We start from the raw sequence: 242,196 nt of genomic DNA, 5'->3' as shown, positions 1-242,196 counted from the left end.
GCCACCTGGTGGACCCCTGACTTTGACAGTTTTGAGGAATGCTGGTCAGGTATTTTGTGGAATGCCCCTCCATGGGGATTTGTATGATGTTATTCTCTTGGTTAGGCTGGGGGTCTGGGTTTTTGGGAGGAAGACCACAGAGGCGAAGCGCCCTTCTCATCACAAAGTATCAAGAACTCATATTATCGACAGGACTTACCATTATTGATGTTAACCTTGCTCATCTGGCTGAGGTGGTGTTTGTCAGATTTTCCCACTGTAAAGTTACTTCCCCACATCCCCCTTCCATACTCTCCTCTTTGGAAGCACAGCCCACATTCAAAGGTTGTGGAATTAAGCTCCACTCTCAGGAGGTGGAGTGGGTCTATGTAAATTAATAGAAATTCTGTGTGAGAAATGTCTTTTCTTCCCATTTATTTATTCAGTCATTTTTTTATATCAGTATGTGCTCATGGATATTTACGTTACACTTTGTTACTACAACCTAATACTATGTTATTTATTTTGTTGCTCAGATTGTTCCAGCTTTGACCATTGGGAGTTCTTTCGGGTCGACTCCTGTGTACCTGTAACTTTTGGGGTTTTTTTGAGCACTTCTTTACTTCTGGCACTGCTCCTGATTTATCTTCTATATTTCCTGTCCCAGCCCTAGAACCAGCCATTTCTCCATGGAGCCCTGTTCCTTTTAGTAGAGAACAGTGTTTGGAAACCAAGACTTGGGTGCTGGGTATGCTTGTTGTCCATTTCATTCTCTTGTGCCTCCATCTTCAGCTGCTCCCTCTCTACGGCTTGTTTCTCCTTAGCTGCTGGCATACCAACATATTCAAGTGCTTCCCCCATTAATCCTTCATGCACGTCCCACACAGGCAAGCTTCCTAGCTCTTTTTTCATTTCCATTCAAGCTCTTAGCATGGTCACGTTTTATATGAATTTCAAAGTGCTACATAAGAGATTAATAAAGTCTTAACTCATGCAAAATATGAAATAAATGCAAATATTAAAAATTGTCAGGTAAAGCACAATTTCAAAGCTGCTGGGCTGAGGGAATTGTGCCATTACCACACGGTGGCACCATTACAGCTGGTGACTCAAATAGAAATGGCTAACATTGAGCATTTAAAATGGGCTACCCTTCTAAGCACACCTCCTAACAGTCTATGCTGTGGGCATTCAGTGTTATCCCTATTTTACAAGGAAGAAACAGAGACCCTTAAAGTTCAGTAATTTAAGTTTCCACAGCTAGGCAGATGGACCAGGGATGTAAAGCTAAGCAGTCTTAACCCATCTTCTTCACCACCATCCCTCATCACCACGTAGCCATTGCCCTTTGTCACTATTGTAAGAACTATGCTGTTGCTAACTTGTCTTAGAACTTTGGAGGGTAATTTTAGTGACTGGATTAGTTTCCTATTGCTGCTGTAACAAATTATCACAAATTTAGAGGCTTAAAACAGCAAATTTATTTCCTTCAGGGTGGAGGTCAGAAGTTTAAAAGTCATTTTTACTGAGCTCAAGTCAAGTCGTCAGCCGGGCTGGTTCCTTCTAGAGGCTCCGAGGGGAGAACCTATCTCCTTTCCTTTTTCCCCCTCTAGTGGCTACCTGTATTCTTTGAATTCCTCCATCTTCAAAGTATCACTCCAATCTTTGCTCTGTCATCACATCGCCTTCTTCTCTGACTTCGGCTGCATCTCTCTTCAAGGGCGCTGTGATTATGTTGGACCCACATGGATAATCCGGGATAATCTCCCCATTTCAAGATCCTTAACTTCATCGCATATGGCAACTTCCCCTTTGCGGTATAGGTACCATGTACAGGTTCTGGGGGTTAGCACATGGATATATTGGGGAACTGGGGAGGCATTATTCAGCTTACCCCAGTGACTGCTGTTTTTCTTTAATTCACTGATACTATGGTGTAATTCTCCTTCTCTATCCTAAAAAATGTCATCTATTAAACAGTTGTTCAATGATGTTACTAGTATGCGAACTGGAGGGAAAAAAACCACATCCAAATCAATGATGCTGGAATGCAAGTTAGATATAATAACGTATGAAGAAGGTTAATTTAAGGAAGATAAATCTTTCAAGAAAAAAAAATCATTGTATAATGTAAAAAAAAAAAAGGGAACCATTTTGGTGTGTTAGGGAAAGGATCATTCATCTTCTGTGACTTTTTTTGGGTCAATTTACGATAGGTTCCTAGAAATTACTACTTATTTTTATTAATATCAGTACAAGTATGGTGTGCTCTTAAATTTTGGATTATTCATCGTCCTTGTATAAAATGGAACCACCCTGTTTTTTAAAACGTATCCTTCGTTCTCTATACTCTGCTCACTCCTCAACCCACTGCAATCTGCCCCCACCACTTTATTAAAGTTGCTCTTGCTGAGATCATCAGTGGCCTCCTAACTGACAAGTCCAATGAACATTCTTCTGTCTCTTTTGATCTGTGGCATTTAACAGTACTGACCACTGCTCATTCTTGAAATTTTTTCCTCCCTTAGTTTTTGTGTCACCTTTCTGCTTTTCTTCCTACATTTGTGGCTCAGTTTCTTTCATGGCTTTTTTTCTCCACCCATCCTTTAAATGTTGATGTTCCCAAAAGATATTATAGGTGCTCTTCTCCTCACTCTACATTCTCCTTCATTGATCTTATCATATCCAGGCATTCAGATACCACTCACTGATGACTTCCCTCTATCAGCAGTCAAGATTGCTCTCCTGATCCAGACAGCTAATGGCCATCTGGACAACTTCACTCTGATAGCCCATGTGCAGGCATGGGACATTTTGAACCACTGTGGCTGTTTCACCCAATGTTTTTGAATACAGATATTTTAACTGGGCTAATATTGATGAATTCTCATCAAGAAACTCTATTAAGGAACTCTGTTAAGCCAATTTAATTCTTGGATCAATTTCTTCTGCAATGCTTTCCTATTTTATTGTAATTTTCATTGGGATCCAGTCTTTTCTGTATTCACTTTATAAGGAAGATTAGTCAACTTTTAGTTCATTTCAAATTTTACCAATGGTATCTTCTGTTGAGCTCTCTTGTGGCCACTATACCTACTAAGTTCAAATCTCTGAAGTCGAAATTTTGACTTAAATTTTGTCAAGATTTTATTCGCTCATCAATTTTTAATGGTGTACAAGGTGTGTAGTTTTAGCTGTTTTGAATTTTGCTTGAAGTAAATATTTCTACCAGTAATATTCATTATAAACTGAATAAATGCTGGCAGTTTGTATTTAATTTTTGGTTACTCTATGAGACAACTGTGATCAATCCCCCTCAGAAACTCTAAGTTTTTCTAAAGAGTGAAAAAGAAAGTATTCCTTGGAGTCAAAAGATCCTGCTCAAAAAACAGGATGAGGGGGCTGGCCCCGTGGCCAAGTGGTTAAGTTCGCGCACTCCGCTGCAGGCGGCCCAGTGTTTCGTTGGTTCGAATCCTGGGCGCGGACATGGCACTGCTCATGGAACCATGCTGAGGCAGCGTCCCACATGCCACAACTAGAAGGACCCACAACGAAGAATATACAACTATGTACCAGGGGGCTTTGGGGAGAAAAAGGAAAAAAATAAAATCTTTAAAAAAAAACAAAAACAAAAACACCAGGATGAGGCTTGGGAGATCTGGTGAGCTAATTTCACCATGTCTGACTTTAGGAATTCCATCCCTAGTGAAGGTCTTGGTCCCAAAACCTCAGTGCTGGAGGACTGAGCTGCCTTCTAAAGGGAATATTTGGATTCCTTTTGGGTCTCTGGGATAAGCTTACATAAAAACAGGCTGAAGAATTACCTGGTCTCCTTCCATGTAAGCTGACATGCTAACTTAAGCCATCCAGATCTTACCACTCCAGTATAAGGTAAGATAAACTCAAGGAAAAATACATAAGACGGAAGGGGAAAGATCTTTGTCTCCAAATCCAGAGAAAAAGTTCTAAAACATTTGCTCATGGCTTTTCCCTGGGTCTCACTCGTCCCTCCCACTTGGTTCTCTATTAGGGGGCAATATAAGGACACGTCTTCCCTGACTGGTCTCTTACCAACCGGTGTCAGGGCTGGCAAAAGTGAGCCACAAAAGGGTGAATGCAAACAGAGCCCACCCCGTGGGAGATGGAGCTTCTAACTCTGGCTCTCCCTACAAGGAAGGCAGGGCTAAGTCCCTGCAGGTGAGCTCTATCCACATTTGCAGAAGGCTCTGACCCCTGCATCTCAGTGGGAGCGATACATCTGAACGGGCTTGGCCCAGAGCTGCCCAAGTTGCAGATAAGGAAGACTGTACTTTTTTTTGGGGGGGGTGAGAAAGCTTGTCCCTGAGCTAACATCTGTTGCCAATCTTCCTCTTTTTGCTGGAGGAAGATTGTCGCAGAGCTAACATCGGTGGCCATCTTCCTCTATTTTGTATGTGGGATGCCACCACAGCATGGCTTAATGAGCGGTGTGTAGGTTCACGCCCGGGATCTGAAGCTACAAACTCTGGGCCACCCAAGTGGAGCACATGAACTTAACCACTATGCCGCCAGGCCAGCTCCGGAAGACTGTACTTTTGGTTAATGGTAACTTGAAATAGAAAAAGCATAAGAACTTCACATTGTAGAACTAGGTAGGGCATATATTTAAAGATAGACAGATGAATCAGATCGTAAATAAATCCTCAGAAAAAGCAGGCAACTTTGGTTTTACTTGTGCCTATTATACCAGAACTCTTTGGATCTCTGGATCTTCTTTGAACACTCTCCCTGAACCACGACGTCAAGCTCAATGAAGCACAAATGTTACTGTTATTTTCTCAAATTTAGAGAGGAACTAGGCAGGCAGGTTCTCCTCTCCTGAATGGATTTAAAAATTCTTAGGTGTAATCCATTTCCCCCCAAGACTTCTCTCTTTAGTTTCTTATGTTAACGCTGGTCTCTCTGCGGGGATTTTTTTTTAAAGACTGCATATTTATGCAAGTTACATTCAGATACATATTTTAGAAGCTCACAGTAAAGTTTATATAGCAGGGAGCTCTGTAGTTTTCCCAGCTCAGTTCTTATGGCCCCATTATCTTGTATTATTTATGTCCCCACCATAATACCATCTAGAATGGAAAGCAGGTCTCAGGAAATAACAATGTCAGCATTGGAAACCATTCAACCAAGCAACTAACCAACTAACCAAAAGTTGTTCCTTGAAACTTAAAAACATAAAACTAGGCTTAGTACCAAGTGAAAGGTGCTTATGGAGCCCTTCAATCCTAGGGAGATCTGACTTAAGAAATAATACAAAGTGTGAGTCACATACTTTAATTAGGTCCATTTTAATAAAGTGTATCGGAGTTTACAACTCAATTATTCATAAAAACTATCAGATACATAAGACAGATCACACGAAGAGTGCAATAACGTAAATCCAATAGTCTGCAAATAAGAGGTATTGCAAAAACTGTTAAGATTGACTTTATAAATGTCTTTTTCCCTTCCTTTCCCGTGTTCACAGCCCTTGAGATTGCATGCACATATTGTTTTCTGAGGTCTAATGACCTCAGTATTCCTTACAGCTGGGTCGATCTCCTCATTCAGTCAACTCAAAATACAGTCAGCTGAGGGAGTTCACCTCTTCATGGAATGAGTATGGTCCTTGGCCTTTATTTGGTTTCTATTTCCTAACAAATGACATTAAACGTTCCCTCTTTCAAAGTAACATCTTGCAGGCCTTGTGGTTTTCTGGTCACTATTGCCCTACCAACACCACACAGGAGCCAAGGGTTCAGGTCAAACCCTACTGAGTTTCATCCTTGTCGATGAGACCAGCATGCTGGCCATGGAAATGAGGCTAAGGCAGTGGCTGATTTTTCCCACCCTTAACTAGAATAACTCCAGTTCTAACTCAGAGAGTTGTTGGGAAATGAACTCAGTTTACTCATGCCAAATACCTACTGTCACCTCCTGGTATTCTTTGGATTGCCTTCATTAGGAGGTCTTAACAGCACGGCAGGAAGCACGAGGATACATACATACACACACATGCACACAGACACTCCATTCACGCTCCTCCAACAGTCGTCTTTGGTAGACTCAGAGAATACAACTGACTTCCATTTCAAAGTGAAAAGGCTACCATTGTCTTCTCTCACTCCCAAAGACTCACTTTAACTGACATTGGTAACAATTATATCTGCAATTCTTTGCCAAAAAGAACAAAACAGATTCCTTGAACATGTATATATGGTTCTATCACAATGCAATGCAGATAACATTGACTTGATTTCAAGAACATTGTTACCATAAACTCAAAACACTGTCACATATATTGAGATTTCTGATTTCTGGGAAGTAGCTCAGATGAAATTTCCTATGGAATTAAAAGTTATGGGAATACTGGATGAAGCCACCAGTGTGCTGGTTACATTTAGCCATTTTTACAAGCTATTCTAGAATCCCTTCACACATAAACTTGCCCCTGCATTCTGGGCCTGTATTAGATCACGGTGGAGAGACGCCTTTCAGTTGAGTCTCCTCAGAGTAAGGCTGGGCTTCTGCCAGCCTTCCTTCATCGTTTCTTCTAATCCATAATAAATGGAGAAAATGAGCCATTTCATTCATACTTGGAATTATTCCAGTGTGGTGAGATTATCACAGGCTAGGCTGAAACCTAAGAAACTGTTTACAGTAACATGGGAGGCAAATAAAAATTAACATGATCATTCAATCATACCTCTCATCATCCACTTATTGGTACAGTCATAATAGGGGAATGTCAAGTGAGGAAATGAAGCAGGAACAGGAACAAGGGAGGTGAGCCAGGAAGACTTGTAGTGGTAGAGAAAAAGCAGGAAAGAGCTGTGTCTGGCAGTGTTTTAATGATGGGATCTTGGGTACCACACATGGGAGGCCTGTTTCCTAACAAAGGTCAAGGTGCAAATGAGGCAGATAGGACCAGGAAGTCAGACAGCAAGCTGGCATCCTGGGAATCAAGACGCTGCCAGAGCGGATTCCCACGTCTAAGCTGAGGCAGGTGGTTGTTTTCTGCAACCTAGCAAACTTATTTTGTAGCAAAAGAACACAAAAATAATTCCCAACCAGATATTACTGTTTATTTTCAAACATTTTGAAATCTTTCCTTAAGTGAACTTCACAAGTTTGCAAGTGTTCTGGTGGTTTAAAAAAAAAAAAAAAAAAAAAAACCCCACATAGGCAGTAGTTGACAAAGGTATAGGAAAAACTATAAATTTAAATTACATGATTCCATTTAAAATCTTCATGTTTACTCCATCAGGCAGGTTAGAGGAGGATTAGAACTCAGGGGTGGCTGTGGGCACTTACAGGGCCCTCCTGCTTCCTTAGAAACTGTGGTCTTTTCAGCAGCTCTCCTATGTACCTTTCATCAAAATAATCTGGATTCCAAATTTATCAGATAAAACAGCATCTGTGTGACCAGAAGCCATACAGAACTGATTGGCATGTGTTTTCCAATTTCAATTCCAAAGACATAGCACAGAATAACATCTTTCTTTATTAAAGGGACCCAAGTGGCTCCATTTTAAGTAGCATCCTTCCTGCTGGAGAGCTGGATCTCACTCTCCTCTAGTTTCCTATAAAATTTCCTATTTGATATAAAGCATACCTATTACATGATCTATATATTGATGATCTTTCTTTATGGAAGCAAATACAGCATGACTGAATTTCTACTGTCAGCTCACTCTGGTGATTACATTTATTTTAAACAAACCTGATAATCTGATACTTTATGTCACTGAAATGTCCACCAAATAGTTGAAAACACTGATGTTCATGTATTCTAAAACTTACTAAATAATGAGTCAATAAATATCGGTATTTTTCTTGAAAGTTTAGAAAGAAATCTTATTGCCAGATTAAACTCAGACCCAACATGGGCATATGAACACATACACACCAGTCAACATATATGAAATTTTCAACTCAACAATGAGTGAGCCCAAAATGAAACAGTTGATGACCTAGATTCCCTTAGGTCCTGCCCAGCAACTGACTCAGTATCACATTTTGTTTATCCCATTTTCCAATCTACAAAGGATTTGGCGCTAAAGGGCTTGTATATGAGCCCAAGAAACATTGATGTTAAGTATTTATCACCACACATAACTAACTTCATTAATTCAATAGTGCCTGTCAGTCAATTAATGTGGATTCTTTAAGAGTTCATCAGTGCATGTTGTGGTTCAATGCTTTATATCTAAATATATTCTGGCTCATCGTGTTCCACTGAAATGAAAGGTCACGAGTTTCTGCATTCCCTATCACTCCCTGCTTTGTGTAAAGCAAATAACACATAAACTAAAACAAGAAGTGCAGCATTTTGTTGACTACGTATTTTTTCTCTTTAGTGTTAACTTGTTGCGGTATAGTTACTGGAAACATGCATTTGCTACTAACTCAGAGCACCCTGAGCACTCTTGATTCCCTTAAAACTAAATTTTCCAGATTTCCAGATTCAGGATGGCTTCTGGCAAGAACATTTTATCTTTAAATGATGCATTTACCCTATATGATCCAAAGAAGATCAGTGCAGAATTCACCAGTTATTAGCTAATAATTAATGTAATCCAAGTCAAAAAATTTCCATGCATCACTCAGTACATACGAATAATACAAAAGTACTTTGCATGTGTTTATATTTATTTCCTATTCAAAGAAGGTATTTAGAGTCTCCACCCATCAAAGTCTCCAGTGGGAATAAAAAAAGGTTTACAAGCCCATGCTTGACAAATGATTCAACTATGTAATAAAATCACCACGATTTTATTGATTTTACCTTAAGAACTAAAATGGCTACTTGATTAGGAGGGAGTGATCGAGTAATCAGACATTTGCAGGGCTGTTACATAGGTAATCCTGAATATCTGGAAGAGTGAATTAGAATGACTTTTCACTTTTTAAGAGTTTTTGACTTGGGGTGAGAACTCTCCCTGAACATTCCTATCCTCTTAGTTCCTGTGTTTGAGGGCTTTAACTGATAATGGCCAAGGGAAGAGTCTGGGGTGCAAAGTTCCCTATGTATCAGCCAAAACTATTCTTTCAACTGGAAAGATGATTTTACATCCATTGCTACACAGAACAATCAGAAATGATCCCTGGGAGAGAAGCAAACTCTTAGAATGAACATTTAGCAGCCGCCAAAGTGAAAGACTGTCACGCTGAAACCTCAGTTGGACAACCATTGCTGGTAGCCCTAATCCAGTGCCAATTATTTAAGTTTATTTTTTAACCTGGACACTTTAAATAGGTGAAGAGTAAACTAGAAAAAGTCTTGAAAAGTAGCTGTTCATATTTTACTGCCGAGATCTCTGAAGTTCAAATTTAAAGAGTATGACACCTACTCAACTGCGGTAGAGTCTGGCATTCAGGCTTGATTCTTGGATGAATTCCCAATAATTCTTAAAGCATTAATCTGGTTTGGTAGGCAATCTCCCGACTTCTCCACCTAATGGAGAAATCACTAACGTTTACTACAAGTCACAGGAAGCTTTCAAGCTGAAACATGGTGCAGCAACTCCTTCCATTAAGTTGAACGTCCTCAGCAGAAATTGTCCCATTGAGACATGTTTCATTTTAAAGCAGTGATGATAAAGGGAGGAAAACAGTCAGGAATGAGTCAGATCCTTCCAGAGATAGAAGACATTTCAAAAACACAAGTCAGTCACCTGTCTGGCCTACTTCAACATCTAAAGAGGATAGAGAATTGAAAGGTTTTCATGTCTAGCTGATTCACCTCTTTTCCTTTCTCCCAAACTTATTTACATGTCTCAGATTTATATTTCCTCAAGAGGCAGCAGAGAAAGATGGCAAGGATTTGGAAAAAACAAACCAGCAAATCTAGTAGCCTAGTCTCATGATTGATTAATTCCATGACAGTACGGAGTGCTCAGAACTAAGGTTTTTAAATACTTTAAAAAATTACTAAGACCACATACCCAGTGGTTGGAACTGCAACAAGGTGCTCTTTTCTATTGTACTCAGGGAAAATGTATAAGGATAATTAATTTTTCAAGACCACGTAAATGGAATTTGTTAATAGCAAATAGTAAATTCTGGAGGAAAAAAAAAAATCTAATCTGAAACCTCAGTTCCAGCAGAATTTTCCTACACCTTCCAATGAATTCAATTTTGCCATGAGAAAAGAACTAAATAAAAATAGGGTTCAAGTCAGTTAGGTCAAGAGACAAATGCCAGTAAATGAGTGATTGTGGAGGTAGGCATGATGGGACAGGATTTACCTAAAGAAAAATGCTTCCTGTGCATGCGCACACACACACACACACCTGTGCACTCATACTAATTTAAAAAGCATCGATGTGGGGAAGGCTCAACACTTAGACATGAGCACAGCTATGTCATCTGTTTGCATTTTTACATAGGAGAGGATGTGACACACATTACACACCCAAGGACACTCTCATGGACAAGGGCCAGCCTGGCTTGCACAGACTCAGAAACAGATCTGGAGAATCCTTCTAGAGCTGCTGGTTTTACAGGAATGGTTCGTATCTGCAGGATTACACTTCCTCTTGATGTGCAGGGTTTTTATCTTGCATTTCTTTCCAGAAATATCCCCTTTTCTAGTCCTGGAGGGACTAATCTTAATTCCTTAATGGACATGACTCAGAACAGGAACTGCAGGAATAAATTAGCAGTAAGATGCCCCTTTGGGGTTGGGGTGAAGTATTTCTGGATTTAAACAGTTTCTGGGCAAACAAAAAAAAAAAGCAGAGTTCTGGGTGGAGATGCAGATGGAAGTGCCTGAAAGTCCAGAAATCAATATAAACAAAAGAAATGAGCATAACTTAAAGGGGTTTCAACTAAGTATCACTGCAACTGGGTTTGTTGACTGAAGTTCCGCTCTGACCCATGGAACCGAAAGATAATAACTGATATATTTCTTCTTAGGAAGGCTCAGCTGGGAGTGATGTGGTGGGTACTGACAGTGGGGTTGAGACAGAGAGGCCTAAGGCTCAGGTATTGCTCCTAAGGTTTCTGCTTGGCTGATTTTGAAGGAAAGGGTGCTAAAGAAAAAGGATCAGCAGCTGGCAGCTCCATAGTCCTGGAGGAAAGGGATGTGATGGAAACAGAGCCAGCTATCGACTGCTTGTTGGTTTGTGAAACAATTTTGTAGGCAGCAATGGGCTGGGCTTCTGGACTTGGCTCATCTTCTGGGCTATAGTGACGGGAATATTTGGATAAAGACTGGGGGCGGAATGGTTTGCCAGCCACAGGGCCTGAAACAGCTTCTTTCTGGGGCTGAAGTCCTTTGTTTCTGTCATTAGGATGGGCCCCAGATTCCAGGGAGGATCCCCTGGGAGAGATGCTGTCAAGATGGTCTGCTGCTTGTACAGAATGGAAGGGGAGGTTAGATTGTTGGACAAAACCAGTCATGGAATACTGAGCTCGGACAGAGGCATACGCTGCTCGATCAAGGCCTGAGAGCAGAGGGACATCGTCTGTCTGACTGAGGAGACTGGCCTGCGCAGGCAGCTCCTGGGAGGTGCTCTGGGCAACTGTTAACTCCTCCATGCTTTTCTTCTTGGTAAAAGGAGCTCTCAAGAACACGTCTGCTTCCTCTGGCTGGGAAGGAGCTACATTGCCCTTGGAGACAAATGGGGCTTTGGAGAAAATGTCCATGTCATCAGTTGGAACCCTTGAGCTCCTGAAGGGAGCTGTGGCAAAAACATCTGGCTCACCGAGACCATCCGTGGTTAGTTGTGTGACGGCCTGGAACTGGTTCTTTCTTCCACCTTGCACTGCCTTTGCTGTCTCAGTAGAGACTTCTGGCTGAGCGAACGGAATGGCTCCTCCCACCTTCCCCTGCGGAGGCTTGCAGCTCTCATCCTCCTCTTCAGACTCCATGAGGAGCGGTCGAGACCCGCTGCAGTCTAGCATGTCCCCCTCGAGGTCAGTCCCTTCCTCTTCACTGCTGTGGAATGAGCTGTTGCTTGAAGGGCCATCTCGGGCCAAGTAGTCAGATTCTAAATTGTTCTGAGTTTTTGTGCCAGGTGCTCTGGAGGGGTCTGGATACAGGGGAAGGCCTTTAACACCCGCTGATTCTTTAAAGTGCTCTACAGTAATTACAGGACAGGGATTGGGCTCTCTCTGGAGACCTAGAAAAGTGCAAAATGCAGAATTAATGCATAGGTCAGTTCAACTTTCCTGGGAACATTGAACGGTCAGCTCGCAGCGGAAACATTGTGGGACCAAATAATAGATGTTGAAAATGGAAAAGGAAAAACAAAAAAATAAAAGTCAGGCAAGGAAACTGCACACAAACTGGAACACAACCAATCACTGTCTCACATTTTGGAACATGATAGGCACAATGTGCAGGAAAGGAGGTGGAGATGTTAGGCACACAGACATTCAGCGTAACTACGCAATGCTCCTACTCGTGGGGCCAGGCACAGGCACCTGCTCTACCTGGCACTAGGCTCATGATGGAATGAAAACAAACCCAGTCACTCATCTCCACATATACCATGACAGTTCTGGATTATGTAGAAATACTGTCTGGGGACAAAGTCAATTCGGTATCTGACATGGGGTCATCTGCTCCATAATGCCTATATCTGAGGACAGAACCACCCCCCCACCCCAAAAAGCAGCAGAACATGGCTGCTTGACAAATGCAAGTTTATTTGATGATTTACATCACAAGCACTACTCAAAGAGCACAAGAGTACCCAAAATGTGAATACTAAAGGCACTTTCTAAGGGGAGGAGACATAAAATCATATTAAATAAATCACCTTCAGCTGAAGTTGCCCTGGAATTTTTGTTGTCAGTCTTCTAAGTTAGCAAAGATCTCCTCTGCTTAAATGAATCCATCATAAAGTTCTTTAAGCAGAAGAAATAAAATGCATGGGTAGTTACTGCAATATTTGCAAGCTCTAATATACTAGTCTATTTCTATCTAGGTAGAGGTGCCTCAGGGTGCTCTGGCTTTTAAAATCAAATAGACAATTATCAGAATGCAAGAGAGCTTACCTTCCAAGAAATATTAGCAGGTTAGAAGTATGTCATTGGGCACATGTTAGCAAGAGGGCAGGAAAAAGGCATAAGTAACTAAGCAAGAAGAATCCAGAGAAGGGGCGGTTGGGGACAAAGGTATCATCTCATCATGGGTTTCCCAACCCACCAGGATAAGAACATTAGGTTCAATGGTTTGGATTTGATAGATGACTCAGAACCTCAGTACAGAGGTCATTCAATCATCCCCTCCCCACATTACCCTCTCCCCTTCTATGCAAACCATTAGCTGGTAGAAACTTCTGCTAACAATTAACCCCTGCTAAAGCTGCTGCTTGAAGTAAGCACACACAACACAGCAGAAGCAGCATCAAAATCAGTTTATTGGGAAACCAGTTACTTAGAGACATTACATTATAAAGAAATGTAGAGAGAGATCTGAACATTTTAGAAGATACTGTACAAAAATATTATGTTTCTCTGAATCCTATAACTTTTTAGCAGTGCTTATTTTTAAACAGTTCTGGCCTTATATACTGTTTTCAGAAACAAAAAAGGTGGGTCCCCCCATTTTTATTTCCCTTTCTAATAGTTTGAATGCATTTGGTGAATTCCAGTTAGAGTCTTTAAGTTAAATTCTTTACTGGTGCCAAATGGCTTTCTGAATAGTATTTGAAGAATATGATTTTGAAGATGATAAATATTTCCTTGCATTATAACTTTAATATGTGCACCTACATGGTGATACAAAAGCATCAGTCAGCTGATAGGAAATAAAGGAAGACCTTCTCCTTTGCAATATATGTGGAAAGACATAATCCTAACCTCTCAGGTAAGTGTATTGATATTAGATCTGTCACAGTGATTCCCACATGATGACTGCTGGGAGAAAATTCAATGAAAGGGGGCAAAGAAGTTTTCCAAAATGAGATTCACCAAGCAAAGTGGTATGAGAGGCCCCCAAAACTCTTCAAACCACTTTCTAACGTAGCATCAGCTGGACAAAGTTCTCAGTTGTCAAAACAAAGGTACAATTTCTCATTTCCAAAACTACTCTGAAAGTTGATGTTATTAAGCTGGTTCTATGGGAGAGCAAGATATCTCTTAGGAAAAAAATGGTAAATTTAGTCAAGTTAATGACCAACTCTGACATCATACAGATCAATAAGGAAAGTGGAGTTTTCTGGAGTTTGACTGGAGTTAGTGTTTTTGGGAAATTTAAATTGAATTCACTCAAATCAGCTGCCCAAAAGCAGCTGCCTATAGAACCAGGGGCACTTTGGATGCCTGCAGTGTTAGACAGGGTTTGTTTCCCAGTCAGGGGACCACACCACCCATCTGTCGGTTGTCATACTGTAGTGGCTGTGTGCTGCTGTGAGGCTGAAAGCTATGCCACAGGTATCTGAAATACCAGCAGAGTCACCCATGGTGGACAGCTTTCAGCAGAGCTTAAAGACTAAGACTGACTAGGAAGAAGGATCTGGGCACCCACTTCTGAAAATATTGGCCATGAAAACCCTATGAACAGCAGTGGAGCATTCTGATATAGCACCGGAAGGTGAGAGGATGGCGCAAAAAGACTGGGCAGGGTTCCATTCTGCTGTACACAGGGTTGCCAGGAGTCAGAATCGACCTGACAGCACTAACAAAATGTGTTACATTACATTTTGAGAACCGTAAAGAACCAAGAAGGGTGTCCACATCCAGAGTTAGGAGAGAAGAACATGCCTAACCCATCAAAATTACCCATGTTAAAAACTGGGTTCTCAGTCAAGTCAACTGGAAACTTGTCAACTCAGGACATAGTCTGTGACCTTCATGGTGAGTAATGGGAAAACCATACTTAAAATTCCAACAACTTTTTAAAATTGACAAACAGTTACAAAAATACTCTAACATCAAGTTGGAAGGGAAAACTAGTCTCCTGTCCTTCAAAACAAGGCCAGGCCTATCTCATATCTCTCTTTCAGCATGAATCTGCTTTACAGGATTGGGAAAGTACATTCAAAGGATTCTCCTGAGAAAGCCAAGTCTCCCAACCTTCCATTCTTTTTAGAGGAGGTGCAGTGTGACCAAGGCAGAGAGCAACCATCCTCTGCAACTCTCCAAGCCTGGTGCTCTGGAGACCAAAAAAATGCTGGCGGATATGGAGAAACGCAGACATCCACACTGCCTCAGGGAATTTTGGTGGTGGCAGCACAAGGAATATAGTAGTCAAGAGGAGAGAGTCTAAGTAACTGCAAACAGAAGATAGACATTAAACCTTTTGGCAGTTAGAGGTCTTTTTTGGATATGAGTGTGTTCTTGTGGGGAATGTATGTGTTTTCAAGGTGAACAGTCCTTATATATGAAGATAGCCTTGTATTGTGAGGAAAATGTGTTTGAAGTAGTCTGCCTACTAGCAATGAAGGATTTACACTAATTTAACCTCATGCCTTGGCCCATTTCCTTTGGTAACCAACAGCATGCACAGCAGATGCCCTGAGACCACAGAGCTCTAAAGCTAGCCAGTTGTTCCTGGGGGCATGAGGGAGCTTAAACGCAGGACCTGACCTCACATTCTGTACAAGGGTCTTTCTTATCATGAAGGCTAAGATAGGGTATTTTGTTCTGATTCCCTCAAATTGGGTCATGTCTTTTATTTTGATTTAGCACATTAAATTAAGCAAGAAGTCAAAACACATTTCTTTTTCTTGTTCTGATATAGGACTGTGTGCCAGCTTAAGGTTAAGTACACTTTTCTACACTTCCAATAGGGCTAACTCCATTTCTCTTGAGGCTCCAAATTATGCCGTTTTCAGTAAGAGCTCATACGCTTCAAAGAGTAGGATGAGGGTCCCAAAAAGTATTTGATGACTTGGCAAGTATCCTTACTAACTCCCTATTAACTTCTAAAGCAACCAAAAATGTTGAATGATTTGGGATAGGTTCACCCTGGAAATTTTATCTGATGGACACAGTGAGGCTCATCAGAGTGCCTTCCAAAAAATCAAAATCTGAAGACAAATTTCAGGCTGAATATTCCTTAGTGAAATATATCATGTAGAACCAGAATTTTACTTTCCCATAAATTAAAATAACAGTTACAGGGAGTATCAAAGACATAATTCTTGCCAAAAGCTGAAAATGAAGACTTGGAGTATTGAGAAACCTCATATAGTTAGCAAATAGAAAGCAAAAATCCCTTTGGAAGAACTTCAGAAATGCAGCGCCAAAGTTGAAATTCAGACTCTTGGAGCCTAATCAGGGAATCCAGAAATATACATCAAACTAATAATTTCCATGACCTTTTGGCTTAGATAATAAAATGAAGCATGTGGTTCTACCATATGTTGGGTAGTTACATTAAAACCCAGGACTGGGGAATAAGGGATTCGATAGGAACCAACACTGGCTAGTGATGCTCTGTCTCTCAAGCCAACGGAGTCATTAAATGAGAGAGATTTCTCTCTGGGCATAAAACTGCTGCTGCCAACATAAAATCTTTAATTAAATTGGCCTGTGTATATTCAAGATTAAATCAGAGGAGGGTAGCTGCAAATCCGTGCTCCGTTTTCAAACCTGTGTCTGGTCACAGCAGATGCAGGCTCACAGGGGTTTTATTCTCCCTGACCACAAGGTGAAGAGAGGGGAGCCACGACTCACTGAAATGTCCTTAGCATGTGTCTCACACATATTCGCACTTTCCTTGTGCACAGGTACTTATTGTCATTCAACAATGTCTTTAAATCTTTTTTGCAAAAGTGGGTTTTCAGGAAGTCAGGAAAACAGCAGCTATTTTAAGTTATTTACATCTCTGAACATGCTCCCATTTGAACAGATAAAAGTCTTTATTCCCGTGTATGTTTACATAACAAATTTGTTTACAGACGTTTTTTATACAATACTTGCGTAGCAATGTTCAAATTTCACATTTTTACTGCATAAGATAGCTTCGTGTACCTCTGTTTACTTTGTCTTCTTGGGGAGGACAAGATAAAGACCTGTGGTAAATACACATCCACGTGACAAGGAGGTGTGCAACAGGGCAGAGTAGAATACTCACAGGAAAAGAGTGAATTCAGGACACTGCAACAAAGTGGGAACCAAGGACGTGTGTTCCATCCTAGCAATACCATTTAGTACCTTTGCATAGGTTAGCATTACCCAAAGAACCTCCCTCCCCCACCTTAGAGAAAGAAAACCCTAGGGAAACAAAATAGTATCTTGTTACGGATTATTTGAAATGGAGGCCATCTGGGATTCATTCTGACTCAAAAAACTTCAGCACACCCAAGTTTAGGAACATTACTAAAGTGGAAAAGGAAAAGACTAACTGTGTTAGTAAAATTATAGCCTCTAGAGAGGAATAAAAGATAGCTTTGTAATATCTGGAGTGTTTCAGTAAAGATTCCATTTTAAACATCCATGTGATAGTTTCTCTGTTCTGCCTGGCAGCCTGTAATTTGTTTAACTCAGTACTTTGGGCAATCCTGTCATTTTTATCCCCAAACTCTAAGTTAGTGGCTACAGGATCCTGATAATCTTACAGACTGAGAAAGTTAAAGACTCTGGACATACAGAGAGACGTCATGGCGGGAGACTTTATTTTGGCCCAAGGTATCTACAGCATGCCTTTGTTCAGCTGAGCTCAGATCTCTCCATACCTCTGGGCTGAGGTCAACCCCAAAGGTCCCCTCCTTCCCACAGCACTGCTGAAGGCAGAACTGTCCCAACCTGGCGGAAGGTTGTGTTGGTTTGAATCAAAATGATCAACTATCTGTCAGGAGAGTAGGAAAAAAGTATTATAAACAAAATACTTCGTCTTGAGAAAAACAGTTTCCTTCTTGGGTTTGTTCCCCTATAATTATTAGCAATCCAAGTTCTATGACTCTAACTCAGGAAGAGCCAAGTCCAATATCAAATGACACTGAACAAAGTGACAACTTCTTTCAGAGGTATTTTAAAACTCCTATCTTTCAATTTTCTAAACCATACTAAAGACAGGCAAAATTACAGAAATTCCCTTATTCAGAATATTAAGGAAATTAAAATTGTTATGACTTCCCATTATAAGGTCCTCTCTAGGAATTTTCTGTGGATTATTCTTTTTACCATCTTCAATAGTAACCACTGTCCGTCTTAGGGGGGTAATTTTACTTTCTGGAAACAGCTGAATGTTACTTAGAACCAAGAGGGGTAGAAAAAGATCAAGAAAGAGAACATACTTTCAGATGCTGAAAGTGATACTAATTAGATGATAATACAACTGGTTTTCTTATACCCTGTTACCTTTCTTGATGGTATTTCTAAGGAGAGGAGGTTCAAAAGTAACTTAAATGACGGCAGCATCATTAGAATAAGGATTAGCTTCCCAATTAAAACCAGATGCTTTTGAAGAAAACAACACTCAATTAGCTGTCAAAATTCTGATATGTCTGCTAAAGAAATCATTAATTAGAATCATATTTAGGAGTATCCATTTAAACCTTATCTGCTCTGAGGCCTGCATTTTAAAAAATACTGGGACTTGAATTTGATGATCTAGTTGTTTGAATGCTATAAAAGGAAGAAAAACAATGTGTGATGTCTTCTGGTGTAGTTACTACTATTGCACAGCTGGAATAAAAGCAAATCAGAAACATATGCTCACAGTATTTGCCCATTTTTAAATGGCAGATCATTGATTATACATTTTAAAAGAATTGAAATTTCAGATATTGTTTTGTTGGAATAGGTAGGAGTGTGTGTGTAATATTAAAAAAGGAAAAATTGATATCCAAAACTCGGTGATGATTTAGGCTTCTATTCAGATAAACAAAAAAGAGCAACCCGGTTTAGTTAAAAGCCCTATAATTCTCTAAAATGTAAATACTGTTACAGTAATAGTAAGAACTATAGAAGATAACGGAAGAACATCAGGATTATATAAATCCTTCATAGTCCTTCCAAAGCATAATAATATACGTATTTAGAACCCTAGAATTCTATAATCTTAAAGACCATGTAGTCCAAACCCATCATCATATAAATAAGGAACAGCAGCTCTGAGAAGTGAAGCACCTGCTGAAGGCCACTCGGCCACTGACTGGCAAAGGTGAGGATGAGACCCCAGGTGGCCTGTCCTGCCCAGGCCTCTTCTCCCACCAGCTTGCATCAGGTTCCCACACCTGTGAAATGAAATGGATGGACTAGAGGATGGTCTCTAAGGTCCCTCTTGTAGCTCAGTATATAGTTTCATAAGTCTATCAATTATCAGCACACTACACTCATCTCAAATAAACCCTTTTAGTTCAGGGATGATGCTATAAACTAAGGGAGGCCCGGTTTACTGAGTCACTCACATGTATTCCTTAACAGAAAAACAGTTCTCCCCTTTGAGGCCCTACTCCTAAAGAATAAGCCCAAGATAATTTCATGTAATTATCTCCCTCAGGCTTCCTCCAACCACTCTCTGGCTTCTAGTCTGTTCATTGTCATTAACAGCCTCCATTAAGCTTTATTGAGCCAGATGACTAGATAATATATCTCAATGCGATTATGGGTAATACATGAAAGGAACAATTTAGAGACACTTACCTAATTTCTAAACTGTACTCTTCATGGTTTCAATTAAAGTGAGAAACTAGATATTTCATTATATTTCTAATATGTATGTATGAAAAAAATCAAATTGGAAAACATAGGCATAAAACATTATTCTTATTTAAAAATAAACATTTCCTTCATTAGTTTATACATTCTTTCTATGTCCAGGGAAAAGAAGAGAATTTTGATCTTCAATAATATTCCTGTCCGTGAAGGGGCAACCAAGTCTCATTTGCACTGCTATCCAATGATGGAGCTCTTCAAAGATATCTTTTTTAATCCTCAGTAGGAAGGTTGTGCCTCCCTCAATTTTGGAAATTATCCATTATCCTAATAGAGGCCTTTCCTTAGCTCCTTAGTTTCAGCTGGCATGGGAAATATGTCAAGTCAGAAAGGAAGACTGAAAGATTCAGACTTTTCCTCTGATGCCTTTCAAAGGCTGCTCTCACATCACTGGGGTCAAAGCTTGACCTCCAAAGTGCAGTGTTTTGCAGGCTGTTGTTGCTGTTCAACTTTCTTTTTTTCCCCTTAAAGTGCAAATGTGAGGAAGAAGAAACAAAAGTACTAGATAGAGAAACAAGCAAATGGCCTTGGAATTTTATTTGTACAAATCTGATCAACTAAGAGTTCCCCCTTCTGATCATGGAAAATGGCATTCAAGGAAGAGAACCACAATGGGGTTTCTCTGTGCCCACCTCTTTTCAAAAAGGTGACTTTAGAAGACTGCTTTCCAGGTAAGGAAAAAAAATACACTTCAGTGAGTAAGGACATATACAGAGGGTGACCATGAGGCATGTTGTCATGTCAGTGCAGGGTCCTTTATTTATCTTATGAACAATAGTCTAAGGTCAGTGAGGAACTATGCTTTGTTTCGTTTTTTAATCTAGGAAGCCAAGGAAAACCAGCTGAACATATTTCATTGGCTGCATCCTTCAATTCAAACATCAGAGAGAAAGAAAGGTAAGTAGCCAGGGGCAAATTGTGCCTAGCTAGTCAGCACACTTATTTCTGATTATTTGAAAATAAACAACATGCTTATTCTACAAAGACAGAGGACCTGCTGAAAGCTTATAGCAACACACAAGTCTACTCAAAATGATTCCATATGTTACACTGTAAGATTGTTGTGTAGTTATACAAGGGAAAGAGATCAAAACCCTGTACAGACACCTGATATCGGACTGGAAACGCCAAGTGGAAACAGAACTATTCAGCGTCTTCATTTATACACAATTTACAATATTTGATTCAAAATAAAAATCACAAGAAAAATACATCTGTTTCTGCTACAATTCCTTCCCCTCCCCCATCCACCCCCCAGTGAAAAGTCTTCTAATAAAAGGTATCATATTACCACCATTGTCTTGTTTTGGTCTAATTCTGAGATCCCGGCTTGGGAGAGTTAACATGAAAAGGAATGGCAATATTTGGGATTTATATAATGTACATATTTTATCCAAGGATCTCAAGTACTTGCAGTCACGTCTCCAGATCTGAGAAATCACGGTTCAATGGAAGCCAGAATGCTGGACGAATGCTGGGCAGGTTGCATGGGGTGTAAATCCCTTGGCTAAGTCTATGATCAAACAAGGTCAAAGTTGGTTGGCTAGAGCTGGGTTCACATTCTCTTTTCAAATATATACCATCAGTCAGTCAGTTTTACTCTCTCTTAAACCACACACTCATCTCCAGGCTACCGCCTTCTCCAGGCTACTGCCTAGAGTTAAGACCAACTGAAGAAGCCATATCCTCATGATAACGCAGCAGGATAAAAAGCAAAAACAGAGAAACAAATTCAGCAGCATCTGGCCAAAGGAGACAGGGGTTGGGAGGATTGATTTGGGAGGCCATTCCTAGCAAGAATAAGACAAAGGTGTCAATTCACTAGTTTCAGTTACAGTTAAGCTTTTGGTGGAGTTGATTCCAGCAGAGGTGAAGCTCATGGCATCTAGCGCTTGATTTAAGTTAATGCTATTGAAGAAGGGTAATGAGAAAACACAGCAAACTAACAGGGAGGAACTGGCCAAGGACTATCTGGAGGGCCAAAGTGATTTTCTTTCCTTATCATTTCTACAGGAGAAGGCAAGGGGTAGGAGATAAGGGCTAGAGGGTCCCTTATTTGCAGATTTTTAAAAAAATCATTTTCTTATAACTCCGTAATGAAAATGTATATTATGGTATGAAGGTTACAGAACTGCATCTGCTACTGGGTCACGGCTACAGGTCTATGAGCTGATCCACCAGCAGTAAAGACCTGGCTAGGTTGGGAAGACTGGACTCAGAGCTCCCACTGCTGTTTCTAGAGTGCCCACCTGGAAGTGGAGAGATAGGAATTCAGTACAAAACACAGAGGGTTACGGTTTAGATGTGCAAAGCAAGCAAAGGAGAAAAAAACCAAAACAAAACCCTAGAGAAGCAACAATTTACATTTGCAAATTCTTACATCTTGATTTTTAAACATATAAATTAGGTATTCACCACCTCCCACCAAAAGTTCAGGCACTGTGTGCATACCATACTAAGGCAGGACACCTTACAAAAGAGGATGCTATTTTCAAATGAATATATATTTTGCCTGAGAACTTCCTAATAACATTGAGTCATCTCCCTGATAAAGTAAAAATCAATCATTTTTGTTTTGCAGAGAAATCAGTTATTAAGACCACTGCAATAAAAACATGCTTTAAAAAACATATATAGATGGTCCTATGGCAATTCGGTGTTTTCTGGCATGTTCAAATGATTTTAATCCATCAGAGGAAAAAGGATGCTCCACAAATGTCCCAATAGATGCAAATGATACCAAAGCATGATTGCTAATGTCTTTGGGAAGAATATTTATTACAGATTGTTCTAATCATGATAAAAAATGTTCAGTGCTTTTTTTTTGATATATGCCTTCAGGTTTCCACTGACTGAAGATCACTTTATTTTTGGCTTGATAATTTGTAAAAATCAGCTTTTAGTCAAACCATTCAATACTTTTCTTCTCTCTAAATAAACGCCATGGTCACGCTTCAAGGTATATATATATATATATATCAATATCTCTGTGTCTAGCTATACTGGTCCAGCTCACAATGACTGTCATTACCCGAATTTCCTTCATTAAAGCTTGATGCTTTTTCTCCCCCTTGTAGATTAGGTACATTACTTATTTTGTAGAGAGCCGATGTCAAGCTCTTTTTTTTCCCCATCCTCTCTTTCTTACCTTGTGGGTTTTTGGTTATCAATACAGGAATAGGGTCAAACTCATCTTCTGCCACCTTGTCCGAGCCCTCAGGGACATCAAAACCTGAGATGAGATTACTATCTTCTGCAGCTTAATACAGAATGCAAGTACACAAGCAGAAACAACAGAGGTAAAGATTAGCAAAGGAGAGAACGTGTAAAGGGCACAAAGTTCCCAACCATACAATCACTGTTGTTTTTAAAGGTGAAAATGCTTATTTTTCTGAGTTGAAATAAAAGTAGCAAAATTAGAAACCTTAGGGAAATAGGAAAAGATGCTTTAGAGCTGGCCATGTTAAGACTTTTATAAATGATTAGGGAGAAGGGGTATAGGATGGATTGTCTCTACCATTATAAGACCATTTAATTGTAGTTATTGTGAGGCATCTCTTCAACATCAGTAATTCACAAAGGAAGAGGGACTAGTCATTTATCTTCTTTATTGAGCAAACAGAGACCTGACCAATAATATTTGAGGGGGGCGGGGGAAGGTAATTAGTCACTCTTTAATAAGCAAGTGCTATACACAAGGCAAACAAAATACTTCTGAGAGGACGGACTGCCCTGTGATTGGAAAAATAAAAATTTTCAAACAACTCTGAGGCCTCAGGAAATGTTGACTACAAGATCACACACACCGAGACTTCAAGCAGAAGTTTGTGAGAATATTCTTCTCCATTCTAATTAAGGCTATCCCACCAGCAAGTGCTCGCTGAGCACCTATTCTGCAAGCGATGCTTCTCTGTAATTACACATTACTGCTGACACACTCCTGCCAGACATACCTGGTTAAATAGGTAACTTCTCTCTACAGGCTCTATAAAAACATAATCATTTTAATGCTGCCAAAGGTAAAAACAAAAACCCAGCTATTACCAGGGCAAACCACAGGCTAATCATTTTTTAGTCATCTCAGGGACGCTTCCTCCTTAGATTTCCTTCAGAAAGGACTTAAGCTGTTCCTCTTCTATGTACTGCTCCTTCCAGAAAGCTGCTGTCACTACTTGAGCACAGAAAGAAGTTTAGTGAAGGCCTGCGTACAGTAAGCCTGGCACTGTGCCCAGCGCTTTCACAAACCACTCACTGAACAGAACTCAATCCAAGTTCCCTCTGTCCAGCAGAATTTCAAACCAGTACTAACTCAAGACTAAGAAATGAAAATGGTAGATTAGAAAGAGAAATCCAGTAACCAGTCATGACTCAAAGGTTAACTAAAATTCAAACTTTTACAAGTTCAATCTTTGAAGACTGCCTTTTGAGGAATGATGCCTGTTTCTTTATTGTAGTAATCACTACAATAAATCACGCAAAAACTTTAAATCAGATTTGATGAAACAATTTTAAGTTCTAAGGCCTAAAAGTATCATATTAATAATTAGAGTCAATTCGTGGACAGTCAACTCAACGATCTACGGGGGCTGACTGCAAAGGTATGGAGCTCCACCTTTAACAGACAACATGAACTATCTGCTCTCTGGGTGACGGCCAGAAGGCAATACCTCACTAACCGGTTGCCTAAGCTTTCTTAAATGTTATTACTGAGAGAGATTATAACACAGTGGCTAAGAGTACAAACTCAAGTTTTCCACATAAAAGACGTGGTTAAAAAGTTTCACTAGCAAAGACCTTTGGTGAGGAAAATTCTCAGGAGTTGTTCAGTTCTCCTCTAAGGATGCATGTGGGCCCGAGACGAGGAAAGCATTTACCTTTATGGGCCGGAGCAGAGATCGCTATGGGGGCAAACTCTTCCAGAAGGTCAGCAGTAGGGTTAGAAAGCAGAGAGTAATCAATCAAGGAATCTTCCCCAGTGAGAGAATCTGAGTCCAGATTAACAGCATCCCAGGTCAGTGATGGCATTAAATGGCACACACAACAATATCACAAAATTAGATCTTAGCCTTTAAGTTATTGCATTTACATGTTATACATACAAGCCAAGGTGGAAGAAAGAAAATCAAAAGGAACATATTAAGCCTTCTAGATTTGTATCCATAGAAACGTGTATTTCTAGATTCCTCTTAACATTAATATATAAATATGGAAGAATTTTTTGCTCAGACAGTTGCTGTTAAGCAAGAATGTGATCTGGATGACAATAAAACTTTAGCACCTTAGTTCTCCACAAACGCCCTTTGGGAAAAAGACTTTGAAACTAAAGAGATTCATTGAGACTTTCCCTAAACGCTCACAGAAAAAGTTACTATAGGATGAGGTATCAAAGCTGACTAGGAGGGCGTTGTCTCTGTTTACTAATGCAGAATATGATATGATTAAACAGTACTTCTAGAACTCAACCAGATTCCCATTCAAAATAGAATGATCTTGCCTCTTACTAGTTTTCTTTAAATTTGAATTGCTCCTTTGAACATACGGTTTTGCTTTTAGTTAAAGAACAGAAGGAAGACAAAATTCAGAATTCAAGCATTTTAACACACAAATTGTTTTCTGGGAAAGTTTTCTAAGAGAAAACAGTCAAGCACAAGGAAAAGGAACAATATTGCCTTCTGTGTTAATTTTTTTTCCACCTAAATGACTTTATTGTCATACTTCCTAGACTTCTAATTGTTTCTGTTCCAAGTTAGGAAATTGGACACTTATCAAGGTAATTCTGGTCTCAATAAAAATGAAGGCTATCGAATCTATATTTATGGGCAGTTAAGAAACTCCACAAAGAGTGAACTTTGAAATTAGGATGAAAGCAATGGCAGGATCCAGGAAAGACTTCAACTTTGCCTACAATTTAACAGCAAATCACCTACATATGAGTAAAGCACTATGCTGGAAACAGAATGTCAACATATAGAACACGAACTCCATGGATATCACTGACATTGTCAGATAGGAAAGGCTGCTCAGAAATCTCGGAGGAGGTAAACATTTCCTTAGAGCTCAGCAGAGTTCTTTAATTAAGGAGGTGGAGGGAACCTGCCACCAGTAAAAAGAATCTTGAATAAATACTGTAACCAGAGAAAGCCAGGGACTACTCTAAAAGACCATGGCTCCAAAAAGTACTCTGCTCTTTAGCAACATCTAGAAGCTAGGTCTGTAACAATATGGAGCATCCATTCTAGGAGGAACTGACCAAGCTGCAAAACAAGCCCAGGATCATCTGCCACGGGTGGGAAGACTGGCTCTGAGGGCTCACCACAGTGACCAGTCCCTGCAGCTGGAGAGACACCTGACTGACCTGTGCGGTTCGAGGTCACAGATTCCGTCTGAGATGGGAGGCGCTGGGGGACCGGGGGCTCCAGTCCTGGTATGAGACTCTCAACAGCAACATCAGCTTTTTCTTTTGTAATAGAGCATTAAGAAAGGAGAATAAAGGGTAAGGTAAAGAAGAGTCAGAAGCTTCTTTAGACAATTCTGTTAAGACTTTCTTCTACAGGTCTCTAAAATGCCAGTCTCAGGTGAGATGGACAGCACAATGAGTTACTTTATTTCTGCTGCTCTGAGTTTCTGGGCTTCACTGACTGAACACGCATGTGCATGGTTAACTGCTATGGCTAGTCCCAGTGATTCTGTTTTTACAGATAAATGAAAAACATGAGCCACCCAGCAGATTTCTTCTATGCCAGAAGACATAGGCTGAAAGGCACCTTAATATCTTCTGGTAATTTTGCTTTTCTTAAGGGATAAACTTGGGGGCAAACATCCTCTGTGCCTTGCAAAGGCCATTAGTCCATCTCAAATCTTACCCCATGACGTAGCTGGGAGGTATTCTGCACTGTGTGACATCCCCCAGTTGGAGGCCCATCTCTCTGTAGGGTCATGGCCTTTCTGAGTTCTAGGACTCTGTGTCGATGGAGTACAGGGGCCCTGGACATTTTGTAGGTCTTGCCTGCCTTGCAGTTGGAGCACAGGAAAATGTCAGAGCAAGCAGACCAAGCCCCTGCCCAGGATTCTACTCATGGGCTTCACCACTGGGCAAGTGTTTTCTGTTACTGATTCTTGGAACATACAGAGGCCTTTTGAAGAAGAATGTACTAAAGGTTAAAGTCTAGCTCAAAACAACTGTTTCCATGAAGGTTTTGTAACTAATTTGTGAATTTTCCCACCTTCCTCCTCATTCATAAGAAATTCACTCCAGAAATCTCAGGATATCAAGAAAGGCAAAAATAACAGCACTGTGTCCCTGGAAGGCAGAGAAAACACTTCATTTGGGGTGGTGACAAGTGAGATTAAACAGCCTTGGCTTCTGGGTTGGCACAAGGCACTGTTCCAAAACCAGCAGTCTTTGTGGCATTTCCACTCCTCACCAGGGCTATTCACTAGGTATCTGTTAACTAGTTAGTTACTGTTCTCGAAAAAGACACACATATCATGCATGACTAAAGAATGAGATGATGACTTTACCAATCACAGCATCGGAAGTACTACCAAAAGGATCTGTCATAGGCAAGAGGTCAGGGAGCAGAAGAGAAGTGTCAGGAGATTTGAGTCCCTCAATTAGTTTTTCTAGGTTGGGCAGAGAGGTAGAGAGAAAGCAAAAATGCAATGAGATGTTAAAACAAGCTGATCATTTACCATTCTCTATGTAAACACATTTTAGAGGTCAAAATTTTGTATGGATTCATCATAAAAATGAATACTGTCAGCATCTTATTAAAAACAGACTTTCAAAGTATAAAAATGATCATTTCCTCAACCGAAGCAGTCACTTTGTAAGGCATTCAAGATGCTGCTCTAGGTTTATTTGTTTATTTTTAAATTTTTGGTATAATTTACACTAAATAAAAGTCACCAATTTTAAGCATACAATTTGATGAGTTCTGACAAACGTACATATTCAAATAAGCATCACTGTAATAATGGTGTCGAACATTCCCATCACCCCAAAAAGTACCATTGTGCCCCTTTCTGGTCAATGTCTTCCTCTCACTCCCAGACCCTAGCAACAACTGATCTCCTTTCTGTCCATATAGCTTTGTTTTTCTAGAATTTCCTATAAACAAAACCAGTATGTAGCCTTTTCTGTCTGATGGTCTTCATTTAGCATAATGCTTTTGAGATGCCTCCATGGTGTAGCATGTACCAGTAATTTGTTGTTTTATCGCTGAGTAGTGTTCCACTGCATGAATATACCACATTTTGTTGTTTCATTCACCAACTGAGGGACATTTGGTTGTTTCCAGTTTTTAGCTATTAAGAATAAAGCTGCCAGAAACACATGCATGTAAGACTTTGTGTATTCATATCCCTTCCTGGGCTTAGTTTTAAAACTCTTTTCTGGACTTGCATTTAGAAATGGTTTATAACTCACCAAGAGAATCAATTAAACCACACCTGGGTCAACTTCCACAATCATTTATTGTCTGCCAACTAAGAGCCTGTGACTGCCGGGACCCTTATTATTCTATGGCCAAATCTCAAAAAATTCACTTAAGCTTGCAGATGGATTACTTTTGATGTCTTTTGGCTAAGAAACAAAAGGACATTGGAAGCCACTAGATTTGTTGTGTCTGATAACTTAATGTGTGATAACATGTACAAATTAAGATTCCTTCTGAGGGCCAGCCCCATGGCCGAGTGGTTAAAGATCTGTGTGCTCCATTTCGGTGGCCCAGGGTTCACAGATTCAGATCCCAAGTGTGGACCTACTCCACTCATTAACCATGTTGTGGAGGCATCCCACATACAAAGTAGAGGAAGACTGGCACAGATGTTAGCTCAGGACTAATCTTCCTCAAGGAATAAAAGAGGAGGATTGGCAACAGATGTTAGCTCAGGGCAAATTTTCTTCACACGCACACAAAAAAGATTCCTTTCAAAACAACTCCTTTAGCCCTGATCCATCAACAACTCTCTATTTACCTTTAATGTATTAAAGGTTAGTGCATTAACTTGAAATACAATAATGAATCATAGAGTGTTACAGAAAGAAGGGAATTAAGAGCTCATTCTTTTATTTACAAGGAGACTAAGGCCACATAAATTCTATAACTTGCCCAGTTAAAGGCCTGTCAACAATGTTTTCTATCTCACAGAAATAAAATTTCATTAAGATAAAACTAAAATTAAAATGTTTGAGAAAAAGAAGTGACTTAGAAAGTTCAAGTATGTGTATATCACATTTTAATGAATCTGTATTTTTCTAGGTCATCAGGAATTGAGATAAGCAAAGACAAAATTGACATTCACTGAGGGGTAGGAACCAAATTTTAGGTTATCTATAATTTAGGTTATCTATAACGACACGGGTGAAACAAAATGATGGATTTTAGTGTCTTGGCAAAATAAATTGTTTTGGTACAATTAACACACTGCAGAAAAAGACATTTTTACATCCAAAACCAATTTACCATCTTCAGAGTATATGGCATGTAGATATCTTTGAATTAAATGACAATATGCTACATTTCTCATTTACTCCTGATTTACACTGAAGAAAGGAAGAAAAAAAAGAAGTTTCTCAACAGCAGGGAAAAAAATCCAGGGTACTAGCCAAATATACAAGTGTAATCACATCAGCATTAACCTTGCACTCTATAAGACATTTTATTATAAGAAGTTAAAAATACCTTTGACAGTTTTCTGCATATTGGCAAAAATAAGATGGTTTTCCCAACAAGCTTAATTTTTCATTATTCTGAACACTAGTTTTTCTTTTATTACCCCCAAAAAGCTGCTTCTACTTAGAAAAAAGTAATTATTTGCTTCTTTCACTTTTAGCACTCATATATTTGCAATCTTGTGAAGCAATGGATAAAAAATAAAGACTCAAAATTACTTGTCTTTCATACAGCAGTTTACCTTGGTGTAAAACCTTAAGCTAGCATTCTTTTGGAGTCTGAATTCCAGAGTCCATCTCCAGTGACTGGCTGTGACCCTGGGGTAGTTCCTTACACTTCTGACATTACCTGTTCAGCTGTAAAATGGAGACGTACCTCCCCCAATTTTTGTTTATTGGTCACTCAAGTATTTGCTCCTCTAAGCCTTTCTCCACCCTCCCCGCCTCTTCAGGGACCTTTGGAGCACCCTGTGCTCACTTCTCTTGCAGCTCTTACAACATGACTGAAAGCAGGGAAGGTGTCTCATTAATCTCTGTACCCTAGTTCTTGGTTCCCTCTCATACTCTATATCATATCTCTGCCTTTTGGCTTCATTGGAGAGGTAGGGAGAACAGGGGATCAACTGGAAAGAGTTAGGAACTTCAACAAGAATCTATTTTATTAGCCATTAGCAAAAAGCATGTGAGAGGGTAAAAAACTACGTGTGGGCATGAGCGCGTACATGTGTTGTGTGGTGAGACGGAATGGGGTGGGGATGGGGTAAGTTGCTAAATTTAGGGATGCTTATTTTCTGATCAAACCTCAAAGTAACGGGCTATTCACATAGATACTTTGTATGGTCACTGCAGCTTGGGAAGACTCAGAAACTGGAACGTGAGAGGGAGGATCAGGGGACACAGTAACACCAGGCAGAAACCTAAGAGTGAGAGTACAGGGCCACAGCATAAGTAAGGTAGCTGGCATGTGCAAAAACAGCTTCTTTCACTCCCAGGACTCTCAAAGTGAGAGAAGTCTCCCAGTTAGTGCTCGTGCCCAGCTGCCATACAACAACAGTCATCACATTTGTAGAGTTTAATGTCAAACATTTTCATTCATTATTCAAAAAAACCCTGGGTTTGGGAATACTGTTAAAGTTGAGAAGAATGGACATCAGAGACTGTGAGAATGTTACTTGCAAAGTCATAGATGGAACATGAGAAAGCCCGGACTTGACTTCAAGTTCCCTCCATACGCTGCCTACTGGACCTGCCCATCTCCATCAACACAGGAGATAGGTCTTCACATAGACACAGTCCCATGCACAATGGTCAAGTTATCAAAGACACGTTGGCACAGGAAGGAAACTCAGATCTTATTCAATTAGGCTTCTCATTCACAGATCCAGATCAGCTTCAGAGAGGGGAAGCAAGTTGCCTAAGAGCTTACAGCAAGTAAGCCACAGAGCTAGCTAGGACTAGGACCTAGATCTTCTATGCACTAGAGATTCACTCCTCTGGTTTAACTCCGGCTTCGATTACTTTAAAATGGAAAGACTATTAGAAGAAGCCACATCTAAAGCTATTATAGGTCACTTTTGGTCACTGTAAATGAAGAACTTTGAGATCAGGATGTAATGGGAGGCACAAGAAAGGCTACAGGAGGTTGAAAGTCTATAAATCACAGTCTGGAGGCCTCCCATGTGCATCAAGGGCTGGCCTTGATATTCTCCATTTTATGAATTCTGTCCTCGCTCCTACAGTTTTATAAAAACACTATGAGGCCATGTATCATGATGGGGGGGGTGGGGTGGGGGTGAATTTAGGAAATCGTGCAGGAAGAGTTAAGATCCAAAATCTTGATCCAGCTCCACATTGGCATATCACAACTTGACGACATCTAAGGAAAGAAGGCTTTTTAAAATTTTACATGAATCATGGGAAATGGCTTCGCTGAATGCAAAAGCAAAACCCATATTCTGGGACAGTTCATACCTAAAATGTTCAAAGATTCACGCTCTATTTTTCAATTATGCAAGGTTACAGTCCAGTAAAACCCAGAAATAATTCATAAATTTCACTTCGCAATGATTTAATCTTCCTAAGAAACATTTTTCAAGAGTTTTCCATCTCCTTCGTGTTAGAATCACAGGTCCGTGACCCCATCTTATTCTAGTACATGGGAAAGGCAGTGGGCAATTTTGGATAGAAGAAAATGGTCCAGTTCCCAGGCTGCCTCTGATATCTTCAGAATCTAAGTATCTGTTGTGTTTGTGTTGGGGAGAATACCCAGACTTGGGGAGGGTATTATTTAATCTTTTATTGAGATGCTGTACATTTGGGGGACTTTAGCTGGGGTCTTCAAAATCCCAAAAAATAAATAAGCAACATGAAAGAGTAAAAGAGCCTGAATTTAAGTTAAAGTTATCTAACTTTTCTAAGCATCAGTTTTCTCACCTGTAAATAGAGGATAAAAACTAAAGAGCTGCCAGGACTTAATGGACATATTTATCAGAATTAATGTGTGTGTGTATAAATTAAAGTGCTTGGTACATAAAAAGAGATTAACTTCTCTTTTAAGTAAGAGGACTAGATGAAGGGTCACCAAGACACAGATGCCTGAGATTACAGTAGTGAAAATGGGTAGAGTTCCAGATTTTACTCAAATGCTTTGGTGCGAGATCAGAATAAGGAGAATTACTTGAACAAAGTGAAATGTGAGGAAGGGGCAGCATGGTCCGATTGGGAAGAAGAAAAGTCACTAAGAGACAAGAGACCGGGTTCTGTACTAACTTTATGTGGCACTTTGGGCAAACCACTGTCTCTCTCTGGATCTAAGTTTTCTTCTTGATAAGAAAGTTTGAAGATAAAGGTCCTATCCCCCTCTAAAAGTCAATTATCCAACGTAAAGGGAAAAATAGGAAGTAGGAACTAGTTGCTTAGAAAATGGACTGCTTAGAAATGAAACTGGAGATCCGAACTGGGAGTAACCGCAGGGAAGGACACTTGGGGACACCTCGGGGACATGGGCAGGCAGTAAGATGACTGACCCCAAGGTAGCAGGTTTTGGAAAATGCAGGGCTGACTCAATGTACTGTTCAACATGCAAACTCAGCCCAGACACACACAGCCAGGAGAAGAGGGGGAGAAGGTGGGGGAATATTTAAGCTAGCCCCTTGCTCAACAAAAGAACAAACTTCTATTGTTTGATCCCTTATTACAAAAGTAACACAGGTTTATTGTGAAAAAATTAGGAAATACAGAGAAGCCAAAGGATAAAAGTAAAAACTACCTATAATCTCACTTCTAGAGATATCCACTATTAAGAGTTTTTGGGGTTTTTTTTGAGGAAGATTAGCCCTGAGCTAACTACCACCACTCCTCCTCTTTTTGCTGAGGAAGGCTGGCCCTGAACTAACATCCATGCCCATCTTCCTCCACTTTATATGTGGGACGCCTACCACAGCATGGCTTGCCAAGCGGTGCCATGTCCGCACCCAGGATCCGAACCAGCAACCCCGGGCCGCCGAAGCAGAATGTGCGCACTTAACTGCTGTGCCACCGGGCCGGTCCCTATTAAGAGTTTTTAATGAATACTCTTCCAATCTTTTCCTAAATATTCTCATCATTCAGTAAATATTTAAGCATATCCATGTTTTCTTAGAACAATTTTTCTGAAAAGAACTGCTAAGTCAAAGAGAAAGTAAAATCTAAAAGGCCTTTGGAAGGTAGCTATGCTCGCCACTATACCACCACCGCCAGCAAAGGCCTTTCTAAAAAATGCCACACTGTCCTCCCCAAAAGTTGTTCTGACTGACAGTCCCACTAGCTGGATCTGAGCATATCTGTTTTCTTATACCTTCACCAAGCCTGAGGTGGTGGGGGTTTTTAATCTTTTCCAATCTGATAGCAGAAGTTGTAGCATCTCATTGATTTATAATTGGCTCTTCTTGGATTCATCACAATGATGAACTTATAAAAAAACATATTTACTGGTAATTTATATTTCTTCTTTGTGAATTGTCTGCTCATAGTCGTCAGTTCATGGTATTCAGTTCTTTCTCAAGTCTTTAGGGTTCCCAAATAAAAACGAGTCAGGTGAAGAGCTTGGAGAAGTGCTGAAATCATAGTTAAAGGACTGAGAAGGTGAACCCCTGAAGAAAAGTGGATGCGGAATTAGTTAGCTTGGACAACGAAAACTGAGAGTGCTTTTAAAGAAGAGGATTGTTAGTATTTTGAAATTAAGGGGGGAGGTGAGAGAAAGGCTCTTCTCTTCTGAGCACCTCCCCCTTTCCTCTTAAACATAACTCAAGTGGCACTGGGAACTGGGAGAAGATGAAAGGAGGTAGCTGCTGGAGTTGGAGATGGGAATTAATCCACTTCAGATTCATTCTCTTATACCTCTCCTCTCAAGACTTAGTCATTGAAAATATCAACCACAGGGCAAGAAGGTAATAAATCCTTCACAGATCAGTCTAAGATTAGATAATCAAAACCACTTCCTGACATACTGCAAGTTGTGAGCTTTTTCTCTTTTAAAATATTGATAGAGAGGAAAGATATCTATTTATACAAGCTAATAAGACTAAGGCCCATTCTGACCTTAACTCAGAATATGACCATAAGGAGTAGAGCAGGCTGAACTAACAAACATGAGTCCCATCAAAACAGATGATTTGGCTGCTATATGATTTGTGGCTTTGGAAATTTAAATTTAGTCTGACTTGGGGTAGAAGCCCTGAAGTCTTGTGATGAGAAATGCTGTTTTTTAAAATGTAGTCTCTCTAAATATTTCCTGTCACTGAGAAACCAGACACTAACTCATCTGTGACATCTGCAAGTTAGAAGCAAAAGTCAACCACTATGCCTAGCCCAAGTTCATTGTAGAGAACTGAAGCTGCAGGAAGATCAACTTTCCAGAGTCAAGACACAGACTATAATCAACCTTGGACTTTTTAATGTCACAAGACAGCAGTTGGAAGTTAGGAAGATGCTAGGCAAACAGCTCTGAGAGGAACGCCTATCTTGACAACAAACCACTAAGAAAACACAGCTTCTCTTGTCTACTTTTCAAGAGATGATGGAGTGCCATAAACCAAGAGGCAGTTTTTTGGAAAAAGCTGTTAATTCTAGGAAGCAGTACTTATGGGACAACTAATGCATTCTTGCTTAGTCTTGTGGAACACTGATGTTGAGAGGTCAGTATTAAGGAGTTGCTACAAAAATCTCTTCCTCAAACTCTTGTGCACTGCTAGTGGGAATGTAAAAAAGTGTAGTTGCTATGGAAAACAGTATGGTGGTTCCTCAAAAGATTGAAAATATAATTACCATACGATCTAGCAATTCCAATTTGGGGAATATACTCAAGAATCTTGGGTCTTGAAGAGATGTTTGGACACCAGTGTTCATGGAAGCATTATTCACAATAGCCCAAAGACGGAAGCAACCCAAGTATTCACTGACAGATGAGTGGATAAACAAAATGTGGTATATACATACAGCGGAATATTACTCAGCCTTAAAAAGAAAGGAAATTCTGACACATGCTACAACATGGGTGAACTCTGAGGATATTATGTTAAGTGAAATGAACCAGTCACAAAAGGACAAATATTGTATGATTCCACTTAAATGAGGTACCTAGAGTAGTCAAATTCATAGAGACAGAAAGTAGAATGGTGGTTGCCAGGGGCTGTGGGGAGGGAGAGAATGGAGAATTATTGTTTAATAGGTAGAGAATTTCAGTTTTGCAAGATGAAAAAAAGTTCTGTGGATAGATGGTGGTGATGACTGCAAAACAATGTGAATGTGCTTAATGCCACTAGACTGTCCACTTTAAAATGGTAAGTTTTGTGTTATGCATATTTTAACACAATTTAAAAAATTATTGTCTTTCTGACAATTTTCAGAGAAAATTCCTCAATATTTTCTACCGTATTTTAAAACTCTGGTATCACCTATAGCTTATCTGTTCCCTACTGCAAACAGAAGGCAAATAAATGAGCACACAGCATATGAGCATCAGTGAAATACTCTGAGACTCACTAGGGCTGGCCTTCACTTGGCAGCTTTGTGAGCACACAAATGCTCATGGCTGTGATTTTTTTTTTTAACGCCAGATTTTCTAGGAAAATTTGTTTTATGATGCTTTGGAAAATAAAAACGCTCCTTAAAAAAACTTAATTATTCAGTGCCCCTTCACCCATAGTTTAACAATCATTACATCAAGCAGTCTAGTTTAACGGCTCTCAGTTATGCAAGGTCAAAGGTTTAATGTAGAGCAAGTTTCCTTTCTATAGGAGAAAAATATCACTGTTTAAGGCTTTATGTAACTAGGACTGCCCCACTGGGAATAAGGACCCAGAATCAAAGTTGTTATAACATTTCCTATCTTTATGCTAATTTAAAGTTTACAAAGAAATTTCAAATACATTATTTCATCTGAACCTCATGAGCCACTCCATAAGGTAGGTTTTAATATTGCCAATTTTGAGAAGGAGGACACAGAGTTTAAGTGTATTGACCAAAATCACATAACTACTAAGTCACTAGAACCCAGGTCTTATAAGTTCAAATCCATTTTCGTATTTCCCTAGACCTTAAATTGAGCTCTCTAGTCAAAGGCTTTATTGATCTGAGAACTGTCCCAAAGACGAAGAAACATCCACTGCTTGGGGCATGTGGGCCATGAAAAGGAGTATGTGGAACAGCACAGTCACAACAGCACTAAGGCCTCGCTTCCTCACCCAGAAAATGAGATATTACTTGACATACCCACTGGTCAGTATTATTTGTAGGATCAAAAGAAATTACAAGTGAAAACATCTTAAAAGTATAAAATAAAATTAAGTCATTAAAAGGCATACAGTTGTCAGGAGACTAAGATTTCATAATTCTCATCATCAGGAAGGCTGAGTGAGGAAGGTAGCATGTATGCAAAACCAACCAATGAACCAACCAAAAAATTTCACTGGTGCCCATAGTGGGCTGGAGGTAGTGACAAACTGGATGCTTTTGCCGGGGACAGGAGAGGGGTAGACAAACTTGCAGTTTGCTGAGGTGGCAGTGACCCTAAACTCTCAGCCCTTTCCTCACTCAGGCATTTCAAGATGCTAAGGAAGGACGTAGGGACCTTGGACAAAGAAGCTATATAACTGAATGGCGCTACAGGCTGAACATCGAAATAAATAAACTAATCAAAGACACAGTGGAAATGCCATACTTAGCCCAAATTCTAGAGGGCACCATGAAAGGCTGGAGCTGAAAGATCTGCTGAACCTAGCGGCTATTTTCACCCCAGGGTTTGGCAGCTTCCTGACACCATGGGCTGTGCCTTCGTTTATACGCCCTCAAAGAGCGGGTGGGAGGCCTGGCTGGGGGTGGCAGAGGCACAGACGGAAGGATACTGAGCCAGTGGTCTAGTGTTTAGGAGTTGGGGACTGAAACAGAGGTAATGAGGCTGCCGAAAGCCTTTCAGCCTCAGGTTTTACTTCATTCATTCACCCAATCTGCAAATACTCATGGAGTGCTGACTCTGCCTGGCAACGTTCCAGAACCCATGATAGAGTGGTGAATAAGACAGCAAGGCCTCAGGACACGAACATTCTGGTGGGGAAAGACAGACAATGAACAAATGCAAAGGGACAATGTCATGATAAGCGCTATGAAGAAAAAGGCCAGGGCGTGTGATTGAGAGTGCCTGTGGGACCGGACCATGCTGGACCTCTCGGAGACAAGACAGCATTTAAGGTGAGACACAAATGTTGAATGACAAGAAGGAAGAGAGCTGGAGGAAAAGTATTCCAGGTAGAGTATCATCAAGTGCAAAGGCCCTGAGGTGGAAACAAACTTAGTCTGTTGGAGGAAAGACTGAGGGGAAGAATGCTATGAGCTCAGGTTAGAGGAGCAGCCAAGGGCCAGATCATTTAGGGCCTTGTAGGTCATGGTAAGAAGTCTGCACTTTACACTCAGTGATATGGGAATTCACTGGAGCGCAAAGGAGTGATATGTCTGATTTACGTTTTCAACAGATGAGTCTGGTCTGATACATCAGAAAGCAAGTAAGACACTCCTGGAAATCTCTATTAAAATTTTAATAGATTTTCCATTAAAACCCGAGGGGTCATGGCTTAATTGGTATTAAAGTGTATACCAGTAACATTTTAGCAAGAATCTGACAGAACGAGAGAAATATGGAGGATCAGAAGACAGGAAAGATGACAATAAGGCAGGCAGGCTGGCAGCGAGCTGGCTCTGGTGCCTCCCAAGCTCATCTTCACAACACTTCACAACTCATCTCTACAACCAGGAGTTCATGTCCTGAGCTACCTGGTGCGCATGCCTGGCTCCTGACCCCTGATCCAGAGGGCTCCTGTGACAGCTGCAGACAACAACTACTTGCCTGTGGGTCCGCATCCTCTGGCCTGTGCCAAGAGGCCACCCTTCCAGCTTTTGCAGCCCATGGGCTATCTGGGTAAGAGCAAGGCAAGAATCTGAAGGGGTGTCAAAGGAAAAACACCTCAATGATCTTTTTTTCTTCTCTGATCCTACGACTGCCACAATAGGGAGGAAAAAGAGGCCACTGGGCCCCAGCTTGAGTTTGAGCCCCTACTGTTCCAGCCTTCTGCTTGAAACTGGCTTGTCTAGGTACTGCGAGGCATACCTGAAGGATGCAACAGAAAAAAGGGCCTCTATCTGATTGATTCCTTTCTTCCCATGTCTTTAACTATCCTACACTGAATCCTTCCTTGGTGATTTTAGATAGTTTTGACCTATATTCAGGTCTAGCAAGTTATAATGTTACACAATACTACCTGATCTAGGCAAGTTTTTCCTTCCTCTTAGAAGGGTCAACAAATTGCCTAAAGAAATAAAAACCGTCTTGGTACCCTAGCTGCAGTCTGTCTCAGTAAGTAGAGGGTATGAACATCACAAACACTTCCAGTTTTGAGGCAATCAATCAAATACACTGAACATTTTGGGAAAGAAGAAAAAACAAGTAGATCCTATCACAGTTTAAGATCAAGAATCGGCAGGAGTAAGAATGGGAAAAAAGGAAAAAATATCAGAAGTAAAATGACTGCCAGTTGCCTCTAAGGAGTTGGATCTATTTGCTCTTTCAAAGAGACTGATAAAGAAGAGAAAGGGTAGCTTTTGTTCCTTACATCATGCTCCTCCCGCAAAAGGATGCGGAGGGGAGCAAGAAAAGAAATCTTTGGCATTCATGAACTGCAAATGGAAGGCATCCGATTATTGTTTCAAAAGCTGCTTCAATCAGAACACACTAACCATTGCTTACTTTTTTAAACTGCTTATTGAAAATCAGGAAATGGTAGACCTAAAGAGACATTTGAACTCACGCAGTTCAACTTACTTCACTGATGAAGAGCCAAGCCCAGAAGGTTTTCAAGTAGTGGAAGAGCCAAGAAGGGAAACTAGGTCTCCCAATTCACTTTCTCTATCAACTTTTATTGTGTGCTTTTATATTATAAAATAAAAGCACATTATAGGAAAATAGGAACTAGACAGGAAGTCGCTCATAATCCAATCATCATACTATAACCACTAACAGCATTTTGTTCCTTCTATCACATCTTATACGTTTCTCCTCCCACACTGTTATGATCAATCTTATTAAACTAACTTTCTTCCCAACACACAGGCCCTTCACATTACCAATAACACAGTCAAGGATAAAAAACTGAACACTGATATAATGTGGAATGCAATTCAGTATAACTTGAACTGATTATATTATCTTTACTAAGGACTGTTGCCCTCCAGAAAATTTTGCCCCTCTTTATTGAGACACAGTAAAAATATACAACAGTACCTATTAGTAGGGCTTGGAATCCAGATCCTTTTCACGGAGTGTTTAAAACAACTCTCAAGAGGCCTTGGGACACAAGTATCAAGCTACTTAACCTCAGATCAGTTCTATTTACCTACCTGGTGCATCAGGTACTTGAAGAGGAATGAAAGGATCAGATACACTTAGAAGTGGGAGGCTAGGATCCACAGTCTGCCCACCCTTCCTTTTTTCAGCTGGAGTTGGTAGGAGGGGAAAGAAAGGGTCAAGGAGAGAAAAAAAGAGAAAAGCAGAAAATAGCAAGTAAGTCTAGATGAATTTACCACCTAACAACCCAACAGCTCAAATTATAGAGTAAGTCTAAACTCTGAGGCAGAATAAAAAGGGATGAGAGGATATAATCCAATGTAATGGCAAAGTATCTATAATCTGGTCCTTGCAACATACTCTAAGATGCAATTAATGACAAAACTAGGATACTCATACATCTGAAATTCTAGTTTTTCCTTGTGTGGAAGCCTACAGTGATCTCTTTCAGAATTCCAATAACAATTAGTGTCCATATCACACATTTTGGCATGTAAACAAACACTGTCTATTTTGTAATCTAGCACATGTGTATAGGTACTTGTTAGCACCCATTACTCTTGAGGTCGTTTTATCACCAAATGTCTAATGTAGTGTTAGGTAGATAGACAGCAAGAGACAGAAACAGACTTCTTGCCTATTGCACGGTTACATAAACCCTGACGACTACATCTAACACACTATTGGCATTCGTTCTATATTTGGCAAACTTATACACCCTATGGAACATCAGAGCCTGAAGGAATCATAGGATTTTCTAGAATAATTTTCCAGAAAAGACAATGAAGCCTAGAAGTTAAGAGACTAGCAAGAGCTCCACCAGCAGACTCAGGATCAGAACTCAGGTCTCCTGGTTTCTACTTTACCATTCTTTACACTGCATTTTTAATATTGTTTATTCATTAATTACAAGTTTCATTTTTCCCTCTATAGAGTGGATTTTGAAAAAACTTTTTATTTTCAAATAATTACAGAATCATAGGAAGCTGTTGTAAATAAAGTCGAACGAATCCTTCATCCAGCTTCCCTCCATGGTGAGATCTTCTACAACTGTCGTAGTAAATCAATGACACTGGCATAGTACTGTTAACTACACTTTATTCAGTTTTCACATGCACCCATTTGTGAGAGTGTGTGTGTGTGTGTGTGTGTGTAGTTCCTTGCAATCAGAGCCTATGTATAGACTAGAGTAAGCTTCACCACAAGCAGCATACAGAACTGTTCCATCAAACAAAACACCTCCCTCGTTGTACTCCTTTACAGTCACACCCACTCCTTACTCCTGTCCCCATCTCTTGGAATTCACTAATGTGTTCTCAATCTCTGTAATTTTGTCATTTCAAAGATGGTATTAAAGTGGGTTTTTAAGCTTCTTTAAAGGTAGATGGAGGAAGAGAAGGGTAAAATCACTGTTTTTAAGTCTCTGAAATATTTTTAAATAAGACATGATAAAATATATTAAAAGAAAAAGAACAAATTATAAAACTGAATATATAATTCATTTTTGAAAAAAGTATACATGCAGAAATGAAATTATGGATATAAATAGTATAAAATGTCAGCAATGCTTTCTTCTTAGAGTGAGGTCATGAATTCTTTTATCTTGCTTCTAGTTATTTTCCCAAAATTTTACAAATGAATATGTATAACTTATCAACGGAAAAATATTTTAAATACAGTGGCACAATGTCAAGTTTTAGACGTCTGCCTCCAATACATGGACACAGTTCAACAACACTTCTGCAGCTTTTAAAATAGTCCTTGTGCCATCCTTCCCGATCCAGTACCAGATTTCCAGCTTATTTCCTCCCTCGGGTGGTAAGCTTTAAAATCAGTGAACAGCCTGAGCTTGATTAGAAAACTTGCAGAAAATGAGGACACATTAATTTCTGGGATTTAGATATAATTTTCTTTCATTTGGAAAGAATGCATGTGTCGCAGAAAAAAAAACCTTCACATTTCTAACAAGAAAGAAGGCAAAATACCAAGTGTTCATTAAAAAAGGCTGGATAAAATGAGGAGGATGTGAAGACATTTTATAATGTTTAATGACACTGATTTACAAGATTCTGGAGATATGGTAATGACTACAGTTTCTGAGCTGGGCTTTCCACATATAAATCCCCATTCTGTTATTTTCCAGCTGTGACCTTGGGCAGGTCACGTGACCTCTCATAGCGATGGTGAGGATCACCTGAGATAATGCGCAAAAAAGCACTTACCCACTGGGCTTAGCCTGGCGCATGTCTCAATATATGTTCACTGCTATTACTGTCATAACTTTACTCAAATATATGTTTTTTATGGCTGGGGTCTTTAAGTCCCTTAAAAAAAATACTGCCATTTATGGTCTTCAAAGTAAGCATAAAGGGGGAGAAGAGGCAAAAACAAAAAACAACTCTTTAAAAAACAGCACATACAGACAAATAAACAACAAAACATGACCATGTGTGACAAGTAAGAATTAGGCATTAAACCTGGGAGTGGATGAAAAATGATTAGGGACTCTGTTATCAACACTGGTGAATCCAAGCTCCCAGCCTTTGGCAAAAAGCAACCCTTCTCATTCATTTAACAGACGTGTACTGAGCCAAACACTGTACTAAAAGCTGGGATGCAGTAGCAAAGAAGGCTCTCCTAGAGCTTATTTCATTCCCCACCCACCTTCCAAGGAAACTACATCCTACCCAGTACCACAGCTGGTCATTATCGTGATGCTCTACCTCAAGGACGATGGTCAATGCTTCATACATTTGGCACATTGTCAACTACGTGGCCTATCAAACTTTAAGCACTTTAAACTAGACCAGAACATCAATAAATTTAAATATTATCTAGACCAGAAAACAAAGCTAAAAATGAAAAATAACACAGAAAATTTTTTTAACTATTTAATATTAAAAAGCATACCTCCCAAATAACTTCAATACCTACTCCAAAATAATAACAATGAGAACATCATATGCAGACTTATGGGATATGGTTAAAACTTCAGTTTTTTTCTAATGAGGGAAACGCACACCTAACAGAAAGCACTCTCAATAAACAGTGTAATCCTCAAAGGTTGGGGTGGGGTGGCAATTGGAGGGAGAAGCAGGGAATATTGGAATATCTGTGAAAAAGCCCTCCCGGAGATTATAATTAGCCACCCTCCCCACTCTCAGGATGGTTGAAAACTACTGTTTTACTGGGAGAAAAGCTCTAAATACTTTTATTATGTTTTTTAAAAGAATTTTTAAAAATTTGACTGTATATTCCTCTTGATATTGACAAAGCAAACCTAAGAAAAACAGGGAACTATAATCAAAAAGATAACATTGAAAGTCAAAGAATTACAAGACAGAAAATACAGGATATTTTACAAATCTAAGAGTTGTCTTTGAAAGGTAATAAACAGAAGATCTCGAGCTCTTACCAAGAAAAAGAGGAACACAAACACATACAATTAAAATTGATGTAGACAAAGAAAATACTCTAAGATTTAAATGTATTGTTCTCTTTCATTTTAAAAACGTTAAAACTGCAGATGATTTTCTAGGAAAATATTACTAAATTTGCCTCACTATGTGGTAGAAAACATAAGGGAAGAAGTTCTAGAGCCAGACGGTTGGTGTCCCAGCTCTGTCACTTACTACCCATGTGACCCTAGAAAAGAGACTAATCTGTGCTCAGTTACCTCAACGGTAACTGACGTGGGGATGATGCACGAACCTCAAAGGGTTGTTGAGAGGGTCAGATGAGATAACACTCGTGTAGGAGAAATGACAAACTGGGGAAAATGTTTACAATATATGACATATGAAAAGCTCTTACAAATTAATAAGAACAAATGAACACAGAACATCAAAAAGAAAAAAACACCCCCAAAACAAACAAAGGGCAAAAGATATGAACAATACAAATTCCAAAAGAAATAAAAATGGGCAGCAAACAATGTCCTGTCTACAGTCTCTGAGCTGGGATGAATGGGGAAATGGGAGCAAAAATTACTCTCATTCACGGCTGATGGAAAAAAATTTATATAGCATGCTTGGAGGGCAATTTGGAAATATGTACCAAAAGCCCTAAAAATACACATATCTTTTGATTTAGCAAATAATCCCCTAGAAGTTATCCTAAAGAAACTGTAAAGGATATAAACAAAAATTTAGCTTCAAGAATGTTTATATGGTGAAAAATGAGCAACAACTTATTCACCAAAGGGGATGTTAATGCACTGTTACTATTCTTCCATTAAAAATCATGTTGTAGATTAATATTTGTTGACATGGAAAATTACTAATTCCCATATAATGTTCATAAAATGAATAATAAACTGGGCTACAGAAAGCTCCTCCATAATACCCCAAAGCAAAAACTGCATAGGTACTCTTACCACAATGCAATGAAAGTATATCCTAAGCAACTCTTGGGCAAAACAAGAAATCAAAATTGCAATTTAAAAACATCCAGAAAACAATGAGAATAAGAGAGCATGATATATCAAATATTATGGAGTAACAGCCAAAGTTCTAATCAGAAATAAATTTATGAGGTTAGAAAATCTATTTATGCACCTGAAGAAAGCAGAAAGAACATATAAGGTTAAAAGCAAAAATTAATCAATATAGTTAAAAAGATCAATTTTAGAAGTATATCAAATTCCATATCTTACAAAGAATATATTCAAAACCTCATATCCATTGCTGAGGAATTTATAATAGTAAAACACTGACATCAAATTAATGATTAAAAAGAGGTACTTGGTTAAATACATTAGGAAATATCCATATAAAAGAATTTAACGCAGATATTTTTAAAGTATATTTTAGTAGCTTCTTTAATGATGTGGGGGAAAGGTGCAAGATTTATCAAGTGAAAAAATTAAGTTTTAAAATATGACTATAAAGACGCATGTTATAGTCTCAAGTTGAGGCCAAAAATTGTGTACAAAATTGTGGTCACGTATTTTTGTGAGAGAGAAGATCTATAACTTTCATTAGATTCGCAAAGATATCTGTGACCCTAAAAACGTTAAATGCCACTAACAGACATCAAAATGGGCTCCCTGTGCTAATTTCTCAGTGGTGAGATCATAGAGATTTTAACTTTCTTCTCTATGCTTTTCTATAAATTACTTTTATATAATAAACATGTATACTTTTTATTAATAAAAGGGAAAATTAGTTTTTTATTATTGTTCTATAATTTTAATGTCTCATTTAAAAAGACACCTCTCTCCCTCTCCGTAAGCACACATGCACGCACAAAAACACAGCTTAGCGGAGTCTCAGATGTAGGATAGAACTTCTAATTCTTAGAATTCTTCAAGTCATTCCAAAGAACCTAGGCAATTACGAGAGATCAACTGAGTGATGTTCATCAAATTTAGAAAGATTTGCTTAAAACACATCAGTGTGACTAGAGACAACAAATCCTGTATATTGCTGCCAGATCATCCTGTCACTTTAATTCAAGGTGATTCTAGATCATTCTCTATCCTTTTTTTATTAGAACTCTTTTGAGGGGAAAACATAAGTTACCACCAGGATTTGGGGCTCACTGACATGCTGTGGGGTGGAAAACAGTGTGAAGGTGACAACAGTGAGTCTTGTGTTGCAGGTGTCTGCCATACTAACCGGCTCCAGCAGGAAACGAGGCAGTGGCAAAAGCATCACCTTGGGTGGGCTGAAAGCCTGGGATCAAACTCTCAGCTGAGCCTCCAAGCTTCTCAGGATGTTTGCCTGAAAGGACAAAACACCACTCAGCTCATTCCAGTAGAGTCCCATGATGCATCCCAAGGGCACCCTCCAGACCGACTTCTAGACTTGACTCCTTTTACTGCACTATAGCAACAGCTCAGCTACTCAAAGGTCCTTGTCTAGGAGTCAGTGCAATAACTAAGAGAATAGCCAAGAAAATGAAGGAAGTTTTAAGGATCAGAAGAGACGGCACATCAGTTTTGCAAGATGAAAAGGGTTCTAGAGACTGGCTGCACAACAGTGTGAATGTAATTAACACTACTGAACTGCACCCTCAAAAATGTTTATGACTGTAATTTTTAGGCTATGTATATTTTACCATAATCAAAAATAAATAAAAAACAACAAAAATGTCAGCTAGTGCTAAGCCCTAAAGCTCAAGCACATTATTCAAGGCAGAATGCCTCCAGCCTTCACTCTGAGTCTACTTATTTTTATATAATTCTAAGGAGTTTGATGATCTGTTTTCCATGTTGGCAGCAGCTGAGAAGAGCTAATGAGAAGAGGGAGTGGTGGAGATGGCAGCCGTGAGAGGTTCTGAGGGACAGGCACAACGACAGCAGCTTCAAGTGAGAGCTAACAGCTGAACAAGAAGACAGGAAACTACTAAAAACAGACACAAGAATTTAAAAACTTGGCAGGGGGGGTCACTTAATTGAGTGCAAAAATACCACCTTTTTCAATAGCCCCTGAAGGTATTTCTGTTTATAGTCTAGAACAATAACTGGCACAAATAACAATGAAATAAGTCAACAAGTTTTCAAAGAAAGTTAAATCCTGTGCCCTATCTTCTGTTTAAAAAGGCAAGAAAGTAATACAGATTTTTAAAAGATATCTATAAAATAATAGTTAAAGCTAAATGTTCGGTCAAGTTCATATCATTCACTTGGTTGTAATCGTTTCTTTACCCAGTGCACTTGTCTACACTGAGGTACTCTTTTCAAACTGTACCACATTGTGGAATTTTCCCAGGGTGTGAGCTGATGCTTTCCAAAGTGTGTAGTGTGTGCCTGTGTCTGTGTGTCCTGCCTCTCAAATCAGACTGTGGGTTTGAGGGCAGAAATGGCACCTTCTATTTATTTGATCTCCTCTCCATGGTCAGTCAAGAGCAATATAGAACTCTGATCACAGTCAAGGATTCTCATGGGTAAGCAGTTACAACTTTCTGGGACAATAAATCTACTTAGGACAAGGGAACCATCACACTCCTCCAAAAAGTGACTGTGTTTGACATTATCATTCTGATCTATGCTACTGAATTTTTCCTAAAACTTTCTCATTCTCCTTGTTGCCACCCACAGGCCAGGATTTCCTGAGGATGAAAAGACTTCAGTGCTCTGGTAAACATACAAAGCAATTTGCACTCATACTTCAAAATCAAGCCTTTGAGGGAAAGAAGACTGCAGCCTACGTTTTCACATGCATACTCCTCTCTAGAGTTAAGGTTCAAGAGTCACAAAAAGATACCAATTACTCACCTTCCCCCAGCTTGGCAAAGTCCTTGTTTAGCAGTTCTTCAGCTGTCAGTTTGGAAAAATTGTCATCATCGAAAGGATTCCATGTAGAACTTTCTGAAGGATTATAAACATTTTGCTGGGAGGTTCGAGGAGAGCCTGATGGAGTGGTGGTTGCAGACCTAGAAAGATTCCCACCCCCGAGAAATAAAAAGACATATAAAAGTTGAAAACGGTCAATCTATTTTGTTTCAAGATCAAATTCTTTCTGCGTCAGACCATTATTTTCCACAGTGGTTTTCTAAAAGGGCTTTCCATGGCAACTGAACAGTTTCCAGAGACACTCTTTCCACTGCGTGAAATAAATATCTCCCTTTCTTTCACAATTCACTATCTCCCACTATCTCTTTAATCTTTTGCTTAGACTTTTGGTCTTGTCTGTAAGTCCTTTCAATTCAGGATCCTAAAGCAACTTGTTCTTAGGATTGTGCATTCTGTAGTGCCCACTGTGACATCAGAATAACTGACCCGAGAGGGGCTGGGACTGATGCCTACTCAGTCTGCCTCCCACCTATTAGGATGTAGCATGCATAGAATTAAAGACCACCATCAGTTGCCATCATCACAGTTAAACAGAAATAAAGACAGATACCACTATCTTGTGCTTCTAGGTATCATTAGCTAATTTTCTTCTACAGTCTCTCTTGATACCCTTTGCATTTAGCTAATGACATCAAGATTTTTAACTTTAGAGTGCATGGTTCCAAGAAAGCTGAAGGTCTGAAACTGCATTTACTCAACAAACACTCATTGCGGTCTACTTTCTATCAGGCACAGAGCCAGTCACTGGATTTACAAAGGTTGATTAAGACATGGTCCTTGTCTTGGAGGAACTCACAGGCTAGGTCAGCCACACTTGCCAATAAATAACGATAGTACAGTGTGATACATGCTCAAAAAAAGGTTCAGACAAAATTACGTATGACACCAGAGGAAGGGTCAAAGAATAGGTAACCTCTGACACAGATCTTGATGAATAAATAAGCATATCCTCAGAGGACAAGGAGGACAGTGGCAGTTAAGCGACAGAGCATAGGATGAATAAAGCACTGGTGAAGATGGAGAATTGCAAGTCCACCAATGGGATACCACAGGCCTTGGTCTGTTAACTGGTGAGTTCAGATACTACCCCTCAGGCAATGGGAAGCCAATGAAAGATTTTCAGCATGGAAAGACATGGTCAGATCAAGAGTTTAGAAAATATTCTGTGGAGCATGGAATGGATGAGAGAATGGAAACAGAGAGGCAAGTAGAAAATTATTTCTTAAGACCAGTATGGTTTATGCACCACAGGCAAATTCAGCTTCTTATTAAAACACAGACACACACCACTACATATGCATCTATACCACTTCACATATATCTACATACATATGCAAAGAATCACACAGTAACAGCCCATGGCAGACTTCACCCATAAAAGAAAGAAGGATAAAGGGGAAGCACCACATACTTGGACTTATTGAGACTGGCCTCAGCTGCAGCTGCCTGGAGCAGCTGGGTTGATTTGCTGGCAGGGACTCCAAAGACTGCACTGTGGGTTACATCACTGAGAATCCGCCTGTGCCCAGCACGCTGGGTCTTGGGGGATGATGGAGGAGTGAGAGATCCGAGTTTCTGCCCCTGGATGGCAGGAGGTGGGGTTGTCTGAACCTTTGGCTGTTGTCTTACTGGGGCCTGAATCTGCTAGGAAGAGAGATGAAAAATGTTTCAAAAAAAAAAGGGGAAAGGAAAAACAAACAGGCAAGCATAACAAAAAATGCCACATGAGAGCTAACATGGGATTCAAATGGCTGAGTTTACCAATAATGCCCAGAAAGAAAAAAAATAAGTTTTGACAATCTGAGCTGCAACTTTGGGACTGATACCAACATGGCATTTATCTGGTGCTTATACATAAATTTTAATCTTCATCAGCAACAATATACAGGGTAACCATATACAATTCAACCCAGAGCATAAGACTACAGAAGTTATTCCCAGCTCTAAAGATGATCTAGACTATATCCTAAAGGACCACTTTCTGCTTCCGAGGTCACACAGGAACTGGTTCAGAACGTCTCCACGGCATTCTACTACCACAGTCAGAAGCCAATGAAGGCACATCTCCAGCTAAAACACATTTCAGCTGAATGATTTCTGCTACGAGATCCCCAACTCTCTGACATAGCTTAGACTACTACTTAGGAATAAGTTAGATAACATTACACTGTGATTAATAAATGGTAGTGCTTTTTTTTTTGTTTTGTTACTACAGCTCTTTATTTCATTGATAGGATGGGTCTACAAGATTTATTTCTGTGGTAACCCCTGAGAAAATGTATAGCACTGGGGCAGTGGGATTAACTTCTTCCAATCTTCAGCATGGAAATGGCACTGAAGAACCAGGTAGAGAATATAACAAGAAAGAAGAAAAAATTTTAAAAACTCTTGATGATGACTGATCTAAGAACACAAGGACTCTTGAGACGTGGGTCATTTTCAGAAGATAGGACAAAATGTTACTATAGAAAAACAAACAGGTGGGAACATCCTTGTGGCCACATGGTTAGTCTTTAAGCATAAGTCATGATCTACAAAGTGCTATATGAAGAAAATGAACAAATAACGTTTAGAAGGCCACCAAACCTTTTTCCTTAACTCTATCAATCCAAAGATAAAATGACTTAGAATGTTAAACATTTCGGGTATTTAACTATCCCTTCCCTCCAGTGGTTCATCTCAGATTAGGGCTGCCCCTCCATGGTGCAGCTCAGTTCCCACATTCTGTCTTCGCAGGTAGGTTCTGAGTGAGATGAGGGAAACCAGAGAGTCCAGCTACTTGGGCCAGGATGCTGACAGCCTGGGATTTTCTGTCCTTACATTGACTCAGACTTTGAATTTTATTGAGACAGGCTACGTGCATGTGTGAGGACACAATCACTTCACCAATAGGCTGAAGGACACAATATAAGCTTCTAGTATCAATCAGACTGAGGTTAGATGGGTAAAGCAGCTGACCGCATCTCTGAGGGAGAAGCAGAGTACTCTGTGAGGACTACAGCTTCAGCTCCACAACTTCCATCAGGGGTCCAGTGCTGCACCTACAAGAGCCAACCTAAAGCCAGTACCCTCAGGAACCAGAGGGGCTTTAAGGACAGAACTAGATTTGCTTATTTCTTGGAGTTTAAGACACTCATTACTCTGCAAAGGGTACTTAACTGTTGAGTTCCTTTATTTTGAAGGGTCCAGACTTAGAAAATATTTTCCCCTGCTCTTACCTATTCTCTGTATGTGGCACATTGAAGAATAGATGCTTCCATCAGGAGCACAATTTCCCTATCACAGCAATCTACTAATACAAAGTGGTTCCAAACCCTTCATACTCCTCACAACAACCCTGTCACGCAGACACCTTCACTTCCATTTAGAATCTAAAAATACGAACATTGAAAGAAACCTTAGAAAACATGAATTCCAACTGTCTGGCTTTAGAGGAGATGAAACCAAGGCCCCCTGAGGCTAAGTGCTTGCCCAAGGTCACAGGGTCAACTGGGGACAGAATCCACATCTCCTGACTGCAGCTCAGGACTCTCTTTTCTGCACCATGATGCCTCCTCATCCAAAGATGGGATTAGGGACGGGGAGCAGGGAGACACTGACCACAGAAGGAGAAGCAAAGGGAGATTCAGATGTCCACCTTGCTGAAGATTTTTTTTAAAAACAAAATACATAATTAAAGGTATACAATCACATCAAGGAATGTAAGACTATAGAGCAGAGGGGGGGTAACCACCCAGACTTCATTCTATCACTCTAATACAGCTGTTTTTATCTTTTCGGTATTTTCTATTTAAGTTTCTTTTAAGTAGCTACTTCTCCTTCACATCTCTTTTAACATTACTTTATGAGTATTTTCTACTCTGTACAAACTTTCTAATTATGATTTTTAATGGCTGCACAGTTTGGTTCTTGAACGATTTACGTTGCTTCCATTCTTTTGGCTATTATTAATAAGACGGCAATAAACATCTATGGCCTGTGGCCGTTTTCCCTTTGCAGATTATTGCTTTAGGATGGCTGCAGGGTATACTTCACATTCACTCACTTTCTTCTCTAGGTAAGTCCTGCCTTGGGTCATTAGAGAAAGGGATGGTCAAAGCTGGGAAGCTCTCTGACTCCTGGCTGAAGCACATTCTGCTCTCATTCCCTCTCCATCCCCTCAACCAACTATCCCTGAGCAAAGTGCTCAAGGTACTTTTTCAAGGTACCCAAGGAACACGGAGAAGTTCTACAATTCATTCACAGGAGAATGGATACTTTTGTCCAGGGAAAGCAGAGGGAACCTGATAAGCAGTGCAGTGGCAGTTGGTCACTCCATCACCCTGGATGGGCATTTGTCATTATCACCCTTGAACACAGAGCAGGAGTCTTTGGTTCCTGCCCCAGCTCTGCTGCTATCTGTCTGTGTAGCTGGGGTAATCACTGTCTAGTCTGGGCCTCAGTTTCCAATTCCATTAAATGAGGCAACTAGACTAGCTAATTAAGATCTTAACTCACTACACCATACAATAATTTCTTTAAAACTCTTTTTCCGTTAACAAGAGAAACTTTATCTCTTGTTAAAAAGACAGAGTAGATGTCTACCACATGCCTGCAGGAAGGCTGAGTTGTTTCTTTTTTTTTTTTTTGAGGAAGATTAGCCCTTAGCTAACATCCGCTGCCAATCCTCCTCTTTTTGATGAGGAAGACTGGCCCTGAGCTAACATCTGTGCCCATCTTCCTCTACTTTATATGTGGGACACCTGCCACAGCATGGTTTGACAAGTGACATGTAGGTCCACACCCAGGATCTGAACTGGTGAACCCAGGGCCGCCGAAGTAGAACATGCGAACTTAACTGCTGCACTACCGGGCCAGCCCATGAGTTGTTTCTTAAACAAAGGTATAAAGACACTGAACACACTCTTAGCTGAGACTTAAAGAAGACAATCTATCTACGGCACTGCTTCCTTTTGAAGGGATGTAGGTTTTCCGGTTTAAGAAAGGCAACAAAACTCTATCAGAAATCAATCCTCAGAAAGACAGTTTCTTACTTTTCCTTCGTTCATCTAGAAGTTGGACTCCCCTGGGAATAAGAGAGTGGCTGTGATACTCGATCTGTTCGGTATGTAAAATGCCTTTTTCTATCACTATAAGATTTCTATCACTATCACTCAGAAATATATGAGAACAGAATTAAGGGCACTCATTAAAGGCCATAGCGCAATGTGCCTGAGGATGCTGAAACGGTAAAGGTCAATCAGGAGAGGATGCAGGGGTTCTGATGTGACACTCAGCCACTATCCAGAAGTGGACACGTCCAATTTCTAAATTGACAAGATGGCTGAAACATTACTCCAGATGCTCTGGTGCTCACAGGGATTAGGCCATGGTAAATAGCCCCAGCAAGCAGACCCTTGAAGGGTGCTGTATGTTAGACTTAAATGAGGTGGTGTAATGTTGTTCGAGACAAAGAATAAACATAACACTGTCAGGACTCAGGGTAAAGGTGGGGGCCCACAAGAACCTCCAGAGACCGGAAGGGCCACAGTAGTCAAATAGCCCCTTGAAGAAGGGAAAGGGATTAGCTCTAATCCTGCCTAGGTCCTTGACTGCTCAACACTCGCCCTGACAGAGACAATGAACAGCTCTTTCTGCCAGCCTAATTTTAGAGTGATAAATAATGTTCATCTTCATTAGCAGCCTAGAGTCATTTTTTTAAAACTTCTACCTTCTAGAGAATATCTCATCTTTTTCTTGGATATATCAAGAAAAGATCAAATGTTTTAACCACGAGGGTGAGGAAACAGCCTAGCCCTAATCCAGAGGCCTCTCACCAGCTACTGCTCTTTCTCACCCTTTCCCTAGCCCTCACTGCACGCTCCTCTCCTGCTTTTGCACTCTGAGCCCTGCGCGATTCTTACTGCTGGCTCCTGGGCCGGGGGTGGCTGCGGGGCTGTGGTCTGCTGTGCCTGGGGCTGCTGTACTGCCGCCACAGCAGTTTTCTGCTGCAAGGCAGCCTGCTGAGTCAGCAGCTGTTGTTGATGTAGGGTTGTGGCCAGCTGCTGCTGTTGCTGCTGCTGCTGCTGCTGCTGCTGCTGCTGCTGGTAGAAGTTCTGCATCAGCTGCTGTTGAGAGCTTCCTTGGGATACCACAGGGAACTGGGCAATCGCTGGTTGCTGGGTTGCTGGGTGTACTGCCTGAAACTGAGCAGGAGAAAGCGGCAAGAAATGAGGAGGTGAATAAAAGCCTGTCTCAGAAGGAAATTCCACAAACAACAAATGTCTCAGTAACAACTAAGACCAGCGCTGTAGCCAAAGGCAAGGGTAGGTAGAAGTCTTTTAGTATGGCCTGAAAACTCATGAGGGGAACCTTAAGGCATCAAAATAAACACAGCAGCACCTTACACTGCCAGGCTGCATCTACTGCACTATCCTGCCTCTTGCACTGCAGGCTGGCTTCCAGCTGGGTTTCTATGCCTGGCCTAAAGGCATCCATCTGACTACACATCTTGTGACTCCACATACTGGAGTGTAACAGAAACTAATAAATGAGCTCCCAATCACAGAAGTAATGCCTTTTATAAAGAGATTTGGAAGTAGCCAAGATTAAAATGCTTCCCTACATGAACAGGAAGAAGCAATGATGACATTGATAGAATAACCTAAATGTTAACCCAGCTATTAAGAGTCATCTCAAGTCTTTCTGAAAATTATTTCCCAATAGCTCTCTCTTATATTAACTCTCCCATCTTTAGACATTCAAAATATTCAGTATACTCGACTACACTTAATGACATTTATCTTATATTGATAACTAATTGTTTCAAGTTATATTCTCTTCTAAACTTCCTAAGGATAGGGATACTTCTATATGTCTCTACACTCCACAGCTAAGGACTATGTGCTGGGCACACAGAGGTCAAACAGAGGCCTACTGATGAACAAAAATCAAGATCTTATCTTTGAACATCCCAAATACTAGTACTTAGTTATAGAGTTAACTGAGAGGATACTGTTTGCCTACTGGGACAAAGTTAAAGGGTTAACGAAGCAGATGTCGATAAATAGCTGCCTATTTACAACCACAAAATGCTGGACAACCAAGTGTTTGTCAACAGTGGATGGACTGAATAAATGAGCTATATTTCCTTAAAAGGGAACACTCTCAAGTTGTAAATAGGAAGGAGGGCTACCTCTATATATGGGATGGAGGGGATAGAATTTTGCAGACTTAATTTTGAAACCACGTAAGTGTTTTACATTTTCACAAAACAAAATTAAACCAAAACTGAAAAAGCAGTAACTAAAAATCAAAAGCAAAATAAAGAAAATAAACCTGTGTATCAAACTGATAGCCAAACTCCCCAGGAAATAGTGAGCTAAACACTCTAAGGGTAAAAAAGGCAAAGAAATCTTAAACTGTTTTCAGTAATCATATTGGTATTGTTATCTTGAAACTATAAATCAATTAAGTAATTACGTTAATGTTCTTAGGAATCAAGATTTCCAGATTAAAAAAACAGAAATATAAAATTCAGGAAGTCAGACAAAAAATCCTGTAATTACAAATGTGAATTAAGGACATAAATTTGAATTCATGATGTATATTCTATTAACGAACCAAAAAACAAACAACATATATTTCCTAACAGTCCACTGAAAAGGCCTAAAACCAATAACCAACCCATTAGCAAATGAGTATCCCCAGCACTAAGACTGTGGTCTCTAAATACCGTTTCCATTAAAAGGAAATGGAGTTCCTTAGAGAAATGGCTGATTCCACGTCAAGGGCAGAATGAGCCTGGAACAGCTTGTCACACTAAATGGCAAGGAAACCACGAAAGACTGCTGGAGTCACCACCAAAGGACTCATGAGCCAATTTTAAGAGACATCCATTGGCCAAAGTTGGGACAATTTGAGCATCAAAATAAATAAAAATTTTAAAACATCAATATCTGGAAACGTATCAAATATGTTAAAATCCATGAGTTCATAATGATACCAAAAGAAACAAAACAAAAACATTGTTTACCCTTTGATAACACTAGGAACAAACACATTATTCTGAAAAGTGGTAAACACAGGGAAAGAATCAATCAGTTTTTCCTGCCTTTCCTTACAAACAATACCTTAGGGTAATAAATAGTTGATGAAAAAAGTTCTTCATAGAAAAATTCCAGCCCTAAGTGAAGAGGGAATGCCAGAATATCACCATTTTGCCATCCCTAATGAATTACTGGACTTAGGAAATGATCAGCAATGGCTGCTAAGCTGATGGGACACACTAAATGAATAGATCAGACAGACAACACCAAACTCACCGATTGATCTTAATGTTAATAAAAGAGAGGACAACCAGGGGCTGGCCCCGTGGCCGAGTGGTTAAGTTCGCGCACTCCACAGCAGGCGGCCCAGTGTTTTGTTAGTTCGAATCCTGGGCGCGGACATGGCACTGCTCATCAGACCACGCTGAGGCAGCGTCCCACATGCCACAACTAGAAGAACCCACAATGAAGAATACACAACTATGTACCGGGGGGCTTTGGGGAGAAAAAGGAAAAAATAAAAATCTTTAAAAAAATAATAACAAAAAAAAAAAAAAAAGAGAGGACAACCAGACATGATATGCCTCCTGATATGATGCAACTGGAAGAACAAAGAACTACTAAACTGAATTGATTATTGAGCATGCCTCAAGAAATTACCAGTTTACACCGAGGATGGAGGAACATATTACACGACACCACAGGGAGGAAAGCAGCCAAATCCAGAATGTGGAAAATTCTACAGGACAAATGACGCAGTTTCTTCAAAAAATTAAATGGCAAAGGAGAAAAAAAAAGACGGTGAAGGTACCTATGGCTAAAGGGAGGACTTAAAAGATATATCTATAATTATAAAATGAGTATGTTCATAGTAAAAACTGAAAATATACATTAAAATAGGAGAAAAAAGATGTATCACAACTAAATAATGTGGACCTTATTTGGATCCTGATTCAAACAAGCCAACTCAAATTATGAGACATCAGAAAGTTACTGGATATTTGATGATAATAAGAAATTATTATTATTTATTTCAGTATGATAATGGTGTTGAGTTATGTTAGAAAAAAAGAGTCCTTAAAAAATAGCTTCCTTGCTGAGGTTCCTCAATCATGTAGAGAATTCCCTGTGGCCTGAGAAGAAAGGAGAAAGGAGTGCGAGCGATCCGGTGATTTCTCCACTACGCAATGCTTTAGTATTTACATCTGTGAGAAGCAATGACGCAACAGTAAACAGCTGACTTCCCAAGGAAGATGCCTGTACCTAGTGGGCGTTCTCACAGTGACGACTCAGATAGCCAAAGCAAGGGTCAGACTTTGACCACCTTACCTGCTGAGCCTGGGCCTGCTGCTGCTGCTGGTAGAACGTGCCGGCTGGCTGCTGTGATGGTGGCGGTGGCTGTTGTTGTTGCTGCTGCTGCTGCTGCTGCTGCTGCTGCTTGAGGAAGAGTTGCTGCTGGTGCTGGGGTGTGGCCTGGGCCTGAGTAGGCAGACCCTGGGCCGGAGTGGAAGGCGGCTGCTGTGGGGCGGGTGGAGCCTGTGGCTGCTTGGGTTGAGACTGTGGTAGAGGTTGGCTGGGTGGGGGCTGGGTTTTCGGTTGGGGAACACTGGCTAAAAGGCCAGGTTGATTGCTGGATCCTGCAATGAGAATAAACTCCATTTAAGGGCTCAAAACTTTTTAAGACAAAAATGGCTTTCTTTCTTGCCAAAGCAAGAAAGAGCGGGTGATAAGTGGACAGATAATCCCAAGATCCATGTGCGGCTCATCGTCCTTGCACCTGGAAGGTCCTTCCTTCTTGCCAAACTACAGGCTTCCTACTTTTCAAAACAAGGTTCAATAACAGGGTTCAAATCTTGCCTCCTTCAGAAAGTCTTCGCTTATTCACCACTCCATTTAGTCAATTACTCCTTTAGTCAGCACCCTGAGTATCTACATATTCAACTGGCCTTTGATGCTACTGTATATAAACACAATCTTGGCACTTGTTGGCATGGTTGCAGGATAAAAGCATTCTTTGATGTTTCACATGTAGGTTACACAATCTCAGTCTGGATGCCTTGCTGTAAGTAGATGGCCACTAAATTCACAAAAAGCAGCTTCCAGGTTGGGGAAGTGATGGCTGAGTTCAGTTACTTGATAATTTGGATCGATCCTCTTTATGAAACTAAACTCAGCCATCTCATTAGAAACAGAATACCAGAACATGAAGCAGTGACAGATACTTCAAGAGACAGAACATTAAAGAAACAGTGTCTCCATGTCAAAAAGAGGTGAGTCTTCTTTCTTTAAAGGCAAAGAGAAGTATACAAGATAAAGAGGTAGGTATGGGATGAATGGACCAAACCACAAAATCAGGGCCAAGACTAGAAAAAAACAGAGACAACAGGCTTCAGTGGTCTTGGAGATTCTCCACAGAATTCAATGAGCGGTCTCCCCTTTTGCCAGCCTCTTGCTATACAATTTCAATGGCAGCTCACCTCCTGTTGCTTAAGGAAAACCATTATTCTTTATGCGCCTCTGCATTCTATTCCCAAAGTAAAACCAGGCTTTCCAAGACTTCTCTATTACCCATAGTAACAAAGAGGTGTACCAAATTTCAAATCAACCTAGTTACTGACCTGCAGCCTGAGGTGGGGGCTGAACTGTGGCCCTCTTTCGAGGTGTCAGGGCTGGCTGGATGGGAAGGATTCCTGGGTTCGGCTGAGTCTGCCCAGCCTTAGGCCTCTGGCGGGGTGCAATTGAAGTCTCTGTTGTGGGAATGGGATCTGTCAGTCTAGAACAGGAAAAGAAAAAAAAAGATTCATGTGAAAGAGTGGGAAAACAGGAGAGTAGACAGAGTACATGATGGATTAGCTTTCCCCTCCATACTCATCCAAACCTTCCAGATCCACTTAACTGACATTTCCCAAACAGTGTTCCACAGTTATAGGTACTTAGATGTTATGAATAAAGCCTTCATGGGTAAATAAGTTTTGAAACACTCAATAAAATATATCGAGCAGATTTTTTTCCAGAACTTTTCACGTGTGCACATGCATGGAGAAGCTCAAAGAGAATACTATATAGAATGCGATGTTTCTCAAACTTATTTGACCTTGAAACCCTTTTACCTAATTTCTAGGATTTCCCAGAATACACTTTGCGTGATGATGCAAAGAAGGGTTTAAAGCAGTTGGTTTTCAGATGAAGAGGGAACACAAATTTGGTTAGAGCTAGCTGTCAAAATGGTCTCTCTACAATAAAAAGCACGTAAAATGAGTGAATCCAATAAGGGATCTAGTAGAAGGAATAAGTAAATAATTCAAGGTAAAGGATTTGGGAAGTATTGACAGGAGCTCCATTTCCTCCAAACATATACTCCCTTTTTTCCCATGGTAATAAAATTTTTAGTTGTTGTATACCTTAAATTTACTCAATGTTATCTATTAAATATATTTCAATAAAAAAATTTGAGCTGAGCATAGGGTCACCTAGAGTAAAAAACACATTGCCCTGTCTCTCTTGCAATCACGTGTGGCCATATGCCTAAGTTCCGGCCTTACATGGGATATAAGCAGGTTGTTATGTGGTAGTTTCTAGAAACCTTAAGAAATAACTGGTGTATGCCCTTTGTTGCTCTTCTTCTTTGGCTATTCTTTGATCCTGCTGCTTGGAACAGGGATGCTGCCATACTGGTCCATGAGGTCATGGCCACAACCATAGTGACGGTAGAGTTGTGAGCTTGAAGAGCCTGGGCTCCTGAGAGCTTCATGGAGTGGAAATGCCATACTAGCCCTGGACTACTTACCTCCAGACTTGGTTTACTTGAGAGAAAAAAATAAACACCTGTCTTATATAAGCCACTGTCATTTTGGACTTTCTGTAACTCACAGCCAAATCTAATCCAAAGTAATACAGGGAGGACTGCTGTGTGGTCTGCTTGCATCTCGTGATGGTGCTAAAGCCTAGTGGTGACTTCCCCTAATTTATAGAGTCCAGGCAGCTGGCTACTACCTAACTCAGATCAGAGTGGTTGTCTTTTGAAAATGCACTTTAGAGAGCATAGCTGAGGATAAGGCCAAAATAAACAAGTTTCATGGATATTTCCAAAATATGTCTGGCACAGCCTCCATGAAATGCAAAACAGGAAGCAAAGCACCTGGCCCATGTCCTTCCTCATGACACACCTCCCAGGTATGTCCATTCTGGACCCTGAAGCTTTTCACTGTCATCCTGCTAGAGAGATGCTCTTGAGCTGGGTGAAAAACTGAGAATATAAAAGCTATCGCATTTGGGGAGGCTGTAATCTAGGGAAGAGAGGTGGGAAGGAAAATAGGACAAATGTTGGGAAAGATAAAGCTAAGGCTGAGGGAGGCGAACAGACTTCTGTAAAACCAAATGCTAAGAACTTCCACATTGGACTTCTCCCAAGATAACATGTTAGAGACAATGGGATTTGAAGTCAAAGAAACCTCTGTTTGAGCTTCACTCCCCACTAACCAACTGTGTGGTAATAGATACGTCATTTAACCTCATTTAGCCTTGGGTCCGTCATGTGTAGAATGGAGAAAACAATATCCACATCATGAGGCAGGTGTGAACATCAAACGCATCAATGACTGTGAAACCATTTCATAAAGTGGAGAATGCTCAAAATGTTAGTTTGTATGGACCTCGATAATGCTGTGAGAAATGCAGACCTTGAAGCCAGGAGATCTGGCTCTAAGTTGTCAAACCTGTGTGATCTTGGGCAAATCACTTAACCGACAGAGTAAAAAAGAGTGTGGATGCTGAAGTTCTGGTTCTTATTCTGTTTTGTTTTAAAGATTTTATTTTTCCTTTTTCTCCCAAAGCCCTCCCAGTACATAGTTGCATATTTTTAGCTGTGGGTCCTTCTAGCCATGGCATGTGGGATGCCGCCTCAGCATGGCTTGACGAGCGGTGCCATGTCCGCGCCCAGGATTCGAACCAGCGAAACCCTGGGCTACGGAAGCAGAGCGTGGGAACTTAACCACTCTGCCATGGGGCTGGCCCCAGTTCTGGTTCTTTTAATCTCATATTGACTAACGACCTTGGGCAATGTACTCATAATTCTGAGTCTGTTTCCTCGTCCGTAAAATGAGAATGACAATAATGACCTCAAAGGTCATTTAAGGGAAAAAACCATCATCTTATTTATGTAAAGTTCCTAGTATGGTATCTGGTATACACGATGCCTCAATGAATCATGGCTACTTGGAAAATAGGGTTAGAAAGAAAAACTACCTCTCAGAACTGGGGAGCAAATATGATAATGTGAATGAAATCATCAGAAATCATAGATAAGACAACTTAGACCCAAATCTCTTGGCTATAAGGTCTGTGTATTGTCGCATTATTGAGGTCCATATAAACTAATAGTTTGGACACTCTACAGTTTATAAAACAATTTCATAGTCATTGATGCATTCGATGTTCACGTCTGCCTTATGATGCAGGTATTACTTTCTCGATTTTACACAACAGAGTACCATGCAAATGTTAGTGGCTACTATTGTTTTTATAAATGTGTGTGCTTTGTGGGAACGGATCCTTGCCTAGCCTCAGTACCTACCATTTTTGGGCCTAATACAAGAAGGCCATAAATCCAAAATACTAAGTTAATTAAATCAGCCCCCAAAGCAATTCCCAGAGGTGAGCATGGCAGATTTATGTAAGAAATAAACAGACCACAAAGTCACAACATGGATATAGTTTGCTAAGTTTATTAAAAACCAAAGTCTCATTACTTTAGAGCCACATCAGCAGGCATTCTATAAATATTAAAGAATTTTTTAAAATACAGAAGTTATTTTACTGTTCTTTTAAAATTCACATATTCCCATCTAGGGTACTTTGTTGACAGTTTGCTGCTAACATTTCCTTGTCCTGAAGTGTGGTAGAAAAAAGAAGAGTATAAACATCTCCTTGACCACCCTGGGAATTTGCCATTTAGAAGGCACGGCAGCCATGAGGATGTGTCCTGCAGACCTTCAGCTACAAAGGGGACAAGAGACCAAGTGCCCCAGCTGCTGCGCTCCTGAAATCTACCACATTTGCCCTGGGGCCACGCTTCCCACAGCCTGCCCCTGGGGCTGGGATATTAAGCCAGGCCCGTTCCTGGGAGACAGGGTGGCCTACCCGGCTTGAGGACTCCCCAACACCTTGGGTGAACCTTCCTTATATTGTGTGGCAGTTTCTAGGTCACTTCCATCCAACTTCTCCTTCCTCTCTCTGAGTCACACTTACATCGCCTTCTGCTGGCTCTCCCAGCCTTCCCTGGCCGCCCGGCTCCCTCCCCATTTTCTCTCACAGGGGCATTTCCCCAAATAAATCCTAGCTTCTTTAATCCTCTCTTGGTACCTGCTTCTTGAAGACCCTAGGTTACACAGAATGTGACTAGCTGAGACCCACAGGCTCTTTTACTGTTTATGGGTTCAGTGCTTTGATCTGTACTTTCCTAACGTGGCCAGAGCCACAGAAAGTAAGAAAGAAAGGGAGATGGAGGATTAGGGTAGTGAATGAGGCTAAACAAAGGCCAGGTCACATATTTAGGACACTTACACTAGCAATATTTAAACTCTGCTGTTGCCTCATCTCTGAATGCCCCTGAGCCTATTCCCAAGCAAAGGAACCAGCTGTGGAGTTCTTGATTCTCTTTCAAATGTAGATCACTGTATTTCATTATATTCTTCTTTGCACTCCCAAAGAACAGTTTCTGCCTAGGGGAGACAGAGCTTGCTTGCCTGTTCTGCCAGCCTCTGGCCATGGCAGTATAAGAATGTAGAAACACAGGCATCCTCCCCTGCTACTGCAGCACCCAGAGCAGGACATGTGCTCACTAAGGCCTTTCTTACCTGGCCTTTGGCTGGGTCTTTTTTGCAGCTGCCTCACTGGCTTTCACTGGTTCAGGAAGCTTTGCAGGAATGGGAGAGTTCTGTAGAATTGAAAAGAAATTAAAAAAAAGGACATCACAGACTTCTTTGTAAAATAATAACCAACATAACTGGGCTGATGGAAATACATATTGGAGTCTTCTGGAGCAGCTTCTAGGCCCTGGGTCTCCGGCAGAGGGAAGGGAGGTTAACTAAAAGCATATCCCACTGGACTCAGCCCTAGTAAGGGAGGCAAAGTATCTTGAGAAGAGGACAGAGCAGCCCGCATGCAGCATACTCCTCCCCCATCATTCTCAACCTTCTGGACCAGGCTAAGCACACTGGGGCTTGAACTCAGTACCCTTCTCTTCCTACAACACAGCTTAGAAGTGATGTCATGGAAGGAATGGGAAAGAGATGTCTTTACTATTACTGTTTAAGTTCTCAGCTAGATCTTAGAGAAGTTAAAGCTAACCAGTGTGCCAAAAACAGGGTGCGTTCAGTTAGAATGCTGGGAGAAAACCACAGCCACAGTGCGTTCGGTTGCTGAGCCAGCACCTCTTGCCAGTATGTGAGGCACTACGCAATCCAAAGCCCAGCAGAGCTCCTCCAGCTTGGATTCCGCACCATCTAATGCTGCCTGGTGAGGGAGCACTAGCTGTGCCTAACCAAAGACAACTGCTTACCCTGGCTGAGAAAGTGCCACATGACCTGAGACTTGTGAAGCTGACTTCTTAAAAACTAGTTACCCATATGAATGCTTCCAATTATATTTCACCTTATTTTACTTTATGAATGAGAAAGTGGGACAGCAAAAGAAAACACGGTCATGTTAGGTTACTGAAGAGTATCCCTCGTTTTAATCTGGGAAACCTGACAGACGGAATACTAATAATCAATCTGGCTTTTAGGAGGGATGTCTCATTTCCTTCATGTTTCCAGTGGAAAGAATTTCTGCTAGAAAATTTCTCCTAGCTTTGCTTTTACCCTCCAAGCGTTTGTCTCCTGAGGGAGAAGGGTAACTTATTAGACTGATAAGACTGGGGAAAAAAAGAGAAGCTCCTCTGGTTCACCCTTGCCCTACTTCCTTTAGGGAAGAGCCTGTCCCTCAGGAATCAGGCGCTCACTGTTCAGTCACGTGGAGCTAATGTTAGGGAGCCTGACTGGTCAAGCTACGTTCTTTGACGTAATCTTATCAGTAACAAAGGCAATATTCTAAGCTCCATCTGATGATTCCTACAACTGATTCCAAACATGGGAGTGAAAGAGGACTGTTATGTATCAGCACCCACGAGCCCCAATAGTGACATCAAAAGTTCATTACTGGAGAAATTAGGAAGACAATTTCAGATTAGAACTTATTTCTTATGGCATCTATTAGCAAAATATTTAAGAGCTGGATCATATTGTGACATGAAAAATATGCCAAGCCTGTAAAAAGGGTGTTTGGAAGCACTGTACCCTGAAAACTGTGAATGCAGAGTTTAGGATTACTAAGTGTAGAAAACATTCCTACCTGCTGTGTAGAGGAAGACAGAGGAAAATGAGTGGGAGTTACAGATGGCCAACAGCAGAAACAAAATCAAGAAAGCTCTGGTGCAATGAAGGAGCAGAGTGACAAGGGGCTTACGTTCCAACAGGCATGGGGGCAAGTCCAGAGCCTTGCTCAGGCAAGCAGCCTGCCTAATCACCTCTGGGCAACTACAACAGGCACCTGGCTCTCAGCGAACTGTGAAGTTGACAAGACAATATGTCAGTCAATCTTCACCCAAAGTGTTGAACTCAAACCCTAGGGCATTTTTTTTTCAGTGTAATTGACTCAGTTTTATAGTTAAATTCTATGGGAAAATTGGATTCCCTTTATGGCAAGTGCTTCCTGGTTAGTTTTGCTTGGATGCCCTCTACTAGACAAAGAAAGGGACATCCATATTCATTTACACAGCTGATTAACACCCCAGGAATTCTAAAAGACCATTAGATAATGTTTACTTTCCCTAAAAAGCACCTTTCCCGTACCTGTACATTTGGAATTGGGCATTCCTTCTTGAGTAGTTTAAATGAGAAGTAGGAGACCTGGTAAATATCCGGCCTTTTGTCAGGGTCTGGTTCCAACATATACCCTAAGACAAACATATGTAAACTGATTAATACAATCCTAACAATTATTACACTAGATAGGAAGCATAATTTCTCTATTACCAAATTTTTATTTCTCATAAAAGTCAGACAGCACAATTAGCCCTTTTCCTCCCCTCTCAGAAAGGGAAGCTCTAACTTTCCTAAAATTCTTAATATCCACAAGAAAATTAAGTTTTTGAATTGTAACAAAGATACTTGAAGTTCATATTCTGTGCCTTGTACAACAGAGACTCAAGCTCTCAATATGAAAATTAACACCTTCATATTCTGGTACCTAGGAAGTAACAAGGTCTTGCTTCTGGCCTCCTTAGTTCATAATACCTTGCTAAACAAATGATTATTCTTGATAATTATAACCAAAACTCAAACGTCAAGAATTTACTTATGATTCTTTTGTTGGAGATATTAGCTGGTTTCCAGTCTAAAAGAAATTACAAAATAACAAATACATCTCTACTTTTACCGTGATCTATAAATCACTTGTCTGTTTCCAGGTCCTTTAAGCTTCTGCCCTTTCTGAAGCTGGAAAAATCCTCAAGAAAAGAAATCTTTGAGAAGACACACAAACATATACATGTATATATACAAATAACAATCAAGGCAATTTACTGCAAAGGAATCAAATGAAGGGTTTGGACATGAAGTTCGGAAAATAGTGATGAGGCTGCAGTCTCACGTAGGACTTGCAAAAGAGGTAGGACTTGAGCTGGTCCTTGACGGCAGGAAACATTTTAGTCAGTCAGGGAAAAGCAGAGGAAAAGACATTCCAGGTGAGAGAACAGTCTAAGCAAAGATGGACTTGGAGAAAGGCAAGAGAATGCTTTGTTACAAGGAAATTGAGGAGGCAGAAGTACAGGGCAGAGACTTCCTTGTTAGAAATTTCCTAAGGCTAGGCGGGTGGATTGGAACCAGAATATGAAGGCTCTTAGGGGCCATGCCAAGAATCTTGGGCCTGACTGTGGGACCACTAATAAGCCCTGAAGTTTACTAACAGGGATACGGCAGGGTGGCACTTTACAAGATTAATCTCGTGGTGAGGGTGTGCTGGATAGAGCAAAGAGGGAGGGGAGAGGCTGGTGGCCAATCCACCAGTACAGGCATGAGCTCACAGAGTCTACAGAGACAATGGTGACAGCGATTGGAATAGAGAGAATGAAGTGAAAATAGGAGAAACTCCAAACAAAGAATTATTGCCACTTAGGAAATGACTGACTCTTTCCTCTCTCTTGCTAGCCAGATCTAAAGAAAATCTTAAATCTCAGTCACTCAAGTTTGAATGGTGACACTACTGACACAAACTGAAAAGAGGAGAGGGGAACCTTGCACTGGGAGTAAAAGAAGGTTGTGGGGAGGGCAATGACAATAAATTTAATTTTAGGCCTGTGAGTTTAGAGTGACAACAGAATCTTCAAATAGTTTGTAAACTGAAATAGATCAGAGTTTAGGAAAGATGTCAGGTTACAAACGTTCATAAGAGGTGTCTGTCCTAATATGAATTCACCGCACAAATGTTAAAAAGAAAAAAATTTATTAGCAAAAACTCTATCATTCTGGCATCTAATTTGGCCATTTCCCCATATTTCCTTCCAATCTCATTTACATAGCTGCAATTCTAGAACAGATACAGTGCTTTAACTCTGAAAACAATCCAACGATCATTAAATATGCCATACTACATTCCTTCAAATACTCTCCCCCTCCTTTTTTGTAAATAAACAGAAGAGGTTGATTGATAAAACTGGCCCAATAGAAGGGACAGTCACTCAAAAGCTATAACTGTTAACTCAGGTAAGTTATCTTTATTTTCTCACCCTCAGTTTCCTCATTTGTATAATGGGGATAATTATACTTACTATATAAGGTCTCAAGAATTAAATGAGGTACAATCAGGCCCTCAACAAATGTCAGATGCTCCGCCCCACACTTGCTTCTATTTTCTCCAGTATGTTCCTACTCAGGACCCCAGCTGGGTTGCTCAGGATTTATAATCAATCCATAATGGTTAAAATTTAGATGCAAAACGTCTTGACCAATGTCAAAAGATAATAAAAATCTCTGTTTCTTTAGTATTTTAGTACAGTGGTTTGTGCAAAGATGACTTATTCTACCATCTGGTTAATGAATATTGGTACATATGCTTGCTATGACAATGCAAAAGAGTGGGGAATCTTAAAAAACATCTTAAACAAAGCACTGAGTTTAAATGCTTATCAAAATCCAGTGATTAACCTAAATGAAAGGAAAAACCTAGTTCCATAGAGTTATACAGTCTTAATTATGTATTCAATCCAGCCAACGCATTGCAATCATTTTAATTTGAGTTGCTTCCAGTTCTGCAAAGATGAATTTCTTATCATTTGATATGAGTCAGCTGGACTCCTTTGGTACCAGAGCTTTCATACGGACTGCAAGAAAACAGAGCAGTAGTATACTGATCAAAGCACAGTTAGGATTTCTGCTCAGGTGGCTGGCTCAGGTGTGAAATCGGGTTTAGCTTTCTAGCAAAAAGACCTACTACTGTAACTAGACATTGTTACATATCTTTGAGTGACCAACCATTATCAACTGATTTCTTTTTCTTTGCATTCAACCCATCACTCCTGGGATCGAATCCCTTTATCCTCCAATTCATTCCTAAAGATTAGAAATAAAAATATGAAACTAGAAACTTGGAATACTTACTAATTAGGCAGTGCATATCTTGGGAATATCGAGAGTTATCAGGAATTGTGAAGTTTCCATCACAAATTGCCACTTGACTCTCCCCAAATGGTAAAGTGAAATAGCATAATTTATACAACAAACATCCAAGAGCCTAAAAAGATAAAGAAAGCAGACTGCTACCAGTGGTTTATTTACTATAACTGCACTGGGTCTACTGAGGGATACTGGCACCATCCACATTAACTAGCAGATATAAAAACTATGTACTATTAACCTATTAGGAACTGAATTTAGAATCTAACACCACCATTTAGCTGCTGATTTACATTATTTCTAACATCATCAGCAAATTGTGCTCCAATAAAGAACAAGTATTTCAGCTGTTTTGTTCTCAAGAACTGGTAACACATATGTGAAAACCACCTAAATAACGGGCAGGTCACCTGAATAATTTTCACAGAGCTCTAAAGTAATTTCCTTGGACACGCTTCAAGAAGCAGTGGCGGGTCACCTCGAGTCAAGAATAACCCCGAGGGATAAGTGGACAATGATATGGTACAGTGGCCACTTGTGCTATGGCACTGTCTGGATTAAAGCTGAAAGTTTACAGTCAAGACTGCTGATATCTGAGATGTGGATAGGTTAGTTGACACCTACCCAAATGTCTGCCTTCGTAGTGATGATTTTGCCACTGTACAGGTTGACCATTTCTGGTGCTCGATAAGACAGCGTTGTGTATCTACAATCAAGAGATTCATTTTTTGTTAAATATCTGTCATTGCTATAATTAAAAACCAGGAGCAGCAGAAATACTTTTAATATATATATATATTAATAGAGTCTAGTTCCCTGGGAGCAATCTGCAGAAGAGAGTATGACATATTAGTGCAGATAAAATGAAAAGCTGTCCTTGGCACACACCCGTGGCCCTCTACAGCAGACCTTCTAATCTAGGAGCATGTGGGAACCCAGATACTCAGGCACTAAATAAACTCCAAAAGCAACTTTTCTTGGGTCCTCAAATGACAAAACCTTCTCCTGTAAATCCTTGCTGTCTGATACTATATTTTGCTGATTTGTTTTTAAAAACATTAATTCTTTTAAATGTGGCTTGACACAGAGATGTAATACTGGCTGGGACACTGTAAAACAGCAGAAAGTGGGGCCTGGCTGAGGGCCGGGGGAAGGTGTGGATGGGATCTGCACTCCCGGAATAGGGCTGAAACAACAGTGCTCCTCTTATCTCTGGCTCAACAAAAGAGTAGCATATGCTCATCTTCAAAGTGAGTGCCTTGGTGTCACTGAGCATATGATTTGTGCTGCTTGAGTCTCTAGAGCCCAGAGGGCACTATGATTTAGGTGTCCATCAGGGCCTTGGACCAGAAGTCTTCCTGCCCCAGGCTTGGTTGCCAGGGGTGATGCAGCAAAGGAGAGTGACGATTAGGATGTAAGTGTGAACGCTAGACTACTGATTTATCAGCACTATGGTGTTGCCTGTGAAAAATCCAACACTCTGGACAACAGGGGAAAACGGGTCAGATTCTTACTGGAGTCACAAATCTAAAGAAGCTTTTTCTGGTGGAAGTCAGTGATTCAATATCTGTAGAAACTTCAATAGCCCCACTCACCATTAATTCCACTAGATTGCAGGTGAGCTCCTTATGAGCAGGAAGCAATAAACAGTAATTCATGGTTCAGCAAAAAGCATACACAAGTGACTGATAACGTCATGGTGGTTGTGATTCCACTTAAAAACATCACAGTACGTCTATGGTGTGTACATCACACAGCTTTTTAAGGGCTATGTGATGTAAATCAAAATGTCTATGTACAATAACCATAGGACCACTGATAAAATGTTATAAGATTCCTTCATTTTACTCTACTAACCAATGATTGTGAACTCTCTGCACATCCTCTCCTTAAAATCCAACAACCTAACTGCCAACATGATGCTCTGAGACGGGGCAACTGAGTAGCACCATGTCTTCCCACTCTGATCTTCTCAATCATAACCTGAAAGTAAAGTTGCTGATATGATAATGGACAAAACTCCAAGAAAGGAGGAAAAGCTTACTTCTTAATCTCATCTTCTACTGCGTTGACTCCCTCAGTTTGTGGATTCTGGAATTTGTTGGTGGCGCTTCCAAAGTCACACAGGACGTAGTGGCCTCGGTCATGCAAAAGGATATTTTCAACCTGAAAAACATTCCCCAAGCACTGATTCCAAAATATCATTTAGTAATGCAAGTGAAAATTTCATTCTCAGTCATATAAACAAAATATTTTATTTATGGTAATCCCATTAATGTGCACAGGAAAGTTATTCCTCTCCAAGTATCTCAACAGGGGTCATCTAAGTGGAACAAAAAGAGGTGAAGAGTAACAGGGTAAAATGAGAGTGGAGGGGACAAAAAGAGGAAATTTCACAGTGGGGAAGCAAAAGCCTCATTTTCCCAGATTTCCAGCCACATTTCTCACCTCTGCAGAAACTTTCTACTTTCAAGCCTCTGCATCTTTTCTCTTTCAGTCTAGAATGCTCTCTGTGATCCCCACCTCCTTACCCAACTATCAAAATCCCATTCATCTTCCAAACTCCAGTTCAAATGCCATCTCTCCATTGACGTCTTCCTCAGGCCCCCACCCAGACAAATGCGTTCCTTTAGTGCTTTCTTCTTCCTGATGTCAATTATTTCACCTAGGCCTTATAAACACATGTATCAATTTCTTTACTATAATAGGTTAGGATTTTCAGAATTAATAACTGTTTGCTATGTTTTAGTTACTTCTCAAAGTGATTAAAGGCCTGTGGGCAAATGGGCTGTTTTCCTATTAAAGTATTACCCTAACCTTTTTATAGATGAATTCTTTGGGCAGTAAGTTAGGAGTTCTGGGTAGAAGAAAACTTACAAAGACCAGAACCTAGAGAAATCCCTGGTATCAAAGGACTCTGCCAAGGAACTATCCCAAAATAGCAGGCACTACTGTACTCAAAATATGTTGATTAGTTTCTGGTACAGGCGAATCATGCTGACTGATATGCTGGAGGACAGACCTGGCTATGTGTGAGCAGTAAAATGGCAGCCAAAAAATCTTGTTAGGCCAATAAGTCTGTAGTCTCTATTGTCTTTTGTCTTCAGTCTTCCAAAGACTGATCACCTTTGGAAAACAAAGGCAAGAGTAGACTATAAGCTCCTTAAGGACAAGCACAGATATCTGTAGTCTTCCCTACCAGTGCATAACACAGTGCTTGGTACAGAAAATGCTGGCTGAATGGAATAAACAAAAAAACAGAAATGCATACAACACTGTGTATGTCTGCGCATGCGTGCACATGTACCAGTCTGTCAGAAGCAAGACAAGGGCTACCAAATACCTAGGTCCGGCTGCTACTACTAGTTCTTTTAAAAGTATCTGGTCAATTAAGATAGTGTCTTGTTTCTAGACTTTCTTTTAATTATTCTAAAAATTACATTATTTATTATACAGATGTTTATTTTATAGTTTGTATCTGCTAAATCCAATACCTAAAGTCTTTGCTGCAAACTGATCCTGTAATTTATTGGTTTTTTATTTCTAGTGAGTTTCACTTATGGTGTCGTGAGGGGTTTTGTCATTGTTGATGTTATATAAACAAAGTGAAACAGTCAAGCTATCCTGAGCATATACCCACTTTACGAATCTAAAATAATTCCAAGAAAGCAACACTAATGTTTTCAGTCTAATTTAGAGGTTATAAAAAGAACAGCCACAATTTACTGAGCTTTTACTATTATGAGTGCTACTGAACCCAGAACTTTACATGGATTATGTCACTAACTCCTCAAAATAACAATATAGTATCATCTCCATTGTACAGATGGGGAAAGTGAGGCTTACAGCATTTAACCCAGGAAGTGAGCCCAGGAAATCTAATCTAGAGAAGGACTGGCACTTGCCTTTCTGCCAGGGCAGGAAGCAGGTTAGAAGCAGAGCAATTTCTCAAGCACCCTATCCTCACCCTCTAACGCTGGTAGGCCTGATGTCTATACTTGCCCAATGTACTGGGTACAAGCTTAAGGACAGAGCTACCTTAGTTCTTTATGTCCAGAAATGCCCCTATAGCAGGAATCTAGTCAATGAGGAACCAAGTGTCTAAATACTAGCCAGGCTGGTTTGTTCAATGTCTCCTAAGCATTCCCTGTATCACCTAGTTTGTCCTTTTAATCAATTGTTCACTCTCCACTAGTCAAGTTCCAGACATTCTTCAAGGCCTTGCTCAAGTTGTAACTCCTAAGTAAAACCTTCCATGACTACCCTACAAAACCAAGAGAACTTACCTTCGATAGGAGGGGTTGGCAAAGTAAGACCTTTAGGCCAAACAAAGCCTTGCCCAGTGGTTACTTATCCTCTAGTCTATGGCTGCTTTTGAGCTCTAACGACAGAGTTGAGCAGTTGAGACAGACTGTATGGTCAACATGCCTAAAATATTCACCATCTAACCCTTTGCAGAACAGTTTGACAACCTCTTATCTATAATTACATTATGCCTATGTGTCCCCTACAATACTCAGTCTAGTACTTTACACACACCAGGGATCCCTAAGTCCCTTATTCAGCATCATTCAGCAACAATCTTCCTTCTTGGCCTCATGTACCTCACTCATATAATTGCTCATGTGAAATCATACTTCTCCGATTATATGAGTGCAGTCCCTTCCCAGATCGGTCTCTACACTTCTAATGCTAGAATGTATAATCTAGAAAGCTGAAAAGTTAATTCACATCAAAACACAAACAAGGCAGTTCTAGGGAGCAAAATCACTACTGGGGGAGGGAGGAGAACTAAGTAGACAAAGAACAAAATAAAGATAAGGAACATTAGGGTTCCCCCCCCCACCTTAAAAACTGCATTTCTGGTTAGGTTCCATAGTGTCAGAACTCAGGAGCTATACTATATCCAACCTGGTCCCCACCTCAGCTTGCCTCCCTTCCTCCCACAAGATAACACTGTACAAAACTATATTTACAGGAAAACCAGTTAAAAATTAAGGGTGTGTACAAAAGTAGACAAGAGAGCCAAAAATATCAATGCAGGGAAAACTTTATCAAAGAAACATCAATGCAGAAAAGAACAGTAATCCCTGCTTGGCTACTCTGCAAGTTTGTCGGGAGGATCAAATGAGATTACGAAGTGAGATCACTTGGCAGCAGCTGCCTTAACAATTGCTCTACTCTCCGCCCCCTCTCAGTCTGTCCCTGTGACTTATAAAACCTGTGAAAATCTCCGAGACCAAGCTGGCCACTGCTGCTGCCCTCGGTCATCACCACCACCATTATTAACTAAACACTTAACACAGAGCATGGTGTGTGGCAACCACATTGGATTTGGAGGTCAGAAGACCTCAGTGACTATTTTAGATGTTTGACCTGGGACAAATCTTTAAACCTCTTTGGGCTTGTTTCTCATCCGCAAAGTAAAGCTGATATTTCTATCAATGTCGTTACGAAGCAGGTAAGAGAATGCACATGAAAACAAACTGTAAATCTCCCTATACAAATGCAAGATGTTATTACTATTCATCTATTAAAGAAACATCTCTGAACTCTTACTACATGCCAAGTACTTTTCTGGGTCTGGGGATAAGGCTGTGAACAAACCAAAATCCATCCTCTCATGGAGCTGAGAGTCCAGTTGAGGATAATAAGAAAATAAGTATAATGCCTAACAGTGATAAAAGTTATGAAAAAAATCCAGCAGGTTAAATATATGTAAGACCTCGAGGGATGCAACTGTAAATAGCACAGTCAGGGAAGGTCTCTCTGATGAGGGGAGCAGAGACCTGAATGAAGAAGGGAGCAGTCATGGACTACCGTGGGGAGGAGCACAGAGGCAGGTCAGTGTGGCTGAACAGCACTGTGCTGGGCACTGGTACTGCTAGGAAACTGAAAACACAGGACTGGACATATTATGGCCTAGCGCTCTTATGAATGCAGACATGAGATAATGCTGGGCTTGGAGGAAGTGAAGGACTTATATAAGTAAAACTAATAACAGGAACAAAGGCACAGAGGCAGGAATGAAAATAACAATAGTACCAGCAACTAATAGCACTTACTATGCACCACACACTGCCCCATGCACTTCTACCTACAGTATTTCATGTAAGTCTTACAAAGCCTTATTGTCCTCACTTAACAGATGAAAAACCAGAGGTCAGTTGCCTAACATGCTTGAGGTCACAGGCTGTAGGGCAGGATTTGGGCTCAGGCTGCCTGACTGCTAGGACTACACACTCACTCACTGCACTGATGTGCATTATGCAATTAAGGAACAGGGACAGCTCAGACTGGTGAGAGAAAAGAGCAGAAGGAGAGAGGACCAGAGAAGCAGACAGAGGGCAGGCTGAGGAAGGCCACTAGGGAGCCATCCAGCACTTTTAACAGGTCAGCAGCAGATGAACAGAGGTCTGTTAGGAAGGTGAGCATGGTGACAAAGGAGGGAGAATAAGAGAAGGGAGAAAATGAGAGTAGGCACAATCATCCAGGTGTGAGGAGACTAGGGCCAGGTCTAGAGTGGGCCAAGACGGATTAAATGAGATTACGAAGGTAAAGAACCAACTGGCTATTCATACACCATCTTCTGAAAGCTTTCGAGAATTTGCACAGTGACTGTTTTTGGCAAAGTTCCTTAGGATGTAAGCCTAGCATTGGTAACCACTGCTTACAACGCTCAAATCTTTCAGCTCTTTGAGAGTTTAATGCTGCTGACCTTATTTCCCAACCTATCAGTTTAAGAGAGTCATTAAAGTTGTCACTCCCAAATTCTGCTGCTTTAGCTAAAAGGTCTGGAAAGCCATCTCCTACTGACCTCTTCATCTTGCCATTACTCCAAACAGATATGGCATTCAGGCATTTCAGTCACAGAATTTATCACAACTGGAAATTATGGAGGATTAGATGAATGTGGCTTTTCAAACCTGTGATTCTAAAAATAGGACAAGAATCTTCATCCTATTGTACTTCACAAGATCAAAATCTTTTTTCTGACAAAAGGAGACATTCATGACTTTTTCAATCTGAACGTGCTCATTAAATCTTAACCCTTTCTTCTTCTTTCTTCTTTTTTTTGTGAGGAAGATTGGTCCCACGCTAACAGCTGTAGCCAATCTTCCTGTTTTTGCTTGAGGAAGAGTGGCCCTGAGCTAACATCTGTGCCAGTCTTCCTCTATTTTGAATGTGGGATGCTGCCACAGCATGTTTTCATGAGTGGTGTGTAGGTCCATACCTGGGATCTGAACCTGCAAGCCCTGGGCTGCCAAAGCAGAGCACATGAACTTAACCACTAGGCCACCAGGCCGGCCCCGCTTCCTCTTTCTTAAGTGCTTGGACAAACAGCATCGTAAAACATAGCAAAGTCAAACAAACAAAAACCAAAATGGGAGTAAAAGACCTTGGCCTTTGCTCTGGTTTGACCACTGAATTAGCTGCGCAGGTCAAAGCCTTTCTGGGTAGAGGTTTCCTCATTGGTAAAAGGAGAGGGCAGGCTTAGGTGACCCTCCCAGGTCTATGACTCCACAATCTACAATAATGATCTCTATCTTTCCTCAGAGAGATGAAAAGTAAAAAGCGGGGTAAATAATTAAAATGTTAAAATAATGTATTTGAGGAGAAACCTTCCATAAAGAACAGAACTTCTGCCACGGTTATTTTTAGAACATAAGGACAGGGACTGCCTTCAGCTTATTTCTTACACGTAATTTGAAACAAAGGCCACACATGTGGTGGGCAGGGCAGGAGGGTATTTCTCAGGTCTGAATGTGAACAAGCAGACCCCTTCACAGGGTGGCACTGGCTCAACAAGGGGGTCCAGAGCTGGCCTGGCCTGTGTTCTTTCCTGTGTCCCCTTGACTTTTATTCAGAGTGGTGCCTCCTCACAAATGGAAATCCTGCTCACAGGGAAGCAACCGAGAGACCAGCAACCAGCACTTTCTCTGGCCAACAGGAGAATAAAGAACTTTGTGGCTCTGGCTATTGCTAGGACTGTGGTGGCTGGTTCCAGCAGCAACGTGGAGCTCAGAGTGGCTGAGGCTACGTGACACAATGACAGGGCCGGGGCAAAAAGGAGGTACATGGGGACTTTCACTCAGGCCTTAGGAAGCTGGCGGTACAGAAGGCAAATGTGACTGCCCATCAAGCACACACTAACAGAAATCAACAAAATCTAAGATGCTAAAGAAAGCATCTAGATGGCACCGAGTGTAAGATTTGGGGAGTGTAGGAAAGCTTCAATCAAAACAACCAGGAGTCAATGACTAAAATCAACAGCAACAGGACTCCTCTACAATAATCCCAACTGAGACCTCCTCCCAGGGGCCCCTATTTACATGCCCTGTGTCCAAGGTAGAGAAGAGAGGGAAACAAAGTCTCCTGAACCACTAGTGGCAACCCAGCAGCATGCCTCATGGTCTTCAATATGGACTGAAACACCACTACAGAGCCCAGCACTGTGCTCTCAGGACTGCACTGCCTGTTAGGAGCACTGAGGAGGGGCAAGGGGTACAGTGCTGAGGGCAGGCTGGGGAACGGAGCATGGCAGCCTCTCCTCACTCATACCGCGGCCTCACCCTCCAGTTCCAGTTTGCTCCACGTTCTTCTGCTGAAACATCTCATAGGCTGTTCAGTGCAGTGAGGGAAAAGTCAGGGGCTCCTCCTGCCTGAGCCCAAGCACTGACCTACTCCATGTCCCCAGGCTGGACACTGAGCTCTGTACCTCAGCCTCCCGTCACTGGGCAATGCTTACCAATCACCCTGCAGCAGCAGTGTGCACACCACAGGGCATTAACAAGCTGGGAATATGTAAACTGGATAGGTATTATTTATGGGTATGAAATGATAATCACTTAGGCCTCATTTAATCCAATAAATGTTAAAAAACGTTAAAGGAAGATTTTGTTTAAGAACATGGGACTAGCATCTCTAAAAGGATGCTCAAGGGCCCTTTCTGCCTCCTCCCTTGGCTCTCACCTCTGTGCCCTCTCTCAGGACTTACTGTGCCAGGGCTGTGCCTGGATGCTGACATGCACGCTCTCATTTAACATTACCACGACCCTAACCAAAGCTGGGCTGCTGTCCTCACTTCACAAATGAGAAAACCGAGGCTCAGAGAGGCTAAGTGACTATAGGAGTGACCAAGGAGCTGGAGGAGGAGCCAGGAGAACACGCTGTCACAGAGGTCAAGGGAGGAGATGGTTACGAAGGAGTCAAAGGCCACAGGGAGGACAGTAAGACAGGGACTATAGTGTCCTTTGCATCTGGCAATATGAAGGATGCTGCTGTGCTCATCTCTCATAGCACTTACAGTTCCGTTAAGACAAGTCACAGCGTGAGGGCTACAGAATCAGAGTTCCAATGTGAAATCAAACCCCATCTGACATGGGGAGAGAATGGGGCTCCAGAGAAGCTGGAGCTCATATGGGTCACAGAAGCAGAGCCCACACTTCAAGACTAGGGTTGGTGCTACCCAGCCACACTTCCCCTATTTCTTAGCCCATCATAAACTTTCCTCCAAGGCAGGCAGCAGGGAGAGAGGTCAGGTCCTAAAATGTTGGTAAAAACTGCTTGTTTCTAAATATATGCTAACAGGCCCAAGAATTTCACTCATGAGTAAGGGCAGCTAGGAATACAGTGTCAGCATGTACTCAGAGCAGGGGCCTGCAGTCTCCCTAGCCTGGTCCACAAAGGGCCATGCCCTAGGCTTGGACCTCCATCCTCACCCTCAAACAGCCTGCTGTTCCCTTCGCTAGGCAGCCGTCAGGCTCCGCTCTCTGCCTGAAATACCCTCTACTCTCACGCATCTCCCACCAGTCCTTTGAAATCCCACCTTTCCAGAAGATTCCAACCACCATTGCCTGATCTCAATATCTGACCATGCATTAAGCCAACAGATTCTCTTCTATTGATCACTTTGTTCTATAAAGTTCTATATTTTACCTATTTGTTTCAAGTCTAAATATTTCATTTATATCCTCTCCCCAATACTTTGAACATCTCGAGAGTAGGACCATATTATATCTATACCACCTCCACAGAATTATGTACTTGTTCTACGCTAGCCTCATAATATTTACTGAGATGTATTCTCCTTTTTCTACTCAGGAAAAGGGCTGACTGTGGGCAGAGGGACACTGAAGAAGGCTACCTAAGGCTTTTGGAAGATGTATCTATCTTCTTCTAAGCCAACTGCTTCAGTACAGAAATGCCAGTATGTATGCACCACTTCACATTTACTAGGATGGCTAAAATAAAAAAGGGCAGTAACAAGTGTTGGTGAGGATGTGGAGAAATTAGAACCCTGATTTATTGCTGGTGGGATATAAAACAGTGCAGCTCCTTTGGAAAACAGTTTGGCAGTTCCTCAAAAAGTCAAACATAGTTACCATACGACCCAGCAATTCCATGCTTAGGTATATAGGTATATACGCAGAAGAACTTTATATGCCCACATAAAAACTCGTACATGAATGTTCATAGTAGCCTTATTCATCATAGGCAAAGCAGAAACGACTCAAATGTTCATCAACTGATGAATGGATAAACAAAATGTGATATATTCATACAATGGAATATTATGCCACAAAAAGGACTGAAGTACCAATACATGCTACAACACAAATGAATCTTGAAAACATTATGCTAGGGGAAAGAAGTCAGATACAAGAGGTCACAAATTGTATGAGCCCATATATATGAAATGTCCAGAATAGGCAAGAGAATGTAAATTAGTGGCTACCCGGGGATGGAGAAAGGGGGAACGAACAGTGATTGCCAATGGATACAGAGTTTCTTTTTTGGGATGATGAAAACTTCTGGAATTAGATAGTGGTGATGGTTGCACACCCTTGTAAATATAATAAAAGCTACCAAATTATACGCTTTAAAAGGGTGAGTTTTATGGTATGTGAATTATATCTCAATTTTTTTCAAAAGCCCAAAAAACCCCCAAAACAGAAATGCCAGTATGCTGTGATCCTCAAACTTTAGAATATACAAAAAACCACTTGGGGTGCTTAACTTATTAAGATATGAATTCCTGGGCCTCCTTGACATCACCACCAAAATTATAGCTCAACAGAGTGAGTATGGTACCCAGCAGCCTTCATTTAACAAGTACACTAGGGGATGCTGATGCAAGTTATTAGCCATGAAGCATATTTCTCGAAACACAGGTATAATGAAAGGAAATTATAATGTAGAATCAGAAGAGCTGGATTCAGATTCTGGTGCTGCCCCTTCTCAGTTATATGACCTTAGGGAAACCACGTAACCTCTTCGCTCCTTAGTTTCCTAAACTATAAAATGTAAAGAAAAAAGCCCCCCTTCAAACAGACAGTGTACATAAAGTGCCTAGTAAAGTACATGGCACACAGTTGGTGTTCCATAAATGCTAGCGAATCCTAACTGGGTGCCAATTCCATTCAACTAACATTGTCAAGTGACCACCATAGGACAGGCTTGGTACAAGGGGATGGTAATTAGTAGGACAAATTTTTTAAATAGTCAATTAATGGATTTTGCAAAATATGAAACAGACTTTAAAGACCAAGCATCATTGTTCACGAGCTATTTAAATTAGCATATTACTTTTCATGACCCTGGAAAAGTAAATTTGGGAATTTATCATGAAAAACAAAAAAATATGTGTTCAGGCATGTGATGATTATAAAGAATTTCTGAAGACTACTTAAGTAATAAAACTGATATCTGCACTATACTGTTACTTTTTTCTTTCCTTTCTATTTTCTCTCCCCAAGCAGAATGTAAGATTAGAACTTGGACCATGTCTTAAACTTCACTCACATGCCCACAGTATGTACACCATCCCCAGGGCAGACAGAAAATACTCCGTGAAGACCACACTTAATGAAACAGTGTGGTCTGTTACCTTCAGGTCACGGTGGATAATAGGAGTTTTGCACTGATGCAGGCGGGCAACAGCTTCACAGGTGTCACAAAATATCTGGAGCACTTCATTCTCTGTAAAACCTGTTTGTAGGCGTTGGTTCATCAGGTTGACCACCTGGCCTCCTGAGAAGGGTGCCGAGCAAAAAAGAGGTTATAAACATTCAGACTCATCACTTACCCGAGAGAATAAATATCTGTCTACAGAGCAGCAACTTGGACTAAGGTAACAGAGCTGATCACTGGCTGAGCCAGGAGTAGAACTCTGGTGTCTCGATTCCCAGTCAGGGATTTGTTTTCCTACAATTCAGTGCTTCCTCTAATGTGTCAAAACAGTTTCTTTCGTAAAGCACCCCAGATGTGAGCTGCCCTCATTATGTCTTCAAGATTAGTAGTAGAACTGACAATATGGTCCTGCTCTAGTTGCCTGGTTATATTGTCCCCACTGTGTATAAGATGAGGCCACAGGTTCAACTTGCCATATCTTTTAGTAAGAATCAGATTGCACAATAGACCCTGGGAGAAGGAAGAAGACAGGTTTATAGTCTGTACTTTAGGGACAGCTTGGTCTCTCTGGCTTCAATACTTGCTGCCTGGTCTGTAGAAATGCTACACTGACATTTAATCTCTAGGACCGAAAGACCGATGATCTCATTTACAAGATCATCCAGATCCCTGGATGCTCCTACTGCCTCATCTCTAAACATTTATTGTCCAAAAAGGAAGGAGCAGGAGGAAACCAACTGTCGAGTTCAAATTTGGGAGTATTTTACAAAACCAGGTTAACAGTTATCACAGTCAAAGCTGTAATCACTGGTTAACATCACATTTTTGGGATTAGAAACATATTTAACTCATGGACAGTATATTTAAAGGCAAGGAAAATGATAGCAGAAGTAAGGGTGACTACAAAACAGGGCACCAAACAGTGAGACACTGACCCAAGCTTCTAAGTGGCAGCTGCTTAGGCCAAAAAAGTCAAACCTCCAAATAATGGTTGTATGAAATGCAGTCAACTCTGAATAAATTCATGCTACAGTCTGGATTTCCCAAGATAAATACTGCTTAAAACTCCAAGCTTTCAACTACTTAAGTTCACTGTTAACAGCAGCATCATTTGAATGCAGCCTTACTGGAAATTATAGCTCTCAAGCAAGGAGGAAGGTCATTTCCATTAGACGAAAAGGATTCTTTTACCCCAGAACACAAGGATGGTGGCGTGGGTGGAGAAGAGAACACATGAGTGAGGGAGTGTGGAAGCTGAATTGTTTCTTTAGTCCATCTGGAGCTGGGTCTCTATTATGTGCCTTCATCGTTTGTTTTAAAGCATCACAAAGAACACATTCATTCTCATTCTCATACACTCTCATTCATATATATGCACCAAACCTTCCTAAACCTAACAAAAATAGAGTTTTGTATAATCTACCACTCTGAATTGTTTGTGCCACTGATCCTTGCCATTATAGGAATAACCAAGAGGTGACTGCAAGCTCTACATCTTTTAGCCCCTTACTTTTCCAATCTTTAAAACCAGAACAACATACATTAAGGTACAATGCACATTAACTGAAATGACTACCATGTCCTTGACAATCAAAGTTCTAGAGAAATAAGAGCTTAAGGTATAGTTCATATACTCACCTCTGCAGAAGTCCATCAGAATGAGAACTTCCCATACATCACCGCTACTCACATTGTTGATACTGGAGTCAATGTAACCCACAATGTTCTTGTGTCCTGACAGGTCCCTCTGTAAAGAAGAGTTGAGAAATATATTACCAGTTACAGATACAAACAGAGACAGAATGAGCCAGTCAGTTCCATTAGCACAGATAATTTAAATACACGGAGATGACACTAACAGTGATGAGAGGTAAGACGAAGGAGCAGGGTCAAGGGCAGTTTTCCAGCGGTCTGTGAGATTCACAGCCAGGTCTTCAAGAGCAATTTTTCAACCCTCTTGAACCACAGCACTCTCCTGAACTAAATTCTAGAACCAAATGCACACAGGGTGCCTACTTGCTCACTGCATTAGTGCTCCATGTAAACCAAAAGCAAAGACTCCCATCTCCAGAAACACCACAGAGGGACTAAGAGGAGAGAGACAGTATGAACTATTTAAATATGTGAATTTTTAATTCAGAAAAGTGAAACTGATGTTTTTTCCTGGTTGTAGGAACACAAGTGAATTCAACTTGACTTTTCAACTGTTCATACTGTTTCACTCCCTTCAGGAAATATGTGCAAAGAATAACCACTTTACAAAGTTTTGAAAAGACTACAATGGCATCTAGACCTAAGCATTTTGCTCACAATTAAACCTTTCAAGCCAACTAACTGGGATATAAGATGGGTCATGCTTCCAGCTCTCTAGTTGGAACTGCATATGATTTCTCAGGGCTGCCTATGGAATTAATTTTCCAACAAATATTTACTGAGCACCTCCTATGTGTCAAGACCCATTTAGGCACTGCAAGTTGCCTCACACCTTGGTATGGTTATTTTAACATCCATAGAGACAAATCTTCATAATGCTGATGTTCAAAATCCAAGGTCATTAGGGAGCAAAAAGGAGCAAGCTGGGTATCAGGATTTTTGCACAAACACAAACTAAGATTTTTTTAACTAGCTGTAATAAATTGTTTTACTTTTATTAATTGTTTTACTTTTAATAAAAAGTGGGAGGGAGGGATGGAAAATACGTGGTTCTAGAAGAGTCACCATACAAACTTGGCAGTTTGGACCATGAGAATAGTAACTTCCACCACACTAAGTGGAGATTCAGTTGTTTAAAGTGATAAATACAGTCTCTTTTAACCTGAAATTATATACCAAAAGAAGAGGAAGCCTCACAGGATGAAATGAACACACCTGACCCCTGAACAAAGTTAAAACTCATCAGAACTTTCCTCTGAGTGAAGGATTAAGAATGACTATTGCCTCAGACAGGCAGACCAAAGGTAGAAATGTGACCACTAAAATTGACAATTGGAAAGTCGCTGGCAATCTACGTAAGAACAGTTTCAGAGAAGGGAAGGAATGGAGGTGAGAATGGAATTGGACTTGCCAAGAATGAGAGTTGAATATGTAGAGCCACTGACTAGAGATCACTCTTTCAGAACATTCTGTGTTTAAGAGAGGAGCAGCATTGAGGGAAAGAATTCTTAGAATGGGAGAGAACTAAGCACTGGAGAGTGGAAGGAGCCAGGAGAAGACAGCCTGAAGATACAGGAGAGGATGAGGATCACTGATGGAACAAAGTCCTGTAGGCAGAAGGGGTGAGGAATAAGAGCAATGTTAAAGGGACTGGTCTTAGACATTTCTTTCCTGGCAAAAAGAAAGAAAACAAGGAGGGATATGCTTATTGGTTTAAGGATGAGAAAACAGGAATCTGAGTGAGTTCAGATCTATTGTTCTGTTTTTGGTAGAGAGCAAGATCATCTTCAAAGTGTAAGGGAATAAGGAAGAAGCTTGATGAGAGAAACAGAAGGCTTAGAGCAACTGCTTTGGGCAACAGACAAGGGAGATGATAAGGCAGAAGAGCAGTCACTAGAGTTCCAGTTTCTCCGAACAGAAAGCGATTTCAGCGCTCAAGTTTCAGAGGACTATCCCTCCCTCTGCTTTTCAGTCTTACCAACTCTTCTAGAACTTGTTTCCATTTACACAGTCCTGGAAGTAGGAAGAACTGGAGAGAAGTTCTCTGAAACTAAAATGGAGCAGTAGATCACGTCCTCCAAATGTCCACAAGGAGGAATGAAAGACTAATGTTTCTGCGTTTAACTGTTTGAAAAAGAAATCAGCAATGTTGCCTCTGAGTTTGTCTCATCCCAAGAGGAATAATAAAGAATCTGGAAGGAAAATAAAAAGCATTTGGTAGAGCCAAGAGGAAGTCAAGAGCTATTAGAGGACCCAAATTGGATAATTAACATCTGCAGATGGCATCCTACAACAGTTTGCCAAGATGTTTGCTGGTCAGTGCAAGCCCAAATTCCTGTTCATTTTGTCTCCTGCAGAGATCCTGAGATATGCCCAAGCAGAAAAGGCCGCCTCTTTGGAGGAACACTATGGCATTTACCTTTAATGAGTTGATAATGCAGCACTGTTTTATAACTAATAGAGAAGATCTGTTTGAACGGCTGTGAAATAGGAAAGGTCAAGAGAAAATCTTTCTGCAAATTGAGACTGACTCACATTTAGGGTACACCGGCAGCAGGTCTCAGCAGCAACAGGCCAGAGGATGTCCATGCTTTCCCTGGCTTTAGTTAAAAGACCAGTCCCAGGCTTACAGAACAGAATGGATGCAGAGGTATGGGATGGAACCCACATCGGGGGTGCACCTCAGTTGCCACCTGTTAACTCAGGAAAAGGCAGGATGTGGGGAAAAATGCACTGATGTCTTGGCTACAACTACTATTTGGAGTATTAAAGATAAAAGTCTATATGATGAGTGGAAGTAAAAACCTGGTTTTCATGGGAGTGGGGAATGTGCAGTTAAACTATAGATCAGATCAATTTATATTACACGATTTAGGCAGCGTTAGGTCTAAAGAGATCATATTGTCATTTTAAACATTATTTTAAATTAACATTAAACAAGATTAATAAACTGCTGACAAATATGTTATTAGAAGACCTGCTTTACTAAATTCGGATATTTAAAGTGTTTTGTAGTTAGCTTATTAACTCTCACATTTAACTGCTTAAAGTACTCAAAAACTTTTTTCAAAAAAGATACTTTTTGAAAACCAGGCCTTCAACCCAGATCCTATAGATGATCACAAGTTTCAAGTTTATCTGGAGTCCCATTTAACCAGGCTTGCAGCACAGCACAGTATTCTATGCCTAGCTTCAAAATTCCTACAGCAGACTTCCTACTTAAGAATCTTGAGGTCTTAGAAGAAAATGGAGGACTCAATTCCTAAGTGCATCTATAAAAACCTTTATATTTATGTTCAAGAAAGTAAAGAAGATAGCATTCTAAATAGCATATCAAAACATCACTCACCTCAAAATAGTAAAACTGAGTATTGTATATAACTAATTTCCCTATACATCATTTGCTCAGGCCACCTTTCCTTGGGATGCCCACATGATGCCTGCAAATTCCTGATGCTGACAGTGCCTACATTTGCATAGAGCAAGTTTCCAAAGAGGTATATTTACCTGTTTTGACCCTCCATTCAAATATTCAACGTTTTCTGAGTTTATGACTCAGCACTATTGCTGCCCACTTCTAGAATCACACTATGGTTCCGCAGACACTTTTAACCAAATTTCAGTTCTTCGTAACTTAAAGATAAAGGAAAGCAGTTCTAAGGCCCAGAATTAGTTTCTCTCTCCCAAAGCTGCTTTGTAAAAGTGTCCCGCCTTACTAGTCCATCCCCTTTTTCTCTAAAACTCCGAATTTCCTTTATAACTCTCTTCAAGGAATTATTCACAGGCAAAGACTATGAAGTCGAGCACAGTAGTGAAAAGAAACACTTTGAGATCTGGGTTGGCCCTCGGTTGCACTGAAGGCCAATGTATTTAGGGCCCTATGGATTTCTGCCACGCAAGAAGTCTCCTGCCTACCCTCATATGTACAGCAGTCCTCGCTTGTCCACGGTTTTGCTTTCCTCAGTTTCAGTTACCCATGCTCAACTGCGGTCTGAAAATATTAAATGGAAAATTCCAGAAATGCAAAAGTTTTAAATTGTATGCTATTCTGAGTAGCGTGATGAACTCTCACACCATCCTGCTCCATCCAGCCCAGGATGCAAATCATCCCTTTGTCTAGCATATCCATGCTGCATATGTTGCTCATCCCTTAGTCACCTAGCTTTCTCAGTTATTAGATTGACTGTCGCAGTATCACAGTGTTCAAGTCACCCTTATTTGACTTAATAACAGCCCCAAAGCACAAAAGTCATGATGCTGGCAGTCTGGATACGCCAAAGAGAAGCCATAAAGTGCTTCCTTTAAGTGAAAAGGTGAAAGTTCTTGACTTAATCAGGAAAGAAAAAAATCATACGCTGATGCTACTAAGATCTATGATAACTTTTATTGCAGTATACTGTTGTTAATTGTTCTATTTTACTATGTTATTGTTGCTAATCTCTTCTATGCTTAATTTACAAATTAAACTTTACCATAAGTATATATGTACAGGAAAAATCACAGCATACATAGGGTTCAGTACTATGTGCAGTTTCAGGATCCACCGGGGGTCTTGGAATGTATCCATTGTGGGTAAGATGGGAGTACTGTACCCTCCCTTTCCCAAGTCTTATTCATTAATTAATCTTGTACTTACTGAATAGATCTTTAAAGTCACTTAGAGTCTGATTTTAGAGCAGTGCTGTTCAAACTTTAATATGAATATGAATCACCTGGGGATTTTGTTTAAAAATAGATTCTAACCTAGTAGCTCTGGGATAGGGCCTGGGATGCTCCTGGTCAGTGGTACTCAAAGTAGCAAAGACCCAGAGCAGTGCTTCTCAAAATGTGATCCATAAACATTTGCTAGCTAGTCAATTGTTACCAGTCCATAAGGAGATAAGGGGCTTGCTCTTGGACATAAATCAATCAAGTCACTAAGCCGACTTCTTTTCCTAGTGAGACTTCATGTATGAGAGAAGCAGTTCATTGCTTGGCATTCTGGCACAAGATCCTTTGAGTAGCACCCATACATTTATGGCCAACTGATTTTCGATAAGGGGGCCAAGACAACTCAATGCGGGAAAGAATAGTCCTTTCAAAAACTGGTGCTGGATAACTGGATGTCTACATGCAAAAGAATCAAGTTGATTTCCTATCTCACACTATATACAAAAAGTAACTCAAAATGGACCAAAGATCTAAAAACTCCTCAAAGGAAACATACACGGAAATCTTCATGATATTGGGTTAGGCAATGGTTTTAGATATGACACCTAAAGTACAAGCAATCAAAAAAAAACAATAGATAAACTGCATTTCATCAAAATTAAAAACTTTTGTGCTTCAAAGGACACTATCAAGAAAGCAAAAAGACGATGTAAAGAACGGAAAAAAATTGTGCACATCATACACGTGATAAGAATCGTGTCCAGGCTATATAAAGAACTCTTAAAACTCAACAATAAAAAGACAATCCAACATAAAAATTGGCAAATGATCTGAACAGACATTTCTCCAAAGAGCATATACAAATGGCTGATTAGCACATAAAAATATGCTCAATACCATTAATCATTAGGAAAACGCAAATCAAAACCATAATGAGATATCACTTCAAAACCACTGGAATGGCTATAATCAAAAACAGAAACAATAAAAAAATGCTGGCAAGGATATGGAGATTGGAACTTTCATACATTGCTGGTAGGAATATAAAATAGTGTGCAGCTTCTATAGAAAACAGTTTGGTATTTTCTCAAAAGTAGAGTTACCACACAACCCAGCAATGTCACCTCTACGTATACACACAAGAGAAATGAAACATTATGTCCACAAAAGCTTGTACACAAATGTCCATAGCAGCATTACTGATAATAGCCCAAAAGAAGAAACAATCCAAATGTCCATCAGGGTGAATAAAACGTGGCATCACCATGCAATGAATATTATGCAGCCATGAAAAGGAATTAAGTAATGATACATGCTACAACATGGACAAACTTTGAAGACACTATGCTAAGTGAAAGAAATCAGACACAAAAGGCCACATATTGTATGAGCCCATTTATAAGAACTGTCCAGAATCGGCAACAGAAAATAGATTAATGGTTGCCAGGGACTGGGGCAAGCAGGAATAGAGAATGACTGCTAACGGGTATGCAGTTTCCTTTCAGGGTGATGACAAAAATGGTCCGGAATTAGATAAATGGTGATGGGGGAATGACCCTGTGCATATATTAAAAAATCACTGAATTCTATTTAAAAGGATGAATTTTATCTCACATTACAAAGTAAACTAAGAAAAGCAATATGATGCTGGGGGGAAAATAAACAAGCACACAAGGGTGAGGAAAAGAAAGGAAAACAAGATCCTTTCAGTAGCACTGATCTAGAGCAACCAGGCAGCCCATATCTAACACCCTGCTATAGCCTTCTGAAGAGCAGTTTTCTCAGAATAATATCATTTCCTTGGGCCCTCAGGCCACCTGCAGGCAGCCTCACTGTTGATCAGCTCTTCTTTACATTAAGCTGGAAACTTCCACCTCCTGATTCTAGATTGTCCTCTTCAGAACAAAAAGAACAAGTCTAGTCTATTTTTTCACTTTCTAAACAACTGAAATGTTATTATTTAGACTCTAAGTTTTTTCTTCTCTAGGTTAAACATATTCACTTTCATTGACACAGCTTTTAGTCACATCACCATTTTGGCTGCTCCCACACTTAAACGGTTTGCTTTGTCTATATTCTTTTTATAAGAATGGTTCCAGGAAACAAACGAAATACTCCAGGCCTAGTCTGACTCACGCAAAATAGACCAGCACCATCACCTTCTATTAACTCTACTAATGTAGATAAAAAAATTACATTCTTTTCTCTTTTGGCAGCCACATCATAGCATACTTTTATATCAAATTAACTGACCACTAAAATACTTAAGTCTTTTTCTACTCATGCTGCTTTTAATCTCTGCCTTCCCAGAACTGTGCTTAGAAAGTTGATTAAAATAAAATAAAAATCCAAGTATATGACCTTACCTTGTTATTTCTTCTCATTAGAATCAGCTCATTGTTCCAATTTGTAAAGATCATTTTGGATCCTGATTCTATCACTCAATGTACTTGTTATATCTTCCAACTTTACATTAGGTACATAATTTATAAGTCTGTCTTCTATTTCTTTAACCAAGTTATTCATTAAATATAAAATAACATAAAGCTGATGGTAAGCTGCAGTGTTTTTCTTAGAAAGTTTCCTCCAGATTAATATCAAACCATTGATCAGAAACCAATATAAACAGCAGAAATTGCACCTAGCATCCAGCCTAGACGCTCCATCTTGTTCACAGATCTCTGGCAAGTGTCCTTACCCAATGACACGATCCACAGACACTGGATCTACTGCACTTCCCTGAGCTCCCTATCCAGACACCTTCCCAAAGGAGGACATGATGTTGATACGACATGGCTTGTTCTTACTTAATCTGAAAACTCTGGATCCAATTACTCATCCAAATGACTATAAAACAGCTTAAAGTTTAATTTGTAAAAATAAGTCAAATATTAATATTCAAAAAGCAAAAAAACAGTAGACAATTATTTTCTACTCAACTCCTCATATAGGGAAACATCCCCCTCTCTCCCTTCCCTCTCTCTCTCTCTCATCCTTCAGGTAAATTCAAACAATACGTACGTACTATTTATACGGACACAACTCTTACAATCTCTCAGAGAGGTAAGGCTGGGGTTATGGCCTCTATTTGACAGAAGTCTGAGCCCGGGGGGTTAAAAACATCACAGAGCATGTTCATTAAAAATGGTAAGAAATTTTTTTAAAAAGTAAGTTGAATACATGCATTTATCTCTGCTTCCTTCTAAAGCCTTACTAAATGATATAAAGAGCTTGGTTTTAAAAGACATAAACTGAAGACTTCTTCAGGGAAGATAGAGTAAATGTACTCTTTTCTATTCCTGCAGCTAAGTAAAACTAAATACTTCGGACATTATATATAAAACAAACATAATAACAAGAGTCAGAAATGTGGGTAGAAGGCAGACTGGCTAGGAACTTTGGGACCCAAGGAATGACGTGGTGGTGAGTTACCTGGGTTTTCTTCTTGCCTCATATATTTCAGACTGGAAACTGAAGAAGTTGGTAAGCTGAAAACACCAGGGGGCACAAAGAAAGCCTGCTCTCTCTAGTCAAACCCAGGAAAGGGGCAACCTAGTAAAACAGAAACTCACAGATACTAACAACTCTACACCAGCTGAAAACCACGGGAAAAAATTGCAGCCCCTCCTCGAGCCATGGCAGCAAAGGCCAAGTGTGGAGCCTAGATTTCCATCCCAATGAGGATGCAACAAACACCACAACTACCCCTCCCACTCCCTCACTGGGATGGGTAGTGTTAGAGAAGGCCGGGTAGGGAGTCAGGACCTTCATGTCTGTAGGTGATAAGAAGGTGCTCTTCCTTCTTCCCACTGGGGTTGTGTCAGAGGAGGCCAAGACTTTCACAACCACTAAGCAGTAACAAAGCCAACTCCCACCTCCACAGTGTCAGTAAAGGCCAAATGGGGAGCAACACCAAGGCACTCCTAACTTTCCAGCCAGGAAAGTATCAGTGGAAGCCTAATGGGAAACTGAAACTTCCACCTCAACCTAGTAGTAATGAGGAGCACTTCCTGGGGTGTTAACAGACGCTCAAAAGGAAACCTAACTTCTACCCCTACCTAGTAGTCACAACAGAGCACCTCCCAACCCTCATCAATCCTCTGTCAGAGTGCAAACCAGTTAAAACAGAAGGTTTATATAAAATCCAGAATCTCATAACATAATTTGAAGATGTTGACAATTGTTTGTCATACCAAGAACTAGGAAGAGGCGGCATCCCACATGCCATAACTAGAAGGACCCATGACTAAAAATACACAACTATGTACTGGGGGGCTCTGGGATAAAAAGGAAAAATAAAGTCTTTAAAAAAAAAACAAAGAAAATGTGGTATAGACACAAAATGGAATATGACTCAGGCTTAAAAAAGAAAGAATCTTGTCATATTCTACAACATAGATGAATCTTGAGGATATTACAGTAAGTGAAATAAGCCAGTCACAGAAGGACAAATACTATATAATTCCATTTATATGAAGTATATAAAATAGCCAAACTCACAGAAGCAGAGAATAGAATGGTGGTTGCCAGGAGCTGGAGGGAGGGGAAAACAGAGACATGCTATCCAGCAGGTATAAAGTTTCAGTAATGCTAGATGAACAAGTTCTAGAGATCTGTTGTACAACATTGTGCCTATAGTTAACAATGCTGTAAACTTAAAAATGGTGAAGATGGTAAATTTTAAGTTATGAGTTTTTGACCACAATAAAAAATTTATTTTTAAAAGAGTAAAATTAAAATTAAATAAAAATTTAAATATTGGCTTAGAAACATAAAAAGAAATCTTCAAAATTGAAATAACTGCTTAGTTGAAAATCTATGAAACATATCCAAATGAACTGAAACTTATGCCCACAAAAAAACCTACACATATGTTTATGGTAGCTTTATTCATAATTGCTAAAACTTGTAAGCGACCAAGATGTCCTTCAGTAGATGAATGGGTAAACTGTGATATATCCATGCAATGCAATATTATTCGGCTCTAAAAAGAAATAAGCTATCAAGTCATGAAAAGACACAGAAGAATCTTAAATGCATATTATTAAATGAAAGAAGCCAATCTGAAAAGACCACATACTGAATGATTCCAAACTATATGATGTTCTGAAAAAGGCAAAACTATGGAGACAACAAAAAAATCAGTGGTTGCTAGAGGACTAGGGGAGGAAGGGATGAACAGGCAGAGCACAGGGGATGTTCAAGGCAGTGAAACAATCCCTTATGATACTATAATGGTAGATACATGTCACTATACATTTGTCAAAACGCATAGGACGTACAATACCAAACGTGAACCCTAATGTAAACTATGGACTCTCGGTGATGATGTGTCAATGTAGGTTCACTGATTATAACAAATGTACCACTGTGGTGCTGGATGTTGATAGTGGAGGAGGCTGAGAGTGGAGGGCGGGGGATGGGATATGTGGAGACTGTACTTTCTGTTCAATTTTGCTGTGAACCTAAAACTGCTCTACAAAATAGAGTCCATTTTGTCAAAAAATTATACAAAGCAATATACTCAAAAACACTCTAGATAAATCAAAATGGAATTCTAAAAAAAGTTCAAGTAACCACAAGAAGACAGGAAAAGAAAAACATACAAAAAATAGTGAAAACAAAAAGGAAACAAGAAATAAAATAGGAGATTTAGGGCCTAACTTATTAGGCCTAACAAATAACCACATTAAATGTAAATGGTCTAGATATACCAAGTAAAAGACAGACATTGGCAGAGTGGATTTAAAAACACAACCCCTCTATATGCTGCCTACAAGAACTCACTCAAAAATAAGACAATATAGGCAGGCTCAGAGCAAAAGGATAGAAAAATATACACCCTGCAAATTTCAATCCCCAAAAACAGAAGTAGCTATATTAATATCAGATAAAGTCGATTTCAGAGCAAAGAAAATTACCAGAGATGGAGAGGGACATCAAGTAATGACAAAAGGGTCAATCTATCAAGAACACATAGCAATCCTAAACGCACATGCACCAAACAACAGAGCTGCAAAACATGTAAAGCAGAAACTGATAGAACTGAAAGGAGAAAGACACAAACTACAATTATAGTTTGAGATTTCAACACCCCTTCCCAACAACCGATAGAACAACTAGACAAAAATCAGCAAAGATACAGAAGAATGCAACACCATGAACTAACAGGATCTAATCAAGATTTATAGAACACTTCACCCAACACAAACAGAATACACACTCTTTTCAGGTGCCCACAAAAGATATATCATGATAGGCAATATCCCGGGCCATAAAACAAACCTCAATTAATACAAAAGAAATGAAATCATACAGAGTGTGCTCTCCAACCACAACGGAATCAAGCTAGAAAGCAATAACTGAAAGATAACAGAAAAACTGACAAACACTTGGAAACTAAACAATATACTTCCAGATAATCCATGAGTCAAGAGGAATTCTCAGGGAAATAAAAAAATACATTTTTTTGAATTGAAAATTGAATTGAAAAATAAAATACATATATCAAAATAAAGTGCTAAGAGGGAAATTTACAGTACTAAATGTACATAATAAAGGAGAGGAAAAGTCTCAGTCAACAATCTAAACTTTCACCTCAAGTACCTAGGAAAAGAAGAGCAAAATAAACTTAAACCAAGCAGAAAGAACTAAGTACATTCATGCATTGCTTAATGATGGAGATATGTTCCAAGAAACATGTCATTAGGCAATTTTGTCACTGTGTGTAGAGTGTACTGAAGGGGAACAAAATTTGCCACCCCAAAATGTCTGGCTTTAACATGAGGATTATTTTAGGCTGATCATTTTTAAGAAACAAAAGACACAAACTTTCTTTGTTACCTCCCCCTTAACTGCCTTAAAGAATTCAGATAATAAAACCTGTCTCAGGAAGTGAGCTATCACCTTAGCATGACACAAACTAGGTAGTGGACAGGGAGGAACCTAGAAAAACCTGTTTGTTGGGTTCCCCTCTGTGTTCTTCTGTTTCTGTGTGGTCAAACACTTGTTTTCCAAACGTTTCTCCTTTTCACCTACCTATGAATTGCCTTCCATCCCTTTGAAGTCCCTGACTCTCCCCACTTCCAACATCTTCTTTTGTCTTTAGCTGAGGATGGTATTTAACGTGAGGGCTTCAGCCATTTTGGCAAGTTACTATGTTTTCCTGGGTTTATCCTATGTATATATATTATTAAACTTTTGTTTGTCTTTCTCCTGTTAATCTGTCTCATGTCTATTTAATTCTTAGACCAGCTAGAAGAACCTAGGAGGGTAGAGGAAAATTTCTTCCTCTCCTACAGTACTTACACAAACCTAGATGGTATATAGTCTACTACACTCCAAGACCATATCGTACTAATCTTGTGGGATCACTATCATATATGCGGTCTGCTCTTTCCTGAAATGTCATGTGGTACATGACTGTGTAAGAACAGCAATTGATGAAGTTGAAAATGGAAAAATAGAGAAAACCAATGAAACAAGATGGGTTTTTTAAAACATCAATAGATTTGGCAAATCAGTAGCAATACTGACAAAAAAAAGAAAAGATACAAATTGCCAATATCAGGAATGAAACAGGGGTTATCAACACAGACCCTGCACACATCAAAAGGATAATAAGAAAATATTACTAACAACTAACTCTACATGCATAAATTTGATAACTGAAGTGAAATGGACCAATTCCTCAAAAATACAAACTATCAAACTTCACCCAACATGAAGGAGATAATCTGAATAGCCCTGTTAACTATTAAGGAAACTGAAATTGCAATTTAATAACTCCCCCCCAAAATGTCTCCAGGCCCAGATGGTTTCACTGGAGAATTCCACCAAACGCTTAAAGAAGAATAAATACCTATTCTAAAAAATCTGTTCCAGAAGACAGAAGAAGGAACACTTCCCAATCCATGTTGAGACCAAAATTACTCTGATACCAAAACCAGGAAAAGACAGTTATAAAAAACAACTACAAACCATTATCCCTCATGCTGATAGACGCAAAAATGCTCATCAAAATATTAGCAAAAAGAATTCAACAATATATAAAAATAATTATACACCATGACCAAGTGGGAATTATTACAGGGATGTAAGTCTGGTCCAATATTTGGAAATCAATCAATATAATCCACTGTATTAAAGCTAAAGAAGAAAAATCACATGATCATATCAACCAATGCAGAAAAGACATTCGACAAAATTCAACACCCATTCATGATAAAAACTCCTAGAAAAATAAAAAATAGAGGGAACTTCCTCAAATAGATTTTTTTAAAAAACTGTAAAAAACTACAGCTAACCTTATACTTAATAGTGAAAGACTTCTTTCCTCCTAAGATTGAGAACAAGGCAAGGATGTCTACTCAACATTCTTACCTAACATAGTATTGCAAGTGCTAGCCAGTGCAATAAGGTTAGAAAAGGAAACAAAAAGGATACAGATCAGATAGGAAGGAATGAAACTGCCCCTATTTGCGGTGACCTGATGGTCTGTATAGGAAATCCTAAGGAATCTAGAGAAAAATTCTCAGAACTAGTAAGCAAATTCAGCAAGGTTACAGGATACAAAATAAACAGAAAAATCAAGCGGTTTTCTACATACCAGCAATAAACACATGGACAACAAAATTAAACAGTCAATACCATTTATAATTACTCAAAACAAAACAAAAACCTAGGTATAAATCTAAGAACATGTATAAAGCCTGTGTGGTGAAAACTTCACAATGATGATGAAAGAAATGAAAGATGTAAATAAATGGAGAGATGTATCATGTTCCTTTATTAGAAGACTAAACATAGAAAAGATGTCATTTCTCCCCAAACTGATATACACGTTTAACGAAATTCCTATCAAAATTCTAGGAAGACATTCTGTAGATACAGATTAGAGTATTCTAAAATTTATATGAAAAGATAAAAGAACTAGAATAGTTAAAACAATTTTGGGGGAAAAAAGAAGCGGGAAAAATCAGTCTGATTTCAAGACTTATAAAGCTACAGTAATCAAGGCTGTGTAGCACTGGTGGAAGGATAGACACACAGATTAACAGAACAGAATAGACAATATAGAAAGGTCTGGAAATGAACCCTCACAAATATGCCCAATTGATTTTTGACAAAAACATTCAATGGAGGAAAGATTGCCTTTTCAACAAATGGTGCTGGAGCAAATGGACACCCACAGACAACAAAACGAACTTCAACCTCAGTCTCACATCTTATATAAATATTAACTCAAAACGTATCACAAACTTAAATGTAAAATGTAAAACTTTTAGGGAATAAAATAGGAGAAAACCTTTAGAATCGAGGGCTAGGCAAAGAGTCCTTAGAAATGACAGCAAAAACACGACCCACAAAAGGAAAAATTGATGAATGGGACTTCATCAAAATTAGAAACAAAACCAAAGAAGAAGATCTTAGAAATTAAAAAGCTTGATAAATAAAAAATTCAACAAGATGGCTGGAATATAAAGCTGAGGAAAATTTCTGGAATGTAGAGGAAAAAAGACAAAGAAATGAAAAATAAAGAGGAGAAAACAAAAAATTCGAAAATCGATTCAGGAGAACCAACATCCAAATAATAGCAATTTCAGGCAGAGGGGACACAGAAAAGGAAATCATCAAATGAGACAAACTAAAATTCCCCACAACACAAGGATATGAGTTTCTAGATTAAATGAGACCACCAAACACTTAACATAATAAATAATAAATGCACACACCAAAGTATATCACCAAGAAATTTCAGAACGCTGTAAACAAAGAAAAAATTTATAAATTTCTGGGGAGAAAAAATGAGTCACACTCAAAGGACCAGGTATTAGAATGACCTTGGACTTCCCAAGCACAACAATGAAAGCTAAAATACTATAGAGCAATGCTTCATGTATCTGAATGAAATGATTTCCAGCCCAGAATTTTATACACAAGCTACATATGAGTGTAAAAGAAAGACACTTCCAGACCTTACATGGTCTCAAAAATTTACCTACCATGCCTCAGGAAACTGGATAAGCTCCACCAAAACAAAGAAGTAAAGCAAAAAAAAGAGAGACCAAGGGAATCCCTAGGAAATTCCAAGACTATAAATTAGTCCTAGAGAGCAACTAACATAGATTCCATCAAGTCAGAAGGCTGAGAGACTTTTTCAAGAAGATAAAACTGACGGAATACTAACTGTGTTTAAAAGAATTAAAAAAATAATTTATGCAACTTGGGGAGAGTTTGGGATTAAATCAGTGAAAAGTACACAAAAAACCCCAAAAAACAGCCAAAGCAACCCTAAGGAAAAAGAACAAAGCTGTAGGCATCACACTCCCTGATTTCAAAATATACTACAAAGCTGTAGTAATCAAAACAGCATGGTACTGGCACAAAAACAGACATACAAATCAATGGAACAGAATCAAGAGCCCAGAAATAAACCCACACATCTACGGACAGCTAATTTTCTACAAGGGAGCCAAGAACATACAATGGAGAAAGGAAAGTCCCTTCAATAAATGCCGTTGGGAAAACTGGACAGCCACATGCAAAAGACTGAAAAGTACACCATTAGCTCACATCATACACAAAGATCAACCCAAAATGGATTAAAGATGAATGTAAAACCTGAAAACATAAAACTTCTGGATGAAAACACAGGCAGTATGCTCTTCGACATTGGTCTTAGCAGTATCTTTCTGAATATCATGTCTCACAAGGAAAGGGAAACAAAAGAAAAAATGAACAAATGGGACTCCATTAAACTAAAAAGCTTCTAAACAGCAAAGGAAAGCATCAACAAAACAAAAAGACAACCTAACAACTGAGAGAAGGTATTTGCAAATCACACAACTGATAAGGGGTTAATATCCAAAATATATAAAGAACTCATATAACTTAACAACAAAAAAACAAACAACCCAGTTAAAAAATGGGCAAAGGGTCTGAACAGACATTTTTTCCAAAGAAGATATACAGATGGCCAACAGGCACATGAAAAGATGTTCAACATCACTAATTATTAGGAAATTGCAAATCAAAACTACAGTGAGATATCACCTCACTCCCGTCAGAATGGCTATAATTAACAAGACAGGAAACAAGCATTGGAGAGGATGTGGAGAGGAGGGAACCCTCGTACACTGCTGGTGGGAGGGCAAACTGGTGCAGCCACTATGGAAAATAGGCATGGAGATTCCTCAAAAAATTAAGAATAGAACCACTATCTGATCCTGCCATTCCACCTCTGAGTATTTACAACATGAAAACAAGAATGCAAAAAGATGTTTGCACTCCCTATGAGCCCTAAAGCATGATTCACAATAGCCAAGACTTAGAAACAACTTAAGTGTCCATCAAGGGACGAATGGATAAAGAAGCTGTGGTATATATGCATAACAGAACACTACTCAGCCATAAAAAAGGATGAAATCTCGCCATTTGCAACAACATGGATGGACCTTGAGGGTATCAAGTTAAGCGAAATAAGTCAGGTGGAGAAAGACTAATACTGTATAAGTTCACTCATAAGTGGAAGATAAACAAACAAAAACATAGATACAGAGATTAGATTAGTGGTTATCAGAAGGGAAGGGGGGAGGGCAAAAGAGGTAATAGGGCACATGTGTATGGTAATGGATGGTAACTAGTCTTTGGGTGGTGAACGTGATGCAGTCGACACAGAAATCGAAATATGATGATGTACACCTGACATTTATATAATGTTATAAACCAATGTTACCTCAATAAATAAAATTTTCAAAATAAACCACCACAATTACTAATTCCAGTGAAAAGAGAGTTATATAGGAAAGGAAGGGTAATCACAGTGCACTAGGAGATTTGGCAGGAATCATGTTTTCTTACATAACAATATAAAAACTAATATTAGTATAACTAACATATTGCCAAAACTTACAGCTATTTTGGAAGAATGGGAGATGAGAATAATGCAAGTATTTGGAGAAAAGGGCATGCATGGGATGAAGGAGAGCTAAATTCTTACTTTCCATAGTATATAATGCCTAAAATGGAGGGAAAAAAATCAAGAATTAGCAATATCAACATGTTACTTAGAAATATATCAAATGAATCAACTGAAAGCGGTTGCCTCTGGGACCTTGAAATGGCATAGGAGGACCCCTCAGGGAACCGCTTGATGTTTTCTATAGCAAGTTTAGCTCACCCATTTGAGTATTTAAGTTTTAAAAAGATATAAACTAAATTCAAAACAAAACTCACAGCTTATACATGGCTGGGCCAGAACTTGAACCCATGTAATTTAATTCCTAATCAGGTCCCATTAATTTGTGAGCTCCTAAGGGGCCTGCGTCTTCTTAGTTCCAATACTCCGACGCCTGCCTAGCAGAAAGTAAGCCCTCAGACATGTTTCTGAATGAGCAGGAGAAAGTTAGAGTGGGAGTACCTTCATGACACCAGAAAATGAATGAGAAGGGCATTCCAGGCAGAAGAAACAGCCGAATCAAACATAAAAAATGGAGTGTGAGTGCTAAGCAAGGAAGAGGCAAGGTGGGAGGAGGAGGAATAAGAAGCAGCATGCAAAAAACCCACTGGGTGGATGAAGGGAAATACCCTGAGAATGGTCGTCTGGAGCTGTGTGGCAGGGCAGTGGGAGGACACTCGTGCCTTGCAGACAGATCCATGTGGCCCTGACTGTATGCGTATGAGCCTTGGGGTTTTTTTGTTTATTTGCAATGATGACAGCCACACTTATCTCCACCTACAGTTCCTTCCCAAATGGTTTCAGATTTCTAGAATCCAAAGTAGTACCAGGCTCTCTAAAATTCTGAGTTCTTCTTCTACAGTACAACTAGTTACTCTAAGTACCCACTGAAACGGCAACCCCACAGGGGGTCGGCAGGGGCAAGCAAAGCCTGGTGGGACCCCTACAATGCCACCCTCACTCATTCTTTGGACCTCTTTCTGCTCTTTACAAAAGCATGAAAATCCAGGGCACAAAGGAATCATCACCTCTTGGTGAACATATGCATCTGCTATTAGATTATTCATACATTCATTTCATCCAAAGTTTATTAAGCATTTACTTTATGTCAAGCAGCGTGCTGGAATATACAGTTTCTGATTTTAAATAAATTACTTTCTGAAGGCAGAATTACTTATAAAACAAGATAAGCAATATAATTGGCAAACAAAAGTACTGTGGAAATACAATGGAATAAAAGACCATTTAAAAAAAAATTTTATGTATAATGTGAAACAGAGGTGAAAGAGACAACTCTAACAAACTCCCATATACCCATCACTCAGCTTTGACCATAATCAACTAATTGTCGATCTTGTTTCTCTTCTAAATCCACTCATTAGCTTCAAGACATCATATTATTTCATCCATGAAGATTCCAGCATATACCTCTACCAGATAGGGACTCCCCTTGCTCTTTCTCCCCAAATCCCCCAAGTACATAGTTGTATATTTTAGTTGTGGGTCCTTCTAGTTGTGGCATGTGGGATGCCACCTCAGCATGGCCTGATGAGTGGTGCCATGGCCGTGCCCAGGATCCGAACCAGTGAACCCTGGGCAGCCGAAGTGGAGCGCACAAACTTAACCACTCGGCCACAGGGCCGGCCCCATCTTTCTTTAAACATAGTATGAATCTGAATCTTGAAAACTGAGTAATCGTATAGCCCTGTGTAACCACTACTCAAAACAAGATGTAGAACATTTCTATGGCCCAGAAAGTTCCCACATGCCCCTCCTAATCAATTTCCCACACCTAGATCACCGATTTCTGATTTCTATTACCAAAGATCACTTTTGCCTGTTCTCGGACTTTTAGAATGAAATCATAGAGTATATACGAGTAAGAAGTTTCTAGGCCAAAAAAAGAAAAAAAGCATTCCAAGTGGAAAGAACCACATGTACAAAATTTAAAGGCGTGGTAAGATATGTTCACAGAAGAGTTTGAGAGGGTTGAAAACTGGTTAGGAACTAATAAAAAGAGAAGACTGGAAGAAGAGGTTCATTGGAAAGCTAGAGTTTCCAGACTAAACTCCAGTTAACTCTGGGAACCAAGTTGTTAAATTAACTTTTCCCAATGCCCAAAACTATTTCTCTAAACTGAAAACTGGTCAGTTCTCTCAACATGCTTCTTTCTCCTTAACCCTCCAGCTGAGGGTGACCAAGGCAGGAGCAGCATCCTACACCCCATGGCTGTTCACTCCCACCTCTGTCATCTCAGCGAAGGGAACAAGCCCCTCTTGGCTTTCTTATGAGAGGGCACAGTCTCTCCCCCATTTTAAACAAGCAGTCTCTAGTCTGAAAGGCAGTCTTACCATTATCTGGATTTCTCTCTTGCACACCTGGAGATCATGCTCATTGTTGACAAACATGCGTTTCAAGGCACATTTCATTCCATTGCTTGTCCTCACCAGAAACACGATAGCAAATCCACCTGTGAGAGAAACACACATACAAGCTCTTTTGAGTCATGTTAAAGAAATGAGTCAGATGACTATGGTGGCTACAGGTTGTTGCCGTCACTGTTAAAGGTAGTGATGCCATCGTCAGCCAATCCTAGGGCTGGCCTGGCGTAGAAGACATTCTTAGATTCTGGGGACTCAGAGGTATTACTCGCGGGATTGGGTGGCAAGAGTCAGAGAAATTGTTGCTAAACACCTATCTCAGGAAAAAGGAAGAATAGTAATTATCTTCCAAAGAACCTACAAATCAACAGATGAACAAAGAGATGAAAGAAAAAGAACCAGCTACACTCCAACCACTGTCCTAGGCACTTTGAGCTCTTGTTTAATTCTTACTACAATCCCGTGAGGCTGGGTGTTATTCTTCTCTTTAAGGCAACAATTACTAGCTGGAGCATTCTTAAATGCTGTGAATTTGTTACACCTTAGCATTCCACAAATCCTTTGAACTCCTAACCTCGACCTCGCTCCCCAAACACTGCATGAGGGGCCCAGTGCCATTGTTAACAGGGATTATAAACAGATAAAGCAGAGCAAAGCTGTCCAAGTTGAAGGCTTTGGGATAAGCAGTAGTTATACTGGACACTTAGCCCATGTGCCTGCTTGTATACCTTCATAATTTAGCTTCAACTACACTGTGCATTGATTGTGGATAGCAAAAATAAAAACATCACTAGGCTGTTCTTTGCACAGAGGTGACCACTAATTGGACGGAGGTGAATACAGAGGTAAGTCATCAGTACAGGAACTCAGCTTGAGGTTATGGTGTAGTATTGGGGCTGGCAGCCATATGCAAAGTCAGAGCTGCCAGAGCAACAGCAATGGTTACAGAGACCTCAGGCCTAAGAGAAGACTTGGGTCCTGACTGTGTCACTCTAACTCCTCTGAGGACCAGCGGCACTTCAGTACCTGTCCATCGATGTTCATGGCATTTTCTGTTGTATCTTTACAATAATTATTCTTTTTCAAGTCAGCCTGAATAAGTTTCTGTTCCTTGCAACCAAAGAGAGCTTTAATCACAAAGCACTGCTGCATGTTTTCATAAAATACATACATAATTTTGTGTCAAAAAAAATTTTTTAATGGGTTCAAATGTTCCAAATGTGCATTTTGATAATGATTTACTAGAGATGAGCCGTTTGTATATTTCCTATAACTATGTTCTTCTCTAGTACTCACATAAACACTAAAATTTACCACACAATCTTTAATTTCAACTGTCATTGCTCTAATTTTTTTTTTAAAGATTTTATTTTTCCGTTTTCTCCCCAAAGCACCCCCGGTACATGGTTGTGTATTTTTAGTTGTGGGTCCTTCTAGTTGTGGCATGTGAGAAGCTGCCTCAGCATGGCTTGATGAGCGGTGCCACATCCACGCCCAGGATTCAAACCAGTGAAACCCTGGGCAGCCAAAGCAGAGCACAGGAACACACAGGGTTGGCCCCTCTAATTTTTTTTTTCTTGAGGAAGATTAGCCCTGACCTAACATCTGTCACCAATCCTTCTTTTTGCTGAGGAAGACTGGCCCTGAGCTAACATCCGTGCCCATCTTCCTCTACTTTATATGTGGGATGCTGCCACAGCATGGCTTGACAAGCAGTGCTAGGTCCATGCCCAGGATCTGAACCGGTGAACCCCAGGCTACCAAAGAGGAGTCACACAAACCCAACTGCCATGCCACCGGGCCAGCCCCTCATTGCTCTAATTTTTGTATATCAATAACACTTTCCATTTTCTTGTAAAACTTTAAAGTCCACTTACACAGCTCAATTGTCAATTTTAATTATAAAATGCTGTGTATTTAACAACAAAAAAATTTTTTTAACCCTAGCATGCATTGACTAGTAGAGGTCTTACACAGACCAAAAACAATCTCAATTTTAAGGTGCATATTTTTTAGATTTTAATTTTTAGGATATCAGAATTTTTCTTACAATATGTCCATTTAATGAAGTACTATTTGTCTTCCTTTTTCCCCCAAAAAAGCTATTAAATTCATGATGTGTTTTACAACCAATTAGAATTGGGGTAAATTATAGTATAAATTATAAAATTTCTATGTATAATTGTTTTGTGAACAGCCCGAATATTTATTTTATAAATATTTTGATTAAAAAAAATCAGAGAACTACAGACTTTGCACTGGTAGTGCTCCTAGGGAGGGCTAAATCCAAGCATTCTGCTTTATGGGTGGAGGAACTGAGTGAGGCTTAGGAATCCCATGGCCAGTTATGAGTAGAACCTGGAACAATGTCACTTTCCTGATTGTCCAAAAAATGTTCTTTCCACTTCACTTAGAGAAAACTATGCAACATCCCTGACAGTGCTAACAGTGCCGCAGAATAAAAGCTGGGAGAACAAAAATTGGGAATGGCTATTTCCTACAGCTTTGTGATACATGGCACCACTAAAGGACAAGGCCACCCTTTCAGAAGTAGGGCGATGATGCAGCGATTTGAGATAACTGCCACCAGATGGGAGCAGTGTAGTTTTCTTTGCCAGGTGGTAAGATGATTTTCCAGCCAAGACTGAAGAAATGGGTCAGATGCCTACCACGTGATCCAGGCAAGTATAACTCATTGAGAGGCGCTGGCCCAGATTCTCAAAGCCCATGACCATCATAAATCTAAAGGCAAAGCAACGAACCACTACACTTAACGTAGATGGAACCATGTCATTAAGCATCTACGCCCATACAAGGGCTTATCTGCAGGTGAGAAGCATTTAAATCAGGGCTCCTTAACCATGAGGATCAAAACTGAAGCCTGATAGGATTTGTCAATTTAAAGATGTTGGCCACTATCATTGTGTAGTTGACCAAATGGAGATATAAATTATCAGCTTAGATGATAGACAGAAGACAGCACCACTCAAGGCACTTCTCCAGCACAGGTCTACCACATGGATAAGAGTAATAAGATTCTCAGCCACAAGCTAAACAGCATTCAGGCTATTGCAGAAGGCAGCAGCTATGAGACTGTCTATAGAGATACTTCCTTCAGATCAAGCGGCATCCCAAGACCTTGATTAAATGGACAAATCTAAAGCTGAGTTAAGGATGTTTGGATAGAGGTAAGAAAAGGTAACATTCAGTTGAGCCTGTGCTAGTCTCTCTGCCTACTAGCATTTTTTGAAATGCTAAGATAATCTCCATTATTTTATTGGAATGCATTTTTGGGGAAAATCCATGAATTTATTGAAGCACAAAGAGAAAAATGATCCAATCATTATTTGAGGTAAGCAACTGAAACAGGCAGGACAATTGTGACACATACACACTTTTGCCTATTAAATACGTAGGAATTTTTTTTTTACTTCCATAAAGAAACATACTTTCTCCCACTTCCCCTAAAATAGATCACACTCTTGGTCTAATTTTCTCATAATTTTTGATGATGTGGATGGGTACTTACCACTCACTACGAGTTTAGAGATTTTGTCTGTTTGGTTCCCCTCTGTATCCCCATGCCCTAGAATAGTGCCTACACATCACAGGCACTCAAAAACGAATTAACTTTCCTCTAATGTTACCACGGAGAATAGAAAAGGCTACAGAGAGTGGTGGAGACTGTGGGAAACTCAAGCATATGGCCATGGAAAGGAACAGCTACTACACAACTCCAGGTAATTGCTGCCATGTAGGATTATGGACCCAATTTTATCAGATCTGCTAATTTCCAAAAATAAGCTGGAAACCTAAAACTTTATGTGAAATTTCCAGATTTAAACACTGGCAACAAGTCACACTTTAAATTAACGTTAGACAGGCCAACACTGTAGAGGCTAAAGAAAACACATCTGAAAGGCTTTAGAGAGTCTCTGAGCCTACAGTTTTCTACCTCAGATCTAGTCTAACCACATCATTTTACTGATGGGCAGGGAGGTGAAGTGACACAGCCGGAGTTACACAAGTTAAAAGATGACACGCAAATAAAATCCAAAAATATATATATTAGCTCACACATGGGTTATCACAGTTCTCGCGTTTCTTCCCTGAAGAGGAGTTTATGGAACATTCCCCCACCCCCATTCCCAAGCATTTGTGTATGACCTTATACTTTCTTAAAGACATTTCAAAATAAACTATTTCATTTACATTTTCACAATAACAAAATGAGGTAGATGAGCTACCTATTGTCCCCATTTGCTCAATAGGCAAATGATGTAGAAAGATTAAGCTCCTTTCACAAGAACACACACACATAGTTAGTGCTAGAGCTCAGACTAGATCCCTCATCTTTTTAACTCTTTCTTTTTAAATCAACGTTATATATAATACAATGCACTCTTTTAAGTGTAAAGTTTAATGCATTTTCACAACTGTACTGTCATGCACTGTATAACGATGTTTCGGTTAACAACGAGTCACATGTATGACGGTGGTCCATTAAGATTATTACCATAGAGCTTAGGTATATAGTAGGCTATACCATCTAGGTTTCTGTAAATACACCTTATGATGTTTGCATAAAAATGAAATTGCCTAATGATGCATTTCTCAGAACACATCCCCATCATTAAGTGACACATGACTATATACACTCTTGTAACCATCACCACAATCAATCCATCACTTCAAACAGTTCCTCCTCCCTCTCTGTAGGCATCTCCCCTCCCTCCCACACCACCCCATATAACTACTGACTTGCTTTCTACCCTATAGATGAGTACTGCTTGCTCCAGAATAAATAGAATCATACAGTATGTACTCTTGTGTCTAGCTTCTTTCCTCCAGCATAATATTTCTGAGATTCATCCTCATTGTTATATGTATCATTAGTTTGGTTTTTTGAAAACTGCAAACTAGTATTCCATTGTATAGATATTCCACAATTAGTTTACCCAATCATCTGTTGAAAGACATTTATTCAAATGTTTCTAGCTTTTGGCTTTTAATATAAACAACATGTTCACATGGAAGTCCTTTTGTTGTGGATACAGGTATTTATTTCTCTTAAGTAAATACCTAGGGATGAAATTGCTGGATCAATGGTACGTGTATATTCAGGTTTATAAGAGACTGCTAAATAGTTCTCCACAGTGGTTGTACCATTTCACACTCCCAGCAGCCACACAAGAGAGTTGTTCCACACCCTCACCAACATTTGGTATTATCGGTCTTTTTATTTTAGTCATTCTAATGAGTGTGTAGTGATATTTCATCATGGTTTTAATTTGCATTTCCCTACAGATCCTTCATCATTTAAACTCCTAGGATTAACTGCTTCCCACCAATTTCCTGATAAAAGGCTTTCATAAGCCTAGGATCATAGAGTCACCAAGAAATTACTGAGATAACTTGGACTTCTACCTCTCAAACAAAGATGACAGAAGTGCCTAGTTCTCTCCAAGAAGAAGAAGACAAGTGAGAATTTGTAATACACAGAGGGAGATTATATAATCTCGAAAATCTCTTTCAACTGACATCAACAAAAGATCAAGCAGAGGCACTGATATCTAGAATATACAACTATGGACCGAGGCAAGGGGCTTTGGGGAGAAGAAGAAGAAGAAAAAAGAAAGAAGACTGGCAACAGATGTTTAATAAAGATGGCCAATCTTTATTAAAAAAAAAGATCATGGTCTCAACACCATTATCACAACTAAAACTTTTTAAACAAAACCTCCTCTTAATCATGATTTTCAAGAACAGCAATGGGGCTTTTGAAGAACTAAGTGTAGTACCTTCCCTGGTTTTGTCTCAAGTACTGAATCGCGCTAAATGCAGGCTCCAGGGGCTGTTCTGAATGAATCAAGACACCAGTGACTTCCACTTAGCAAGGAAAAGTGAGGGATGGGGGAGGTAAGGTGAGCAGGAAGAGGAGAAAAACACCAAACTGATTATCTGAGTAGTGATATGCACAGAGATGGGAAACAGCTGGGCAGACAATGAGAATGATTAGACCCAGGACTATGAGACAAAGAAGCCCAACATGGTGCTGAGACAGGGTTTCTGGATTTGCTGCCAAAGAGGTTTTGGTGGATATTTTAAAATCGGGGCTGGATTCTAGGCACTAAAATCTGTGCCTGCTTATTTCCTGCAGTGAAAGGAAACTTCATTTCCTAACATCAGTCCCATCTACACCTTTAGGAATGGCTTCCACCTGTCTGAGATGAAAGGAGACACAAACCAAAGGAGTCAGAGGATTCTAAAATGAGGAAAACCTCATCCAGACCCATATTCTGCTCCTGTCTTCCACTTTTCTACCCTACAAACTCTTCGTTTCTCCTTTAAAATAAGGTTTAACCCAATGAATGCTGTTTACTTAATGCAGTTTCTCTTTGAAAAACATGAGAAAGAAAAACAAGCATAAAATAAATAGCATACTGAGTGTTTTCTAAAGAATAAGATGGAGAATCCAGTTAAATTTATCTGAGAATTCATCTGTGAGATGTAAAAGAAAGGCAACACCGGACAAGGTACTGGACCCCTTTGGCCTCCATTTCCTCAACTGCAGAAATTAAGACAAAAATAGTGGTTTTTAAACCGGGCTCCTCAGAGCTCTAGGATTACTGAAGGTACTTCAGTGGCCCCATAAGGAAAAAACGACTCCACTTAAGGGTAGGGCTCTGCACACAGCTTCCTGTTATCTGTTTAAGATTAATTCTGAAAAAGATGCTAGAAAAAAAAAGGGGGACAACTCTGCTTTAAAGAAGAAGGAAAAAGTACCCAAAGAACATTCTGCAGCTCTATGTAAAAGTATTTTATAAAGAATAGAGGACTACGCTACTGCAAGTCATGCCCTTACTACATGCCTCCTGCAGATAGAAATGTGTACAGGCAGCTCCTGGGGAGGGGCGCTGTGCCACCACATCCACTTTACACTCACCGTGCAGTATTCCCTTAGAGTCTGTGGCTCAGACAAGCCACAACCTGCCCGAGGCCCTGTCCTCTTACCTGTCAAGGATGGCTGAGATCCACCTCACAGCTTTGGGGAGGATTACATGATAAGCAAAGCACTTAGCACAGAGGAGGTATGTGATGAATACAGGTGGTTCCCTCTCTCCCTACCCCCACTCCCACCCCCAAATCCTTTGTATCTGTATGATACTTGACTTATCATAAAGTTCTAAATTTGAAATATCTTTTCGAGATCAAGAGCGAAAACCCACATGCCTTCAGGGCCAGACAGATCATCTAAAGGAGGGAAACAGTCCGAGTATAACAAAACATATAAAGGGAGTCCCATGAGACAGACTCACTGTCAGGGAGATCACGGGGAAGGGCAGGGACTGCGCAAAGCGGAGAGCGCATGCCGCAGCTCGTGGGGAGCCTCTCCTCAACTCAGCCAATTGTTGGCATGAAGGAATGTGGGCTGAGAGTTGCCAAGTTTTTTGATTTCCAAGAGAAGCTGGATTTTTAGGTGAAATCTCCTGATTTTTAAATCCAGGCAATAAACTTTTTAAAAAGTCTCTTAAACTCTGTGCAAGTTAAGGAAAACCTCTTTCTAGGCGAGGACTGTACTAGACAGACCTGCTTCAATCTTTAGGAGAGCCTTGTGAATTAAGCGGGGCATGTATTGCTATTTCCCTCTGACTGGCTGGGAAACTGAGGAACAGAGAAAAGCCTAAGTAGTCTCCCTAGTACTGCCACTTGGTGACAGGACCAGGGCTAGAATCCAGGTGTGCCAAGTCCTGGCCCTCACCTTGGTCCACTCTCTCATGCTGCCGTCCCCTTCCTTCAGAAGCAGACCATGCAGGAACACCTCCATTACCAGGGAAGGTAAGAGAAAAGACACAGTGAAAGGCAAGGGAGGCTGACCAAAGCTCTGCCTTTCCAGCTGACTGGGAGGGAGAGAGTCCTCCTTACAGTGAGAACCTGGTGCACAGTCTGCAGTGTTTGTCACTCCCGTGACGACCAAGAGGCTGACAGACACCCATCTACAATTTATTCACAATGAAGACAACTTTGCCAAAAGTTTCAGAAGGAACAAAAATTTTCAAAACTCTGGAACAGATGGCAAGGAGTACAGCAAAGATTTCACAGGAAAAAAGGTCAATCTGAAGCATTTGTCAACACTGATTTCAGTGGGGACTTGGGGTCTGTTTTTTTAACATCAATCTCTCCTCACTTGCCTCAAATTAAAAATCACCATGTGCCAGCTCCTTCTGGGGAACATGTCAAAGCAGTCCTTTTCCCAGGGAGAAAGAACACCCAGATGGGGGGTGACTTGAGGTATTCAACTTCCTCTCTCCCCATTGGGAGCTGTGGGCACGAAGTCAGAGGCTGGCAAACCCTGGCAGTGGTAGACAAACATCAACAGAACCCAATCAAGGCCACAGCCTAGGCTGAACATGAGGTGGCTGGCAATCGCTTCTTCCTTTCTAGGTCTGTAACAATTAGGGAGCATCTCCACTTCAGGGAGTCCTCTTTACGGGCTTGCTAAGAGTCTTCAAAAACAACAGAAGACATTTCCAAGGAAGGCACCTGCCTGCCTGGAACAAGAGGTTAGAGTTTAAGACATCAAGGTGGCTCACAGACACCACAGGTTTGTGAATTACTAAATACACAATCAAAGCACCTTGGGCCTGGGGCTGTCAACAGCTACGGCTGACTGCAAGAGGGCCTTTCCCAGAGCTACCCTGACCACCTTCACTGTACTATTACCCTAGGATTAGCTATTTGGTAGATGTAGAGAGAAGTGATGAGACATAGGGCCATGTTCTTTGTTCATTGAAATCCACTGAGCAGCTTCCCCAGGTCAGGCTGAGCCATTTTCTGTTCTCTATACTACCGCTAGGGTGATCTTTTAAAACAGAAATTGAATATTATTCACCTGTTTGAAACTCCTCAGTAGCTTCTCACCTTTCTTAGAACAAAACTCTGAATGCTGACCATGGCTTGCAAGGCCCTACGTGATGCAATGAGATCTCTCTTTTCTCCAGCCTCATTCATACACCATGGCCTTTCGCTGCTCACTCTGTTCCAGCCATAATCGCCTTCTTTGCTCCTCAATGTTGCTTACACTCCACCCAACCTAAGGATTTCTGTGCCCGCTTCTCCCTTTGCCCTCTTCACCTCATTCCTCACCAGCTCCTACTGGTCATTCTTCAGTTTTCAGGATGATTGTTACCTCCATGGGTGAGCCCTCCCTGACTGCCCCTGGCCCCCAGCCCTTCTTCTGTTTAGGTCAAGTTCCTTGTTATGCATGTACCCTCTATTTTTCCTTCAGGACACATAACTAAACATTTAGGTGGGTAATTCCTGGTTTGATGCCTTCTTCCCCTGAACCCTGTAAACTGCACAAGGTCAGGCACAATGACTGACTCACTAAGCCCTCTGTCACCCAGCACATTGCCCACCACATAAACGGTACTCAAGTGTTCATTACACAAAGTGTTTGCCTGCTACCATAAAAAATACCGGCCCCCCACCCCCCGCAAAACAAAACAACAAAAAGCACTACCCAGTCCCCCGCCTTTCAGAAGGTTAGACTCTAGTTTGGGATAGAAGGATCATACTTTGAGAGAACACCCTCTCAGTGATAAAGTAGTCTACCCCTCCTGAGAAAAAGCCTGAGCACACAGCCTGGCATGACCGAGAGTGGAGTGAGACTACAGCTGACTGGACAACTTCCTGGGGCAATATGCTCAAGGCATAGCTTTATGGAGAGCTTTAGAGAAATCCCTGTTACCGTCACGAGTGACACTTGTTCTGTACACGATCCCTTCTCTTAAAAATAACACTTGAGCTGGAAATGAAAACCTTCTTCAGTTTAGAAGGAACAGAAATCAAGCATCCCCACAGTCAATCCTGCATTGTCCCTCACCTGAAGGAGTGGCAGCCCTCTCGGGCATGAATTGTGCTCACCCCTCAAGCCACTGGTGCCAGCTATCTTCTCATAAGTGGTGTGCGAACAAATCAAGTGGCTGAGGTCAGCCAGATAGAGCGGCATCCGTGCCTAGATTTGTCAGCCCTGCAGCGCAGACACCCAAGCTCTGGCTCTAATCATTTCCACCAAGACTTGAGGTGGGCGACTGATCCACATTCTCCAGAGCACAAGTAGGGTTTCAGCAAAGCCGAAGTTTGGCTGACATTCTCTCAGTTCCCAACTGTTAATTCCAAAGCATTCCACTTTAACTTCATGCTTCAAAGCTTACTTCGTTTTCTACAGTAAGCATTTACTGCTTCAGTAGTAAGATCAGGTTAACTAGAACTGTTCCAGAAAGAGCATTTTCTAGTGTGGTTATTTGAGCTCAGCAGCCAGGTTAAGCCATGTCTTCTGCTCTACTGGGATACACACTGACATCGATGGTACCTAATATAAAAGTTTTCAACTCTTTACGTTTCACTAGAGCTGATCTCCAGACACAACTGCTTTTTGCAGGTCATCCTAATCTGCCTCAACCCTCCCAGTTCTGAGAGGAGATGAACTCTCATCCTGGAAAGCAGGATGACATTTTCTCAGCTCCCAACTGTTAATTCCAGAGCATTCCAATTTAACTTTATGCTAAAGCCTTTCCGCTGAGGTTCAGGATGTCCGACCGCACTACCCTCACCATCATCCACTAGCCCCTCATGCAGGACTTGTGCACCAGTTCACAGCCTCCTTCCCACCCCAACTCCTGCCATCACCCAAGCTGACTTTTCAGAGTTAACAATTCTATCCCCTAAACCTCTCCAGACTTCATCCCTTCTGCTCCATCTTGATGCTCCTTCACACTCTCCTCTTTTCTTACCAGAGAACAAAAATAGAGTCCTAAGCTTTCTGTGCCTCAGATCTCTTTCTCTTCCAAAACACATATCTAATAACTCCTCTTAAAAGTATTCATTAGTTCTCCAAAGGCAGAATGAAGTCCAAATTTCTTAACACAGAACATAAGAATCTTTATATTTTATCCCATTTTATTATGAAAAATTTTAAACACATAGTAAAGCTGAAAAGATCACACTGCAAACATCCATAAACTTACCACCTAGGGTCTACAGTTGTTAACATTTTGCTATATTTGTTTTATCACATATTTATCATCCATTACGCAAATATCAACTCATCTCATTTTTTATGCATTTCCAAGTAAGGTGCAGACCTCAGTGCACTTCACCCTAAACACTTCAGCATGCCTCTCCTTAACTAGTGTTCAGAGTTCATGGTTCTTCTAGCGGGTGGGCATAGGGGTAGAAATATAATTTATTTACAGTGAAGTGTACAAATCTTAAGTGTATTATTGCATGAGTTTTGATAAATGCATATACTCACGTAATCCAAACTTCTATCAAGATATAAAACCTTTCCATCACACAGAAAGTTCCCTAATGCCCCTTTCCAGACAAGCCCACCCTCATATCCCACCTGGAGGCAACCACTGTTCTGATTTTTTCATCTATTACTAATTTTGCCAGCTTTAGAACTTCATATAAAAGGAATCTCATGGTCTGTGCTTTTTTGTGTAAGGATCTTTTACTCATCGTAATAATTTATATTGTTGAGTGTATGAGGTGGTTTGTGAATTTTATTGTTGACTAGTATTTCATTATTTGAATAAACCTGTTTATCCTTTCTCTTACAGATATTTGGGTTATTTCAAATCTGTAGCTATTATGAAGACAGCTCTACATGCATTCTTGTACAAGTCTTCTTGTGTCATGTTTTTACTTGTCTTCGTAAATACCTAATACCTCAGAGTAGAAGTGCAGCGCCACTGGGGAGATTTAATTTTACAAGAAACTTCCAGACCTTTTTCCAAAGTGGTTGTATCGTTTTATACTCCCACCAACAACGTATGACAGTTCCAGACCCTTTACAATGCGAATGCTGCCCTGTCCTCGCCCAGCTCCAGCTCTCAGTTCACTCTTCTCTACCACCAAGCTTTCAGAACTTCAACCTTTTCGCTGCTTTCCTCCCAGCCACATGCTATTACCACTCCCTGGAATATCCTATCCCAATCTTCTCCTGGATAAAAGGAGTTTAAGATTTTAAAATAACACCTCTTCTGTGAAGTTTTCCCTGTCCCTGACAATCACCCCCAGGCTTTCCTGTTACCATACATTTGGCCAGTACCTCTACTGTTGCACTTATCATGAGATACTGTGATTCTCTGTGATACGTTAATCTCTTCACTAGATAGGCTAAGGAAAAGAGGGAGCCACTCTTTTCTGCCTCAGGTAGAAATGTTACTTATATTATCATAAGTAACAAAACACTTTATGATATACTATGTGGTACTTTATAAAGTATTTTTTTACATACAGCATACTACATATACTCTGTATACTTTATGATACTTTAATGTTATCGTTAAACGCTACTTTAAGAACTTTGAATACTGTGACACCATAAGGACAACATTCTACATTGTCCTCTAGATGGGGCACTTGAAAAATGAGTCACCAAAGAAAATGAAAATAGGAAAAAGCTTATTTCTCTTGGAATCCTCAGGGCTACCACAGTGCTTGGTACATGGTAGATGATTAATAGATGTTTCATAAATTAATAGCAAATCAAAATAATGTTGTTTCTTGCTTATAATTCTCCTCTAGCTCTCAACGACCTACAAGATAAAATCCCAACCTTAATGCAGCATACAAGGCCCACCATAATCTAGAGCCCACACTGAACTGAGTGTCTGGGCAGCATCCTCTGATGCCTCACTGCTTTTTGCTTGAATTCTCTGTCTGGAATGCCTGTCTCCTCTCTGAGCACTAACTTGTAGCTGTAAATCCCAGTGTAGCTCCAACCAGGACTCCTGTGAGAACTCTCACTTAACAGAATGCCCATCCTCACATTACTTTCTTACCCTGATTATATCCCATTTGTCTGCATACCAGTCTTTCTCACTAGGACTCTATTCTCTCAGAAGGCAAAGATTTTACTTTATTTTTTATTTATTTATTTTTTGGGAGGAAGACTGGCCCTGAGCTAACATCTATTGCCAATCTTGTTCTTTTTGCTGGAGGAAGATCCTGAGCTAACATCTGTGCCCATCTTCCTCTACTTTGTACATGGGACACCACCACAGCATGACTTGATGAAATCTGAACCTGCAACCCCCAGGCGGCCAAAGAGGACAGCATGAACTTAACCACTGTGCCATGGGCCCCAATTTTACTTTATTTTTATTCCTCGCAGGAAGCACAATGGTCTAGCTTACCATACCCTTCACCCCTTGCTGAAATAATTAGATATGTTATATCAAGTGACCCCCTTCTCCAAGCCACAGCTAACTGGACCAGGAGTGGGCAGCTGGAGCACATTCTCCCTCAAGAATCTGAGTGACAGTCTCAGGTACTGTAATCAGATGGTGCTGTACAACCACGTAGACTAGTCTGGTGGCTACTGTCAGTCACATGCATGCTCACAAATAAGAAGAGTGTTCTGCAAAAAAGGCGAAATAACGGAGCAGAAGCTTGGAAGAAGCTGCGTCTGAGACTGAGGCTCTAGGGGAGAGAGACAGACAGAAGAGCCAACTGATAACTTTCCAATACTCACAAAATCCAGCTTCTTTTCCTACCATTGGGTTCCGGAAGGTTCCCCTGTGTTTATCCAATAAATTCCATTTTACTTAATCTAATTTGAATTAAATTTCTGTTCCTTGCACCTAATGACCCTAATATACCTTGCACCAATTATGTTTATAGAATGTATGAACTCTGATACCGTCTAAGTTTTAATAATTTTAACCATTACGGGCTCCTTTAACAGAAAGTATCCAGAACAGAGAGTTAAAACAGAGTATTAAAAACCACACTTGAAGAGTGAAAATCTTTAAGTTAAGGACTAGATTTACATTAAAATAGAACCTGCACTAATCTACAAAGATGTATGGAAGAAAGTGGTCAAAAATTTATTTTAGAAAGAAAAGTCACAGGGAACTTGAACAGGGGACGTGGTCGGCACTGTAACCTTTCTTGGGCTCACAGATCAGGGTTAGGGAGTAGGGACACAAGATCCCCAGCACTTAGAGCATTCATTACCCGGGGAATGCCAGGAAGATGGTTTTTACCTGGAGTTATCAGAGAGCAATCACAAAGAAGAGGATTTAGCCCTCAAATGGGAGGAAACGGACAGAGTGGAGCTTTTCAGATCAAGTGAAAAAAGAGCTCAGACATAGACCTAGGGAGCCCTGTTAAGAAGGTAAGTCTCGAAAAGGACCAGAAGCACACCAGCACTGACCAATGCACTAAATTACAATTGGGAAAAACTTCCTCTGCCTTTGGTGTAAAACCAAGGTCAGGACTACGGCAAGCGGAGTGAGACACTTGCCATAAGCACAACGGACAAAGTCAGTATTACTGATTTTTCCTTTTGACTCAGGCTGCAGTATGGCTGGGCACACACTGTTAAACTGATCCTGCCTTTACTTTAAATTCTGATATTTTGTTTATCATGGCTTCTTGCATTCATTTTTATTTTTTAAATATTGCATAAAAATATTATTTAGGTTGATTACTGAGTTTTTGGGTGCCCCTAAATTCTGCCCTTGAAGTGGAGTGCCTCACTCTAGTCCCAGCTTATGTGAACCTGCTGGCTGCACAGAAGAGAAATCTGCTCAGGCACTGGCATCTGTGTTGTCCTTCCACACGGTTCCACAGAAGGCCTGAGAGGTCAACACATTCCTCGGGGTAGGGGGACAGAAACTCAGTGGGCGACTCCAAAGGGAGTAGAGGGTAGGAAACAGGAAGAGAAATGGAATTGTGGAGTCAGTTTCTGGCTCTCAGTGGGAACTACTGTAATGCAGCAAAGCTCCAGGGACGGCCTACTCCCAAGCCCTCTTGGGCACAGCTGAGATCAGACTTGACTCAGGCGCCAAACAAACGTAAAGAAACCAAGCTTCTCAGAAGCAGAATCCAAGCATTAACAGCCTAGATACGAAATGAATATAAACTCATCAACGAGATGGATAATAAAAGAGTACCAACCAAACAGAACAGAGAAAGGTGGGTTTCCCAATAACCAGAGTCTTGGGGTCCTCAATAAAGGGTTGAAGAAAGAGGCTAATAGGGTCAGTGCAGAGCAGCCAGAAGCCTAGGAAAAAATATCTGAAGCTTAATTAGGAAAGGGCTCACTCACTCAAGGAGCCAGGACAGGGCACCAGGAGAAATGAAGATGTCACAGGGTTCTAGGAGGCTTATGACAAACAAGGAGGGGAAGTAGATCTGAAGAAGAACAAAGGATCCCATCCAACCTGGAAGTAAGAGGAGGACGATTCTACCCAAGTATCCAGTGCCATGTTAAGGAGAGGGAAAGGAACGAGGGCTGAGCATTCTCTGAGTTGTATCAGCAAGAAGTCTGAGTCAGGCAATCAGACCTTCTGGGAGGAATGTCGGCTGGCATGTGCCTGGAAAGCAACATGGAAATAAGTATAAAAAGCCCAATAGATCTTTTGACTCAAAAATTTCACTTCTGGGAATCTATCTTAAGGAAATAATCTGAAATATTCACAAAATGTGTACAAAAATGCTCAAGACAAAAAAATTATAAGCATGAAAAATGGAAATTACTTAAATATCCAATGAGAGAAGATTTGGTTTTAAAAAATTAAAGTTTGTTCATACAAAAGAACATTAGATAGCCATTAAAATATTAGATTTCAGTATGTTAAAACACACAAAATACCTTAAATAAAAAGAACAAGATAAAAAGCTCTGAGTTTATTAAGAACACAGCTATGTAAAAATGCATATGTGTAGCAAAAAGACTAGAAGGAAATACAACAAAATGCTGTGACTGAAATATGCAAAAAAATTCCTCTGACTCGGGGCTGGCCCAGTGGCCTAGTGGTTAAGTTTGCGCGCTCCGCTGCAGGCAGCCCAGTGTTTCGTTGGTTCAAATCCTGGGCGCGGACATGGCACTGCTCATCAAACCACACTGAGGCAGCGTCCCACATACCACAACTAGGAGGACCCACAACGGAGAATATACAACTATGTACCGGGGGGCTTTGGGGAGAAAAAGGAAAAAATAAAATCTTTAAAAAAAAAAAAATCAATTAAAAAAAAAATTCCTCTGACTCAGTTACCTGTGGATGACGGGATTATAGATGATTACTTTCTTCCTTATCCTTTTCTCTATTTTCCAAATTTTCTATAAATATCCATATATTAATCTTTTTTAAATTATAAAAGAAACTCTTTTAGTTGTTTGCTTTTAAAGAAAAACCTACAGACCTGGGGAGGTGTGTTAAAAAGGACCAGGAGCACACCAGCACCAACCAATGCACTGAATTACCGTTGGAGAAAACTTCCTCTGCCTTTGGTGTAAAACCAGAGCCAGGACTAGGGTTAGCAGAGTGAGGCACTTGCCTGGACACACAATTTAAGGAGAGCCAAAAAACTCAGTAATGGAGATAAATAATATTTTAATGTATTTGTTAAATGAAAATAAATACAAAAAATCCACAAAGAACAAATTTCAAATTTTTAAATAAAGACAGGATCAGTATCGATTTTTCATTTTCCCTCAGGCTCCCGTATGGCTGGGAACAACACAGCACTGTTACTGATCCGGTGTTTATTTAAAATGCTGATATTTTGTTCATCGTAGATTTTTTTGCATTAATTTGTTTCTATGCTTACTGTAATCCTGACTGGCTAATTTCCTGGAAAATTTTTCCAGCCCTCCATTGTGGTCAGAGCATTCAGATGGACCAGTGCCTGTCTGGTCTGACAGCAGAACTAAGCAGGAACAAAAGAAGAATGATGATGGCCTTGAAAGGGGAGTAATCTGTTCTAGGGAGCCCCATGCACTCTCCTAGGTTCCCTAAGACCACAACTCTATTCCAATCTCTCTCTCCAGTGACTTTCTGGGATTAAAATAGAAAAATCCTTTCCATTCAGAAAATATACAACATACAATGACTAACATCCCCACCAACCATAAAAGGATCATTAGTCCTTAAGAGAATACTATTTAAAAATGTTTGTATGTTAACAATTATGCTTCAGCTTAATGGCAGTATAAACACATGATGCACAAATAAACATTCAAAAAGCAAGTGAAGGACAGTGACTTATAATAATTAGTCCAATTAACCATGCTTATGAGAAGTTAATCAAGACTTGGGTCCACAGGCACATATGCCTAGAAAACAATGGCCTCTAGCTCTCAAGAGCTAAGTCAATGATCGCAGAAGTATCACCACCCTGGACAGCAGTCTGAAAAATTGCTCTGAATATAAGGAGAAAGAAACATACACAAAATATAATGTTCCATGGCTTTAAAGCCACGTGGCCTATTCTCCATCAGACCATCACATCTTCCAGCTACTTTACAGCACATCTGTTTAGGACACATCCAAAAATAGCACTATTGAGATTCAGCTCTGCGCCAAGCACGTTCACATGCATCATCTAATTGCATCCTCATGACAATCCTGTGAGGCAAGTATTATTATACCCGTCTATCTGATGGGGAACCACAGGTTCACTCAGTAAGCAGCAGAACCCCATAACCTGGGCACACGCCCAGTGCCCTGGATCTATGCCTAAGAGGCTCATTTCCTAAAGCCCACCTACAAAACTTGCTTCCAAAGCCTCCTCCAGCATATCCCTACTGTGATTTTCTCACCAAATTACCCCTCATCCATTCAGAGACTCAAGTCCCATTTCACCAGTAAGGAAAGTGAGACACAGCAAAGCAATGAATTCACTGAACTTTCCATGATCTGACCTCCGACCACTGTGCTGTCCGGCGAATCAGGCTGCTCTGTAGAATTTACTCCCCCACTATGAGGGAGAAATGGTGCCCTAATCCTCCTCCTATCGGGTTCTGTTCTAGGTAAAACCCCCAGCCCTTAGCCCAAGGAGAGCTGAGTGACAATATGGGAGAGTGCCAAGTAACTAGGGGTGCGTTGGTTTTCAGCACATCTTCTACCTTCCAGCACGGTGGAAGAGATTATTTCCCTGCCTGCAGAAACAGACTGTGGGAGGGATTTCAGCTACAAAGCTTGAGTTACAATCCTTCTTTCCTAGCCCTAACCCCCCTTCTCTTGCCCTTTGTATTCACCCTAACAGCAGGAAGCAGAGTACAATCTACACTGTGCCAGAATGGAGGCCAGGTATTGGCAAGACACCTTTCCTTATCCCTACCACATTTATTTCTACAGGAGGCATAAGTGACCCAGACCACGGGGCAGCACATTTCAATGGGGGCTGGCATTTTAGGTAGGGGAGGTAGTGAGGATGGTAGAGAGGGTATTCTTATCCTTAAATTGGGATTCTTTTCACAATCTTTGAGTATCTCTTTCACCTTCATCTTCACTAAGGCACCTTGGGGAATTCAGGCTCCCAGGCAATATGGTCTCAGTTGGAGAAGGCTTGTATTGGGGAGGAGGAAGGAATGGAACTCATTGCACTCGCCTCCCACTCCCAGGGCTGTAAAAGGGAACACAGCCTTACCTCTCAGCCTTCAAGCAGTAAGAAAGGGTTTTGGATGAAGTGAAAAATGGTTAGCATTAGACAAAATCAGACCATAGACACATCCCAACAGGACTATGCTAGTAGATGGGGGAGTAGGAACTGTTTTCAGTGAAATTTTGAACAGAAAAATGCCATTAGGCTTTTCTCTGAATGCTGAATATAGAGATGCTGACGCTGCTTCAATGCAATTAGTGATTCAATCCTAAGGAAACCTGAGAGTCCGCTGCTGAGCACACTGACAACCTGGCTCAGACAAGAGTTCAAACGCAATGAGATCCTGTTCCTGGGAGCACCACCTTCCCCACAACTCCCACTGACCTATACATCACAGCTACCCACCTTTGCTTCTAAAATCATTCTCAGGGTCAAAAGCATGGTTTAAAAAATCTCCACCCACACTGAAAGGGGCCTCAACTCCTCCCTTTCCACCACCCCAGCCTACCAACACTTCTCAAGTCCTGAAAGGTCCTGAATGCACCCAGTGTCCCTCAACTTTCACACCCCTCCCTCTTCTAAGTTCCCTATGTCAGCCCCCTCCTTGCCTCCATCCCTCCTCCTGTCTCTGGAGCCCATACTCCCCGCTAAGGACTTCACTCTAGAAATTATCCCTCCTCTCTTGTATTTCAATTGCTCCTCTCTACTGACTCTCTCCCACCAGTATTTAAACATGCTCCAAGTCTCTCTGGTTGTAAAAAGAAAAAAGAGGAAAAAAATAAATCTCTTCATCCCTTTCTTGATCCAATCAGCTAACCATCCCTTTCCCCTCTTTCACAACCAGACATTTTTAATTGCTTATACTCTTCTCTCTCTCCACACTCTACCTCCCAGTCATTCAGAAACCTCTTATAATCTGGTGTCTGCCCTCTCCAAGACCCTCTCTGTGGCTCAACCCAGTACACTACTTTTCAGATGCTGTCTCACATGACAGCCATGCAGCACTTTTCATGGTGACACTCTCGAATCAAGAAGGCAGTTAAGTTCGCATGTTCCACTTCAGCGCCCCGGGGTTCACTGGTTAGGATCCTGGGTGCCGACCTATGCACCGCTTGTCAAACCATGCTGTGGCAGGCGTCCCAAATATTGAAAAAAAAGTAGAGGAAGATGGGCACAGATGTTAGCTCAGGGCCGGTCTTGCTAGGCAAAAATAGGAGGATTGGCAGTAGATGTTAGCTCAGGACTAATCTTCCTCAAAAAAAAGAACTCTTCCCCTTTTGGCTTCCAAAGGAAAGGACATTACATGCTCAGTTTTTCTCCCTCTGTCCACTTCTTGATCTTCTTTAGAGTTCCTCATCCTTTTCCTGTTCTTTAAATGTGAGTGTTTCTTCACGGTTCAGTCCTGAGTCGTCTCTATTGGCTCTATAAATGTTCTCTGGGCAAGTTCACCCATTAAGCATTTAAGCATCCTTTAATTACATTCATAATATTGACAACTCTCCTCAGAGGTCCAGACCCATATATTTGACTTTCTCAATTAACCTGACAGACATTCCCACTTGTAATTTTCACAGGCACGCCAAATTCAACACGTTTAAAACTGAAATTAAGCCCCATGTGTGCCCCGCATACCTCCCCAATATCCTTTCCTGTGTTTCCTATTACTGTGGATGCGACCACCATCTACCCCATTTCCTATCTTCAACAACTCCCTCTCAACATCCAAGTAATTACCAGAGCTTATTGAATTTTCTCTCTCTCTCTCAAATCTGCTTATTTCTTCCCATATTCACTGCCATTGCCTTATTTCAGATCCTCCTCCTTTTTCTCCTGAAATACTACAATGCCTTCATGCACTCCTAGAATAGAAAGCTTTGAGATGTCTGCCCAACTCCATGATTCTTCCTCTGGCCCTTCCCCTTCCCCTACCAGTCACGTTTGATCAAATAATATCCCCACCCCCATCCTTGCCAGAGTTGATGATACCAGTAAGGACATCTGACTCAAGCTTGGGCCAATCAGATTCTCTCTCTTGGAAAAGTGGAATTTGGTATAAGTCTATGGTGAGACACATGAATGAATGAACAGAGAAAGTCTACCTGCAGAAAGAAAGAGAAGACCAAAGCAGGAGCACAAAGAAGCAGAGATACAAGAGAGACAGAGACTCCCAAGAGGCTTCTTGTTCCTAATCTCAGACATTTCCCAAGTGTCACTAGCACTCCGGAACCCAGGTTCCATGAGAGACCCCCTACCATATCTTTTTAACATTTTCCCTTTTGTATTTCAACTAGTTTAGGTAACTATTAAGTGCCTTTAGAAAGTCTTGATTAATACATTTGGATCAACTCACTTCTCCTCACTGGGTCTCAGCTTCTCCATCTGTAAAACTAGAAGACTAGATTAGAAGAACTCTATGAGGGCAGTAAATATGAGCACACTACAGTTTTCAGGCAAAGTATGTGTTGTTTCTATATTCAGTCTATATGCAAAATGATGGTCACCACCTGTCCAAGGACTGCCAAACGTATATTTCAGGATTGTGTTTTTTAATAATCAAGTCTTTAAAAGATGCTGAGTTTAAAAACAAATTAATAAAAAGAATCTACTTTTAACTCAAAGAAAGTGTTTTTATGTCAATTTTCAACCCATTTACCATAAATGTAATTTTTAAATTACTTCCTTTTTTAACGCCCTGAATTAAAACATTTGTCTGCAATTTAGTAGATCCCATTTGGCACTCTGCAGGTGGGCCAGTCCATTTCAAATGGGCCATTTCTGAATGTATTTAGAGAATGCTTTTCACTATTCATTCTTAAATTATCGCAGGAAAAAAACAGATTCACTCTACAACGCCACATTGAATGTAGGGCACCAAGTGTTTTTTTTTTTAAAAAAAAACCTTTGTCCTCTCAAAAGGCTCCAGATAAATTCATAAGCCACTTATTAAGTAGCCAATATACAAAGTACATATTACATCACTGATAAAGTACTTGGTAAATAGCTAAATGCCGATAAAGAGACTCATTCAGTAGGCCTGGGTGGGGCCCTGGGATCTATTGTTTAAAAAACCCTCCCAGACAATAGAGATCCTTTGCCACTTTGGGGAACCACTGCCCCTGGGTCAGGGGCATTTCAGATCTTTTTGAAGTAAAAAGTAAAAACTGCAGTATACCGAGAAGCCTTAGAACAGAATCAGAGTATCTCTTTATATTAAAAATTTCTGTGACTAAATTAAATAAACCGTACCAGTGGTTGAGGGGTGGGAGAGGTGGTAAGGAAATTGGACCACGCTGGCTATCTTTGCCTAGGGAAGGAAGCTAAGGACTTTGCAAACTCCTATCCTCCTGAAAAGATCTGCCACCAGGGAAAAGAAAATACACCATAATCCATATTTTAAATGGCTATTCAAGATCCTACAAAAACCTCCCTGCCAGATGTCTGCTCAAGTGTGAATACTAAGAAAGTCTGGAAAAAGAGAAAGGCTATCTCAAGATTGTTTCAGAAACAGGGTTAAATAAGAAGTAGTGGTCAAAGGGAAGAGAAGAGGCAGGCTCAGAGTGGAAATAAAACTTTCTGTCCCAAAGTCTTTGCAAACTCACAGGAAAAGGATGCTGATGTCTAGCACCTTCAAATTCTTCCCTGCTGCTCTGAGGACTCTGCTGGAAGTTAAGACACCAGTGAGAGCCCCACATAACGCCCAAAGGGTTATGTCCATGGACTGTACGGTTACACACCCACCGTAATCACGTGTGACTGCCACTGCACAGAATTCCTGGGAACATTTCAAATAAATCTCCACGTGAGAGATAGCAAGGGGCAACAGAAAGAACAGGCCAGGAGTCAGGAGATCTAGCTCTGGTCCAAGTTCCACAAATGACAAGCTATGATCTTGAGCAAGTCACTACACTTCTCTGGGCCTCATTTCTTTATTTGTAAAATAAAAGTGTGGCACTGGATTAAAGGGACAGAAAAATCTCTGACCTTTGGAGCTGAGTATTTGCCATATTTTGGTGATTCTTTAGGGATATGAAGCACACCAAACAATATCCTAAAGTCTAGGCAGGAATCTGAAGGATCGAGTCTTTAAAAGACAAGATTCTTTCATACTGGAGGATGAGGGATGGGCAGCAGAAGAAAATAAATTAAAAGCAGCTCTCTGACAAGTGGGAGTAAGGGTAGGAATTGGCAAAACATTACTTCCTTTGGGATGTTTCCTCTTTATTATTCCAATCACTTGCTGATTTTCCTGATACAGTTACATTTTCAAAACCTGAAGGCAAAGAGATTCTCTGTTAAAGACTCTCCTAAAGAGTATTTAGAAAGTTTGATATTTTCCTTGAAAGTCACTCCCTGTATATCTAGTGTACAAAGAGGGGGTCAGTTTCCTCCTGGGTCTCAGCCTCATGGCTCATGACCTAAAGACTCCTTTCCAGCCTGAGTGCTGGAAAACACCCAGTAGCAGGTCGAAAGACACATTCCCTTCACTTGCCACTCCTGATATCCATGCGATTCTTTCCTCTGCTTCTTGGCCCTGAGTTGCTTCAGAGGCAACTCATCAGGTGCCCTGAGCACGGAGGTTTGTGTTTCAATTCTACATTAACTTAGTCCCACTATTTCAAGATCCTGGATTTAATGTCTTCACCCATAGTACAAACCACTCACTAAAAGAACAAAGTGGAATTTTCAGTCTTTCTTCTCAATGGAGAAAAAAAGTTTCGGTTGGTTCTCTAGGTAGACTTGGGGTCTCTGGCCATAATGTGACAGCCAACTTCACCTGACCACCCCTCCCCTAATACATGGAGCCTCTTCTACAGAGTAATTAACCTTCTACCACTGCTCTCTAGGCTAATGGCTATCACCTGCCTAGGAACCCTCCGAAGGTGCTTCATCTCCCTCCCCTCACAACGTACCCACGTGCTTCAAGAAAGGCACTAGTGTTTCTAGTGTTGTTTACCTACCACACACAATGCTGACTTAACAATCTAGCCTCCCCCTTGAAAAAACACAATCAGGGAATCCTAACCAGGCAGGCGTGACTCCTAAGCAGATGGCAGGCCTCATAATTAGGTCATTACATAATACTGCTTCCCTAACCAGCTTCTCTACCCTCAGAGACCTCGCACTGATGAGCTTTACACTGTGGTTACTTTAATTATAATTCGCTCTTGAGAACACAGTAATACCATGTTTTGAAAAAAGAAAAGGAAGAGCATGAGAAGTGTGGGAGAAGTAAGAGTCAGAGGCCGCTTTAGCTTCAGTTTTGACTATCCAGACCTGTACAAGTAACTTTCTCTCTTGGTGCCCTGGTTTTCCAACCTGTCACATAGATAGATGCCAATTCCCAGTTGCACTGGTTCCATTACAGGACTCGCATATAAATGTTCTATCATGTGATTCAATTTCACTAAGATGCTCCATCACATTTAGTGTCATGTCAGGCTCTCCACAGCTCAGCACCAAGCTACAGATTGCACACGGTGGTATCCACAAGCACAGGGGCAACCGCTACTCTCAGGAAGACGCCAGGTCAGCATGGAATCAGGTTTAGTCTATGGCGTCCCTCGATCTCCAACTCTAGACAGTAAGACATCTCATTTACATCCCACTATACCCAAGATCTCTAAAGCCTTCCACTCCACTCCACAAGCCGCTTCTCCTGGAGTTATCGATGCTCCAAAAATCACTGCTCCCTTCACTCAACATCAAAACTGCCACTTACCAATCTGTTAGTTTTTAGGCAAGCTGGGGTCTCATACTTGGTATTTGTATGGACAGTCTACAGTGTGCAAAAATCATTCACATATATGTTCTCATTTCCTCATTACAATAAACCTGAATTATCATTTTGTAGATTCGAAAAATGAGGCCCAGATAAGTGTTACCTAACAAAGGCGGCACATAAAAATTCAAGCTATAATTTAAGATTAAAAGAAAAGACTATTCTATTAAAAGGAGAGATGAGTGATCTCTAATTGGCGTAATGGGTAATGGGAAATACTTCCAAGCTGGAGATCCAACCCTCTACACCACTTCTGAATCCCCAAGGACATCAGCTTAGCATTTATGCTTTGGTCACCCTGAGTGCTCCAAATTCTGACACTGGCCTGGACAGTACCTGCATTGGCTCTGGTTCCAACGGGCTGGTCTAGGGATTTGGTGCCTGCCCTCACTGCAATTCTCAGACTGTGATACCTAATGCCACCCTCTCTAGAGACCTGTCCCAAGTCCTATATCTCTCCTGGATTGTTAAAGTCTTGATTTCTAACCTAAACCTACTAAACCTACTAACCTAAACCTACTGAAGATATCAGAAATTCAACTTAAGAGTCACTTATCCAAAAGCAGGTTTGGATCAGATCAAAAGCTTTACATATGATATGGCAGGTGATACCAGGAAAAGAGCATGACCTTTAGGTCAGAAGGTTCTATGGTTGGATTTCTAGCAATAAAACTTACCTTTGAAAACTTGAGAAAGTTACTTAACTTCTGTAAGCCTCAGTTATTATTTATAATTTGCAGATGTGGAAACTTTCTCCCCCAAGGCTATTGAGAGGCATTAAAGAAAAAAAATATGAAAAAGGGCCTAGCACAACGCTGGGCGCACACATTGCCCTCCTCCTTCCCTTCCTGGTGACTGGAGGGAAGCACTCCCTTCCTTCTGCTGCGTTCACTGCCCTGACGGGTCTGGGGGAAACTCTGAAAAATATGTAGCTCACAAAAAACAAGGTGGGATGAATCAAAGGACTGTGAACTAATTAGAAAGCACAGCAAAGAGATAGGGGTGACCAGCAGTAGGGCAGATTTTGTCCAAGCATTGCATTTCTAAAATAATCACTGTGCAGCTTTTCAGGCCTTTTCCAGGTAAGACACTTAAAAATGAACTGAGAACAAAGCAGTCAATGGGAAAGCTGTGGGCCTGTGAACCTAAGGCAGAATGGGTGGTTGAATACCAGGCTGGTAATGAGGCAGAAAGGCAGGCAGGAGACCTCTGGAATGGGGAAGCCATGGGCTTTACAGGTCGCTTAATACAGTGTTAACAGGAACCATTTCCACAGCTTGGGGGATCTCAGAGAGCCTGGCAATGATAATATTCAAAGGCTTAATAACACTGATGATGTGAGGAAACCTGGGTCCCAGTTGTGGCTTTGCATTAACCAACTATGTGGCATTTAGCTAAAACCTCTTCAAAGGCAAAGTAGGTATTTTTTCTTTGCATTTTCTGAATCACCTAGAATAACAAATAATCAATGCTGGGTAAGAAGTGGACTGAACGAAGGCATACGTGGCCTCTGAGCTCTCTGGGCCTCAGTCTCCTCTCACAAGAGGGTTGAAAATATTATCTCTAGGGCCACTCCAGGGCTCACATCCATTCCATCGTTCTCTACACACAGTTTCTCACTCCTAACAGCACATCACAATCATCTCAGAAGTTCCAGCCCTGCATCCAGAACCCAGTGAGATTCAGAATCTTTGGGGTGATGGGTTGGTTTTTGCTTTTTTCTTTAATCTCCACAGGTGATCCTAATAGACAGCTGGTGCTGAGAACTAACGCACCATGCTTTCAAAGGCAGCAGTCTTTACAAAACGAGGGAGGGAACTCAGGCTGAGGCCTTCCGTATCGCCTGCCTTTCTGCCAAAATCAGCAGCCTTCCTTTTCTAAATCCTGCCTGCCTCATTCCAAGGAGCAAGGCTTTGGCGTTAGATCCAGGTTCAAATCCCAGTGTGAACACCGTGCAGTAATGTGAGCCCAGCCCATTTATTAAACAAGGAACTATCAGCTACTCCACTGAGGTGTTACGAAGATTACACGAGATAGCGTCATAAAGGACCTGGCACATGTCCAACCACAGAAGCAATCAACCAATGTCCATCCTCACCTCCCCTCACCTCTTCCTTCCTAAGTAGTTTCCATTAGGCGGCTGTCTGGCATCACCTGCAGTCTTCAGTAAAACTCAGGTTACAGAAACTTTTGCTGATATAAAATTTGCTCCATTTTCAGTATTTGTCATGAGCATCAGCTTCTCAATCCCTCATATTAAGGGGGAAGACCAAACCTATCCTGTTCTTAATTAATGACTCTCTCTCTGTTATAATAGTTTGTTGTCAGCAATAGATGGCCTCAGATGATTCAGGTATCCTGAAGTCCTATCCTCTGGTCAAAGCAAGGCCTGGTCCTGGGTGCCTGTGGCATCCAAGTGTATCTGAAACCATCCCTGGTACTGAGCTGTGTAATTTTGTGACTCCTCAGTTCTGACATTTGTTTTACACTTGCTACGAAGGCTACATGCTTTTTTTCCATGTAGGTTTTTATGATGCTTCCATTAAACAGGCTGGTTTATTGAGTTCTTCTACATTATTTATTTTTATCAAATGGCACATCTGATCTGTGGATCGAGGTTTACTATTGTTAGGACTATCCCAGTACATTATGTGGGAGAATACTTTATAAAGAGCTCGATCTGGATCCTCCAATAAATGAAAGAACTACTACCAAAAAGGCAGCCTCTCATTTTTAAAAGCACTTCTGCTGCTTTTTAGATGTCTTTTAGAAAAGGTGGAATCAGTCTTGAGAGACATAAACAATATGATCATATGGTATACATGAAGTCACTGTTCTTTCGTAATCTAATCACAAAGCCATCGCTCGTGTCCTCTGGGGTTAAGGGTCAGAGTACAGATGAAAAACTGGGGTTTTCACTCAATGCTTTGGTCGGGGGGGCGGGGAGGAGCCACAGATGTGTCAGATTAGACAGGAGTTGAATAGTCCTAAAAACAGGCAAAAAGTTAACAGTAGGTGGAGGTGTGTCAAAATCAGGAAATAAACCACATAGAGCACAGACAAGCAGCAGATTACATGCTGGACAGGGTGGAGAATACAATTATTGGACTCTGAAATGGGCCAGTGGTTAAGCACTGAGGTACAAAGTCAAGACCTAGAAAGAAGGGCAGCAGAAAAGGAGACCCAGGGGAAGCAGACAGAACAGATAAAATATTCCAACAGAAAGAACGTAAAGGAGTGTTGGGTCTGAGAAGCTGAGGTAAGTGTCCTTCAAAGCAGAGAGCAATCCCTTGGTATGACCTGCCTCAAGTGTTCAGGTAACAGAGCACCTGGGCTAGGAGTTGAGGCACAGGGAAGCTAGCAGCTCCTGGCTTGTTTCAAGGTAGCTTCCATTTTATTTCCACAAAAGAAAACATGTTCCAACTGGTTCTGATAAAAAAATCTATACAAGCTAGCTCTGCCAGGCCAGAGGAATAAGTTAAAAATCTCCATATGACTCTGCTCAATGTGTGGGACAACCAACAACAGAGGTCACACGTGCAGATACGCTGAAGCTGCATTCTTCATTCTGCGAGCTGAGTTGAAAACAAGGCTCTGTCCTCTCACACCAGCAGTCATTCTCTGCACTTTCCAGGCAGGACGAGGCATACTCACTTCCTGGTCACTTCAGTGCATCCTGCAGCCTGTCCCTAAAACACCCAGTTTTAGCTGGTATTATCACAAAGCTCTATCAGTAGCAAGAGAAATGCTAAGGATTAAAGCAGAGGACACTGGGGATTCTGGTCAGCAAAGGTGCCCGGGAACAGAAAAGAGCGCACATTCCAACAAGGCTATATACAGAAACTGTTTATGATCAGAGTCCGTACACCCACCCCGAGACTGCTATTCCGCAGTGCCCGTCCTTCCTGGAGGACAGAGCCAGGGAAGGAGTGATTCAGCATAAGCCATCCCACTAACCTTGTACACAGCCTACTTAATATAGCAGGCTTAGATGTCTCAATACTTTACTGGCAACAGTAAGATTCTGCAGATTGCAACTATAACGGCAAATCAAAAACAGTTTTTAGGTTTGCAGAATTTCTCTAGTTAGGAATCCTAATATGTAACAGGTACTAGCCTTGGCTTAGCCACCTATTAACTGGATAACACTGGAAAAGTCTCAACTTCTCTAAAGATCCATTTTCACAGTCGTAAAATGAGAATACTTCTATCTATCCTAACAATCTTAAAGTTCATAGGAAGATCAAATGAGAGAAAGCAAAAAAGGGATTTAATATAGTATAAAAATATGATGTCCCTTCCAATCCTCACTCCCACCTCCCTGAAAAAACACTTAAACAATTTTGTTGGAGAGATAAGACATGAGATAATGAGCAAAAAAAACTAAGCCTATGGAAAGACAAATACTAGGTGGAATTGGTAAGGAAAGTTTCTTGGGACAAATGGAACTTTGGTTGAATTCTGAAGGACTAGTAAAATTTGGAAAGACAAATTCATTTTGTTCATCCAGATTTATAGAGTATTTACTTAAACTGTAGTTTGAATATAGTTGTTAACATTAGAAATATCACTGCAATTTTATTACTCTCAATGACTTAGAGAAATGGGTAGATTTAAGGCATAAGGTGGATAAAAGAGTCAATTCAAAAGGTCACAGCAGCAAAGCAAAAAAATGAAGTCCAGTTCAGTACTCTACGTTACCTGGTTCAATTAGAGCATGAAATAAGTAGTAACCAATCAAAACCAGTAAGGTCTACTCATCATCCACAACACCACTTTGATCCCACGTAAGAGACTTTGCTGTGTAGCACCAAGGTATAGAAATAGCATTCCTACAACTCAGAGTGAACCAGGGCAGGAGAAATAAGACCATGTTTAAGGAAGAAGTCTCTGTAAATGACAAGATAGTTAGAGTGGTTCTGTATTTCAAACCACAATGACCACAGACAGTCTAATGAAGCTTAAATAGGAAAGTTGGGGCAAGATGTCGTCAAGGGATCTGCTGACAATTTTCCTAACATTTTATTAATAACTCCCAGTTACCCTCTCCTGGTTCTCGTATTCCACAGAGGGATCAATAAGAGAAGATGGGGAAGTGAGGCAGAGGAACCAAGTGACTTGTGGAATCCACCAACTGCAAGAAAAGGAAGACTACTCCTCCAAATTCCCAGTGTCTCCAATCTCTAGACTAGAATACAATTCTCAAGAAATGGTCCAGCATGATATTCCACCAGCTAGTGAACTGGTCTCGTGTCCTGCCAGTGTTTCCTCCTGGATAGTGCCTAAACCCACTTCAAGATCTATCACACCACTGCTTCTCAAAGGACGGCAATTTTCCCCCTCAGAGGGGACATTTGGTGATGTCTGGAGATGTTTTTGGTTGTCACAACAGGGGTGGAGGGAGAGGGGTTGGGAAGGACCTACTGGACCTACTGGCATCAAGTGGGTAGAGACCAAGAATGCTGTTAACATCCTACAATGCACAGGACAGCACCTCACAACAAAAAATTATCTAGCCCTAAATGTCAATAGTGTCAAGGTTGAAAAACCCTGCTCCAGGCAATGATCTGTCACATATATATCCCAGGATCACATAAAGCCATACCTGTTAACTCATAAATGTTGACAGTGACTATGATAGGCAGGTGGTAACTATTTAAAAGAACTGAATATACACCTTTTGAAAAATCTATGATAGAATTTCTACAACATGTAACAAAATTGGTGCTATAAAGTGCTTTTAAGGGTTGCTTCTGAACCTGTCGTGGGGACAGACTTAACAGAATTTGCTTATCCTTCAAAGTTTGTACTTAATCACAGATAGCCTATTTATAGCTCTCAAAAGAGTTGAAACATTGGATTAAGCAGTATGTATGAAAACAAATTTGCGAATTGTCTACAATGAAAAACAAATCAATTATGACATTATTTGATTAATAATGGGATATAGATAATTAACTAATAACTTAGCAAGCTCATTCACACTACATCGATGAAGAACAAGTTGCTTTGAGTTTTCAGTTGACCCTTTAAAGAATGCCAACATATTCTGAATTTAGTTATTTTGATGAAATTCTTTTTCAAATGTGTTAAACCTATTTTGGAAATTTAAACGAATGATGTTCAGTCAGCAGACAAAATAAAGAGAGATACTGAAAATGTTCAGATCACATCTTCATTACTTACAGATGATGTAATTGTCTACTTGGAAAACTCAAGACAATTAGCTAAAAAATAACTAATAAAAGTTCAGTAAAAAAGCTACTTATAAAAGCAACACACAAAAATCTATAGCTTTCCAAAATTAAAATCTGACAATCCAAGAGCTTGACAAGACAAGAGCAACAAAACCTTTCATACATCGCTAGCAGGAATGTAAAACAGTAGAACAACTTTCTAAGAAACTATTTTTCCAAAGTTAAACATACACTTACCATATGAACCAGCAATTCCACTCCTAGAGAAGTGAAACAAATATCCACACACAGACTTGCACAAGAATGTTAACAGTCCAAACTGGAAAAGTTCAACTGTCCTTCAAAAGATGAATGGATAAACAAATTGTGGAATATCTACACAATGGAATACTACACAGAAGTAAGGTATGAACTACCTTCATGCTGATACAACCAACATGGATGAATCACAAAAACACAATGTTGTATAAAAGCAGCCAGAGAAAAAGAGAGTATATACTCAACATGCCAATTAAAATGTAGAGACCATCAGAATGCAGGAAAAGTAAAGACCCATCTATACGTTGCCTATAAGAAAACTACTTTAAATATAAAGATACAAATAGGTTAAAGCAAACGAATAGAAAAAGATATGCCATGCTAACACTAATCAAAAGAAGGTTAGAGTGACTATATTATTATCAGACAAAGTAGATTTCAGAGCAAAAAATACTACATGGTCATTTCAAAATGATAAAGGGATCAATTCATCAAGAGGACATAACATTCTGAAATGTCTATACACCTAATAACAGACCTTCAAAATACACGAAGCAAAAATTGACAGAACTGCAAGGAGAAATAGACAAATGCACAATAGTCAAAGATTTTAATATCCTTCCTTCAATAATTGATAGAACAAGTAAACAGAAAATTAATAAGGATACAGAAGACTTGAACAACACTACCAACCAACTTGACCTAATTGACATTTATAGAACATGTGACTTAAAAACAGCAGAATACATATTCAACTGCCCACAGAAGACCACGATAAACCATATTCTAGGCCATGAAACAACTATCAATAAATTTAAAAGGATTTAAATCAAAGTATGTTCTCTGACTATAATGATCTTAAATGGAACTAAATTAGAAATCACTAACAGAAAGATCTCTGGGGAAATTCTCAAATATTTGGAAACTAAATCAAACACTTCTAACTAACCTATGGGTCAAACACAAAATCAAAAGGAAAATTAGAAAGTATTTTGAACTGAATGAAAATGAAAACATAATATGCTGCTAAAATCTCGATAGGCTGCTTCTGGTTTTGGGTGAAATTATTCTAAATTTCATCTAGAAAAAAAAAGACGTACTGGAATACTGGAACAGTCAAGATGGGGTGGGGGTGGAAATGAGGGGATGTGGGGGAAGCTGATCCCACCAGACATTAAAATTTAAAAGCATACAACTGAGATACAAAATTATAAAATGTAATTGTTATAAGACCAGACAAAAATTCAAAGACCTCAAGAACACACGAGAATTTAATATATACTGGAATTATCCAATAAAATTTGTTGGGTCAGCTAACTAGTCATATGGGGAAAAAATTCAAGTCAAATTCCCTCTCCCACCCAAATACCAAAATAAACCCTAGGTTAACTAATTAGGAGTCACAAACTTAAATGTCCATAGGGATCACGTAGATAAAATTAAACATTCAAATCTAAATATGCGAAGTATAAGACAACTGGGAGTTCTGAGGACTGAGACAAATTAGAAGATACATGCCTTTCCTAAAAGGCATTTAAATTCCAACTTTACAAAACACTATACTGGGGGAGAAAACAACTAAAAACACTCACCTCTTCCAGCAGGTGGAAAGCAGCCTAGCAGATAAAAATGTTTACAACTTCTGATTTAAATGTTAAAACTATAAAACTACTAAAAGAAAATTAAGGTAATACTATACCCTGAGGTAGAGGAGGTTTTCTACAAACATAATATGAAAGGAGTAACCACAACTTTTATTGATTTGCCCTCATCAAAATTTGAAACTTCTGTGCGGCAAACAAAACCCACAAAAAATTTAAAAACAACTGCAAAAAAGTTTTAATGTAAAAAAGTTTCACGAAAATCAGTTACAATCCTATCCTGAGACTTGCCCATTTGGGTTATAAGAACTACTCACTTAACATCTCTTCTTCAAACTATGAGGCATTTCTTCTCATTCGTGAGGACTGATTTGGACTCTGGACTGACCGTGAACAGGTGTCTTAAGATGAGAGTTACCATGCTCATGCACTGAATAATTAATGCCTTAAGTTCTTCTCTTAAAGAACCAATAGTTTGCTAGTTTATAAACCATAATAATTTCATGCATTAGATTCCCTAAAATGTATTTTCTCATTGACTTCTTCAGCTTTTATTGCTCTGTTTGCATTTACTTTTTGCATTAAAGATTGAATTACAGAAATATTGATTTAAGAAACTGTAACATCAAATATTGGCAGGAATACAGTGAAAAGGGCACTTAAATATAGTGATAGAAGTGCGATCTGACAATACTCCTCGGAAGCCTTTATAAAGTACATATCCATTAATCCAACAATTCTCCCAGAACTTTATCCTGATGAAATTTGGAGGTATATATATTTAAAGATGCTTTATGCAGTGTTAATAACCAAAATTGGAAACCTAAATGTCCAACAGGGAATTGATTAACTAGATTATGTATATCCACGCACCCTCAAAAATGAACATCTACACTCATATACGAGAAAACGTTCACACTACATTGTTGAGTAAAAAAACCAAGCTTCACAACGTGAATATAGTTAACACTGCTGAACTGCACACTTCAAAACAGTTAAGAGGGTACATTTTATATTATGTGTTCTCTACCACAATTTTTAAAATTAAAGAAAAAAGCAGGCTTCAAGTTCTCACACACATATTTGTCATCAATATATTCATATAAATATGATATAAATATATCATATAGATTTCTTACATAATATGGAAATATATTACATATTATTATATATTACATTTCTATTGATACATAGGGAGCTCAATACTAATACGCTGAGGGTAGCTAAATCTATGGGCGATAAGACATGGGAACATATCTTGATGTTCCCAAATTATAAACTGGATAAAACTCCCCCTTTTATTGTTCACTGGGGAAATCATCACAAACATTAATCACCTGTGCTGTACTCAGCACTGGGACGCCCTCAGAAGCCACTGGAGTGTGTAATGCTACTTCCCTCACTCATTAGGTAGCTCCAGACTGCAATGCTTTTAACTCTTCTGTCAGCTTTTATGTTTTTGTCTTTTACTCAGTAGCTCCTGTCATTTCTCATTACTGTCAGGATGGTGTCTTTCTCCATTTTAATTTATTGCTTTCAATTTAGTGTAAACCAAAAGTGTAAGAAGTCACTAATAAAAAAAGAGAAAGAATCAAACAATTGAGGCAGGGCACAGCGTCTCTCCTAAGGTACAAACTAGAGTGGGCTTTTGTGAGAGATTTCTGTCACCCAAAAAATTTTCTTTGGGAAAGGGAGGCAGGGCAGTGGTGCATTTCTAAATTCGAATCTGTTTTAGCACAGCCATTCAACTGTTCTCCACCATGACATGCATGCCCAATGACATTCACAAATAAGACATACGCCCCTGGACATTCAGGGGCTCACGTAAGGGCTAGCTCAAGTGGAAGCATCCTGCAGACTGTGTGCAACTCCCAACGGTATGAGTTGTACCTCCACACCATTCTTTGGCACTCAAGAAAAGTCAAAATCTGAGGGAGAATAAGGTTATTGTAGGGATAACCTTGAATATATTCATGTATTTATATATGAATGTATTTCAAAAATATAATTTAAAATTCAGTGTTTTATATTTAACAACGTGGTAGAGGCATGTGGTGACACCACAGCAGAGAGCTGTTTTCAAGGTTACAGCTATCAGGAACATAACTATTGAATAAGTGGGACATTACCATGTCCGATTACTATCATATCTCACCTCATTCATGTTTGATGAACAGAAGTCACCAGCTTTCCCCAAAAGGACCCTGGTGAGTTCAGAAACTTGGAAATGCTGAGAAACTGTGCTCTAAAAAAGGGCAAGGTAACTTGTTGAATAACGGAAAGGAGGGTAGAGCAGCTTCCTGGTACAAATATTGACCCAAGGAGACCAACTTTCTTTGTTTCAACTTGCCATCTAACCTCTAGTTCAACTGAAAAGCAGGAAGGCACTGTAACCAGACACCAGAAGCAGAGACATGGCTATTACCAGTGCCTGCCAATTAGCATAAAGTCAGCCAGCATGTGGGTTACCTAATGTTCTTTCCTGGTGCTAGAAGTCAGTTAAAGATTCCCACCACTGTGCCTTGCCACCCTATCCTCAGCTTCTGGTTGAGCCTTTTACCAGAAAGAACAGAATCCTATCCTTGAATAGAGCCTACACATTCTTACCTATGTGCCTTTTCCCACAATATCCCTAACCAATCTACCATTCAAGGCTCATTTTTCCCAAAAAATCTTCCTTGATTGTTACTTCACTCATGTGTCCTTTCTTTAACATCTATAGCATCTAACTGTAAGAACTGGCAATTAATTACATACCACTTGGTATTTTAAAAATTTCTTTATATTATGCATAGTCCTGGACTCTAATATATTAAACACTGGCTTCTGTGACTCACGCACAGCACAGGATATGTGACTGCGGCTCAGTAAACAACTGTCTGATTAGATGGGCTTGGTGGCCAGAAGCAATACTTGTCCACAACAAGTGATTCAACACAGAAGCAGTTTACTCTGGACTTCAACTGACAGCATCTTAATCAGAAGCAAAGATAAGGGGTAAAGGATCAAAGACAGAACAGAGGCATAAGTCAAAGACCCAAAGGGCACTTGTGACCAAAATAAACTGGATGGATCCTGGGCCCTGGGTGACCAAACCAGGAGCCCAAAGATTACAGGTTACAGCCAATCACTGTTCTCAAGAGTCTGACTAAAGTTAAATTAACACATATAAAGACAAAACTCAAAGACCATAAGCAGCAATTAAAAAAAAAATGTGGCTGATCTGCCTAATAGACTGAATGCCTGACCGTCTCTGGGCTTCACTTTATCTCCAAGGGAAGCAAAAGTCTGTATTCACTTTGAGCATCCTTGCTTTGTTACCTCAAAAGATATGACACATGCTAAAATTAATGAGTGCAAGTTTGATGAAGAACAGGATATTTACATAGTCTCAAAGTATTATCCCATCAAATACTTATTAATTACAAAGCAAAAAATAGTAACTTTACAGTGGAGAAGCTTGGCAGATACCATTTAACCAGTGATTCAAGTTAATCACCAGTGACAGGACAAATAGACATCATGTGCCTCTTGATATGATGTACAGCAGAGGACACAATATCAGCATGGTATTCCAGCAAAAACCACATAACCTAGTCACAGGAAACATCAGACTCACCAACTTAAGGGACACAGGACAAAAAGGAACTGGTCTATACTCTAAAACGTCAAGGCCACGAAAAACTAAGCAAGGTTAAGGAGCTGTTCCAGATTAAAGGAGATTTAAGAGACACGACAACAATGTTTGATCCTGGATTAAATTCTGGACTTGGGGGAAATTATTTTCCTTTGCTATAAAGGACATTGGTGGAACAACTGGTAAAATCTCAATAATTACATAACAGTATTGTATCAGTTAATCCCCTGATTTTGACAACTGTACAGTGGGTTTTTTATTTTTTTTTGAGGAAGATCAGCCCTGAGCTAACATCTGTACCCATCTTCCTCTACTTTATACGTGGGACGCCACCTCAGCATGGCTTAACAAGTCATGCGTAGGTCTGCACATAGGATCTGAACTGGCAAACCCCAGGTTGGCGAAGCGGAATGTGCAAACCTAACTGCTGTGCCACCAGGCTGGCCCCCAGCGGTTTTTTTTTTTTAAGGAAATACACATTGAAGTACTTAAGGGCAAAGGAACATTATATTTGTAACTGTCAAATGGTTCAGAAAAACATACACGTATATAGATAGAGAGGATGAAAAGTGAATGAACCAAAATGTCAGCCTTTGGTGAATCTGGGTGAAGGGTATATGAGAATTTTTGTACTGTTTTCTTTTTTTTTTTTTTTTAAAGATTTTACTTTTCCTTTTTCTCCCCAAAGCCCCCCGGTACATTGTTGTGTATTTTTAGTTGTGAGTCCTTCTAGTGTGGCATGTGGGATGCCACCTCAGCATGACCTGAGGAGTGGTGCCATGTCAGCGCCCAGGATCTGAACCAGCAAAACCCTGGGCCACCAAAGTGGAGCACATGAACTTAACCACTCAGCCATGGTGCTGGCCCCTTTTTGTACCTTTTTTTAACTCTTTCTATAACTCGGAATTCTTTCAAAATTTTAAATTTAATTACAAAAAAAAGACAAGATAAGTTAAAGACTGAGCCTTCTGACAAGAGAGATGAGAGTCCCAAGACTGGCCTTTCTCCTTTGATGTGGACTACAATGATGAACTGGACAGTGATGAGCATGGACTTTGGAGCTATGCAGAACTGGGTTCTAATCCCTGTGCCTCACACAAACTAAGCTCACAATAAATGATGGTATTTATTATTTCAAAACTACAGATTATCCCACTTATGAATAAAGATTCAGAGATATTCACTAAAATACCAGTAAATTGAATTTGGCAATATATTAAAAGAATAACATAGTATGGCAAAATCAAGCAGTTCAGAAAGGTAAGGATGGATGAATGAATATCAAGAAATCATCATGATCATCTGCGTTGGGGACTACTAAGTGTAAAAAGCATATTATTCATAGTATACTTGTGTTTAAATTCTCTAGTGTTTCCGGGGTTGGCAGTAGATTTTCAGAACTCAAACAGACAACAGACAATGTCATTCAAGTAATGGACAGAAGAGGAAGCGAGCAAGGAAGTGGGAGCCCCACTCGCTGATGCAATTCTCTATCTGAGGCCAGAAAATAAGGCCTTTTCCAATGATAAAGGGCACAGAAGCCAACAGGAAGCATACTCACTCCCAATTCCAAATAACTTGCGCTGCAAAAGGTAAAGAGCTTTCTGAAACCAGCGAAGTTAAAGAGTCTGATCTCATCCCTTAAGAATAACCAGAGCTCAAGGCTACAGTAACCCAACTCCCTGGTATTATTTTGACCAACTTCATAAAAACAAAAGCTGCTTTTGATGCACTTCAATGCCCAGCCACTTCACCAGAGAATCAGATATTAAAAATTAATCAGGCTGGCAAGGCAACATTCAATGTCAGGCCGCTCTACATTTAAGATGGAGCTCTGGGTAGACTTAGACTGAATGCTGATCTTTTGTTGTCACGAACTTCTACAATTTAGATCACGGCCTATTTCTTCTCCTAGCATGTCTAATTCTGGTTGGTCAGCTCTGCTGTGGCTTCACTACTTTCTTGGTTCTTTCGCTCTCCAACTGCTCATCTCCTTCCCCAGGGCTCACTACCTCCAAATGCAAGTTGTTAACTCACCTTCTTTTCTTCTTGCCCTACTTCAGTACCCGTGGTACTGAAATCCACACACTAGCAAAGTTCCAGCCATCACCTCTCTTCTGAAGTAGACATTAACAGGAGTGGGACTGCACTATATGGTGAAGAAAGAGAGGGACATTCCAGGCCAAGGCACAGACTTAAAAAACAAGCTGAGGATGGATGATTGAGGAAGTGGCAAGTAGTCCAGTGTGAATGCAGCTTAAGGTCCAATGCATCTCTACCTCTAGGCTCTGCTTCATCTGAGCTCTGCACACCAGGCTCTCCACATGGGGTTCTTCAGCTACCTCAAACCTAACATATTCTAGCAAAACCTTTCTCCTCCTATACTCTAAACTTTGGCTAACAGAGCCACCATGCATTCAGTCAAGCTCAAAACCTGAGTCATCACAGACTTCCCTCTCTGTTCTAACACACAGTACATCAACAATTTGCATCAATACTATTCCAAAATTGTCATGAATCCACTCCTTAATCTCAATTCCCGCTACCACTAATTTTAGCTGTATCTTTCACCTGGACCAGTGCAGAACCCCAGTGTATGCTACCCAAACTCTCACTCTCCCCTCACAATCAGCTCAGTCATTGTGTCACTATGAAGACCCCCCACCCCTCCTCGCTCTCATAGTTTTTTGTACCTATTTTTGCCAGTACAAAACCAGCATGCAGTATGGTCATTATTTAAAACATGTCTGTCTCCACTACTCAAGAACAAATTCCTTAAGGGTAGGCACTATGTTCTATAACTTCCCAAGCATCTTATGTAGTATCTGCACATAGCATTTCATAACAAAACACTGTGAAATAAATGACAACTCCCTGCTCCAGCTTCTCCTTCATCAAGTTTTCCTTCTCACACTTTTCTTTCTAACTTATTTTGAAATAATTACAGATTCATAGGAAGTTGTAAAAATAGTAGAGAGGATCCATATACTCTTCATCCAGTTTCCCCCAGTAGTAACTTCTTAGATAAATAGAGTACGATACCAAAATTAGGAAATTGACATTGGCACAATCTTCAGAACTTATTTAGATTTTACCAACTTGGCACACATTTGTGTGTAGGTATAGTTCTATGCAAACTTAACATGTATAGATTCATGTAACCACGACCACAATCAAGATACAGAATTGTTCCATATCACAAAGATCTCTTGTGCTGCCCCTTTATAGTTAACTCATCTTCCTCCCTACCTTGTCCCTAGCCCTCTCCATCCCTAATTCCTGGCAACCACTAATTGTTCTCCATCTCTATAACAGACACTTTTACCAGTGTCCCACTGCCTACAGAATAAAGTTCACAGATCTCAGCATGGCTTTCAAGGCCTTCATGATGTGGTCTGGATCTATTTCCAGCCTATTCCTCACCTCCACAGCAACGAACTCACTACTCCAGCAATACAAGACAACTCACTGCTCTAGGAACATGCTCTGTACTTTCCTACCTTTGTTTTTTTGCTTGTGTTGTTCCTATGCCTATTAAATTCCCTCCCCGGTTTTTCCACTCGAACCATCTATAAAGGCTCAGCTCAAATGTCATATTTATAAAAAGCTCTTCCTGACCTCCAACATCTCGAAGCAATTGATTTTCCCCTTCTCTGTGATCCTTCTCTTACAGCACTCAGATCACAGATTTCCTGTCTGTTCGTGTCTTCTCCACTTTACCACAATCCAACTGAATTGAGGATAGGTATTCATTTTTGTTCACAAGATCCAGTGGTTTGGTTCAACAGACTTTCAGAAATCCTTCCTCTGTGCTACTTGTCATTACTTGCACTTAGTGCTAGAGATGGAAAAATAAATATAACTATAAGGGGATTTCAGCTGGTACCTCAGTGCCTGGCTCACTGAGGACACAACAGAAACTTCTTGAATGAGGGCCAGCCGGTGGCACAGCGGTTAAGTTCGCACATTCCACTTTGGCAGCCGGTTCACCGGTTCGGATCCAGGGTAAGGACCTACACACAGTTTGTCACGCCATTCTGTGGCAGGCGCATCCCACATATAAAGTAGAGGAAGATGGGCACGGATGTTAGCTCAAGGCCAGTCTTCCTCAGCAAAAAGAGGAGGATTGGCAGCAGATGTTAGCCCAGGACTAATCTTCCTCAAAAAAAAGAAACTTCTTGAATGAATGAATCCTGAAAATCTGCAGACCACTTGAAAACATTTTTAAGATTCAATGACCTAGAGTAGATATACATTATCCATGATGGTGATGCTGCTGAGTTGACACCAGAAGACACAATCATTGATCATTCAATAAATGCTTACTCAGTGACTACCACAGGTCGGGCACTTTTCTAGGTACTGGGGACAGTGAATCAACAAAACTGACAAAAATCCCTGCCCTCATGGAGCTTTCATTCAAGTGCAAGGAGACAGGAAATAAAATAGATACACAAATTTAAAAGTAGGTTAAATTGTGTCAGTGCTATGGAGGAAAATAAACAAGAAAGGTGATAGGGAATTATGTATGTTGAGGGGAGGGTGGACAATTTTAAATCAATGATCCGGGAAGGACTCCCTGAGAAGGTGACATTTGAACAAAATCATGAAGGAGGTGAGGGAGCATGCCATGGGGCTATTTGGAGGAAGACTATCCCAGGCAGGGGGAAAAGCAGGCAGGAGCACATTTGGCACATTCAAGAACTAGCAAGAAGGCTGGTGAGAGTTAGGAATGAGCTCAGAAAGGTGGACGACTGTGTGTGGGGGCAGAGGAGGGGAGATCACACAAGGCCTTGTAGGGCACAAGAAGGACTTTGCCTTGATTATCGATGACACTTTAATTATCTTTTTCCGCGTGTCTGTCTTTCCCATGTTATTTGTCTACTCTTTCCCACTCCCACAAGCCCCCAAAATAGCACTCAGGGGTAAAATAGTTTATCAAATACAGATAACAACTACCACTAGCTACCAGGATGCAAAACCTATTGGACGTGGCCCATCAAGATGGGGACACATCATCAAAGACTTCTAGATTAGACTTATACTAAATAAACCCATTTCTAAATGCAGTAATTCTTTATAAAAAATTGATTTTTCCCTGACTCATAACAGTAAAACACAATAAGCTCTCTCTTCTCCCACTCGATCAATCAGGCCAGTGGTTGGAAGCACAAGGGTGTGGCGAAAGCAGACAGTAGCCATGACCACTCGGCCTGCTGTGAGCAGTCGAGTTTTACAGAAGGAATGGGGAGAGCCTATTAATCTCACCAGGGGGAGTTAGCTAAGAGAACTTCTATCTTACAGGCATCTGGATAACACTGTAATAGAAGACAGGTGTCTCCTACCTCCAGTTGCTCTTAAAATAAAGGAACATAAAAATAGAGAAAAAGCTGCATCTGAGCTGGAAACCAGGAAGGATGCCATCCCACCTGTCCAGAACCTTGAGGAATTTCTGCTTGATATAGTCAAGATGGAGCAGGAGCAAAGAAGGCCTAGCAAACTTTCTATGGAGAAGCAACGTGTACTGGCAGTAAATGTCGGCAGCACCAGCAGAACACGCAAGAGGCAAGAACAGCACAAACAGAACTGCTACAAAATACAAGGCCCACACCAAAGGGCCTCTCTCAGAGCCTTGGGCAGATATCATCCCACCCAATCCCTCACCCATGCCACCATGCCTGGCAGACGGAATGGCACTGAAGGTATGGGCCCTGGCTTGGGCACCCCAATGTAAATTCAGTCAACCTGAAATTCCCTCTTATTCTTCCAACTGGATACGAAGAAGTCAGACACTCACAGTTCTCCCTGTAAGACTCCATTTTTCCTGAGATTATGGTGATGACTGCAAAACTCTTCAGAATAAGATTTAAGGAATCAATGTAACTATGATACTCAAGTAAGGTGTTATTTAAAAAGGAATTTCTAAAACAGGAAAGACTGAATGAAAATTAAAACTTTGAATGTCAATTTAAATAGTAATGAGGGGGGGGCCAGCCCCATAGCCCAGTGGTTAAGTTCAGTGTGCTCCATTTTGGCAGGCTAGGTTGGGTTCCCAGGCACAGACCAACACCACTCTTTGGAGGCTATGCTGTGGCAGGCAACCCACACACAAAATGGAGGAGGACTGGCACAGATGTTAGCTTAGGGTGAAGCTTCCTCAAGCAAAAAGAGGAAGATTGGCAACAGATAGCAGCTCAGGGTGAATCTTCCTCAGCAAAATAAATAAATAAATAGCAATGGAGGAAAGGAACACCAAATTGAGGACTACAGAAAATCAAGTTAATAAAGTAAAACTTAAATACCTCAAGAACTCAGAGGAGAAGTTAAAGAAGATAAAAATGAGACAGGGATTAATTTTTAAAGTACAGGATAGAGAAAGAACACAGCAAGTTAAAAGCTTGGGCTTAACACAAAACTGTTAGAACTAATAAACAAATGCAACAAAGTTGTAGGATACAAAATCAACACACAAAAATCAGTTGCATTTCTCTACACTAATAATGACAATTCAAAAAGCATATAAACAATCCCATTTATGATACCATCAGAAAGAATACTTAGAAATAAACTAAACCAAGGAGGTAAAGACTAGTATACTGAAAATTACAAAAAAATTCTGAAAGAAATTAGAGAAGACACAAACAAATGGAAAAGACATTCCATGTACGTGGACTGGAAGGTTTAATATTGTTAAGATGTCAATACTACCCAAAGCGATCAACAGATTCAACGCAATCCCTATCAAATTCCCAATAAAACAGAAAAATCCATCCTAAAATTTAAATGAAATCTCAAGAGACCCTGAATATCAGCCAAAACAATCTTCAAAAAGAACAAAGTTGGAGGTCTCACACTTTGTGATTTCAAACTTACTGCAAAACTACAATAGTCATGGGGCCAGCTCCATGGCCAAGCGGTTAAGTTCCCACACTCCACTTCAGCAGCCCAGAGTTTCACCAGTGTGGATCCTGGGTGAGGACATGGCACCGCTGGTTGAGCCATGCTGAGACAGTGTCCCACATGGCACAACTAGAGGGACCCACAACTAAAAATATGCAACTATGTACCAGGGGGCTTTGGGGAGAAAAAGGAAAAATAAAATCTTTAAAAAAAAAAAAAAACTATAGTAATCAAAACAGGGTGGTATTGGTATAAAGACAGATACACAGACTGATGGAAGAGAATAGAGAGCCTAAAAATAAACCCTCACATATATGGTCAAATAATTTTTCAACAAGGGTGTCAAGACAATTCAACGGGGAGAGGACAATCTTTGCAACAACGGTGCTGGAAAAACTGGCATCCACATGCAAAAAAATGAGGATCCTTACAATATATTCAAAAATTAATTCAAAATGGAACAAAGATCTACATGTCCAAGAGCTAAAATTACAAAACTGTTAGAAGAAATCAAAGGGGAAAAGATTCAGGACAACGAATTTGGCAATGATTTCTTGGATATGACCCAAAGGCATAAAAGGAAAAATAAACAAATAGGACACCAACATTTAAGGCTTTTTTGCAGTAAATGACACTATCAACAGAATGAAAAGGCAACCCACAGAATGGGAAAATATATTTGTAAATCATATATCTGATAAGGAGTAATATCCAGAATATATAAAGTACTCCTACAACTCAACAACAAAAAACAACCCTATTAAAAAAATGGACAGAGGACTTAAATAGATATCTCTCCAAAGAGATACAAATGGCTAATAAGCACATAAAAAGATGCTCAACATCATTAGTCATTTAGGAAATGCAAATCAAAACCATAATGACATGGGGCCAGCCCGGTGGCTCAGCGGTTAAGTTCACACGTTCCACTTCTCTGAGGCCTGGGGTTCGCTGGTTCGGATCCTGGGTGCGGACATGGCACGGCTTGGCAAACGCCATGCTGTGGTAGGCGTCCCACATATAAAGTAGAGGAAGATGGGCACGGATGTTAGCTCAGGGCCAGTCTTCCTCAGCAAAAAGAGAAGGATTGGCGGTAGTTAGCTCAGAGCTAATCTTCCTCAAAAAAAAAAAAAAAAAAAGCCATAATAACATACTTCACACCCAGTATGATGGCCATTATAAACACAAACACACACACACTCAAAATAACAAGTATTGGCAAGGATGTGAAGAAACTGGAATCCTTGTGCATTGCTGGTAGTAATGGAAAAGGGTATGGTGATTCCTCAAAAAATTAAACACAGAATTAACATTTGATTTACCCAAAAGAAGTAAAAGCAAACACTTGAAAGATATTTGTGTAACTGTGTTCACAGCAGCATTATTCAAAATAGCCAAAAGGGAGAAACAACCCAAGTGTCCATCAACAGAAGAACGATAAACAAAATGTGGTATATACATACAATGCAATATTATTCACCCTTAAAAAGGAAATTCTAACACCTGCTGTGACATGGATGAACCTTGAAGACATTATGCTAAGTGAAATAAGCCAGTGAGAACAGAACAAATACTATGTGGTTCTGCTTATCTGCAGTACCTATAGTAGGCAAACGCAGAGAGACAGAAGGTAGAATGGTGGTTGCCAGGGGCTGGGGAGGGGAATAGGAAGTTAGCATTTAATGGGTACAGAGCTTCAGTTGGAGAAAATGAAAAAGTTGTAGAGATGGGTGGTAGTGATGGTTGTACAACAATGTGAATGTACTCAACGCAATAGAACTGTACACTTAATTTTACAGTATATATTTTTTAACCACAATATAAAAACAACAGGCTTGGGTTTAGGGTCAGCAGTTCCTCAACCTACTATTAGATCACTTCGTGGCCTCGGGCAAGGTGCTTAACCTCTCTCAGATGTAAAATGAGGTAATAACAATACTTACCTCATATGGCTGTTGAGATAAATGAGCTAATTCCAGCAAAGCACTCACCACATAAGCACTAAAAGTTAGCTCTGATTATTATTTTGAAGATGACTATGAGCGTGACACAAATGACTCCCAGGAGTGTGACAGAAAAGGCCTGTATTTTTTTTTAACTTTTTATTGAGATTATGATAGTTTACAACCTTGTGAAATTTCAGTCGTACATTATTGTTTGTCAGTCATGTTTTTCTTCTTCTTTTCTTTTTTTTTTTGAGGAAGATTAGCCCTGAGCTAACATCTGCCACTAATCCTACTCCTTTTGCTGAGGAAGACTGGCCCTGAGCTAACATCCATGCCCATCTTCCTCTATTTTATATGTGGGACGCCTACCACAGCATGGCGCTTGCCAAGCCGTGCCATGTCCGCACCTGGGATCCGAACCGGCGAATCTTGGGCCGCTGAGAAGCGGAACATGCACACTTAACCGCTGCGCCACCGGGCTGGCCCCAAAAGGCCTGTATTGTTTTAATCACTATCTAGGGAAGGATACCTTCATTTTCGTTTGTATTTTCTTGATAAAGGTCCTTTCTATTATCTCCCTTAATGGCCCTTACCCCCTTCACCATTCAAACCTTCTAGAACTGAACTATGTGCTGTATAATTTTTACCCAGCAAGTCTCAATGTTACCTAAGGAGACAGGACATTCCTTGGAAAAATTAAGAACTGGCACATTCATACCAAGGTGAAAGATAAGACCCATTTAAAAAGCAACTCAATGATGATCTCCAAGCTAGGCAACGATTTCAAAGCCTTTGTGTACTCCTCTCTACTTACGACATCAGCCTTACAGATTTGCAATGCTTCTGTCAATCTTAAAGCGTTATTTGGAGAAGTGCTGACTAGGCCTCTGGACCTTTAGAAGTATTATTATCCTTACGGGAAATCTGCATTTTAACAAAGTAATTTAACCATGTATGATGGCCCAAGCTCTAGATCTGGGGGGAAACCAGCAAAATCCAATGGAAGTGGGTGATTCAAGGTCTCCGGAGTCCCACCCTCTCCCCAAGTCCAATGGCCACTGTAAGACAGGTACTCCTGTCAAGGAAAATGAGTCACAAACATTTGAAGGCACATGCTTTGCGCAGTCCCAACAGCTCCTAAAATCACACCCCGAATCATGTGGCCAAAGATCAAAAACCTACGAAGGGGAAAGGTTACTGCAAGGCTCCAGCACCATCATCTGCTGAGTCAGCTCAGAAGACAAGCAACAGAGTTACTTAATAAACAATAAAATCACTAAAATACATACTTGTTTCATTTACTGTCCATGATGGGGACAGCAAAATACCACAGGAAAGCAAAGTAGCAGAGAGAAAACATCTGGCAAGGAAGGCAGACAGACGTGGGGCCACATGGGGACAGGTTCGACAGGTGTGAGGTGAGGTCCAGTAAACCACCTCGGGTGAAGCCAGGCCTGGTCAGGCCACCAGTCCTTTCTCTGCGGAGTTAGCATTTTAAGCTAAGAGCTTCAGGGGAGGGTGACAGCAGTGCTGCAGGTGCCCAGGTGTGCCACTCTCCACACACCTTGTCTCCTTCTCTCCCAATCAGGAAAAAAAAAGGCTTCTCTGTACTCCAGCATCTTATCTCCTTCACCCCTGCAGGGGGCTGAATGATGGTCCACGTCCTAACCCGAGGAACCTGTAAATGTGACTTTATTTGGAAAAAGGGTCTTTGAGATGTAATTACATTAAGGGGCTCAAATTGAGATCATCCTGGATTAATCTGGTAGGCCCTAAATCCAACGACAAGGGTCCTTAGACCAAGACGCTCAGAGGAGAGACGTGAAAAGAGAGGAGAAGGTCATGTGAGGACGGGGGCAGAGACTGGAGCAATGCGGCCACAAGCCAAGGAACCCCCGGAGTCCCCAGAAGCTGGAAGAGGCAAGGAAGGATCCTCCCGAGAGCCTTTGGAGGGAGTGGCCCTGTCAACTGACACCTTGACTTCAGACTCCTGGCCTCCAGAACTGTGAGAAGAGAAACCTTCGTTGACGTAAGCCACCCAGTTTGCGGTCATTTGAGAGGAAAAAACCAAACACTTTGCTGTTCCCTTCTCCATAAGCACTATCAAAAATCTTCCTTCCGGGGAATCTTCACTTACATAGTCTACCAAGGAAACCTCACGTCCACTGGCGCTGTGCTTTCCATGCGGACTTCAACCTCAGCTTAGCCCACGTCTCAGGGACTTCACAGAGAAAGGGGCTCCGCAGGCCGCAGCAGTTCAGTCCTGCTGGGCACCCACCCCACCGCACCTCGCTTGGGCTCTGATCCTTACAGAAGACACAGATGGGTGGCAAGACATGGATGGGTGGCAGAGCATGCAATTTTGCTTTTTAACCAATTCTAAAGGAAATAAAATTGTCCAGTCTATATGGCTCAAAAGATAAAAACAGACCACAAGAGAAGATGTTTTAAGAATCAGCTTGGGGAGTTTCTAAAGGAATCTGAAAGACAGGATTTCCCCAGTGGACTGCAGGAAAGGGACAAATGCCACGGCGCCAGGCCTCCCTCCTGCTCACTACTGGATCTTGTATTTCTCTTCACTTATTTTTTCTCTGTGTCTTTTAAACTATGAATTTGCCCTTACAGGAAAGGAACTACGCGCACACACACACACACACACAGTGGAAACCAAAACATTGTGACAGTCAACCCTGCCGCAATAGCTACACCTCCCATACTTTCTGCTAAAATCACTTCCAGGACTTGAGAACTTAGTGGTGGGAGTTCAGTAACACCTCCCTCCTCACAGCCTATACCTGTTCTGCTCATCATAACTCACACACTACTTTCAACAGTAGGGCCTTTTTTGAGCAGGGCCTCAAAATTTATTTGTTGAATGACGAAGTCTGTATCAAAGGGTGAAATATTAACAAGGTAAACTTTATGTTATATGTATCCTACCACAGAAAAAAACAAGTTTTTTTTTAAAAACCACAGTCAGATACTACTTCACACCTACAGAGATGGCAATTATCAATCAATCAATAAATAAATAAACAAAAGAATAACAAGTGTTGGCAAGGATGTGGAGAAACTGGAACCCTCATACCTTGCTGGTAGGAATGTAAAATGGCTCGGTTGCTGTGGAAAACAGCTGGGCAATTCCTCAAAAAGCTAAATATAGAATTACCATATGATCCAACAATTCCACTCCTGCGTATACCCAAAGAAAATGAAAAAGGGGCCGGCCTGGTGGCGTAGGGGTTAAGTTCACATGGTCCGCTTCAGCCACCCAGGGTTCACCAGTCGGATCCTGGGCACGGACCTACACACCACTCATCCAGCCATGCTGTGGCAGCATCCTACGTACAAAACAGAAGAAGACTGGTAGAGATGTTAGCTCAGTAACAATATTCCTCAAGCAAAAAGAGTAAGATTGGCAAAAGATGTTAGCTCAGGGCCAATCTTCCTCACCAAAAGAAAAAAAAAGAAAAATAATTTTGTTTTCCAAACAAAAATCTGTATACAAATGTTCACAGCTGCATTATTCACAATAGCCAAAGGTGGAAAACAACCCAAATATCCATCAATAGATGAATGGATAAACAAATTGTGGTATATCCATACATGGAATATTACTATTCAGCCATAAAAATGCATGGAGTACTGATACATGCTACAACATGAATGAACCTTAAAAATATTATGCTAAGTGAAAGAAACCAGTCACAAAAGGCAATCATATATTGTATGATTCCATTTATATGAAATATCCAGAATAGGTAAATCCATAGAAACAGAAAGGAGGCTGGTGGTTTCCAGGGGCTGGAGAAGGAGGAATTGGGGAGTAACTATTTAACGTGTACAGGTTTCCTTTTGGGGTGATGAAAATGTTTTGGAACTAGGTAGCTGCACAACATTGTGAATGTACTAAATAAACTGTTTACTTTAAAATGATTGTTATGTGGATTTCACCTCAAAAAAGAATAAAAAGAAAAAGGTGAAATAAATCCAACTTGGCCATTTAAACATAGAATTCAAAATGAAGAATACATATAAAACATTTGCTTTACTGACTTATTTAATCGCCAGGGTCTAAATCAGAGTTTCTCATCCTGAGCACTACTGACTCTGGGCTAGATAATAATCCCCTGTTGTGAGGGGCTGTCCTGTGCACTGTAGGATGTTCAGCAGCATCCTTGGTCTCTACCTATTTGATGCCAGTAACACACACAGACACACACCCCTCGCCGAGCTGTGACAACCAAAAATCTCTCCAGACATTGCCAAATGTCCCTTGGTGGGCCAAACAGCCCCCGATTAGGAACCACTGGTCTAAATGGGAAAAGGGCTCTCCCAGCAACTACTAAGAATTTGTTCTCTTTCAATCCCCTGTCAACCTGCCAGTGTGACTCACTGTTTCCTGCCAGCCCTACCAGCCACAAATGACCTATCTATGAACTTCTGGCACCTGATTACAATGTCCTTTCTTCTAATTCCAAGTCCTCCCAAACCACTCACAAGTGCCCCAGATATGCTGCTTTCTGCCTGCCAGGCCAGAGATTATCCAGTACCCTTCACCCTGTCCCCAGTGCATGGCGCCATGTCTCCATTAAAACCCATGAGACAGAAGGACGTCCTAAAGGTACAGGTCAAGGAAAAAGCAAACCTACCAGTTTACTAAGTAGAACAGAACCTTCCTGTGCCGAGGCCCTTATGCCCCAGTCTCAGCAGTTAATTAAAGAACAACAAAAATCCCACCCATCATTTCATCCTCAAACAGGGTGAAAGGGGAAATGAGAAGTTGAAAGCCCCACCCCTAGAACATATGATTAAATTTTCAAGAAGTTCAATTATCTCTAACTTCACGGAACACAACCAAATCAGATCTAGTTGCTTTGATGTCTTTCGAAACGAAACAAAAAATCTTTCAGAAAGCCCCAAACACCTTGAGAGGAGAAATGGATTCTAATCCCATCTGAATCTAGTAACCTTGGACAGGTCACTTAATCCTCTGGGCACAGTTTTCTCCTTTGCAAGATGTGTGAGTTAGGCTATTTGAATTCTAAGTTTAATGCATTAATTCAATACCTACTTCCTAAGTATCCACTTACTAAGAGCATATAAAAAGACAAGTGGAAACTTAACCACACCCTCAAGGAGTCCAAATTGTGTCAGAGGTAGGTGGAAAACAGCTTGGAAGACAAAGAGATAAATAAAGACAGTAAGACGGAACAAAAACTAAAGAGATACATGCCAAGCGCTCCTGAGTGTATGAGAGAATAAAGATCAGGAACAACTAATCACATGTCTAATAAGTCAAGAGATATTCCCAGCAGCCCCTATACCTGCGCAGGAGGTAAAGCAAGGAGCTTGAAGTATTAGGGGTATGAAGGAGGCAGCATTTAGTGAAGACTTCCCAGCTAACTATTCTGGTTCTTAATAACTGGAAATATGTAAGATACCATTTCTAACTCCAGATCAAGCATCTTTGCTGACACAGTCAGACTTTTTCCTTTATCTAGAGGCTGCAGAGCAAAGACTCAGGAAAGTGGTCCTTCATCACTCAGCAACTCCTAATGTAAAGGGTTAATCATTAGTTCAGTGACAAAAGTGAACCAAGAGGTAACCAACCTGATCAGCGGAGCAGAAAAGTTAAAGGTGAGGACAAACTCTCAGCAACAAAATGCAAAAGGCAAATTCAAAACCATGTACGGAGGATGTCTCTACAGTGACCACGCAAGGTCTTTGTCTTCTCAAAGACAAGACCCAAGGGAGACTTAAAAAAAAAATGAAAAAATTATATATATGTAAATATAATATATAATATGTAAATGTATAAAAATAAGTAAAAAGAAAGTTTATTCCATTTAATAAGAAGAAACACAAGGCTGTCAAATAAATGCCATAAATTATATATACATAACAATAACAACAACTTAGCTCCATAATCTGCCCAAAAGATATATCATCCAAATTGCTCTGGCCTGCTCCTGTGCCAGCCAACAGCACTTGCATCACCAGCCCTGATGCCAGATTTTCCTACATCTCAAGAACATCAGGGCAGGAGGCCAGAATTGTCCTTGTTCTAAGTTGATTCCAGATCATTACTCCTTCCACCTTCCACGCTCATGTAAAAATTCCTGTCCCTCCGAGGTCATGCCACCTGGCTCCTGTGGCTTCCACCCTGCCTTGCCTTTGTACCTCCACCCTCCTACTCATTTCCCAACACTCACTAAAGCCTTTGGCATCCTGGCTTCCTCTCTGCCACAACTCCTGCCATCATCCTGGGTGGTTTCAAAATCCACAAGGATGACCTATTCCTATACTTCAGCCTCTAAATTTCTTTACTACAATGCCCTTTGGTCTTCTCAACCACCTACATCCATGACCACACCCCAGACCATGTCAACACAAATCTTAAATGTCAGTCCTTCACTTTCTGACACACCCTTCAAGACTTCCAGTCTCTCCTGCCTTCACACTGGCCTGATCTGTTCTTCAAACCCATCCATCCTCCAGGCTCTGACTCTTCTCATTTTCTCCTGATCAATCAAAGTGCCCCTCAGATGGTCTTCTCTCCCCATTCTGTCCCCATGGTCGACGATCTGGACTGCTCCTTTCATTCCCCTGCACCCCTGGCCTCCCATCACATCTACCCAACCCTGGATCAATGCTAAATCCAGCTGTTCTGCTCTTTACCCCAGGCTCCTGAGTTCCACGAGAGAAAAATCACACAGCCTTGCAAAACTACATCACTACCAATTCAAGGTCTTCATCTTGGCCTGCGTCTGTCTTTTCCTTGTCCCTGGATAGTTCCCTCTCCCATTCTTCTCAATGACTAACCCAACCCCCCAGGAGACTTCTCAGCCCCATACTCACCACTACCCTCAGCAGACAACCTTGCCTCTTTATTCCAGAAAACTGAGGGCATCTGCTATGACTAGCTTTAAATTCCTGTGTCACCACATACATCCCACCCTCCCATTACAAACTTATGTATATCCACACTGATTCATTTATCTCCTCCTGTCTCGGAGGGTGAAATTTCCTCCATCTTTTCTAAGGACCAGCCTTGATCCGTTCACTCATTCCCCCAATTAATCAACAAATATTTACTGAGTGCCTACTCTGTGACAGCCATGGTTCTAGACCTGTGAACAAAACAAACAAGCTCATGAAGCTTACATTCTTAAAAAGGGAGACAATAAACAAATAAGTAAATTATAGAGCATATTAGAGGCATGGAAGAGGAATAGGGAGAGCTGGGGAAAGGGAGGGGTTGCGATTTTTATAGAACGGCCAGAGAAGGACTCTCTGGGAAAGTGAGGGAGAGCAAGTTTGGAGTTACCTAGAGAAAGGGCATTTTAGGCAGAGGGAACAGCAAATACAAAAGCTCTGAGGGGGAGGCATGAACCCACCCTGCTCTAAAGAGCTGCAAGGAGGCCATGGGATGCAGTGCCATAACCGGAGGAGAGCAGTACAATGGAGGGCAGAGCAGTAACTGTGGGCCTGGGCACAGCACTTGCACGCCCTCAACAGGATCTACAGTTTTACTTTCAGTGAGATGAGGAGTCACTGGATGGTTCTGAGCAGAGGAGTAACATGAAATGATCTGCATTTTAAAGGATAACTCTGGCTATTATGTTGAGAGTAGACTGAGGTAGCTCAGTAGAAGGAGAGACTGATGAAGAAATGGCTAGCACAATCTAGGCCAACTACAGCTTGACCCATGCAGACAGCAGTGGAGGAAGTTAGAAGTGGCTGGATTTGGGATGTACTGTGAACGCAGAGCAAACAGAATGTTCTGATAAACTGGATGGGAGGTAAGAGGTTTGGGGCCTGAGAATATGAAAGGACCCAACTGGATGACTGGAGGAAAGGTTTTTGAACTGAGTAACTGAAAGAATGGAGTTGCAACTCAAAAAGATCAAGACTCCATCTCCTCCAGTCTCCTGTGGAACTTGACTCAATTAGGCAACTGCCTTCACTCATTATAATCTCTCTCTCCCCCTCTCGTCTCCTGCTACCTTCCTATCAGCCTATTAATATACTCAAGCATCTCCCGATCTAGCTACCATACGATCTCTCCTTTTCTTATTCACACTTCTTGAAGAAATAGTCTAAACTTGGTACTCCCTCTCATCAACTCACCACTCTTCTGAAACTGCTCTTGCTGAGGCCAACGCCATTGGACGTTTCCAATGTCCAATCCAGAGGGCAATTTCCAGTCTTTATCCTATTTGACCACTCTGGAGCATCTGATCTGCTTTACTTCAACTTTTTAACTCTGTATGTTCCCACGTGGGCGAGACACTGCAGTCTACTGATCCTCCTCAGACCTCTCTGGATATTCTTTCTCTGTCTCCTTTAAGGGCTTTCCTTACTCAGCTATCCCTTAAGTGTTGCTAAACCTCAATTCCATTCTCAGCCCACTGCTCTTCTTAGTCTTGACTTTTCAAACTTGAGTACAAGTACTGCATGGACAGCTCCAAACAAATCAATTTCATAAAATTCAACTTCCCTTGGTACTCTTTCCTAAAAATGATTTGCCCAAATTCCTCAAAGCCCTTATCCCACTTTACCATAAATAAATAAGTAAATATTCAAAAAGACACACTCTTCACCCAATTCTCACCCAATCCCCCAAGGTGTGAAAAACACAAGAGCTCTGTGTATAAACCCATAGAGTTTCCCACATTTCTCTGACATATGTATTTCTGTTAAGGATGAAGCATGGTGTTAGAAATGTGATATATTGGTCCATGTTGGGATGTTCTGAATTCAGGTATATAGTAGAGTTGTAGGAGTAAAGACAATTTTAACAGACCCTAAATGAGACGATGAGAAGTCCAACAGAGCCCCTAGTCAACCCAAAGAATCACGAGAATAATAAACTGTTGTTGTTTTAAGCCACTGGGTTGTAGGGTAGTTTGTTACACAGCAACAGATAACCCAAACACACTTCAGACTGATCATATCAGACTCATTATCTTCCCTCATTAAACCTGTGTCTTCCCTCTTTCAATCTTCCCCCTCTTCCTGAATAATATGACTCAGTTAGTACCGCTTCTATCTCATGTACCTGGGCAAACTAGAAACCTGAAATCATTCTTGATTATATACCTCTCCTTCAACCTCTAAATCTAATCAAGCACCAAGTCCTAAACATTCGTCTGCACTCTCCTCTGTTCCTGTTACCGCTCTGACACTCAGACCCTCACTGCCTTTAACTTGGATCATGGCAACAGAATGCTAAATGCTCTCGACTCAGCTCCCTCATGTCACCCTCCACAAATCCAACTAGGCTGCAAATCTGATTATGCCATCCCCTCCCCGGCTTAAAACTCTGAATGGCTTCTCTAGTGCTCGAAGATAAAATTTAGACCCAGAGAGTCTCTGTGATCCAGGCCCTATCCTTCTCCTCAGGCCTTTCCAAATGTGACTGCAGACAAAATTTATAAAGGAAAAGACTGACATATTTGATTGTACAGAAATTTAAAACATCTGCAAAAACCCTATCTTAACAGAAGGTAAATGACAAAATAAAAAACAATTATGTGTATTTATATATATATATAAATAAAAGGATTAATATCTTAAATATGTAAAGAACGTTTATAAATCATTAAAGAGGATGAATGCCCTAACAGGAATATGAACAAAGAACCATAAACACAAAACTCACCACAGAAGAAATATAAAAGATAGACAGACAGAAAGAAAGAGAACACGTCCAACCTCATAAACAAGATGCACTTCTGGTGGAAGTATTTATTGGTTTAATCTTTGTGGAGGCTATTTTGTAATATGTACTGAAAGTTAAAATATGCATATCTTTTGATCCAGCCATTTCACATTCACAAATTTATCCTAAGGAAGTAACAGAACAAGTACTCAAAGGCTTAAAAAATACTCATTGTAATTGTTTTGTAATACCGATATAAATAATCTTAACGTCTAATAAGAGAATTGTTAAATAAATCACAATACATCCATACAATAAACTAAAACTCATGATGCAGACATTTAACACAAAAACATAGTTAGGATGTACCGCTAAGTGAGAAAGTAGATTATACAGGACGATGTAAAATATATTCTTATTTTTATAAAAATACACAAATCTGGAAGGCACATACCAAAATGTTAACAATGTAATCTATGGGATTATGGGTAATATTTTATCTTTTTGTCTGGCTTTATCTTCTAATTATTCTACCATCACTGTTAATTTGTATTAAAAAAAATTTTTAAGACTTCCTGATTGCTTTCTTCTGTATCAACAAAAGATTATATATGGAACTAGCATTCATCTCATTGTTTTCAGTCTCCCAGCCCTGAATACCAAATACCATTTGAGAGTCTCCACCAGGACCCTTATTGAGATATAAACATATCCAGCATTGCACAGTGGATTCCAATCCTGGAAACTTCTCTGTAGTTTCAAATAAATAACAGAAATTGTGACTAAAATAATATTATAATGGTGACTACAACATTGCCTTCACTGAAAGAATGGAGAAGGGACTGAGGAGGGCAGGTTGGGAGAGAGGAAGAGAAGGGACTGTAAGCGAAAAGGAAAATGGAAATAGGTTAAGTCCCTATGGCACTCATACTCAACTTTTCAAACAAATGGTTATAAACACAATTAATTAATAATAAATATCAAATGGTAACTCATCTCTTCAGAACTCAACCTTTCTAGAACATGAGGCATCAAAAAGTGGTTGCTGTGCCAACAAGAGATATAAAGTTCATGTTCAGCAGCTCATGTCCTTTAATCATAGACAAGACCCTCAAATTCTCACTAAGAGCCTCTTTATTGTACACACAGTTCTAACAAGCTTAGTCATCTAGTTTCCAAGTCCACAGGAGATTAAAAGAAGCAAATTAGAGAGGCACTAATTCAGGAAGACACACGAATAGTAGCAAGAAGTGACAGCTGACTAGTCTTATAAGAAAGGAACCAGAAAGCACTATAAGGCACAAACACGAAATTCAAAAAGCATAGTAGGGCCATTTTACTCAGGAGCAAACTGTCTTACCCATATCAAGCAATGATCCTAAAAGTTCGATGACAAAACAACAACATTCTAATAACAATGCATTTGAGAAAGAAGAGAATGGAAAGATGTTAGAAGTGGAAAGCAACTTAGTTCTCATTTCACAGGCAAGGAACCTGATGGACGGGGTTGGAAAACAACTTGTCCAGAGTACAGGGCATGGTGGTCACCAGAAAGGTTCAGATCAGGAGTACCTTCCACCTATACTATGCTGCCTCTGAGGCATATAATCTAGAAGACAGGAAACATACAATGTATTTCAGAAAAAGTCCTATCCAAAACAGTAGATTTTTCAAATTTGATAAAACTCTCAGGGGTCAGGAAAACCTATCTTCCCAAGATGAGTCATCTCGAATGGGTTCTCCTTTATGACCAGGCCATTCTTCCACTTATCCTTTGTCAGTCCTTCTCTCCATAAACCTAAGGAATTCCTCCATATCCTTCCCCACTCTCTTTAAACCCCGGCCCAGTGGCGCAGCGGTTAGGTGCGCACATTCCGCTTTGGCAGCCCGGGGTTCTCCAGTTCGGATCCCGGGTGCAGACATGGCACCACTTGGCAAGCCATGCTGTGGCGGGCGTCCCACACATAAAGTAGAGGAAGATGGGCATGGATGTTAGCTCAGGGCCAGTCTTCCTCAGCAAAGTAGGAAGATTGGCGGCAGATGTTAGCTCACGGCTAATCTTCCTCAAAAAATTTTTTAAAAAACCAATTCAACTTCCACCCTGCAGCATTCAACAGAAAACAGAAGCCATAAGGCAAGAGGGTGGCAACTTGTGAAACCTCACCCACTTCTTCTCCTCTGCACCGGTTCTTTCTCCTCTTCCTCCCAGGTCAGTTAATGAAGTGCCCTTTCTCTTGTCCAAAGTCATCCCCTCCACTTGAGTTCACGATTCCATCCATGTCCTGCCATCACCTCCTCAGCTCTATTCCATCAATACTCCCCTTGTACTTTATTTCCAACCTCTTCCTCCATTGGCCACTTCTCTGCTTAATGTGCTCAAGACTCTTCCACCATTTAAAACAATAATAAATTCCTCCCTGAGTCAGCATCCACTTTATTTCCCATTTACTCACTTCACTGCCACCTGGACTTCACTCCATTGCTCCACTTAAACTGCTCAAATAAAGTTCATGAATGGGGCCAGCCTGGTGGCGCAGCGGTAAAGTTCACTCGTTCTGCTTCTCTGCGGCCCAGGGTTTGCCAGTTCGGATCCTGGGTGCGGACATGGCACCGCTTGGCAAACAGCATGCTGTGGTAGGCGTCCCACGTATAAAGTAGAGGAAGATGGGCATGGATGTTAGCTCAGGGCCAGTCTTCCTCAGCAAAAAAAGGAGGATTGGCAGTAGTTAGCTCAGGGCTAATCTTCCTCAAAAAAAAAGGCTCATGAATAAACTCCATATTTCCTAATCCACTAAACACTTTTCATCCTTATCGTGACCTATCTGATTTCTAACACCCCAAAGCATCCACACTCCTTCTTTTAAATCTACTTAGTATTCATTGTCATCACTCACTCTCCTCTCATTCTACATCTATATCTTCAATCATTCCTTCTACCTCCTTCATGTACTCACTCATTCATTCAACTGGTTTTCACTGAGCTCCTCAGATGTGCCAGGCACTACACTAGGAACGGGGCATACAGAAATGAGCAAATCAGTCAAGGTCTCTGCTTTCATGTAAGTGAAATTCTAGTGGGGGGAGATAAACAATAAGCAAGAAAATGAGTTGACATGCAACCTGGCAAAATAAAACACGATGGGTTCCTTACATTGGCTAGTCAAGCAAGGCCTCTCTGAGGTGAGATTTAAGTGAGATCTGAATGGCAAGAAGGAGCCAGCCATGCAAGGATCAGGAGGAAGAACACTCCAGGCAACGGGAATAGCCAAGCCTAAGACACTAAAGAGCAAACAATGTGAAATGCTCAAAAAGATCAAGAGGAATCACTGTGGCTAAAAACCACACTGGCTGAGGTAAAAAGAGATACAAGCTCTTGTAGGGTTTGCAGGTCAGAGTGAGGAGTGTGGATTTTATTCCAAGTGTGCTCCTCTTCCTCTACCTGCCCCTTACACACTGATGCTCCCAAGGAATCTATCCACAGCCCACTTCTTCTTCCACAGTCTCCTTGTGAGATCTCCTTCCATTTCAGTTTTCATCAACATCCTGTGGCTATAAAACAGCGTCTGAACTATATAACCACACTAGGATTTTCATTGGTGCTTCATGCAAAAAAGACCCAAACTAAAGTCATTCTCTTTCCCTTGTAGACTATTCTTTCTTCTTTTTATTAACACCATTATCTAACCAGTCACTTAAGCCAGAAGCCCAAGATTCAGCCAAGCTTCCTCTCACCTCCAACATTTAATTATTAACACTAATTTTTCTAGTTTAAGGGAAAGATACAGAAGATGGTGAGTAGAAAAGGAATGAAATCTTTCACCCCTACTAAGAATGAGACCTCCCAGTATGGCTCATACATAGGCCAAGGTTAACAATCCATCTCAGCAATGTTGTCTTAGTCCCAGCCACACAAGTCTAACACTTGAACTTTTTCAACCTGATCAACCCCACCCTTGTTTATATAAGGAAAGACAAGCTCAGAGAAGGAAATGATGTGTCCAAGATCACTGAGAAGGAGACTAGACGACCTACAACCCTTACCTCATACAGTTCTTTGTTCATATTCTATGAACTCACTCTAGAACCGGAACTTGACTACATAGCTTTGTACATTATTACATCATATCATGTTAAAATCACTCCAAAATTGCTGAGTAAGTAGACAGCCACTTAAATAACACATTTATGCCACTAATATTCTAAAACTATGATTTTAAAAGAGAAAGAAATAGTTCATCTTCTGGGAAAGTCTATATTACCTAAAAGTAACATTTTCAAGCGAATTCTCATCATTGGTCAGAGAGAACCAAGGGCTGACCTTTCCACAATGTCACAGAGCTCACAAAGGCAAACCACGAGGCAAGATTTACTGATGATCCCTCTTTTCCCTTCTCCTCTCTGAAGGTAGCAAGAATAGGGAGAAATGAGAGTCCACCTATGTTCTAAGAGCTACATACAGTGATCACTTTTAGGCACCACCTCTCTAGTGGTGCCTCTCAATTTACAACTGAGCCACTAGTGCCACATTCATGAACATTTTATAAACCATATCCTCTCTGAGAGCTATGCCTCATGTCCTCTCCTGACCCTAACCACTTAAGTCTACAATATGCCTCTGGAGAGGGTATACCATCACTGCCCAACCTCTCTGAGGCTCCCTCCTTTCCTGACTGGATCTGGGGTTAGTCTGTGCTTTTTCAAATTACATATTCCTTTCCTCTCTGTCCCGTGCGTCCATGCTTACTACCCCCCATATAGCTTGAGAATCACTGTCCTAATCTACTACAAGCCAACAACCACCACCAGCCAGAAAATTAGTGCACAACTTGCTTAAATCTCAGTAATATCTGAGTTCTTGATACTTGAACTAATCTTCTCCGTCTTCACATTATAGCATTTAAATAGTTTGAGTTCCTTTACATAGTTAAGATACTTATACCTTATATCTCTACTTTTGAGATTGATAATATTAGGTACCCAAAATTGAACCCAATCAGTAAAGAGAGATTTACATGATTTTCCAGAAAGTGTTCTACTTTGCTTTGAATTTTGTTATTTTTCACCTTTACTGAAAACCTAGAAGATTCGATAGTTCTTATCATTGTAATAAGGTGCCAAACACACATTTCTCATATTATTGGAATAGGGATAAGAGAGGTCTGTATATCTCAAATCTGCCTGGGTCCAGCCCCTGCCTAGTGAATTTGAATTAGTACTGATTTATTGTATTATTCATCCAGTTAATTTATTCTCCAGTACCCACTGTTGCAATGTTCAAATTTAAGAGTCCTGAATTGGATACAAAATAAACCTAAGGTTCATACCCTGCCCCCTAAAAACCAGAAAGCAGAAACAAATGAAACAGATGAAGAGCAAAATAAAACTTTTTTTTTTTCTGCTTTTTCTCCCAAAATCCCCCCTAGTACATAGTTGTATATTTTAGTTGTGGGGCCTTCTAGTTGTGCTATATGGGACGCTGCCTCAGCATGGCCTAATGAACAGTGCCATGTCTGTGCCCAGGATCCGAACTGGCCAAACCCTGGGCCGCCAAAGCAGAGCATGGGAACCCAACCCACTCCGCGACGGGGCTAGCTCTGCAAAATAAAATCTTGAGATTATGGGCCCAAACAGTCAACATAGCCAGCAAGAATGACAGGTATCCAGAGGACAGGAGGAGAAATGGATCACTTTGGCAGTTGTGGGAGTACTGAGGTTAGGTGGGATTAAGGTAGGTGGGTGGGGAAGGGGAGGGTATCCCAGGTGCAAGGAACACCATGAGTAAAGCGTTGGAAAGAACTAAATCCATGGTACATGGAGATGAGGAGGCCTGACTGAAGGAGAAGACCTGTGTTAGAGCACAAGAATCTGAAGTCGGACAGGCAACTGGGGTGAGGCGTTCCTCAGAGGCAGAGAGGCCCACCATACTAATAGCAACTTGACAGGTTGGGGAAATTTTCCTAACACACAGGTGGCTTTCAAGCAGGAAAAAGAAAAAATCAAACCACAATATTTATCTGAGATTCTCTTCTTCTTATTCATCATCCTGGGGTTTGTGGATACTCAGAGATAGACAGATACATATATATATCTCTACAAGACTCTAGCTCCACCAGGTTATACGCTTATACACAAGGCAAAACAAACATTGCCTGATAAAAACAAAATTCATGCACTCAAATACTGAGTTACTAAGTTATCATAATATTAAGAGTTATAGACTGCTAACTATGTGCCAGGCACTATGCTAAGTGCTTTGCATAATTTCATCTAATCCTTACAACCACCCATGGTATTATCTGCATTTTATAAGTGAGAAGCCTGGATCTTAGTAAGTTGCCCAATATCACAGGGACAGGTCCAGGATTCAAGCCAAGGGCTGCCTACCTCCAATTCCCATGCTTTTAAACTACCACACATGGTAATAACCTCGAAAGTCTTCTCCTAAAGAGAATTTCATAGTGCTCCCTTTATTCCAGGGGGACAGGGGAAGACAGGTAGCACTGGATCTCAGGTTTTCCCCAATCATACTGAGTTACACCTTCTGGTCAAACCAAGATTTTTCCACAGCCAAAAGGCCAGATGAAATTATTTCTTCCAACACTGCCCACCCCCCCGCCACCAAGACTCCCAGGCTTCTAAAAATAGTAGAGGACAAAGATCTGAGGAACAGGGCTAGGCTACTCCTAGGGGAAATTAAACAAGTCTAACAAACCTGTAAGATAATCATGACTTCCTGAATGAATAAGATTCATTGACCAGGGAAAACGATGAGTCAAAGGTACTAGCAGGAGACTTGCCACCTCTGTAAATGCTGCTCAGGCCCTAATCCTCCAGGAACCACCCAACTGGTGAGGCCTGAGTCATCTTCTTTCTTCTGGTCCCTGAAGGGTAATAAATTCTACATTTTGTTCTCAAATTCATGCTGAGTACCTGAGGGGCAAAAATCTTTCTCTCACCACAAAGGTCCCAGTACAATAGCTGGAAGCATCCTTAAAAACAGGCGCCAAACAAATTACATGGCATTATACTGCTTTCTCCAATATTCAAGTCCTAGATGAAAGGCACCATTATTTAAGATCATTATAATTACAAAAGATAATTTAACATCAATGCTATGCTTGGCCTTCTATTATCATAATATAGGGATGCCATAAACTCTTTCATCCAATAATCTTGACTCTTCAGAAATCATAAATAACAAAGCTTCAACCGGCATTGCCATCCATTGCCTGCCAAGGTTAACTCAGAGCCCAAGGAGAACACTGACCAGCTCAAGCTGATTCACTCACAGCAGACCTCAAATGAAATTCCAAATTTTTACTCTTTCAACTTTGTTCCCACTTGAGGAACTCGCTCTCTGCCAAGGCGGAAGGCTCACTCATCAGAAGGACTCCTCTTTCCTAACAATGGTCCATAACTCAGTAGAATTGAGATTATTCAAAGTATACATAATAAACTAAATAATAATAAAGATACCAGACTAATAATAATCATCATGGAGGGACAAAGTAGGCACAAAATGCTGCAGCCAGTATTGCCTTAATGTGCCAATATTCATTATCCCTGAGTGGTCCAAAATCACAGAATGAAAAGGCTTTATTTACCTTGGGTATAAACGCAGAACATACGATTTATTTATGTAGGCAATTTTGTTCCTCAAAAGAGGCCAAAAATGTTGCAATACTTACTTCAACTTTACTAAGAATATAACGTATGCAAACGTGCTGAACTAGGTATGTTCCCCAAAACGAGGTTCCTCGAAGAAGGGTTCCAAAGAAAAGACTCACAATTAAGAACAGTGCACCTTCACAAAAACTTTCCTAACTATTTCAGTCCTCACTGATCTCCCTCCCCTCAACTCCTCCAGAATTTAGAGACTACACCACACACCCCAGTATTTCAACAGCTGTTGTCTTGTGGGATGCCCTTGTTTGTGTGTTGGTCACATCATGTCAACTAGGAGCCAAATCTTCCATTACTTCTCTATTTGCCATAGCAGCTCAGACAGAGCTGAGAATGTCCTAGATGCTCAGTAAACCTTGCTACTCCTGGCTGGCAGAGCAAGCTATCTTTTAAGCACTCTACATTAAACCCACATCCTCTTGTTTCATGATCACAACACCCCTACAGAGGGAGCAAGGCCATTCATTACAAATGAGGAAGCAGTGGTTAAACAACTTCTAAATCACATTGGTTAAACAACTTCCCCAAAGCCAAACTCACAAGTAATGAAAGAACTTGAACCCAAGACCCATAGCAGCAAGTGCTAGACTCTTCCTGAAAACTCTTCCTTGTATAAAGGATTATCAATATCCTCTCTCATAGATTCTGATCTTTAATAACCCTTCCTAACTGAACCTCCCTATGAGCAATTCATGTCACAAAATGCTTTCACAACATTTTGGGGTTGCTCACATATGGGAATATGGAGAGTATTTTTTAAAGCTCAAAACCCACATTCAGTCAGTGGTAGAGCACTGTTACAACTCCCCTCCCTCACCAGAGCCTACGAAGACTTGCTATTCTACCTCCTCTGATTTACTGGTTTATTTCCAGAAGTAGCTATTTTACACAGAAAATGACAAAGATTTTTCACCATAACAGGTTAAGAAAGATTACTGGCTCACTGATTCTGAGAAAATGAATTTTAAAATTAAGTGATTTGCCTGAAGCCAAACAGTAAATTAGACCCTTCTGAGCCACTCCTGACGCCCCCCTCTCTCCTCATTTTGGTCAACAGATCATGTTGTACCACCTTGGCACTACTGACATTTTGGACTGGATAATTCTTTGTTGGGGGTGGGGGAGGTTGTCATGTGCACTGTAGGACATTTAGCAGTATCCTTGGCCTATACCCACTAGATGCCAGTATTACCTCCCTCGTGACAATCAAAAATGTCTCCAGAAAGGACCTTGAGGGTATTATGTTAAACGAAATAAGCCAGATAGAGAGACAATCTCTGTATGATTCCACTCATATGTGGAAGATAAACAGACATGTGGACAAAGAACAGATTAGTGGCTACCAGGGGAAAGGGGCGGGGCAGGCACAAAGGGTGAAGTGGTGCACCTAGAATATGACTAACAAATAATAATGTACAACTGAAATTTCACAAGGTTGTAAACTATCATAACCCCAATAAAAAATAAAATAGAAAAAAATAGAAATAAAAGATAAAAGACTCTTTGAGAAGTGAAAAAAAAATCATGGTTTCTTTCTTCCTGATTAAAAATAATGTACGTTCGTTAGGCAGATCCAGGTTTGGCGCGTTGTAAAACGTGCACAATTTGCAGATACTTCTTTAAGGAAAAGAGTAATAAATTACGAATACAAAAAAAAAATATGTCTCCAGACATCGCTAAAAGTCACCTGGGGATAATCACCCTGGTTGAGAACCACTGCTCTAGATCAGTGGTCTCCAAACAGAGGTACACAAAACAATCCATTGGGGTATAGAAAGAAAATATGAGACTCTCTATTTATATTCATTATCATCTTAAAAAATAAGATTTTATCTTTATTACTATTTAACATATCGCCCAACACTAGTGCTCCCATTCAGTCCATATGTCAGTCACGCATCTCACACAAATCTGATGGAATCCTGAGGAAGAGTGGAAGCTCCATGGCACAGGCTGAGACACACTGAGATATACTGCAGTTGTGTGCTTGGTTAAGTGGATTTACAGATTACATTGATTTTAAATGTTAACCCTTATAAAATAAACAAGGGGCTTAAAAAGATTCCTGCAAAGAAATCTTGGATGAAAGATAATGCAAAGATATATGAACAATAAGAGAATGGCAGAGCCTCACTTCTACTCCTGGTATGCTCTCCATCAGTCACATTACAATGCAGAAACAATCACAACCTAAAGATATGACAAGACCGTCACCAAAACCTTACTGAGATTATTTAAAATACGTATTTGTGTCCACTAACATAAATGAACTTCATTTCAAGTATATACTGTGCCTCAGATACTAGCTAATGACAGCAGGACACAAATATAACTTACCAATAAATGGGCATACATATATAAAGGAATTGCATGTTTTTTAATTGATAGTACTATCTATCCAAAAAGCTTATAAACTATTGCTCTAAACCAACCTGCCCAATAGAACTTTCTGTGATGATAAAATATTCTCTATCTGTGCTGCTCAAAATTGTAGGCACTAGACACATGTGGCTACCAAGCAACTGAAATGTGGCTAGTGTGTCTGAAGAATTAAATTTTCATTTTATTTTAGATAATTTTAATTTAAATAGCCATATGCAGCTAGTGGCTACTTTATTAACAGCACAGCCCTGAACCACTAATAGATTACTGCTATCTCAAAACATGCGGCTCCCAGCAAGCACTGCACTTTCCTGCTTTTGTGTCTCTGGCCATGTTATTCTCTCTGCCTAGAATGTCCCCTCAACCTTGTCCATCCAGTAATAAATTCTTATTTTTTGAAGACATATCTCAAATATCACCTTTCTTTAGCTTTCCCTGACTACTCTTCACCCCACAAAATTAATTGCCCTCCCATGTCTGTTCCTCCAGCCCTTCCACATCCTTGCACTACAGCACTTACAGTTACTTGCTGTCATGTCTGAAGTTCTATGATTGTTAAGTTCCTCAAGCCATGTCTCATTTATCACCGGGTGATGTCCAGCACATAGAAAGCGCTCAGTAAGGGTGACTGAATATGGCAACGAATGAATCAACAAACACCGATCTCCCAATTTATACTGCAGGGCTCCTTCCACCACACCAAAATGTGGCTCCAGAAAAGGAGACTGCAGGCTACTCTTCATACCTCACAGTGCTAGATGCTACCTCAATAGACAATACCATTTCTATTATTGTCATTGTTTGGCTTGCAGATGCAGATGTCAGTTATTTCTTAAGCAGGCTCAGAAAGTATTTATCCTTAGAAGAGTACAAGATGAAGGCAAATGATGGTATTAGTCCCCTTTCTGAAATGTCAAGTTTCAAATACTGCAAGTTAAAATGACTGCTCTGATGCAGTAATATTTTTATGTGTACTTTATTAATATTTATCAAGCTTTACCTGTATACTCTACATGCAGTTTTAGCTACTGAGGTACAAGCGTATGCCTCCCCCATCCCTCCCGCTCAAAATCCATGTGAAACTGCTTCTCTTCATCTTCTCTCATTAAATGAGCATGACTGTTGGAAAGACTAAAGAAAAGGCTTTGACCATGCAACTGCTTATTCTGGATTTCATTTCTGAATTCTAGATTTGGCTATATTTAGCAAAGCTATAACCGTCATCATGCCTGAAGCCAGGAAGAAGACACCATTCACAAACCACCCCCTGAAAATCTGCAGTTGCCACTAAAAAACCAGACTTCCCAGCAGGCAAAGACATCTGATGTGGGGGGGATCCAACTGGTGTTTGCGTCAAGAGAAGACCTCAGGCGCTTATAACTAACCTTTCTGCCAGACACTAAAGCTCTCCATAACCTTATTTCCTTTTCTTTTCTCTCTAGTATACTTTCTGCTCTGGTCAAACATCCTCATCATCCCTCTGTCCACTCCTTTCTATAAGACTAGTCATCTCACTCCTCGACCTGCTCTGTTTCAAGCTTCCTGCTTCTCTTCAAACCTTCAGGACCACTCCTTCCCCAGACACTAGCCACTCCCTTGCCCCACAATTAGCAAAGGGCCGAGGCACAGAGGGGGCAGTGTATACTGGATAGTTAATCAATAGTTACTCAAAAGGCCCAGGACCACTGAAGAAAGTGAGCAGCAAGGAAAGCCAGGGAGCAAATGTAAAAGAACTTCCTTCTACTATTCCATGTCCTTCTTTCCTTGATTCTGGAAGGGAAACTTGTACTAACCAAAATGATAACACCAGACTAGTCAGTATTCCTGGAACTCATCACACTGTTTCACCACTCCACACTTTTGCATATGCTATTCTCTCTGCTTGGAAGGCCTTGGGTAACCCTCATCTGGAACATCTGCTGGGCAATTTCCATTCTTGATCAAATCACACTTCATCTGTAGACCCTCACCCCCAGGCCCTTCTCTTTATCATCTCATAACATCTTTTTACCACCTACTATACACCCAGGGCCATGCTAAATGCTGGACACTTACCTTAGGGTTTGTTGGTCTATGAGCTCCTTAGGAGCCAAGCCCAAGTCCCATTCACCTTAGTAGCTGTGGAACCTAATACAGTGTCTGGCACAAAGAAGACACTAACACAACTATCACTAACTGAATACATGCATGCATCATATTGATACCACCAACACGTTATAACCATATGCCATATATATCATATATGTTTGGTTGGTTTTTATTTTAATATTGACTTATTCATTTATGCATTCACACAACAAATACATTTTAGCATTCACCACGTACCAGAAACTATTCTGGGTGGTTTGGGTACCTCAGTGAATAAATCAATCATAGATATCTATTCCCTTATAAAGCTTACATTTCAGTGTAGGTAAGATAAACAATACATAAAATAAATAAGTAAATTAGAGATTTCCACTTCAGGCCATGAAAGAGTAACTGTTGGTTTTTTCAGGTGGTTTCACACACATTTTTAAGCCTCATTACCTTGCACTGTAGGTAGGAGAAATGGTCAACGTTGACTGACACGGGGACCTGGTAGTCCTCATAAGCCCTAGACCTGGATTCCTTTAGTGTAAGTGGAAAACTGTTCTGAAGGGCCACCTCGTCCACCCTATACAGAACTGATGCAGTTCTGGAATGTTGTCTTGGACACAGCAGGTATTCAATGAACATTTATTCACTGTTTAAAGCTTAGATGTAAGGCCTCATAGCTAAGGAGGTATGATAAAAGCACAGCTTCTTAGTCCTTCTTTGAGCATTGCTCCAATTTTCCCATTGAGCTCATTCTGGAAGCTTAAGCCAAATCTTCCTTTGACATCACATGCCCATTACCTCAGACATGATTTAGCATCTCATCATGGCATCTTTGCTGAGGAAGCTAGAGAGAAAATATCCTCCCCTTCACCCAATCTAGAGATAGCATATCCCTCTGAACTCACGACTGAGAGCCTTCACTTCCCCCAGACAAACAAGCCCCCGCCGGACTAGTTAGCGAAACTAGGCCAGCAGGGCTGACGCTGCTGATGGAGAGACGGCAGCCCAGGCATTCTCCTGTCTTACTCCAGCACCTCCTCCTTGGGGTTCTTGCAATTCCTCACTATAAAGCATAGACCAATACGCACATTAGGGAAAAAGGAATGATCAGTGGGATGTGGTGTTAATAGATAGGGTCTGTGTTTGAAGCCCACCAGACCACCCCTCTCTGAACTTCCTGGCCACTGCCCTGGGCGCTTGACGCACAACTCTCATCATCCTTAGACCACTCTGGCTGGGACTGGTGGCTAGGTCAGCATGTGGGGACTCAAAGAGAAGAGGGTCCAGGAAGAAGCATGGCTACCAAAAACATCTGTTGACCCTTTAAGGAGCTGGTGAAGACCCTACAAAAAAGATCCGGCTCTGTCGACTCATAATGGGAGGAAAAGGATTGCTGCAGCCAAACGAGCCTTCACATTGCCCTCACACACACTTCTCTAGCTATGTATATATGACGTAAAGTCCTGGTAAATAATGGCTACCATTTACTGAACACTTGAAAAATGTTACATAATTTATCTACATTGCGTCATTTAATCTTCAAGACCACTCCATAGGACAGTGCTTCTCAAACTTTAGCTTGCATCAGAATCTCTCCAACAACTTATTAAAGCCCCACACCCATGGTGTACGGGATGAGGCCTGAGAATTTGCATTTCTAACAAGCTCCCAGGTGATACTGATGCTCATGATTCAGGCTCCACACTTTGAGAACCACTGCCATAGGGAAACAGAGATTCAAGAGAGGTCTGCAATGTCTTGGCCAAGGTTTCACAGCAAGTAAAGAACAGATCCAGAATTTGAACCTGGATCTGCCTGACTCTACAGAAAGTGCTGGTCACCATGCTACTGTTTGTGTGAATGTTTGCCTCATCTTCCCAAATTTACTGCCAGCTCCTTAAAGGCAGCCATCACACTTTAGACCTCCCTATATCCCTCTCAGAAGCTAGTAGTGCCTTTGGAGTTGGTAGCTGCTACATAAATACTTTGTATACTGGCTCCCATATCGCTACATACTTCTAAGAGCCACAAATTCAAACTCAATTATAGTCAAAGAACATAAAGAGGGGAATGCTACCACACCCAGTTTTCCATACTTTTTCTCTCTTGCTACTCTGAGTCTTTGTCCATGCCGTCACCACACATGGATAACTCCTACTGATTCTTTAGCCAGTCACTTCCTGCAGATTCTTGGCTCTCTAAAAGGGGGACCATTGCACCCTAAGCTCATGTCCATGATAGCACATATCACTCTGTTCTGGCTGTCTTCCATCTCTCAAAGTAGTTTGTAAACTCCAACATCTAGTTTTATATCATATCCCCAGAGCCTAGCACAGTGCCTGGCAACTCATGGACACTCCACAACTATTTGTTGACTGAACAAATAAATGAATGAATGCAGAGCTGCAAGCCCTACGTTCCACTTAAAAATATCCCAATGCATGATGTGCAGTTCTCAGGGATGAATTTTAGGGAAGAGGAGGGCAGCCTAGATAACAAAGACCAATTTTGCCTTTTCTCTTCCCCATCACTCAGACTCTGAGTGGAAGCACTGCCAGGGTAGCACCATCTATCACGAGACAATATCCTGGCTGAACAACATGCTCCTGGACTGTAAGGTCAGCAGAGGCCATTTAGAGGGAAGGAAAGAGCTCTGCGCCCCCTCATTCCTCCTGATTTCTCTCTCACACACTCCTCCATTTCTCCATCCCACTGCAGTCAAGGGCTTGGCACAGGGATGAAAGAGACACATCAGACTCAAGGGTGCGGATCTGGCAGCGGGCACAGAAGCATCTCCCATCCTGCACCAAAGCCCACAAAGAAAGATCCAGAGGGGCAGTGACTCAGGCCCCGGATTAAGTCCAGCTACAGCAATACTGAGAAAGGAAAAGAGCAACAATTTCACAAAGACATTAATAGTCAGATCTTTTTTAAAACAGTGTTTTTAAAGTGCCGGCTTCAACCCTAAACCCAGAAAACTGGGTCCAGCTGAATCCAGTGCTTACACAAGCTGAGAGTCAAACACAGCTTCTTCCTCCTCCCAACCCACCCGCCTGCAACACTCACCATGACAGGCATTTCCCAGGCCCGGGGCAGGACCCTTGCTTCAATCTTAGCTTGCAGAAAGGCTCCTTCCACAGCTAATAAACTGTTCCCCCACGACCATGTTGCAGTAAGAGAGGCCTCCCCCTTCCCCGATCCCCTCTCAGCCAATAACACAACCTACAGCAGGTTGGCCCCATCCAATTAGTTTGAATAGCTTCATGCTGAGGAAATTGCTGCTTTTATTAAAAATAAAAGCACACTAGGCAGGCAATGGGCTGTGAAAAGTATAAGTCTGGCATAATTATGAAGGTCGAGGTTAAGGTTACCCAAAGAGACATGCAAAGATTTCCAAAAAGCCTGGGGGATAAAGATGGATATCTACCTATCGACAGATATACAAATGAACACACACGGAGAGAATTTACAGGGCAGATCTAAATAACATCCTCTTCAATAGAGGAAAAGCAAAAATCAGATGCCACTCTCAAGTATTCTTTTGGCTAAAAAAAAAAACTAAAACAAGAGGAAGAGGGGCCTACTAGACTGATTTCAAAACAACCACATTCATTTCATGTAATTTCTGTTATCTTAGCTACATCCTGGGGACCTGATTACAGTTGGGTCAGGAAATGAACCTGGTCAAATCCACCAAGAGCCTTGGCTCATAGAAAAACACATTCCCATTCTCTGAAAATCCTCTCTTCCTTCCAATGCCGGCTCGTGGGAGTGGGAAAGTTGGGTGGGAGGAGAAGAAACCCCTCTCTCTTCCAAAACGTCCTCCAACCCCACCCTTCAGCCCTCAAATCAACATTTCAAGTTTTGAAAGGATGGCAAGCCCACTACCCTACATTCAACGTGAAGCATTACACTTTCTGCCTGATCCTCATAATTCAGAGAGGCAAACAAGAGTTGGCTTGTCAACGTTTTTTTAAAGAAAAGCCCACCGAGGTAAACAATTTCCAGCAACCTCCCCCTCGTCCCCATAAGCCCTGTCACTTTCAAACCTCAGTTTTAAATTTTTCAAGGACAATGATTCACAGGGCAAGGGAAGGGGGAAGGGAGGGTCAACTGGCCAAAACCCATTCAAACATTCAACAACTAGAAACCAGAGTCTTGCTGCATCAGCACAAGATTTTAATTTACGGCGCACTGAAAGAGCCCACCGTACCTTCCGCCAACACCTCGTCCACAGTGACCTGCTGCCGCCCAATGCCAAAGACCCTTCCGATGTAGCCACTGCCCAGGCCCGAGGTGCTGCCCCCTCCTCCGCTGGAGCCAGAGCCCAGGCCAGAGCAGCCCTGCTCTCGCCGAGAGTCGAAAAACTTCTTCATCTTGCGAATAGGAAGCAGAAAAACAAAATACCGACGGTTTCCCGATTTTTTTTTCTTTTTCTTTCCTCTTTTTTTTTTTTTTAAGAAAACAAGAGATCCAAGGATTTCTTCTCGGATTTCAGCGCGGAGAGGAGCCACCCGAATCCGGCCGTGGGGGTGGGGGCTGAGGGAAGATGCCTATAGGAATATGCGTGTCAGTCGCGCGGCGGTCCCCTCCTCCTCAAGAGAGCGATTCGTGTAAGTTTAAACCTGTGATGACAGAGGAAGAGAGAGAGGATGAATCAGTAACACACTTAAAAATGCAACTGCTGAGTCCTAAGGGAAGCAAAAGCCATCATCCTAGGGAAACGCTTCATGTATTTTCTTAGCATGAAGAACCCTGCAGCTGAAAACTCGTGCCCGGCCCCACAACCCGGGACCTCCGTGTCCGGAGCTCGGAAAAAGGAGGGATTCGGGCCGCCCTGGGCAGCGCCAACCCAGCCGGGCACTGCCTCCCCCTCCTCCCCGGTCTCCCCGCCGCCCCGCGAGGCAGCATCCCGGCGGCACCCACTTGAGACGGCTCGGCGACCGGCGCCCAGCTACCAGCCCCGCAACATTGTCACGGCCGCCGGGCCGGCGTGCGACGCGAGAGGACGCGGCGCTGCAGCAAGAGCCGGGGCCGCGTTCGGCGCCCGCCCGCCAGCCAGCTGATCCCCGGAGCGCCCGGCGGAGACTGACCCGCCGCCCCTCCCCCGCGCGCGCTCCCGCCCGGCTCCATCCACCCAACCAGGAAGTGAACCGCCGCCGGAAGTGCCTCTGGGGGCGGTGCGGTGATGGGCTGGGGCCCTCCTGCAGCCGCCGCTCTGTCGCGAGTAACTTAAAGGAATCGTCTGAGACAAGGGGAACGGGGAAAGGCAGTCTCAGTGCGCAGAGAGTTTTGGAAAAGAACGTTAATCTAGCCCAACCCGCAGGGCACTATGGGAAAGGTAGTTCGGCGCAGCCCAGCGGCTGGACTACAACTCCCAGGATGCTCCTGGAGAAGCGAGCAAGGCGGCGGCGGTGGCCTCCTCCGCCTGGAAGATGGTTAGTAAGGAGGTGCGTTTGTGGGGATTCGGTTATTTAAACACATCCGGTAAAGAAACTGCCAGGAACTGGGGTTTCCACCCTGCTGCATGTTCCACCCTCCTGGAGCCATATTATTTGCGGCTTGACCTCCCCTAACAAGGGATTCTGGGGGTTGTGGTTTCCAAAAGGATCGAGGCTGACACCTGAAGGACGTGACTTAACCGCTTAGCCCCTGGCGGGTCCTGCGGCGCTTACCGACGTCACCTGGGCAGAAGGTGGAGGACAGGGGGTGGTTGGGAAAATTTTGCTAGCAGTTGGTACAAGGCCACACCCTAACATAAATAAAACCGGTGGCCTTCCGCCCCAACCTCAAAAGCCGCTTTTTCTGCCAGATGTCATTGAGAACCGGCTCAACGGTCAGGACTGGGTTTGACGCTCTAAGAACGTTTAATAAGACTGTGTCTCGTCTGGGAATCTGCAGGCGAGACTCAAACCGAGAAACTTAAAGGTTGTGCTCAGGGCAGATCCTAGAGTACCAGGAGACCCGACCGGTTGGCTCCGATCCCAAACTTGGGGGCTCGTCTGCCGACGGTGGCCCTTAATTCTTCCACCTTTGCTGATGCTGTGAGTGGGCCTGACCTTCGCTAACCCCCTCCCACACGAGAACCCTAGGCTGCCCTTCTGTTGTTTCTTTTTAGCTTCGAGATTCCCCCTGTGATGCTTATTTTACTCTGCCGTCCCCTGAGTGCCGAGGATGGGGGTGGACAGTGTGATATGCGCCTGCCAAATGCAGATGATGTGGAGCGCCGGTTGGTACCCTTCTCCATCTCTCTATTTCCTGATAGATGATGTTAAAGGTGATCCCAAAGCCCTGCCCTCTCCAAAAAAAAAAAGAGAAAAAATCCATGATTTTTCTAACCCCTGAATGTAGGTTATTTCTCACCTCGTCCCGCTCTCCCTAATTCAGCGACAGCCCTCTTAGTTTGTAATTCGTCCCAGAATTTTTTCAGCAGACATTTGAGGAGAGTAGAGAAGGATGCTCCGGGGAAAATCATGGTTCTTGCTTTCTCTAATCTGAGTATTGAACTGAGCTGTGACTGGGCTGGCAGCAGCGTTGCTGCTGCTTCTCCTTACTCCTCCTCTTCTTTTTCTCCCTCTTCTCCCTCTTTTCCTTTTCCTTCTCTTCCTCCTCCTTCTTGATTCAGGTAGTGCCATTGCAGTTAAATGTCCTGTGTAGAGACAGCATCTTGGAGGGAGTCAACGTTGTCACCTCAGTTCACAAATTCATGCAACCACCTCCAGGGTGGAACGCAGCACCTGCTAAAACGTTGCCTCAGAGCAAGCCCACGGGAGGCATGTTCTCTGCACATTCCTTAAAAGGCTAGCTTTTATCTAAGGAAGTTTGGGATAGATCTTAAAATAGATGAGAAAGCTCATTTGGAATTGGATTCACTGACCCCCATCTTTCGCTACACCTATTGATCTTGACTGACTTTTTTAAAGAAGCAGGTCTGTTGCCTTCCTAGAATCTGTTGCTATCTCAGTTTTTACTTTTCTACATTTTCCTGGTACCAGACTTGGCCAAATTTACCCAAATCCCAAGTCTCGCTTCTGAGATACAAAAACTTGTTTTTATCTGGTAGGATTAAGGCAGATAACATGTATTTATTGAACACCCACCTGGATGCTTTGATCAAAATCTGAAGGAGGAGGTTTAAAAGAAAGAAAAAAATTAAAAGACTAGATTCCTTGCTTTCCATTCTCTCAGAGACTAATAGCAATTATAATGACAAAAAACACAGTTTTCAGGGCTTTATGTATATTAAGTTATTTAATCCTCACAACAACCCTATAAAATAAAGTATTAGGATGTTCATTTTAAAGATGAGGGAACTGAAGCATAGGGATAATTAACTTGCCCAAAATCACACAGATAGCAACTAGCAAAGCCAGGAATCAAATCCACACATTTTGGCTTCAGAGCCCAGTGTTTACCTGGCTACACCAAACTGCCTACTTAGGAAGCGCAAACATAAACTGATTAATATTTAGAAATGTTAGCAGCATGAGACCACAAGACAGGAAACCTCTGCCACTCCATAGCTGTGACCCTAGACCACTTAGATCTCTGGATCTATTTTCTCAGCAGGAAAACCAGAGCTCTGTTACAACTCAGTAATTCTTTAGATCCTGAGTGCAAAATAATCACAAATGAGCCACTATAATCTCAAAACTCCTACCACACTTACTTTCTGTCTAATTTGTCCCACCCTCCCTTGCATTCCTGTTCAGCTTTTCATGTCACTTCAACCAAGTACCTCAAAGTCAGGGAACAGTCTTCTACTTATCTCCTTGAGCATCCAATGCAATAGTTTATATTGAGTGTGTCCTTACTAGTACTTAAGTAAACCAAATGATTGACTTCAAATTAAATGTGACACAAGAGAGCAATCTGATTAAGGTGGAAAGATTGAGCTATTCTAGACTGGGTGAGCTTTTGAACTGGGTCTAGGAGAAGCTATGGCTAAATACCCGGTTAAAGAGAAGGGGAAAGGAAACTGACATTTACTGTATATCTTCCCTATGCCAGTTACTGTATGAAGCACTTATATTATCTTGTTTAATCCTCATGGATGCATCTTTGCAAAGTAGATACTATCATCTGTTATATCAAAGTAGGTACTGTTATACTGTTATCCCTGATTTTATAGATGAACAGTGAAGATTTTGTTAGTAGCAGAGGGATGTGCGGAGTTTGTTAGGTTTAGAGGAAATGGTTTGACCTGTTTTGTGGGTAAATCATGTCATAGTAAACCCAGTTATGGCAAATGTGTGCTGCATCGTTAGAGGAAATCAAAGAGAAGGGGGCCAACATTAAGGACCTTATCTAAGGCAGGCACTGCATTGAGTATTTAATCATATCATTTAACCTTCACCGTACACTCGAGGTGTGCATTACTTTTATGTTATCAATGCGGAGACAGGCCAAGCAAGGGTAAAGTATGTGAATTCTTGCTACACACAGCCTGCAAAGGGTAGAGCTAGAATCAGAACCGGACTGACCTCAAAACCGACATCATTTTCACTAGACCATGTAGCCATCCTCTGCTGCCATGTTTTAGCCCAGTGGAACTTATTAGAAATGCAAATTATCAGGGCCCACCTAGACCTACCAAATAGGAGGGAGGAACAGAGGCAGCAATCTCTTTTCACTAACCATTAGGTGGTTCTGATACGCATTCAAGTTTCAGAACTGCCCATTAGGAGAAGGGAGTTTGTAATAACCATTTCCCTTCTTTAAAAAAAGCATTTCTTGTTTTTGTTTTCTCATTTAAAAAGTAATTACATAATCATTAAAGAAAATATAAAAAATAAAAATCAGCTCAGAATAATAATCACATAGAGAGAACTCCTGTTGACATTTTGATCAATTTCCTTTTAGCGTTTTTTCCATATACAGGCTTTTTTACCATATTGGATCTCATTGTATATTTGGTACGTTCTGGTGTTTTCAGTTAATATTTTCCCATTGCATTACATATTCTCCAGAAACATTATTTTTAATGGTTGCTGGATAATCTGTTCTTTACTATTGAATATTTTATTGTTTTATTTTAATTTTTTGCTGTTATATATATATGATTAGAACAAATATCTTTATTTGTGCTTCTTTGATGTTTTTCATGTTTTTAATAAATGGAATAACTGGGTCAAGAGATATGAGCCAGAGTATCCTCCAGGAAAGTTATACTGCTTTGCTCCCCACTCACTGATTCAGTTAACAAATATTTATTAAATACCCACTGTGGACACACTCCAGAAAGTTTATTACAGTGAACAAAATAGATATACTCCTTGCCCTCAAGGAGCTTTTGGTCTTAAAAGAAAACACTCAATCCTGAGTGTTCCCATCCCTGAATTTGTGCAGTATAAAAAGAAACCTATCCCATTTTGGTAGGTGGAGATGATGCTCAATGCTTTAATTGTCATTGTTTAAGTTAGTGAGCTTGAACCCATTTACAGTGACAAAGACTCTGTCCTTGACCCAACTTGAGCCAGGCTTCTCAGAATCCTCTTTTTGACTAGACCTTGACCGTGGGCTCTGTCGTTGGTCCGCCTAGTCCAGTTTTAGCAAGAACCCTGCTGAGTCAGCTTGGCGAAAATCCCCCACCCTTGATATCTGATTGCTCTTGATATCAGATCAAATTCCTCATCCCCCACTCTCGCTATCTCATCACCCTGGTCTGCCTTCAGCAGCAAGAGTCTGGGAAATATGATTTGCAGAGTTCCAACCTCAGGATCACAGCATAGAAACAATAGTTAAATAGCCAGTATGCTAGCTGTGTGACTTTAGACAAATTACGTAGCTCCTCTGTGCCTCAGTGTCCTCATCTGTAAAATGAACTTAATGATGGTATTTACCTCGTTGGGCAGTTCCAAAGAGTAAATGAGATAATTCATGTAAAGCGTGTAGACCAGAGCCTAACACATAAAAATGTTAGCTGTTACTATTATGAAATTATTATATTTTGTCCTTCAATAATAACTTTTCACATTTGAATCCTTTTGAAACCACAATTAGAAAAATATATTGATGAAATTCTTTGTTTGCCTTATTTTAATACCTCCTGAGAGTTCTTTTATACCATGATCTTTGAGTTTTGAGTTGTCCATTAGACAGGTGGAATCTGTCATCAAGCAATTTTTTTTCTAGAAAGATATGAGGATGATATGCTTTTAAGGCATATCTGTGAATGTCTTTTTGTTGCCTTTAAAAGTGAAAAAGAAGATACATCGGCTAGATATAGAATTCCTGGACACAATTATTTTCCCTCAAACCTTTAGAAATTTGTCCCTTGTCCTCTAATGTTTATTAGTGAGGAAAAGTCTGAAACCTTCCCAATTTTCATTCCTTTGTAGTAAACTTTTTGTAGGATTCTTTATCCTTAAAATTCAGAACTCACAAGGACAGGCCTAGGTAATCATTTCTTTTAATTAATTATGCCAGCAGATTCTACTGTTTCTTTACCTCAGGAAAGTTGTCTTCTATAGTATGTTCAAATATGATCTTTGGTTACTTGCTTTAATTTTCTTTTTAAGTTTTCATTTATATCAGAGTTATATATGACATAGTTTAAAGAGTCAAAGTGTTCCTTCCGGTTTGTTGTGAAAAACAGCGATCTCCTACCCACTTCCTTCCTATTTCTCCCTTCCAGGAAGTAATTATTTTCAATGCCCTTGGCTGATTTTTTTGGTCTTTAACTCTTTGTATTTAAATAATATGGCTTTATTGCTACTTCTAGAGTTTTTACTTTTTGTCATAGTCTATTGATTTCCCACCGTGGTGGAAAATAACTTTGCTTTCTTTCTTCTTCAGCATCTACCATATTCAATTACTCTCTCCACGTCCATCTTCCAATATATCTATAACATAATTTTGGTTAGATTAATAGTCGGTGTTTACATTATTATTAATAAGTAAACACTATTGGGGCCGGCCCAGTGGCATAGTGGTTGGGTTTGCATGCTCTGCTTCAGCGGCCCAGGGTTCACTGGTTCAGATCCCGGGTGTGGACCCACACACCACTCATCAAGCCATGCTGTGGTGACGTCCCACATACAAAATAGAGGAAGATTGACACAAATGTTAGCTCAGGAACAATCTTCCTCAAGCAAAAAGAGGAAGATTGGCAATAGATGTTAGCTCAAGGCCAATCTTCCTCAGCAAAAAAATAAAAAATAAATAAACACTGTGCACAACTGAGCTATGTGGTATGATTATTTCTTTCCTTTTTTCACATAACATTTTGGTGTTCCTAGAGTTAATCATTGTCTTCTTTTTCATTTCCTTAGTTTTCTATGTAGTTTTTACTAATTCAGCTCCAAACGCTTAACCAGCTGTCAAGATGTTCATTCACGTTAGGTTTTCTATCAATTTCATCTTCCTATATAAATCTTTCTAGGAACCTCTGACCTGCTTCATTTTGGGCTGGTTGCCCTCTGGGCCTGATATGCAATTGACATCCTATGATTTCCCTTCACCATCATCTTGGGAATTCTCTTTGCCTTCCTCTTATGTTGGAGCCTCTGTTTTCTGTATCCCATGTCTTCTTCCTGGTTTGCCCTCTCATTTTGATGTAGCATATCCCTAGTACCTTCTCTAGAAGAGTACTCGGAAGGTAAATTTTTAGAAAACTACCATGTCTGACATGTTTTTATTCTTCTCTGACACTGAATTATCTGACTAGTATGCGATCCTAGAATAAAAATAATTTTTTTCAGAATGTTTAAGAAATTGCTTTATTATCTTCTAGCTTTCAGGGTTATTCTTGAGCAGTGTAAAGCCATTCTGATAACTGGTTCTTTGTTTGTGAATCACTCTCTCTCTCTTCCTCGCTGTCCCTTTCTCTCTCTTTCAGCCTGTAGGATATTCTATTCATCCCTAGTGTTCTTCCATAAATACACATCCTGCAGTTCATTTCTTCAGACCTAGGCTAGTCAGATTTCCCCAGAGAAGATCTTCTGCTCTGGAGGGTAAAGGCCTGGTCACCTGTGTTGAAGGACCCAGTTAGGAGAGAGACCTAGGGGAGCCAGCATGCAGTATGCATCCGATTCCCTCATCTTCTCAGCATCAGTGCTGTACATACTTTGGCTCTTAGCCTTGCCCCGTGTTTCCCAGAAGAGAGACTCTCTGTTTTACCCTTTCCAGGGATAAACCTCCAGTCTTTTGCCAGGGCTGGAGGGGCTGGTCATCTGGCCACTCAGTAGGGGAGGGCATCAGACTGCTTCTTAAACTTTCAACCAATTCTTCCACAGTTATCTTTTGCAACCAATTCCTGAAGCTTTTGGAGACTCAGTGGTATACATTAGGTTTGTTCTCAGCTGTCTCTACCGTTGGCTTTGGATGCACCTTTCTCTGGTCTACTCAACCACTTACCATTCTTTCATTTGTTCTCCCTCTTCCAAAAGCTTAGTGCTGTTGTCCCCTGTACTTTTTTTCTTGCCTTTGTGGTTTTATGCCCCTAAAGTCTCATATGTTCTTCGGAACAACAGCTTTGTACATGTCAGATCTCCGTTCTCTGCCCTTTGTTTCTATGATCTCATCCCTCATCCTTTTCATCTCTTTGTTCATTTTCTTTACTTTCTGAGAAATCTTCTAAAGTTTGCCCTCCATGCCACTCAGCTTTTTACTGCTTCTAATGTGGTTTTAAATTCTACATTTTAGTTTCATTACAAGCATCCCTTAACTTATCTACCTTTCTTTGATTCTTACCTTCCTGACTGCCAGCTCCCCCTTTCATCTCAATCTGTATGTTTCATCTATTATCTCTCTCTTTTTTTTAGTGTCCACTTTTCTTAAATTTTTATTGCAAACATAAAGTAGATGCTTTTTCCGGAAATTGCCTTTACTTAAATCTTGTTCAAAAGGGTAACCTTCCTCTGCATCTTGAGCACTGTGTTGTCCTTTTATGTGCTGTAGAATCGTTTCATAAGCCTATGAGGGTATTTTTTTTCCTGTTTACTCATCCTTAGTTAAGCATTGTTGCTATGAATCTTAATCTTTTTTTGAGTCGTTTAAAGAATTTTAATAGGTTGTTGGGAGAAACTGATGAACATCTTCCCAGCTGCCTTCTTAAATTGGGACTCAGCCTTTTCATTTTGGAAATCTGTTGTCTTGACTGAAGTGGGCACATTAAAGAATTGAACTAAGATGTACTTGTTATAATTAACATAAAATATATCTTGGAATTCCTGACATGGTCGGGGAGAACAGTGTGAATGTCCCTGGCCCATGCTTAGTGAGGCTTGTACTCTTGAGATCTTTTTGCCATTGCTCCATGTCCTCTTAGTTGGATTTTGACCTTAGGTGTTTGGTCTGTGTGTAGGGAACAACAGGAAGCTACACCTCATCCCCGTGAGTATTAAATCTGGGACTCTGGTCTCAGTACTTCAGCACTGTCTGCCTGAGCAAACACTCATTAAACACCCACAGTGAGGATGTCCTCCTAGAAGTCTTATTCTGACTCCTTAGAATTTTGATACTCAAAGTGTGGTCTGTAGATTTTGCCAGTCCTGTAACTGTTCATTACTGGTCCATGATGAGATAAGTACAGAAATTGAGAATAAACATTTACAGTATATAAATTACATATAATTTATAGTCCAACTGAAATACTTTGGAAATGAAAGGGAGGATATGATTCTGCACCCCATATTCCAGTGTGTGAGTTTATTCCCCCTACCACCAATTCTCTAATACCAGCTGGGTATCCTACAATTTTACTCAATTCTGACAGTATCTGCCTGGAGATAGCATCAGATCCCACAGGCTAAAGGCTCAGTCCTACAAGACTGCCCCTCCCCCAACTTCAGATGCTAATCACTAGCCCAGGTTGTCACCTGCGCTTCTGACTGACTAGCTATAGATTGGAGGTTCCAACGACCCCCTCCTTGGGTTCTATGAATTTGCTACAGCGGCTCACAGAACTCAGAGAAACATTTTACTTACTAGCTCACAGGTTTATTACAATAGGATATAACTCAGGAACAGTCACATGGAACAGATACATAGGGCATGATAGGTGGGAAAGGGAGCAGAGCTTCCATGCTCTCTCAGAGAGTGCCACGCATCTTCACCTGTTCGCCAACCTGGAAGCTCTTTGAGCCCCATTCTTTTGGGGTTTTGTGGAGGCTTCACTACATAAACATGACTGATTAAATCATTGGCCATTGGGGATCATTTGACCTCCAGCCCTGATTCCCTCCCAGGAGGTTATGGGGATGGGACTGAAAGTTCCAACCCTCCAATCACAAGGTTCCCCTGGCAACCAGCCCCTATCCTTAGGCGCTTTCCGAAGGGCATCTCATTAACATAAACTCAAGGGTGGTTGAAAGGAGTTTGTTAGGAATATCAAGATACTTTTATTGTTCTTATCACTGTGGAAATTACAAGGGTTTTAGGAACTGTGCCAGGAGTGGAGATGAAGACAAAATATGTATTTCTTAGTATAAATTGCAGTATCACAGAGGACTATTAATAATTGTGTCAAGACAACAAACATTAACTGGACTGTCCAGGCAGAGTGAAACATGGTCACCTCATCCTTAGACTTCACTAGTGGTAGAGCCCTGTGGACACACCTATCAAATGACCTCCTGAACCTCTCTTTCTCTGAGTGTAATATACCAGGCCCCATACACTTGGTAAGATAGCCCAGCAATTACACTTGGACCCCTTGTACCCACCACTTCCTAAATTATTCTTAGAAATTGACATGATTGGACACTGTGTCTTGCCCACTTGCTCCAAGCTGAGACTTCCTCCCAGTGACTGTCTTTCCCCAGGAGGGTATTTTTGAGGGCCAGGTTCCAGTCTTCAGCCATACTTCAAAGAAGAGTCTTAAAATATGATGCATGGTCATGACCATTGAATAAAATATTGAATGCAGCGTTGACCTCAATTCATTAGAAACTTCAGAGTTTAAGTGCTTTTCAGCAAATATTTTCCAAATAGCTCTTTTTGCTGATGGACTTGGTTTAACAAGAAGAGGGTAGAGATTAGACCACATTAGAAATCTGTAGTCTTTTCAGCTGGACCTCTGCTGGGAGTATCTGTGAAATATCATGGATTACTTAGGAATTATTACAGTGGTCTTCAAATGTTTTCACTGACATAATCACTAAGATCATTTTTAAAACCCCGTCTTCTCCCATAGGCTTTAAAGTTGACATACAGAAGTTTTCATCATGAGTCTAAATAATTGCAAAGGATATAATTTATGGCATCTTATAAATACTGTCATTTAAAAATGAAACTGTTCCAATACTCTTTTCAATGTATGCGGTGGAGACTAAACGCCACATATTCAATGGAATATTTGATGAATACACACCATTATCCATTTAAAAATACTTAAATTCTTCTCTAACAACTAGGAATTTCACATCATTTCTTTTTCTTCTAGAAGACATATTTCTAATTCCTCCACAGAATTTTATCTTAAAGTAATATAATTATATGCTTGAAATTTTTTCACTGATTGTATCATTATATTTCTCCACAACAAAATAAACTTAAGTTTTTAATTTCCTGTAAGTGTGAGTCTCTAAATGTTAAAAAATTTCTTCTGGTTATTATGACAATTATTAGCTTTATACAGTTGATTAGAACAACATAAGTATAATACAAATTTTGATAAATTGGCAAAAAGTAAAAATATATTGGGAATGCATTTCTTCACAAGATGAAGGGGGCCTTTAAAAATTTAGTTCATTAGTTCCATCAATTCTATACCTATTTTTTATTTTTATAGATGTAAACACTGGGAAAACTTGTTCAATGCATAAATGGGTGGGACTGGAAGACATTTTCCTTTAGCAGTATCACTTATTTCTTTGCATTCCTTCAAAGAGATCTATTCTCAAAAATTAGTTTTAACAATATACCAATTTTAACGCGATTGGTGCTTTTAAATTTCTATCAAAAGCAAAAAAAGTGGAAACTATCACTTGCAGAAATTTGTTACGCAGTCATTGGAGTCATTCACTTTCTCTGTTTCTGGGAAATACATTTTAAAAAAAAGGTTTGGCTCATGATTGCTGTTCTTTCCCTTAGAGCACCTTGTTGAACCCGCTATTCTCAAAAAGGATTGAAAAAATAGAAGTAATGTTCACTTCAAAGCACCCTTGCCAGTTTAATATTTCGTAATAAAATGCCATTTTTATAATGTGATTTAAATATATTTTTGCCAAAATTGTGGAGGTGGATTTTAATTTATGAAAATGTATGTCATGTAATCTAATTAGTAAGGTCAGTCCTCTGTCAAATCAGTAAATTAGACTGACTTAGTGAGAAAAGTCTAACTTCTTTTTTTCTAACTTTATTTTCAATACAAATGTATGTTTATATGTTTCAAGAAAGATTGTTAAGCATTGAGAAGTAAATTATAGATAGCAACATTACTAAAAGCAATCAAGATTAAAATACGATAGATCTAATATAGTTGACTTTTCCATTTTATGTTACAAAATAAGATGAAAAGAATGTGCTTTTCTTATTGCTTATTTGGAAGTAATGAGCTAAAATGTGTAGCTAAAGTTACAAGGGAGTCATTTATTAAGTTAGGAGGGTGATAAAATGTATTGCGTGCTTTTAGTTAAATATGTGCGGCATGTATAAATGCCAGTGTTTGGCTTTTCAGAATAAGAATCATGTATAAAAATCAGAAATAGTCCTGTTAGCTCTTTAGATATTATGTTCGAACTTTCTTTATGTACTTAATAAAAGAGAAAGGTACAAAATGCCAAAAGCTAATTGGCCTCGCAGCCAGTGTATACTTGTATTTTTTGTTTTCAATAGGAGATAGAAAATATTAAACATTTAATGGGATGAAATGAGGTGAAGATTGACTGTAGCTGGAATAAATATTTCTTTATATGATTTATAAAATAGATTTTAACTTACTGATTCACACTGAATTTTAAACAAATTAAGTAAATTTTTCGTCAAAAGTCATATATAGCTGTCCCAGAACACAATCAAATTACATTTAAAAGAGTCAATGTCACAAGCTTGTCCTGCTTATTCAGTTTGAAGATGCTTTTCTTTCCAGCTAATGATGTGTCCTGAGGATGAGTATTAAGAGTAGCCTAAAAGAACTGCTTATATTCTAAAAGCTGCTTATAGCTTTCAGTATTTTTCACCCATGCTTTCTTTGCTTTTCCCTCGTCGGACTCCTCCTAAAAAGTGAGGCATCCTTTGACAATATTTGGGAAATGGAAGAGGTAAAGTCATTAAATAAAAATTGTCATTACTCCCCCAGACTCACACTGAATTAGGTACATCCCAACATGAACAAAATATTCCATTTCTAGTCCCTAGCTTCACCCTTAACAGAAGTAAGTATAAGATACAAAACCTTAAAGCATGCTTTTGGTAACTTGATTAGTAATTAAAAGATGCTTCCCAGAAGTCAATATTTCCTATAGTCCTTTTGGAGGATTTTGCACAGTGAGGTAAATGGGTGACAGGTATGTCTTCCTTTTGTAAAGTGGGAGGACTATTTTGAAAGGGAAAGTGAGAAAGGAGAGTCTGCATACACCTTTACCACTGGCTCATCAATTTTAGGACACAATTCACATGAAAATGGAAAATCTTGAGTTAATTCCCCTAAAATTATATGCCCACATCCCCCTTTGTATGTATTCCCCTGTTGGAAGAATGCTGAATTACAATGAAGATTCCAATTCACAGTACATCCCACATTTTTTTTCCTGAACTCTTGCCCATCCCTCTGGTCCCCAGCATTCCCACATACTCACTTTTTGTGCTGATAAGACATCTTTCAAAAAGTTAATAGGCAGTGGTTCTAGAAACATCTCCCATTACAAATACTTAGAAACGCTGGATAAAATACAAGAAAAAGTCTTTAGATATATAGCTGAGCTTGCAAGAAAGGAAGAGAAATCTGCAAGTAACAAAAAGGAAGCAGGTGCTGAAATTTGAGGGAAAAAGACTCCAGCAACCATTGCAACTCCTGGGGGTCAGGAGGGAGGAAGTTGCCATAAACTAGGGACTTGGATTTTAAGGCATATGGAAGAGTAAAGGACATGGTTCTAGACAGGGTAGGGGACCAGAAACCTCTGTGAGAGGCTGGAACTCTCAAAGGGTGGCACCGTCAGTGAAAGGGTAGTAGAAAAAAAAAATCTGCTCACCAGCACAGGCAGGTGACAAGAAAATATATATTTCTTTGCCCATACTCTGGATAGGGAAAAAATTTTCACTGAAAAATTGAAACCCAGGCCTGCTTCTCACATTGGTTTTGGCTTTGACATTACACTCTTGTAGTCAGGAATCCCTAAGTTAAGAAACTAACATAAAAATTGATCCTGGGTCAATGGAAAACCTGGGCACTTACAGGAGCAAACGTAAAACCACTCTGGAGGGATGCTCCTTCATCTAAGGTCACATGAGTTTCTTACGGAATAAAGCCAATCCAGGCAAAAATAAGTTTATCATAAAAGAGTGTAAAACACAAAAAAGAAATCAGCCATGAGCTCAGTCAGGAGAAACAAAACAAGAGGATTAAAGCCCTAAAATCCTGAAATATTAGACTGATAATCTAGAAGAGAATATAAAATAAGTGTGTTTAAAATAACTACACATGAAAAAAGAGATCAAAACCCTAAAATTAAGAAAAAGATCTTATGAAGAAACAACAGGAAGCTATGGGGGAACTACCAAGGAGAAATTTTAGAAATGGAAGACTTAATCATTGAAATTTAAAGTAAATGGTTAAACAGATTAGACAGAAATGAGGAGAAAGAACTAATTTACTAGAAGCTAAATCTGAGGATGTTACCAAAAAAGAGAGAGAAAATATGAATGAGAAGTTGGGACATGGAGAAAAGGAACATAAAATAGAAGGGTGTGGAGGAGAGGCAATATTTAAAATGATAATGGCTGAGAATTCCCAGGCCTGATGAAGGACAGAATTCCTCAGATTCCAGAAGCACAGTAGGTCCTGAAAACTATAAATAAAAGTAAATCCACATATAGCTACATTTAGTAACAAAGACTTGAAGAATTTAAGAACTCAAAGAGAAGAAATATAAATTATCCACGAAGAAACAACAATTAGACAAACAGAAGACTACTCACAACAAGAAGAGTGACCCAAAACCCATGGAATAATATCTTCAACGTGGTAAAAGAAATATAAAAATTAATCCAGAATTCTGTACTCAGCTAAAGGATCCTTCAAGGATAATCATGAAACAAAGGAAACTTCAGACACAAAAAAAGTCTGAGAAAATTTATACTCATAGACCTTCCCTAAAAGAGCTACTAAAAGTTTTATTTCAGAAGAAGAAAATTAAACTCAGAGAAAGAAAAGGGATGCAAGAAGCTGATTAAAAGACAAAGAGGATTAAGCAAAACCTTCATAGATAGGAAAGCGCCAAAGGAAAAAAAGAAGATTAATTGGACCTCCTCAAAATTGAAAATTTCTTCAGGAGACACTGTTAAGAGAAGAAAAAGACAACCTACAGAATGGGAGGAAATATTTATCTGATAAGGGACTTGTATCCAGAACATATAAATTACTCTTACAATTCAACAATAAAAACACAAAATAACCTGATTTTAAAATGTGCAAAGGATCCAAATAGACACTTCTGCAAAGAAGACACACAAATGGCCAATAATCACATAAAAGATGCTAACATGATTAGTTATTAGGGAAACCACAATGAAACACTACTTCACACCTCTTAGAATGGCTATAGTAAAAAGGGCAGACAATAACAAGTGTTGACGAGTATGTGCAGAAATTGGAACCCTCCCACACTGCTGGTGGGAATGTGAACTGTGCAGCCAGTGGAAAACAGTCTGGCAGTTCCTCAAAAAGTTAAACGTGACATTACCATATGACCCAGCAATTCCACTCCTAGTTATATACCAAGAGAAAGAAAAGCATTTGTATATACAACAACATACTTGAATGTTCACAGAAGCATTATTCATACTAGCCAAAAAGTGGAAACAATCCAGGTGGCCACTGACTGATGAATAAATAAGTAAAATGTGGTGCAGTCCACACAAAGTAACATTATTCAGCCATAAAAAGGAATGAAGTATTCATACATGCTACAACATGGATGAACCTTTAACACATTATGCAAAGTGAAAGAAGCCAGTCACAAAGGACCACATATTGGTTCAATTTATATAAAATGTCCAGAATAAGCAAATCTCTAGAGACAGAAAGTAGATTAGTTGTTGCCTAGGGCTGGGTGGGGGGTGGGGTTGGGAAGAAGTGGAGAGTGACTGCTAATGGGTACAGGATTTCTTTCTGGAGTGACGAAATGTTCTAAAACTGATTATGGTAATGGTTACACAACTCCATGAATACACTAAAAACCATCGAATTGTACACTTTAAATGGATGAACTATATGGTTTGTGAATATCTCAATAAAGCTGTTAAAAAAAAAAGATTCATAAAAGTGTTGCAAACTAAGATTTAGTTCTAATTTACAGAGTACTCGAGCCTATCCTTAGAGAAGGAGGCAGGATATTCTGCAATGGGAGGCCTGGTGATGCTGTGGCGAAATTTATATAAACTCTTCTCTCGGGGCGGCCCGGTGGTGTAGCGGTTAAGTTCGAACATTCAGCTTCTCCGCGGCCCAGGGTTCCCCGGTTCAGATCCCGGGTGAAGACATGGCACTGCTGGGCAAAAGCCATGCTGTGGTAGGCCTCCCACATATAAAAGACAGGAAGATGGGCACGGATGTTAGCTCAGGGCCAGTCTTCCTCAGCAAAAAGAGGAGGATCGGCAGCGGTTAGCTCAGGGCTAATCTTCCTCAAACAAACAAACAAAAACTCTTCTCTCTTTTTGTCTCTTGGTTTTCTCCTGTCCATACAGCATATTATTTATTCTTTGTCCATGTATCAGTTATCTACTGACTCACTAACACTGATAACAAACCACCTGAAGGTTTATTCTTATTGCTTACAAGCCTATGGTAGCTGAGCCATTATCTGATGTTGACTGGACTCGCTCATGCATCTACAATCAGTCATTGATCTTAGCTGGGCTGGCTCACGTGTTGGGCGTTGGCTGACTTCCCTCTGGACCAGGATGGTCTTTGCTTTTCTCCACACGTCTCTTACATCCCTCCAGTGGACTAGCTGAGGCAAGTTCTCATGCTGAGGCAAAGATGCAAAATTGAGCAAGCTCAAGGCACAAGACAGCAAGCAGAAACGCACAGGTGCTTTTTAAGCCCCTGCTCGTTCGTGTCTGTTAACATTCCATTGGCCTAAGTAAGCTACATGGCCGAACCCATAGTCAGAGGGAGAAGGGACTACAAAGTGACAAGGCAAAGGGTGAGCAGACAGGAAGGCCTTAACTGGGGACATTAATACAGTACACAGTCGTGTATGTAAGTTCATGTTTATCTGTTCAATAAACTCTACATAGTTTATTTCATATTGTAAATTCAGTCATTCCCCCTCTGGAAATAAAATTTCTTCTATTGTTATTTGTTATTATAGAAGTATAAGAAATAAGTCAGAAAATAATAGACAAGCAAAGTGAACATAAAGAAGTATGATAATGTCCCCCACCTATAGAGACAATCACTCTTGATACATATTCTTCCAGATATTTCTCTCTGTCTCTCTCTATATAATACATAAATTAATTATATAATTATAATTATTTTTAAGGTTAATTATATAATTATTTTTAAATTATATATAATTATAAATATTGATTTGAAATAGTTATTAGATCTCAATGAAAAGTCATGTTTCAGAGAATGATACGTAAAACTCACCTGTGCATGGAAAATCGTTGTCTTCAGGCACGGTCCCTGTATACCAGACATAACTTCTACTTTTTGAATGAGAGGTTTGTGCTTCTGCAGCAGGTATATCTTCTGGTTTTCATGTCACTGATATTACTACATGCTCCATGGGATGGTAAACGTTGACATTTTGTGAAAATTATATATTTTTCGTAGATTTTCTTGAGAAATTAAAATTAATTATTTTTTTTATTAAACCTACGCTCTCTTCTTTTCCTTTGAGCTTGTTTTTTGTGTAAGGGCTTATTGCACAATATTCAAGTGTTACAAAACAATAACATACGTAAAGAATTGTAGGTTATCACCATAAAACAAATGGAAAAACATTACAGCAAGAGCGTCCAGTCTACTTTCTATATACGGTCACGCATAGCTTCAGGACGGGGATACGTTCTGAGAAATGCATCCTTAGGTGATTTCTTTGTTTTCTGAACATCATGGAGTGTACTAAAGGGGAACAGAATTTGCCACCCCAAAATGTGTCTCTTAAACATGAGGATTATTTTAGGCTGATTATTTTTAAGGAACAAAAGACTCAGAAAGCTTTCCTTGTTACCTCCCCCTTAACCGCCTTAAAGAATTCAGATAACAAAAAACCTGTCTAGGGGCTGGCCCCGTGGCCCAGTGGTTAAGTTCGCGTGCTCCTCTGCAGACAGCCCAGTGTTTCGTTGGTTCGAATCCTGGGCATGGACATGGCACTGCTCATCAAACCATGCTGAGGCAGCATCCCACATGCCACAACTAGAAGGACCCACAATGAAGAATATACAACTATGTGCTAGGGGGCTTTGGGGAGAAAAAGGAAAAAAAATAATAGAAATTAAAAAATAAAATAAATAAAAAATAAAAAAACCTGTCTCAGGAAGCAAGCTATCACCTTAGCATAAATGAACTAGGTGGTAACCAGGGAGAAACCTAGAGAAGCCTGTTTGTTGGGCTCCCCTCTGTGTTATTCTGTTTCTGTGTGGTCAAACAAACACTTATTTTCCAAACATTTGCTCCTTTTCACCTACCTGTGAATTGCCTTCCTTTTGAAGTCCCTGATTATCCCCACCCCCAACATTTTTTGTCTTTAGCTGAGGATGGTATTTAAGGTGAGGGCTTTGGCCATTTGGGCGAGTTACTAGGTTTTCCTGGGTTTCTCCCATGTATACATACGTGTTGTTAAACTTTGATTCGTTTTCCTCCTGTTGATCTGTCTCATGTCAATTTAATTCTCAGACCAATCAGAAGAACCCAGAAAGGCAGAGGAAGATTTCTTCCTCCCCTACGGTACTTATGCAAACCTAGCTGGTATAGCCTACTGTATACATAAGCTATGTGACACTGAACTTGCGGGGTCCACTGTCATGTACGTGGTCTGTCACCGACCACACGTTGCTACGTGGCACGTGGCCGCACTCTGCTGCAGCAGTGTTCAGCCTCTGTCTCCTGCACGTGGTTTACACCATCTAACCTAGGATTTCCCATGTTTCCCACTGACTGGTGGCCTGTCAGGCCTGGCACTACTGTGTGATAGACCAAACAGTCATCAGGGACAGCCACATCTGATACTTCTCCCCTCACCACCCGAAATCACAAAGAGTTTGCTGTCCTCGCCTTATCTTATCAGTAAGTGTCTGGCATGCTGTTCTTGAAGGGGAATTAACAGCTACCTTGCCTCTGGAAAGAGTTTGGAGAAGAGATACAGATTATTGTTGGTTACATTTCAGTTTTAACCATGAATTATAGTGAGAATTCTGTTTGCTGCACGTGTGTCTCAAACTCTAGAGATGGGAGAAGCTAAAGGACGAAGTAGGGGCTTACCAAACTCATTCTAGCATATTGCAATGCAATTGTTAATAAAAGTATGTGGTTTAAAAAATGACAAATCTGGGACAAATGCCAAAACGGATGGCAGCTGGATACAGTACACCTGAAGCGTTGGTGTCCTAATTATAAAGCTCTAGTAATTAAGACAATGCAGTGTGAGCACAGGGGTAGACAAATAGACCATTGGCAGAATAGAGAGACCAGAAACTGACTTACAGATAAATGGAAACCTGATATAGAATAGATCTACGGGGAAAGAGTAAATGGTACTGGGACTGTTGGTTATCTGTATGGAAAAAAATGAAAGTGGACTTGGGGCCAGCCTGGCACAGCAGTTAAGTTCGCATGTTCCACTTCAGCAGCCCGGAGTTTGCCGGTTCAGATCCTGGGTGTGGACCTACACACCACTTGGCAAGCCATGCTGTGGCAGGCATCCCACATATAAATGAGAGGAAGATGGGCATGGATGTTAGCTCAGGGCCAGTCTTCCTCAGCAAAAAGAGGAGGATTGGAGGCAGACGTTAGCTCAAGGCTAATCTTCCTCAAAAAAATAAAAAATAAAAAACTAAACAAATAAAAATGAAAGTGGACCTTTACTTTACACCAATCATAAAACTCAATTCAGAATGGACTTAAAAGTGAAGGGCAAATGTTTAAAATATTTAGGAAAAAAATGAGCAGAAGAACTTTTATGACTTCCGAGTAGGGAAGGATTCCTTAAATGAAACACAAAAAACATAAACCTTTAAGGAAAAAAAATTGATAAATTTGACTACATTAAAATCAATAAATTTTGTTCATAAAAAGACACCATAATGAGAGTAAAAAGACAAGCTACAAACTCAAGTAAAATGTCTGCCACTCACGTAATAGAAATTTAGGATCCAGAGAAGGTAAAGAACTCCTATGAATCAAGAATAAAAAGACAACACAATAGAAAAATGCACAAAAAGATATGATAAGACACTTAACAGGGCAAAAAAAATGAATTGCAAAAAGACAATGGCCCTCATTCATAATCAGGGACATGCAACACAAAACCATAGTAAGGTATTTTTTTTTCTTTCTGCTTTATCTCCCCAAATTCCCCAGGTACATAGTTGTACATCTTAGTTGCAGGTCCTTCTAGTTGTGGCATGTGGGGCACCGCCTCAACATGGCCTGAGGAGCGGTGCCATATCCGCGCCCAGGATCCGAAGCAGCAAAACCCTGGGCCACCGCAGCGAAGCGCGTGAACTTAACCACTCAGCCACGGGGCTGGCCCCTCATAGTAAGGTATTTTATCACAGCTGTCAGATCGGTACAAAATTAAAATGTCAGAAACCACAAGTGCTGATGAAGACGTGGAACTGCTGGAACGCTCGCTGTTGTTGAGACTGTACATTGTACAAGTCTGGAAAACAGTTTGATATTTTCTGTTAAAGGTACACAAACACTACAACTCAGTGCTTCAACTTATGCATGTGCCTCCTAAAGAGACTTCTACACGTGTGTACCAGGAGACGTGGAAAATGATCTGAAAGAATTGTTTTTAATAGCAAACAAATAAAAATACGTGGAAGCAACCTATTGTTGATAGATTAGAGATAAACTGTGGAGTATTCAGGAATTGCAGCTACATGAAGCGCCATGGTTGAAGATGAAACATGTTACCGGGAAAAAAAGTCTCCAAGAAATAAATAGCAGCATAATTTCATTTATATAAACATATACATTTCAAAAACAGCAAAATCAAACGATATTTTTGTGAGTGCCTACGTGTGTAGAAATAGTATAAAAACATGCTTGTGAATGAGAAACACCAATTTCAGGGTAATGATTACCCTGAGAGAAGAAGAGAGAGAAGGAAATGGATTTGGGAAGAGATTCATAAACCATTCCGACTGTGTTACTACTTTATTTCTTTTTTAAAAATCTGAAACAATTGTGAGAACATGTAAAGATTTGGTGAAAGTGGTAGTGGACATATGGTACTTAATATATTATTATTTTTTTCTATACAATCAATTGGTATACATAATAGAAAATTTTTCCAAAGAAAAAAAAATGCAAAGGAGAAAAGCTCTGACCTGCTGCCTTCCTCAGTGGGAGCTGACCTGCCCCACCTCCCTCTGTCGCTCAGCTGGCCCCTAGGCCTAGTGCCAGACATGACTGTGGGCCAGGAGGGTCCCTTTGGGGACTCTATCTTCCTGAGGACTGACGCGCCATTGGAGGCATGAGGCTGGACTGAATGTGACTCACCTTGGTGTTCCTTGCACTGCGTGTACCCTAGGATAGCCAGTGGGGCTTTGGAGTTAGAAGGGTGGAGAGTGGGTCCATTCACACCACCCCCGGGTGGCTCCCCACTGTGCTGCTCACACGGTGTCTGGCCCAAAGGAAGTGTTCAAGGTGTGTTTGTTGAATAGACCTGAGCTATTGTCAGCACTTCAGTGAGCTGCTGGTAGGACATGAAAATAGCTACACGGTGAAGCGGTGTTTGTTAGCGTCTGTCACATTCTCGACCTGTGCCAGCACTCTAGCTAACGTTCTCTGGGAAACCTGGCCCATTTGCAGGAGGCTGACAGCAGGTATTCAGAATTTTTAGGATTTAGGCTTAATTTTAGATAAGCAGGACAATCTGGGCTCCACTCCAGTGAGAAATGGATTCTGCTGTCTTTTCCTGCCTTTTTAACATTTCAAGCCAACTTCTTACACCCATCCACCCATATAAAATTTTCTTGTTCAGAAAGTCGTCTGAGCAACTGGCAAAAGCACCATCTCAGAGTTTTCTATTTTTATCCCTGTGCATAATCAATGGGAACATACTGTGACGGAAATGGAGAATTATGAATTGATAAGAGCAATCTATTGACATTTGCTTTTGTTCCTGGGCAAGCTAACAAAGGAAAATGTACCTAATGTGTAGAAGTATGATGGACATTTCGTGGGTCAGTCTCTCTACAAAAGTACCCAGTGATTTCTGTGTCTGCTTTCAGGGAGGAAAAAACATATATGCTTTCAACATTCAAATTGGCCAGGCTTGGGAAAAATTTTCATGGGTGCTGATATTCTAGAAACATTTAGATATGACTTTTCTCCTCTAAATTATTGATCTGTGAATTGAATATTTTCTGCTATCCTCCTATAATCAAAAGCTATCTGTTCTCCAACTTGAAAACACAATGATAACTTTTTTAAAAATCTATTTCAAAAGTTGAACCACAGTTGGGGCCAGCCCGGTGGTGTAGTAGTTAAGTTTGTGCACTCCACTTCCCAGGGTTCATAGGTTCAGATCCCAGGCACACACCTAGGACCCCTCATCAGGCCACACTGTGGCAGCATCCCACATAAAATAGAGGAAGATTGGTACAGACGTTAGTTCAGCGACAATCTTCCTCAAGCAAAACAGAGAAGATTGGCAACACATGTTAGCTCAGGGCCAATCTTCCTCACCAAAAAAAAAAAAGGTACCACTGTAAAAATAAGCTATTTTTATTTTCCCTGGTCTTCCTTTCCAGTCTTTATCCATACAAAGGTATTCTTTTTACATAGTGGAATCACAGCATATAGATTTCTATTCTGCTGTTTCATTTAGTTGTATGATGTAACTTCAAAATAAAATGGCACACGAGTCTCATGACTTTACAGTCATGCTGATAATATGCTATCATATGTACACTCACATAAAGATAGACAAAAATTTGTATATTTTAAAGTATCTGTATGCATTTTATTGTGTGTACATGTCACCTCCATTTAAAAAATATTTGGATTTTTTTAAGTTAGCTCTTTCAAACTAGTGGAGTTCTCAACCACGGTAGAGAAGAGATTTGTTCAGGGCTTAAGACGGAACGAAGTTGAGGCACCTAGGATAGCCAAATCGTACAGATAGAAGGTAGAAGGGTAGGTACCAAGAGCTGGGAGTAGGAAGCAATGGGGTGTTATTGTTTAGTGGGAGTTTCAGTTGAGGAAGATGAAAAAGTTCTGGAAATGAATGGTGGTGATGGTTGCACGACAATGTGAATGTACTCGATGCTGCCAAACTTAAAAATGATTAAAATGATAAATTTTATATTGTATATATTATACCACAATAAAAAATGTTTCTAAGAAACTATACAGGGGTTGCTCCTGTGGTACAGTGGTTGGATTTGCACGCTCCACTTCGGCAGCCCAGCATTTACAGGTTCGGATCCTGGGTGCGGAACTAGACACTGCTCATCAAGCCATGCTGTGGCAGTGTCCCGTATACAAAATAGAGGAAGATTAGCACAGATGTTAGCTCGGCGACAATTTTCCTTACCAAAAAAAAAAAACCTAAGCAAAGTTTATCACTAAGTAATAACATTTGCTGCTTCAAATCCATTTTGAAATGTGACAATATGTAAATAATAAGCACATTAATGTTAAAATGCATTGAGTTTCAGAATAGTAGGTTCAGAAACAAATAAATGAAGGAATTTCACCATAAAAGGAAATTAAAAATTAAACTTAACAAGTATGGTTGTAGATTCATGGGAAATGAAGAAGACTTTGAAACTGTGGGAGGCCCAGAACTGGTAATTAGTTACCTTGTTCAAAGTCTGTCTTAGCCTAGACTGCCATGACAAAATGCCAGAGACTGAGTGGCTTATAAACAACAGAAATTTATTTGTCAGTCTGGAGGCTGAAAGTCTGAGATGGGGGTGCCAGCGTGGTGAGGTGAGGGCCCTCTTCTGGGCGGATGACTTCTTGTATCCTCACACGGTGGTGGGGGCCAGGGATCTCTCTAGAGCCTCTTTTGTAAGGACACTAACTCCATGAGGCCTCTGCCCTCATGACCTAATAACTTCCAAAAGCCCACCTCCGAACACCGTCACATTGGAAGTTAGGATTTCAACACATGAATTTGCCGGAGACACAAGCTCTCAGTCTGTAGCAGTCTCACACCTAGTGAATGATGAGGCGTGAAAACCTAGGGGGTTTTTACTAAACAGCAAAAAACGACTAACCTTTTCAACCCTCTTACGGGTTTGGATTTTTAAATATTATGTTTTAAATGTTATATTGTGTTTGAACTTATTTTTAAATACGTATTAGCTTCAGCTTTTTAAAAAAATTGTTTTTTATTATAAAAGTATTTTACAAACTTTGTAGAAAATTTGGAAAATAAACACAAGTATATAAAAATTAAAAATCACCCATATTCCCACCTCTAATAGGTACTTGTTAATTATTTGGTGTATTTTCTTCCAAGCTATTTCTTATACACATAGTTGGAATTACTATACATAAGATTTTGTGATGCCTTTTTTTCATTTAATATTATATCATATATCTTTAACTCGGTATTAAAGATTCTTCACAAATAAATTTTAAATGTCTTCAGGGTATTCTGACTTATGATTGCATCATAATTTGCTTAATCATTCTTATATTGTTGAACATTTAGGCCATTTACAATTTTTGTTATAAATACTGTGATGATCATTTTCTTTGTGTACAAAGGTTTTGTCTGCATTTCAGATTACTATTTAGGAGAGTGTTCTAGAAGTAGAATTACTAGGTAAAGATTATAAATATTTTTAAGACTCTTGGTTTATGTTGCTAAATTGCTTTTCAAAAAGGTATTACAAATTTATAGTTTCAACAGAAATACGTTATCACTGGCAAGTAAGAATAAGGCTTAATATACATGAGGTACTTAGTTTTTCCCAGATATTGAACTAATCACTTAATATATATTAGCTCAACTTTAAAATCTTTCATGTTATTGGTGAAAAAAAGTTGTCTATTGTTTTAGTTTCATTTATTTAATTACTAGTGATATTGAACTATATTTTATTTTTAAGCCATTTGAAAGTATTATTTATAAATCATTAGTTGCTTGTTTTTCTATTGATAGTTACTGTCCTTATTGGTTTACATGAGCTCTTTATATATTAGTATATAAATGCTTTATCTTATTTGCTATAGCTATTCTACAAGTTATTTCTCATTTTTTAATTTTCTTTATGATATTTTACATTTCTGTGTTGTCAAATCTACTGCGCTTTGTGATTCACCCTTGCTTTTTAATACATTTAATTTTATTAATGGCTCAGTAATAATAAAGATACATCTTACAAGTCTGTAACACTGTTTGCATACACTATTTCAAGTTCTTGCAGTAGGAATAACCAAACCAGATTCTTGTGCAAATGTGTTACTTTACATAACTTTACATTCTTTACATAATAGTTCTTTTGCAGCTTAAAAAAGTTCTTTCTTAACCTATATTTTCATCCATATGGAATTGACTAAGTATATGGAACAAAATAAAATGGAAAACTATGGCATCCTTAAAAGTCCCCCATACACCTACATTTGGAGACACATAAAGATGTTAATGACATTATTGAAGAGGAAGGAAGAATACAGTGCAGCAGGTAAAGAACATGCCACTCGTGGAAAGCTAAACATAAATACGCACGGGAAAATGTCTGCAGAGACTTTACCAAAATTCTGTCACTGTTTATTTCTGGATCATGAGACTTCAGGTGATTTTCATTACCTTCTTTGTGCTTTTCTGATTTGTTCCAATATTTTACAATGGGCACATTTCATTTTTACTAAAACAACAAGTTATTTTTAAAAGTATGAACAAAACTTTTTCACGGGGCTGGCCCCGTGCCCCAGTGGTTAAGTTCGCACGCTCTGCTTCAGCAGTCCAGGGTTTTGCCGGTTCGAATCCTGGGCATGGATATGGCACCACTCATCAGGCCATGCTGAGGCAGCATCCCACATGGCACAACTAGAAGGACCCAGAACTAAAATATACAACTATGTACATGGGGGATTTGAGGAGAAAAAGCAGGAAAAAGAAAAAAGAAGATTGGCAACAGCTCAGGTGCCAATCTTTAAAAAAAAATTTTTTAAATAAAAACTTTTTCACATATAGAGGAATATATGTTTTTTTTGTCTTTAATTAAACATTTACACACACAAATAACATTTTCCTTAGCTTTGAGCAATTTCCAGAAAGGTGTATATATTTCCACATGCAGGTTAAATATACACACATATATCAATAAATATATTTTCCAAGAAACTTGGGGCTTCGGGATACTGGATAAAAATTCCTAGTGAAAAGAACTCTTAGGTGAGCTAGTCCTCTAATCTGCAGACCTTCCTACTGCATAACTTTGTGGATGATGTCATACAAACCTCTTCCTGCATCTGGGACTGTTTCCAGTGGCTACATGTGGGAGCTTCCCGTTTTTGTTCTAAGTGAGTGATGTTTACTGGAAATGGAGGTCCGCTAACAAGATCACAGTTCAGATAGCTTTGTAGGAGCAGGAAAGAGTGATTGTGAGATGGATTTGGCCAAAAACTTTTACTTTCTCACTTGTCATTATCTTGTTTTGATAGGTTGATTCAGATTTGTTTTGAAATTACCTCTTGTGTGAAAAACCTAGGAGGAATGATCTGGGCTGTCTTCTTCCTCCTCCTTTCTCTTCCTCCTCCTCTTCCTACCAGGACTCCCAACTCCAATCTTTCTTCCCCATCCCTCCATACATACCCACACACTCACATCAGCTACAGAGAGTAGATGGGGACAGCCAAGAACTCGTAGACAGGATAGCTGGGTATTTTACTGATCTCTTCTCTTAGCTCTGGAAGAGACTTACAACAATATTTAGACGTGAACAAAAGAGGCAGCAGGATTTGTCCAAGACTGCACAGCTGATTAGCAGCAAAACAAAGTGGAAAACCTAGCTTTCATATCTCTTAGTTCAGGGCCTCTGGGTTAAAACCTGTAAACACTGTGAACATTTTTTGGAACTGTGCATAAGGGCAACTTTGAGAGTTCTGGGTAAAAGAATGCTATATAACAAGAGTTGACAATATTAAGAGGTTGTTTTATGTTAAAGATCAGCCAAGTAAAATTTTTTTAAAAAGCATCCATGGGCCTGCCCTGTGGCCTAGGGGTTAAGTTTGGTACACTCCACTTCTGTGGCCCAAGTTTGGTTCCCAGGTGTGGACCTACACCACTCATCAGCAGCCATGCTGTGGTGGTGACCCACACACAAAATAGAGGAAGATTGGCACAGATGTTAGCTCAGGGTGAATCTTCCTCAAGCAAAAAGAGGAGGATTGGCAACAGGTGTTATCTCAGGCTGAAACTTCCTCAGCCAAAAACAAAAAAAAAGCACCCAAATATACTGAGTACTTCCATATTTGCCAATCCCCATGATGGTGATTTTGTGATATCAGAACAATCTACGATTTTTTGTCAAAAAATTTCGAGATGAAAAATTCTCAAGACCAAATTAATTGAAAAGTTAAAGACTGATATATACCATGCTGAACTTTAGGAGGTAGGGAGCTTGGTACAAATTCAAACAAAGATATGGTGTCACAACTTCTGAAAGGTCAGGAATCTCTTATCAAATATTTATCCTACCATCAAATTGCTGTTACCTGTGCTGGAATATCTGTGGGACATAGTCATAAGTATCAGAAAGGCTGAAGCCCCAAATAAGCCCAAGTTATTCTAAAGCTACAAGGTTATGCTATGACTGTCATTGGGTATTCCATTCTTCTTAGTAAAGTTTGAGGAGTAACATCAAATAAAGGATATGACCTGCAGCTTGGGGCCCCTGTCAGTAGGGGCTACAGAGAAAACAGAGCTCTTCCATTTTCTTTAGTTTCTGACTTGCAGGGCAAGAACATTTCTTTTCCACGTGGAATGAGTAAGGTAAAGAGGAATAGAAAAATGAAATAAACTTTGGTAAGGGAAGATGGGAGGCCAAGATGGAGTCACAGAATATGAAAAAGCCCAGAGCGGTTCCCAGTGAGTTCCAGCCCCTATCTGTGAGGAAGAATGCCGTAGGGCCCCGAGAAAAAGTTATTATGGGATCACCAAACTATTGTCAGTGATCTTCGGGGCATCCTTGAGAATAGGAGAGACAGCAGAAGACTGGAGACAGTGGAATATTCTACTTTTCAGAAAGAGAATGAAGGCAGCACCAGAAAAATTGTAGACAATTGTCTGTAACTTCAACCTCAGGCAAGACTCTAGAATGGGTTGCCAGTGGGACAGTTTCAGGCACTGAGTGAAGAAGTAATGATTAAGACCCAGAATGAGTTCACTAAGAACTAGCCAAGGCGGATTTATCTCCTTTCATCTTAACATGCTTACTAGCTCAGTAGCTCTGGGCAAGCCCACACATATATAGAGAGAGTATAGCATCATTGGCTAGATGTTTAATGAGGTTTTTCATGATATTCTTTTAGACAAGATGGAGAAATATGAACTGGACTGTGGCATACTGGGTGAATTAGTAACCAGTTGATTAGATGCACAAGGTGCTGACTAACAAATTGATATCAAATTGCAAGGCAGTGTATCATGATGAGTCCTAGGGTTGTGTCCTTCATCCGCCCATCATAAATGCTTTTAGAATGAATACACAGAAGACATGCTCATCAAATTCATAGGTAACCTGAATTTGGAGGTACGATGAATGCTTGGATGACAGAATGAGAATCAGTGAGTTGAATCTAAAAGGATGTGTTTTAAAGTGATTAATAAAAAAGGTCTAAAAACGAACTGTATCAAGAAGAATGGATATACTTGCTTTCACAGTAGCCAAGAGCCTTAGCCCAATTTGAGTCAGAAGTGTAACGTGGTTGCCAAGAAAAAAACTAAGATTTTAGGCTGTATCCAGTGGTGTGGTGGTAAATGTTTAACAACTGGCTCTCAAGGAAAAAAAATACCTTGATTTATAGCACTTGCCAATTTCTGTAGTGTAAATACTCCCACCACAGCCCATTTCAAGCTACCAACATGTTGTCACTGAAAGCAGGGTGTGGAAGAGATGTGCAATAGCATACCGTTATATGATAATTCTATGACACAAATCCAATAGAAGTAAATTATCTAAGAGAAGAGAGAATAGTAAAATGCAGTAAAATGATTAGGAACTGATGAGTTTTAAGTATTTGATACCTTCGTTTTTAATGTAATTATTTATAACTGGAAGTTCACGTAATTTAACTTTTCAATATGGCTGCGTTTAACAATTGGCTCATAAAATTCTTGAAAATTTAACACTCTGCTCTTGGAACTTTGTGCACCCAGGCTCCAGCCCATGATAACAAGAAATGTGGTAATTGGAACAAAGGAGGTGATAGCCCTGTTGTTCTCCGCAATTGTCAGGCCCCACCCAGATCACTTCATTCCAGAGCACATAACTTACAAGTCAGACTGTTCTGAGATCAGAGCAGAGCAGCCGGGATGGCAGAGAACCAAAGTCACGGGTGTGTGGAACAGTGGGCAGAATCAGGGCTGTTGAGGTTGCAGCTCAAAAGACCTGTGTGTGTGGTTAGGGTGAGAGGGACCCATGAATGATTGTTTTCAAATATCCGAGGAACCGTTGAGTGAGGAAGGGCTAGGCTGTAATCTGTGGGTGGAGGAAAGATACAGGGAGACAGATTTCTGCTCAGTGTAAAAGAATTTTCAAAGCTGTCACAAGTGGAATGGGCTGAAGGGCATCCTTGGGAGTGGGGGCAACAACCTTCAGGGACAATGTAGGATGTTTAAACCTCAGAGGAGGGAATACGGTCCCCCCCCCAAGTCTGTGATTTCCTGGGTTTTGATCCACTGCTCTTTCTAGGTGCATGCAAGAGGTATTATCTACTCGTGGCTTTGCTGGACTCTTATTAGAAGAGTGGTGCAATGCACTTTTAATAAGCCTTTTTATTAAGGAAATTTTCAAACATGAAAAAGTAGGAAGAATAATATAATGAATACGTCACCAACTTTCTACAATCATCAATTTATGTCTAATCTTGTATCATCTATACCCACACCCACCTCCCACCCTGGATTATTGTGAAACAAATCCCTGATATCATATCGCAGCATCCATAAATACTTCAATACGTATCTCTAAAATATAAGGACTCTTTGGAAATATACCCACATACTTTTATCACACTTAAGAAATTAGTATGGGGGCCAGCTCTCCGCTTTGGTGGCCCAGGGTCTTGCCGGTTCGGATCCTGGGCGGGGACATGGCATCACTCATCAAGCCATGCTGAGGTGGCATCCCACATAGCACAACTAGAAGGACCCACAGCTAAAATATACAACTATGTACCAGGGGGCTTTGAAGAGAAAAAGGAAAAATTTTTTAAATCTTAAAAAAAAGAGAAATTAGTATGGATTGTAATTAGTCTTTGGGTGGTGAACATGATGTAATCTATACAGGAATAGAAATACATTGATGTACACCTGAAACTTATATAATTTATAAGCCAGTGTTACCACAATTTAAAAAAATACCGAAATAAAGAATCTGAAAAAGAAAAAAAAGAATCCATCGTTAAAAAAAAAAGATTAAATGAGGTCATAAGGGTGGAGCCCTAATCCAATAGGACTAGTGTCCTTCTAAGAAGAGGAGAGACACCAGGCATGTGTGTACACAGAGAACAGGCCACATGAGGGCAAGGTGACAGGTGGTCATCTGCAAGCCAAGACATAACTCAGTGGAAATCAAACTTGTTGCCACATTGACCATGGGTGTCAGGCCTCTAGAACTGTGAGAAAATTAAATTTCTGTTGTTTAAAAAAAAAAAAGTCATATGATTCCCTAATAGCATCTAATATCCAGTCAGTGTTTAAATTTTCCCAGTTGTCTCATAAGTTTTTGTATTTGAATTTGCTCAAATCAGGATCTAACTAAGATCCACACATTGCAATTGGTTATGTGTTTCTTAAATTTCTTTTAATCTATAGGGTTTTTTCATTATTTTGTTTCCCCTCGCAATTTATTTGTTGAAGGTGCTGAGTCATCTACCCTGTAGCATTTCCCAGTGTGGATTTTTCTGCCTGCATTATCGTGATGTGTTCAACGTGTTCCTCTGTCCCGTATATTTCCTTGGATCAGATTCATGTTTGGTTTTGGGAGCAGGGGTACTTCATAAGTGGTATTGTGTATTTCTCATTAGGAAGCAAATGATGCCTGGCTCTCTTTTTCCCGTATCAGCAGCCACTGATAGGGTCTAGCTCCATTAATTCATTAGGAGTTGCAAATGATGATATTCTAATTCTATCATTCCTTCTTCATTTATTAGTTGGAATACTTCCATGAAGAGAAATATCCCCTCATCAACTGCTTGTACCCTGAAGTACAGATTATATGGGAAACATAAGATAAATGCTTGGGTTATTTACTAATTTTCAAAATAATGAGTGGGTTCTCCTAGCATCTGTCAAAGTTGACCAGTGAGGTATTTCATTTTGTTTTGTTTTAAGTATCATTATGGACTCATGGATTTTTGATGTATTTCAATCCATTGGCATTATTGTTCTTATTAATATTCAACTTGTGCCATCTGTGGCCAGTAGGAGTTTATTCAGGTTGGCTCCCAACTCTTCTTAACATGATCCTAGTAATATTTTTGATTTCTAGCATGACAAGATTCCTTGTATTCCAGAATCAGCTCATGTATTTTCTGCCTTAGATCTGGAATCATCCATTTCTCAAAGGATCCTGGTTCCTTTTAATGAGAAATGAGATTTAGAGACCATACTCTGGGCTCTGGGTTTGTCAAGCTACTGGGTTGATCATAGTTTCTGGGCCATTTCAGTAGAAAGAGTTAGGAAATACCCTTCTTCTTCTTTTTCAAGACAAAATACATCATGAGTTCATGTGACATTTTCACAGAGGACTACAAGATGTTTTCTTAACTTTACCAATGTCACATTTATATTTTCCTTCTCCCTTGTCAAAAATCCTGATTCTCAAAGACATCAACACAATTGCTTATTTGCTCTGTTTCGCAATAAACATGCAACTGTGTAAGAATAACTGTTGCAACGCTACCACTAATGATACAGTTACTGAAATCTATTTAATATTGTTACATAGTTATTTTGTTTTTAGGGTATATCACAATAGGGAAAATCAAATTAAAGTCACTTAAAGTAGTTCCTTTCTGTATGGTTGTTCCACCAAATCAGAGTATACGTTTTAGTTCATTTGTTTTATTTTGATATTGGTTTTTAGGGATTTCTTTTTAATTAAAAAATGTTTTATAATTATATAAAACAATTATAAGTTTCCAAAGTCAAATCTACAATACCAGGCATATTCACAGGAGTGTGTCTTCTACTCTAGTCCGTTCCCTTTGTTCTCTCTCTCCTCCATAGACAATCTTTTTTTTTTTTTTTTTTTTGAGGAAGATTAGCCCTGAGCTAACTGCTGCCAATCCTTCTCTTTTTCTGAGGAAGACTGGCCTGGAGCTAACATCCATGCCCATCTTCCTCTACTTTATACGTGGGACGCCTACCACAGCATGGCGTTTGCCAAGCCGTGCCATGTCCGCACCCGGGATCTGAACCGGCAAACCCCAGGCTGCCAAGAAATGGAATGTGCAAACTTAACTGCTGTGCCACGAGCTGGGCCCCTGACAATCTTTTTTAAAAGACAAACTTTTATGGTTTATTCTTTCACTTAAAAAAGAAAAGCAAACATTTTCATATATTGAATTCTCCCTTCTTAGAAAAACAGTAGCATAGAATGGATACTTTTTTCCTACCTTGCTTTGTTTTCACTGTATTCTCAGGATTGCTCCATATAGTCCTCATTCATTTTTACAGCTGTATAGTATTCCATTGTGTGTTATTTGGATATTGGACACGTTTTATAAAAATAAAAATTTAAAGCACTATAACATGTAGCATGTGCAGCTGAGAATAAATTTAGGCACCTCTCAAAATCTGCCCTCAGTCCCTCTCTCCCACCTGTTTAGTGGCCCTGCTCTTTGTCCAGTTGCTATATCCCTGGGGCACCCTCTCTAGCCTGAGCAAATGTCCTATATTTTGCAAACAATTCTCTCAGGCATCTAAAAGAGCCCTTTTTTGTCCATCCCCTTAAAACCTTGCTCTTTTTTAAAAGGTGACAATTCATGCTGAGGAATTCATTTAAAAATAACTCCTGCAAAAGCTTTATCTACCTAGTGAGTCACCTCTCCTGGGTACCATGAGGCCCTGTCTTCAAAGCACACATATCAGGGCATCACTGGTTGCTTTATTAAGCACCATATTTTAGCCAATAGTGCTTTAGCATTGTTTATAAAACAAACAAAGAAAGTCAATATCAAAATGTGTCCTGGGAGCTGGTTGGGAAGAAACGTCCTGGAATAACTGATACATAACAATAATGGTAAGTCATATGTACATATGAATCCTGGGGAAGGAGGTTGTGGCAGCTGTTTTTCTTGCCTTTTAATGCTCCTTATGTGGATAGCAGAAATACAAATTTTATAAATACTCTGCCCAGGAGAGCCACCACTTGTACTTTTATCTTCTTGATACAGTCTTTGCACTGAAAAACAGATGAACCACCACAGGACAAAAATGGGAGTTTACCCTGGAGGCAGAAAAGAAAAAAAGGCACTGGATTCAAAATTATAGGCTCAAAGTTAAAATATAAGAAACTTCAGTACTTACACACACACACACACACACCCTGTAAGCTATTTTGTCAGAACCAGCCACAGAACCCTAGAAGCTGCCATTGAAACCTAGAGAGCTATAGAGCACAATTTGCAAAGGCCTGAGAATGAGGGTCTGGGAAACCCTCCTGAGCTGTCCAAACTTCACATGAGAAGGACAGAAGTTAGCAGAATGGGAGCAGCTAGCAGGACCAGAGCTGCTTGACTGCTGTGGCTGGGCTTCCTGGCATATATAGATGTTGAAGGGAAGTGGGATTAGTTACTATCCAGTAATTTATCTTTCTTTTCTTTTCTTTTTTTTTTCCTTTTTTCTTTTTTTTTTTTTAAGTGAGGACTATTGGCCCTGAGCTAGCATCTGTTGCCAGTCCTCCTCTTTTTGCTTGAGGAAGATTGTTGCTCAGCTAACATCTTCGCCAGTCTTCCTCTATTCTGTATGTGGGATGCTGCCACATCATGGCTTGATGAGCAGTGTGTAGGTCCGTGCCTGGGATCCGAACCTGAGAATCCTGGGCTGCCGAAGCAGAGCACATGAATTTAACCACTATGCCACCAGGATGGCCTGTAACTTATCTTTCTTTAAAAAAAGTCTAGAATAATACCTCAGATGGTGTCACTGTAAGGAGATTTTACACACAGAGCTCTGAATTTAAAAATATAAATCTGAGGATAGTGATTTGCATTATGCAATGTACTACAACATTTATAAAGTCAAGGAATTTAGACCTGAAAGTGTTGGAAGCATGTAGTGCTTTAGGCCTCCACGCATTTATACGTGCTGCACACTTAGCTTGGAAATTCTTTTCCCCATGTCTTCTCATCCTAACAAACTCTAACCCGACTCAGCGTTACTTCCTCTCTATGGTCCCGTAGCACTTAGTACATATCTCTTGTAACAATATCATATTGCATTATAATTATTTGTTTATTGCTTGTTTCCTACTAGATTGTGAGTTCTTTTGGAGAGGAACCTATTCTTTATACCTCATTGCCTGGCATAAAAGTCACTGGATGTTTATAAAGTGATCTTAGAGACCAACTAATCCAGCCCCTCTAAGTATAAGAAACTGAGGTCCAAAGAGTCTCTTTACATTCAGTAACACGGCAAGTCTGCCAAGGATCTGCCATATGCCTGGCGCTATGTAAGACTAAATGTCTCTATTTTAAATGTGATTCAGAATACACTTGATTTCCATTTATCCAGAGATAAAAAGATAAATACCAGCACCTTATGAATCCTCAAAGATTCAGTTATGCTCAGAATTTATTTATGTCAATTTATTTTATTATATTCCAAGTGAGCATCACCCAAGAATACTGTTTGCAGAATGCTAACTTAAGTGTGTGTGTGTGTGTGTGGGTGGGTGTGTGTGTGTGATCAGGAGTTGGGAAGTTTGAATGCCCAATTGAATTTAGGAAACACTGCGTTAAATTAAATTAAATAGTTTCTCCCCTGAACTTTCAACATACGTAGTAGGGACTAGGTAAACCTTCCAGAAGAGCATCTACTTTGCAGTGTTTCCCAAATTCCTTTGGCTTGCGAACCCCTCTCTTTTTTGTTGCGCTTATTGATATACTCCAGAAATGGTGATCTGGAAAACACACAGAGAGTTGTAAACACAGTTGTTCTTTGAAAAGTGCTCATCCATATTTAGTGAGGACTTCAAAGGAAAACAGGAGCCTGTGTCAAAGGGTTGATGGTGAAGCTGGAGGGGGAGGAAGGTGGCTGGAGGGGGAGAAGGGAAGGTTTGCAGGAGAGGCAGTGGGGGGAGACTGGGGAGGTAGCAGGTCTCTGTCTAGGGTCTGAGAGGGGAGAGGGGCCACAAGCAGACATCTGAGGAGCAGAGAGCCTTCTGCAGGAACGTGCAGCCTGGCTTCGGCCCTCTGGGGACCCCAGAGGACATGGCACCCTGCCTGCAGCTCCCCCAAGGGCTGCCACACATCCTGGCCACGGTGTCTGTGGGGGTAGGAGAGGAAGGAAATGCGCACACAAAGTAGGTGACTAGGTGGTTTCATCACTTCTGTGAAAGCCACCCCCCAGGGGCTCCTGGACATAATTGGGGCTGGATTCAAAAAGGGGCTGTAGCAACGGGGAACAAAAGGAGATGGAACGAGAGCTGAGAAACAGGATTAGCTACATAATTTGCAGGACAGAGCACAAAATGAAAATGTGGGCCCTTTGTTTTAAAATTAGGAATTTCATGATGGCAATAGCAGCACATCACAAACACGTGGCCCTTCTGAGCGTGGAGCCCTGTGCAACTATATAGGTTGCACACCCATGAAGCCGGCCCTGCCAGGGAGTTAGCACTGGTCCTATAATCCCATTTGAATCCCCTGGCTAATGTGACCTGGAAAAACCAGGTTACCCATGTGTTATATAAAAGGTAGGTCTCCTTCTCTCAAGATTCTCAATTATCATGGAAACCTCTTTACCAGTCATGCGGGGTAAGCTTGATTTTGCTGTAAGATAAATCTATGTTCACATTAAATTGCAGGAACATATTTAATGCAAAAACCCAGGCATATCCAAGCTATTCCCATATATAGCTCTCACATCATAAACAACATCCTTTCTTCTCATGCCAAAAATAAAGACAGATTTGCAGCTGCACAGCAGAAATGTCTAACCTTTTACTTTGTCCTGGGGTTAAATACCAGTATTTAGTTCGTGCTGAGGCAGCACTCAGCACCCGTGCTGAGTTCTCTCAAAATGAAAAACAAACTCAGGTGGAAAATCCAGGCAAGCAATGTCATTTACTATTTTTGGAGATGAGGGAGAAACAGAAAGTTGTGGAAAGTGTTGTAACAAACAACAGAGAACAGCACACCGCGAGTGTGAAATAAAACAACACCCGCATGCATTTCTTGGCAACTGGATGGAAGCAACTGAGGGGAGGAGAAACCGTCCTGGGAGAGCTGGTATCCTCCTGTGAGAGGCCATTGGCCTCCCGACCAAGGGAATGAAAGCGTGACTTACCTCACCCTGCAGGATTAATCTCCAGTCACACCACAATCCTACCTCAGAGATCATTCTAAATGTCCCTTTGGGGAAACAGTGAACACATGGTGGGGTTCAGGCCCAGACCCCCAGGGATTCTCTTCACACTGAATTTGTGTGTGTGTGTGTGTGAGAGAGAGAGAGGAAGATGGGCTCTGAGTTAACATCTGTGCCAATCTTCCTTTATTTTATGTGGGATGCCACCATAGCATGGCTTGACAAGTGGTGCTAGGTCCACGCTCAAGATCCACGCCTGCAAACCCCATGCCGCCAAAGCGGAGCACATGGACTCAACCACTATGCCACCAGGCCAGCCCCTCTTCACACTGAATCTTTTGAAGCTGAAGACCTGCCCCTCAACTCCCTCCATCCATCTCCTTGGCGGTCCCCTTCCCCCTGCCTCTCCCCAGTGTTCTCCACGGAGAGCTCTGGTTTGCTGGGGAGGACAGGGCTGAGTGGGTAAGCCACGAGCGCAGTTAGAGGGAGACTATGAAAGCAGAGAAGGATTACCAGAGGGCCTGGGGACTAGAGATGTCACCTCTAGAGAGGATGCACCCTGGGGACAAACTGAGTTGTAGGCTCTGACCAGTTGAGGAAAGACGACACTGATAGATGGGCAAGAGTGAACTATTATTGCCTCCAAAATGCAGATGAAGGCTCAGGGAGGTTAAAAGAATGAGTGGTAGTGTGAAGAGTCAATTCTAGTCCTTGTTCTTCTAAGACTCATGTCCATAAGGCCCTTTCAAACTTTGTCCCAGCTCTCAAGACTGTGATAGAAACTCCAAATGCTCTGTGAGGTGGAGGGGTAGGGCATAGGGGGTTCAGTTTTAATTTCAATTAAGAGGAGGAAGAAGAGGTAGAAAGAAACGAGATTTATTTTTATGATTTGAAATATTGATGGAAGGAGTCAGCATCCTTCAGGAGTAAATAAGAGGATAAGGGGAGAAAGTAGGACAAAAAGCTAAACAACAAAGCCTGGAAAATACGCTACACTAATATCTTAAAGAGAATGAATGAATTGAAGGGAAGATCCTGGAGGAAAAAAACAACTAAGATGTACATGGTGAGTGAAGAGGAGGGTGTGATGCCCTCTGCCGAGCACTAGCACCAGCAGTGGGAACTGGGGAAAGTGGGGCGTCTGAGGGTCTAGAGTTCATCTTCATTTCATAGATGAGGAGGACATTGGGGCTAGAGTCATGCAGTAAGATGGTGGCCAAGCTGGGACTAAACTTTGGTCTCCTGGCTCGGGGGTCCAGGGCTCTTTTTCTCTCCTTTGTCTTCCCTGAGAAGCGAGCTAAAGGACCAAAGACATGGAAAACCATATGTGAAAAGTTAGAGAACACCTACATAGTAAGACGTTTAGGCTTACCACTTGTGAACAGGACGTCCCTAAAAACTGAGGGGTCCTGAGTGAAAAGAGCTGCAGATTGAGATTCGGAACTACAGCTCCCAGGCATTCAAAGCAAGAGCATCAGGGGCTGGCCAGGTGGCTGAGTGGTTAAGTTTGCGCGTTGTGCTTTGGAGGCCCAGGGTTTCCCTGATTGCAATCCCGGGCGTGGACATGGCACCACACACCAAGCCATGCTGCGGTGGTGTCCCACATGCCACAACTAGAAGGATCCACAACTAAAAATACACAACTGTGTACCAGGGGCCTTGGGGAGAAAAAGGAAAAATAAAATCTTTTTTTAAAAAAAAGAGCATCAATCATGACCAAGAAAAATTTGTTTTTCAAATAGGTATTGAACTTTCAGACGAGCTATCTTGTACCAGGGGCAAGGAGAGCTACAAAAAGTTGAAGGGTGGTGACCTTCCCCCCCAGGAAGGCCACAGTTCCAAAGCCGTCCCAGTGCAGTGCACAATAGCCACATGCAAGGTGGTAATTGAGTTTAGACAGGAAGTGAGCGCCCAGAGGGAATGGAAGGAGAAAGAGAAAGAAGGAAGAAAGGCGCCTAAAGGCAAAATAATGTTTAACGCTGTGATTTCGAAATTCGACCTATGAAAAAGGATGGTTACATACTACATCCAAATGGAAATATATCTTGTAAACCATATGCCAGGACTCACAGCCTCAGAGTACAAAATGTTACATTTCCTTTTGACTTAGAAAAGCTAAAAATGATTACATTCAAATGGGGGGGAAAAACCCAAGCACTATAAAAAGGTTTAAAATTAAGTCTTACTATCACCGCCACCATCCCTATTCCTCTCCCCACTATTAACAATTTGTTTATAACTCCAGAAAAATATGTTATGGTTATATAAAAATTATTATAAATATATCGCATACACACAACACACACTTTTAAAAATGTATACCCATGGGCCATATAGTACACATTCAGTGGAACGCTGTTGCCTTGATTATATAGTAACACATCCCAGGGCTTAATACAATTTTTCAACATCTCTGCAGAGCAGTGTGTTGTATGGTTTCGCCATAATTTATTTAACCAATTTACTCTCGTTGGGCGTTTAAGTTGTTTGAAATTTTTGCCGTTACAATGAGAACAAAAATACTCAGTATATTTTTGCTTGTTTAACCTAAGGTAAATGTTTGGAAGTGGAATTGCTGGGTCAAGCGGTATGTATTGTTTTCCCAATTTTTTTTTATTGTGGTGAAATACACACGGCATAGCATTTACCCTCTTAGCCATTTTTAAGTGTACAGTTCAGTGCTATTAAGTGCATTCGTATTGTTGTGCAACCATCACCATCATTCATTTCCAGAACTCTTTTCATCTTACAAAACTGAAATTCTATACCCATTAAACAGGAACTCCCCATAAGCCCCTCACCCCTGCCCATGGCGATAACCATTCTACTTTCTGTCTCTCTGATCTTGACTACGTACTTCATATAAATGGAATCATACAGTATTTGTCCTTTTGTGTCTGACTTCTTTCACTTAGCATAACGTCTTCAAGGACCATCCATGTTATACCATACGCCAGAATTTCCTTCCTTTTTAAGGCTGAAAAATATTCCATTCTATGTATAGAGGTATATATTTTTTAACATGTTGACAGGCATCCTGAAATTGTCCTTCCAAAAGGTGGTACCAACCTACATCCCCACCACAGAGTGCAGGTGTGACAGTTTCGCCCGACCTCACCAACACTGCTTTGTATCAAACCTCTTGGCTTCTGCCAGTTTGCAAGGCAGGAAATGGCATCTCATTATAGCTTTCCTTTGCGTATGAGTAAGGCGGATCATCTCTTCACAAGTTCATTGGCTACTTTGTTTCCTTTTCATTGTTCTGCCTGTTGATATCTTCATCCATTTTTTTCCTTGGGTTATCTTTTTCTTTGTGATTTGTTCGAGCTCTTTATAGATTAAGGAATTAGCCCTTTTAACATCTTATGCTACAAATATTTGTTCCTAGTTTATCTTTTTACTTTGTACACAGATTTTTTTTTCTTACTACTTATTTTTTACTTTTTATGATGGAAAAATCAAACATATGAAAAAAGCAGAGAGGCCAGCCCCATGGCGGGGTGGGTAGGTTTACATGCTCCACTTTGGTGGCCCAGGGTTTTGCCAGTTCAGATCCTAGGTGCTAAACTAGTACCACTCATCAAGCCATGCTGAGGCGGCGTCCCACATAGCAGAGCCAGAAGGACTTGCAGCTAGAATATACAACTAAGTGCTGGGGGGCTTTGGGGAGAAGAAGAAATGAAAAAAAAAAAAAGAAGATAGGCAACAGATGTTAGCTCAGGAGCCAATCTTTAAAAAAAAAGCAGAGAGAGGAGTGCCCCACGGACTCATTACCGAGCTTCACCTCCACTCCACCCTAAGTTATTTTGAAGCAGATCCCAGACATCATATGATTTCATCCAGAAGTATTTCAGTATATATCTCTAAAGACAAAAACGTAAAAAGAAAAGAAAACAAAACTGTAATACTGTTATCACATATCTGTGGCATTTTAAATATAAAAACCGCTAATTTCTATGCAAATGTAGCAATCATTTTCCATTTGACTTCTAGGTTTTTTGTCATGCTTAGAAATGTCTTCATTACAAGGTTATAAATGAATTCATCTATTTACTTCTAGTTTTTGTTTTCTTTTTTACTCCAAAACCATTCAGCAAGTTTAAAATGCAGAGTCCTAAAGTCCTGGAAGAGGCAGAGGGATGGAACAGCCAGAGTCACGAGGGGTTAATTCTCCTTTCTCACTTATAAATTATAACATCTACTTCTGAAGAACACCCTTCCAGACCCAGCTCCAGGGTCCCCTCCAGGCAGCCTGCCCTGACTTCCACTTCTTGGGTCCAAGCCTCCTCTGGTCTCTCCAGCCTCTGGACTGCTTCTTCTTTTTTTCTTTTAATAAGAGTTTTATTGACATATAGTTCATGTACCATAAAATTCACACTTTTAAAGTGTACAATTCAATGGTTTTTAGTATTTTCGCAGTTGTACAACCATCGCCTCTATCTAATTTTAGAACTTCCTCTTCACCCCCAAAGGAAACCTCATGTCAGTTAAGCATTCACAGCCCATTTCCCTGCTCTCCCAGCCCTGGCAACCATTAATCTACATTTTGTCTCTATGGATCCCCAAGACACTTCATATAAATGGAATCATACATTGTGTGGCCTTTTGTGTATGGCTTCTTTGCTCCTAGTACCTTCATTTTAACATGTTATTACATTCCTTTGGGAATTTACTTTGATAAAAGTAAAGCTTGATTCTTTTTTCCCCCAAATAGTCTAGCCATTGTCCCAACACTGTTTTTTGAATAATTCGTCTTTCCTTTCATGGATTGGAAATGTCACCACCATCATCTACCAAAATCTCATGTGTTTTTCAGTCTATTTCTGGATTCTCTATTTTATTTCATTGATCTATCTAAATCTTTTCTAGAACCAAACTGTTTTTAATTTTTGTAACTTCAAAGTGTGTTTAAATATCTAATCTACTGCCCCTCCCAATATCTTTCTGTTCAGATTTTTTTGTTGTTTATTTCTACAGATAAATCCAATACAGTTTTTTAAAATGTTTTAAAACTTTTTTTGCTATCTTGATTGGGATCACATTGAGTGTATAGATTAATTTAGCAAGAATTAATATCCCTTAATAGAGATTTCACATGTTCTTATATAGGTCCTACCTATTTCTGATTAAGTTTATTTTCAGGTAAATTGGTGGTTGTGTTGCTATTGTAAATGAGATCTTTTCTTCCACTATATTTTCTAACTATTTATCAGTTTTGTACATTAATCGTACAAAAAGTAACTGACCACTTTAATAAGTTCTTTTATAATTTCTGTGTCAGTTAGCTTTTGCTGCATAACAAACCACCCCAAAACTTAGTGGTTTAAAATAACAAGTATGTGTTGTTTCTCACAACTCTGTGGGTCAGTTGGCTGTTCTTCTGGTCTGGGCCAGCTCCATGTATCTCTGCGGTCAATTGGCGCCTTAGCTGGCATAGACAGTCCGGGATGGCCTCACTCCTATGTTTGGTAGTGGGTTCTGCGTCAGCTGAGGCCATGAGGATGACTTGGCTACCTGTCTCTCACCATCCAGCAGGCCAACCTGGGCTCAATTCACAGAGTAATAGTCTCAAAGTTCCTTAAAACGGTTAGACTGCAAGTTCCAATGGGTGGGTTTCTGCTAGCATCGTGTTTGCTAATGTTCCATTGTTCTAAAGAAAGTCACATAGTCCAACTTAATTCAAAGTGTGAAGAAATATACTACTCGGCTTCTGAGAAGAGCTGCAAAATATATAAGCCATTTTTGGAATTTCCCACAACTTTCTAACCTTTCTTTGGCCTATTCTCTTCAGGTTTCTAGTTATTCTTTGATGTTATTACAGATAATAAATCTTTTTTTTACTTTAGGAAGTACTTTGATTCTTAAATTCTTTTCTTAATTGTACTGATTAGGATTTCTAGAACATTATTAAAGTATAATATCTTCTTTACTTTAAGGGGAACTAAAATATGATGCTGGATCTTTATAATGGCAAAAGAATATCCAGTTATTCCTAAGATAGTAAGACTTTATGGTTTTTGTTTTGATTTTGTTCTGTTTGTTTAATCAGGAATGGATGTTCAGTTTTACTAAATGGCATTTCAGTATCTATTGAGATGATTATATTGTTTTTCTCCTTCGATCTATCAAGATAGTAGCATATTGATACAAATCCTAATCGTGAACCACACTTGCATTTCTGGCATGAGCCTCACTTGGGTAAGGTGTGTTTTTTGTTATAGCTGGTATAGAAAAATGATGTCTATATGGATCTGCCTATTCTAGACATTTCATATAAATGGAATTATGTAATATCTGGCCTTTTGTGTATGGCTTCTTTCACTTAGCACAATGTTTTCAAGGTTCCTCCATGTTGTGTCATGTGTCAGTACTTCATTCCTTTTTATGGCTGAATAATATCCCATTGTATGGACATACCACACACAAACGCTTTTGTGGCATCTACTGAGTTGATGCTCACATCTTCCTCCTCCTTTATTTTGCTTTTCTAGTGAATTGCATTCCCCATTTTCTGGTATTGGAATATCCTTTCTTTCCTGGAATAAATCTTTCTTGGTTGTGGTTTTTATTCTTTTAATGTATTGCAAGATTCAATTTGCTAGTATTTCATTTAGAATGTTGGCATCTTTTTATAAATGAGCTTAACCTGTATTTTAAATTTCTTCTGGTTTCCTTGTTTAGTTCTGGTATAAGAGTTATGCTAGCACAGGAACAGTTATATAAGATAGGAAATATTTGTTCCTTGAAAGTTTGATGGAATCTAATCAGAGCGTCATAGGATCTGGTTTCTTTTAGGAAGTAGATCTTTCGCTACCATTTCAGTTTCTTCTATGGATACTGATTATTCACTTCTTCTGTTTCTTCTTGGGTGAGTCTAACACACAAATAGTAAAGTTTACAAATCAGCTTAATGACGTTTCACAAAGCAACAGCCCAGTCAAGAAATACAAAATTGTCAACACTCTGGAAATCCCAAAAGAGATTCCTCCCAATTGCCGCTCCTTTTTGTTTTCAAAGATAATTCTTACCTTAACTTCTGTAATAATTATTCCTTTGGTTGTCTTTATAGTTTTACTTCCTAAGCATGGAACCTTAAATAGGATGGTTTGGTTCTACCCATATTTAAGCTTTATATAAATGGACTTATACAATACATATTCTTGTGGATCTGGCCTCTTCTACTCAATGATATGTTTTTAAGATTCACCCAGGTTGTTCTGTGTGTCTGTTGTTATTCTTTCACTTTGCCGAATAGTATTTTATTGTATGAATAACCATTATTTGTTTATTCGTTCTTCTCTTGATGGACTTTGAGGCAGTTTCCAGTTTGAGATGCTTACAATAGAGCTGCTAAGAACATTCTTGTATATGTTTCTTAGACAACATGTGCACATATTTTGGGGTATATTCCTATGAATGGCATTGCTGGGTCATAAGTTAGATGTAACTTCAACTTTATTAAATACTATTAGAAATTTTCCAAAGCATTATACCAATCTACACTCCTCCAGCACCATATAAGAGTATCTGTTGTCCACATCCTCACCAACACTTGGTAGTGTTAGTCTTTTAATTTTAGCCATTCTGGTGCATATATAATGGTCTCTGGTTATTGATTTTATTTGCATTTCCCTGATTATTGGTGATGTTAAGTATCTTTTCGTATATTTGTTGTCCATTGGATATTCTTTTTTGTTTGTCCAGAAGCATCTGTTTAAGTCTTTTGCCCATTTTTCTTTTGGGTTGGCTGTCGTTTTCTTACCACTTTGTAGGATTTCTTTATGTATTCCATATGAGAGCTCTTTGTACATTATAGGTGTTGCAAATATCTTCTCCATATTTTGTATCTTTTAATGAATAGAAGTTCTTAATAGTGATGTTAAATTAATGTCAAATTTATCAGTCTTTTTCTTTATGATTAGTTCTTTTTGTCTCCTATTTAAAGTCTTTCCTTACCCTTAATGAGGTTTTAAATGTTAATGTATTCAAATCTATTGATCTTTTTCTTCATGGTTAGTACTTATGAAGCAATCTTTCCCCACCTTGAAGTCATGAAGCTCTTCTTCTATATTCCCCTCTAGAAGCTTTATCATTTTCCCTTTTGTATTAAAGTCTATGATGCATCTAGAATGAATTTTTGTGTATGGTATAAGGCAGGGGTCACATTTCCCTCCATAATTATCCACTGGTCCCAGCACCAATTATTGACAAGATCATCTTTACTGCCTTACAGTGGCTGTTCAGTCATAAATAAAAGATCCATATATGCATAGATCTCTTTCTGGATTTATATTCTATTCCGTTGGTCAATATGTCTGTCTTTGTGCCAAAATTATTTATAATATATGTAAATATACAGCAGAGGAAGTCCTTCCACTTTGTTCTCCTTCAAGATTATGTGGATTATTCTTGGGGCTTATCAAGTTTCAGAGAAAAAAATCTTGATTAGATTTTATTGGCTACCAAATTAAAAAAAAAAAAACCTCTACTGGATCTTCTGAACAATCATTTGAATATTATTTCTTGGTTTCATGGATCACTCATCAGCAAGCATAAATAGTGTGCCTGCCTTAGGTAAAGTAACTGACCAGGTTCAAAAATATCTCTGACATGAGCTAAATCTCTGACCTTCACAAAATATGTTGCCTTAGGAAATTGCCTTCTTCTAAGAGTGATCCCTTAGGGGCATCTTAAGTTCCTTCCTCTCAATAAACCCAGTAGTAATTGTACTCTCTTTCCAGTCTTCAGAGGATAACAGAAATAACATTAGAACTAGAAATGAAAATGAGTAAAAGGATACAAATTATTTACAGGATAAGTCTTTACAGGTGCAAGATGTATCTACAAAGCTCTTATTCAAAGTCTGACAGTTCTCAGTCCAGAGACCTGTTTGCTTAGGCTCTCAATTCTTTCTTCCATTTCCTCTTTCCACTCCTATCTTTCTTCTTCTTAGCTCCACCGTTTTCTTCAACCAAGGCTATTCTCTTCCCCTGCCCACATTGCTTTCCTTCCAGCTTTGTATGTCTGTGTTCTCCTTGGTCTCAATGTCCTCTATCAGCAGAAGCCCAGAGACTCTCTCCTCTGAGTATTAAAGGCATGCCTGACTTCTCAAGATGATCTTCCAAGTCATTGAACATAAGCTTGGGAGCTTTCACATATTTCAGAATACATACCTGGGAGGCAGCTCCCCAGAAAGCTACACGGCAACCCTGCTGGGTACTTCACAGTTCTGAATTCCATTTTAAACAGGAGAGAAGAACTGCCTGGAGTTTGAGGGCAGAACTGGAATTATAGTTCAAAGCTTTGGGGTGGTCCATTATGCAATTAACTAGCTCATTTGGTTATTAATGGTATCACAAATCATGCCACAGTCCAGGTGAGCTTGGAAAGGAAGTGCCACCACTGCTTTAACCATTTACTTCTTTAGGAGATGTTTTTTTCCTTTTTAACTAAGGCATGCTTCCTGTGTAAATTTTTAAAAGATATGGAATAGTATAGAGAATTTAAGCACCAGCCATAATCTTACTACTTAAATATTATCACTCATTATTTTGGCATACACTACCAAGCTTTTTTAATGCATACCTGATATTATACATAATTTTATTTTCTGCTTAAAATTATATCAAAAGCAGGTTTCCATGTCTTTAATTTTTAATGTTATTAAATGACTATAAAATATTCCTTTGAATCATAAAGAAGTGAACAGTTTCCCTTTTTATTAGATTGTAACTTATTTCCAATTTCATAACAATTGTAAATAACATTGACATGAAGAACCTCGTGCGTGACTCTTTGCCTGTATTTTGGGTTGTCTCCAAGGGCAAAATATGTATCTGATAAAGGACTTGCATTCAGAATATTAAAGAACTCTTACAAATCAGTGCTAGGAAAACAACCCTTTTTTTTTTTTTTTTTTTGAGGAAGATTAGCCCTGAGCTAATATCTGCTGCCAATCCTCCTATTTTGCTGAGGAAGACTGACCCTGAGCTAATATCCGTGCGCATCTTCCTCTACTTTATATGTGGGATGCCTGCCCCAGCATGGCTTGCCAAGCAGTGCCGTGTCCACACCTGGGATCCAAACGAGTGAACCCCGGCCATCAAAGCAGAACATGTGAACTTAACCGCTGTGCCACCAGGCCGGCCCCTACAACCCAATTTTTGTTTGTTTGTTTGTTTGTTGAGGAAGATTAGCCCTGAGCTAACATTCGTGCCCGTCTTCCTCCATTTTATATTTGGGATGCTTGCCGCAGCATAGCTTGATAAGCAGTACGTAGATCCGCACCCAGGATCCGAACCAGCAAACCCTAGGCCACCAAAGCAGAGCATGCAAACTTAATTGCTATGCCACTGGGCTGGTCCCACAAACCAATTTTTAAATGGGTGAAGCATGTGGACAATTTACCAAAGATATACTTAAGGCAAATAAGCACCTGAAAATATGCTCAACAACTCTAGTCATTGGGGAAACACAAATTAAAAGGACAATGAGGTAATACTATACATCCACCTGAGTGGCTAAAATTTTTAAAACTGACAATACAAAGTGTTGCTGCTGATAAGGAGCAACCAGAATTCTGATATATTGCTTGCGAGAATGAAAATGATGCAGCCCCTTTGGAAAACCATTTATCAGTGTTTTATCAAGTTAAACTACACTTACCATAGAGCCCAGCAATTCTCTTTCTAGAAATGAAACAAAATTTTACTCCCTAGAGAAGTGAAAATATATGTCCATGCAAAGACCTGTATGTGAATATTCATAGCACTTAATTCATAGTAACCCCAAATGAAAACAACACAGATGTCCATCAACTGGTGAGTGGATAAACAAACAATTGTGATATATCTACACAATGCACTATTTCTCAGCAATAAAAATGAATGAGTTACTGATACATGCAACAACATAGAGAAATCTCAAAAGCAATATGCTGTGAAAAGAAGCCAGACAAAAGACTACCTACCATAAAATTCCATTTATATGACACCCTAGAAAAGGCAAAACCATAGTGATAGAAAGGAAACCTTCTGGAGTGACGGAAATGTTCTGTCTTGATGGTGGTGGTAGTTCTATGACTGCATACATTTGTTTAAAAAGCATTAAACTGAATACTTACAATGGATGAATTTTTGTTTATGTAAATTATATCTCAATAAAGCAGATTTCAGAAATAAGGAATGATTCTGAATTTTTCTTTTTTAACTTAAGCAGCTGACCCCACGGAGAACCTGAGAACAGATGGGGGAATTCAGCAAGAGAAGTAGGACTTGACGGTGCGGGGGGATGGTGTCAGGATAGTGACTTCTGGTTGTGGAAGTGTTAATGAGGTTGAGTTAATGAGGGCACAGAGAGAGCAAACAGACATAGGAATGAGAAGAAAAAGCCCCTAATGCAGTAGAAAGGAAAAAAGAAAGCACAAAATTGAGAAAAGGAAAGACTTCGTTCTTGTACGTAGCCTTTTTTGTGTTGCCTATTTTTGTCTCAATTTATTTTCCTTTTTTTTCCTCTTTATTCTCTTGGTCTTTCCTTTTCCTGAGGGGTCTTACACACCACGTGTGATGGTTCTGTGCTTCCAAAGTCTCCTTCTAAACAGACCAGACATTTGCATTCCTACACACACACACGCACACACACACACCCCCCACTACAACCAGATGAGAACAATAGCAGGTAAAAGTAAACCAAGAAAACAAGAAGGTAAAGAAATTTGGCCCCTGCTCCAACATGTATTAGTAGGGAGTGTTCACTCTTGGTCCTTCACATTTACAAACAGCAGAAAAGTACCAGGTTATTTGCCCTGACTTTGAACAGCTGAGTAGGAAAATAGCTTTAATAGCTCCATCAGGACCTCGGCCAAGGACTTTTCCTTTGGGTTCGTTTAAATAATTAAAGGTTAATAGTGGCATTTTCCTTTCAACCTGGTGGAGGCAACCACACCAGTCATGATCCTAATTGAATCCAACTGGGAAACTCCAAAAACCTTCAGTAACAGATTTGCAGCAGTTCTGGGCCTTTTAATCTGTATCCACAAAAGGCAATGAGGCTGTATTTTTATTTCCATCCTATGGATGAGGAAATTAAAATTCAGGAAAGCTATGGGATCTACCCCATCCCTCATTGAGAAAGACAAAGGACACACGTAGGGCGGGCTCTCCAGCTTGGCATTTTGTTTTTAGATGTGCCTGGAAGAGGCGGACAAGAACTTATTGGGCTGTTGATATTTTCAAGTACCATGTCTGACCGGGCAAGGGAAACAAGAAAAAATGAACAAATGGGACTACACCAAACTAAAAAGCTTCTGCACTGCAAAGGAAACCATCAACAAAATGAAAAGACAACCTAACAATTAGGTGAAGATATTTGCAAATCATATATCAGATAAGAGGTTAATATCCAAAACATACAAAGAATTCATGCCTCTCAACAACAAAAAAGCCAACAATCCAGTTAAAAAATGGGCAAAAGATCTGAGCAGAGATTTCTTCAAAGAAGATATATGGATGGCCAACAGGCACATGAAAAGATGTTCCATATCATTACCTATCAGGGAAATGCAAATCAAAACTGCAATAAGATATTACCTCACTCCGGTCAGAATGGCTATAATTAACAAGACAGGAAACAACAAGTGTTGGAGAGGATGTGGGAGAAGGGAACCCTTATACACTGCTGGTGGGAGTGCACACTGGTGCAGCCACTATGGAAAGAAGTATGGAGAATCCTCAGAAAATTAAGAATGGATCTATCATATGATCCAACTATTCCACTGCTGGGTATTTATCCAAAGAACATGAAAACACAAATACACAAAGATACATGTACCCCTATGTTCATTGCAGCATTATTCACAACAGCCAAGACTTGGAAGCAACCCAGGTGCCCATTAAGGGACATATGGGTAAAGAAAATGCAGTATATATACACAATGGAGTATTACCCAGCCATAAGAAAGGATGAAATCCAGCCATTTGTGACAACATGGATGGACCTTGAGGGTATTATGCTAAGTGAAATAAGTCAGAGAGAGAAAGTCAAATACCATATGCTCTCGCTCATAAGTAGAAGATAAAAACGACAAACAAACACATAGCAGGAGAGATTGGATTGGTGGTTACCAGAGAGGAAGGGGGGAGGGGGGAGGGCTAAAGGGGTGATTAGGCTCATGTGTGGTGATGGATTATAATTAGTCTTTCGGTGGTGAACATAATATAATCTACACAGAATTTGAAATATATTATTATGTACATCTGAAAGTTATATAATGCTATAATCCAATGTTACTGCTAAAAAAAATTAAAATTAAAAAATAAATAAATAAAATTAAAAAAAGAATAAATGTAAACAAACAAAAAGCACATATTGCCCATGAAATTGGTAAAGAAAAATAGGAAAAATAAAACAATAGCATTTTAGGAAACAGAAAATATGAAGGAAAAACAACTATAAATGAAGATCACACCAGCCAAAGATATTGATAATTAATACTTCAGAATTCTAGTGTTCAGTAATTCTCTTTGCATAGCTGAAATTTTATATAAACAGAATTATTCATCCTATGCTTTTTCTTATCATGATACATATAATTTTCCCAATTCATTTGGATACTACAAGCATTGTGATTCTATAAACATTGTTTTCAATCACTATATTGGATTTTATCATATGGTTTCATAGCTTTTCCCCCAATTTTTGTTTGGTTGCACACACTGCTTTTATATTGTTAGAGATAGTTATATTTACCTTTAAAAATCAGATTTATACTATTTTCCTTTCATGTTTTTTCTATACCTTTTATCTTAAAGTGGAGTCTTTAACCAAGTATTTATGGATGGTCTCCATGCTATTCTGCGACTTTCTTAATTTTTATGTAAAAAACCTTGTTTTATTATTGTTATTATCATTTTTCTGTGGAGAGGATCTGTTTAGCATTCACCAAATTATCAAAACATTTCACTCCCCAAATAAGAAACACAGAAAATCATTCTTTATTCAAAGTTTTGACTAATATTCATTTCCCTAAGTCTTTAAATTTTTAATTGTTTTGTGACATAACTTATTTCTATGAAATGAATTTTGCTGTTAATGAGAAGTATGTAAAGAAATTGACTTTAATTAATTAAACGACGTCTTCTACATTTTTCCCCAACTTATTATTATGCCCCGTTTGTCACATATGTATTCTTTATATGCCTAACATTCTGTTTCTAGACAATCTGTTGTTTCATATTCCTTTCTGGTTATTTTTGTACCAATATTAAATTGAAGTAAAATTTCTAGTTTTATAATAAATTTAATGCACAAGAGGGGAAAAAAAAAAAGGAACTTCTTGGGCTGTTGAAATGTGGGTCCTGCACAAGTTGTCGAGACATCGCCTAGATCCTATTCACATTCTGGGACCAAGTTTGCAGACCGCTGTCACCATTCACTGCAGAGGCTCAGAGAAGGTGAGAGGAGGTCTTTCGGGCCCATCAAGATCCTCTGAGAGAGCTGATGGACAGCGCGGCCTGGCTTCTTCAGTGTCATGATGCTTCCCACTCCAGCTTCACTCCACTTTACACCAGAGCGCACCGCTGGAGAGTCTGTGAGCTGGGGCACGAGCCCAAATTCTGTCTGACTCCAAAGGCTTGTTCTGAACCGCTGTACTCTGCTGCCTCCTGTTCTTTCTAGAATTTCCAGTATAGGTATTATTATGAGGTAAAAAAAGAAAAAGGAAGGAACCAAGGAAGGTAAGGGGACGCCCTCTATTTCCATATGTTTCCATGAAGAACCTTCTAGTCTGACTTTAGGGGAGAGCACTACCACCCCTATCACTCATTCTCACCAAGGAAGGAGCCATTTACCTGAATGATAAGATTGGGAGGGAGGTCACTCTTAGGTGCGGTGACGAGCTGGCAAATGTTTAGCAATCAGCTCTGGGGCAGAGAGAAGAGCCCCTGTGACATGTGCCAGTTTCTACCCTGGCTGATTTCAAACTACCAAAGTAAGGTCAACCAGTTCACAAAATTCCTAAAAATTTAGCATTCAGCCTCTGCAAGCTGTTATGTGTTGGCTCCAGCGCATGAACACCCACAGAACATGGTTAGTGGGTCTCAGCTCCCTGCTATGAACAGACTCCAGCTCTCTGGCCCCTTTTGGGGTTGCTCCTCTACCCCTCCATTGCTTCCACTTCTTCCCTAAAGGCATCACCTGTCTCTCTTCTTCCGCTGGGGCACCTAGCTCTTTAAGGAGTTTAAGACTTTGAGGAGTTTCGCCTTTGATACACACAAAAAAAATTAAAGAAAAGAAAAGAAAGAAATATTGTGTTTTAGCAGCTTTGCTTTCTACCCTACAGCACAGACTTCACTTGATGAAGGAACACAAAGCCCTGGCTACCTGCCTCGAATAAAAGAAAGGAAAATTCTAATATAGAATGAACAAAACCCAACTTCAAAGAAACTCTACTTTCCACTGCTCTGTCCTCCACAAGAGAATGAGGCATAGACAGTCTTTGTCTGCATCTCTGTCCCACATGAGTTCCCAATGACAGCGGGCCTGGTGTGACATCTCTCCAAGCTTTTAAAGACACTTGAGCCTGGACTCTGAGCACATTTCTGACCTCCCTTTTTTGGAGGCTCTTCCTCCAGGTCTGCCTTCCTGCAAGCCCTGGCTCTTTTCCGGCTGTGGAGGCTGGGCCCAGGGCTGGAAGTCAGAGTGGATATGTGAGAACATCAGGATTGGTAGCCCCTCCAAATCCCATGGAATGGGGAATTGACTTTCTCCAAAGGAGGGGAGTATACTGTCTCCAGAAGGAAGGAAGGATGCTGTAAGGACCAATGGCACCCACCACAGGACTTCAGATATAAATGAGTTGATAGAATACAAGCACCTACTCCTGACAATCAAAGCAGGGGAAGCATAAGAAGACTGGACAATGGGTTTTCAGCGAGGGGATGTGACTAAGACCTCCCATAACACTCAAGCTTTCTCCAGTGCCAGCATCAATTCAGCCAGCCTGCTGTCCACAGTGTGTCCACCACTGGGCCCATTGCTACCCCTGTAGACACAGCCTTTATTAATCATCAGCACTTTATTTCCTGGGACCCAGCCAGGGTTGAAAGGCTGACTGGGCTCCCACTGAATTTCCTGTGTTGTCCACTCAGCTCTTATGCATGGGAGGATGCTTATGTTGGGCCAGATTCCTGGGCTGGGACCTAATTTGTGGTGAGATGCCCTGGGAAGCAACCATGGTCTAGCCCGACCCCAAGCAGGCGCCCATGTCCAGAGGTCCCTGAGTCAGTTGGTGGAGGACACTGCGCTCCTCCAGGTCTGTGTTCAGAACCACAGCAGTTTTCTCCTTGGATTTCCCTGGAGCTTATTCACAGTGCCCCCTGCTGCCCATTCTTAGTTAACCTCATGTTTTCTGGATCCCTGGTCAATTCTTTTATGAAACTTAATCCAGGGCCCTCTAGGGTGACACAGTGAAGTCAAGTAATAAACGTGAAAATGCTTTGGAGAGTCGAAAAAAGAAGACTATATAAACACAACGGACCATTATTATAAAGCCAAGATTGAGAAGGACTGAACTAAATGCCTCCCTTATCCTCAAAACTTGTCTTATCACGCATACCTTTTCAGTAACATATTGTTTCAGTGGACAAAAATTTATTGTAATGGGCTGAATTGTTTCCCCCTAGAATTCATATGTTGAAGTCCTAACCTCCCATACTTCAGAATGTGACTGTATTTGGAGATAGGATCTTTAAAGTGGTAATTAAAACGTGGTCCGTAGAGTGAGCTCTAATCCAATATGACTGGTGTGCTTAGAAGAGGAGGAGATTAGGACACAGACACACACTGAGGGAAGACCACGTGAAGACACAGAGAGAAGACAGCCATCTACAAGCCAAAGGGAAAGGCCTCAGATGAAACTAACTCTGCTGACGTCTTGATCTCAGACTTCTAGCCTCCGGAACTGCAAGAAGATCAATTTCTGTTGTTCAAGCCACCAGTCGGTAGTAGTTGTTATGGCAGCCCTAGCAAATGGATGCATCAGTCTATGATGTGTTTGAGCCCTGCCATTATAACTGAGTTTTATTGTGCCTAAAACAAGGCCCTGCCTCAAGTAATTCATACTCTAGAAGGAGGAAATAGGCAAATACAGATGATTATGGGTGTTATTAATGATAGTACCCACTGTGTGCCAGATACTTTGCCTATGTTGTCTTTAATCCTCACAAGAATCTTAAAATATTGGACAGATGAGAAGTAAAGGCACAGAGAGGCTTAAAACTTTCCCAAGGTCACATAGTTATCATAAAGCTAATAATTGAATCTATGTCTATTTGACTCAAAAATCTGCTTTGCCCCTCTTTGGTCCCTCTGCCTCTTCACAGAGGCCAGTTGGGAAGATGAATGGGTCAGGAGGGAGGGATGAGGAGATGAATGTAGTAGACATTGGTGGTCGACTCTCTTTTCCTGATAACAGCACCCATCTTTTATTAGCGTATTACTCCCCGATAAAGGGAGTACCCATTCTTTCTCCCCAGGTCAAGAGGGATGGTCCAAGCCCTTGCCAATCATAACTCTATCCTTCCAGCCACAGGTCAATGACTGGGCACATGTCTACAGCCAAGCTAATTTTAGACTGTCCCATAATTTTTATAAGCTGAAACCGGGAGAAAGAAGCCTTTGCTTTCCCCTGGGATGACCAAACTCTATGTAAGCCTGGAGCTCCCCGTGACCACATTTTCCCCTAGCGAGAAAGAAAGAGATCAACTCATAACAAGAAGACAATATACGTGTGTGTGTGTGTGTGTGTGTGTGTGTAGCCAGAGAGAGAGAAAAAGCTAACAGCATCATATGAGTGTCTGGATCCAGCCATTCCTAAGGTGACCCCATCCAGTCCTCATTATATGAGTTAATATATCCCCTTTTAACTGAAGCTGATAGTTTGTATCAGGTTTCTGTCCCTTAAAATCAAGAGTCCTGAGAAATACAATATTAGTAAAAAAACAAAAATCTTCATAGATGAGGTGACCCAGGAAAGAAGAGATTCACCAGAAAGACAAGAGGAGAAGAGAGGCAGAGGCTGAGGTGTGTAATGGCAGCTACATTTGGAGAACTGCAGGCCGCTCAGTGTGGCTAGACCTGAGATGTGTGGAGCTGGAGAGATGGGCAAGAGCCACATCAGAGAAGGCCTTCATGCCCTGCTAAGATGATTTGGTGTTTACATGAGGCCAATGGGGAGCCACCCAAGAGTTGTCAGTGATGTGATATGATCAAACTTCTGTTTCAGGTCACTCAGGAGATGAATCAGAGAGAGAACACAGCAGGAGGCAGTGTCAGCAGGATGCTGCTACAGGAATCCAGGTGAGAGATCAGAGTGGAAAACGACTCCCAAGTTCTTGGCTTTGCCATTGGCTGGGGGCAGGGCAGGGACAAAAAGAATTGCATTCTGGTCATTTTGAGATTGAAGTATGTGTGAGACATTTAAATGGAATTGTTCCGTAGGTATATTAAAGTGATGGCTGAGTTGGAGATTTAAAAAAAGGGTTTTTTTGAGTCATTAATGCAACTACATATTTACTCATGCCTACTACAGGCCGAGCACTACACCCAGAAGAATACAGTCAAACCTCTGCTTCCCCAGGATTACACTCTGCAGAAAACAAAACAGAGAATAAACAAGTAAATAAATAAAGAGATAGAGTAGGTGACCAAGAGACAATAAAGCGGCGTCATGGGCGAGAGAAGAACTGGGGGTGAGGGAGGGGCTCCATTCATTCAGGTGGTCGGCTGTCCTGAGGGTGGAGGAAACAGTCACAAGATGAATGTTCTCAAATTCATGCAAATATGAACACGCGCATTAGAAAAACCCGTTCGTTTTGTAGAGTCCGCTTCCTTGTCTTCTGTGCCCAGCTGTGCCCTCAAGGCCAGCCATGGCTTGGCAAGAGCTTCATGCAGAACACTGAGGCAGGTACCGAGACACTCCCACCACGCTCCTGTGTTCTTATCCAGTGCCTTTCGTCCCATGCTCCCAAAACCCACCCTGGCATCCACTCTTTAATTGTTGGGCTCATTGACACAAACGGGTGGCGTCTGATCGTTATCCCTGCGTCACAAATAAGGGCAACACAGGCCTCCATTCACAGGGTATCAGCCAAAATTATTTTGTGAGTCAAGGGATCTTACCTTGAGTTGAACCAAAAATACCTGATGTCTGGTTCTTTTTTTTCTCTGGAATCGCCAGTCACTACATCTTACTTTTACAGCTGTTTCCTCTTTAACTCCACTCATCTGACTAAAGACTTAGTTTTCCTTCAAGTCGTGAAGAGTCATGAAGTCATGTTATTCATCTCACCTGCTCATCAAGCCAAGCAGTTTTTCCCCCCAGAACACTCTTTTTTTTTTTTTTAAAGATTTTATCTTTTTCCTTTTTCTCCCCAAAGCCCCCGGTACATAGTTGTATATTCTTAGTTGTGGGTCCTTCTAGTTGTGGCATGTGGGACGCTGCCTCAGTGTGGTTTGATGAGCAGTGCCATGTCCACGCCCAGGATTCGAACTGAAGAAACACTGGGCCGCCTGCAGCGCAGCACGCGAACTTAACCACTCGGCCACGGGGCCAGCTCCCCACCCCCCACCCCCCACCCCCCCAGAACACTCTTTAAATTGAAGCACTACATAACATTCAAAATTATATGTTACAATTGCTTTCCTTTGGGGGGGGGGCCCTAGTATAAAGTTACAAACTTCATAAAGTAGTTAAGGTGAATTCTTGTATTTATAGGTTGCCCAGGCAGGGGTTTTATGAACAGCAGACTTCCTTTTAAGAGAAAAAGTCTTATTTCCTTAAAAGCTGGGAAAGTTCAGGTTGCCATCTCGGGGGCTGACTCTTTAGGACAGTGAGGAAATGATGACATTGCTTTGGAAGCCTGGTCACTGTGATAAAATAAAGTATCCATCTTGGGGAAGTGTTTATGCAAACTAAAGAAGATTGACATGAGATTATTTGGAATTGAGCTTATACATAGAAAGATAAAAATCAGGCAGCCTTAGGGACTTCTGGCTGCAGCCACATGAAAAGGCTGGTGAATCCTCGTGGCAAAAAAGAGTGTAAAATTGGATAAAATTGTAAAAAATAAATAAAGTGTCACGGCTCTGGAAATTGACCACAAGCAGAAAACAAATTGAGAAATGCTTACTCTTGAAAAATTGCTAGACTTTCAGATACAAACAGCTGTCGACAGTTGTATTAGTTATCTATGGCTGTGTAACAAATTATTTCAAAACGCAGTAGCTTAAAACAATAAACGTTTATCGTCTCATGGTTTCTGTGCCTGAGGAACCCTGAAGTGGCTTAGCTGGGTGCCGCTGGCTCCAGGTCTCTCGCGTGGTTGTAGTCAAGCTGTTGTCTAGGGCTCCAGTCTTATCTGAAGACTCAGCTGGGAGAGGCTCTGCTTCCAAGCTTCTTCCTCAGGCGGCAGTTGGCAGGCTTCAACTCCTTGCTGGCCGTTGGCTGGAGGCCTCCCTTGGTTCCTCACCACATGATGTTCTCCACTGGGCTTCCTCACCTCATAGCACCCGACCTCCCCCAGAGTGAGTGCTCCAAGAGAGAAAGAAAGGGAGCACCCAAGATGCAAGCTGCAGTCTTTTTTTTCTAAGACATGAATTTTATTAATTATGCAACTTTTTTAGGGAAGAGGTGGAAGTCTGATCTGTGTGTGGAAACTCCAAAGAATTTAACAATTTACCTCCTGATTTAAGCAAAACACACTTGTGTACTAACGTATGCAGCCTAGTTCTTCTCAAGAGTAGCTTAGGAGGCATTTCCTCAAGCCCAAAGTCCCAAGGGTTTCAATTCTGCCTCCCCACTGGTTACATTTCCAAGATGCCTCCCTAATCTTTTTTTTTTTTTTTTTGGTATTGCAATAAAATTCACATAACACAAAATTAATCTTTAACCATTTTAAAGTGTAAAATTCGGTTGTATTTAATACATCCAGCCAAACAATTTTGAAAAGAACAATGTTGGAAGACTTAGACTACCTGATTTTAAGACTTATTCTAAAGTTACAATAATCATGACGGTGAGATATGGGCATAAGGATAAACATATAGATCAATGGAACAGAACAGAGAGTGCAAAAATAAACCTTCCATTTATGGTCAGTCGATTTTTAATAAATGTACCAAGGCAATTCAATGCAGAAAGGATAGTCTTTCCAGCAAATAGTGCTGATTGGATATCTATACACATGAGGAAAAAAAAAGAAAAAGAAGGAGAAAGGGGAGGATAAGAGTAAGAATAAAAATTTAGACCTTTATCTTATACCATACACAAAAACTACCTCAAAATGGATCATAGGCCTTCATGGAAGAAAGAAAACTATAAAAATTCTTGGAAGAAAATATAAGAGAAAATATTAATGACCTTGGATTAGGCACAGATTTATTTGGACAAAAAAATATGATTTATAGAAGAGACAATTGACAAGTTGGACTTCAACAAAATTAAACACTTTTGTGCTTCAAAAGACGCCACCAAGAAAGTGAAAGGACAACCCACAAGAGAATATATTTGCAGCCAAATGTCTGTTAAGAGTCTAGCATCCAGAATATATAAAGAACTTTTATAACTTAACAGTAAAAAGACAAATAACCTAATTTTAAAATGGGCAAAGGATTTGAATAGACATTTCTCCAAAGAAGGTATACAAATGGTTAATAAATTCAACATCATTACTCTCTAGGGAAACGCAAATCAAAACCATATGAGACACCACTTCACACCATTAGGATGGTTAGAATTTAAAAAAATGGAAAATAACAAATGTTGGCTAGAATGTGGAGAAATTGAAACCCTTGCACATTGCTATTAGGGCTATAAATGTTGCAGCTGCTGTGGAAAAACGTCATCAAAAATTTAAATATAGAGTTACAACATGACCTAGCAATTCTACTTCTAAATATATACACAAGAGAATTGAAAACATATGTCCATGCAAAAATTTGCACATAAATGTTCATAGCAGCATTCACAATAGCCAAAAAGTGAAAACAACCCAAATGTCCATAATCTGAGGAATGGATAAATAAAATGTGGCATATCCATACTATGGAGTATTATTCAGCCGTAAAAAGGAATGAAGTCCTGATACATGCTGTAACATGGATGAACCTTGAAAATATTATGCTAAATGAAGAAAGCCAGAAACAAAAGGCCGCATATTATATGATTCCATTTATGTGAACTGTCTAGAATAAGCAAATCCATGGAGACAGAATACAGATTAGTGGTTTGGGGGGGTGGGAAGAGGAAGGAATGGGGAGTGACTGCTAATGGGTACGGGGATTTTTTGGGGATGATGAAAATGTTCTGGAATTAGATAGTGGCAGTGGTTGCACAATCTCGTGGTTATACTAAAAACCACTTATTTGCACACTTTAAAAGGGGTGAATTTTATGGTTATGTGAATTAACACCAATAAAAAATGTTAAAATTTGTGCACTTCAAATGACATCATAAAGAAATGAAAATACAAGGTGTAACTTCAGAGAAAATATTTGCAAATTATCTATCTGATAAAGTACTTGTATCCAGAACACACAAAGAACTCTTACAAACTCCATAGTAAGACAAACAACTCAATAAAAAATAGGCAAAAAACTTGAGTAGACATTTCATCAAAGAAGATATTTGAATGGCTAATAATCACATGCAGTGATGCTCATTAATCATCTGGGAAATGCAAGTTAATACCACAGAGAAACCACTACAGACTCACTGGAATGTCTGCAAACAAAAAGACTGAAAGTAATAGGCGTTCGTGAGGTTATGGAGAAATTGGAACCCTCGTGCACTGCTGGTGGGAATGTAAAATGATACTTACTTTGGAAAAGTTTGGCAGTTTCTTAAGTTAAATATACTTACAACCTAGCAATTCCACTTCGATGTATGTACCCATAAGAAATGAAAACATATCTACACAAATACTTGCTCACAAGTATTCACAGCGACATTATTCATAATGTCCCCAAATTGGAAACAATCCAAATGTCCACCAACTAGAGAATAGAGAAACAATCGTGGTATATCTATACAATGTAGCATCCCTTAACAATAAAAAGGAACAAATTACTGATGCATGCAGCAAAATGGGTGAACTTCAAAAATGTTATGCTAAAGAAAGAAGATTAAGTATTGTATGATTCCATTTATATGAAGTTTCTAGAAAAGGCAGAACCACAGAGACAGAAAGCAGATCAGTGGTTGCCTGGGGCTAACGGGAAGAGTAGGGACAGAACCCAAATGGGCAGGAGGGAACTTTAGGGGAAGATAGAAGTGTTCTAAACTGGATTGTGGTGATGGTTGCACAACAGTATAAATTGACTTAAAAATCAACGAAAGGTTAACAACAACAACAACAAAAACACAAGGAAATGGACGCAGAGAGGCTTTGGGACAAAGGTAATATATTTTTTCTCAGCCTGGTGATATCTTGATGATGATTTGTGTCCTTATATATATATATCAGACTTATGATTTATCCCCTTTACTGTATACATATCATACTTTGATTTAAAAAAAGTTTAAAATAGAAAATTAACAATTCAGACAGTGTAAGCAATTCACTGATGCAAGAAGAATCAGGGCGAAGTTAGCGTCTTGCTGATGCCATCTGGGCCTGATCGATGCTGTTATAAACTCATTCTACCTATAAATTAATGTGAACGCATTTTCCACCCATGATGTCTGTTTAGCCTTTTCTCGGGGGATCATCTCATGACATTCTTTGGTTTATTTCTATACCTACTGACTCCTACCTGTTCTGAATCCTGTAAGATAGGAGGAGAGGTGGATGCTTCTCACACTACGTTTTTTTTCAGTTGAGATAAAACTTGCATACAGTAAAGTGAACAGATTTTACGTGCACAGCTCAGTGAATTTTTACACGTCTACACCTGGGTAACCATGACCTAGATCAAGACAGAGAATATTTCCAACACTCCAGTGGCTTCTTTGTACCCCTCTCAATCAGCAGACCCCCACCAAGTGTAACTACCAAATACCAAGACCCACCAAGTATAACATCCTGACTTCTACCATCATTGATTACTTTTGCCTGTTTTTGAATTTCATATATGGATTCAGAGAGTGTGTACACTTTTGTGCCTGACTTCCTTCATTCAACATGATGTCTGTGGAGATTCATCCATGCTGTTGCATTGTACTAGCAGTTCGCTTTTTCATTACTGTATTGTATTCCATTGTATGACTATGTCACAATTTACTTTTGGTGGACATTAGGTTGTTTCTAGTCTTTGGTTTCACAAATAAAGGTGTATATGTCTTTTGGTAGATATAAGCACTCATTTCTGTTGTCCTCTAGTGATATTTTACACTAGGTTTTAATAAAGTGCAGCATCCAGACCAGAGTAGGCCCATGACATTTGAACTTATAATACCTGAACTCTATTATGTAATGGTAACCCCAAAAGGCTATGGCAGGTCACAATTTTTTTTTGCTTTTTTTTTAATCGAATTCATAAGAATTGACATTGATGTGAGATTTCAGTTGTACATTATTTCTTGTCTGTCGCCATATAAGTGCTCCCCTTCACCCCCTGTGCCCACCCCTCAACCCCCTTCCCCTGGTAACCACTGAACTATTTTCTTTGTCCATGTGTTTCTTTACATTCCACATAGGAGTGAAATCATATGGTGCTTGTCTTTCTCAGTCTGGCTTATTTCGCTCAGCCTAATTCCCTCCAGGTCCTTCCATGTTCTTGCAAATGGGATGAATTTGGCTTTTTTATGGCTGAGTAGTATTCTGCTGTGTACAGATACACCACATCTTCTTTATCCAATCATCAGTCCATGGGCACTTGGATTGTTTCCATGTCTTGGCTGTTGTGAATAGTGCTGCAATGAACATAGGGGTGCATATGTTACTTTTGATGGTTGATTTCAAGTTGTTTGGGTAGATACCCAGTAGTGGGATAGCTGGGTTGTATGGTAGTGCTATTTTTAGTTTTTTGAGGAATCTCCATACTGTTTTCCATAGTGGCTTCACCAATTTGCATTCCCACCAGCGGTGTATGAGGGTTCCCTTCTCTCCATACCCTCTCCAACATTTGTTGTTTTTAGTCTTAGTGATTATAACCATTTTAACAGGCGTAAGGTGGTAGTTTATCGTAGTTTTGATTTGCATTTCCCTGATGATTAGTGATGTTGAACATCTTTTCATGTGTCTATTGGCCATCTGTACATCTTCTTTGGAAAAATGTCTGTTCATATCCTCTGCCCATTTTTTGATCGGGCTGTTTGTTTTTTTATTGTTCAGTTATGTGAGTTCCTTGAATAGTATGGATATTAACCCCCTGTCAGATATATGATTTGCAAATATTTTCTCCCAATTGGTGGGTTGTCTCTTTGTTTTGATTCTAGTTTCTTTTGCCTTGCAGAAGCTCTTTAGTCTGATGAACTCCCACTGGCTTATTTTTTCTTCTGTTTCCCTTGTCTGAGAAGACATGGTATTTGAAAAGATCCTTTTTGGTTCGATGTCAAAGAGTGTACTACCTATATTATCTTCCAGGAGTTTTATAGTTTCAGGACTTATCGTCAAGTCTTTGATCCACTTTGAGTTTACTTTTGTGTATGGCATGAGATAATGGTCTACCTTCATTCTTTTGCATGTGACTGTCCAGTTTTCCCAACACCATTTATTGAAGAGACTATCTTTTCTCCATTGTCTGTTCTTGGCACCTTTGTCGAAGACTAGCTATCCGTAGATGTGCGGTTTATTTCTGGGCTTTCAGTTCTGTTCCATTGATCTGACAGGTTGAAATTTTTGACAAGAGAAAATAACCCCCATTTCACAAGTCCACATGAGGTCTAAATAAGAAGGAACCTGTGCAGACCCCAGCACAATCTGAAACCTGTCATGTCTTTTCTCCTAGTCTACAAGACCTTTCACTTCCCTAGTGAGAGAGCCCAGCCTTCACAACTACTAATGGCTTTAGAGAATTGGGGAATTCTCAAAGAACTACCAACAATTCATTGATAATGTAAAGGACTTACTTCAATTAATATTTTTTCCATAAGGTCTTAAGGGGAAAGAAGAGGAGGGACAAAGATCATGGATTTGATAATGATTCGGAGTTATTGACCAGCCCTGGAGAAAATTGTGAAGTAGTTTAGGTGGCTTTAAGGACCTCCTCCACCCATGCTCTTCTCTTCTTCGGAATATCTTGTTCCCTGTGACCCCTTCCCTCAAAACTTCACCTCAGCATCAGGTGTGCTCATGAGGCCCTGGACTGGTACCTCATCCAGTCTCCTCGGCTCAGATGATGCCTAAACTCTGAATCTGCTTTGACCCCTACAGTGCACGCCCTTGGGGCTTGGCTTTCTACCAGGTGAAAGGCAAGCTGAGAAATTTACACAATCCACGTGATCCCTTCCCTCTAGGATGTTATAACAGGAGTCTTCTAGGAAGAAAGCTGGAATTAAAAGGAGCTGTTTTAATGGTGGAAAATCTGGCTGGGGAGATGCTCTCCTGGGACCCACGGGGCTGTTTGTCTAGCTGGGTCTGCCGCAATGCCGCAGGCTCTGCATTTCATTGCAGATGTTTGGTTTGGAAAGTCCCTTGGCTATCTGGCTTCTGGAATCCTCTCTCACCATGGAGCTCCTCTGTGGGAGGACAGAACTCATCAATCACGTTCCCCAAATGTCAAACTCCTGCTGTGTGACCTCAGGAGAACCTTGCTTTTCATCAACATAACAGAAGCAAGGACTCTACATTTGCTGGATGGAAGCTTGAACTGTTGGGCAAAGGTCCTCCCTGATGCTTAGAGTTCCCAAAGAGGACAACTATTGGAAGAGAAATCGCTACATAAATGTCACCCCCATCCTCTAGATGACTGTCATTTCGCCCTTCCTTCTTCTCTTTCCTACAGTCTCTTAAGAGATTCTTAGGGAATATAATTCACCAGCCAGAAACTAAACTATATTTAACTTTCTCGATTAGACCTATTTCATCTATGTCAAGCCAGCGCTTGAGATGCTAAGCCAAAACTTGAGATCACTGGAAGAGGTCACAGAATCATTCAGGTTCAGACTTGTAGAATTACTTGCACTTTCCAGAACCTGCCGCAGCTTCCTTTAACTGCTGCTCCCTTCCAAAATAACCAAGCAGACCAGAGAATATTTCCAAAGAATGTAATTCAATTCAGAATCTGTTTCCTATGCTCAAGGCTTGACTCTGAGGGATAGGGGAGAGGGAAACTAGCAATACTAATTGTAGTCTCTGCCTTCAAGGAGCTTTTCATCTTTCTGAGATTGGTACTGTTGTTCACCTCCCTGGCCCACTTTAGATCCCCTCAAAGTCCTCCTCCTCACTCCGGCAGTGCCCTGGGGACCACTTTCATGCAGGTTCCTCCAATGGTACATGATCCAAGGCTCATGGGTGAAAGAGCACAATGCATCCACAGAACTTCAAGAAGTTCAGGGTAGCTGACACAAAGTACATTCATGGTGGGGAGGAGCAGAGGCAGTGATGGAGAGAGAGGAGGCTGGAGCCAGACCTCGATGGACTTTCAATCATGCAAAGTAATTTATACTGATGGCAAGGAGCAGTCATGGGAAGGCTTTGTGCAGGAGACTGGCTTGATCAGATTTAGGTTTTTAAGAGTCCTCTTGCTGCAGTGTGGAAAAGTGACCAGAGGAGGGCAAAGCTGGAGACAGGAAGTCTGGTTGGCAATTACATGGTCTCAATCCTGGCTGCACATGAGAATCACCTGGGAAACCTTAAAGAAGTATCTAGAGGTGGAACTCAGACATCACTTTGTTTTCTACTAGCTCTTTAGTAGTTCTCATGTGCAGCCAGAGTTGAGGACCACTCCACTAGAGGTGCTAGTAGGCTCAGTATGGCTGGAGTATCGAGGGACATGCAGGAGGCCAGGAGAAACACACACGGAGAAAGCTGAGGTTCCTGTGCCCTATGGAGAGCGTCCAGCCTGTTCTGTTTTCTCTGATTCACACTAATTTTGGCCCAACTGGGTTTTATTTATTTTTTTCTGCTTTTTTTTCTCCCCAAATCCCCCCAGTACATAGCTGTATATTTTAGTTGTGGGTCCTTCTAGTTGTGGCATGTGGAATGCTGCTTCAGCATGGCCTGAAGAGCAGTGCCATGTCTGTGCCCAGGATCTGAACCAGTGAAACCCTGGGCCGCTGAAGCGGAGCGTGTGAACTTAACCACTCAACCATGGGGCCGGTCCCTCAGTTGGGTTTTAAACTTGAATTTGTGGCAAAGGGAGTTTTAGGACAGTGAAACTACCCTGTATGATACTATAATGGTGGATACAAGTCATTATACGTTTGTCCAAATCCATAGAACGTACAACACCAAGAGTGAACCCCAGAGTAAACTATGGACCTTGGGTCATAATCAGGTGTCAGTGTAGGTTCATCAGTTGTAACAATGTGCCAGTCTGCTGAGTGATGTTGATTATGGAGGAGGCTGTGCATGCGTGGGGATGTGAGATATATGAGGTATATGAAAAATCTCTGTACTTTTCTGTCAATTTTGCTGTGAAACTAAAACTGCTGTAAAAAATAAAATCTATTAAAAATTTGAATTAATTGCCAATATTAAAAAATATATAAAACTCACACCAAATATCCAAATTTCTGTTTCTCTAAGAAAGTTGGAATATCTGGCCACACTGGGTCTGCATGCCCCCAGGGCAATAAACCAAGTACTGGCTGCCCGCTTCAGACACAGTGTGCGCTCCTCAGGCCATCATAGTCCCTACCACTTTCCATCAATTCCTACCTCTGCAGCTAAGTGCCAGTTGCTATTTCATCTCACACCCAGCCAGCTCACTCATTTAAGTTAATCGTTTAGTCCCTATCAGGATTGGAGTTTAGAATTCAAGAGCTAGACTCCACAGGGTGAGTAGACTTGTTAAGGATTTTGTTTTTTTACCCTGGGAGCAGTGCAAAGTCATTGAAAGGTTTTACACGGAGCAATAACACGATAAAATCTGTGATGTTAAAAGAATAGTCTTTATTGCTTAAATTCCAAGTACAGGAACTATTTTACTAGGTAATGAGGACAAATCAAGACCCTCTCAGGGGGCTGGCCAGGTAGCCTAGCGGTTAAGTTCATGCCCTCCATTTCAGTGGCTGGGGATTCCTGGGTTTGGATCCAGGGCACAGACCTACACACCACTCATCAAGCCATGCTGTGGTGGCCTCCCACATACAAAACAGATGAAGATTGGCACAGATGTTAGCTCAGGGCCAATCTTCCTCATACACACACCCAAAGATCACTAGGTATATACCCCAAAAGAATTAAAAACAGAGGGGGCTAGCCTGGTGGTGCAGTGGTTAAGTGTGCACGTTCCGCTTGAGCGGCCCGGGGTTCACCAGTTCAGATCCCGAGTGTGGACATGGCACCGCTTGGCACACCATGCTGTGGTAGGTGTCCCACATATAAAGTAGAGGAAGATGGGCATGGATGTTAGCTCATGGCCAGTGTTCCTCAGCAAAAAGAGGAGGTTTGGCAGTAGTTAGCTCAGGGCTAAGCTTCCTCAAAAAAAAAAAAAAAAGGAAAAGGAAAAAAAATTGAAAACAGAGACTCAAACACACTCTTGTACATCAATGTTCATAGGAGCATTATTCACAATAGCCAAAAAGTGAAACAACCCAAGTGTCCATCAACAGATGAATGGATAATCAAAATGTGGTATGTACACACAATGGAATATTCTTCTGCCATGAAAAGGAATGAAGTTCTGGTAGAGGGAGAGACCTTGAGAACGTTATGCTAAGTGAAATAAACCAGACACAAAAGGACAAATATTGTATGATGTTACTCATGTGAAACATCCAGAATAGGCAAATTCATAGAGATAGAAAGTATTTTAGAGGTTACCAGGGGCTGGAGTTGAGGGTGAGAAGGGAGTTACCGCTTAATGAGTACAGAGTCTCTTTTCGGGGTGGTGAAAATTTTTGGAAACAGTGGTGATGGTTGCACAATGCTGCATATTTAATTAATGCCACTGAGTTGTACACTTAAAATGGTTAAAATGGCAAGTTTTATGTTATATGTATTTACTACAATAAAAAGGAATAAATAAATAAGTTCAACTAAAGACACCAGAAAAAGAGCAACAAAGTAAACCTAATGAGAGTATAATTAAAATACTAAAAATAAATGCAAAAAGTAATGAAATGGCAAACAGACAAGAGAGAAAGTCGACAAATCAAAAGCTGATTCGAGGGCAGGGGAAAGCTAATAAAGTTAATAAATAGAAACAAACAAATAAAAATGAAGTAATCATAACAAAATGTGATAAGTGCTAAGAGAAAGGCACTCAATAAAGCGCTGGGAAGCAAACCCTAACTGGCGGGGGAAGCGGGAGAAGTTCACAGAAGATGTGCTGTTTGCCCAGTGAACTCGGGAGAGGAGAGGAGGAGTCTTCTGGGGCACAGAGCCGTGTGTGTGCATGCGCTCACGCGTGTGTGTGCACGTGTGTGTCTGCCAGGCAGAGGGACTCATATTCTGGTCACCCTCATATCCCCTTCGTAGCCCAGTGTCTCAAACCTGGGTGTTTAACAAATGTTTGCTAAAGGAATAAACATGTCCCCTGTCTCATTCTATCATGTGTCTTTTGTCTGTCGATGGATTTTTAAAGAGTAAAATTTCCTAAGCCCTTTATCTATAATTTTTGGATTTGTCCAATTCCATGCTACAGTCTTTCAAGACAAAGCAATGTGATGCTGTTTTCCTAAAGATACTACATTACAGGCTCCTAAACTTTTCTCCATTTCATCTGAAATGAGGCCTTCAACCCCTAGGCCTGAATAGAAAGCTAAAATTGATAGTGCCTGTTGAAAAAAAAAAAAAAAAACCCCGAAATTCACGAGTAATGGTGGCTCCCCAAGTACCTTAAGGATATACATGAGGGTAGGATGTGCCTATCATGTGCCCCAGCTTTTAGGCACTGGTGTTTGCTGTGGGCATTTGAGGTACCAGGAGAAGGTACTGTTGCCGCATCAGGGCTGCGGTGCGTGGTTGTGCAAGTTGTTCACTGTGCAAGAGCTCCTGGCAGAGGTGAGAAGGCTGGCTGAAATACAGGCTGTATTCCACTTATCAAGCCATGCACTCTGGAGCTTTGTCCATCCAGATAAAAGAAGCCTTTTTTTATTTGGCACAAATGCGTAAATGAGTATGGGCTAATTGCAGCCCTCTATCCTTGTCTGTCGTCACTATGCTGTCCTGGCTGGGGGAGTCAGTGCCTGAGAGTCTCCTGTCGATCGCTTCAAAAGAGCTCCCTCGGTTCTCTTCAGCTTCAAAGCACCTTTTCAGGCCCTTTGGTGGATGACTAACGCGCCACTGGCAACCCACAGATGGAGAATTAGCTTCTGCCAGGAGACCTTCTGAGTCCTATAAAAAGGCAAAGATCAGCTCATTTCCCCCACGCTGCTTTTAACCCCGTTGTTCCCACTCCTGCCGCTAGATGGCAACCCCGCCCAGGTACTGGAGACGGACTTTCGTGAGGGCTGAACCGGGGAGACAGGAAGCGAGGGTGCAGGGGCTGCCTCTGTGGAAAAGACTGTAATTTGATCCCAGCTTTTTTATTATGTGATTTGGAAATATCTTATCATCCCGTCATGCCATTTTATTACATGGAATAACAGTGGTACAGCACTCATCAAGCTCATACAGAGCCTCTCCTTTTCCAGTTCATCTGACTGTTTCCATCTGCAGATGTTTAAATCCAGGAGATAGAGGTCAAGCCAGAGGGAACTCAGCCCCCTGACACACAAATTCTGACTCCAGGCAACTAATAGCTATTAATCATTTTAGCATTCTCCTTTTCTCCTTGGGGCATAATTTACATTACACTCAAAGAAACAATTTTTAAGAGTACAGTTCAGTGAATTTTAATAAGCATGTACACCAGCATAACCACCACCCCAATTAGGACATAGAACGTTTCCATCACAATGGTGAGGTCTCTTGTCTGCCTTCAAAGTCAAACCCCATGACCTGAAGATGGCTCAAGGCCCAGAGCAGCGCAAACAGTGGGTCGGACAGGGAGAATGTGGCCTGGAGGATAATGTGTGCTGTGAGAGGCTAAATACACAGCTTTAATTACTCGCAGCTTTACGTTTTTGTGTTTTCCTGGTAAAATCAAGCAACCATTTATTTTAAAGAAGGAAACAGCATTTTAAGAAGCAGTTTATTTTACCCAGCATTTTAGAAATACAATTTTCTTCCAGATATGTAAATACATAAAATTCTCTGAAATATATTTAGTCATTGCTTCATGATTGGTTCTTGTGATGTTCTTTCACTATGCAGTTCTTTTAGGCTGCAGATGAGAAAATTATCAAAACTATTCAGTGAGACTCTTGATTTATTTTGAAAATACTTTTTCCTGAAGAACCAATCAAAGCATTCTTCAGCCCAGGAGTTGAGTTCATCTGTCAGCCTGCATTAGCTGTGCCTTCTTTACTGTACTAGAGAAATGCAATGATTTCTACTAAGAGATGATTTCTTTATTGTAAACTTTTTATGGAAGCATCACATACATAAGAAGTACACAGCTCAATGGATTTGCACAAACTGAACCCACCCATGTAATCAGCTCCCAGATCAAGTAACAGAACCCCAGAAGCCTTCCCGTTACTCCAAAGATAGTCATTACCCTGACTTCTAAGAACGTAGATGAATTTTACCTGCTTTTGAACTTTCCATAAATAGAATCATATGTCAAGGTGTTGTTTTGTGCCTGGCTTCCATTGCTCAATGTTTTATTTGAGAAAGACATTCATGTCGTTGTGTTGGAATTTGTTCTTTCTCTTGCTGTATAGTATTCCTTTGTGTCACTATACCACCATCTCTTTATCCATTCCACTATTGATGGACATAAAAATTGTTTCCAGTTGTTGGCTATTACAAATAGCGCTGCTCTGAAAATGTTTGAAAATATCTCTTGATGCACATTCCCTACACATGGCTGGGCCATAGGAGCTACATTCGTTCAGCTTGAATTGATGCTGCCAAATGTTTCCCAGAGTGGTTGTTCTAATTATAGTCCCACCAGCAGTGTAGGAGACTTTTAGTGGCTCCAACTGGACATTTGCTATAACTAGTCTCCTTCCTTCCAGACGTTCTGCTGTCTGCAGTGGCATCTCACCAGGGCTTTAACTGGCATTTCTCTGATGACTAACAAAGTCAAGCACTTTTCACATGTTGTACTGGCTATTTGGATCTCCTCTTTTGTAAAGAGCTTGTTCATGTCTTTTGCCAATTTTCTGCAAAATACTTGATCAGGTACCTTGCACAAGTCTTTAAGTTTTTATTTATTTTTAACTTTTTGTTTTGAAATAATTTCAGAGTTTTTTTTTTTTTTAAAGATTTTATTATTTCCTTTTTCTCCCCAAAGCCCCCCGGTACATAGTTGTATATTCTTCATTGTGGGTTCTTCTAGTTGTGGCATGTGGGACGCTGCCTCAGCGTGGTCTGATGAGCAGTGCCATGTCCGCCCCCAGGATTCGAACCAACGAAACACTGGGCCGCCTGCAGCGGAGCGCGCGAACTTAACCACTCGGCCACGGGGCCAGCCCCAATAATTTCAGACTTTTGCAAAAATAGTACCAAAAACATCCCTTGTTCCCTTCACCCAGCTTCCTATCTTGCTATCTTGCATAACAATGGTCCAATGATCAAAATCAAGAAATTAACGCTGGCACTCATCTACAGACCTTATCAAAATTTCATCGGTTGTCTCACTAATGCTTTTTTCTGGACCAGAATCCAATCCAGGTTTACACACTGCCTTCCACTGTCGTATCTCCTTGGTCTCCATCAATCTGGGATAGTTCTTCAGTCTCACTTTGTCTTTAATGACCTTAATGCTTTCAAAGAGCACTGGCCAGTTATTTTGTAAAATGTCCTCAGGGTGTGTTTGTTTAATATCCCCTCAAGATTACATTCAAGTGGGCCAGCCCTGGTGGCCTAGTGGTTAATTTCAAACACTCTGCTTTGGTGACCTGGGTTCAGTTCCCGGACACGGACCTACACCACTCATCTCTCAGTGGCCATGGTGTGGTGGCGGCTCCCATACAGAAAGAAAAAAAGACGAAGATTGGCAGTGGATGTTAGCTCAGGGCTAATCGTCCTCAGCCAAAAAAAAAAAAAAATTCAAGTTATGCATCTTTGAAGGAATGATGTATCCTTCTCTGTGCATGACAGCAGGAGAACAGATCAATATGTCTTATCAGTGGTGACGTCAACTTTGATCACTTGGTTAAGGTGGTGTCTGCAAGGTGTCTCTACTGTAAAGTTACTATTTTTCCCTTTGTGGTTAATAAATATCTCATAAGGCAGTATGTCAATATCCTGTTTCTTGTCATTCTTTTGCTCTACAATGTGTTTAATTTATGGCGTTATTCACATATTCTTGTTATTAGTCCTCTTTTTGACATATGTGTTGTAAATATCTTACACTGCTGCAAGGCTTGTTTTTCACTCTTCATGTCTTTTGATGAACAGAAGTTCTTAAGGCTAATATAATTAGATGTATCAATTTTTACCTTTACGGTTACCACTATTTGTGTCCTCTTTAAGAAATCTTTACCTACCCCAAGGTCGTGAATACATTCACTTATGTCTTCTAAAAACCTTGCTGTTTTTCCTTTCCTGGTTGGATCCACAATCCATCTGCAATTGATTCTTTTTAAGCAAAGTATCAAGATTCATTATTTTTTCATGTGGTATCAAATTGACCAGGCACCATTTATAGAAAAGTCGATCCTTTCCCCACTGCACGGCCACTTTTGCTAGCACTCAGGCGCCTGTATGGTGAAGGTCTGCTTCCGCCCTCTCTCTTCCGTCCCGTTTGTCTAGACGTCTGTCTCTGTGTGAACAGCACACTAACTCAAGTGTCATGTTATTAAGTCTTGACGTCTTTCTCTTTCTGGCTTTATATCTTCTTCTTCAAGATAGACTTGGCTATTTTGGGTCCTTTGCATTTCAATCTAAATTTTAGAATCAGTTTGTCACTTTCCATGCGCCCATGATAAACCCATGCTGGGATGATGTGGGCAGTGTTGAATCTGTGGATCAGTTTGGGAGCAGTACATGTTTAAAATATTGAATCTCCCAATTATGAACATAGTACATCCCTCCACTTAATTAGACCTTCTTTATTTTTCTCAATAATGTTTTATAGTTTTCAGTGTAGTGGTCTTGCACAACTTCCATTGATTTATTCCTAAGTATTTGATGTCTGACTATTTAATTTATTTTTATTTTTTTTAAGGAAGATTAGCCCTCAGGCTACGTCTGCCACCAATCCTCCTCTTTTTGCTGAGGAAGAGTGGCCCTGAGCTAACATCAGAAGATGGGCTATCTGTGCCCATCTTCCTCTATTTTCTATGTGGGACACCTGCCGCAGCATGACTTGATAAGCAGTGCATAGGTCTGCACCCGGGATCTGAACCAGCAAACTCCGGGCCGCCGAAGCAGAGTGCACAAATTTAACTGCCATGTCACTAGGCCAGCCCCACTGACAATTTATTTTTAAAATATGGGGGCCACCCCATGGCCGAGTGGTTAAGTTTGCACGCTCCACTTCGGAGGCCCAGGGTTTCACCAGTTTGGATCCTGGGCATGGACATGGCACCGCTCATCAGGCCATGCTGAGGCGGCATCCCACATGCCACAACTAGAAGGACCCATAACTAAAATATACAACTATGTACCAGGGGGCTTTGGGGAGAAAATAAAATCTTAAAAAAAAAATGGCTACAGGAGAAGAGCAGTGGTTCTCACTGGGAGGTGA

The 242,196-nt window shown here is 40.4% G+C and overlaps 1 protein-coding gene across 18 annotated transcripts; it reads right to left on the bottom strand.

Moving 5' to 3' along the window:
- Positions 1–8,634: 8,634 nt before the first annotated feature.
- Positions 8,635–170,453, bottom strand: AAK1 (AP2 associated kinase 1). 18 transcript variants are annotated; one of them, XM_070511990.1, is made up of 22 exons: positions 170,216–170,453; positions 169,503–169,914; positions 98,723–98,841; positions 79,748–79,856; positions 78,087–78,229; positions 68,241–68,362; positions 66,821–66,902; positions 66,182–66,314; positions 63,377–63,480; positions 61,343–61,422; positions 57,107–57,261; positions 55,818–56,125; positions 52,365–52,646; positions 47,873–48,105; positions 46,384–46,541; positions 44,783–44,887; positions 39,218–39,313; positions 27,139–27,240; positions 25,973–26,074; positions 24,492–24,602; positions 22,766–22,876; positions 8,641–12,125 (listed from the first exon to the last, which is right to left on the bottom strand). In XM_070511990.1, the coding sequence occupies exons 2-22, from the start codon at positions 169,663–169,665 to the stop codon at positions 10,996–10,998; spliced, it is 3,948 nt and encodes a 1,315-aa protein (XP_070368091.1). In that variant the 5' UTR covers positions 169,666–169,914; positions 170,216–170,453; the 3' UTR covers positions 8,641–10,995. The 18 variants fall into 18 exon arrangements, with proteins under 18 accessions (XP_070368100.1, XP_070368101.1, XP_070368091.1 ...); XM_070511991.1 differs by having other exon boundaries at positions 24,492–24,530; XM_014836713.3 differs by having other exon boundaries at positions 47,873–48,102.
- Positions 170,454–242,196: the final 71,743 nt, after the last annotated feature.

The sequence above is a fragment of the Equus asinus genome, chromosome 6, assembly GCF_041296235.1.
Source record: "Equus asinus isolate D_3611 breed Donkey chromosome 6, EquAss-T2T_v2, whole genome shotgun sequence".
Classification (NCBI taxonomy): Eukaryota; Metazoa; Chordata; class Mammalia; order Perissodactyla; family Equidae; genus Equus; species Equus asinus.
Note: the sequence above shows the minus strand (reverse complement) of the source record. Positions and strands in the feature narration are given on the sequence as shown.

Bases quoted from the DNA above. Each gene is read 5' to 3' on its own strand.
- AAK1 (XM_070511990.1), bottom strand. From the start codon at position 169,665: ATGAAGAAGTTTTTCGACTCTCGGCGAGAGCAGGGCTGCTCTGGCCTG. The intron at 66,903-68,240 runs GTAAGCTTTTCC...TCTTGATTGTAG, and splicing joins GTAGAAGATGAGATTAAGAA to ATACACAACGCTGTCTTATC. The intron at 48,106-52,364 runs GTAAGAATCGCG...CTCTCTTCCTAG, and splicing joins CCCCGGCCCAGGAGCCAGCA to CAGATTCAGGCCCCAGTAAG.